General features: G+C 35.6%; 1 protein-coding gene, 1 non-coding gene and 2 pseudogenes across 3 annotated transcripts; all 4 read left to right on the top strand.

The window, feature by feature from the left end:
* Nucleotides 1-55,044: 55,044 nt before the first annotated feature.
* On the top strand, nucleotides 55,045-55,420 carry LOC136306514 (transmembrane protein 126A pseudogene; annotated as a pseudogene).
* A 69,822-nt stretch (nucleotides 55,421-125,242) lies between these two features.
* KYNU (kynureninase) lies at nucleotides 125,243-255,326 on the top strand. 2 transcript variants are annotated; one of them, XM_066279744.1, is made up of 14 exons: nucleotides 125,243-125,512; nucleotides 131,508-131,689; nucleotides 151,199-151,319; nucleotides 162,145-162,227; nucleotides 172,901-172,962; nucleotides 174,488-174,559; nucleotides 177,879-177,953; nucleotides 182,106-182,252; nucleotides 208,057-208,155; nucleotides 208,955-209,028; nucleotides 242,235-242,287; nucleotides 243,584-243,669; nucleotides 250,098-250,328; nucleotides 252,585-255,326. In XM_066279744.1, exons 2-14 carry the CDS (start codon nucleotides 131,521-131,523, stop codon nucleotides 252,708-252,710), a joined length of 1,398 nt encoding a protein of 465 aa, XP_066135841.1. In that variant the 5' UTR covers nucleotides 125,243-125,512; nucleotides 131,508-131,520; the 3' UTR covers nucleotides 252,711-255,326. The 2 variants fall into 2 exon arrangements, with proteins under 2 accessions (XP_066135841.1, XP_066135842.1); XM_066279745.1 differs by lacking the exon at nucleotides 131,508-131,689.
* LOC136337944 (putative RNA polymerase II subunit B1 CTD phosphatase RPAP2 pseudogene) lies at nucleotides 133,348-137,264 on the top strand (annotated as a pseudogene).
* TRNAV-GAC (transfer RNA valine (anticodon GAC)) lies at nucleotides 213,204-213,279 on the top strand. The gene has a single exon. It is a non-coding gene; the product is annotated as a tRNA-Val (tRNA).
* Nucleotides 255,327-288,358: the final 33,032 nt, after the last annotated feature.

Genomic DNA, 288,358 nt, shown 5'->3' with positions numbered 1-288,358 from the left:
ATGGCAAATCAAATTGAGGCAACACAAGTGAAGGACATAAATGCAGCACCATTCTTTTCTCTCACTTTGAATCAGTCGACAGATGTAAGCCATTTATCCCAGTTCAGCATGATGGCAAGGTACACTGTTGGTGACACACTAAGTGAGGAAAGTCTTGCTGTTTTGCCTATGAAAGAGACAAGAAGGGAAGATTTATTCAAGTCTTTCACTGAGTTCGCTAACAAAAAATATCTACCAATGGATAAACTTATTTCGGTGTGTACTGATGGTGCTCCGTGCTTGGTTGGGAAAAACAGAGAATTTCATAGCGCTTCTTTGTGGACATGAGAAGAGACCCATCCTAAGTTTTCATTGCATTCTACATCAGGAGGCGCTTTGTGCTCAGATGTGTGGCGAGCAGCTTGGTGAGGTGATGTCGCTGGTAATTTGGGTGGTCAACTTTATTGTTGCCCGAGCTTTAAATGATTGCCAGTTTAAAACACTGCTGGATGAAGTTGGGAATAATTATCCTGGTCTGCTTCTGCACAGCAATGTGTGTTGGTTGTCAGGAGGGAAGGTGCTCAGCCATTTTGCAACTTGTCTGAGCAAAATCTGGACATTTCTTGAAATGAAAAACATCGAGCATCCTGAGTTAGCTAACACTGAGTGGCTCCTGAAGTCTACTATCTCGTGGACATGACTGAACATCTGAACCAGCTCAATGTGAAAATGCAAGGCATTGGAAATACAGTCTTATCCCTTCAATAAGCAGTGTTTGCATTTGAAAACAAGCTGGAACTCTTCATCACTGACATTGAAACAGGTCATTTACCACACTTTGAAAAACTGGGAGAGTTTAAGGATGCATGTATAGCAAGTGACCCTGCTCAACATCTTGATCTTCAGCAGCTAGCAGGTTTCACATCTAATCTCCTGCAGTCATTCAAAGCACGCTTTGGAGAATTTCGTGAGCACACTCGTCTTTTAAGTTCATCACCCATCCACATGAGTGTGCAGTGGACAGCACCAACCTGAGTTACATCCCCAGTGTCTCCATCAGAGATTTTGAGCTATAAGCTGCTGACCTGAAGGCCTCAGACATGTGGGTGAATAAGTTCAAGTCACTGAATAAAGATTTGAAAAGACTTGCACGACAGTAAGCAGAGTTGGCAAGCAAACACAAGTAGGGAGAAATGAAAAAACTTCAACCCGTGGACCAGAAGATTGACAAAACTTGGAACACACTTCCCATCACATACCACACACTGCAGCGTGTGATTATTGCTGTACTGACAATGTTTGGCTCTATGTATGAATGTGAGCAGTCTTTCTCACATCTAAAGAATGTTAAGACTAACCTACAATCATGTTTAATGGATGGAAGTCTCAATGCCTCCATAAAGCTTAACCTCACCACGTATCAACCAGACTACAAAGCCATCAGCAAAACCATGTAGCACCAGTAGTCGCATTAATGGTAAGAAGTACTTTATTCATCATTGGTTAACAACAGCATAACAATGTTATTAAAAAGAATTCAGAGAGTTATTGTACTTTAAAAGTGTTGGTCTTATATAAAATGCACACATTTACTTGTATTTAGTGTTAAACACATTGTATGGCTCTCACAGAATTACATTTTAAAATATGTGGCGACCTCTGCACTAAATTGTATTTACATTTATGTATTCTAGTTGCACTGTTTTCAAATAATACTGTCATCCTGGTAAGACTTAATTAATGTCATTTTTACACACAGAAAAATAACAGCTAGTATAAAGTCATCAAATAGAAACAAGTTTTGAGATACTAATTTAATAACTGTATTAATAATGGTTAGTGATAGAGTTAATATTGATTAAGCTTATCCACTTATCTTCACCTCTGTATTTCTTTGCAATAATAATGCATATTTTTTAGACTAATTGTAAGAGTTAGAAACACAGTTTGTGGAAAAAACTGTTTTTGCTTTAACCAGTTGAGACATTCTTTAACAAACTGACAATCATTGCTTTGTTAGAATAAGCAGAAAATTAGCATGACTTCCCATAGTAATCTTTGGCAAATTTTTTTTTCTCATTTTGTAATATTAAACACTGCACATATGTTGAAATTAAAATTAATATATTCATGGTAGGCACATTATCATTATGAAATGAATGTTCCAGTATCCTGCCTTCATAGATTTTCACAAAATTTGGTGCTGTAAGTTAATGAACTTGACTTTTAACTATTCAGAGACTTCTGTCCAAATAGTCAAGTGTTCTTTAAATATTTTTGTAACACAAATGATAAATGATGAATCTTCCATGGATGATATAAGAAACTAAGTACATTTTCATTTACTTTTTATAAAATCTTGTTAAAGTGAAGAAATGATAATTTTTTAAAAGGAGACTCTTAAAGAATGTTCCTGAAAAATGAATCAACATTAACTCTTAAATGATTTCTAGATTAATATATGTCACTAAAATTAATTTTAGTGTGCACATCTATCAAGTTAAGCTACTAATTGAAATGTCCCTGCTACAAAAAGTCACCTTAGATGCTGTGTGGTCATAAGTTAGAAAAGTTAAACACTATTTCCAGTAAAATTTTCTCCTAAAATTAAAAGTCTCCATGATTAAAGGTTTCTCTGATTCAGATAAAAATAGTATTGAAGTAACAATAGTTTTCATAGAAAGTAAAAATTGTGATATCTGATTATATAATATTACAAGTTGTTTTTAAACTTAATTTTTTAAGCACACACCAGTACCTTTCTAAAATTGCTAAAAAATACTAAGACAATGATATTATGCAACATTTTGCCAAAGGAAATACATTTAATATTATAAAAGTAGTTAAACAACACAGAAAAATAATCAAATATGTAAAAAAGTGTTACCCTAATCTTGATGAAACTTATGTAGTAAATTATCTAAAAATAAAATGCCTATACATTTCTTTTTTTATATTTCAATTAATAACATTAATGACACTGATTCTCAAGACTTGAGATTTTTAATTTGATCTTGTCAGTGTTAACAGCACTAGTATAGTTCAACTAAAACATTCCGGGAGTTTATTTTATAAAGAAAAATTACCTTTATCTGTCTAATTTCTCACCTATATGTAATATGCATGAGTGCACACACATAAACGCACACAGTACTGTAATGTTCACCATAGAGTTCTTCATCACGTCTTTGATCACGATGTAGAGTGCTGAAATAGATTCAGGTTTGGGTAAGGATTGAGAGAGCAGTTGAATAGAAGATATAAGATACGGTTCAGGTATAGATTCTGATTTCAAAGATGAAGTGGGGGAGGAGGCAGTTTCAATAAAACATTTATAGTAAATTATAATATTTAAGGAAAGCAAATTGATACAGAAATTTAAAAAAGAAATTCATCATCTTTAAGCTTCAAATAAAGTTATGTATGTTAGTTCCTGAGTATTGATTCTTAATTAAATATATAAAACCATAAGGGATGGGAGATCAGTTGTATAAAATGAAGATGCCATTTGTAGCAGCATTTATATTGACAAATGTTAGAAACAATTAAAAATTTCAATAAAATGCAACTAGCTTGCTTATTTCAGATGCACCTACTTAATAAAATTTTCTCATTGATTTATTTATTTAGCAAAAATTTATTGCCTTTACAATTCCAGGGAATGTCTTAAGTGTTGGAGGTAAATTAGCCCCCAAATTACTCATGGTTCCTGTCTTGTTGGAATTAACAACATATCGTTCATCACCAGTTATGACCCTCTTGAAGGCTTTGCAAGTTCATGGGACAATGGTTATAAATTAGCTAATTATTGACTTTAAAAATATTTATATATAAGTTGCAAATATAATACAGAGCATTCTCATGCATTTTTCACCTGGACAACCTCAAAGACAAACATTTTAATTAGTCAAATCCAATTATCAAAAACAAGAAATTGAATAGAATATTAGAAATAAATGTAACCATGAAAATGAAAGACCAGTACATTGAACACTATTAATCATTAATAAAAAAATTTAAAAATATGCAAATAAATGGATATTCCATTCTCATGTTCACTTGAAGATTTAAAAATGTAAGACATTTATGCTATGCAAAGCAATCTACAGATTCAGTGAAATTCATATCAATATTTCAATGGTATTTCCTTCACAGAAATTGAACAATTCTAAAATTTGTGTAGAATCACAAAAAAATAAAACCAAATAGCCAAAATAATTATGAGAAAAAAGAACAAATATGGAGGCATACACTCCATTATTTTAAACTATATTGAAAAGGTGTAGTAGTCAAAGCAGTGTTGTATTGTTCAACAAAAGACAACATAGATCAAAATGACAGAATAGAGAATCCAGAAATAAACATATATAACTGGTAAATTCATTTATGGTAAGTCAGTCAAGAATATACTGTACAACACAAATACAGTTTCTTCAAAAAAATGGTGTTGAGAAAACTGAACAGTCACTTGCAAAAAAAAAAACCCAACAAAAAAATGGACCACCACCTTATCATATTAAAAAATAAACTGAAAAGCAATTAAAGGATGGGAAAATGGCAGTGGAGTAGGCGGACGCACAGACGCCCAGCTCTCACCACGAAACTGGAATACAAATCAATTTAGGAAAAATCAACATGAAAAACCAACTCTGGACTACAAGAACAGCTCTCAAAAACCAAGGAGCAAAGAAGAAGCCACAACAAACCTGGTAGGAAGTGCCTGAATCTCCTCTGCTTACAGGAACGGAGGGGAGGGGGAGGCTGAGAACCCAGAGGGATCTCACCCAAGGGAAAAGAGCAGAAAATACTGTTCACAGCCACATGCCTGGCAACCAGGGAGCGAGGTGTGTTGAAAAGACCAGCTTATCTCCCAAGTGGAAAGAACAGGGAGAGGGACAGACTGTGAGAGGCTAAGGAATGCAGGAAACCAACTAAAAAAGCTGACTCATCCATGGTGGAGGCAGCCATAGCTGGGGGAAGGACTGAACCTTCCACAACACAGTACTGAATTGCTTCCAGATCAGAGATCTCTGGACATCTCTCCAACTTCAATCAGCACAACAAGACACAGCTGAAAACAAGAAGTGGGGAGGATGGGCAGTAACTCAGGTCTCCATGGAGATCTGAGATACACCTCCCCCTACTGAAGCTGAGAAAACACCCTGCCCCCAGAGAGATTAGTTGGCTGAAGAGGCCTTCAGAGTCTCAGGTTACACCCATCGCATTCCTGGATACACTTTCAAGGAAGCCCCCTGCTGAGATCAATAAACAAGATTATCACCTGTTAAGAAAACAAACAAATCAAGACTTCAAAGCTGCCCAAATCCGAAAGTGGATTACAAATAATAGCTGATACCAACCCAAGAAGACCTAGAAATAACACAACTGAAAACTGGAGGCAGACAACACCAAGCCTGGACTCAACCAACTCTACAAATAAAACACCCAAACACAATGAGAAGAAAAAAAGTGCAATCCAAATGAAACCACAAGAGATACCTTCAGGAGATGAACTGAGTGATATGGAAATAATCAAACTTCCAGATGTGGAGTTCAAAATAATGATTGTAAGGATACTTAGGGATCATAGAACAACAATGGGTGGTCATTATGAATACCTAAAAAAAGAAAGAGCAAGTATAAAAAAGAATCAGACGGAGATGACAAATACAATATCAGAAATAAAGACCACAATGGAAGGAATTAAAAACAGGATAGATAGAGCTGAGGATCAAATTAGCGAGTTGGAGGACAATTGGAATTAAAGCATGAAAGCAGAGAAGAAAAAAGAAAAGAGACTCAAAAAGTCTGAGGAAACTCTTATAGAGCTCTGAGACAACATGAAGAGAAATAACATCTGTGTCATAGGGGTTCCTGAAGAAGAAGAAAAAGAACAAGGGATAGAGACTTTGTTCAATCATATCATAGCTGAAAACTTCCCTAAATTAATGCAGGAGAAACTCTCACAAGTTCAAAAAGCACAGAGGACTCCATTAAATAGAAACCCAAAGAAACCTACACCAAGACACATCATAAGTAAAATACCAAAGCTAAGTGATAAAGAGAAAATATTAAAAGCTGCAAGAGAAAAGAAAGCTATCACCTACAAAGGAGCCTCCATAAGGATGACATCCGACTTCTCAACAGAAACACTTGAAGCCAGAAGGGAATGGCAAGAAATATTCAAAGTAATGCAGAACCTACAACCAAGACTACTTTATCCAGCAAGGCTATAGTTTAAAATTGAAGGAGAAATAAAAAGCTTCCCAGACAAAAAACCAACTCAAGAAATTCATTACAACCAAACCAATACTGCAAGAAATGTTAAGGGGCCTGTTGTAAACAGATCAAAGTGAGAAAAGAATATAGCAAAAAAGGAATACAGCTTTAAAGAATGAAATGGCAATAAACAACTACATATCAATAATAACCATAAATGGATTAAATGATCCAATCAAAAGACATAGGGTAGCTGCGTGGATAAGAAAACAGGAACTGTACATATGCTGTCTACAAGAGACACACCTTAGAACAAAAGATACATATAGATTTAAAGTAAAAAGATGGAAAAAAACATTTCATGCAAATGGAAATGAAAAAGAAGCTGGGGTAGCAATACTTATATCAGACAAATTGGACTTTAAAACAAAGGATATAGTAAGAGATAAAGAAGGCCACTACATAATGAAAAAGGGAGTAATCCAAGAAGAAGATATATCTATTTTTTTTTAAATGTTTTTTTTTTTTTTTTTTTTTTACTTTTATTTATTCACTTTAGAGAGGAGAGAGAGAGAGAGAGAGAGGAGAGAGAGACAGGGGGGAGGAGCTGGAAGCATCAACTCCCATATGTGCCTTGACCAGGCAAGCCCAGGGTTTCGAACCGGCGACCTCAGCATTTCCAGGTCGACGCTTTATCCACTGCGCCACCACAGGTCAGGCGTGAGAAGATATATCTATTATAAATATCTATGCACCTAATATAGGAGCACCTAAATATATAAAGCAGACTTTGGTGGATTTAAAGGGCGAGATCAACAGCAATACTATAATAGTAGGGGATTTCAATACTCCACTAACACCACTAGACAAATCCTCAAGAAAGAAAATTAACAAAGAAACAGCAACTATTGAACACACTAGATCAACTTGATTTAATAAATATCTTCAGAACCTTTCACCTTAAAGCAGCAGAATATACATTCTTTTCAAGTGGTCATGGTACATTCTCTAGGATAGACCACATGTTAGGACACAATAGTGCTCTCCACAAATTTAAGAAGATTGAAATCATATCAAGCACTTTCTCTGATCACAATGGCATGAAACTAGAAATGAACCACAACAGAAAAGCTCAAAAATTCTCAAACACATGGAAACTAAATAACAGGCTATTAAATAACAAATGGATTAAAAATGAGATCAAAGAAGAAATAAAAAAATTCCTAGAAACAAATGACAATGAGCATACAACAACTCAAAATTTATGGGACATAGCAAAAGCAGTACTGAGAGGGAAGTTCATAGCACTACAGGCACACTTTAAGGAGCTAGAAAAAGCTCAAATAAACAACTTAACCCAGCATCTAAAAGATCTAGAAAAAGAACAGCAAGTAAAGCCCAAATGTAGTAGAAGGAAGGAAATAATAAAGATCAGAGCAGAAATAAATGATATAGAGGCTAAAGAAACAATACAGAGGATCAATGAAACTAGGAGCTGGTTCTTTAAACAGGTAAACAAGATTGATGAACCTTTAACTAGACTCACCAAAAAAAAGAGAGAGAGGACTCAAATAAATAAAATTAGAAATGAGAGTGGAGAAATAACAATTGACACAACAGAAATACAAAATATTATAAGAAAATACTATGAAGAACTGTATGCCAAAAAACTAGACAACCTAGATGAAATGGACAAACTCCTTGAAACATACAATCTTCCAAAAATCAATCTGGAAGAATCAGAAAACTTAAACAGACCAATTACAACAAATGAGATCGAAACAGTTATCAAAAAACTCCCAACAAAGAAAAGTCCAGGGCCTGATGGCTTCACAACTGAATTCTACCAAGTACTCAAAGAAGAACTAACTCCTATCTTTCTCAAACTATTTCAAAAAATTCAAGAGGAAGGAAGACTTCCAAGCTCCTTTTATGAGGCGAGCATAATTCTGATTCCAAAACCAGGCAAAGACAACACAAAGAAAGAAAATTATAGGCCAATATCTCTGATGAATATAGATGCTAAAATCTTCAACAAAATATTAGCAAACTGGATCCAACAATATATGGAAAAAATCATACACCATGATCAAGTGGGATTTATTCTGGGGAGGCAACGCTGGTACAATATTTGTAAATCAATCAATGTGATTCATCATATAAAAAAAAGGAGAAAAACCATATGATAATTTCAATAGATGCAGAAAAAGCATTTGATAAAATCCAGCACCCTTTCATGTTCAAAACTCTCAGCAAAGTGGGAATACAGGGAACATACCTCAACATGATAAAAGCCATCTATAACAAACCTACAGCCAACATCATACTCAATGGGCAAAAATTAAAAGCAATACCCTTAAGATCAGGAACAAGGCAGGGGTGTCCCCTTTCACCACTCTTATTTAACATAGTCCTGGAAGTCCTAGCCACAGCAATCAGACAAGAAGAAGAAATAAAAGGCATTCAAGTTGGAAAAGAAGAAGTAAACTGTCATTATTTGCAGATGATATGATATTGTATATAGAAAACCCTAAAGTCTCAGTCAAAAAACTACTGGACCTTATAAATGAATTCAGCAAAGTGGCAGGATATAAAATCAATACTCAGAAATCAGAGGCATTTTTATACGCCAACAATGAACAGTCAGAGAGAGAAATTAAGGAAACAATCCCCTTCACTTACAACCAAAAAAATAAAGTACCTAGGAATAAACTTATCCAAGGAGACTGAAGACTTGTACTCGGAAAATTACAAAGCATTGATAAAGGAAATCAAGGAAGATACAAACAAGTGGAAGCATATACCGTGCTCATGGTTAGGAAGAATAAACATCATTAAAATGTCTATATTACCCAAAGCAATCTATAAATTCAATACAATACCAATTAAAATACCAATGACATACTTCAAAGATATAGATCACATATTCCAAAAATTTATATGGAACCAAAAGAGAACATGAATAGCCTCAGCAATCTTAAAAAAGAAGAATAAAGTGGGAGGTATCACACTTCCTGATATCAAGTTATACTACAAGGCCATTGTACTCAAAACAGCCTGGTACTGGCATAAGAAGAGGCGTATATATCAATGGAACAGAACAGAGAACCCAGAAATAAACCCACAGTTCTATGGACAACTGATATTTGACAAAGAAGGTAAGTAAATAAAATGGAGTAAAGACAGCCTCTTTAACAAATGGTGTTGGGAAAATTAGACAGCTACCTGCAAAAAAATGAAACTAGATCACCAGCTTACACCACTCACAAAAATAAACTCAAAATGGATAAAAGACTTAAATGTAAGCCTTAAAACTATAGGCTTATTAGAAGAAAACATAGGCAGTAAGCTCTCTGACATCTTTCAGAGCAATACATTTGCTAATTATCTCCACAGGGAAGTGAAATAAAAGACAGGATAAACAAATGGGACTATATCAAACTAAAAAGCTTTTGCACAGCTAAAGACAACAAGAACAGAAGAAAAAGACAAACTACACAATGGGAGAACATATTTGACAATACATTTGATAAGGGGTTAATAACCAAAATTTATAGAGAACTTGTAAAACTTAATACCAGGAAGACAAACAATCCAATCCAAAAATGGGCAAAAGAAATGAATAGACAGTTCTCCAAAGAGGACATACAGATGGCCAATAGGCATATGAAAAAATACTCAACATCACTAATCATTAGAGAAATGCAAATTAAAACCACAATGAGATATCACCTCACACCAGTCAGAATGGCGCTCATCAACAAAACAACACAGAATAAGTGCTGGCGAGGATGTGGAGAAAAGGGAACCCTCCTGCACTGCTGGTGGGAATGCAGACTGGTGCAGCCCCTGTGGAAAACAGTATGGAGATTCCTCAAAAAATTAAAAATCGAACTGCCTTTTGACCCAGCTATCCCACTTTTAGGAATATACCCCAAGAACACCATAGAACTGTTCCAGAAGGAGAAATGCACCCCCATGTTTATGGCAGCATTGTTCACAATAGCAAAGATCTGGAAACAGCCCAAGTGTCCGTCAGAGGACGAGTGGATTAAAAAGCTTTGGTACATATATACTATGGAATACTATTCAGCCATAAGAAATGATGACATCGAATCATTTACAATAATATGGATGGACCTTGATAACATTATACGGAGTGAAATAAGTAAATCAGAAAAAACTAAGATCTATATGAATCCATACATAGATGGGACATAAAAATGAGACTCAGAGACATGAACAAGAATGTGATGGCAATGGGGGTGGAGGGTTGGGGGTTGGGGGAGGGGGCGAGGAAGGAGAGAGGGGTTGGAGGAGGGGAGGGACACAAAGAAAACCAGATAGAAGGTGACAGAAGACAATTTGACTTTGGGGGAGGGGTATACAGCACAATCAATTGTCAAAATAATCTGAAGATGTTTTCTCTCAACATATGTACCCTGATTTATCAATGTCACTGGATTAAATTTAATAAATAAATTTAAACAAAAAAAAAGCAATTAAAGACTTAAATGTAAGACCTGATGCCATAAAACTCTTAGAACAAAATATAAGTGGAAAGGTACTAGACATAGATCTTAGTGAAGATTTTTAAATATGAACCTAAAGCAAAGGAAACAGAGCATATAATTGAATGTAAATTGGATGTTTGTAACTCAGGGGCTTATTATACAGTGTTAAGTATTAATTATAACTCAATTTAAACATTTTTAAATGACATTAACATGATAATGTTAATTAACCTACAGATCTTATTTAAATTTCCCTAGGTTTTAGTCAATCTTTGTGTATGTATAGTTCCATGCAATTTGTCACAAGTATAGATCTGTAACCACCACCACAAGCAGGATACATTGATATTCCCTCATTACAAACAAAATTCTTCTTATTACACTCTTACTGTTGCACTTCCCCCAAACCCTAACCATTGACCATCACTGATCTGTTCGTCATCACTCTAATTTTATGATTTCTAGAAAGCTATAGAATTAGAATCATATAGTATGTAATCTCTTGAAATTGTCTTTTTTTCATTCAACACAATACTTTTTATGTCTACCCAAATTGTTACATGTCTCAGTAGTTTGTTCTTTTTTATTGTTGAGTAGTATAGATGCTTAATAATATTAAATTAACATATATATTATATGTATTTATTTTAAAATGGTAAAGAATACATCTGCTCTCTCAGAGCCTAGCAAGATTACTATCTTAATAATTATTTCTTGGTTGAGTTGATTTTCAGAAAAGAAAAATTGAAAATGTATTAGTTTATTTTGTGAAATAGTGTATAGTGACTTATAGTAACTTTGTTTTTACAGAACTTTATTTTTAAAAGACAATGGGCTGTGGAGCCTAAATATTAATCTTCAAACTCTACCTCATATTAGATATTATACTTTTGACATCTTCTTATTAATTTTCTCTATACTATAGGTTACATTTTCTCTTTCATTCTCATAATAAATATCCATTTTGCATATTTCAGATGAGAAAAACTGAGGCTAAGTAAATAATAAACTCATACAAATGAATATAAACGGATTAATTTTAAGACAAAAAAAGAAAATTAATGGAATGCCTAATAATTATTTTAAAATTATTAAAATATTCAAATAAGCAAATGCATACTTATTTAAAAATAAATTTTTTTAAATTATCAAAGATTTTTTAAAAAGTAACAAATACCCAGCATTTGTGAATCACCAGTTATAGAATGAAAAGTTGACACAAAGCTATAGAAGGTAATTGACTATAAACATTTTCACTAAGATGACTGAATAAAACCACTCAAGTATTTTTATACACACACACATACACATATAATTATATGTATATATAATGTTTACAGGGTACTTATGCTAAGAATAAAGTTAGATGTAATTTAAATATATAAGAGAAATCATTCCATAAAGATAAAATAGAATATTTATAGACTTTATAACATATAATTAGTAATCTCTAAAATTTTTGTTTTCTGTTTACAATGTTATAATATATACAAATTATTTTATATTTTAAAATAAAATATATGTAAAAATATATACTTCACACAGTAAACATTTGCTATGCTTAAAAATCACTTCTCATGTGTTGACTTTAACAATAATCATTTAATTTTATTATTGCTCCCATTTGCTAACAAAATACTGAGACTTAATCAATAAAGTCATTTACCAATATCTCAGATAGTGAATGCTGAATTTAGTTCTAACAATCATGTTTTCTTTCTCAGAGTGCCATATGTTTTGTACTATTTCATGCTGACAGTGAGTGAAGAATTATAGTTCATGGATAATAAATATATTTCACCATATTTATGCATTTTAAAACTTACATTTGCATAATAGTAGATTTAAGAACACAGGCCTAAAATGATTATAATGATTTTAAAAATTATTCAGTACTTGACAAACATAAACTGTGACAAATACGTTTTCTATAAAAGAAAGATTGTCAAATAGCTAAACATTGACTGAAACACCACCATCGATATTTCCAATATTTGGTTGCTATAAGGACATTGAATTTCTCTGTAATACAAGCATAGCCCAGGGGTGCTATATTTAAAACTACATTGGCATTTCTATTAAAATCTCAGCTTTTTAAGGGTTTATGACAAAGCTATAAAAATTCTATTTGATAGAAAGGCAGAATTGAAAGTCTCTGTGGAGATTGTTTTCTTCCCTTTTCATATAAAATCAGCCTACCTGTTTGTTTTCTTCATGGAATTCAAACACTTTAGCAGAACATGAATCTTATATAACTATTAAGCTCTTAAAATGTACCAGCACTCTTCCAATATGAGAAAATGTGAGCTGGGCATACTGTCTGAAGTTTTCAGCAATCCAAATTCTGTACTTATAAACCCAAAAAGCTTTTGTTTACAGTATAATTAATTTATTTCAGACCTAGAATATTTGGAATCATTATGCCAACAGTTTTTATTGAACAAAGAAGTGAAATGTTAGATTTTCCATGTTATTGAGAAAACCCTCTGTTTTACATTTTATTTGTTGAAAGGTGGCACAAGCCAGGCAGCTATCACCAGAGCCATTTGAATTAAAGAACCCAGTCTTTGTAATTCTTTTCTTTTTATTCAATTACCTTTGCTGAACCCTAGAATTCTCTCAGAATGATATTATTGCGTGGGAGATAAAGAGAATTGTTGGAGATGGTTCTGTTCTCAAAAAGCTAACAATTTCATTAGAGAGATAAGATAAACCTATGAAACAGTGCGATTATATATTGTAGTCATTGTGAAGCACTCCCTAATAACACAGATGAAAAATCTTGTCCCATTGAATACAATTTAACTATTGCCTCACTTTGTGACTGAAAACAATATGACACAATTGTGTGCATAAGGAACATTAGGAAATTGATAGTTATTTATTACACTCAGTTTTCTTAACTGCAAGGTAAGAATTAGATGGGATCAGTGTTTTTAAACTTAAAAGGAACTGTTACACCCTCTTTAGTAGTAATAAAATTAATTAAGTGGATCACACCAGCATTCTTTTACAAAACGAAATAGTATATAATAAAAAATAGAAAATATCAAAGTATATCACATAATTAGAGTAAATGTTGTTTCATGAAACTTTTTAAAGTTGCTTGTTTATGTATTTGTATATATAATACACCATAAAATATGATTTTTTGAGTCATAATAAATTATGTTTAAATTACATGGACTAGTTTCATTCCATCTCTTAAATCCTATAGTTTTGAAAACTGTCTCAGATTCCATCAAGCAATAGCAACACTATATTATATTAAATATTAATTCCCACTGGCTTTACGCTTTCATCAGTTTAAGCAAGGAATTCTTCCCTTCTAAAATCCCTATACTAACAATCTGTTACCATAGAGAATATGATGGTTGGTGCTTTCTCACATTTATAATATTTTCTAGTACAATTTTTTTTCTACCCTGGCATTTTTTCTAGGCATTGAGCCATATCTGTCCTGAGACTCATTATCAATCCATGAAATCTCTGCAAATCCCTATTTCATGCAAGCTCTCATGTTGACCCAGAAACACCAAGGCTCATTCGTGGGGTCTCAGTACAGCTCATGAATTGAATTCTTTCAACTCTTAGCTTCAGTCTCTTTTATTTTAAAACAGAGATCAAACTTTATCCAACTGGCTGGGGTAGCAGCAAATGCTGCCCCATCATGTTTGTATTTTGTCACTTAACTCTTCTCTTTTTTAAGTATTCCTAAAGAATTCTTTTGTCTTCCTCCAGTCAAGTGATAACAATCCTTTGTGTATATCTTTTGCTTATTTTCTGTTGGTTTCCAAACTCCTTCCTTGCTGTGCTAAATATTTTAAAAGTCTTGGGGTCAGCTCATTATATTTTCCATGTCCCTTTGATAGCTGGAGTTTTGATGAGTTCTTATCATTAGGAGCTCAAACAAAAGGTCAAAAGTGAGAGGGAAAGAGAATCTTCATACTGTTGGCTCCTTCAATTTGGTAGTAAAGATTGCTAGAGATGCAGAGAGGGGATGAACCCTGACCAATACATCCCATGCAGGTTAAATGCTTCCCCAAAGAATCTGGTTCCAAGTCTGGTTTTATCCCATGAAATAACAGCAGGAAATATTTGCCTTGGCTTTATTAGTAGCTTTAGCAACTTACTTGTTCCCCAAAGTTACTGGAAGTAAATTGAGATAATTTTCAATAAAATATATTCTCCTTTACCTCCACATAGGAAGTATATTTCTCTGCTCCATAGAAGTGGGCATGGTCCCCTGACTTCTTTTGATTCTGGTTATATGACATAAGTAACGTCATTAAAGTAGTGAGCCTAGGACTTATGAGACATGCACATATTTCTGCGAGACCTTTGGGAAGCTCCTGACTGTTACTGGAATAAAATTTTGCACCCATTGGCTTCTGTCCCTGTAGCCTAGGGATCAGAGTGAACGTACATGAAATAGAAGTCCTAAGACACATGCAGACTTGCATCATGATATTGAATAGCTTCTGTCCAACCACAGGTCTCTGAGCATGAGAATAAAGGCTGTTATTTGCCATTGAAGTTTTGTAATTGGTTGGTATGAAGACAGTACTACTAATGTCATAGATTTCTACTACATTTTAACTTGTTTGACCTTGATTTAGATAATCCCTGCAAATATTTGTGTAACTATGACCTAATCCTTCTAACCTGTTGTAACTTGTTACACAACATCTGGTGATTTCACTTAGAGTTAAATGTGGTTAACTTTTTAGGACTTGAATACTACTTTTAAGAAACAGTATTTCTAAAAAAAATTGGATTTTGCTTAAACTAAATATGTTATCCTTTATTTGTTTATTCATTTATTACTATTTCAAGTATGAAAAATATAGCAGCACATCAAATGAAGTTACCTGTTCTCATTCTAGGGGTGAAGACAGACTGCAAACTCTAAACTGATAAACCTGTCACATACCACCACAGGCTGTCTCCGGCAGCGTGCTCAGTGGAGACCTTTGGTCTCCTCAAGAGTTTTAGTGAACAATAACAGAGCCTATGTCTATGTTATTGTTAATAAATAAATACATATATACGTATATTTGTTGTATATATACATATATTTATAACATTGGTAATATATAATATTGTAAAATGTATAAGATGCATCATTACTTTGCTTATAAGAAAAATTTATTTTTTATTCAGCAGTAATTTTGTTAAATGAGTTCCTGTGCCTTATAGGATACCTGATGATAAATAAAAAGTTGGCATGTATTAGAGTTACAAAGGGTATCTCTCAGAACCCAACAATAACAACAGCATCCAGATATATCAAGTGATTGAAACTAAAAATTAGAAAAGTATCCAAAAGGATGCTTTATCCACTTCTTTCTTTCTTTCTTTCTTTCTTTCTTTCTTTCTTTCTTTCTTTCTTTCTTTCTTTCTTTCTCTTTCTTTCTTTCTTCTTTCTTTCTTTCTTTCTTTCTTTTTCTTTCTTTCTTCTTTCTTTCTTTCTTTCTTTCTTTCTTTCTTTCTTTCTTTCTGTTGTCTCTTTGTTTTTGCTCTGTGCTTTGCTTAATAAATGGTCGCTTTAGCTCTTTCTGCAAAATGACTTTCTCTTACTGCACATGACCTAACATGATTTTATAAATGTTATACAAAGAAAACTGATAACTGTAAGGTTGGTGGATAATGGGGGATGGTCACGTGGGGAACCCAGACCCACGAACTTTGGCTAGGACCGCCCACAACCAAGTGCACCAAAAGCAGCTTTGCAGGAACCCTTTAGAGAAAAGCGACCGTCTGCCAGCCAGTAAGATTTCACCACGTCATATTAGCTTAACTTCCCTAGAGGGACCCTTTAAATATCTCCCATGCTGTTTAATCCTTGCGACTTCCCAGGCCTGCATCTGGCCTCCATCTTTCCTCAGGGCCAGGGAACCTCGCCGGGCGGGAGATGCACTGTACTCAATAAAGCCTTTTGTTATTCCACACTTGGTGGCTCCGGCCCTTTCCCTCCTTCTCTGCCCGGAAAAATACCTTACAATAACATTTCCCAATTTTAAATTAGTAGTACAGGGAATATTAGTGGCCTTGCCTAAGCTTCTTCTCTACATCAGTAATTCTCAGTGTGGCCCCTGGACCCATAATAACAGCATCACCTGAGAGTCTGAAAAGAAGAAAATTCTCAGCCTCAGCCCCAGACTTACTTAATTAGAACATCTGGGGGAGCAAACAAAGGTATATGTCTTTACAAGCCTTTCAGCTGATTCTGATGTATGTTAAACATTGAGAACCACTGTTCTATTTTGTGTCTCCAACATTGATGAGATGAACTGTAGGTAGATTGCTTGGTTTATATAATAAAACTTGTTCATATTTATGATCCATGGGGTGTAGTGGGAAATAGGTGTTAAAAAAGAAATTTCCTTAAAATAAAAAAAGAAACATGGAGTAGAGATTACTTCCATTGTATGTTTTATTTTTTATTTTATTTTTAAAAATTTATTCATTTTAGAAAGGGGGGAGAGAGAGACAAAAAGAGAAGGAGGAATAAACAGAAAGCATCAACTCCCATTTGTGCCTTGAACAGGTAAGCCCAGGGTTTCAAACCAGCAACTTCAGCGTTGCAGATTGACACTTTATCCACTGCGCCGCCACAGGTCAGGACAATGTATGTGTTTTAGGATATTTCCCATCTAGCATTTCATTTTGGAAATTGAATTCCAACAAAATAAAGTTCATAATTTTGTGTGTGTGTATGACAGAGACAGAGAGAGGCAAAAAGAGGGACAGATAGGGACAGGCAGACAGGAAGGAAGAGAGATGAGAAGCATCAACTCCTCATTGTGGCACCTTAGTTATTCATTGATTGCTTTCTCACATGTGCCTTGACAGGGGGGCGACAGCAGATCATGTGACCCCTTGCTCAAGTCAGAGACCCTGGGTCCAAGCTGGTGAGCCTTGCTCAAAGAACAAGAGCCCGCGCTCAAGCTGGCCACCTCGGGGTTTTCAATCTGGGTCCTCCACGTCCCAGTCTGATGCTCTATCCACTGTGCCACCACCTGGTCAAGACATAGTTCAGAAATATTAAAGTTTTGGCATTCATAAAGTCTTTTCTCTGACACATTTACAAGTATGTCAGTAGTAAACTCATAAAGGCAGCAATGAGATTAAAAACATTATTTGTTCCGACTATTTTCCAGTAAAAGTATGAATAAAGGCTTTGGTATTTGGGTATATCACAGCAGAAGGAGAAGAGGACATTCTGGTGACTTAATAAAATGATGACTACTTACTCTGAAGAAGTAGAAATTAGAAAATATCCACATCACAATAATATTGTCTGATGCACTGAATGAAGAAAACAAGATATGCCTTTTGTCCTTCAAAAGATTATTATTTGAGAACATTTATTTTCCCTTAAAGAAACTGATTAAAGTGACCCAGGGCAAAGCAGAATTCACACATATATTTCCCAAGCAGTTAATATGTAGATGAAATAAAAATGAGAAAGACTGGACTCATGCTATATAAATGGAAATGAAAACCTTTGAAGAGTGCAAGATTGACCTTTTCACCTGTGTTAAATACTAATAGGGCACAAAATAATTTACTTAATTTTTGTTCAAAACATTTCACTGCAGTTTACCACCTTGACTTCTCTGTTCTCTCTCTCAACTTTCAACTGCCTAAAGAAATCACAGGAAGTGAGACAAAAATACATTTATTTTAGGAGTAATAAAGGCAAAAAGAAAACGCTATAGAGACATATTTTATGCAGAAGGCAACATAGAGAGAAGAATGTTCTCATAATCTCATGGTAGGAACAGGGAGAAAAATAAAACAAGACCTGGACATATTTCAATGATGATATTAAGAAAACAGTGAGAATTAGAAGGTTCTTGAAAAATCTAAAATGGAAATTATAGTGTAATGATAGTAAGTTTTTGTTTTTAAATTCTAGATAATATTTAATACAAACAAAAATTGCATAAAGAGGCCCTGGCCTGCTATCTCAGATACTTAGAGCATCATCCCCAAATAACAAGGTTGCGGGTTTGATCCCCAGTCAGGGCACACACAGGAAGCAACCAATGAATGCACAGCTGAGTGGAACAACAATAGAATACTTCACTTCCCTCCTCACTCCTCCCTCTCTTCCTTCCTCTTTCTGTTTTTCTAAAAATCAATCAATAAATAAAAAACTAGGCCCTTTTGGATAGCTTGGTTTCTTGGGTGTGTTGTCCTGAAGCTCAGAGGTTACTGGTTCGACTTCTGGTCAGGGCACATACAGGAACAGCTTGATTTTATTACTATCTTGATTTTTGTCACCATTTTTTTTTCATAAAATAGATCTTGCTACATACATATCTCAAAAGAAAGATTGCAAACTATGAAATCAAAATGTATATATATATATAAATTTACTGTCTCAGTAATAATCATAGTAATTTAAATTTATAGAAATAATATTACTTTATTACTGAGCAGATTAAAAAATGAATACTAATATGACAAAAATGCATTGATAAATTGTAAGTATTTTTTTATTCCTACAGTAATTTTAGAGAACAATTTGGCAATATTTGTTAACATTGAAAATATACATACACTGAGATTTAGCAACTCTGATATTAAGTATTTAGATGTATAAAGCAAATTCCCATAAACATATGAAGACATACTAAGGTGTTTTATGAAGACTTCTTGCAAGACTAAAGACTAAAACATCACAATTCCAAAAATCACTAAATCTAGTTTGTTCATTTCATGGAATAATATATAACAGCTATAAGGAATCAACTTAACATATATGAGTTAGCATAAAAAGATTCAAAAAATGTTGAGTAAAAAAGCAAACTGTACACTGACATTTATGTAAAAAATATAAACCTGCACAAAAATTTTTATGTATTTTTGGTTTATGGATTTGGATATATAAAGTCTTTTTATCTTCTTCTAGAAAAATACTTATTATATTCCAGCATGAATGAGGAGAGGGGAAGATGGTGATCAAAAAGAGCTTAAATTTCAAATGTAACATTTATATTATTTAAAAGACTGATGTAATAATATATTTACTTTTGTAATTTTAAAAAAAGATAAAATCAAGGAGACACTTTCAGGGAAGTGGAAGTTTGAATCTTAGGAAAAGAGGGGGGGCAGACATAAAAGAGAGAGATGAGAAGCATCAACTCAAGAGTTGTAGCACCTTAGTTGTTCATTGATTGCTTTCTCGTGTGTGCCTTGACTAGGGAGCTCCAGCTGAGCCAGTGAAGCTTTTCTCAAGTCAGTGACCATGGGCTTCAAGCCAGTTACCTTTGGGCTCAAGCCAGTGAACATGGAGTCATGTTTATGACCCCACGGTCAAGCCAGCAAGTTGGGGTTTTGAATCTGGGTCTTCAGTGTCCCAGGCCAAGGCTCCAGCCAATGAGCCCCCACCTGGTCAGGCTGAATTAGATATTTCTTAATATATGACTGCTCTAAATCTCATTGTAAAGTATTAATTAAAATTTGAGTTTATCATTGCTTCAGAGTGTGGTTAGTATCCTTTTCTCTGTATAACATGAATATCATGCACCGGTATGATTATGAATATAGACTATGAAGAAGAGAAAAGGACTGGATTTGGGGCAGTCTCTTAGTAACCAGCCAGCCAGTCTACCCTGTGACATTTTATAAGGACATCAGGTGATATTAATGTTTGTTGAGGGAGGGCTGTGGGCAGGCAGAATCCTTGTAGCCTGGGGCTCGGTTTTAGGACTAAGCCTTTTCCACCCTTTTTGATGTGGGGTGGTGCAATCCCATCATGCCTGAGATAAGTGACTTTGTATTAGAGACTTCCCTATTTTGTATATTGGATTAAAGGTTTTGATTTCTACACTATAAAAAGAGGACAGACTGGGAGCTTGCTCTCTTGGTTCCTGAGATTAACATTAGAGGAGAGAGCAGAGAGGAGAACAGAAAGAGGCCATGTGTAGTAAGTAGGCCAGGAGAAGAAGCCAAGATGGTGGAGTGTTGAGTGAGAAGCCAGTTTGTGCAGAGTTTGTGCAGAGAGAAGGAAGGAGACAGGGAACAGAGGTGAATAAGTCTGGTAAGCTAGAAACCTTTGATTCTAGGAAACTCGGATAAGTCAATAGCTTTGTGAGCACTGAATGTGAGTGGGTTTTGGAGCCCAGTGTGTGTTTTTACTTGCCTGCCGGGTGCAAGCTAGGATTAAAGATAATGGCCCACCAGTTTTTGGCTCTGTTGTTTCTTTGCCAACTGTCTGAATCCAATGTAAACCTGCATGGGCCAGGCGGCTGTGATAGTGGTTGCATCTACTGGCTTTACAAATATGTTATGATAATTAAGTCAAATATTAAAGAAAAAACTATAAAATCCAAGTGTGCCTTTATGGTAATTAAACAAAATAAATATGACAAAATTAAATTTATTCTGACATTAAAAAATATTTTTGTTACATTTTTTGAGTTGTGCTTTTTAGAATTCATAAAAAAAGAGGGATTAAAAACTAAAAAAACAACAAAAAAGATATCTTTTTATATATGTAGATACATTCTTAGTAAGATTTAGTAAATTCGGCGGGTCCCAGCACTAAGGTGTTAAGTTTTTTCATTCTTGTGTTTATGAGAAACATGAGCCTGATGTGTCCTAGAGATTTCTTCAATGTTTGGGCATATATTTGAAAGGCAAACTCTCATTTCCTCATCAATACATTAAACAATTCTTCTCTTTTTACTCTTAATTGTGTTGAGTGCAGAAAATCCCTACCATACATATCATATTAACTTTACACCAAACAAAGGATAGAAGAAACTTGCCTCTAGTCTTTCCGAGGAATATGGGGGTAGTGTAAACAATCCAGCACCACAGTTTAACAGCCTTTTGCAACCCAATCAGGTAAGTGAGGTGGGGGGGTTGGGCAGACTGTCAGCTTAGAGCCAATTCCCTACACCTCTGTCTCCCAAAAATCTAAACTCCAAAAACCCTGTTGGTTTTTTGGTCCCCAACAGGCACATATTTCTCTGGAATACCATAGGGCGCACCTGGAAATCTTCTAGGGCACACTTTGAGAACCACTGGTTTAACGTATGGAACTAAAAGGAAAACCAAAGTATACTGAAATTGTTATATTGGTCCTAAATAAATTTTTATAAAAGCAAAGATTAATGTAACATTTTAGACTTTGATTTTAAAACTTTACTAAAACTGATAAAAAAAGTTAAACAGAGCCTCCTGTTGAATAAGTGATTGTATTGAAAAAAATACTGTCTCCAAACAGTATTCAGCCAAGTAGCAATTGTGACAGTTGTCATTGCCTCCACATAGACAACCACCAAAATTCCATATCAAAATTTGTGGAAAACACGGCAGTAGCTTGTCAGAAAGCCCAGAGATAATATTGTAACAGGTATATCAGAAAAGACATTGAATAAGACACTGTTTAGAAAAAATCCTGACGTGCTACTTAAAGTAAGCTAGATCATCATAATTGCCAAGTTGTCTTAAGAGCCCATTATTATAGTTTTAATTCTTTTGTGTAAGACTTTAAGAAATGCTATATCATTAACATTTTCTGAGGCTGATATTAATGATTGAATTAAAAATTTTGTCAGAAAACTTGTAGTTTCATGATGTGAAATTTTAGGAACAATTCAACCTATTTAATTATAGTTTTCTTTTATGCATGTATAATTATATTGATAAAAATAAAACTATTTATTTAATCAAGTCTAGACAAGCTTTCCCAGTATAAAAGTATAAAATATAAATGTAAGTAAAAATAAGCATTAAACTATAACTTATTTGGCAGCATCATTTTTAGAGAGAACAGTGAATTTTAGATTAAATGGTACTTAAGAGTCAATGAAATACAATACATGCTTTAACGTGATGGCTTATTATCAGAAGTAAAATCAAGTTACTTTTAGAAACTGTAATATCATAAGACATATACTGGGTAGTAATCAAGAGGTCTAGTTGTGACATTAACTTTCTGGAAGACATTATGTGGCAATGAAAATTTGCTTTAGTTTATTGGTCACAAATACAAAAAATAGAAACAATTAAATAGGAAATAAATAATGTGGCAGAAGTTATTGTGTAAATTAACTAAGTGTTCCAAATATATTAATGAATGGTTTTGCATGCCTCTTTATATGCAAAACAATAATTCACATGGCACATAATGTTCTAATAATTCTTATACTAAAGATATGGCAATGCTGTTCACAATAGAAATCTTCAAATTATTAATAAAAGCTCAAAATATGGCATCAACTCTTAAATCAATGAAACTATCTCTTTAAGAATCAGAGATAATATAATCCTTCTGGAAAAATATAAGAAAACAAATAAAATATAACCATTTGTTTCTTTAATGATAGAAAAGTAAAAATTATTACAATTAAGTAGAAACTAGGAGTCAAGTGTCATTTCTATCTCTACCACAACATCCTACCTATTCTCTGTCATCTGCTTCTGCCTTACTGTGGTCATGGCATACATTATATTAGTATTTTATATTATTTTTTTAATTATCATGGTCTTTTCTCAAGAAAGAACATAATCTTAATGAGAGCAAAAGACAGGTTAGGCTTTTTTACTGTTTTCAATAAAATATTTGTGTAATAAATGAATAAGTTAGGTATTTGCAATACTCTTTAGGTAAAAATATCAAGTACTATATGTTGTTGAGAATGAGACAATGGATGGCATGAACCTTATCCTATATTTTAAAAAGCATACATTTAAGGATATAGATATTTACTTGGAAGCAAGTACACTTCTTTGTGATGTCCAGGGATAGAGATATTTTCAGTCTACAGGGTAAGGCAAGGATTAAAAATCAAACTTGATACTTCCTCTATTCTCTGACTTTTCTTGTTTTCCATTCCCTCCTGACATAATATAAGAGAAAATTTAATGTCATCTACTTTATGGCATGGAATAATTTTGTAATGGTCTTAAGAATTTTGAGAATAATTTTTTATCATACTTACTGAAACTTGTTACTCTTTTTTTTAATTGCTATGGTTACATATTTTTATTATAAACTCTTAAAAAATGTTCTACTTTGCAATTTTACCTCGCTTAAATTTGCAATATATGTTTTAGTTATAAGTAAAATTACTTATCTAAGGCCTAAACAATTTAATTTAAATAAGTTGCTATTTAACTTTTTATTTAGCTTTAGATCTTGGTATTACCCATATACAAGATAATTACTGATAGTTTTATATGTCTTTGTGTTTGTACTATACATTTAAGCTAACTAATTAAAAAAAAGGAATTAGTGAATAAATAATATGATCTATGGACATTGAGAGAAATTTACTGATCTCTGAAGTACTTTTTTTCAATAAATACTGGGATATGTATCTTATCACAGTTACATAATTAATTAATTTTTAAAGTTATCAATCAATCATTTTTATATGTTTTCTCTTCTTATTATGTACTTTAAAGCAGAGAGAACATTAAAGAATGCCTGTTACTTAAACTTTATGATTTTAACATTTTAACCTCATTTCAATGTTTAAGATTACTTCCACTAAGATAAAAATTATACAAAAAATTTTTAAGATAAAAATTAATAAAGCATCTTCTACGTGATTTAGCAAAAGTTGAACACTTTCCTGACTCTAAAAGTCAAAATTATTCAACCACAATAATAGTATAACTACAACATTTTAGTATCCTAAGTACTTGTCACTAAGCACTACTATAACTATGAACTAAATATTCTACACATATTGCCTTATTTAATCTTAAAACAATCCCTTGAAGGAGGAAATATTTCAGAGTCCAGAAAAAACATTATGCAAAGGTGTGTTGTAAACACCTGAAGTTCTCCTCTTGTGTGTTTCTTTTTTATTTTTATACAGAACACTTCACTTGTGATACTTTTGATTAAATGTGTGGAGGATTCTCCACACACAGCATGCAATTCTCCATAACACCAACTGGTGTCTTAGAATTTAACTTAGTTTTGACACTCTATTCCTGGAGACAGTGTTCGATCCCACAGATTAAGGACTTAGTCTCACAAGACTGTTCCCATCCCACTTCAGATGTCAATTGCAAGCAGTAGGTCCTCAAGTTACCCACAACTCTATCTGATTTGGCTATAAATCAGAGGTTCCCATGACCCCATCCTTGGGTTCCATTAATTTGTTAGATAGACTTACAGTGAGGAAGGAAGGGCAGGCCCTCTCCTATTTGAGAAAGAAGGAACAAAAAGAATACAAGGGAAAGGAGCCAGCAGGAGTAACTTAATCAGCCAGTTATAATTTAACTATATCCCATAGTCTTCTAAATGGTTACTTAAAGTCACTTACAATACAAAGCAAGGATAGCAGGATCAGTATGTAGCTAAGACCAGGGATCTGGACACCTCTTCCTCCTTGCTGACCCCATTGAAACTTTCCTTCCCCTCTCCTGGAGTCCTGGGAAACCATAATCAAAGAAATCAAGCGCCTATCTCTTAGACACTGTAAAGGTATATAACCTGTGGAAAAATCTAATTAAGGGAGCCTGTGTTTTGGAGCTACAAACCCATGTGTTCCGCCGGATTTAATAAATTCTCCTTCCTTCGTTAATAAAGTTATCTGAGTGTTTATTCTCTGTTGGGCTGCTTCCTGCTACCACAGAACCCACACAACACTTACTTGTGTTTACCAGTTTACTAATGAATATGATAAAGAATACAGATAAACAGCCAGATTAAAAGGTCAGCAAATCTGTAAATTAAATAAGGTCTCCAATATGTCTTCCTCTGTTATTCTAAGTAAAATAGCACATTGTGTCTTTAACACATCATAACTTGACTTAAAACTTTTAGCATATTCGGGTGATTCCTTTGACCTATTTTTTTTGTAATTACTAGTCATTTACCTTACAATTTGTCACACTATCTCACTGTATTTGAATGTAAATTTATTCAAAGTAACTACAGAACATATTAATATTCTTACCTATAAACCATAATGTTTGTCATACAATAAATATTAAGTAAATATTTTAAATAAGGAACAATAGTAATAAGAATCAAAAAAGAAATTTTCAGAAAAAATAAAAGTAAGTCAATGTTTGTACAAAATTTCTACTTGTTAACTTTTTAATGGTCTTAAAATAGATTTGACAGGAGTGATAAACTAAATAATGACCCCTCAAATAACCTAGTTTTAATCCCTGTAAACTGTGAATATTACTTTACACAATAAAAGTAATTTTGAAGATAGGGTTAAGTTAAAGGTCTTGAGATAGGAAGGTTATACCGAATTATGTTGGGGTGTCAAGAGTAATCATAAGAGTCCTATAAAAGGGGAGCAGGAAGATTAAACTCAGAAAAAAGATCTGATAATGGAACCAGAGGCTGGAGTCATGCACTTTGAAGGTGGAGGAGCAATTCAACGAGTTTCTAGATACTAGAAAAAGAAAGGAAATTGATTCTACCCTAACTAGCCACCAGAAGGTACATTCCTGACAACGCCTTGACTTGAGAGTTCTGATTTACACAATTATAAAAGTGAGGGAAGAGTAGAGATAAGGAATAAAGAAAATGGAGTGATTTTAACCAAGATGCTAAAATTATTAATATTATAAAGGTTGAGGCATGAGGAAAGACCTCACTCTTGGTCTAACTAACCTGGAAACTTAAATTTTTTTGAAATTTGTATGATAGTTTCTGCATTCCACTGTTGGACATCCAAACAACCTCTAATTAACTCCTGAAAGACTCACATATCCAGGTCACTTGATTATACCCGAAGGATTCATGTGTACATCCACCTGACATTTATTATCCAGACCACCAGGACCTCACCAGACCTCTTGGCAACCATCTTCTGGGCCACCTGGCATCCATCATTCTGACTGCCTAACATCTGACGGATAATTGCCCTGTATCAATCCCAGGGCTAAGAATTCAGGAAAGGTTATTTTCAAGAATGTACTTATTATAACAATTTTCACTTTTCTTTCTTTTTTGGAACACTTCTGGGCTTTCATCTAGTTGTGTATCTAGTTTGCAAACTCCGAGACAGTCAAATAACTCTCTACCATTTATATCTAGCAAGCCTCCTGACTCTTTTTGAGATTAAGAGAATATATTCATGTTGTTTTAAGGCACTAAATTTATAATAACTTGATATAGCAGCAATAAAAACCTATTACATTATAATTGTTAAATTAAATTAAACTGGTCAAGATTTACCATCATATCTGAAATAATATAAAACAAAAAACAAAATAAAAAATAAAAGAACTAAAAACAGAAAACAAAGATGTGGAGAAAAAAGAGCCCTTGTACATTGTTGGTGGGAATGAAAATTGGTGCAAAGACTTTGAAAAAGAGTACAGAGTTTCCTCAAAAAAACAATATTATTATCATATGATCCAGCAACCCCATGACTGAGTATATGTCTAAAGGAAACAAATGAAACTATTATCTTGAAGAGATATCTCTACTCTCATGTTCATTGTGGCATTATTCACAATAAACAAGACACTAAGACAACTCAATGACTGTCAGTGGATGAATAGACATAGAAAGTAGATATAGAAAATTCCTTCTGCTCCAATCCACTACTTTCTAGGCATATATCTTCTACAAGATTGTTGTCAATCTTACAACAGTTTTTCTTAATATGCATGGCCCACAACAGGGTCACAGAAAATATGTATATATCCTTACCCAAAGACTCAGCATAGGTATAAAACTCAAGCTAATGCACTTACCTTCAATCTAGGTCAAAGCAGGTAGTTATCACTTTTGATGTTCTAGGTAAGAAAAAACACCAGTCTCCTCTAATCTTGAAATTATAGGAGATAGAGATTTATCTTGCTCAAAGACATTATAGTTCAATTAAGAAATATCAATGTTAAAGGTATAAATTATAGCAAAATCATAATTTATTACAAAAATTATTTTTTCAATTTTCCCTTAATTTTCTGACCCTTTTATATGAGGAAGAGGTATAAGATTATTTTAAATTATTTTAACACTGATTTTAAATTTCTACATGAGTAATTTGGAATATATATTGTCTTTATTTATTTTGTCTTCATCTATTAGATTAAAGTGAGACAGGCAAGGAAAGCCTGTTTTTTAACAGCTTTATTGATTAATAGTTGACATGCAAAAAACTGCACATATTCATATGAACAATTTGATAAATTTTAAGATATGTAAACACATAAACACATGGGAAACCATCACCACTATTGAGCCACGAACACATCTATCACCCACAAGTTTCCTCACAGTTATGTGTAATTCTTCCCTCCTGCTTTCCATCCAGTCCTCTTAAAGATTTGCTTTCTGTCACTACAGATCAGTTTGTAACACATAAATGAAATCATACCATAAGACTACTTTTGACTGGTTTTTTTTTTATATCATACATCATTCCTTTGAGATTTGTGCATATCACTTTGAGTATCAATAAGTCATTTTATTTTCTTTGCTGAGTCCCATTTCATTGTATGGATGTAATAATGCAACATAATATGTTTTTCCATTCACTTTTAGATTTTTTTTTAGTATTTGGCTATTACCAATATAGGTACCATAAAATTCATGCACAAGTCTTGAACGGACATACATTTTCAGGAGTGTAAATTTTTTGGGTAAATATCTAGGAGTGGAATGACTGGTTTTTGTGATATGTGTATGTTTAACATTTTAAGAAACTGCCAAATGCTTGCCCAAATGCTTCTAATGTTTTTCATCCACTAGCAGTATATTAGTACAGTATTCTGGTTCTCTCAAACACTTGCTATGTTTAGTTTATTTGCTAGTTTGTTTTTTTAATTTTAGTCATTCTGATAGACATGCAGTGGTATCTCACTGGGGTTTTAATGTGCCTTTTCCAGTGACTAATAATATTGACCATGTTTCTTGTGCTCATGTGACATCCATGTACCTCTTGTCTATTCAAATCCTTGCTTACTTCTTTATATCAGATTTTTTATTTATTATTATTTTGTTCTGACAGTTAAATATTTATGTTTTATATAAATGTACTTTATAAGTATTTTTCCAGTTTGAACCATATTTTTTTATTTTTAAAGTGTCTTTCAAATAGTGTATTTTTAATTTTGAGAAAGTCTAGTTAATACAGTTTTTTATTTTTTAAATTATAATTTTTTAGCTTTATTGAGATATAATTGACAAACTATTTGTAAGATATATAAAATGTATGATGTGATTATTTGATATATATTTATTGTAAAAGGATTTTTCCTATTATGTTTATTAACACATTTATTACCCTATATATTTACCTTTTTCCTCATTTTTTGTGTAAAAACATTTAAGTTCCTATTTTCAACAAATTTCAATCAAATGATACAGTATTATTATGTTTTACATTAGATCCTCAGACGTTATTCATCTTATAATTGCAAATTTGTACCCTAAAAGTTTGTACCAATCTGTTCCTATTTTCTCCAACCCCCAGCCCATAGCAACCACTTTTATACCATTTCTATGAGTTTGACTCTTTTTTAAATTCACATGTAAGTGACATTGTATAGTATTTGTCTTTCTGTATCTGGCTTATTTTGCTTAGTATAAAGCCATGTTATTGCAAATGATATGATTTTTTTCTCTTTAAAGATTCATCCAATGGCAAGATGGTGATAGAGTAGGCGGATGTACCAACTTCCACCTCCCAGAACCAAAGTGGATTACAACTTAATTTTAAGAACCATCATCTGGAATAACCAACTTTGGACAGAACTTAGAAGACTCTTTAAACAAGGAATACCGAAGAAGCGACACTGAAACTGGTAGAAAAAGAAATGCAGAGAGGGCTGCTTGGGTCCCGGGAGCAAACAGCAGCCCAGGGGGACTCAAGTGGTGGAAAGTGATTTTAGCAGAGAGAGGAAAGTCCTGGGCCCCAGGATCAAAGCCCCAACCTGCAGCCCCAGAGCCTAGAAGAAGCAAATGGATAGTATTTAGCTGCAAAATAGGTCAGGATACTGTTTGTGAGAAAGAGACAGATTTCTAAGACCCAGGATTTTTCCTAAGGGGACCACACAGAAAACCTATTCACAACCACTTACCTGGGCTCTGGAGAACAGGGAGAGATGAGAGTACCGGAGTAGCAGAAGAGAGTGTAATCTAGAAGGCTCAGGGAGAAACACTTTGAGGGACAGCCACCCTAACCACTGGGCTGAGTCACCTCCCATGTCAAAAGTGAATACTTCCCCTGGAACCAGCAATGCCAGCAAAGGGAAGCAGGACACCAGCCAAACAAGCTCTCCTGCAGCACTCAGAGCCGAGTCGCTTAGAAGGAGGGAGCCTTCAGGGGTGGGGTACAGTGTTGAGTATTACAATCTAAACTGCAGCGCCCCCACCCTCACTGTTGAGGTCTCGCTAAAGGGCGGGCAGTGGTGGGACATGGAAGTGCTGTCCCAGAGGCAGGGGCGGAAGTTGGGCTGGCTATGACTGAGGCCTGGTGTGAGCTCAGTCTTGCCGAGCAGGGGCAGAGGGGATGCATGAAAGGGGTCCCACTTAGCTGTGGGCTGGGTGACCAAGAATGGTCCCACCTGCAATCCCGCCTGCAGAGGAAAGGCAAATGCCTGGTAACTGCAAAGACCTGGGGCTGAGCATAGGCATGCAGCCTCCCCCCACCACGTGATGCCAGGGATTTTGGCCCAGAGTGTGAGCGCAGCTCTGTGCCGCAGGGGCAGGGCAAAAGCCTGGGAACAGGAGGAGACCCACGGCTGAGTGCAGATGTGCAGCCCTCCACCCCACCACCACACCCTTGTCCCAGGGAGCTGGGGCTTGTGGCCTGACGTGCAAGTGCGGGTCCACCTGCGGTTGCGGGGTGAAAGCCCAGGAACAGGTGTAGACGTGCGGATGAGGACAGGGTCACAGCCCCGCCTGGCCCGTGAGCTGGGGCTTGCAGTTGGACGCACAAGCACAATTCCACCTGTAGGGCAGAGCAAAAGCTGGGGAACAGGTGGTGACCCCTGGCTGAGCAAAGGTGCTCAACCCAGCCTGCGGTGCAGAGGTTTGTGGCCCCGGTGTGGCACATAGCCCCACCTGCAAGGGAGGGGCGAAAGCCAAGGGCAGCTGAGGCTTATAGACACATGAACACACCGCTATCCACAGAGGAGAAGTGGAAACCATGGCAACAGCCACAGCGGACCAGCACGGGCAACGCACATACCAAAATGCTGTAGGCAGTGGCAGAACAGGTAGTGAAACTGCAGACAGACCACACCCAGGGAACACAGAGGCCACACTTATTGGACTCCAGTGGCCACACTCTTCTTATACAGAGATAAAATAGGAAGGCAGAGATATACAACCCAAATGAATCAAGAGAAATCCCCAGAAAAGGACTTGAATGAGTCAGATATAACCAAATTACTGAATGCAGAGTTTAAAATAATGATTGTTAGGATGCTCAAAGATCTTAGAACAACAAAAGATGGTCATAACAAACACCTAAATAGCAAATATAAAAAAGGACATTGAAATACTAAAAAAGAATCAGTCAGAAATAAGAAATACAATATCAGAAATGAAGAACATAATGGAAGGAATTAAAATCAGGATGGATGAAGCTGAGGATTAAGTCAGCAAGTTAGAGGACAAGATAAATAAAGGCACAGAAGCAGAGCAGCAAAAATAAAGAGATTCAAAAAGTCTGAGAAAACTGTGAAAAAGCTCTGTGACAACATGAAGAAAAATAACATCTGCATTATAAGGGTTCCTGAAAAAGAAGAGAAAGAACAAGGCATAGAAACTGTTCAATCAAATCATAACTGAAAACTTTTCTAAATTGATGAAAGAAAAAGTCACACAAGTTTAAGAAGCACAGAAAATTCCATTAAAGAGAAACCCAAAGAAATCTATACCAAGACACATTATAATTAAAATACCAAAGCTAAGAGATAAAGAGAAAATATTAAAAGCTAATAGAGAAAAAAAAAGGCCTTCAGCTACAAAGGATCTCCCATAAGGATGACATCCAACTTCTCAACCGAAACACTTGAGGCCAGAAGGGAATGGCAAGAAATATTCAAAGTAATGCAAAACAAGAGCCTACAACCAAGACTTCTTTTTCCAGCAAGGCTATTGTTTAAAATTAAAGAGAAATAAAAAGCTTCCCTGACAAAACAAAACTCAAGAAATTCATTACAACCAAACTAATGCTGCAAGAAATGTTAAGGGGCCTGATGCAAACAGATCAAAGAGGGGAAAGAATATAGTAAAAGAGGAATACAGCTTTAAAGAATAAAATGGCAATAAACAACTACATATCAATAATGTAAATGTAAATGGATTAAAAGATCCAATAAAAAGATATAGGGTAGCTGCGTGGATAAGAAAACAAGACCCATACATATGCTATCTACAAGAGACACACCTCAAAACAAAAGATGCAAATAGACTGAAGGTAAAAGGATGGAAAAAAATATTTTATGCAAATGGAAATGAAAAAAGAGTTGGGGTAGCAATACTTATATCAGACAAAATGAACTTTAAAACAAAGGTAAGAGATATAGGAGGTCACTACATAATAATAAAGGGAGCTATCCAACAGGAAGATATAACCATTATAAATATCTATGCATCTAATATAAGAGCACCTAAATATATAAAGCAGACTCTCATGGATATAAACGGCAAGATCAACAGCAATACTATAATACTAGGGGATATCAGTACCCCACTAACATCACTAGATAGATCCTAAAGAAAGAAAATTAACAAAGAAACAGCAGACTTAAAGGACACACTAGATCAACTCAATGTAATAGATATCTTCAGAACCTTTCACCCTAAAGCAGCAGAATATACACTTTTTTCAAGTGCTCATGATACATTCTCTAGGATAGACCACATGTCAAAGCACAAAAGAGATCTCAACAAATTTAAGAAGATTGAAATCATATCAAGCATTTTCTCTGATCACAATGGCATGAAACTAGAAATAAAAAACAATAGAAAAACTAAAAAATACTCAAACACTTGGAAATTAAATAGCATGTTATTAAATAAAAAATGGGTTAACAACAAGATCAAAGAAGAAATAAAAAAATTCCTAGAAATGAATGATAATGAGCATACAACAACTCAAAGTATATGGAACACAGCAAAAGCAGTACTGGGAGGAAAGTTCATAGCATTACAGGCATACCTTAAGAAGATAGAAAAAGCTCAAAAATAAACAACTTAACCCTGCATCTAAAAGAACTAGAAAAAAAATAGCAAGTAAATCTCATAGGTAATAGAAGGAAGGAAATAATGAAGGAAGGAAATAATGAAGATTCTCAGAGCAGAATAAAATGACATAGAGGCTAAAGAAACAATACATAGGATCCATAAAACAAGGAGCTGATTCTTTGAAAAGGTAAATAAGATCAATGAACCTTTAACCAGACTCACCAAGAAAAAAAGAGAGGGGACTCAAATAAATAAAATTAGAAATGAAAGTGGAGAAATAACAACTGACACAACAGAAATACAAGGATTGTAAGAAGATACTATGAAGAACTGTATGCCAAAAAACTAGACAACTTAGATGAAATGGACAACTTCCTTGAATCATAAAATCTTTGAAAAATCAATCTGGAAGAATCAGAACACCTAAACAGACTGATTACAACAAATAAGTTCAAAACAGTTAAAAAAAACTCCCAACAGGCCCTGGCCGGTTGGCTCAGTGGTAGAGCATCGGCTTGCATGCAGGAGTCCCGGGTTCGATTCCCAGCCAGGGCACACAGAAGAGGCGCCCATCTGCTTCTCCACCCCTCCCCCTCTCCTTTCACTCTGTCTCTCTCTTCCCCTCCCATAGCCAAGGCTCCAATGGAGCAAAGTTGGCCCGAGCACTGGGATGGCTCTATGGTCTTTGCCTCAGGCTCTAGAATGGCTCTGGTTGCAACAGAGCAACACCCCAGATGGGCAGAGCATCTCCCCCTGGTGGGCATGCCGGGTGGATCCCAGTCGGGCACATGCGGGAGTCTGCCTGACTGCCTCCCCAATTCCAGCTTCAGAAAAATGCAAAAAACAAAACAAAACAAAATCAAACAAACAAACAAAAAACTCCCAACAAACAAAAGCCCAGGGCCAGATGGCTTCACAAGTGAATTCTACCAAATATTCAAAGAAGAACTAACTCCTATCCTTCTTAAACTATTTCAAAATATTCAAGAGGAAGGAAGACTTTCAAGCTCCTTTTATGAGGCAAGCATAATTCTAATTCCAAAACCAGGCAAAGACAATACAAAGAAAAAAAGTTAAAGGCCAATATCCCTGATAAATTTACATGCTAAAATCCTCTACAAAAAATTAGCAAACCGGATCCAGCAATATAAAAAAAAAATTATACACCATGATCAAGTGTGATTTATTCTTGGGAGGCAAGGCTGGTACAATATTCACAAATCAACCAATGTGATTCATCACGTAAACAAAAGAAAGGAGAAAAACCACATGATAATTTTAATAGATGGAGAAAAAGGCATTTGATAAAATCCAGAACCCACTCATTATCAAAAGTCTCAGCAAAGTGGGAATACAGGGATCATACCTCAACATGTAAAGGCCATCTATGACAAACCCACAGCCAACATCATACTCAATGTGTGAAAATTAAAAGCAATCCCCTTAAGATCTGGAACAAGGCAGGGTTGCCCCCCTTTCACCACTCTTATTCAACATAGTTCTGCCACAGTAATCAGACAAGAAGAAGAAATAAAAGGCATCCAAAATGGAAAAGCAGAAGTAAAACTATCATTATTTGCTGATGATATGATATAATATATAGAAAACTCTAAAGTTAGTCAAAAAACTACTGGACCTGATAAATGAATTCCGCAAGGTTGCAGGACATAAAATTAATACTCAGAATTCAGAGGCATTTTTATACACCAACAATGAAATGTCAGAAAGAGAAATTAAGGAAACAATCCCCTTCACTATTGAAATGAAAAAAATAAAGTACCTAGGAGTAAATTTAACCAAGGAGATTACAGACTTGTATTCGGAAATTTATGAAACATTGATAAAAGAAATCAAGGAAGATACAAACAAATGAAAGCATATACCGTGCTCATGGGTAGAAGAATAAACATCATTTAAATGTGTCTATATTACCAAAAGCAATTTATAAATTCAATGCAACATCAATTAAAATACCAATGACATACTTCAAAGATCTAAAACACATATTCCAAAAATTTATATGTTACCGAAAAAGAACATGAATAGCCTCAGCAATTTTGAAAAGGAAGAATAAAGTGGGAGGCTTCAGACTTTCTGATATCAAGTTATACTACAAGGCCAATGTTCTCAAAACAGCTTCTTACTGGCAGAAGAACAGGCATATAGATCAATGGAACCAAACAGAGAACCCAGAAATAAACCCACACCTTTATGGACAATTGATATTTGACAAAGGTGGTAAAAGCATACAATGGAGTAAAAACAGTCTCTTTAACAAATGTTTTTGGGGAAATTGGACAGCTATCTGCAAAAAAATGAAACTAGACCACCAACTTACACCATTCACAAAAATAAACTCAAAATGGCTAAAAGATTTAAATGTAAGCTGTGAAACAACAAGCATCTTAGAGGAAAACACAGGCAGTAAGCTCTCTGACATCTCTCGCAGCAATATATTTGCTGATTTATCTCCACAGGCAAATGAAATAAAAGACAGGATAAACAAATGGGACTATATCAAACTAAAAAGCTTTTGCACAGCTGAAGACAATAAGAACAGAATAAAAAGACAAACTATTCAATGGGAGAACATATTCAACAATACATCTGATAAGGGGTTAATAACCAAAATTTATAAAGAACTTGTAAAACTCAACACCAGGAAGATGAACAATCCAATCAGAAAATGAGCAAAAATAAATAAATAGACACTTCTGCAAATGGGACATACAGATGGCCAATAGGCATATGAAATAATGCTCACCATCTCTAATCATTAGAGAAATGCAAATTAAAACTACAATAAGATACCACCTCAGACCAGTCAGAATGGTGCTCAACAAAACAACACAGAATAAGTGCTGGCCAGGATGTGGAGAAACAGGAACTCCCCTTCACTTCTAGTGGGAATGCAGACTGGTGCAGCCACTGCGAAAAACAGTATAAAGATTTCTTGAAAAATTAAAAATTGAACTACCTTTTGACCCAGTTATTACACTTTTAGGAATATACCCCAAGAACACCATAGCACTGTTTCAAAAGGAGAAATGAACTCCCCTGTTTATGGCAGCATTGTTCACAATAGTGAAGATCTGGAAACAGCCCAAGTGTCTGTCAGTGGACGAGTGGATTAAAAAGCAGTGGTACATATATACAATAGAATACTATGGCGCCATGAAAAAGAAGGAAATTTTACCTTTTGTGACAACATGGATGGACATGGAAACTATTAAGTGAAATAAGCCAGGCAGAAAAAGAAAAATATCATATCACCTCACTTATTTGCAGAATTAAATGAACAATGTGAACTGAGGAACGAAATTGAGACAGAGGCGGGTTCAAAGGGACCAGAGGAAAAAGGACAGAGGAAAGGAGGATGATAGGATGGGATAAACCTGAAGGGAAGGGGGAGGGCACTGTGGGGAGGGGGCAAGGGAGATGTTGAGGGGAATACAGGGGAGGAGGGTTGCATCCGAGGCAACACTAGAATCTATGTAAACACATTAAATTAAAATCAATAAAAAAAAGATTCATCTACTGACAGACAATATTTAAGACATATTTAAGGTCTTTATATTAATCAGCATGGAGATGCCACCACCCATATTATGGGAGATATAATGATACCCTGGGTGCTCAGAATAAGACAAAAGCATTCAGAAGAGAAAGGCAGAGTGACATACCTACACATCTAAGAAAGTAAGAAGCCAGCTTTTAAGATTATCAAGTAGATAAGAACTTTCTTTTTCTCTCTTTCATTCTGTCCACACAAGTCTTCTCTTGGAGTCCTCCTCCCGGTATCAGATACCTCTGTTAGCAACTCAGGTAAGAGATGTGAAAGGGCCTAATGGAAGGCCAGCCACTCTTTTTTTTCAACTGTAGGTATTTTCAGCTGAAACAAATCTCAACCAGAGATGGTGGAGAAACATATCTCAGCCAAGGATAAAAATGATGTGAAATGCAACTCAATATTTTGATTACTATATAGAATTGGGCTATTTTTTTATTTGAAGTGGTACATTTTATTCAAAGTGACCAAAAACTATTTATACTTTATAGAAACATCTTGAACAAAATCAGGGATTGAAGATGTAACCCTTATTAAATCTACATGGGATCAGTGGGAGACAAAGCTTCTCTATGATTATGTACTATTCATTACAACTGTTAAATATTGTGATTCATTCATAAAACAAGATATAGCTGATAAATTGTTTAAAAGAGTTTTAAGGCCCTGGCCAGTTTGCTCAGTGGTAGAGCATTGGCCTCTCTGTTTCTCCACCCCTCCCCCTCTCCTTCCTCTCTGTCTCTCTCTTCCCCTCCTGCACCCAAGGCTCCATTGGAGCAAAAGTTGGCTCTGGTGCTGAGGATGGCTCCATGGACTCGGTCTCAGGTGCTAGAATGGCTCCGGGTGCAATGAAGCAATGCCCCAGATTGGCAGAGCATCACTCCTTGATGAGCATGCTGGGTGGATCCTGGTTGGGCATATGCGAGAGTTTGTCTGACTGCCTTCGTGCTTCTAACTTCAAAAAAATACAAAAACAAAACAAAACAAAAAACCAGTTTTAAGTTACTTACTTTTTCACAAAGAATTTCAGAGCTAGAAATATGTCAAGTGGTACACAATCAGTCTGAATTTTTTACAATCCCTGTAAAGATGTATCAAAATGTTCTATTGAACACAAAGCCACTGATGACAGTGCTACAGCGATAAAGGGCCTGTAAGTGCGTTTCTGTACTTAACAAAGATCCTAATGTCAGAATGACCTTTAAATATTATGAATAGTTATAAAAGGAAATATTATACTTCTTTGTAAGTATAATTGAAAGGACTTTAGTCTTTTTTACCTGCGAATAAACACCACATCTCTATTGGCAGCTGTTTGGTACTTACTAACTTAGGTATTGTTTTCATAACCATTCCCCTTGAGAGCCTGGGAGTGGAAATCAGCAAATCTGTATTCTTTTTTGACCATGATGTCGGCCTAACACATTCCTAGAGAAACACTATCTGATCTTTCCATTCTCTCTTTCAACATTTTAAAAAGACACGTATTATAGCTACTTTAAATAAGGCATTTTAAAGCTACTTTAAAAAAATCATTGTCATGTGCCAGGGACATAGATACGGTGTGTTTTCCCAGTATCTGTAACTATGCTTTACCTTGTGCTTAAATGAAGCTTATTTGAACAAAATTCCTAGAAATAAGCAATTAAAGGCAAATTTTTAAAAATCCCATTTACATGGACAACTGTGTTGACTGCTGGGAGAGGCTGGGAGAGGAGGTGGAGAAGGGCATAGCGAGAGAAACGGTGATGGAAGGAGACTTGACTTGGGGTGGTGAACACACAGTACAATGTACTGATGATATGTTGTAGAATTGTGCACCTAAAACCTGCACAATTTTGTTAACCAGTATCACTCCAATAAATTAAATTTAAATTAAAATATTAAAAATTAAAAATCCACTTATAATAACTTCAGAAAACAGAAAAAATGAATTTACTGAGCCTGATTGGTGGTGGTAGAGTGGATAGAGCATTGACCTGAAACACTGAGGATCCAGGCTCAAAACCCCAAGGTTGCCAGCTTGAGTGCGGGCTCATCCTGCTTCAGGGCAGAATCATTAGCATGATCCCAAGGTCGCTGAATTGAGCCCAAGGTCTCTGGTTTAAACAGGGGATCATTGATTAAGTCGATGGTCCCCCATCAAGGAATGTACAAGAAACAATCAATGAACAACTAAAGTGATGCAACTACAAGTTGTTGCTTCTCATCTCTTCCCTTTCTTTTCTTTTTGTCTCTTTCTGTGTCTTTCTTTCTGTCTGTCTCTCTCACTCAGAAAAAGAATAAATTTAATGGGAGGTTTTGTGCATGGTGTTTGTGCAGAAACGTGCAAAAACTTACAAAGAGAAATTAGAGAACACTTGAATAAGTAAAGAGATTCACCTTCTTTATAGATTGGAAATCTCAAATCTTCAAGGCCTCAATTCTCCCCAAATTGATCTATAGATTCAATGCCATCACAATCAAACCATTAACAGCCAGTTTTGTTAAAAATTGACAAGTTAGAAGGTGGTATAATTAACTACCTATTCAAGTAGGAAGAAAAGTAAAACTACTCCTCTATTTCACACAACCATAAAAAAAAAATCAGTAGGTAAATTCATCAAACAATGATTACCAGGGATTTGGGGAAAAAGTGTAATGGTGAGTTATTATATATATAATGAGTACAGAGTCTCAGTCTGGGATTGTCACAGTCCAGCCACGACAAATCTATTACGAGGTCTTTGAACGGGAAAAGGTATGGAATTGAAATAAATGATAGACAGGGACTTAAAGATATATCTATCTATATCTATATCTATATCTATATCTATATCTATATCTATATCATCTATATCTATATCTATATATACATATATATATATGTACACACACACACAGATGGGTTCAGAAGGATACCACGGCAAACAGTCTCTACTGTTCTTTAGCCATAACGTGCCTGCTCCCAGAAGCACATCTACTTTTATTCATAGAACAAAATATGGTCCATCAGCAATTCAATTAAGTTTCCAAGGCAACTCAAAGACAACCCCCACCATACCATCCAAATCTACTTTACACTAATAAGAAACTAGCTTCCAGCCTTCTCCGGAGAACATGGGTGAGACAAATGAGAATCAAGTGTAGCCTTTGTTCACTAGGCAAATGAGGTGGGGTTTGGGCCCAGCACCTCTGTCCAGATTGCAAAAATACTCTGTTTATTTATTCAGTCCCCAACGTGGGATGAAGAAAATTTTTGGATATAGATTGTAGTGATGTTTGCACAAAAATGTGAGTGTACATAATGCCAATAAAAATACATTAAAATGATTAAAATAATTAATTTGATGTCAAATACATATTTTATATCTATTTTAACCACAATTAGAAAAGAAAAATAATATAGCAGTCTTTGAAAAGCAGGGTAAACCTCATAGTAACCTCTATCCCTGACCAATGTGTGGCTTATCAAATAGAAAGAGATAAAATCTACTGCCTCACTTTAAAACTTGAGATAAAAGACTAAATAAAATAGTGATTCAAGACCTGAAAGTATTCATCAGACTGATGAAATAAAAAAGGCTTAGCAAGTATATGTTAAAATGTGTGCTTAGAAGTGCAAAAAGACATTATTTCTATTAGAACGAGACACTAGACTATCTTAAGATGCCATGCTTGGCTTCTTGCACAATATGTGCACATTAATGTATGCCAATTACCCTCAAAGTTGTGAAGAAAATAATTCAAAATGAATGATAGAAAAGAATGTAAAAGCTCAAAATATAAAGCTTTTACAATAATAAAGAAGAATATAATTGTGATGTTACATTAGACAAAGATTTCTCAAGAACACAGAGTACCAACAATAAGACAACAAAATGTGTGCTCACCAATAGGAACCACTGGAAAAAATATTAAAATGTTAACAACAGCCTGGGATATTAATATTTGCAATGCTCATATATGATAAAGAACAGCACAAAAAATAGGCAAAAGACTTGATAATTTCCCAAAGAACATACAATTAGTTGATTAAGAAATACATAAAAGGTGTTTAATATTGTTATTCATCATGAAAATACAAGACCACATTCCTAGAATACCTAAAAAAAAAAAAGAAAAGAAAAGAATGCCGATATCAAGTATAAGCGAGCATGTGAAGCCATTTACTGCTAGTGACAGAGAAACAGGTACAATCACTTGGAAAACTATTTGACAGTTCACTATAAAAATAAAATATGCCTACCCTATAATCTAGAATGTTCACCCTAAAACATTTTCCCAAGAGAAATCAAAATGTATGCTACCCAAAATATTTGTAAAAGAATTTTTATTACCATTATATTTATAATATTAAAAACTGGGAATAAATTAAAATGTAAATGATTTTAAAATTCTGTATACTTATATATATATATAAATATATATGGGATTATTAGCTAGAAATATAAATAAAAGCATGATTAAGGAATGGATGAATCCCAACAGAAATCATTTTGGGCAAAAGAAGCCAGATATTTAAAATTCCATTTACATATAGCTATAGAACAGGGAAAACTGGTATTAGAAATCAAAGCAATGGTTACCTGGCATGGGGAGAGATCCAATACATAAAAAGGCACATGAGTAAACATTCTGAGTTGTACACATTCAATCAAGTGTAGGCTCGCATCATACAAAAAGACTGGCCTCCCTCCAACAAGATGAAATTCTCCAGCTGAATGCCTTTGGGCTTTATAGACACCACTGGCTCTTCTGGGTGTCCAGGCTGCTGGCCTATGAACTAGAGTCCCACTGTCAGCAATCCTTGGTCTCTAGGCTGCCAGCCCCTATTGTACATTTTGTAGTAGCCAGCCTCCATAATTGTATGAGCCTTTTTCTTATAATAAATCCCTATATGCATTCTGTTAGTTCAATTTCTCTGGAAAACAAATCCAGAAAAAGAATATAGAGCAAATTTTCTAGAAACAGATACCAATTCAAGGAAATACTTTTAAATCAATAGATTTTATTCTAAACTAAGATTCAGAGTGCCAGAAATACTGTTCATTTTCTCTCCATGAATCTTGAATATTTCTATTATAAGAAAAATAACCTGTTTTTTTCAGTCAATCCCATCAACTTCTTCCTTTCTGACTGTCTTCAGACACTCAATGAACTCTATTTCTAAACATTTATACCAGTTTGCCCCAACTCCTACACCATAGTTCTTTAAGGCTATGCTCCTCCAACAATGTCTTATTGCTAGATTTCTATGGTTTTGGCTGGAAGGGCCTGAAGTTTCTTCACATGACCTTTCCATCCTGGCCATGTCTGAATGCCAGTGTCTGCATCTCCAGACTGTGTACTTCAAATCCCTACTTATCTGTTTGGCTTTTTAGCCACTATTTTCTGCTATGTTTCTTAGAATCTTGCACTCATAGGCATAGCTCAATGATTAGCCAACCACTTCAGAGAAATTGGTATGCATATTTTTGTACTCACTTTTCTTATGTTCCTTCTCTCTAGGATTTTACTTTCTAAAGTCACATCCATTTTTTAAGTACCAACCTAATCCCTGTCAAATTTTCTGCTTTGTTTCTATTTTTATGAACTAAAAACTATAACGTACTTTCAGATAAGACAGCCAAAGTGCCCAAGGAACATTAGTTTTGCTTCCTCCCTCCTGCTGTCTCGGGCACTCGCCAGTGCTTTCGAGCAGCTGTTTTGCATACTTTGTCCACGTTTAGTAGTAATTATCGTCAAGGCCAACCCAGCTAGAAACAAGATTACCAAAGCAAACTAAAATCATAAATCACGTCACTCAACCAATCTTAAAATTATTTAATGACTTCTCAACACCCTTTGAACAAGTTCAGATGCCATCTAGACTTGACCTAAGGGCTGCATAATCTAAACCTTGACGATCTCTCCTAGTTCACCTAAAGCCATGGATGCATTATCTCCACAGTTATCCAGCCATATGTCCCTTCTTGCAGCTCCTTAAACATAACAAGCCCCGTGGTGATCTGGGGCCTTTCTGTCTGATATCCTCTCACCTCTGCCTTATTATATCAATGCACTGTCCTCCAACTCTTTGATTAGTTTCAGTCTTTGATTCCCAGTGATAGATCTAAATGCAACCATCTCACATTATGTAATTTCATACTTTTGGTTTTCACTATTTCTGTTTACTGTTTTTTTTACTTTTCTCTTTTAGTGTATAGCACAATACAATAAGTCATACACAAAGGATTGGGGAAAGTGAATAAAAAATAAGCAGTATTTAGCTATGTAAAGAAGATAATTCAATGACAACATCTGCAGTCATTTACATGCGGAACTAGTGATAATATTCTAGTCCAAGGAAGTTGAAAAAAGAAAATATATAAATTTTTACCTAAATTCAAATTGCTTTTTACATATTATTGCAAGTTTTGATTGACAACAGAAATGAACAATTAGAAACATGAAATTATTTTTATTTCTATAAATACTTAGACCAAAGTTCCTTTGTGTGTATTCATTGGCTTCCATGCAAGTAAAGAAAATTAACATTTTGAGGTGTCTTTTGTTCTCAATGCCTTTGTACAATTATTGGGTCTTTTGTTCTCAACTATAAATGGACTCCAAAGAATTTTGCATATTCACTGTTTAGTAAGATCAGTAGATCTTTATTACATGTACTGCACGTATTTTAAAAGTTCTTGACTCTTAATTTGATTATTTTTTGCCATATTAAAAATATATCTTTTTTCTTTTTGGCTCCTCTTGATGTGTTCCTAACTTAAGATGCATTTAGAGTGACGTCACGGAAATGGCGCCGTGAGCAGCGCGTCCGACAGATCTCCCCAAAATCTCAACAAATTTATCAACTAGAAACAGAAAAATTTATCCTCGGAGTATTCCGGAGTTCCACACACACACTGAAAGCAAAAGGACTGTTGCTGAGGAGGGAGTACACCTGTGGTGAGTCAACCCAAACGTGCAGCTGCCCGCCCACACTCGGGGACGGCAGCCTGGGCACTGGCGGCCGCCCCAGCATACCCTGAGAAACCGCGCGCCGCCCCCTCCCCCCCCCCCCCCCGCCACGGTCCCCGGCCACTGGCCTGCCGAGAAACCGCACGCGCGCCTCGAGCCGTGGTCCAGGAGGGGCGCCAAGGCTGTCTTTCCTAGTCAGGAGATTCTCTCCGTGGGCGGGGCACCTCACCCAGCCATTCAAGCTAATAATCAAGCGTTGGGGGGAGGGGCGCGCAGGCAGCCTGAAATACTTTCTGGAGCACAGCTGTGGATCCAATCACTGAAATTAGCTTAACCTACAAAATCTACGCACCCACGGGGCTCTAATTGATAAGATCTCTCCCAGTTCAGCGATCCAAGACAAGAGGCGTGATATTTTTCAGTGCCTTTCGAAAAAGGGGCGGGGGCAACTTCTGATTGACAGAGCCTCCATATTCAGGGATATACCTAACAAGAGGGACTTGGCAGATATTAAGATCCATAAAGCAAACAGTGACTAGTGCTTCTTCTTCCCAGCCAAAACAGGCTACCAAGTGTGGAAAGCCTGGGTTGAGTGGTCCAACTGAATGATAGGCGCTGAACAGTCACCTTGACAACAATTGACTCCCAGCCCCACCTGATTACGCTGGAGGCTCTGACTGCCAGAGCCTTACCCAGAGCCTTGCGCTGAGTGAGGATAGAGTGGGGATTTCCCAAGCTCTTTGAGCCTCTTACTCCCCAGACAGAAGCAGTGGCAGCCTCATAGCTGGATCACCAGGCTGCTAATTCAGGAAGGGGAGACTAGGAAAGAGACTTCAGGAAAGCAAACTCTCTCATTGTTGGACTCTGCAAATGCCAACAAGCCTTGACTACCAGCGAGACTAAAGCCAATTATATGACATTGCCATAGAATCCCATCAACTGCAAATTCCTACCTAAGAGTGACACAGGGGCAGAACCTGGGGTACAGAGTCACCGACCAGGAAGAGGGAGAGAAAAGAAAAAAGGAAGAAGTTAACCTCTCAAAATCAAGAAAAATCCACAGACTTTATAACTTGTTCCACTAATTCTTTGTTGTTGTTGTTTCTTTCTTCTATCTTATTGCCTTTATTATTATTTCTATTTCTTCCACCTCGGTCGTTTTACTCTCTGCCCATCTTATGCTACCCTTTTCTTGAACTACACTACCCATGAGTGTTACATTTTATTTCTTTTCTTCATCCTAACTCTCCATTAGGGTTACACTCCAAAACCCTTAACTCTCACTCTCTCCCCTTTTGTTTTTTTTTTCCTTTCCTTTTTTTCTTCCTTCTTTTCTCTCTTACTCTTATTTTTTCCTTTCTATTCATTTCTTCTTTTCTCCTTTTACTTTTCCTCCCATTTAAGCCTCAATCACGAACAAATTATTTAATTTGGGACTCAAGTTTTTGTGGGTTTTTTGTTGTTGTTGTTCTTTTTTTTCTTCTGCTTTTGTTCTTGGTTTTCCTTTATTTGTTTGTTTTTGTGGCATTTTGGGCACTTTTTACATTGCTTTTTAACTCACTAGCATTCCTCCCAACCCAAAGTCTCCATTGTATTTAGTCTTCGCTCCACTTAATACAACAGATTTTTACTTATTATTTTTATTTTTATTTTTTTCTTCTTTAATTATTGTTTTTTCTCTCCTTTTTTCTGTTTCCCTCTCATCCCTCTCATTATATCTCTTAATCGACCATCACTTACAAGCAAATCATTTTATGCTTGTCTAAGATTTTCTCCCTTTTTTTTGTTGTTGTATTTAGTAGGTCCCTACTCCCTTTTTTGCCCCTTGAACTCTTCACCCCAAATCAGGCCCTCCATTATAGGCAGTTTTTGTTCCATTTAGCATAATATAATTCACAGGTCGCATGATATTTCCCTAAGGAGGTGAGAGGAGGGGAAGAGAAGAAAGAAAAAAGGGGGAAATAATAAATTATTACTTTTTTTTGTGGAGTGTTTTCCTTTTTTCTTTTTTTTTCTTTTCCTTTTTATTTTTTATTAATTCTAATTAACACTATCATCAAGACCACCTTCAGATGCCAATAAGAAAAAGGAAATCGAACATTATGGATACAAAAGACAGAGAGGTAACACAAATAGATGTGGAAAAATCTATGGAGAAAAGATTTAACATATTGGAAGTCTTGGAGCCAAATGACAGAGAATTTAAAATAGAAATCTTAAAAATACTCAGAGATATACAAGAAAACACAGAAAGGCAATTTAGAGAAATCAGAAAACAACTCAATGATCACAAAGAATATATTACCAAGGAAATTGAATTCTATAAAAACAAATCAAACAGAAATGAAAAACTCAATTCAAGAGCTGAAAAATGAGGTAACAAGCTTAGCTAATAGAACAGCCCAGATAGAAGATAGGATCAGTGAAATAGAAGACAAGCAACTTGAGGCACAACAGAGAGAAGAAGAAAGAGACTCAAAAATAATAAAAAACGAGAAAGCCCTACAGGAATTGTCTGACTCCATCAGAAAGAATAACATAAGAATAATAGGTATATCAGAGGGAGAAGAGAAAGAAAATGGAATGGAGAATATACTCAAACAAATAATAGATGAGAACTTCCCAAGCCTGTGGAAAGAACTAAAGCCTCAAATTCAAGAAGCAAACAGAACACCAAGTTTTCTTAACCCCAACAAACCCACTCCAAGGCACATCATAATGAAGACGACACAAACCAACAGCAAAGAAAAAATTCTCAAGGCAGCCAGGGAAAAGAAGAATACAACATATAAAAGAAGGCCTATTAGATTATCATCAGATTTCTCAGCAGAAACTCTACAAGCTAGAAGAGAGTGGACCCCAATATTTAAAGCCCTGAAAGAGAGGAACTTTCAGCCAAGAATACTATACCCATCAAAGCTATCCTTCAAGTACGAAGGAGATATAAAAATATTCACAAATACAGAAAAGATGAGAGAATTTATCATCAGAAAGCCCCCACTCCAGGAAATACTAAAGGGGGTTTTCCAACCAGATTCAAAGAACAAAAGAAAACAAAACCACAAATAACAGCTCCACCAAGAACACAATAAAACCAAACTTAAACTGTGACAACAAAAGAAAAAAAGGGGAGAAAAGATGAAGATTAACAGTAGCAAAGGACGATGAAGCACAGAAATACACATAAGATAGGGTACTACAATGAATATGGTAGGTACCCTTTTCATTACTTAATGGTAACCACCCTTGAAAAAACCACCACAAAAACACTTGACTTAAAAAAGGTAGCAACAGAGGAAAGAAGTATGGAATACAAACAAACAAAAACAAATGATAGAAAAACAAAAGAGAAGAATCAAACAAGATACAAAACTAACAGAAAGCAATTTATAAAATGGCAATAGGGAACCCACAAGTGTCAATAATTACACTAAATGTAAATGGATTAAACTTACCAATAAAAAGACACAGAGTAGCAGAATGGATTAAACAAGAAAATCCAACTATATGCTGCCTACAAGAAACTCATCTAAGCAACAAGGATAAAAACAAATTCAAAGTGAAAGGCTGGAAAACAATACTCCAAGCAAACAACACCCCAAAAAAAGCAGGTGTAGCAATACTCATATCTAATAATGCTGACTACAAGACAGAAAAAGTACTCAGAGACAAAAATGGTCATTTCATAATGATTAAGGGGACACTGAATCAAGAAGACATAACAATCCTTAATATATATGCACCAAACCAAGGAGCACCAAAATATATAAGACAACTACTTATTGACCTTAAAACAAAAACTAACAAAAATACAATCATACTTGGAGACCTCAATACACCGCTGACGGCTCTAGATCGTTCATCCAAACAGAGAATCAATAAAGATATAGTGGCCTTAAATGAAATACTAGAACAACTGGATATGATAGACATCTACAGGACACTTCATCCCAAAGCGACAGAGTATACATTTTTCTCTAGTGTACATGGAACATTCTCAAGAATTGACCATATGTTGGGCCACAAAGACAATATCAGCAAATTTAAAAAAATTGAAATTGTGCCAAGCATATTCTCTGATCATAAAGCCTTGAAACTAAAATTCAACTGTAAAAAAGAGGAGAAAAAACCCACAAAAATGTGGAAACTAAACAACATACTTCTAAAAAATGAATGGGTCAAAGAAGAAATAAGCGCAGAGATCAAAAGATATATACAGACAAATGAAAATGAAAATACGACATATCAGAATCTCTGGGATGCAGCAAAAGCAATAATAAGAGGAAAGTTCATATCACTTCAGGCCTATATGAACAAACAAGAGAGAGCCGAAGTAAACCACTTAACTTCACACTTTAAGGAACTAGAAAAAGAAGAACAAAGACATCCCAAAACCAGCCGAAGAAAGGAGATAATAAAAATCAGAGCAGAAATAAACGAAATAGAGAACAGAAAAACTATAGAAAAAATCAATAAAACAAGGAGCTGGTTCTTTGAAAAGATCAACAAAATCAACAAATCCTTGGCAAGACTCACCAAGGAAAAAAGACACAGGACTCAAATAAATAAAATCCAAAATGAAAGAGGAGAGATCACCACAGACATCATAGATATACAAAGAATTATTGTAGAATACTATGAAAAACTATATGCCTCCAAATACAACAATCTAGAAGAAATGGATAAATTCCTAGAACAATACAACCTTCCTAAACTGAGTCATGAAGAAGCAGAAAGCCTAAATAGACCAATCAGCAGGGAGGAAATAGAAAAAACTATTAAAAACCTCCCCAAAAATAAAAGTCCAGGTCCAGATGGTTACACTAGTGAATTCTATCAAACATTCAAAGAAGACTTTGTTCCTATTCTACTCAAAGTCTTCCAAAAAATTGAAGAAGAAGCAATACTTCCAAACACATTTTATGAGGCCAACATAACCCTCATACCAAAACCTGGCAAGGATGGCACAAAAAAAGAAAACTACAGACCAATATCTCTAATGAATACAGATGCTAAAATACTAAACAAAATGCTGGCAAATCGAATACAACAACATATTAAAAAAATAATACATCATGATCAAGTGGGATTCATCCCAGAATCTCAAGGATGGTTCAACATACGTAAAACAGTTAACGTAATACACCATATCAACAAAACAAAGAACAAAAACCACATGATCTTATCAATAGATGCAGAAAAGGCTTTCGATAAAATACAACACAATTTTATGTTTAAGACTCTCAACAAAATGGGTATAGAAGGAAAATATCTCAACATAATAAAGGCCATATATGATAAACCATCAGCCAACATCACATTAAATGGCGTAAAACTGAGGACTTTCCACCTTAAATCAGGAACACGACAGGGGTGTCCACTCTCTCCACTCTTATTTAAAGTGGTGCTAGAAGTTCTGGCCAGAGCAATCAGACAAGACAAAGAAATAAAAGGCATCCATATCAGAAAAGAAGAAGTAAAGGTATCACTTTTTGCAGATGATATGATCCTATACATCGAAAACCCAAAGGACTCCACAAAAAGATTACTAGAAACAATAAACCAATACAGTAAGGTCGCAGGATACAAAATTAACATAGAAAAGTCCATAGCCTTTCTATATGCCAACAATGAAATATTAGAAAACGAACTCAAAAAAATAATCCCCTTCACGATTGCAACAAAAAAAAATAAAATACTTAGGAATAAACATAACAAAGAATGTAAAGGACCTATATAAAGAAAACTACAAGGCATTGCTAAGAGAAATAGAAAAAGACACAATGAGATGGAAAAATATTCCTTGTTCTTGGATAGGAAGAATAAATATAATTAAAATGGCCATATTACCCAAAGTAATATATAAATTTAATGCAATTCCCATCAAAATTCCTATGACATTTTTTAAAGAAATGGAACAAAAAATCATCAGATTTATATGGAACTATAAAAAACCCCGAATAGCCAAAGCAATCCTAAGGAAAAAGAATGAAGCTGGGGGCATTACAATACCTGACTTTAAACTATATTATAGGGCCACAATAATCAAAACTGCATGGTATTGGCAGAAAAATAGACACTCAGACCAATGGAACAGAATAGAAAGCCCAGAAATAAAACCACATATATATGGTCAAATAATCTTTGATAAAGGGGCCAACAACACAAAATGGAGAAAAGAAAGCCTCTTCAACAAATGGTGTTGGGAAAACTGGAAAGCCACATGCAAAAGAATAAAACTCGACTACAGCCTGTCCCCGTGTACTAAAATTAATTCAAAATGGATCAAAGACCTAAATATAAGATCTGAAACAATAAAGTACATAGAAGAAGACATAGGTACTAAACTCATGGATCTGGGGTTTAAAGAACATTTTATGAACTTGACTCCAATGGCAAGAGAAGTGAAGGCAAAGATAAATGAATGGGACTACATCAGAATAAAAAGTTTTTGCTCAGCAAGAGAAACTGATATCAAAATAAACAGACAGCCAACTAAATGGGAACTGATATTTTCAAACGACAGCTCAGATAAGGGCCTAATATCCAAAATTTACAAAGAACTCATAAAACTCAACAACAAACAAACAAACAATCCAATAAAAAAATGGGAAGAGGACATGAACAGACACTTCTCCCAGGAAGAAATACAAATGGCCAACAGATATATGAAAAGATGCTCAGCTTCATTAGTTATTAGAGAAATGCAAATCAAAACTACAATGAGATACCACCTCACCCCTGTTAGATTAGCTATTATCAACAAGACGGGTAATAGCAAATGTTGGAGAGGCTGTGGAGAAAAAGAAACCCTCATACACTGTTGGTGGGAATGTAAAGTAGTACAACCACTATGGAGGAAAATATGGTGGTTCCTCAAAAAACTGCAAATAGAACTACCTTATGACCCAGCAATCCCTCTACTGGGTATATACCCCAAAACCTCAGAATCATTGATACGTAAAGACACATGTAGCCCCATGTTCATAGCAGCACTGTTCACAGTGGCCAAGACATGGAAACTACCAAAAAGCCCTTCAATAGAAGATTGGATAAAGAAGATGTGGCACATATACACTATGGAATACTACTCAGCCATAAGAAATGATGACATTAGATCATTTATAGCAAAATGGTGGGATCTTGATAACATTATACGGAGTGAAATAAGTAAATCAGAAAAAAACAAGAACTACATGATTCCATACATTGGTGGAACATAAAAAGGAGACTAAGAGACATGGACAAGAGTGTGCTGGTTACCAGGGGTGGGGGGAGGGAGGACGCAGGAGGGAGGGAGGGAAAGATTTAGGGGGAGGGGGAGGGGCACAGAGAAAACTAGATAGAGGGTGACGGAGGACAATCTGACTTTGGGCGAGGGGTATGCAACATAATTTAATGACAAGATAACCTAGACATGTTTTCTTTGAATATATGTACCCTGAATTATTAATGTCATCTCATTAACATTAATAAAAATTAAAAAAAAAGATGCATTTAATTTTTTAAGTCACCTTAAAATTTCATTGTTAATATAAATTAAATACATCTAGAAATTATTTTACTTGGTAAAATAGGGTATCTAAGTTGTCACTTCATAAATGTCAGCCACTCATCATTAGGTATTAGAAAACAATCTTTTTCCCCTGATCAGGCAGTGGTGCAGTGGACAGGGCATCAGACTGGACATGGAGGACCCAGGTTTGAAACCCTGAGGTCACCAGCTTGAGCATGGGCTCATCTGGTTTGAGCAGGGTTCACCAACTTAAGCCCTAGGTCTCTGACTTGAGCAAGGGGTCACTCGTTCTGGTGTATCCCCTCGGTCAAGGCACATATGAGAAAGTAATCAATGAAAAACTAAGGTGCTGCAATGAAGAATTGATGCTTCTCATCTCTCTCTCTTCCTGTCTGTCCCTACCTGTCCCTCTCTCTGTCTTTCTCTCTGTCTCTGTCACACACACACAAAATATTTTCTTCTACATCTTTAAGATGACAATTTTATAAAATACTCAATATATGTATATGAATTCAGTATAGATGTATACACACACACACATACATGCCTGAATCTAGGCATTTTGTTCAGCTTACTTAATATATCCATTAACTTTTATAATAATATTTTATAATGAATATTTTTTAAATAAATAGTATTAATTATATATTATATTAATACTTAATTTTTCTCATTATTTACTTAACAAGTAAGTAAATTAAATATAAGCTATAACATCTCAACTTTACATATATATATTAATGTATTCTAGGACAAAGCAACCATACATTATACCTGTTTTCAAAAGATACTGAGTATTTTACATTTTTATTCTTAAAAATAGTATAATATTAAATGATGATCTCAAACCGTATTTGAAATGTGTCACGTTTGATGCAAAAATGAGATTTATCTGGAGATTGGAATAAACATAGCTCGAAAAAATGTTTTCCATAAAACTGGAATGAAACTAGATTTCAAGGATTTATTCCACACTATTATGATTCATCCAGTGCCTTACTGTGTACACAGAAACCTTCAGTAAATATTTATTTATTGATTGAAAAGCATATTTGAAGGTATTTAAAATGTGATGTTGTTGTCCAAGTTGTATAAATAAAATTATACAGATAAAAAAAACCTTTTATAATTTTGTAAGACCTGAATGTTCAGTCAGCTTGAATCAATAATGAATACATTTTTATTGGCTGTGTGTAGAAATCTAATTGTTTTTATGATCTGTACAATGAAATGGTGGTGTAATGACTTGTTTTTAAAAGTTTGCATTAAAACAGGGAAACATAATGTTCATTCATCTATTAGGGGAAAATTAAGAATTCTGAGGGGTAAAAAGTCTGTAAGATCTGAAATCTTGTAGGTTTCTCTAAAGACGGCTAGAGAAGGTTGTCCTTTCCCCTCAGGCAGGAAAATATGTCAGCATAGCAGATTTTTCCTTCTACAACTTGGGAAACTTAATGAGAGTTTGATGAACTATTCTCACCAAGGCAATTAGATCACTTGAGTTTTATGACAGTTGCTTTAGGTGACTTCTTTTGAAAAATATATTTGACAAAAATTAAAACATGTTTTTGACTCCTTTACATATAGAATGCATTTTCCTTTCTTATTTTTATTTTTACTTTTTTACTTTTTTTCTTTTCTTTTTCTTCTTTTTAAATTCCATTTGTAGGCAAGAAGCTTGGGTTTTTGGTAAAGGGTATTAATATTGTATTCAGTGCTATTTTCTATTGTTTGTGGTTCTACCCATACATTTAGGGTTTTTGCTACATATATATTTTCCTTAACTATATAGTAACATAAACACAGCATATACTATCAAAAGAAACAAGGGGAAAAGATTAAGTATATTTAAGCCCACTTGTGTTGTACCTGTGAACCTCATGGACATATATTGATTAGGCCTTCAAAGAGGTTTGACATTTTGTACACTGGACCAAGACACATGCAAGAAAAAAAAAAATAGCAGCTAACAAGCTGCTGGTACAAATCCTTTCATTAACAAGCTAGTGAAAAAATTTTGTTGAGGTTAAAGCCTAAATAATTAGATACTTGCTGGTACTTTTGTTCTGTGTATATATAATTCTCCCTTTAGAACTCTTCTTTAATGTTTTAAGGTTTTCTGGTGAAGTAAATGCAAAACAAATTTTTCACAATAAATATGTTATTTTGAGATTGCATTTCACATTTTGTCTTAGAATGTTTGTGAAATTCCTGCTTCATTAAATCTTCATCCCAATAACTGTAGAAGCCACCTAGAGATTTTTTATGTTAGTGACTGTTGGTTGATATTTATATCTTTAGGCAACAAATGTTCTTATTTTAAAATTACTTATGAAAAGGTTAAACCAGTTCAGAAAATAAATGTACATTTTCCTCTGATAGAACCCTAAGAAAATGAAAATAAAGAGGTGAAATTATGAGAGTATATAAAAATATTACTAAAATTTAGTTGATTCTGTGTACAAAGGCAATTTAAAATCAGTAGAGACTACTGCCAAATCTATTTGACAATAGCAATGTATGTTGACAGTAAAGACGGTCAGAATCACCCTCCCAATTACACTGAATCTTTGCCTAGTTATAAAACTGGGCAGTCATGTTTCCTGATCTCTCTTTCTCTCTCTGTTTCTCTCTCTCAAGCTTTCTCTTTTATCTACAAACATTTTATAAAAAATAGTTAATGAAGCCCACTTTTGACACTAAATTTTCAATATAAAAATAAAGCAACCCTTTTTTCTTTCCTAGACGTACATCAGGATGGGAGAGGGAGTATTAAGGATAGATACCTTAGGTTCAAGTAACTTTGTCTTGGTTTTTATTTGTGGTAATGACCAAGGTATATAGCCCCCATCTATCTTTTATTATACTGAAAGGAAATTGATCAGCAAAGTTCATACTCCCTGGGAAAACTCTATGAACTAATAGATAATTTATGTTGGTACAAATCCTCTCATAAGTTAGCATTCTTCTGAGCATTTCATAAAGAAGCTCCCAGGAGAATGGGAAATGCAGAATATCCAATAATTAAGACAAAGTCCTTTGGAAAATTAATATTCTAATCTAACTAGATAATTTACAACTCTTAAATTTTAACAGAAACTTTTTTGCTGTTTTATGTTCCAGAGTAAACTTGCCTATAAGCTACTCTGAAGGAACCTTCAACAAATACTACTTTACAGCAAATATGATGGTCTTCATGACTTAATGAGAATCAACTTGAATGCACCCCTTTTAATATTAATATTATGATGACTATGAGCCAAGATTAAAGTGGCAGGCCCTCTCTTGATATATTTTCTCTTTCCATTACATGTTTTTATGATTTACATATTAATAATAGTATTACTTTATAGCACTAGGAGAATTAAGTAACTGATACATTATATCACTTAGAACAAAGTAAGCATTTTTTTTATTCTTGCTGTGACTGTTGTTGCTATAATTATCAATATTGAACACCTGCCTGCACACCTGCTTCACCTTCCGTCTCCTCTCTAGGCTCCCAAAACCTTTGGACCATAACAGCTGTGAACAGTTACAGGCAGTTGAGAGTGGGGGGGGGGGGGTCAGGGTGGGGAAGCATAGCCCTCCACTTTAACTTTTTGACAAAGGGTTAATGTCAGCCTCTCCCTAAAACTGCCTCTGCAGAAATGTGACTGAATTGGAACTTTAAAACAAATGAAGTAAAAGTTTGTGATTAATGAAAAGCATGTAGAAACAGCAGGGTTTTTAAAATTTTTTTTTCCAATGGCTGATCCATGTGGTTCATTTCAGAGTCCACTGACCCAAAACTAGCCTCATGAATTTCCTAACTGTCTAGCATTTTAGATGACAACCTCCCTACTAGTGACAAGGTCAGCTTATACCTCACCATCAAAAAAAGCAGTCAGAAAGGAAGCACTCACTGACTGTTAGAAGGAAAGCATAAGATACAAGGTAGAAAATCATGAATTAGATGATATCGTCAAGAAATAACAAATTTTCGATATTATAACCAGAAAAATCAGCCAATTTCCAAAAACAGAGAAAAATTGACTTGAACATAGATCAACATATATTCGACTTAATACTGCTCTCTGTGGCCTAATAGCAAAGAGCCTTTTTTTGGTGTGTCTTAAATGTGACATAGGCCCCTACAGCTGCTGGTTAACCAATGGCAGGGATCCCATTTTTGACAATGAATATATCTTACAAGGTTTGTAGGTTTACCATTGAATGCAGGTGATTTAAATTGTACAACTTATACCATAACACAGGGTGGATTGGGTGGACTTGTTTTTGGTGGTCTGTACCCTGTTTTCTTGGCTATACTGGTAAATAGTGGCCAGCAGCCAGGTATGCCTCTGCCCTGCTACCAGAGAAAGGAAACGTCGCAATCTACTGAATCAGGATTTTTAAGCCTGTTTAGAAATTTATTTCCCATTTTACTCCAGACTGGATTTGTAGCATACTTTGGTTTTAGACAATTTAAACTACTTAAAAAGGCTGTTCAAGTACCTGAACCTGTTCAAGCAATTCATGATTGTTAAGCAAATGTATACACAAAAATAAAACTCTAAAAAAAGTTAAAAAGCAATGGGGCATTTGATTCTAGATTTCATTATCACAAAGCTCAGAGGACAATGATTCTCCTATTACCCCAAACAAAGGCTTGTCTTTTATATTTTTATTTTTCTATCACAATCTTCGTTTTCCTCTAAATTTTTTTAAAAACTTTCATCTCTACAATATAACAATATAATCTAATATAGTTTAATCAATTTAATCAATTCTAAGTCTTGAAACATGTCTGCCATATCTTTCCTCCTGCCTCTTGATACAGTCAAATAAACAGCAATAAAGTCAGTGAAGATAGAAGGTTCTGCCTCAACACCATATACACAATTTTATAAGGCAAAGATGAATATTTAGATTTTCCATCTAAATCATGTGCGTTTAGGTTCATGGACATTCTTCCCATGGAGCAAGTTCTCATGTTGGGTACACTATCATAAATATTTACAAATACATTCATTAAATTTATTTCAAAAATTGCTTTAACTGCCAGTGATATGTTTGGGAATAGTAATAAAAAACAAAAAAGCAAGTGATTAAAAAATATATAAGCCTGTCTTTCTCAAACTAAAAACTTATTGTAAGAGAAATAAAACTTAGTTTAAAAAGAGAATATTGTTTGCTATAAGTGTTATGAAAGAAACATAAAATAACAAAAGAGTGCAATGGTATATTTTCTGGATATGATCTTGTTTTTGAGAATATCATTGTTCCCATTATGTCAGAAAACTGCAAAGGCTGGGTAAGTGTTGATATAGTAGTTTTAAAAAATTCACTATGATGAAAGTGGGAATAATAAAAATAAATATGTAAAGAAAAAAGTAAATTGCACATGTGTGTATGAGATCAATCTTTTGACAATATTATTCACTATGAGGAATAGGAAGCAAAGCATACATCATGTGAACAATATTGTGCTATGCAAGAGCCAATAACCAGTAGAATAGTCTACTTGCTCATTCCTTATTTGCTCTATTTTTTCAGAGTTTTAACCGCATTCAACATCCTATACATATAGTTCTTATTTACAAAGTTATTGCTTGCTTATTCCCACTAAATGGTAAGTTCCACAAGATTGGAGTTTTTGTGGTGGTTGTTTTCTTTTTTTTCCTTCCTTCCTTCCTTCCTTTCTTTATTTTTCTTTCTTTCTTTTTCTTTCTTTTCTTCTTTTTTTTTTCCTGATGAATCTCAAACATGGGGAATGCTACCTTTCACAGAGAGGGCTAAATATATATTTGTTAAATAAAGGAATATACAAGTAAATGAGAGCAAAAATGAACCAATAATGAATCAAATAATTTAAAAATAAATAATATTGGGTGAATTCTAAAAATAACTCTTATAGGAGTGTTTTTTAAAGCACTTTTAACATATAAGTAATTCATTGATGGGATTCATAATAACAACTGGTTCTCTGCCTTAATGACCATTTTAATCATAAAAAATACCTAAAAATAGTTCATTATTTCATGAATTTTATACTTAAATAAGGACAATAAAAGAGGTACACATGGTGAGTGACATCAGAGAAATAGTGACATAAGAGATTCTCCCAATCTCTCTCCTTGAAATTTCAACAAATGTACAACTAAACACAGAGAAGAAGAGAGAAAAAAAACCTCAGGAGCACCTGAAATTTACACACACCAGACAAAGGTATGATTGAATGAAAAGTTGCTAAATATGTAAGACGGAGGATGGGGCATTTTGCTTTCCATGCTGATCCGAATTAAGGCACTTCTGTGTGGAGCCAGGAGAAGAGGAGAGACTGAGCTAGTGGGGATAGAGTGGAAGTAGGGCGGACGCCTAAACAAAGGAAAGATCACACCGGCTCTGCCTGAGACCATGGACACTGGGCGACCACACTGCTGGGTACTCACCCTTGGCCTCAGAATGCATGGGTTGGGCACCTGAACGGGGCTGCAACAGTCTGTGCGCAGTTGTGGGAGCTGGACACACACGTGGCCTGTCACGGGTTATGGAGCAGCGAAAGTGGGAAAAACCCATAGAGATTAAAACTGCGGCATGCAGAAACATGTCAGATAAGCCCGCTGGCCCAAAGAATTTTGCATGTGTGTAACAAAAAGGAACTTGGTCCTTGGTCTGTGCCGCGCCCTGCCTGCTCGCACTGTGGTTCCCACTGCCTTCCCCAGAACTGTGTTTTGAGCAGTGCTGCAGGGGGGACCTGCCTGTGCATAGATTCCCTTGCTGAGAGGACAGTACCTGAGGTGGACCCCACAGCTAAGTCTCCAGGCTTCTGGCTCCAGTAGGAGGGACATGAGGAGAGGCACCTGGAAAACTGAGACTGCCATTACTAGAGCCAGATAATTACAAAGCCCTAACAAGCCTGGCCTGCCAATGGGACTGAGGCCTAACCTACCTCTGCCCAAGAGCTGCACAGAGGCAAAACTTGTAGTACAGCGCCACCTCTCAAAAAAAGGAAGAAGACACTTCTCAAAACCAGAGAAAAAATTGCATTTTTAATGGTTTTTGTCATTTCTGTCAATTTTACTTCTTTCCTTTTTCTTTTTTTATAATTTTCCTTTTGAACTACATTATCCACAGTTGTTATATTATTCATTCTTGTTTTTTGCGAGGGTTTCATTTCAGAATCCTTTATTTCTGTTTTTTATTTTTCTTTTTCTTTCTCTTTGTTTTGTATTTTACTTTTTGTCCTTTCTTTCTCTTTACTCTTTCTTCTTGTTTCTTCTCCTTTATCTTTTTTATTCTTTTTTTTTTTCATTTTTCAGCTCTCATCCAATTGTCATTTATCATCAAATTATTATATTTTGGGCTCATATTTTTTTCTTGTGACATTTTGCTTGTTTTTTACTTTATTTTTTCTCTATTTTTTCATCTCTCCTCAGTTCCTGGTCCTTGTTCTCTGTAATTTTTGTTCCATTTATCATTATAGAATTTTCATTCTTTTCACTGTATTTTTCAACTTTTATTTTACTTTCTTAATTATCTATTATTAATATTATTAACAGTACCACTCTCAAATTCCATTAATGAAAAAATAAATCAAATACTATGGATACAAAAGACAGAAACGTAGCTCAGATAAATGATGAAAAATCTCTAGAAAAATATTTTAATTATGTGGAAACCTTGGAGTTAAATGACAGGAATTCAAAATTGAAGTCCTAAAAATACTCAGTGGAATATAAGAAAGCTCTAAAAGGAAATTTAGTGAGCTCAAAAAACAATTTAAGGACAAAAAAAATCTCATCAAGAAAATTGAAACTATAAAAAGGAACCTAACAGAGATGAAAAACTCAATACATGAACAGAAAAATGAGGTGACAAGCTTAGCTAATAGAACAGGCCAAATACAAGAGAGAATGAGTGACAAAGAAGACAGGCAACTAGAGAAACTACAGAGAGAAGAAGAAAGAGACTCATGAATTTAAAAAAGAAAAGAAAAGCCCTACAAGAATTGTCTGATTCCATCAGAAAGAGCAACATAAGAATGATGGGTATATCAGAAGGAGAAGAGAGAGAAAAAGGAATGGAGAACATATTCAACAAATAATCAATGAGAATTTCCCAAGCCTGCGGAAAGAATTAGAGCCTCAAATCCAAAAAGCAAACATAACACCGAGTTACCTTAACCCAAACAGACCTACTACAAGGCACATTGTAATAAAATTATCACAAGTCAATGACAAAGAAAAAATTCTTAAGGTAGCCAGGGAAAAGAAGACTACAACATTTAAAGGAAGACCCATTAGGTTATCATCAGATTTCTCAGCAGAAACTCTACAAGTCAGAAAAGAGTGGACCTCAATATTTAAAGTACTGAAAGAGAGGAACTTCCAGCCAAGAATACCATATCCATCAAAGCTTTCCTTCAAATATGAAGGTGAAATAAAAACATTCACAGATATAGAGAAGATAGAGATTTTATCAGCAGAAAACCCCCACTTCAGGAAATCCTGAAGGGGATTATCCAACCAGATACAAAGAACAAAACAAAACAAAATCACAAGTAAAAGCACCAACAAGAACAGAACAAAAACAAGAATAATCTGTGATAACAAAAACAAAAAAGGGCAGAAATCAAAAATTAGCAGTTACAAAGGAGGATGGAGTGCAGAAGCACTCATGAGATAATTGACTATAATGAATATGATATATATTCTTTTAATTACCTAATGGTAACCACCTCTGAAAATACCACTACTGAAACACATGGCTTAAAAAGAAGAAACAGAGGAAAGAAGTATGAAATACAACCAAATAAAAACAAATGACAGAAAAAAGAGAAGACCCAAACAAGAAATACAGCTTTTAGAAAGCATTATATAAAATAGCAATAGGAAACCCTCAAGTGTCAATAATTACATTAAACATAAATGAATTGAACTCATCAATAAAAAATGTAGCATAATGAATCAAAAAAGAAAATTCAACTGTATGCTGCCTTCAAGAAACACATCTAAGCTACAAGAATAAAAATAGACTCAAAGTAAAAGGCTGGAAAACAGTTCTCAAGCAAATAATATCCAAGGAAAAGCAGATGTAGCCATACTCATATCTAACAATACTGACTACAAGACAACAAAGGTAATCAGAAACAAAGATAATCATTTCATAATGATAAAAAGGACATTGAATAAAGAAGATATAACACTTGTTAATATATATGCTCCAAACCAAGGAGCACCAAAGTATATGACATCTAAAACTGATCTAAAAATGAAAACTGACAAAAACACAATCATACTTGGAGACCTCAATACACCAGTGATGGCTCTAGATTATTCATCCAAACAGAAAATAAATAAGGAAATATTTGCCTTAAACAAAACACTAAAATAATTGAATATGATAGACATCTACAGGACATTTCATCCCAAAACATCAGAATATACATTTTTCTCCAGTATACATTCTCAAGAATTGACACAAAAATAATGTCAACAAATTCAGAAAGATTGAAATAATACCTAGCGTATTCTCTGACCATAACGCTTTAAAAATAGAATTCAACTTCAAAAAAGAAGTAAACAAACTCACAAAAATGTGAAAGTTAAACAACATACTTCTAAAAAATGACTGGATAAAAGAAGAAATGAAAGCAGATACCAAAAGATATATACAGACAAAGAAAAATGACAACATGACATATCAGATCTCTGAAATGCAGCAAAAGAGGTAATGGGAAGTTCATATCATTATAGGCTTATATGAACAAACAAGAGAGAGCCCAATTAAACAACTTAACATCACATCTTTTTTTTTAAAGCTTTTTTTAAAGCATTTTAATTTTATTTATTTATTTATTTATTTTGTGACAGAGAGAGTCAGAGAGAGGGACAGACAGAAAGAGAGAGAGATGAGAAGCATCAATTCTTTGTTGCGGCACCTTAGTTTTTTGTTGATTGCTTTCTCATATGTGCCTTGACTGGGAGGCCATAGCAGACCGAGTGACCCTTTGCTCAAGCCAGAGACCTTGGGCTTACATGAGTGAGCCTTGCTCAAACCAGATGAGCCCATGCTCAAGCTGGTGACCTCGGAGTCTCAAACTTGGGTCCTCTGCATCCCAGTCCAACACTCTATCCACTGCGTCACTGCCTAGTCAGGCAATAATATCACATCTTAAGAAACTAGAAAAAGAAGAACAAAGGCAACCCAAAACCAGCAGAAGAAAGGAAATAATAAAAATTAGGCAGGAATAAGTGAAATATAGAACAGAATAACTATAGAAAAATCAATACAAAGAGATGGTTCTTTGAAAAGGTCAACAAAATTGGCAAACTTTTGGCAAGGCTTACTAAGGAAAGAAGAGAAAGGACTCATATAAACAAAATCCAAAATAAAAGAGGAGAAATTACCACAGATATCATAGATATACAAACGATTATTGTAGAATACTATGAAAAACTATATGCCACCAAATTTAACAATCTGGAAGAAATGAATAAATTCCTAGAACAATATAATCTTCCTAGACTGAATCATGAAGAAGTAGAAAGCCTAAACAGATGATAAGCAAGGAGGAAATAGAAACAACTATCAAAAACCTTCCAAAAAATAAAAGTTCAGGGCCAGATGGCTATACTAGTGATTTTCTCAAACATTCAAAGACTTGATTCCTAGCCTACTCAAAGTCTTCCAAAAAATTGAAGAAGTGTTACTTCCAAACACATTTTATGATGCCAACATAACCCTCATACCAAAACCTTGTAAGAACAACACAAAGAAAGAAAACTACAGACCAAGATCTCTAATGAATACAGATGCAAAAATCCTAAACAAAATACTAGCAAACAGAATACAACAACACATTAAAAAATAATTCATCATGATCGAGTGAGATTCATCCCAGAATCACAAGGGTGGTTAACATACATTAAACAATTAACATAATACATCATATCAACAAAACAAAGAACAAATACCATATAACCCTATCAATAGATGCAGAAAAGGCATTCAATAAAATACAACATTTTATGTTTAAAACACTCAGCAAAATGGGTATGTAAGGAAATATCTCAAGATAATAAAGGCCATTTATGACAAACCATCAGCTAACATCATACTAAATGGCAAAAAACTGAGGACTATTCCTCTAAAATCAGGAACAACACAAGGTTTTCCACTCTCTTCACTCCTATTCAGCATAATGATGGAAGTTCTAGCCAGAACAATCAGACAAGAGACAGAAATAAAAGACATCCATATTGGAAAAGAAGAAAAGGTTTCACTTTTTGCAGATGATATGATCCTGCATAAAGAAAAACCCAAAAACTCTACAGAAAGACTATTAGAAACGATAAACCAATACAGTAAGGTTGCAGGACACAAAATTAACATACAGAAGTCAATCGCTTTCTTATATGCCAACAATAAAACTTCAGAGAATGAACTCAAAAAAATAATCCCTTTATGGTTGCAACAACAATAACAAAAATACCTAGGAATAAACATAACAAGGGATGTAAAGGACCTAAATAATAAAAACTACAAAGCATTGTTAAGCGAAATCTAGAAAGATACAATGAAATGGAAAAATATTCCTAGTTCTTGGATAGAAAGAATAAATATAGTTAAAATGACCATATTACCCAAAACAATATACAAATTTAATGCAATTCCAATAAAAATTCCAATGTTGTTTTTTAAAGAAACGGGACAAAAAAAATCATCAGGTTTATATGGAACCATAAAATACTCTGAATAGCCAAAGTAATTATAGGGGAAAAAAATGAAGGTGGGTGCATTACAATACCTGACTTCAAATTATACTACAGAGCCACAATAATCAAAACAGCATGGTATTGGCAGAAATATAGACACTCAAACCAATGGAACAGAATAAAGAGCTCAGAAAAAAACTCACATTAATATGGTCAAAACATCTTTGATAAAGGGGCCCAAAACACACAATGGAGAAAAGAAAGTCTCTTCAATGAATGGTGCTGGGAAAACTGCAGAGCCACGTGCAAAACAGTGAAACTCAACTATAGTTTGTCTCCTTGTACAAAAATTAATTCTGATTGAATTAAAATATCAAAGATTTTAAGTACAAAATCTGAAACAATAAAATACATAGAAGAAAACACAGGTACTAAACTTATGGACCTTGGTCATAAGGAATATTTTATGAATTTGACTCCAAAGGCAAGGGAAGTAAAGGCAAAGATAAATGAATGGCATTATATCAGACTAAGAAGCTTTTGCACAGCAAAAGAAACTGACAACAAAACAAACAGGCAGCCAAATAAATGGGAGGTGATATTTTTGAATAACAGCTAAGGTAAGAGACTATTATCCAAAATATATAAAGAACTCTCAAAACTCAACAACAAACAAGCAAATTATCTAATTAAAAAATGGGAAGAAGACATGAACCAGGGATCCCCAAACTTTTTTACACAGGGGCCAGTTCACTGTCCCTCAGACCATTGGAGGGCCACCACATACAGTGCTCCTCTCACTGACCACCAATGAAAGAGGTGCCTCTTCCGGAAGTGAAGTGGGGGCTGGATAAATGGCCTCAGGGGGCCGCATGCGGCTCACAGGCCATAATTTGGGGACTCCTGACATGAGCAGACACTTCTCTCAAGAAGAAATACAAATGACCAATAGATATATGAAAAAATGCTCATCTTTACTAGCTACTAGAGAAATGCAAATCAAAACTACAAGACATAGTACCTCATACCTGTTACATTAGCTATTATCAACAAGATAAGTAACAAGTGTTGGAGAGGCTGTGGAGAAAAAGGAACCCTCATCTACTGTTGGTGGGAATGTAAAGTAGTACAACCATTATGGAAGAAAGTATGGTGGTTTCTCAAAAAATTAAGAATAGATCTATCATATGACCCAGCAATCCCTCTACTGGGTATATACCCCCAAAACTCAAAAGCATTGGAATGTAAAGACACATGCAGCTCCATGTTCATCGCAGCATTGTTCACAGTGGCCAAGACATGGAAACAACCAAAAAGCCCTTCAATGGACGATTGGATAAAGAAGATGTGGTACATATATACTATGGAATACTACTCAGCCATAAGAAATGATGTCATAGGATCATTTAGGACAACATAGATGGACCTTGATAACATTATACTGAGTGAAATAAGTAAATCAGAAAAAAAACTAAGAACTGTATGATTCCATACAGAGGTGGGACAGAAAATTGAGACTCATGGACATGGACAAGAGTGCAGTGGGTACCAGGGGGAGGGGAAGGTAGGAGATGGAAGAGGTAGTGGGAGGGGAGGGTTATAAAGAAAACCAAATGAAGGGTGAAGGAGGATGGTTTGACTTTAGGTGATGGGTACACAACATAATCAAATGTCAAAGTAATCTGGAGATATTTTCTCTAAATCTATGTGCTATAGTGGACCAATGTCAGCCCATTTAAGTTGATTATCTAAATAAAACTACTACTAATAATAATAATAATGAAGTACACAAAACTAGGTTATGTTATAAGAAAGAGTTTTTAAATATTACTAAAAATATTAAATAATATTTGACAAAAAACAATAAAACTTATTTAAGGTGGATATTTCTATATTACTTTTTGATTGGCATCCTCACTTGCAATTTTCCTTGCTTTTATCCGAGCATCCTCAGCTGTGTGATTTATCCTTAAACCATTTTGTCACTGTAGGAGTAGTATTCCACTCCTTTAGAGGGAGGTCAATCAGACTAAAAGTCATTGTGTTTGATATATTAGAAACAGGCGACTTTTCTTCTCTAAACATATGTTCATCTTTGAAAAACCCCTTTTTGCTTCTGCTAAACTTACAGCAGTTGTTCTGACAATATTTTTAACTCTTTGAACACTTTCAGGAATTTCATAGTTCTGGGAAATTTTAAAAATCTTTTCCACAAAATCTCAGTAATCATTAATATCATTTGGAAATTTAAAAGTCATTAAACACAAGTAATTGTTCTTCAGCTGCTTATTTTTGCAACTTGTACTTCTTTAATACTCTAGTAATCTGGCTCCAAATAATTGAGAAATTGTAATTTATTCCTGTCTTCAAATTAGCTACAATTTGCTTTTAAATGTTTATAATCCAGGAGTCTTTTTTTTTCAAATTCATTGCAATGTTGTCATCCCCTGGTTGTTTGGCACTTTTTAAGTTATATGTTTGTTTACTGAAGTAACAAATGTGAGGGAGTTAAAATGTAATATTTCATCAAAGATATAATGAATTTTATGTAATGAATAAATAAATATTACAAGTATAGTTCCATCAAGTTTTTTTCACTAATGGACAGAATGAACATTACTATGGGTGTTTAGAATACGCTGTTGCACAGATAAATGTTAAAAAATATTAAGAAATAAAAATTTGTGATTTCCACATTGGGTGGCTGCCCATGCACCCACCTTAGAACACTGATTACAAGTGCCATTTTAACAATGGGTTCGCAAAACTCAACAAAAAATTAGGTATTGGTTCTCTCAAACAGGTGCAAACCAGCTGAATCATACCACTGAAGTAACCTTATTTAATATTTCCTATTACTTCTTTCTCACACAGAAGCCTGGTAAATCTATATGTATAAGTAATTCTGATTATGTATATATTTTATTAAAATATTTTAAAAGGTGAATAAATACTGGTAGATTAATTTAGAAGAGCCAATGTAGAGATTTTTTCAATATTCTAATATAAGAGTCAACATCAATTTAGCAAATATTTCTGGGCATCTATTCTCTATCAAGCATCAAGTTCTGGAAAAAAACAACAACAAAATTTCTGACATCCTCAGAATACATGTAAACAAATAAATAAACGGAATCACTTCAGATAGTGGTAAATGCAATAAAAACTTAGGGTGGAGGGATGAAGATCTTGTTTTTGGTCAGGCATGTAGGAAGAATCTCACTCAGAGAGGACTTTTGAATTGAGATTGTGATGGAGAAGTTGTAGATGCTAAGAGACAATTGGAGAGGAGAGTTTTCCGGGAAGAGAGAACAAGTATGGAAGACAAGAAATGAGTAAAATGAGCATGGTTGCAGAAAGGAATGAAAACCAGAATGCCTGAGATCACTGAGCAAAATGAATATGTGAGTTGAAATCAGAAAGTATCAGGAACTAAATTATGTAGCACCTTGTTGACTATGGAGAGAGTTTGTTCTTTGTTTCTGTTGTAAATTTTTTTTTTTAAGTTTATTGATTTTAGAGAGGGGGGAAGGGAAAGAGAGAGACAGGAACATCAATCTGTTCCTGTATGTGCTCTGACAAAGGATCAAACCAGTAACCTCTGTGCTTCGGGACAATGTTTTAACCAACTGAGCTATCCAGCCAGAGTTGTCCTTTGTTTCTTCTTCACTGCACTTTGCTGGAAGGTTTCATGTTGCAACAACAAAATTTTTTTTAGTTCTTACATTTAAAAATATCTTGGGTTTGTATAGAAAAAGGCCTATACTGGAGGGAGGAGAAATGTCTTTATTACATATAGTTTTCTTTTTTCTATTAAATTTCTCAATCAGCAATTGTAACAAAAGGTAGTATGTTGACTTACCATTACAAGTTTATTTTTATTTATATATATATATACACATATGAAAGACTATATGTGACAAAAGTCACAATTTTGCAATTTTACTCATTTGCATTGCAAATACAATTTTTAAAAAATTTATTATTAATTTATGTCTAAATGGTATCCACTTCTTTGAAACTAATCTAAATTTTCCTGGATTTAGGGGAAAAATATAATGACAGTTATTCCTGCCCAAAGATATTACTTTCAGTGGAAATAACTGTAAATCTTGGTTTACATAAGTCTTTTTCAAATTCTACATTAACCCTATCTCATTGCAATGGATAAAAATAATCACTATTTCCAGCAATAGAGCATCGGCCTGGCATGTAGAAGTCTCAAGTTTGATTCCTGGTCAGGGTACACAGGAAAAGTACCCATCTGCTTCTCCATTCTTCCCCCTCTCCTTCCTCTCTGTCTCTCTTTCCCCTTCCTGCAGCCAAGGCTCCACTGGAGCACAGGTTGGCCTGGGTGCTGAGGATGGCTCCATGGCCTCTGCCTCAGATGCTGGAATTGCTCCAACTGCAACAGAGCAATGCCCCAACTGGGCAGAGCATCACCCCCTGGTGGGCATGCTGGGTGTATCCTGGTCGGGCGCATGCGGGAGTCTGTCTTGACTGCCTCTCCGCTTCTAACTTCAGAAAAATACAAAAAATTAAAATTAAATAAAAATTAAAAAATAATACTAATCACTGTTTCACTTACTCCTCCTAAAAATCTAAAACTTTATGGGCTAAAATTAAATTTAAAATCTAAACCACAATGTTATATTAAATTCAGTTTTGGCATTTAGCAGATTTTTTTTATTCTACAACAACAGATTTGACAAAAAGAATTGATCTGGTTGACACTGTTACCCTTGCATGAGTAGAAATCAGTATTAACAATATCATTTACCATTGCACATTCTGGCAAGGAAGTTTCTACCTTTCATAAAGTCAGGTTAAACTTGTTTTTCATTTTAGTGTCAAAGCCTACTTTTTTTTTCATTTTTTAAATAAATGTTTTTATCTTATTTTTATTAATTTTAATGCAGTGACATTGATAAATCAGGGTACATATGTTCCGAGAAAACATCTCCAGATTATTTTGACCTTTGATTATGCTGCATACCCCTCACCCAAAGCCTACTTTTGATGAAAAAAAAATTTACCTGCAATTGGGCTGGTCATTTATCTTAGTGAGGCATCACAGGAAGTAGACGGCATCAACAAGTAGATATACGAAAAATGCCATCATTAATTATACTGAAAGCTGGAAATGGAATCCCTGAGCTTCCAGTAGCAGACTTAAAAAGAAGGTAATACAATTTGTGATTCAAATACAATTAAGTATAATATATTGTTAATGTATTTTTCATCACCTCTTTAAGTGCAGGATCAACTCTAAGTCCCCACAGTGGTGAATAGTAACCAACGAAATTGTGGTCTGGATTTACCAATAGGCATTACATTGGAACGTCTCTAAAAGTTTTATGACAATCACCTGTGTATTATGGGCATCTTTAGCCACATTCTACACAAAAATGAAGTCAAAATACTAAAGCAATACTCTAGGTAGTTTTTCTCACACATTTGTCTGGATGATCAAAATTTCAAGAGAAATTTGCAGAGAAACAAGTATTCTTTTTAAAAAATTCTGTAAAGTTAATTTAAAATACAATTATCCACTAGTACCTTTTTTTTAATTTTTTATTCATTTTAGAGAGGAGAGGGAGAGGCAGAGAGAGAGAGAGTAGAGACAGAGAGAGAGAAGGGGGGGAGGAGCAGGAAGCATCAACTCCCATATGTGCCTTGACCAGGCAAGCCCAGGGTTTCGAACCGGCGACCTCAGCATTCCCAGGTCGACACTTTACCCACTGCACCACCACAGGTCAGGCCCACTAGTACCATTTTTTAGCAAAAGAATATACCTTTAGAACATAAAATAGAATAAATAAGATTATATAAAAATTTGTGCACCTTTTGTCCCTCGCATAAGATGTGAAAATCTAATTGACCCTAATGATTATTAATTAATATTAATTTAGTTATATACACATTTAGCTATTGCATCTTGTATTTTATATTGTATAATTTTGTTGTAAAAGCATGTTTACTTATGCTTTTCTATATTGCAAATGGTTTTTTACTAGTTCTTCTATTTGATGAGTTCTATAGCATTTTATTATGCTTTTCTTTCCATTTAAACTTATTTATTTATTTACTATTTTCCGTCTATTTAGCATTAAGGTTTAATTTTGGTTTGATTGTCTATTTTTAATCTTTAAGTTTACACTAGTATTTCTACTAAAGTTAATCAGAACTTTTACGTACTGGTTTTTTACATTTTTACCTTTCTTAAATTAGAAATCACTATGCAATAAAATTTTGCCAAACTGCTCATTCAGGAAATTCTATGATTGCATAAATCAGCAATCTGATATAAAATGTACATACTTGTTACGAACAGTTTTAACACTATTAAAAATATTAAAATTAAAATAAAATTAATTATTAATTATTAAAATAAAATAAAATATTTTGAAATATATAAGGTTGCTTTTAGTGGAAATTCTGTTTATTGTCAAAAAGATAAATTTACAAATCACTCAGCAATGTAGAGACATTCACTATTTACCTACCATCTATAATATTCCCATTTATGATTTATTGTATGTGTGTGGTGTGCGTGGTGAGTGGTGCATGTGTATGTATGTATTTTAACTGATCATTTGGCTTGTATTTATGAATTTGTTGGCTTGATATGATTAAATTAAAGTCATACTTAAACTCTGAGAAAGTAATTTAGAAATGTATTTGTATGCTTTGTTTCTATTTCTTTCCCTTAATTTTCTATCAACCTATAAAGATTGACTAGTATTGGGCCATACCATTGGCGCTAGTATTGAAACTGATTACCCACTTAAGCTGTGAGCAGTTGTGGAGACACTGATTACCCACTTGCAAAGATGTTGGTTGAGGAGCCCTGAGGAGCCACTGCGCCACTTCACCCACAGGTGTGGTAAGGTACCAAAAACTACAGAATTAATATTAATATTTTAAGAGGCTTGAAGAACATTTTATTAATTTGGGTTAAGGTGTGCAGAGAAACTTTAAGAATAATCTCTGTTCTGTGTGATTGGCATAACCAGGATGGCCCTTGGCATTGTATTGTAAATGCAAAGGGGAGGAAAACATGGATTCCAAGACATTCCACCACACCTGTGGGGAAAGGGGTGAATGGCTAGCCAGGTGCAGAAAGAGAAAAGTCAAAATAAACCTTTTCTTATAGCAATGAGCCATTTGCGGGCACTTTTCCTCACAGAAACTACCTCTCCTATATAAATGCATGTGGTTAACACGTGTGACTCTGGACAGAGAGATGGCGGATAAACACTAGAAAATATAGAAATGCCTTTTAATATGTAGAGACATCTTTCTACCCTTGTGTTGACTTGTAAATTTTATTTTCTCCAAAATGATGTATGGCTTGCAAATTGTACATGGTCCTATCATGTTAAAGGACATATGACTATAACCAATAGTGGTAAAGGGCTCCTAATTACAATTTTTGCCTCTGTACTTTCCACTTACAAAACTATAAAAACTAGGTAGAACAAAGGTCCAATGCGCTCTCCCTCAGATTTCTTTTTTTTTTTTTTTTTGTATTTTTCCGAAGCTGGAAACAGGGAGAGACAGTCAGACAGACTCCCGCATGCGCCCGACCGGGATCCACCCGGCATGCCCACCAGGGGCAATGCTCTGCCCACCAGGGGGCGTCGCTCTGCCACGACCAGAGCCACTCTAGCGCCTGGGGCTGAGGCCAAGGAGCCATCCCCAGCGCCCGGGCCATCCCTGCTCCAATGGAGCCTCAGCTGCGGGAGGGGAAGAGAGAGACAGAGAGGAAGGAGAGGGGGAGGGGTGGAGAAGTAGAAGGGCGCCTCTCCTGTGTGCCCTGGCTGGGAATCAAACCCGGGACTTTTGCATGCCAGGCCAACGCTCTACCATTGAGTCAACCGGCCAGGGCCTCCCTCAGATTTCTATCGGAGTTCCCGCAGCTTGGTCAAGCTAGAAAATAAAGCTTGGGTGATGACGTCAGAGTAATGGCGGGGTAGGAAGCGATACCGATAAATCTCCCCCAAAACTCAACAAGATCTTCAACCAGAAACAGAAAAACCTATCCTTGGAGCCTCCAGATGTTTCGCAATACACCCGAAGGTATGGTCGAGCGAAAAATTGGCTAAATATATAACCAAACCCCGAAGGAAATAGGGAGTAAGAAATGCTCAGCCTTCCTCACTAACCTAAACAGGGCGGCTTTCTCTGGGACCCGTGAATATAGAAACTGAGGTGGGCAAAGGGGGTGAATAGATCTAGGCCACGGCACAAACGGCCGAACCAGGCTGTGGCACGGAGATCCAAGCCAAGGAAAAACTGATCCTGTGGCAACCCGGGCAATACAAGCTAACACTCACGCCAAACCCAAACAAAGAAAGACAAGCGGGGCAGCCATTTTACCCGATCTCCTAGTCGGCACGCGCATATAGTGGGCGAGAGATTTCTTCCTAAGCCCGGGAGTGGGTGTCTGTGTTACACTACAGAGAGGCAGAGTCAGAGGCGTTTGTGTGGCCCGAAAGCGGAATCTCTGGGCAGCCCCAGCGCCCTGAAAAAGCCGCGCACGGGAGGGAGCGAGAACTAATTCCAACAGTGGAACTTTTCCGTGCTGGTAGGGGATTCACGCAGACGGAAACGCGGCCGGCCTCATATCCTGGTCTGCACAAGCAGATAGCGAGAGATTCCTCCGAGTGCCTTGGCAGTGCACGCCCGTGTTATAGCACAGAGGGGCAGAGTCAGGGGCATTTGTGTGGGCCAAAGCAGAATCCTGGGCCGCCCCACCGCCTTGCAAAAGATACGCACGGGGACGGAGTGAGAGCCAATTCCAACGCTGCAACTTTTCCATGCAGTTGGGGGTTTCACTCAGAGAATGAGACTGCTAGCCAGATATCCTGGTCTGCGCGCGCAGATAGTGAGCGAGAGTTTCCTCCAAGCGCCCTGGAAGTGGGCGCCCGCCTGTGTTACCGGACAGAGTGGCAGAGCCAGAGGTCTTTGAGTGGGCGGAAACCCTGCCTGATTATGCTAGCAGCTCTGACTGACTGAGCCTTACCCAGAGCCCTGTGCTGAGTGGAAATAGAGTGGGGAGTTGCCAGCATTTGAGTCTCTTAGTATCCAGGCAGAGGCAGCAGCAACCCCATAGCTGGATTATCAGGCTACTAATTGAGGAAGGAAAGACTAGGAGAAAGGCTCCAGGAACATGGACTCTCTCACTGTCGGAGCCTATAAATGCTAATGAGCCTCGACTGCCAACGAGACTAAAGCACAATACATGACATCACCATAGAGACTTATCAACTGCAAACCTCTACCTGAGCGTGCAAAAGGGGCAGAACCTGGGGTACAGAGTCACCAACCAGGAAGAGGGACAAAAAAGAAAAAGCAAGAAGATAACCTCTCAAAATCAAGAATAATCTGCAGACTTTATAACCTATCCCATTTTATTATATTTGTTCGTTTGTTTCTCTTATCTTTATTCTTGATACTTTTTTTTCCTCCTCCAATTTGGCCGATTAACTCTCTGCCGGTCTTTTTTTTTTTTTTTTTTTTTTTTTTTAATTTATATTTATTTTTATTTATTCATTTTAGAGAGGAGAGGGAGAGACAGAGAGAGAGAGAGAGAGAGAAGGGGGGAGGAGCTGGAAGCATCAACTCCCATATGTGCATTGACCAGGCAAGCCCAGGGTTTTGAACCGGCGACCTCAGCATTTCCAGGTCGACGCTTTATCCATTGCGCCACCACAGGTGAGGCCACTCTCTGCTGGTCATACTCTCTCCTCTCCTTGAACTACACTACCCATAAGTGTTATATCTCCCATTATCATTTCTCTCCTCTTCCTTTCTTTCTATGAGGGTTGCACTCCAAAACCCTTAACTCTCTCTCTCTCTCCTCTTTTTTTCTTTTTTCTTCTTTTAGTGGTTCCCTCTTTTTTTTCTCTCTCTCTCTCTCTTTCTTTTCTCCCTCTATATTAGTTTCTTCCTTTCTCCTTTACATCTCCTCTCATTCAAACCTCAATAACAAACAAATTATCTTATCTGGGACTCAAACTTATGTTTGTGGCATTGTGGGGGGTTTTTACTTCACCTTTTTTAACTCACTAGCAGTGCTCCCATCCCTGGCTCTCCATTTTATCTAGTTCTTGTTCCACTAAATACAATAGTAATTTTTTAATTTGTCCCCCCATTTTTCTGTTTTCCTCTTATTCCTTTCATCATAACTCTTAGTCAACCAACATCTAAAAGCAAATCATTTTATTCTTGACCCAAATTTTTTCCTTATTTGCTTTTTGTGGGTCCATACCCCCTTCTTTTTTCTTTTTTTTTTTTTTTTTCTTTTTTTTTGCCCCTTTATTACTTTTCCCCAATTCAGGCCCTCCATTACAGGCATTGTTTGTTATAATTCACAGTTCACCACAAGATTTTCTCAAGAAACAGAGGAGAGGAGAGGAGAGGAAAAAAGGAGGGGGAGAATAATGTCCTTTTTTTAAAATTTTTATTTTATTTTATTTTTCTTTATTTCATTATTAATTTTTTTTAAAAAACAACTTTTTGATTTTTTATTTTTTTACTTTTTATTCTTTATTAAATCTCATTAATACTATCAACAAAACCACCCTCAGATGCCATTAAGGAAGAGAAAATAAAATATCATGGATACAAAAGAAAGAGAGGTAACACAGCTAGATGAGGAAAAATCTATGGAGAAAAAATTTAAGATATTGGAAACCGTGGAGCTAAATGACAGAGAATTCAAGATAGAAATCCTTAAAATCCTCCGAGATATACAAGAAAACACAGAAAGGCAATTTAGGGAGCTCAGAAAACAACTCAATGAACACAAAAAATATATGTCCAAGGAAATTGAAAGTATAAAAACAAATCAAACACAGATGAAAAACTCAATTCACGAACTGAAAAACGAGGTAACAAGCTTAGCTAATAAAACAGATCAGATAGAAGAGAGGATTAGTGAAATAGAAGACAAGCAACTTGAGGCACAACAGAGAGAAGAAAGAGACTCAAAAACTTAAAAAACTGAGATAGCCCTACAAGAATTATCTGACTCCATCAAAAAGAATAACATAAGAATAATAGGTATATCAGAGGGAGAAGAGAGAGAAAATGGAATGGAGAACATACTCAAACAAATAATAGATGAGAACTTCCCAAGCCTGTGGAAAGAACTAAAGCCTCAAGTTCAAGAAGCAAACAGAACTCTGAGTTTTCTTAACCCCAACAAACCTACTCCAAGGCATATTATAATGAAATTGACACAAACCAACAGCAAATAAAAAATTCTCAAGGCAGCCAGGGAAAAGAAGAATACAATATATAAAGGAAGGCCCATTAGATTATCATCAGATTTCTCAGCAGAAACTCTACAAGCTAGAAGAGAGTGGACCCCAATATTTAAAGTCCTGAAAGAGAGGAACTTTCAGCCACGAATACTATACCCATCAAAGCTATCCTTCAAATACAAAGGAGAAATAAAAACATTCACAGATACAGAAAAGATGAGGGAATTTATCATCAGAAAACCCCCACTCCAGGAATTACTAAAGGGGGTTCTCCAATCAGATACAAAGAACAAAAAAAAAAAAAACAGAGCCACAAGTAAAAGCTACAAGAAGAACACAATAAAACCAAATTTAAACTGTGACAACAACAAAAAGAAAGGGCAGGGGGAGAAGATGGAGATTAACAGTAGCAAAGGACAATGGAGTGCAAAAGTACTCACAAAATAGTTTGCTACAATGAACAGGGTAGGGACCCTTTTCATTACTCAAAGGTAACCACCATTGAAAAAACCACCACAGAAGCCATTAGATAAAAAAGATAGCAACAGAGGAAAGATGTATGCAATACAACCAATTAAAAACAAAAGATAGAAAAACGAAAGAGAAGGGTCAAACAAGACACAAAACTAACAGAAAGCAATCTATAAAATGGCAATAGGGAACTCACAAGTGTCAATAATTACAATAAATGTAAACGGATTAAACTCACCAATCAAAAGGCACAGAGTAGCAGAATGGATTAAAAAAGAAAATCCAGCCCTGGCCGGTTGGCTCAGCGGTAGAGCGTCGGCCTAGCATGCGGAGGACCGGGGTTTGATTCCGGGCCAGGGCACACAGGAGAAGCGCCCATTTGCTTCTCCACCCCTCCGCCGCGCTTTCCTCTCGGTCTCTCTCTTCCCCTCCCGCAGCCAAGGCTCCATTGGAGCAAAGATGGCCCGGGCGCTGGGGATGGCTCTGTGGCCTCTACCTCAGGCGCTAGAGTGGCTCTGGTCGCAACATGGCGACGCCCAGGATGGACAGAGTATCGCCCCCTGGTGGGCAAAGCGTCGCCCCTGGTGGGCATGCCGGGTGGATCCCGGTCGGGTGCATGCGGGAGTCTGTCTGACTGTCTCTCCCCGTTTCCAACTTCAGAAAAATAAAAAAAATAAAAAAAATAAAAAAAAGAAAATCCAACTGTATGCTGCCTACAGGAAACTCATCTAAGTAACAAGGATAAAAACAAATTCAAAGTGAAAGGCTGGAAAAAAATACTCCAAGCAAATAACATCCAAAAAAAAGTAAGTGTAGCAATACTCATATCAGATAATGCTGACTACAAGACAGGAAAAGTACTCAGAGACAAAAATGGCCATTTCATAATGGCTAAGGGGACACTGAATCAAGAACACATAACAATTCTTAATATATATGCACCAAACCAAGGAGCACCAAAATATATAAGACAGCTACTTATTGATCTTAAAACAAAAACTGACAAAAATACAATCATACTTGGAGACCTCATTACACCACTGGCGGCTCTAGATCGGTCATCCAAACAGAAAATCAACAAAGACATAGTGGCCTTAAACAAAACACTAGAGCACCTGGATATGATAGACATCTACAGGAAATTTCATACCAAAGTGACTGAGTATATATTTTTCTCCAGTGTACATGGATCATTCTCAAGAATTGACTATATGTTGGGCCACAAAAACAACATCAGCAAATTCAGAAAAATCGAAGTTGTACCAAGCATATTTTCTGATCATAAAGCCTTGAAACTAGAATTCAACTGCAAAAAAGAGGAAAAAAATCCCACAAAAATGTGCAAACTAAACAACATACTTTTAAAAAATGAATGGATCAAAGAAGAAATAAGTGCAGAGATCAAAAGATATATACAGACTAATGAAAATGACAATACGACATATCAGAATCTATGGGATGCAGCAAAAGCAGTGATAAGAGGGAAGTTCATATCACTTCAGGCATATATGAACAAACAAGAGAGAGCCCAAGTGAACCACTTAACTTCCAACCTTCAGGAACTAGAAAAAGAAGAACAAAGACAACCCAAAACCAGCCGAAGAAAGGAGATAATAAAAATCAGAGCAGAAACAAATGAAGTAGAGAACAGAAAACTATAGAAAAAATTAATAGAACAAGGAGCTGGTTCTTTGAAAAGATCAACAAAATTGACAAACCCTTGGAAAGATTTACCAAGGAAAAGAGAGAAAGAACTCATATAAACAAAATCCAAAATGAAAGAGGAGAAATCACCATGGACATCATAGATATACAAAGAATTATTGTAGAATACTATGAAAAACTTTATGCCACTAAATTCAACAACCTAGAAGAAATGGATAAATTCCTAGAACAATACAACCTTCCTAGACTGAGTCAAGAAGAAGCAGAAAGCCTAAACAGACCTATTAGTAGAGAAGAAATAGAAAAAACCATTAAAAACTTCCCCAAAAATAAAAGTCCAGGCCCAGACGGCTATACCAGCGAATTTTATCAAACCTTCAAAGAAGACTTGGTTCCTATTCTACTGAAAGTCTTCCAAAAAATTGAAGAAGCAATACTTCCAAACACATTTTATGAGGCAAATATAACCCTCATACAAAAACCAGGCAAGGATGGCCCAAGAAAAGAAAACTACAGACCAATATCTCTAATGAATATAGATGCTAAAATACTAAACAAAATTCTAGCAAATCGAATACAACAACATATTAAAAAAATAATACATCATGATCAAGTGGGTTTCATCCCACAATCTCAAGGATGGTTCAACATACGTAAAACGGTTAACGTAATACATCATATCAACAAAACAAAGAACAAAAACCACTTGATCTTATCAATAGACGCAGAAAAGGCTTTTGATAAAATACAACATAATTTTATGTTTAAGACTCTCAACAAAATGGGTATAGAAGGAAAATATCTCAACATGATAAAGGCCATATATGATAAACCATCAGCTAACATCATATTAAATGGCACTAAACTGAAGGCTTTCCCCCTTAAATCAGGAAAAAGACAGGGTTGTCCACTCTCTCAACTCTTATTTAATGTGGTACTAGAGGTTCTAGCCACAGCAATCAGACAAGACAAAAAAATAAAAGGCATCCATATCGGAAAAAAGAAGTAAAGGTATCACTTTTTGCAGATGATATGATCCTATACATCGAAAACCCCAAAGAATCCACAAAAAGACTACTAGAAACAATAAGCCAATACAGTAAGGTCGCAGGATACAAAATTAACATAAAGAAGTCAATAGCCTTTCTATATGCCAACAATGAAACAATTGAGAACGAACTCAAAAGAATAATCCCCTTCACGATTGCAACAAAAAAAATAAAATACTTAGAAATAAACATAACAAAGAATGTAAAGGACTTATATAATGAAAACTATAAACCATTGTTAAGGGAAATTGAAAAAGATATAATGAGATGGAAGAATATACCTTGTTCTTGGCTAGGAAGAATAAATATAATCAAAATGGCTATATTACCCAAAGCAATATAAAAATTTAATGCAATTCCCATCAAACTTCCAATGACATTTTTTAAAGAAATAGAGCAAAAAATCATCAGATTTATATGGAACTATAAAAAACCCCAAATAGCCAAAGCAATCCTAAAGAAAAAGAATGAAGCTGGGGGCATGACAATACCTGACTTCAAACTATATTATAGGGCCACAACAATCAAAACAGCATGGTATTGGCAGAAAAATAAACACTCAGACCAATGGAACAGAATAGAAAGTCCAGAAATAAAACCACATATATATAGTCAAATAATTTTTGATAAAGGGCCCAACAACACACAATGGAGAAAAGAAAGCCTCTTCAATAAATGGTGCTGGGAAAACTGGAAAGCCACATGCAAAAGAATGAAACTAAACTACAGTTTGTCCCCCTGTACTAAAATTAACTCAAAATGGATCAAAGATCTAAACATAAGACCTGAAACAATTAAGTACATAGAAGAATACATAGGTACTCAACTCATGGACCTTGGTTTTAAAGAGCATTTTATGAATTTGACTCCAATGGCAAGAGAAGTGAAGGCAAAAATTAATGAATGGGACTACATCAGACTAAGAAGTTTTTGCTCAGCAAGAGAAAATGATAACAAAATAAACAGAAAGCCAACTAAATGGGAAATGATATTTTCAAACAACAACTCAGATAAGAACCTAATATCCAAAATATACAAAGAACTCATAAAACTCAACAACAATCAAATAAACAATCCAATAAAAAAATGGGAAGAGGATATGAACAGACACTTCTCCCAGGAAGAAATACAAATGGCCAACAGATATATGAAAAGATGCTCATCTTCTTTAGCTATTAGAGAAATGCAAATCAAAACTGCAGTGAGATACCACCTCACACCTGTTAGATTAGCTATTATTAGCAAGACAGGTAATAGCAAATGTTGGAGAGGCTGTGGAGAAAAAGGAACCCTCATCCACTGTTGGTGGGAATGTAAAGTAGTACAACTATTATGGAAGAAAGTATGGTGGTTCCTCAAAAAACTGCAAATAGAACTACCTTATGACCCAGCAATCCCTCTACTGGGTATATACCCCCAAAACTCAGAAACATTGATACGTAAAGACACATGCAGCCCCATGTTCATTGCAGCATTGTTCACAGTGGCCAGGACATGGAAACAACCAAAAAGCCCGTCAATAGATGACTGGATAAAGAAGATGTGGCACATATACACTATGGAATACTACTCAGCCATAAGAAATGATGACATCAGAACATTTACAGCAAAATGGTGGGATATTGATAACATGATACGAAGCGAAATAAGTAAATCAGAAAAAAACAGGAATTGCATTATTCCATACGTAGGTGGGACATAAAAGTGAAACTAAGAGACATTGATAAGAATATGGTGGTTACGGGGGGAAGGGGGGAATGGGAGAGGGAAAGGGGAGGGGGAGGGGCACAAAGAAAACAAGATAGAAGGTGACAGAGGACAATCTGACTTTGGGTGATGGGTATGCAACATAATGGAACGACAAGATAACCTGGACTTGTTATCTTTGAATATATGTATCCTGATTTATTGATGTCACCCCATTAAAAAATAAAATTATTATTAAAAAAAATAAATAAATAAATAAATAAATAAGAAAGAAAAGAAAATAAAGCTTGGTATGTAATCAACAGACTTTGTTTGTGTCTTCAATGTTTCGGGCCCCTCTGGATTAGGCTTATCATTGGTGTTTGCTTTTTTCTATAGAGTGTTTATACCTCTAAAGATAAAGGTAACCTGGACATATGACAACTTTTTCTTCTTGGCTATGAGTGAGGTGCATATGTGCATGTGTGTGTGTGCACGTGTGCATGTGTGCCTACACATGCATTATAAGGTGAGAGGGGAGTGGACAGAGAACCACAGGAAAACAGCAGAGGTCATAATCTGATTATAGAAGTCCTTTTTACATTAACTAATGTCCTGCTAGTCTGTTGTTTATTGGTTGAATCCAAAATAATTTAGAAGTGGCCAAAACTAATTCAGTTCAACTACCATTCATTACCATGACTATCATTCATATCATACAGCTTCAAAGCATTTGAACTTCTCCTCCTTCATCTCCATTCCCTCTCCTCCCACAGAGAACAACAAAACAAAAGTAATCAATGACTTTAGATTCATCAACCAGTGAGCATGCATATATAAATACCATACCATTAACATAACCTAGTCTCAAGGTGGCCTTCAAACTATTAAAAGCCAAATAGTGACTCCCTTTGGCTCAAAGAAGTCTATGGTTAAAAATTTCCCACATTCTGAAGGTAAGCTTTTTTCTAAGACAATCCCTTTCCATTCAGACCTGGTGTTTTATCTTTCATAACTACAGAATTTTTTTTTTATTAAGAGATAGATGTTATGCAGAAGAAAGAGATATTGGTATTATGCTCCTATGGCCATGAAATCATCATCTTGTCCATGTCTTCCAATAGAATATTCTTACACATTTATTATTTCATTTAATCCTCATAACAATCCTGTGAAGGAGGGAGACATATAAGAAAACTGAGACACAAAAAGTTGTCTTTTTCCAAAGGATGCATACTAGAAAGAGGCCAATTCTTGATATGAATTCTGTGTTTTGACTTTAAAGTCTGTGTTCCCTCCTTCAGGTTTAGGACCTCAGTCAGCAGATCACAGTAAACTTCTGAGCTCTCCTATTCTGCTCTCAGAGCTTCTTGGCCTGATTGCACAGCCTCACTTCTTTAAATAAATAAATAAATAAATAAATAAATAAATAAATAAATAAAACCAATGAGTCAGACTTGGGCCCATGAGAGGAAGAAATTGCATATATAAATTTTTAACTTAAAACATTTAATATGTTTCTATGTATTTCCCAGTGGCCTGCCTCTGATAGCATCAATTTCCACCAATCTTAATGCATTCATTTGCATTAAGTATTTCCACTTGTTTCAAGATGCAAATATTTCTGGGCAAATAGAATACAAACTGGTGTCATCTATTAAAGTATCCTACATAATTGGAAATGCAAGCAGGAAGGAAGCACTGTAAATTTAAGTGAGACACAGGAGAATTAAGAAGCATACCTACAAAAGGCTTCTTCATTTCACAACTTCCCCTAACTTCCCCTATATTTGACCTTGTTCATAGAGCAAGTGAACATATAAGTTAGAAACACAATTAGCACCTGAATGTCTTTAAAATGCACTGATGGTTCCATACAGGTTTTCAAGGAAAACAGTGTTGTTTTGGGAGCTCCTTTTTGGCATTTGAGGTTAGCATGAAGTACAATCATGTCTCTGCATAGCAATTGTTTTGTGTCCCACTAAGTGACAAGATTCTGTGAAGGGCAGTGCCCAACTGATTCAGTGTAGCAAATACCATACTTTGACTTAAAGGCACAGTCTGCTTCTATGATGCCATTTACAGAAAAATAAATCATTATTAAGTTGGCTGAGTGCACCCTATGTTCATTTGCTTGACTGTGTTTGATGTAACTGACTGACAATAATAAAAAAAGGACTAGAAAAGAGGCAGTAGTGTTGTCAAGTGGTTACCAACTGACCTATGATTTTCAAAGGATGGTCAGAACACAGATGAAGTGAGAGGAAAGAAGACATCATCTAAGGAAATCACAGACAGTACATAAAGAATGTGACAACATGGCATCTCTATTTGTGTTGGGAGAGGTTTCATGTGGTCAGAGAAACAAAAGGAGGGGAATTTTTCAGTTAAAATGGTAGTCTCATTGAAATAGGTAGTTCATATTAACTAATAGAAGATAATTTTAAAACTGTAGAATTCAATGAAGTTATCACATACCAAAATCTGGGTTTGTTTTTATGTTATATTTGACATCTCAGAACAGAAGAACTTATAACACACTGAGAAAAATTGTCTTTTAATTGAGCGTTCTGTATAGGCTGTGGCTTTCATAATTATTACTCCTCTGTATACCAGGATGTGAACTTAATAGAAAGTTTCCAGCCAGACCGGAACCATTTATATATATATTAAAAGTTTGAGGTGGTTTTAGAAGGATTGTATAGAAAGAAATAAACAATATTGTTAGAAGAGAACTAAACCCATATCTGTTATGATAATTGAGTATACTCCAAATATTTAAACTCAGTGAACTATAACATCCACATATTGGACTTTGTTATTACCTTTAGTTCCTCCACTAAAGAGCTAATGAAGAACGCTGGTCAGAGTTTTTCTGATGGTTTGTGGATTTGTTGCCTGAACGTCTCTCTTTGGCCTCAGTATTCTTATTACTCATCAGATATTTCTTAACATTTTCTTGTTAATCCAATTACTTTTGAAGTTTTAGTTCTGAATTTCAAACTTAAGTATCCTGTGTATGTGGGATTGTGATTTGGTTAGTAGTCTTCTGAAATGAGGGAGAAGGGATTGTTTTTTCAACTTTGCTTGGAGGATCTTGTGAATGGAGGCAATCCAAAAAGAAAAAATAGTTAGTGTAACACACATCTTGATTTCCTACTTTTGAATTATCCTAATCTTAGAAACTTGGATACTTTAAACTCTCTGTCTTGTAAAAAAATGGTCCAGGCATCTTAATTGCTGTGCTTAATTACTGTGGGGTGGCAGACTATGCCACACCAATACATGCCACTTAAACATAGCTATTATTTTGAGATGAAGGTATAAGGGGCTAAATTACAATAATTGCTTGTAAGTGTTCAGTTATAAAATTTCTTGTGAACAGTTAAAGCAGTACAGATAACTAGAAACTTAGTTCACAAATCTTAATTTTCACTTTGTTTCCTAAAGAATACAGGGAGTCTCTCTTGCAGATGGCTCTGAGAGGCGCTCCCAGACCCCAGCCAGTCAGGAGCAACATCAAGGATGCTAGATAGATGTGTGCCGGTGTTAGAAAGACATTTTGGGGAGACATCCTTGCAAACCAGACTCCTATCTCCCATACACTGCTACTAGACTAACTGCATGCTCGATAATGAATCACCAACCTCTCCAAGATATACAAACTGGCCAGTCAGATGAGACTGTTAAAGTAGTGCTTTAAGACATGAGTCCCCTGCCTTCTCAGCTTGCTGGCAATCTGAATTAAAGACGCTCTTATACCTACTCAGTCCTTCTCTCTCTTGAATTGGCTAAAAGGGCGACAGAAAACATGATCACAGGCTTGTTCTGGTAACAAAGGCAACCGAGAAGGATTAGATACAAAAAGCTCACTGTCTTCCCCTATTTGTCCAAGAGCAAAATAAAATTACAAAGTTGTCTGTCCCTCTTCCCACCTCTACCAGGGAGGATGAATGTTAATCACTTAAGACAATTTTAGACTCTAGCAGTCTGGAGACAATACCAAAGGAATTTAAATACTAAGCTTTAATTTACTAACTAGCCTTTATCTCCCATTAGTTTCTCATACATTCGCCTTTTCACAGTTTGTCATTTTAGCGATGCAAGGTGCTGTCCACTTCTTTAAAATGTATTACTCTTTTGTTATGATATATGCGGCTACATTCTAGCCAAATCTTTGAGGCACTCCTCTGCAGTAGTCTCATGTTCACATACATGAGGCACATGTTAATAAACCTTTTTTCTTTTCCCCTTATTAATCTATCCTTAGCCAGCATAATTTAAATGTCCTCAACTGAAGAACTAAATGGATAGTAAAAGAAATACTTCTTCCCCTACATCATTAAATTCCAAAATTCTATCAATTTCAGTGTAAATCTTTATGATTATATAATTTCAATATGACATGATATTCAATATGAGAATTTCAAGTCCCAGCTATACAGCACTGAGCAAAACCTTTGTGCACCAAATCTTGTCATATGGTGTAGGTCTAAAGATTGATAGCAGCAACAAACTTAGTGAACTCTTACAGAGGGAGAGAAATGGGAATCATAACACGACAAAAAAAAACCTCACAACAGACTAAAGAGTAGCATGTCGAGAGTAATGGCGGGGTAGGAAGCGATACCGATAAATCTCCCCCAAAACTCAACAAGATCTTCAACCAGAAACAGAAAAACCTATACTTGGAGCTTCCAGATGCTTCGCAATACACCCAAAGGTATGATTGAGTGAAAAATTGGCTAAATATATAACCAAACCCCGAAGGAAATAGGGAGTAAGAAATGCTCCTCCTTCCTCACTAACCTAAACAGGGCGGCTTTCTCTGGTAACTGTGAATATAGAAACTGAGGCGGGCAAAGGGGGTGAATAGATCCAGGCCGCCGCAGCACAAACAGCTGAACCAGGCTGTGGCACAGAGATCCAAGCAGAGGAAAATCTGATCCTGTGGCAACCCGGGCAATACAAGCTAACACTCGCGCCAAACCCAAACAAAGAAAGAAAAGCAGAGCGGCCATTTTACCCGGTCTCCTGGTCGGTGCGCAGTTAGTGGGCGAGAATTTCTTCCTGGGAAAGCCACGCACGGGAGGGAGTGAGAACTAATTCCAACGGTGGAGATTTTCCGTGCTGGAGGGTGTTTCACTCAGAGGGAACCGCGGCCGGCCTCATATCCTGGTTTGCGCACGCTGATAAGGAGTGAGCAATTCCTCCGAGTGCCTCGGCAGTGCGCGCCCGTGTTATCGCACAGAGGGGCAGAGTCAGGGGCCTTTGTGTGGGCCAAAGCGGAATCTCGAGCCGCCCCAGCGCCTTGCAAAAGCCGCGCACGGGGACGGAGTGAGACTCAATTCCAACGCTACAACTTTTCCCTGCGGTTGGGGGTTTCACTCAGAGCGTGAGACTGCTGGCCGGATATCCTGGTCGCAGACAGTGAGTGAGAGTTTCCTCCAAGCGCCCCGGAAGTGGGTGCCCGCTTGTGTTACCGGACAGAGTGGCAGAGCAAGAGGTCTTTGAGTGGGCGGAAAGCCCGCCTGATTATGCTAGCAGCTCTGACTGACTGAGCCTTACCCAGAGCCCTGTGCTGAGTGGAAATAGAGTGGGGAGTTGCCAGCTCTTTGAGCCTCTTACTATCCAGGCAGAGGCAGCAGCAACCCCATAGCTGGATTATCAGGCTACTAATTAAGGAAGGAAAGACTAGGAGAAAGGCTCCAGGAACACGGACTCTCTCACTGTCGGAGCCTATAAATGCTATTGAGCTTCGACTGCCAACGAGACTAAAGCACAATACATGACATTGCCATAGAGACTTATCAACTGCAAACCTCTACCTGAGCGTGCCAAAGGGGCAGAACCCGGGGTACAGAGTCACCGACCAGGAAGAGGGAGAGAAAAGAAAAAGCAAGAAGATAACCTCTCAAAATCAAGAATAATCTGCAGACTTTATAACCTATCCCATTTTATTATATTTGTTCGTTTGTTTCTCTTATCTTCATTCTTGATACTTTTTTTTCCTCCTCCAATTTGGCCGATTAACTCTCTACCGGTCTTACTCTCTCCTCTCCTTGAACTACACTACCCATAAGTGTTACATCTCCCATTATCTTTTCTCTTCTCTTCCTTTCTCTCTATGAGGGTTGCACTCCAAAACCCTTAACTCTCTCTCTCTCTCTCTCTCTCTCCTTTCTTTTTTCTTCTTTTAGTGGTTACCTCTTTTTTTCTCTCTCTTTCTTTTCTCCCTCTATATTAGTTTCTTCCTTTCTCCTTTACATCTCCTCTCATTCAAACCTCAATACCAAACAAATTATCTTATCTGGGACTCAAACCTATGTTTGTGGCATTTTGGGGGGTTTTTACTTCACCTTTTTAACTCACTAGCAGTGCTCTCATCCCTGGCTCTCCATATTATCTAGTTCTTCTTCCACTAAATACAATAGCAATTTTTTAATTTGTCCCCCCATTTTTCCGTTTTCCTCTTATTCCTCTCATCATAACTCTTAGACAACCAACACCTAAAAGCAAATCATTTCATTCTTGACCCAATTTTTTTCCTTATTTGCTTTTTGTGGGTCCATACGTTCTCTTTTTTTCTTTTTTCTTTCCTTTTTTTTTTTTATCTTTTTTTTTTTTTTTTTTTTTGCCCCTTTATTACTTTTCCCCAATTCAGGCCCTCCATCACAGGCATTGTTTGTTATAATTCACAGTCCACCACAAGATTTTCTCAAAAAAGAGGGGAGAGGAGAGGAGAGGAAAAAAGGAGGGGGGGAATAATTTCCTTTTTTTAATTTTTATTTTATTTTTCTTTATTTCATTATTAATTTTTTTTTAAAAAAAACAACTCTTTTCGATTTTTTATTTTTTTATTGTTATTTTTTTTAACTTTTTATTCTTTATTAAATCTCATTAATACTATCAACAAAACCACCCTCAGATGCCATTAAGGAAGAGAAAATCGAATATCATGGATACAAAAGAAAGAGAGGTAACACAGCTAGATGAGGAAAAATCTATGGAGAAAAAATTTAATATATTGGAAACCTTGGAGCTAAATGACAGAGAATTCAAGATAGAAATACTAAAAATCCTCCGAGATATACAAGAAAACACAGAAAGGCAATTTAGGGAGCTCAGAAAACAACTCAATGAACACAAAGAATATATGTCCAAGGAAATTGAAACTATAAAAACAAATCAAACAGAGATGAAAAACTCAATTCACGAGCTGAAAAACGAAATAACAAGCTTAGCTAATAGAACAGGTCAGATAGAAGAGAGGATTAGTGAAATAGAAGACAAGCAACTTGAGGCACAACAGAGAGAAGAAGAAAGAGACTCAAAAATTAAAAAAATGAGATAGCCCTACAAGAATTATCTGACTCCATCAAAAGAATAACATAAGAATAATAGGTATATCAGAGGGAGAAGAGAGAGAAAATGGAATGGAGAACATACTCAAACAAATAATAGATGAGAACTTCCCAAGCCTGTGGAAAGAACTAAAGCCTCAAGTTCAAGAAGCAAACAGAACTCCGAGTTTTCTTAACCCCAACAAACCTACTCCAAGGCATATCATAATGAAATTGACACAAACAACAGCAAAGAAAAAATTCTCAAGGCAGCCAGGGAAAAGAAGAATACAACATATAAAGGAAGGCCCATTAGATTATCATCAGATTTCTCAGCAGAAACTCTACAAGCTAGAAGAGAGTGGACCCCAATATTTAAAGTCCTGAAAGAGAGGAACTTTCAGCCACGAATACTATACCCATCAAAGCTATCCTTCAAATACGAAGGAGAAATAAAAACATTCACAGATACAGAAAAGATGAGGGAATTTATCATCAGAAAACCCCCACTCCAGGAATTACTAAAGGGGGTTCTGCAATCAGATACAAAGAACAAAAAAAAACAGAGCCACAAGTAAAAGCTCCAAGAAGAACACAATAAAACCAAATTTAAACTGTGACAACAACAAAAAGAAAGAGGGGGAGAAGATGGAGATTAACAGTAGCAAAGGACGATGGAGTGCAAAAGTACTCACAAAATAGTTCGCTACAATGAACAGGGTAGGGACCCTTTTCATTACTCAAAGGTAACCACCATTGAAAAAACCACCACAGAAGCACATGAGATAAAAAAGATAGCAACAGAGGAAAGATGTATGGAATACAACCAAATAAAAACAAAAGATAGAAAAACGAAAGAGAAGGATCAAACAAGACACAAAACTAACAGAAAGCAAGATATAAAATGGCAATAGGGAACTCACAAGTATCAATAATTACACTAAATGTAAACGGATTAAACTCACCAATAAAAAGGCACAGAGTAGCAGAATGGATTAAAAAAGAAAATCCAACTGTATGCTGCCTACAGGAAACTCATCTAAGTAACAAGGATAAAAACAAATTCAAAGTGAAAGGCTGGAAAACAATACTCCAAGCAAATAACATCCAAAAAAAAGCAGGTGTAGCAATACTCATATCGGATAATGCTGACTACAAGACAGGAAAAGTACTCAGAGACAAAAATGGCCATTTCATAATGGCTAAGGGGACACTGAATCAAGAAGACATAACAATTCTTAATATATATGCACCAAACCAAGGAGCACCAAAATATATAAGACAGCTACTTATTGATCTTAAAACAAAAACTGACAAAAATACAATCATACTTGGAGACCTCAATACACCGCTGACAGGCTCTAGATCGGTCATCCAAACAGAGAATCAACAAAGACATAGTGGCCTTAAACAAAACACTAGAGCACCTGGATATGATAGACATCTACAGGACATTTCATCCCAAAGTGACTGAGTATACATTTTTCTCCAGTGTACATGGATCATTTTCAAGAATTGACCATATGTTGGGCCACAAAAACAACATGAGCAAATTCAGAAAAATTGAAGTTGTACCAAGCATATTTTCTGATCATAAAGCTTTGAAACTAGAATTCAACTGCAAAAAAGAGGAAAAAAATCCCACAAAAATGTGGAAACTAAACAACATACTTTTAAAAAATGAATGGGTCAAAGAAGAAATAAGTGCAGAGATCAAAAGATATATACAGACTAATGAAAATGACAATACGACATATCAGAATCTCTGGGATGCAGCAAAAGCAGTGATAAGAGGGAAGTTCATATCGCTTCAGGCATATATGAACAAACAAGAGAGAGCCCAAGTGAACCACTTAACTTCTCACCTTAAGGAACTAGAAAAAGAAGAACAAAGACAACCCAAAACCAGCCGAAGAAAGGAGATAATAAAAATCAGAGCAGAAATAAATGAATTAGAGAACAGAAAAACTATAGAAAAAATTAATAGAACAAGGAGCTGGTTCTTTGAAAAGATCAACAAAATTGACAAACCCTTGGCAAGACTTACCAAGGAAAAAAGAGAAAGAACTCATATAAACAAAATCCAAAATGAAAGAGGAGAAATCACCACGGACACCGTAGATATACAAAGAATTATTGTAGAATACTATGAAAAACTTTATGCCACTAAATTCAACAACCTAGAAGAAATGGATAAATTCCTAGAACAATACAACCTTCCTAGACTGAGTCAAGAAGAAGCAGAAAGCCTAAACAGACCTATCAGTAGAGAAGAAATAGAAAAAAACCATTAAAAACCTTTCCAAAAATAAAAGTCCAGGCCCTGACGGCTATACCAGCGAATTTTATCAAACATTCAAAGAAGACTTGGTTCCTATTCTACTCAAAGTCTTCCAAAAAATTGAAGAAGAAGCAATACTTCCAAACACATTTTATGAGGCCAACATAACCCTCATCCCAAAACCAGGCAAGGATGGCACAAAAAAAGAATACTACAGACCAATATCTCTAATGAATACAGATGCTAAAATACTAAACAAAATACTAGCAAATCGAATACAACAACATATTAAAAAAATTAATACATCATAATTAAGTGGGATTCATCCTAGAATCTCAAGGATGGTTCAACATACGTAAAATGGATAATGTATTACACCATATCAACAAAACAAAGAACAAAAACCACATGATCTTATCAATAGATGCAGAAAAGGCTTTTGATAAAATACAACACAATTTTATGTTTAAGACTCTCAACAAAATGGGTATAGAAGGAAAATATCTCAACATGATAAAGGCCATATATGATAAACCATCAGCTAACATCATATTAAATGGCACTAAACTGAAGGCTTTCCCCCTTAAATCAGGAACAAGACAGGGTTGTCCACTCTCTCCACTCTTATTTAATGTGGTACTAGAGGTTCTAGCCAGAGCAATCAGACAAGACAAAGAAATAAAAGGCATCCATATCGGAAAAGAAGAAGTAAAGGTATCACTTTTTGCAGATGATATGATCCTATACATCGAAAACCCCAAAGAATCCACAAAAAGACTACTAGAAACAATAAGCCAATACAGTAAGGTCGCAGGATACAAAATTAACATACAGAAGTCAATAGCCTTTCTATATGCCAACAATGAAACAACTGAGAAGGAACTCAAAAGAATAATCTCCTTCACGATTGCAACAAAAAAAATAAAATACTTAGGAATAAACATAACAAAGAATGTAAAGGACTTATATAATGAAAACTATAAACCATTGTTAAGGGAAATTGAAAAAGATATAATGAGATGGAAGAATATACCTTGTTCTTGGCTAGGAAGAATAAATATAATCAAGATGGCTATATTACCCAAAGCAATATACAAATTTAATGCAATTCCCATCAAACTTCTAATGACGTTTTTTAAAGAAATAGAGCAAAAAATCATCAGATTTATATGGAATTATAAAAAACCCCGAATAGCCAAAGCAATCCTAAAGAAAAAGAATGAAGCTGGGGGCATAACAATACCTGACTTCAAACTCTATTATAGGGCCACGACAATCAAAACAGCATGGTATTGGCAGAAAAATAGACACTCAGACCAATGGAACAGAATAGAAAGTCTAGAAATAAAACCACATATATATAGTCAAATAATTTTTGATAAAGGGGCCAACAACACACAATGGAGAAAAGAAAGCCTCTTCAATAAATGGTGCTGAGAAAACTGGAAAGCCACATGCAAAAGAATGAAACTGGACTACAGTCTCTCCCCCTGTACAAAAGTTAACTCAAAATGGATCAAAGATCTAAACATAAGACCTGAAACAATTAAGTACATAGAAGAAGACATAGGTACTCAACTCATGGACCTGGGTTTTAAAGAGCATTTTATGAATTTGACTCCAATTGCAAGAGAAGTGAAGGCAAAAATTAATGAATGGGACTACATCAGACTAAGAAGTTTTTGCTCAGCAAGAGAAACTGATAACAAAATAAACAGAAAGCCAACTAAATGGGAAATGATATTTTCAAACAACAGCTCAGATAAGGGCTTAATATCCAAAATATACAAAGAACTCATAAAACTCAACAACAAACAAACAAACAATCCAATAAAAAAATGGGAAGAGGATATGAATAGACACTTCTCCCAGGAAGAAATACAAATGGCCAACAGATATATGAAAAGATGCTCATCTTCTTTAGCTATTAGAGAAATGCAAATCAAAACGGCAATGAGATACCACCTCACACCTGTTCGATTAGCTGTTATTAGCAAGTCAGGTAATAGCAAATGTTGGAGAGGCTGTGGAGAAAAAGGAACCCTCATCCACTGTTGGTGGGAATGTAAAGTAGTACAACCATTATGGAAGAAAGTATGGTGGTTCCTCAAAAAACTGAAAATAGAACTACCTTATGACCCAGCAATTCCTCTACTGGGTATATATCCCCAAAACTCAGAAACATTGATACGTAAAGACACATGCAGCCCCATGTTTATTGCAGCATTGTTCACAGTGGCCAGGACATGGAAACAACCAAAAAGCCCATCAATAGATGACTGGATAAAGAAGATGTGGCACATATACACTATGGAATACTACTCAGCCATAAGAAATGATGACATCGGAACATTTACAGCAAAATGGTGGGATCTTGATAACATGATACGAAGCGAAATAAGTAAATCAGAAAAAAACAGGAACTGTATTATTCCATACGTAGGTGGGACATAATAGTGAAACTAAGAGACATTGATAAGAGTGTGGTGGTTACGGGGGGGAGGGGGGAATGGGGGAGGGAAAGGGGGAGGGGGAGGGGCACAGAGAGAACAAGATAGAGGGTGACGGAGGACAATCTGACTTTGGGTGGTGGGTATGCAACATAATTGAACGACAAGATAACCTGGACTTGTTATCTTTGAATATATGTATCCTGATTTATTGATGTCACCCCATTAAAAAAATAAAATTATAAAAAAAAAAAAAACTCACAAAAAAACAACCATTTAATCAGCATTGATATTTGATGCTTCTACTAGAGTCCACACTAGACATCACGAGAGAAGATGACACAGCCTTTCCAGCTTTAGAAAATCTGATTTGCAGATCTAATATGTATTCCAATATTTTCATGTATTTATCCCAATATTCCAAAATTTTGCTATTTATTAAATAATTAAAATTAAAGACCAAACAACAACACTAAAATATTTACATAATAATGCTATGTAGAGTCATTGTGACTTTAAGGTTTAGGACTTTGTAGCAAGATTAAAGATGAGGGTAGGTTTTGGGCAAAAAAATAGGTAAGGTATTGTAAAAAGTAAAATCCAATGAAGCAGAGAAGATGAAGAAAGACTGAAGATGACATATTATGGAAATAGTGAAGAGATTTCACTTAAGAGAAGCCTTTACAAGATAGAGCCTGAAGTAACAGAAGATTACCTAGTTATCAATCAGAATGTCATGATACACTCAGCATAAGGGTCACAAGTCAAGGGACAAAAAGCAAAAGTTGATGAATAAAAAGTTCTTCAACTAAAACAGCTTTAAAATCATGTTTCTTACTGAGAGACTGTCTACATGCTGCACATAATAGGTGTCTAAACAATGCCAGAGAATTATCATCTGGGTAGAATAAAATATGCCATTTTCAAAGTCAAATTGCAAATTTTCTCCCCTGAATATGCTCTAACTTTGAAAATGTGGAATGATCAATTTCTATCAATGATAGAAAATCATACTCTGAATATTGAGTTTAAGATCCGTCATTTGCTTGAGCTACATTATAATAGTTTTCCAACAGAAGCCAGATAACATACTGTAATAACGGTGAGGAGGAAGTGCAGCATGTTTCTCCAGGGTGCAAAGCAGGTGCAGTTATGTCTCTGCATGTGCCTCTGGTGCTCATGCATTTTAAATGTAAATTGTTTTCTTTTAAGAGAAAAAATTCTATTGAACATTGATGCAAAGGGATTATATGTTTCTGTTTTATTTTCCTGAGCTGTGAAACTCATTTTCTACCTCTAATGAGAGTTCCATGAAATATTCCACAATGTTTATAACAAATCTGGCTATTAAGGAAGCAGATCTATATACACTGTAGCTGGAATTTTTCTGTATCTATATGCAATTTCTTTCTTTGTAACATCTTATGCAGGCTTATGATGATTTTACCTATAGGTGCATTAAAGTATCTTTTGACTAGTTTGAGGGAAAATCAAAATTTGAAATTGAACAAAGAATTTAAAATGTGTTATCAAGATAAACAGTTTTTAAATACTGAATTTTAAAAGAAAGATTAAATTATTCTGAAAAGAAACTATATAGAGTGTATATCTGAATAGTTTCAAGTTATAACCTTGTAATGAATACTTCTCTGTTGCACTGCCTACAATTATCATCATTAAGAAGAGTATGACATTACATATGAATCAGTGACCAATAGAACTATAACTCAGAGTCATTATATGAACAACTTTGAAATAAAGAAAAGTGCAATCATATCAGAACAAGTAAATTTCAGTTTGAAGTAAAAGCAAAAGTGAGTGTCTGTAATTACAGAGAAGTGCTGTATATTGGTGTGTATATTTTTTTTCTTGAAACTATTTTTGAAAAAGCTACATGAAGCATGATGGTGGCACCTTTTCACTTGTTTATATTTAAGTAGGTCACTTGTAATATACCTAAATTGGCTTAAGAAAGGAAAGACCGATTGATCTAAAAATGTAGATACCAGACCAATGTTTCTATGTAATCATGAACAATGGAAATAGTTGAATTCCTCATAGGAATACCTTCATGAAAAGTGGATAGACCATGTATTGTTATTGTTGGAAAAAGAGCTGGAATTCCACAAACATCAAGAATAAACTAATACCTGAAGAGATTCTGGATCCATGTTCCCATCATCTTACCCTGTCAATTCCAGTTATATCCTCAACTACTATTCCTGAATGCATCAATATTGAATAGATTGTTCAAGTCTCAGGCTCTGCTGAGTACTGACATAATGAAGGAATTATTAATCATACCACTATCCAAATTCTAAATTCAAAGCTGGCTTAAAGTGTAGTGACAGTAGGCTCCTACACCTTTGCAATGCATCAACCCTATTTCCCCAATAAAAACATAGGCCTTTGCTCTTTTCAAACAGACCCAGGCCTGATAAGCTTACCACATAGGTGAGCCAAACGAAATGTAATTTTCCACAGCTGAGTAGTTCTGTAAGAGGAAACTCAGAAGTGGTTGGAGTAAAACAGTAATTCAAGCTAACGTTTCTCTACATGAAAGATTGAGGCCAGAAATACCAACCTCCCTCCCCAAACTCAACCCCAAACTTATCTGGAAAGAAAGAGAAAATGTATGAAGAAAGTGGCTTTACTCTTAGCCCAATAGATACCTGGGGATGGAGAAGAGCCCTATGATGAGAGGTAAATTCTGAGGTTCCTAGAGAAAGCTTGAACTCAGAAACCCATTGGCTGGTGAGAAGCAGGTGAACACCAGAGCTCTGTGTCATCCTAGGGAGTACCCAGGCCTTGTGGTTGGAGCATTATACCAGAGGACACATATGAATCTAAATTTTGGAGAATAGCAAGTTTTTCAATGAAAGAGCCTTAATTTATATCAACAGCTTGATCATCTGAGTCATAAAGGCAAATAAAACCAAGAGTAAATTGATGCTTAAGGGATTCAGCACTTAAAGTCCTGAACAATCAGGAAAACATTCCAAACAGGTAGGTTATTCTAGTGGATTTGAATCAGTATTTGAATCTAGCTTTGAAATTTAATATGGGGGGAAACTGACAGCTGTTACAGAAACAAAAAGAAAGACTGAGATTAATTAAATTACATCATAATAAAGCTTTCAAATATTAAAGCATATAATTTTTAGTTTTAAAAATTTTTATAAGGATAGAAATAGAATAATGATTGTTAAAAATGAGGAAACTATCATGAAATCTCTTAGTGGTAAAAACACAGAGACTGACGAGGGACATGTAAGACAAACTCAAAAATTCTGAAGTATGAAATATAGGAGTTAAAGAAAAAAAATTACAAGGGTTTGGGAAGAGACCACAAATAGAGAAATAATAGAGAATTTTCCCATGCACATGCGTACACACACACATCCAAGAATACTTTGGCAAAATTTCTGAATTCTAAAAATAGGAAATATTCTGAAGTCTTCCAGGTGAGAAGAACAATTTATTTACAAAAGAAAACCAATTGTACAGTCCTTGAGCTTTATCTTTAAAACAGGAGAAAGAAAGAAAAAGAGAGACAGAGAGAAAGAGAGAGAGAAAGAGGGAGGAAAGAGAGAGAGAAAGAGGGAGGAAGGAAGGGAGGGAGGGAGGGAGGGAGGGAGGGAGGAAGAAAGTGTGTGGAATAGCATCTACAGGCTACTAAAAGAAAAGGAATGGAATCTATATAATTATATCCAGCTCAGAATCATTCACTTGCCAGAAACAAAGCATATTTGCTGATATTTCAATATTCAAATCATATTATTCTATATACCCATCAGAGAAAATACTCAAGAACGAAACTCAAGAACGAAACAGATATCTCAGGTATTGTTATGGAGAACTACTGGCAAGAGAGGTCCTCTGAGCAAGAAAAGTGAGCTTTTATTCTTGTCCTTCAGCATTTTTGCATGTTTTATTTTATTTTTTTAATGTTTATTTTATTGATTTTAGAGAGAGGAAAGGAGAAAGAGTGACAGGAATATCGATCTCTTCCAGTATGTGCTCTGATGGAATTGAACCAGCAGCCTCTGTGCTTCAGGGCGACTGTGCACATTTTATGTCAGGGACATGGTGTTGTCATTTAATGAATGTTAGTATTGTTATTATTGTGGTTTTAATCCAGTTTACCTTAAATTAGGGTTTAGTCATAAATTTTAGAATAATGAGAAACCATCTTTGTAATAAACAAGAATTCACATATCCCAAAGTTGCTGCTTTTCAGAAAGAAACTTTAATTTGGGTGGATTTTGGCTTGTCTCTGTTTGGAAATAGGATGTTTGTGTTTTAATCGCAAATCGAATAGTTGAATTGAGTCCATGGGCACAGGTTTAGAAATATGTATTTGGGAGAAACAATTGTTTGGGGATGCCAGAAGTCAAAGTGTAGAAAAGTGTGAGTATATTGTTGGATTAGTTTACATCCTGTCATTTAGGGAACAACCACAGTCTTACTGTATACTAATTCTCTATTTAATTACACTCAGCCTGAAGTTATTACATTTGTGACTTCGGTGTGTATCTGCCTTTTTAATTGTAAAGATTTTAATTGATATGCTTTTATATTTATATTTGCTCGTGTTTATTTCCATGACTTAATTTTTTGAAATAATCTAAATCATTCATATGATCATTTTATGCAGAGTGAATTTATTATGTTTAATCATTGTGTATGTCTTTCTTACTGCTATACTACTTGATATAATTTGAATTTGAATTTTGCAGACTTATTCTGAGAAAAATAACTTTATGTGATTGTTCATATTCTCTCTCTCTCTCTCTCTCCACTTTAATAGCCTTATCCAAATCATACCCACCCACTCACCCTCTTTTTTCCCAAGCTCCAGAGTCATATTTCTGGCAGGTCAACCTATAAGGGGCACTTTTGTCTCCAGTAGAAGCCAAATCTATACCCTTTTTTTTTTTTTTTAACTCTGTAGGGTCCTGAGGACATGTCACTTCAGCCCTTTGTCTTTTTGTTTTCCATTTCTTATCCACAGAAATATTTGTTTATTTTTTATTTGTTATAATTTTTTTGTTTTTGATTTTATTATATTATCTGTTATTGTTGATGGGGATCCATAAAGTGAATGGAAGTCTTCCTCTCCACCTCCCCACACACAGATACATTTTTCCTTATTTCCTTTGATGCATTCCTAATCCCATTTTCTTCCCACTATACGCACCTATTCTTTTTTTTTTTTTTTTTTTTTTTTTTTTTTTAGAATTTATTTTTATTTATTCATTTTAGAGAGGAGGGAGGGAGAAGAAGAGAGAGAGAGAAAGAGAGAGAGAGAGAGAAAGGGGGGAGGAGCAGGAAGCATCAACTCCCATATATGCCTTGACCAGACAAGTGCAGGGTTTTGAACCGGCAACCTCAATGTTCCCAGGTCGACGCTTTATCCACTGCGCCACCAGAGGTCAGGCCGCACCTATTCTTTTGTCCATAATTTGCACCCTTCCCAAACTGCTATCCATGACTTACTTACATTCATGTAGATTTTTGTGTAATATCTAATATGTGACTGTGTGTTTTATTTTATTTATTTATTTATTTATTTATTTATTTTTACAAAGAGAGAGGGATAGATAGGACAGACAGACAAGAATGGAAAGAGATGAGAAACATCAATCATCAGTTTTTTGTTTTGATGCCTTAATTGTTTATTGATTGCTGTCTCATATGTGCCTTGACCGTGGGTCTACAGCAGACCAAGTAACCCCTTGCTGGAGCCAGCGACCTTGGGTCAAAGCTGGTGAGCTTTTGCTCAAGCCAGATGAGCCCGTGCTCAAGCTGGTGACCTCGGGGTTCTCGAATCTGGGTCCTCTGCATCCCAGTCCGATGCTCTATCCACTGCGCCACGGTCTGGTCAGGTAATGACTGTGTGTTTTATGCTCATAAATTTTATTATACAGTATATTTTATTATGTAATACATCACACAATGTCATGATTCTAGTTTTTACTAAACAATTCACTTTGATATTTGCCTGTGATAATATAGGTTAATCTAGTTCTTTCTGTTGTTTTAGTATTCCATCCTATGCATGCTCTATGTTTTGACTGTTAACTTTCTTTCCTTGACAGCATTTCTATATCTTTGCTTTGCAACATATGCTGAGGTGGACGTTACCACACATTTCTCTTTGTAAGTGTGGGAGTGTTTCTACCTAAGTTAGAGCTGATTCTCAGCAGGACAAGATGACCTATATCTTTATTTTTGGTGATGCTTTGATATCTAGTTTTTGACTTGGCCAAGATAAAGACAGTCGACTTTTTAATGAGTTTATGGTTTAACACTCCCCTGATGACATCCAAGTTTGGTTCTTTACTGGTAGCTTGTAATTGGCCTAACAAGTTATATGAGCTTGACTTGACTACTTAAAGATCCACTGAGTGCTTTTGGAGGGAGCTTTTCCAAAAATTAAGTTTTTTTTTTTATGCAGGCATTGGCAGTTCAAGTCAGAGACCCAGCCCAGTCCCGGCAAACAGAGATGGGCCAACAGAGAGTTCACACTGTGACCGTCTTCAAGATCCCTGATGCGTGTCTCCATTCTCTAAATGAAAACCTCAGGCGGTATACTCTATGGTTCTTGCAAGTCAGTTTAAATGTCTGAATCGATAAAAATAATATATCTCTAAAAGTAGAATTGCTATGTCATAGGGTATGTTCTTTTTTATTCCAATAAATTACAAGAAGCCCTCTAAAACATTTTTACTAGACCAAAGTGCACAGAAATTCCCACTTTTGCTCATTCTTTCCAACTATACACTTCATCTGAATTTTTATTTTCTATCAATGTGGTTGATGTAAAAGTTATTTCAGCATGTATTTAAAGTGTTTGTGTATCTTTTCAAAAATGTACTGCCTGTTATGGTTTTTTGTTTGTTTGTTTATTTTTGAGAATTGCATACTTTACCCTCTTATTCATTTTTTTTGTTTTTTATTTTCCTGAGGAACTCTTAAATAATATCAATATTTTTATATTTTTAATTGGTTACTTTTCTGTTAGCTGTATCTATTATATCTCTACTTCAGTTTTCTCCTTGGTAAACTAGAAACAATAATAGTATTTATAACTGTTTTTCTCTAAAGGTTAAATTTAATAATGCAGATATTCAATACTTAGTGAGGATTCAATACATACTAGTTTTTACTAGTTTTTTCAAATTAAACTGATACTTTTGTTGGGCGTAGATATACATGGGAACTTAAATTTAATTTAGTCTAGATTGAATAAATTGTCCCACATTATATTTAATTCTGGTCCAAAGTTTGAGGCCGGACACAGGGTGTTTAGGATGTACATTATCTTGATGAAAGAGATGTTGCTGGGAAACCAGGAGTCATTACTTCGGTCTTGAACTCACATTCGCCTGGCACTCCTGCCTGGGTAGGAAGATAGCCTTGTCCTTAAAGCCTTCCTACCTTTCTGCAGCAAATATCTGACCTGCTGATGATGGCAAGATTCACACTCTTTGCATTTGGGTACAACTGTATTCATTGGAGCCATGTGTTTATATTTTCAAAATTGCAATACTTTCATCATCATTACCCTTACCCCTAGAGCATAATTTATCACCCATCATGTCAAGACACTTTGGAAAAAATAGTATCATAAAACATAGTGTCTAAGTTGTGTCTGATTTTTTTTTACTTAAGATGAACAAACTTAGAAGAGAAAGGAAAAAATCACACTGCTAATTTCATGATAGGATATAGAATCATTCATAAATTCATGAATCATTTATAAATTCATGAAGCAAATATAGAAAACAATGGGAAAATTGAAATGTTCTTATACGTGCATGTTTTTTTCTCTTGGTAGAAATTTTTTCCTTTCAGTTAGTAAACAAATTCTCTCCACATTGAAAATATTTCAGAAGTTCTCAGGAAATGACCATTAAAGCAAATTATGATAAATTCCCATTCCAGTGGCCTTTCTTGGCTCTTTCAAACAATACTGCTCTTCTAGGCCAGATTCTATACTAGCCAAGAGTTCTGTGGAATATCTTATATTCACTTATCTATGTCAGCTTAGTCTAAGGTGCACATTGCCCCTGGTTGCGTATGCTCAGTGTTGGTTGGTAAAAAACACTTTATCCTTTTACATTAGTCCCTTGAGTACTGTGGTAAGATGAGAGAGTACATCAAAGGCACAGAGGAAAAGAGTGCTGAGTGGGATCGACCAGCTGTGACTCGCACGGACAAGGGGAAAGAGAACAACTTCTTGTGTGTATATAGACTTTGCTTTAGAACTCTCTCTGACTTTCCCAAGTGGCATGATCATTACATTTTCCCAGTTCCATAAGATATACTTTCAGAACACTTTGAATAATTAATTTTAATCATATTCTCTGGAAATATAATAGATTAAATATAAATATGAAATGACTATTATTTTTGGTAGCTTTTAAAAAAGCGATGAACTTTAATTATATTACCAAGTATTACAAATTTAGGGATTGTTCATGTACAGGGCTTTCCAAACAGAGTTAACCTCTTATATAAATCAATGAGAAGGATGGTACGCTTTTATGGTGATTGGCTTGTTAACAAGGTCGTATAACCTTGTGTGCTGTTCTATAAATAATATGTCAGTAGGCTCGAGTCTCACAAACAAAAGTGATCCTTTTTATTGTGTTGTGCTATAATTGTACTGTAATTCAGATGTAGTGCACAGGAGGCAACTTAGACACACTAGTTATATCTCTTAAATCATGTGAAATTCATTTAATAAAGACTTTGGATCAACTCTTAGGCAAAATGGCAGAGTTGCAAAGAGTGAGTTTTTTCATAGAATCTCTCTAGCTGAAAATATAAGCACAGTATTTTTGGAAGCATACACTGGAAAGAATCTATTCTTTCTATGTGTGGGTATGTGTGTGTGTTTCCCTCACCATGGTTATGATGACTCATTATAGAGGCAACATTAGCTTTGAAAGAGTTGGATGTGAGGGTGTGATAATGAAGAAAGAAGCTCTAATAAAGTATGGTCCTTGTGCCTCTACAGCTAAAGTTAACAGTGGGAGCATATTTTTATTAATCTGATAAAAGTATGTTGATTTTATTAATAGGGTTTTTATGTTTTATTAAAACTGCATACCTCTGCAATGCTTTACTGATAAAATTTGGTGATAGTAAAAATATAGATTAAAATAGTCTTTCAGATCAAAGACTAAAAACATGTTAGTATTTCAATATACTTTCTAATTTGAAAACCAATACTAAATCCTTGAAATTAGAGGATCTTAAATCCTAGGTTCATTTCCAAAAATGTAGGGATAAGACTAAATAGATTCCCAGGCCCATGACTCAGATATTTGTTTTGTTTGCATTTGCATATAATTTCTTATTTTATTGTCTTAATACTTCTTTTTTTTTTTTGCTCCTGATTTCAATCAGTGATATTTTAATATATTTAATTTATTGATTTATCTGGTTAATAACTCTGGGGAACAAAATTTTTGTTGCATTCACATAAACACTTGTTCTTAACTAATTTGAGTGTGCTGATCTCAAATCTGATATTAATTTTCCTTTGTAAGCTACAGTTTTTTTGAAACCTAAAACCTTCAAGGTTTTAGGTTTTCATCTTATTGTAAAATTTTCAACATTTAGTTTAACATAATGAAGTAGAATGTCTTCTTGGGCATCATCTTTGTGAAAATATAATAATTTATATAATGCAGTAAATACACTAATACACTAAAAGATAGAATTGAATCAGAATTTGTCTCCAATTTCAAAATAGAACATATTAAAATACTTATTTTAATCATAAAATTTGCGCAAAACTTATTTAAATTCTATTCAGGCAAAAATTTGCGTTTGTAGCTCTTGCGTTTGTGTACTTGTTGAGGACAATCGTGTTTGATGCTCCAGCAGTAGTCTGCTCATCACTAACAGCTCCAAGATTTTCATGAAACTAATCAAGGTGACTGTTCAGGAAGTGAATCTTAATGCTTATGTTACATTCAATACTGTGGAAAACCAACAGCATCTTTTGAACCAGAAGTTCATAGTTTTCTGCTTTTTGTTGCCAAGGAAGTTCTTTGTAACTACCTCAAAAGACTGCCATGCTGCTTTCTCCTCCTTATTCATCTTCCTGGCAAATTCTTCATCACACATGAGGGTTTAAATTTGAGGTCCATTGAATACATCTGCTTTTATCTTCTCAAAAGACAAGGCAAGAAAAGCAGAAATAATACATTGAAAGCATTCAGACTTTCTCTATTCAAAGCCTGAACAAACTTCTTCACTAAATCAAGTTTGATGTGAGTTGGTGAAAAATGATCATGTCTTGATTGACTACAAGTTTATTCACAATATTTTGCATCCCTACTTCCAGAGCTTCACGTTTCGGCCACTCCTGTGTCCATTGTTTCTCCTGAGCTCAGCTGTCCCACAAACACATAAAGCAAGGATATTTTTTGAAACCTCTCTGTTGTCCTAGCAGGAAATTTACCATTTTAAGATCCACATAAATGATCTAGTTATGCTCCTCATACTTCAGAAAGTCGAGGACAACTTTTATGTCATTATAATCTTCTTGCAGATGAGTTGAATAACCAATTGGAACTGCTTTAAAAAAGGCAATATATGCACGTGTCACAAACGATGAAATATTGTGCCTTTGATGTTAAAGTGTGTAAGTGTGTAACAGCTACATATATAACAGAAGGTGTCAGGACTATTCTTACATTTACACCTACTTGAAGAAGCCATGATTTAATCTTAAAACAAAATAACTGGGTGTTTTTATTAGATAATAATATTTTACATTTAAAAACAACTACAAATATGTAAAGCTGATGTTTGTAAAACATTAATTGCCTTGTGGTTATGTTCAATCCAGGAATTGTTGCCCTTTAACTCCAATTTAAAAAGCAATGCATGGCATTAACTATAACAAAAAGAAATTAAAATTGCATAATAACTGGAGCATGCACCCAAAAATGGATTTCAGATTTGGAATCAGCGATACAGAAATATATAGAAACAGTTCTAAAACCACATGCAACAAAAATGAAAAAAATATGTTCCCCAGTGTCATAGTTCTTAGTGAATAGAGACAATGCAGAGGCAATATAATTTAGTAACTTAATAATATTTTATTATCTGCTACGGAAAAAGCAGTAAAGAAAGAAAAAAACCTCAAGCTCAAGTACCAAATTCTCTTAGAAAAAGGTAATTTTGCATGCAGACAAATTGAGAGCCCAGCCTGCACTGTTAAGAGCATTACAAAAACTACTACAGGTATTGATCAACTTACAACCTATGCAACTTACAACCATTCGACTTTATGACCATAATCACTAGCCACGACTGCTCTGTATCTGGCAGCGCAAGTGTTGCCCAGCTGGGCATATGACAGTAAGGACCAGCTTCCAACAGAACTACCATCTCCGCGTGCACCATTTCAACTGTTATCCAAGACTTGGTGCAATAATGAAAGAAAAGTATGATAAAATATGACTTATAGATCCTGACGTCAGAGTAATGGCGTGGTAGGAAGCGATACCGATAAATCTCCTCATAAACTCAACAAGATCTTCAACCAGAAACAGAAAAACCTATCCTTGGAGCCTTCAGATGTTTTGCAACACACCCGAAGGTATGATCGAATGAAAAATTGGCTAAATATATAATCAAACCCCGGGGGAAATAGGGAGTAAGAAATGCTCCGCCTTCCTCACTAACCTAAATAAGGCTGCTTTCACTAGGAATTTACAGTATAGAAACTAAGGCGGGCAAAGGGGGTGAATAGATCCAGGCTGCGGCACAAATGGCTGAACCAGGCTGTGGCACAGAGATCCAAGCCGAGGAAAAACTGTGACTATGGCAACCCAGGCAATACAAGCTAACACTCACACTAAACCCAGACAAAGAAAGACAAGCAAGGCAGCCATTTTCCCCGATCTCTTGGTCGGCGCATGCAGATAGTGGGCGAGAGATTCCTCCGAACACCTCAGGGGTGAGCACCGCCCGCGTTAACCCACGGAGAGGCAGAGTTAGAGACCTTTGTGTGGGCCAAAAGTGGAATCTCCGGGCCACCCCAGCACCCTAAGGGAGCCGCGCATGGGGAGGGAGCGAGAGCCAATTCCAATGTTGGAACTTCTCCATGCGGGCAGAGGGCTTTCTCAGAGTGAGAGACGGCTGGCCTGATATCCTTGTTGGCGAGCACGGAGAGTGGGCAGGAGATTCCTCTGAACACCTCAGGGGTGGGCGCTCGTGTTATCCCACAGAGGGGCAGAGTTAGAGGTCTTTGAGTGGGCAGAATCCCCGCCTGATCATGTTAGCAGCTCTGACTGACTGAGCCTTACCCAGAGCCCAGTGCTGAGTGGGAATAGAGTGAGGAGTTGCCAACTCTTTGAGCCTCTTACTATCCAGGCAGAGGCAGCAGCAACCCCATAGCTGAATTATCAGGCTTCTAATTGTGGAAGGAAAAACTAGGAGAGAGGCTTCAGGAACACGGACTCTCTCACTGTCGGAGCCTATAAATGCTAATGAGCCTCGACTGACAACGAGACTGAAGCCCAATACATGACATCACCATAGAGAATTATCAACTGCAAACCTCTACCAGAGCGTGCCACAGGGGCAGAACCTGGGGTACAAAGTCACCGACCAAGAAGAGGGACAGAAAAGAAAAAGCAAGACGATAACCTCTCAAAATCAAGAATAATCCGCAGACTTTGTAACCTATCCCATTTTATTATATTTGTTTGTCTGTGTCTCTTATTTTCATTCTTGATTTTTTAAATTTTTTTTTTTCCTCCTCCAATTTAGTTGTTTAATTCTCTGCCGGCCTTACTCTCTCCTCTATTTGAGCTATACTACCCATAAGTGTTACATCTCCCATTATCTTTTCTTTCTTCTTCCTTTCTCTCTATGAGGGTTGCACTCCAAAACCCTTAACTCTCTCTCTCTCTCTCTTCTTTTTTCCTTTTTTCTTCTTTTAGTGGTTCCATCTTTTCTCTCTCTCTCTCTCTCTTTTCTCCCTCTATATTAGTCTCTTCCTTTCTCCTTTACGTCTCCTCTCATTCAAACCTCAATAATGAACAAATTATCTTATCTGGGACTCAAACTTATGTTTGTGGCATTTTGGGGGGTTTTTACTTCACCTTTTTAACTCACTAGCAGTGCTCCCATCCCTGGCTCTCCATTTTATCTAGTTCTTGTTCCACTAAATACAATAGTAATTTTTTAATTTCCCCCCCCTTTTTCCTGTTTCCCTCTTATTCCTCTCACAATAACTCTTAGTCAGCCAACACCTAAAAGCAAATCATTTTATTCTTGACCCAAATATTTTCCTTATTTGCTTTTTGTGGGTTGATACCGCTCCCCCCCTTTTTTTCCTTTTTTTCGTTTCTCTTTTTCCTTTGCCCCTTTATTACTTCTCTCCAATTCAGACCTTCCATTACAGGTATTGTTTGTTCTATTTAGTACAATATAATTCACAGTTCACCACAAGATTTTCTCAAGAAAGAGGGGAGAGGAGAGGAGAGGAAAAAAGGAGGGGGAGGAATAATTTTCTTTCTTTTCAAATTTTTATTTTATTTTATTTTTCTTTAATTAATGATTAATTTATGAAAAAAGTCTTTTAGATTTTTTTATTTTTATTTATTTCTTTTTAACTTTTTATTCTTTATTAAATCTCATTAATACTATCAACAAAACCACCCGCATATGCCATTAAAGAAGATAAAATCGAATATCATGGATACAAAAGAAAGAGAGTTAACACAGACAGATGAGGAAAAATCTATGTAGAAAAAATTTAAGATATTGGAAACCTTGGAGTTAAATGACAGAGAATATAAAATAGAAATCCTAAAAATACTCAGAGATATACAAGAAAACACAGAAAGGCAATTTAGGGAGCTCAGAAAACAACTCAATGAACACAAAGAGTATATCTCCAAGGAAGTTGAAACTATAAAAACAAATCAAACAGAGATGAAAAAGTCAATTCATGAGCTGAAAAACGAGGTAACAAGCTTAGCTAATAGAACAGGCCAGATAGAAGAGAGGATTAGTGAAATAGAAGACAATCAACTTGAGGCACAACAGAGAGAAGAAAGAGACTCAAAAATTTAAAAAAATGAGATAGCCCTACAGGAATTATCTGACTCCATCAACAAGAATAGCATAAGAATAATAGGTATATCAGAGGGAGAAGAGAGAGAAAATGGAATGGAGAACATACTCAAACAAATAATAGATGAGAACTTCCCAAGCCTGTGGAAAGAACTAAAGCCTCAAATTCTAGAAGCAAACAGAACTCCAAGTTTTCTTAACCCCAACAAACCTACTTCAAGGCACATCATAATGAAATTGGCACAAACCAACTGCAAAGAAAAAATTCTCAAGGCAGCCAGGGAAAAGAAGAATACAACATATAAAGGAAGGCCCAATAGATTATCATCAGATTTCTCAACAGAAACTCTACAAGCTAGAAGAGAGTGGACCTCAATATTTAAAGTCTTGAAAGAGATGAACTTTCAGCCACGAATACTATACCCATCAAAGCTATCCTTCAAATATGAAGGAGAAATAAAAAAACATTCACAGATACAGAAAAGATGAGGGTATTTATCATCAGAAAACCCTCACTCCAAGAAATACTAAAGGGGGTTCTCCAATCAGATACAAAGAACAAAAAAAAAACAAAGCCACAAGTAAAAGCTCCAAGAACACAATAAAACCAAATTTAAACTGTGACAACAAAAAGAAAGGGGGGGAGAGGATAAAGATTAACAGTAGCAAAGGATGATGGAATGCAAAAGTACTCACAAAATAGTGCACTACAATGAACAGGGTAGGAACCCTTTTCATTACTAAATGATAACCATCATTGAAATAATCACCACAGAAGCACATGATTTAAAAAAGATACCAACAGAGGAAAGATGTATGGAACACAACCAAATAAAAACAAAAGATAGAAAAACGAAAGAGAAGGATCAAACAAGACACAAAACTAACAGAAAGCAATCTATAAAATGGCAATAGGGAACTCACAAGTGTCAATAATTACAATAAATGTAAACGAATTAAACTCACCAATAAAAAGGCACAGAGTAGCAGAATGGATTAAAAAAGAAAATCCAACTGTATGCTGCCTACAAGAAACTCATCTAAGTAACAAGGATAAAAATAAATTCAAAGTGAAAGGCTGGAAAACAATACTACAAGCAAATAACATCCAAAGAAAACTAGGTGTAGCAATACTCATATCTGGTAATGCTGACTACAAGACAACAAAAGTACTCAGAGACAAAAATGGCCATTTCATAATGGCTAAGGGGACACTGAATCAAGAAGAAATAACAATTCTTAATATATTTGCACCAAACCAAGGAGCACCAAAATATATAAGACAGCTACTTATTGACCTTTAAACAAAAACTGAGAAAAATACAATCATACTTGGAGACCTCAATACACCGCTGACGGCTCTAGATCGGTCATCCAAACAGAGAATCAACAAAGATATAGTGGCCTTAAACAAAACACTAGAGCACCTGGATATGATAGACATCTACAGGACATTTCATCCCAAAGTGACTTAGTATACATTTTTCTCCAGTGTACATGGATCATTCTCAAAAATTGACCATATGTTGGGCCACAAAAACAACATCAGCAAATTCAGAAAAATTGAAGTTGTACCAAGAATATTTTCTGATCATAAAGCCTTGAAACTAGAATTCAACTGCAAAAAAGAGGAAAAAAATCCCACAAAAATGTGGAAACTAAACAATATACTTTTAAAAAATGAATGGGTCAAAGAAGAAATAAGTGCAGAGATCAAAAGATATATACAGACTAATGAAAATGACAATATGACATATCAGAATCTATGGGATGCAGCAAAAGCAGTGATAAGAGGGAAGTTCATATCACTTCAGGCATATATGAACAAACAAGAGAGAGCCCAAGTGAACCACTTAACTTCACACCTTAAGGAACTGGAAAAAGAAGAACAAAGACAACCCAAAACCAGCTGAAGAAAGGAGATAATAAAAATCAGAGCAGAAACAAATGAAGTAGAGAACAGAAAAACTATAGAAAAAATTGATAGAACAAGGAGCTGGTTCTTTGAAAAGATCAACAAAATTGACAAACCTTTGGCAAGATTTACCAAGGAAAAAAGAGAAAGAACTCATATAAACAAAATCCAAAATGAAAGAGGAGAAATCACCACGGACATCATAGATATACAAAGAATTATTGTAGAATACTATGAAAAATTTATGCCACTAAATTCAACAACCTAGAAGAAATGGATAAATTCCTAGAACAATACAACCTTCCTAGACTGAGTCAAGAAGAAGCAGAAAGCCTAAACAGACCTATTAGTAGAGAAGAAATAGAAAAAACCATTAAAAACCTCCCCAAAATTAAAAGTCCAGGCCCAGACGGCTATACCAGAGAATTTTATCAAACATTCAAAGAAGACTTGGTTCCTATTCTACTCAAAGTCTTCCAAAAAATTGAAGAAGAAGCAATACTTCCAAACACTTTTTATGAGGCAAACATAACCCTCATACAAAAACCAGGCAAGGATGGCCCAAGAAATGAAAACTACAGACCTATATCTCTAATGAATACAGATGCTAAAATACTAAACAAAATACTAGCAAATTGAATACAACAACATATTAAAAAAATAATACATCATGATCAAGTGGGATTCATCCCAGAATCTCAAGGATGGTTCAACATACGTAAAACGGTTAATGTAATACACCATGTCAACAAAACAAAGAACAAAAACCACATGATCTTATCAATAGACACAGAAAAGGCTTTCGATACAATACAACACAATTTTATGTTTAAGACTCTCAACAACAAAATGGGTATAGAAGGAAAATATCTCAACATGATAAAGGCCATATATGATAAACCATCAGCTAACATCATATTAAATGGCACTAAACTGAAGGCTTTCCCCCTTAAATCAGGAACAAGACAGGGTTGTCCACTCTCTCCACTCTTATTTAATGTGGTACTAGAGGTTCTAGCCAGAGCAATCAGACAAGACAAAGAAATAAAAGGCATCCATATCGGAAAAGAAGAAGTAAAGGTATCACTTTTTGCAGATGATATGATCCTATACATCGAAAACCCCAAAGAATCCACAAAAAGACTACTAGAAACAATAAGCCAATACAGTAAGGTCGCAGGATACAAAATTAACATACAGAAGTCAATAGCCTTTCTATATGCCAACAATGAAACATTTGAGAACGAACTCAAAAGAACAATCCCCTTCACGATTGCAACAAAAAGAATAAAATACTTAGGAATAAACATAACAAAGAATGTAAAGGACATATAATGAAAACTATAAACCATTGTTAAGGGAAATCAAAAAAGATATAATGAGATGGAAGAATATACCTTGTTCTTGGTTAGGAAGAATAAATATAATCAAGATGGCCATATTACCCAAAGCAATATACAAATTTAATGCAATTCCCATCAAAATTCCTATGACATTTTTTAAAGAAATGGAACAAAAAATCATCAGACTTATATGGAACTATAAAAACTCCCGAATAGCCAAAGCAATCCTATGGAAAAAGAATGAAGCTGGGGGCATTACAATACCTGACTTCAAACTCTATTATAGGGCCACGACAATCAAAACAGCATGGTATTGGCAGAAAAATAGACACTCAGACCAATGGAACAGAATAGAAAGCCCAGAAATAAAACCACATATATATAGTCACATAATTTTTGATAAAGGGGCCAACAACACACAATGGAGAAAAGAAAGCCTCTTCAACAAATGGTGCTGGGAGAACTGGAAAGCCACATGCAAAAGAATGAAACTGGACTACAGTTTGTCCTCCTGTACTAAAATTAACTCAAAATGGATCAAAGATCTAAACATAAGACCTGAAACAATAAAGTACATAGAAGAAGACATAGGTACTAAACTCATGGACCTGGGCTTTAAAGAGCATTTTATGAATTTGATTCCAATGTCAAGAGAAGTGAAGGCAAAAATTAATAAATGGGACTACATCAGACTAAGAAGTTTTTGCTCAGCAAGAGAAACTGATAACAAGATAAACAGAAAGCCAACTAAATGGGAAATGATATTTTTAAACACCTGCTCAGATAAGGGCCTAATATCCAAAATATACAAAGAATGCCTAAAATTCAACAACAAACATTCCAATAAAAAAATGGGAAGAGGATATGAACAGACAGTTCTCCCAGGAAGAAATACAAATGGCCAACAGATATATGAAAAGACGCTCATCTTCTTTAGTTATTAGAGAAATGCAAATCAAAACTGCAACGAGATTCCACCTCACATCTGTTAGATTAGCTATTATTAACAAGACAGGTAATAGCAAATTTTGGAGAGGTTGTGGAGAAAAAGGAACCCTCATCCACTGTTGGTGGGAATGTAAAGTAGTACAACCATTATGGAAGAAAGTATGGTGATTCCTCAAAAAACTGAAAATAGAACTACCTTATGACCCAGCAATCCCTCTACTGGGTATATACCCCAAAAACTTAGAAACATTGATACATAAAGACACATGCAGCCCCATGTTTATTGCAGCATTGTTCACAGTGGCCAGGACATGGAAACAACCAAAAAGCCTGCCAATAGATGACTGGATAAAGAAGATGTGGCACATATACACTATGGAACACGGACTCAGCCATAAGAAATGATGACATCGGATCATTTACAGCAAAATGGTGGGATCTTGATAACATGATACGAAGTGAAATAAGTAAATCAGAAAAAAACAGGAACTGCATTATTCCATACGTAGATGGGACATAAAAGTGAAACCAAGAGTCATTGATAGGAGTGTGGTGGTTAGGGAGGGAGGGGGGAGAGGGAGAGGGAAGGGGGAGGGGAAGGGGCACAAAGAGAACTAGATAGAAGATGACAGAGGACAATCTGACTTTGGGTGATGGGTATGCAACATAATTGAACGACAAGATAAACTGGGCATGTTATCTTTGAATATATGTATCCTGATTTACTGATTTCACCCCATTAAAAAAATAAAAAAATAAATTAAAAAAATTATGACTTATAGATTTTTATAACATCATTTCACAGTACTGTACTTATAGCCTACTTAACTTATGACTAAATCATGTTACGACCAGTCTGTCAAACCAATCGTGGTCATAAGTCAAGCACTAGCTGTATGAGTACAAAACAAAGGATGTATTTTTATTAGTAAGTACAGGAAATACTGCGGTGTGAGACTATAAAAAGAGACAAAGGAAATGAGAAAGGAGATTAACCTGAGATTCACACTGTAAAAGAAGTGATAGGAACAAGAACTTTCAATGGAGAGGCTGTAAGCAGAGCAGACAGTTTGGATTTGCCAACTAAGAAATCATCAGAGCTTCCCCAGAGAGGAAAGAAGTTCAGTAATACAGTGAAAGTGGAAGTGAGTTTTAAAGGGTGTCTGCCATTAAGGAAGTACATTAAAGGCATTTCTACTCTGATCTTTATTTTTTTTTATAACCTAGAAAAAACTGAGAAGAAAACAAAAAGGAAAACTCTCTTTATTAATACAAGCAATAGCTGTATTCTAAACCACAAATTATGAGGAATAACTGCTTAATAAAATATAGTTTTAGACAAGTCTGAGTGCAAGTAATGCACTCATACCTGATGCGAACCCTTGAGTTCTCTCAAGGCAAGTGGTGTGGTCCAATGGGACACAGTGACAAATCCCTTACCCAGAGCAGTAATTCTGGACAATTGGATAGGCTGAGGAACAGTCTCCAAACTCTATTCCACACTGAGTATCGGAAAGAGACATAAGACTGGAGAAGAGATTACATAGATCAGCCATTATCAGAAGAAATCACAGTAGAAATTTGCTATACATGCAATAATAAGAGTTAGTTAAGCCATCTCACAACACAAAAACCCGTGTCACCTAAACTCCAAGACATGCTAGTTTTCTGCATCAACAACACCACCAACAAAAAGGATTAAGCCATGCTGAGTAGAAAAATCCCCTCATAACTCCCAAACAGGAGTCATGTTTTTGAGTTATAGAAAACTTTATCTCTCTTATAATATAGTCAGTTAAAATATCATGAGAAGCACTATAAAAGAAATAAAAGCAAAATGTAAAAAATGGCCTCAAAAATAAAAATTTAAGATGATTTTTGAAGGAGGTAATCAAGAAAGAAAAGAACATTTCAACTAGAAGGAAGTAAACTGCATAAGGGAAAACACAAAGGTGGTGAGAGAGTTTGGGGCAGATTCTCCTGGTGGATTTAACATGGCTGGATTCTAGCACCTATGGGGAAGAAGAGCCCAAAATGAGACCCCAGAAGTAAGCTCAGGCCAAAACACAGAGTCTTGTATGAGATATCAATAACTTCATGCTTGTTGAATACCATTTATAAAGGTATTTGATGAGCATTTAAGACATGATTGGAAAGATTAATCTGTTTTTGACATAAAGTTTAGATTATAGGAGGAAATATAGAGACAGGGAAACATGTTGAGAGACTGTCCAAAGGCAGTCAGAGTTAAGAGCCAGTTAGAGTGGGACAGGCTGTGACAATGGAAATGGATGGAGGGCCGTAGTACTTGGACAAAGTGAGCATTTCATACTCTATGTTAAGCACCAACAGAATGATGATTCTGTGAACTTCATAAAGAGACATGGGTAAAAGAAAATTAAGGAAGAAATTATCTTGCATATTTCATTTTGCTGATCATATTTTGTTCTGTATTAGTGTACTTTATATTAATTTAAATAATAGAGTGTCTTCCTTAGCTAGTTATTGGTATTAATAAAACATTAACCTACTATTGCATCCATCCTGCATTAGAGCAGTGAGTCCAAAGTTCCTTCTTGCAAGCATAACAAAGATACGAGATTCTTATGTGAGGGAAATAATTACAAGGAATTTCTTAGGGGAATGATTACAATAGAATTATCTTTGTTCTGACAAAGAACAAAAGTAATTGAAAATTTAGAAGTCAGAGGGTATATAAGCTGCCTTACTGGTAGTAGATTCTCTGTAAACCTCATGGGAGATGTAGCTAGTCGCTGACCACTCTACAACTAGTGGGCTGACCCTGTTGACCCAACCACAAACACCCAGACCATAAAGACACCTTGTCACGTAGAATAACCTGAATATACACTGAACAATTGACTCCAATACAGTGAAGGCTATGGGGAGTCTGACCCTGCTTTTTGAAGCCTTTCTCAGATGAAGGCTCGTGAATGGATATTTCAAATGGATGCTTTAGAGCAGTGGTCCCCAACTTTTTTTGGGCCACAGACCAAATAATATCAGAAAATATTTTCACAGACCAGCCTCTAGGGTGGGACAGATAAATGTATCACGTGACCAAGACAAGCATCAAGAGTGAGTCTTAGACAGATGTAACAGAGAGAATCTGGTCATTTTAAAAAAATAAAACATTGTCCAGACTTAAATATAAATAAAACAGAAATAATGTAAGTTATTTATTCTTTCTCTGCAGGCCGGTACCAAATAGCCCACAAACTGGTACTGGACCATGGCCTGGGGGTTGGGGACCACTGCTTTAGAGAATACAATATTGGCTCAACAGATATGGAGTAAATGATTTACTGAGCAGCAATTAGAAGCCAGTCAAAGTGAGAAAGGGGACATTTGTATGGGAGCAAAAATCACCTAATTGTTTATCCATTTACTCTTTTGTATAACTGTTCATTACCATTTAATCAGGAATGGGGAATTTATATAATGTAGTAAAATGCAGCCCTGGCTGGTTGGTTCAGTGGTAGAGCATGAGCCTGGCCATGTGAAAGTCCTGGATTTGATTTCCGATCCTGGCAAACAGGAGAAGCAACCATCTACTTCTGTACCCCCTCTGCTTCCTCTACCACAGCCACAGTTTGATTGGTTGGTGCTAGTAGGCCCTAGTGCTAAGGATGGCTCCATGGCCTCACTTCAGGCCCTCAGGCACTAAAATAGCTCGGTTGCAGAGCAACAAAGCAATGGATTCAGGTGGTCAGAGCATAGCCCAGTAGGGGGCTTGCTGGGTGGATCCTGGTCGGGCTACATGCAGGAGTCTATCTCTCTGCCTCCATGCCTCTCACTTAATAATTAAATAAATAAATAAATAAGATGCATTGGGCCACATGGTGGTTAAAATATAAGTAAATAGGCCCTGGCCAGTTGGCTCAGCGGTAGAGCGTCGGCCTAGCGTGCAGGGGACCCGGGTTCGATTCCCGGCCAGGGCACATAGGAGAAGCGCCCATTTGCTTCTCCACCCCTCCCTCCTCCTTCCTCTCTGTCTCTCTCTTCCCCTCCCGCAGCCAAGGCTCCATTGGAGCAAAGATGGCCCGGGCGCTGGGGATGGCTCCTTGGCCTCTGCCCCAGGCGCTAGAGTGGCTCTGGTCGCGGCAGAGCAATGCCCTGTAGGGGCAGAGCATCGCCCCCTGGTGGGCAGAGCATCGCCCCTGGTGGGCGTGCCAGGTGGATCCTGGTCGGGCGCATGCGGGAGTCTGACTGTCTCTCCCCGTTTCCAGCTTCAGAAAAATACAAAAAGAAAAAAGAAAAAAAATAAGTAAATAAGTAGATTGATGCAATGGAATGATTATTGTACAGTGAATACAGAGAATATAGAACTCAGTGATGGTAACCCAAGTTCCCACAAGGATGCTAAAGATAGAGCAAAGAGTTAATTTTAATTTTCTAGCAGCCAGAGCAACAAGTAGTACAATTTGGCATAGTTTCCCCAAAACTAAAATTTAAATGTCATTTCTCCTATGGTTTCTTAAAGCAGAAATGTGGTTTGAGGTAGAAAATATATAAGGTAAAATTCATGTTCCTGCTTCTTCTATTACCCACAACTGACTCCAAAACATGAATGCCAAATTGAAATTCTAGAAGATACAAATGCATTAAGAAGCAAAAGAAATGGAGTTTAATAAGAGTACGGTCCGGTGCAATTCAAACAACCAAGTCATTGAGATATCAGCAGATTTTACCATGTTCCTTTCATTGCCAATGATATCTGAGAATACTCATTCACAGAACAGTTTTCTTTGTTCCAAGAATGTGTATGTGTAGTGGGGGAGGATAAATATACTCTGTATCACTTCTTTCCTGAGCTCCTGCTTCCACAAATTATTTCATTCCTTAGAGTGCCTCATTACACTATAGACTGTTTCTCCTTTTTCATCAAATCATACTGTGCCGAACAGCAACTCCATTATTTTATCCTACCAAGCATAACACAGGCACTAGACTTATGGTTGGAATTTTAGAAAAAGGCTCACATTTCAGGACAATATCATGAATAATCACCAAGCTTCTTTCTGTTTCTCTACTTGTATATCCTGGCCCATTAATTTTCATCTGCAGGAATCTTTTTTTTCTTTAATTGAATTTATTGGAATAGGTTCAGGTGTAAAATTCAGTACAACATCATCTTCATACTACATCATGCGCCCATCACCCCAAGCAAACAAGAATCTTAACATTGTTCCCAATGTAAAACGGCAGAGAAGTGTTGCTTTCTTTCTCTCCCACTCGAATGTAGCTGTAGTCACTTTACAGAATGAGCTGCTTGGAGAGTAAGTTTGTGCTGTTGGTTTGAGCTTTTTTCTCTGTACTCAAAGGACTGAGAGGGCAGAAAATTGCCTTAATATTTTGAAGCTGTTAATAATTTTTTAATCACTAAGTAGTTTTTTTTTTTTTTTTTTTTTTTTTTGCCTCACCCAGAGGGTAATAGCAAGAACTAGTTGAAACATTTCGTGTATCTGACCTTAAAAATAAGTGGGTAGATAACACCATATTCAAGGAAAAAGTTACACTCATTCTTGTGTGTGTGTGTGTGTGTGTGTGTGTGTGTGTGTGTGTATTTAGAGATATTAAAGAGGAGATACATGGGCTTTGGGTTATGTAGTGGCAAACACTGAAGACAAATGTCCTCTCATAAATTAATCAGCCAGTTTTTAAAAATTACTCAGAAAGCAGATTATAATGGAAAACTGTACTTTAGGTTTCCAAATACAGTCCACCCAGAGACTGTGCTGCATATGCTTTCAGGATGTCCCTTCAGGAAACTGAGGATGATAGTCGTTAATCACCTGGCCACTGTGTACAGAGTTCTCACCACTTCTCCATCTCTCTGATAAGCCACCCAGGCAGTGTGAGACTATCAGCACTTCCACAAACAGTCACCCAAGACATGCTGATTCCGAAATCAGAATTTAACTAAATGTGAGATAGTTAATGTCCTCTTAAAAACAGATATTTTTTGATCTTGTTATATAGATAAATATAGAGTAGTAGTTAGCTATATGTCTTTTTAAAAACCAAACAAAATGACATCAAAATATTGAAAATATCAACAACAAAAAGTCAGTTTACCTATATTAATATAAAAAATCAAAGTCATGGTAAAAAAGTATAAATGATAAAAGCCAGTATTTTTATTAAGTAAAATAAACATGACTATTAATAGTTTCTTATGTATTTCAAACATTAACTCATACGTGTAATATACATTCTAAGTTTATTTCCCATTTTGTCTTGTCTTCGGTTATCGTGGGAGATTTTTGTCCATCTTTTACAATATAAAGAGATATTTTAAATTATTTTTCAAAATCAAGTTTAACAAATTTTCTGATACTGCATTTTTAGAAATGATAAGGGATCTTTTCCCTTCACCCAACTTTTGGAGAAATTTAAAGTAAGAATAAAGTATAAATTAATCAAACTGTTTTTCAGCTATTGATTTAAAATTGTTCTAAAAGTAGTCTAAGAAAATAAGTAAATTGAAAAAGAAAAAAATCAAAGCCTCATGAAACAGAACAAAATATGCTAAAACAATGCAATGGAAAAAACTATAACTTATTTTAAACATAATTAATTTAGGCATGGGAAAAAGTTGGTTTATAGTTGTGAGTACACAAAACAGTTTATTCTTGCATTATTATTTATTAATTAATTATTTTATTAGTGATTTGTATTATATGTCTTCTGCAAATCTACTTTTGCTTAGCCTGCATAACCTGAATAAAAATAAATGATTTGGATAAAAATAGATAAATTATATGATTCCTTATCACCTTTTTAAAAAAATTGAATCTGACTTTGGTAGCTTAGACTCCCATCCTTATCAAGTTTTGAATTTGAGATTAATGAGTAACTTTAGAAAATGAACAGGAAATTTTTTTTTCTTCCAGTCTGGAATAGTTTGAATAACATGGGATTCCCTATATTTTTAAGTTAAGCTATGAGTTTTGTTTTTCATTTATTTGTCACTTTCAGTTGTATATTCCACATATGAGTGAAATCATATGGTTCTTAATATCTGACTGACTTATTTTTTTTTTCTCATTTTTCTGAAGCTGGAAACAGGGAGAGACAGTCAGACAGACTCCCGCATGCTCCCGACCGGGATCCACCCGGCACGCCCACCATGGGGCGACGCTCTGCCCACCAGGGGGCGATGCTCTGCCCATCCTGGGCGTCGCCATGTTGCGACCAGAGCCACTCTAGCGCCTGAGGCAGAGACCACAGAGCCATCCCCAGCGCCCAGGCCATCTTTGCTCCAATGGAGCCTTGGCTGCAGGAGGGGAAGAGAGAGACAGAGAGGAAAGTGCGGCGGAGGGGTGGAGAAGCAAATGGGTGCTTCCCCTGTGTGCCCTGGCCAGGAATCGAACCCGGGTCCTCCGCACGCTAGGCCGATGCTCTACCGCTGAGCCAACCGGCCAGGGCCTGACTGACTTATTTTGCTTAGCGTGATTTTACAAGGTCCAACCATGTTGTTGTAAATGGCAATATGGCATCATTTCTTATGGCTGAGTAGCATTCTATGGTATATATGTACCACAGCTTCTTTATCCAATCCTCTGTCAGAGGACACTTTGTTTGTTTTCAGTGAATACAAGGGTATATATATGTTTACAAATAAATATTTTAAATATTTTGTATAAATACCTAGAAAAGAGGTTGCTCAACCATATGGTAACTTTATTCTTATTTTTTTAAGGAATCTCTATATTGTTTTCCAAAATGATTGCCAAATATATGGTGATGGAAGAATATTTGACTTTCGGTGGTGGAAACACAGTGCAATAGGTAGATCATGTATCATAAAAATGTACACTTGAAAATTATATAACTTATTAAGCAATGTCACCCTAGTAAAATTTAATTAAAAAACAAATAATATTGAAAGAATATACTGGTGAGAGGGTCCCCTGTAACACTAACAGAAACAAAAATAGTTACTTTGTCTGGATTTTAATTTTGCAATAAAATGTAACTTTTAAAAGAAAGTCTATTTATTATATACCTTATTTAAATTATTTATGGCATATAAATAAAAAAATTAGTTATGACTTGTCAATAGTTGTGCAAACTATTCAAACAAGATACAGCCTTCTATATGCTAACCCTTTAAAAACATTTCCAATCTCCTCTAAAAAATTGTTGTTTTCAAGTATTCCTCTAATTCAGTCAATTTTAAAAATGTTTATTTTGCCAAAGAATTAAATAGATAAAAACAAAATAAAAATGTTTGCTAAAAAATTACCTATTTCCTGCAGGTCGTAAAAATAATTCTACAGAGTAGGATATGATCCTTATATATAAATACAAGTTAAATTTCAAGTCCATAGATGGCCTTTTCCACTTCTTATGAGCTTTTACTCTTCTCTAGTACAATGTACTTTCCTTATCTAAAGACGAGCCCTCAGAAACAGTTTCCTCTGGCTCCTGGGGTCTTACTATAACATTCTATGAATTGTAGGGTAGTAAAATCTTTCTCCTTATCTGCAGTCTGCAATTAAGATAGTTTGGGATTATGTATATTTTGGTGAATGTGCGTTATTAGCTGTGGGAAGTCACAAATAATTACTAACTGGCAAATTGTGGTCCAGATACTGGTGTCCACATGCACAATGAGAACCTTTTTTTTTTTTTTTAAAGTATAGCTTGTTTTTATTTTTTTTTAATTTTTATTTATTTATTCATTTTAGAGAGGAGAGGGAGAGACAGAGAGAGAGAAGGGGGGAGGAGCTGGAAGCATCAACTCCCATATGTGCCTTGACCAGGCAAGCCCAGGGTTTCGAACCGGCGACCTCAGCATTTCCAGGTCGACACTTTATCCACTGCACCACCACAGGTCAGGCCACAATGAGAACTTTTACAGCATTTATTAGTGGTAATAGAAACTAGATTCCCAATCACAGGAAGAAAGTCAAATGCCACAGGAAGATCTTGAAGAAGCACCTCTAAACAAATACCCTTTGTTGCCTCTCTTGAGAATCATATTTATTTGTTTTTATTTTTTATAGAGAAAGAGACACGGGGAGAGAGAGAGATCTGAGAAGCATCAACTCATAGTTGCATCACTTTTAATTGTTCATTGCTTCTCATCTGTGCCTTGACTGGGGGATCAGTCAAGCCAGTGACCTTGGGTTTCAAGCCAGCAATCTTTGGACTCAAGCCAGCATGCTTAAGCCAGCGACCCTGTGCTCAAGCTAGTGAGCCTGCACTCAAGCCAGATAGCCCATGTTCAAGTTCACAACCTCAGAGTTTTGAACCTGGTACCTCAGCATTCCAGGTCGATGCTGTATGTACTGCACCACCATAGGTCAAGCTATTGAGAGTCATTTTTAATCATTTAAAGATTGTTTTAATATTTTTAAATAAGATGTAAGTTGTTGTGGTAAAAAGAGAACATTTGTATTGCACTTTGTACTGTGAAAAGAGTTGTAGTGTATAAAGGCTTTGCTTTCCAATGAAAATTTTATATTCTCTGTTTCTATTTTGCAAAAAGTCCTCACAATGTCAATAATATCCTGAAGTTAGTAACGTCAACATGACTCAAGTTGTTCTGTATTTTCTGTTTTACAGGAACCTCAGGGAACTCTACTTAGCAAGAGAATAATGAGAGCAGTAACAGCATTATTTTGAACAAATCTGCATTGTTAAATAAACAAAAAAAGCAACAACTATGACTACAAAATTACAAAATGGTTTATTTGGAAGCAAACCCTTGCTCTATAATGGGAGTTTTATAATCCTTAATGATCATTTACTAATTAAAGTTCTGTGTATTCAGATGTGATGACTCATTAAAATAGGGCCAAAAATGTAAAACATTTTACTTCAAAATTATTTTGAAAATTTTATGTAACTTAGCTCTGATGTCTTTATCCACTTACTATTTAAATGCAGGAAAAAATAGAAAATTTTGTGAATTTTAATTCTTCACATAAACAATCAGACATTTGGACAAATTAACATGCAATCATGCCTGATCAGGTGGTGGTGCAGTGGATAGAGCATTGGACTGGGATGTGGAGGACCCGGGTTCGAGACCCCAAGGTCGCCAGCTTGAGTGTGGGCCCATCTGGCTTAAGCAAAAGCTCACCAGCTTGGACCCAAGGTCGCTGGCTTGAGCAAGGGGTTACTCGGTCTGCTAAAGGCCCACGGTCAAGGCACATATGAGAAAGCAATCAATGAACAACTAAGGTGTTGCAATGAAAAACTGATGATTGATGCTTCTCATCTCTCTCCATTCCTGTCTGTCTGTTCCTATTTATCCCTCTCTCTGTAAAAAAAAAATCAAAAAAAGGACAAAACAACAACAACAAAAAACATGCAATCACCTAATAGAACTATTAAATTTCTCCCATTAGAAAACAGCAATACATTGCCTTAAATACCTTTGAATTTAACAATAGGAAATTCTCATCTAGGAAAAAGTGAATGAATTATAGGACTTCTAGGTTTTAAACAAATATTAATCATCAACTGACAAATTTCTTATAATGAGCTCTTGTGTTTCTCTCAGAAAAACAGATAATACTACATGTAGAGGAAAGAAAAATCCCTTCCCATTACTGAGAAATTTTCTATAAATAAAATGTATACCTCACAAGAAAGAGAAAACAGATTATCTAATTATTGCTTGATGATTTACTGGTACATTAATTTGCTTGGCTTTTTCTGCCAAAGAGCAAGGGAGAAAAAGAGAGAGGAGAGGAGAGGAAGAGAGTGAAGGAGAAGGAAAGGGTGGGAAGAGGAGGGGAAGCAATGCATTCAAAGAATAAAAAAGAATAGGGTAGAAGGAGGAGTTGGAGGAAAGGCGTGAGGAGAAAGAAGTGAGGACAGAAGAGGAGAGGAAATGGGAGGAGAGGGAATGAGAAGGGGAAATGAAGAGAAGGAAATTTAAAGAGAGGGAAATAGAGCCTATAGAGGAGAGGGGAAGGGAAGAAGAGGGAAGGAAGCAGAGAAGAGAGAATATTTGGGGTGTATGTTCTCTTTTTTAGATTTTTTTCCCTGCCCACATAGAGACGATTCTGCATTTCTTGGCTTCAGAAGAGAAATTACTTGATGAGAAAGTCCTGACATGGCTTTTGAGAAAGTATATGTTGTGTTCTATTTCTTAACCCAAGAGGAAAAGGCAAAGAGTGCTCGGGTGTGCAGGGTGGTGAGTTGGGGGAAATGAAGATGTAAAAGGGAAGAGATAGAATCTAACAGTCAGGCCCCAGAGTATTTTGCTGTAATTGAAACATTTGCGAAATTTTCATCACCCTCTTGACGAAGAAAGGAGAGTCCTAATAATGACTCAGATTAAATTTCCCTGTACAAAAATGAGAACTGAGATCCTAAAAAGTTATTATTTAATTTAGAAAGTAGATCAATATGAAACTTAATGAAGTTGTAGTTATCTTTCATTTCTACAAAATATTCTAATTGTGGAACCTGAATTGGCTACAACGCTGCACCCATTTTTACTTAACAATCTCCTTACCCATTTTTACTTTTCAAAACATTTAGAAGAAGACTGTCACAGTTGTATCTGTAGCCTTGGATTATTACAGAAACATTTTGCTATATTATATTTAATTTGGTTAATAATACAGCAAACATCCATTGAAGTCTGCCAGAGGCCAGCCACTGGCTTAGCTATAGTGAATAAGCCCTAAAGAATAAAGATGAATTTTATAGTATAAGAATTTCCCTTCCTGAGAACAGAGCTTCTCTTAAAACCCTGATTATTGATTTAAGAAACTGAATCTGGCCCTGGCCAGTTGGACAGAGCATCACCTGGGGTATGGACATCCCAGGTTTGATTCCTGGTCAGGGCACACATGAGAAGTGACCATGCACTTCTCTTCTTTTCTCTCCCCCGTCTCTCCCTCTTCTCCTCCTGCATCTAGTGGCTGAATTGGCTTTAGCTTGGCCCTCTGTACTGAGAATGGCTCTATTGGGGTTGGCCCAGGCACCGGCCTCAGATGCTGAGGACAACTCCGTTGGTCCAAGCATCAGCAGCAGATGGGGGTTGCCATGTAGATCCTGGTCAAGGCACATGTGGGAATTTGTCTCGCTATCTACCCTCCTTTCACTAAAAGAAAAAAAAGTAACTAAATCTTTTTTTTTTTTAAAAAAAAAAAAGAAAATTAGTACAACAGCTACTTATTAGCTCTATTCATGGCCAAGACTTTGAGGGGAATAAAATCAATTTCTCACATATGTTGTAAGTGAGATGATAAATGTGGAAATTAATAGACAGCTTGATTTATCCTGGCAACATATTTCTTCTTCATGTTTCCAAATAAGAAGGAATGCAAAAAGAAAGGAAGAATTCTCTTCTTCCCTTCCCTCCGCAGCTGACCCTGCAGTAAAGACTGCAGTTTGCTTTCACCACTCCCGTGATGAATTGCTATCTCACAATTCCTTTATATTTTAGGGGCTGAACTTAATATTACAAAAAGCCTGCAAAAACCCTGTTCAACATTGTGTCCCTGGCAGTTAGCTATGTACCTAGTCGAAAGAATATACCAAATACTTTATTTTTTAAATGAGTGAAAATAACAAATTAAAAAAGAAAGTTTTAATAATATAATAGGACTATAGTTTAGTACTCCAAGCACATTCTTTGAAAGTGACTAGATTAAACAATAGTTTTCAAGATAATATTTTGATGGCATAGTTTTAACACTATTATCAAACAGTTGTAGAAGAAACAATGTTAAAGCAAGAGCTTGCTATGTAAATCTCTATCTTTATTTCTACCTTTCTATCCATTGTCAATAATAAAGGAATGTGCTACCCTAGCAACAGTGACACAGACTCCACCTTCAGGCTCCTTTCCTGAGTATTCAAACTTGAAAAATTTTTCAAAGTTCTTGCAGCACAAAGAATAGAAAAGAAAAATACAGATTTTGAGATACCCTGACTGGATTTAAAGTTTTCCCCTTTGAACTTAACAAAATGAGGATACTGTATTAACTGCATAGGATTACTGTAAGGCTAGAACTGATAGGGTGAAATATATTTTCTTTTTACTACTCAATTACTTGTATTAAAGTAATGACATGGGCTTTATCTCCCTCTCTTAGAGACAGAAAAGCAGTTTTTGGACTGGTTAATTAAAAAAGAAAGTGTCACTTATTATCTAATGTGTCTTGTGTCTTGTTCTGCTGACTTTCTAAATGCAATACACACACACACACACACACACTAGTAATCTTGTGAGGAAAGGTATCTTTATATCTCCTTTTGAAAGATGTGACACTAAGCCTCTATGTGGGTTACTTGAATCATCCGAGATTCTATAGCAAACACATGGTATATATGATTGAATAAAACACTGCTTTACCTGGTGTGTTGTGGGGGCTCAAGAAGGCATAGATATTCAAAAGTGATTTAATTATTCAAGCCCACTTTCTGTCTTTGGTCTTATTCTAAAACTCTTTGCTCTTGGTTTTTATAACTAAAAGTGTTGACAGCAGCAAAAATGAAAAGAGGTGTGAGACCAGTGGGGTCAGACTGGACCTGCGTTCAACAACCTTGCTATTAGAGTTCTGGCTGTGAAAATATTCAGAACCAAGACTTAATATATAAGAGAAAGTATGTTTAGAAATTCACAAAGTTGAAGAAGGAAGCAGGAAACGAGTTATAGACACACACACACAAAAACAAAAATGTTGTTGGAGTTTAGAAGAAAAACAAGGCACAGAAAATGGGTCTGGGGCTGAGGGGAAGTGAGAGGCATGGGCACTCCAGGGAGAACGCGCGGGGTCCTCTGTCTGAAGGGCTTTTCAGGGTGGATATTTTAGGGGCGGTCCCAGGGGATGAGCCTAATAGAATATTTATCAGCTCTCCAGGTGAAAGATCAGGGTCATGGTCCACTGATTGGTCAGCACCAGAGCAGGAGGTGATTAGTCAATGCAGCTGAACCTGATGTCAGTTGCTTGTTTTGATTTTACTGCTTTTCTGGGTCTGGAGCTGAAACACAACTGAGGCTTTAGATGTATTTGATGCAGGTCAGAACCTCATTGTCCAGGGGGTTAATACTTGAGAGCAAATCTGTAATGAGGTCTAACTCATGTGACTAACAACAGATCAAAAGAGAACAGGTCAGGGGAGGATCTGAACCACGTGACCTGTAATATTAAAGGTCAGGGGCTCTAAACAGCATGGCAAGCAATATGCTGGTGGAGGAAAGATCACCTAGGGGGGAAGGTCCTTGAGTTCCCATGTAAAGGCAGTAGCCACGGCCACCATCACAGCCGCCTGGCCAGTGCAGGTTCGCATTAGATTTGGACAGACAGTAATGAAACAATGGAGCCAAGAATTGGTGGGCCATTAGCTTTAATCCTAGTTTGCACCCAGTGGGCAAGAAATACACACAGTGGGAAAACACTTCCCTTTCCATTCAGGGCTCCCAAAGCCACTGACTTATCTGAGTTTTCCTAGGATCAAAGGTTTGTACTTCACCAGCCTTATTCACCTCTGTTCCCCATCTGCTTCTCTCTGCACAAACTTTGCACAAACTGGCTTCTCCTTCAGCACTCCGCCATCTTGGCTGCTTCTCCTCTTCTCCACGTGGCCTTTCTTTGCTCTCCTCTCTAATGCTAATCTCAGGAACCAAGAAAGAGCAAGCTCCCGGTCTGCCCCATTTTATAGTGTAGAAATCAAAACCTTTAATTTAATATTCAAACAAAGAAGTCTCTGATACAAAGTCACTTAGTATAGAAAAGGCTTCGTCTTAAAAGTAAGCCTTAGGGTATAACAACCCTGCCTGCTTACAGCCTGTCCTCCACACCCAATGCAAACTATAAGCGAGCAAATATATATATGATATATATATATATATCATATTTACAAACTTATTTGACCAACATCCCAGTTTTGCCATCTCTAGGCACCTGAGGCTTTCTTTCCTGCTGACCTTCTGACCTGGCCTATTGTCCTTGTTCTGCTCATGCCTATCTAACTGCCTAGTCAACAAGAGACCCAAGCTTGAAAATATGCAGAAAGAAATAATAGAGGTAGAACAGCAGATAGCCCATGGGCTTAAAGAAATAATTTGCATTTCTGATTTTCCTAGGCTACTTTCAACATAATCCTAAACATCTTGCTTTTTCTTTTTTGATTGTGTTGTTGCTTGTCTAGATTTATGATTAAGAGTTTTAAAAAAAAACACATACAGGGCAATAAAGTATATTCTAGAACTTATTTTAAATGTTTGACTAATATGTTTCCTACTATAAGTCCAGGAGCCGCCATTGTGGCCATTCACATGCAGGTTCCCATTGGATTTCGGGTAGACAGTAAAGAAATGGCGGAGTCGGAGGATGGTGGGCCATTCTGTTTATTGGTGTCTCACCAAGACAGGCAAGCCACAAGAGAAGACAAGGGAAAAGCAGAAAACCTGCTTTTCCCATGGAGGGCAAGGGATCAGGGAGGCCCCTGCAATGGTGATAGCAGAAACCGAGAGAGAGCAAGCTCTGGGTCTGCCCCACTTTATAGTGCAGAAATCAAAACCTTTAATCCAATATACAAACAAAGAAGTCTCTGATACAAAGTCACTTATTTGAGGCATAAATGGGATTCCTCATAAGATTGCACCACCCCCTGTCATGCAACAGTCAAGGGTGTGGGAAAAAGCTTAGTTTTAAAACTACACCTTAGGCTATAAGGACTTTGCCAGTTTACAGCCTGTCTCCCACACCCAAAGCGAGCAAACATATATGTCGTATTTAAAAACTTATTTGACCAACATTCCTGCTTATATGTCAAACTCTACCTCCAACATGGAAATTCACCATGCATTTGACAATGGGATTCAGCCTCAAAATCCAAGTTTCTCCTCAGAATTCGAAAGAACTTTTCTCTAGTCCTTAGTCTACCAAAGCCCAAAGTAGGGAGGAATGCAAATTTCAAATTTCAGAATTTTCCTCCTGGGCAAACTCCTTGTTTAAGCTCACACACAAGTTGGGATAGTCAATTTACTCTACAGGATTATTAAGAGAAATGGCTCCCAGGTCCAGAGACCTGTATGGTGGGAAGACAGGGAAGTGGTGATTAAAGTCGAAAGGGCAAAGCTGCTTGGAGGAAAAAGTCCAAAGCAAAACACCTAGCGTTTGAAACAGAGAGCAAGAGCAGCATTGTGTTTATGAGTTTGTCTATGGCTGGAGATTTACAGTCACCTTACCTTAAATAGGATGGGAGGAACTATAATTAGCTCACAATTTCCCCACAGGGTGGAGTCTGAGCAGAAGTGCCTGAATTTCCTACTCTGAAGTCTGGTCTCTACTTCTGCAAGGAACTCATAAAAGAGGATTTCTTTTTTTAAAGGAGACTGGGGAGCTGTGAACACCATCGGAATCCAAGCTGGTAAGCACTGACAGGCTGATATATTCTGTATACAAATATATATTCAATAGTTTTTCCAAAAGGATATTCTCTCTGCTAGTGTCCTTATCATAATGCTTTAGAGACTTCTGCCAGCTTCTTCTTTTTCTTTTTTCCTTTCTAAATTGTATTTATAAAAGTAGTACAACTTCCTAATGGCTATTCTTTCAAAATTCCAGAGATCATTTGTATAGGTCTTAAAATCTGGTGTCAAATAAAGAGATCTCTACCAATGTAGCAAAAAAGAATTCATGTCAATAGTTCACTGAATTCATCCAATAAAAGATGAATGCTTTTGATAAATTAAAATTAGTTCTGTAGTTACTTGAGTTTAAATGGTAAAATTAGATCAAAATTCAGATAATTAAATGAGCTTTAAGTCTTTTGTCTTCTGGTAACTCTCTACTTGTCTTACGGTGCTATTAGCCTTTAAGTATTTGCTTAGAGAAGTGAAAATGTCCATTTCTTAAATAGGACTGCTTCCTCTTTTATTTTATGAAAGATTTGCCTAAGAATAGAAAACTGATAATACTTTTTTTACATAGCTAAAAAGTTATTTTTTTTGGTTTCTTTTTCTTTCTTGCTTTTATTTTTAAAAGCGTAGGGTGTTATCTGATAGAATCAATCGGAGTCCAGTCCGAAAGACCAGCTTAACAGGCTTTAATGAAAGGAAACGGGCTTGGCTGTCTCGTAAGGGAGAGCAGCCCCGGTTCTCTTAACAGGTAGGGTTAAATAGGGGATTTGAGGGTGGTGGTTGGTAGTCATTAAAGAAAAATGTATCTTTCAGCAATTTATGTAAGATTAACCATAAATAAACTAGAGACCTTCCACACCTGGATTAGTCTCCCGGGTGCCTGGGGGAAGGTGATCTGGAACATCTAGTTTATCAGTGTCCCTTTGTCCACGAGGAGGGCGTCATGGCCCCCACCTGCAACCCTATATGTTATATAGTTGAAGGACGATAATCATTTTTCTGAAGCTACTTCCTGCTGGTAGGGGGCAGCCAGTCTCGGGAAGGGATGGCTGGCCTCGGGCTGCGGTGGCGAAGTGGGACCTTCTGGTAGGTGGCTTGGAGTAGCAGGAGTTCATGGACAGTTCAGTTAGTGAAGGCCTTGAGGGGGTCCTGTGAATAGAACGGGGTTAGAAAATAATCCGTTTGCTTCTGGAGAGACTTGATAGTTAACTTGATGGTTCTGATGGTCTTTGGGAAATTGAATAGTTATTGTGATGTTGCAGAGGTTAGAGGGGAAGTGACCAACTGGGATGTCACCCTGAGCCTTGAAGCATAGGGGAGCAGGTGAAAGGAGAGGGGTATTTAAAGTGACTGGTCCTTGAGCAGGAAGGTTCGGGGTTTTCATTTTCAAGCTGGGAATAATAGGTTTAGTATAACTTGTTTGCTCAGTTTGCAGCTGAGGTGAGGTAATCTCCTATGAGAGTGCTGGCTCTCTCACAGCAGGTGGCCCCTCTCTGAATCTTGTACATGAGAGTGGTGTGAAAGAGATGGGTATTAAATAGGCAGAGCAGAGTAAGCTGAAGATGACATGGACAGACATTATTAAGGTCATGAATTGGGGCAAATGTATTGATCTTATTAATGTGAAAGTCAGCATGTAATTAATATAATCCTAGATATAAAATATGCAACCGTGACAGAGTGATGGCACTCATTTCTCAAACAATGATGGACTGTTTCTCTGTGCGTATATACTCAATGGCATTTTCCTTCCCTCTTTCTTAATGAAAAGCTACTGGTAGGTTGGCCAGAGACATGGGTTTGTAAAAGAATTTACAAAGAATGGAAAGGCTGAAATAGAAAAGTTTATTTACTTTCCAAGAGAGAAAAAGGCCAGGCTATCGGAAGAAGAGTTCCGGCCCTGAGTGAGGAGGGGAGTTGGCTTTTATTGAGCTTTTTCAGGGGTGATGTGGTTTTTGTTGCTAGACAGCTGGGCACAGAAGGATGACTTGTTTCTTTAATTGCCTAGATGCAATTAAAGTGATGGACACTGTTTCACAAGGTGGAGGTGGCTAAGCTTGTAGGTCGCCACTCCTCTGTGTCTGTAAAGCAGACTAAACTATGTCAGATTGGGATAGGAATGAGATGGTGCTTGGCTTTTGCCCTTGCCGCTACACGCTTCCTTTGTAACTTGCTCACCAGGTTCTAAACTTTGAACTCATGTGTGCAATTTGCTCATTTCAGGAATGCTAGCTAAAACTGTAAAGATTAACCACTGAGTACTCACAATCATTTGTTGAACTCATGGGTGACCTGGAGATCCGAATTTCCGTGATTCCATAAAAACAGTCATTTTTTTATAATTATAAGAAATGTTAAAAAAATGTTACCTGTGAAGTTTTAGCTGTCTAAATAAAATTGTGAAAATACAATTTACAAAATTTCAAAAGCTAAGTTGAGGGTAAAATGACCATTTTCATTACACAGTTTTAATATTTAAATATGTTATAAGATATCTTGGCTTGCAAAGCACTGATTGTCTTAGCAGGTGGGTTGAACACAGAATTATATAATGAGTTAATAAGTTGCTTCTTTGGAGTGAGGACACTCCGGTATCACAGGAACTGAACGGGAAGGGTTTTTATAAAGAGTAGATGGGCTCAAAGCCTGTAGTGCTTTGCAGACTGGGTAAACTGCATACAAGGCTACAACAAGAAATAAATAGAGAAAAATAGAATAGGCTGAAGAAGTAGTTTAAAAAAATATTAGGAAGCAAAAGGCAAGTAAAAATAGAGAAAAGTTCAAGTTTCGGCCTGGGAATGCTGCTCTGCACGCTCACTCCAGACCAGACCGTAACGCAGGCTGCCCGGGATTCAGCCCTCAGCAGAGAAGTCCCAAACAGTGCTCTTCTAACCTTCTGTTTTTGTCTCTATGCTATTTATTCCAGAATTTAGTCCCAAAATAGGGGAAATTAGACTGATCCCCCAGGATTGTTACAAGAATTGAATAAAAAACAAATATAAAAAGCTAATGCATGAAATTTTTAAAAAAAAATTAAATAAGAAAAGCTGAATTTTACTGGAATATGATGGTAATAAAATAATCTGTATATTAATTTAGGAAACCACATTTAGAGTTGAGCGTTAACCCCAGTGAACTTCTCAAAATGATGACTCCCCAAAGAAAGTCCCAAATACATATAAGGCAAGCTCTCTTGATTCTGAGTTTCAGGAAGAGTGTTCCTCTATTTCCAATGTAGTTCCAGAGGAAGAGGTTATCTCTCTGGGAACATGTCATTAGTCATATCAAATTTCACCCTGCTCTTTCATATATTCTGATTCAACTGTTAATTTGGAGGAACATTCTATCTAAAAGGTACTGCTCAACAGTGGGGTGACTATATAGATAAATTAAACAGGATTCAACACCCCCTGCCCCGAGATAGAATACATCTCAGTGGGATAGACCAGCCACTTAATCAAACTACCACAACTAATGGGTTTTATGGTAAAGACACAGTTAAAGTGAGGCAGAAACACAGCTCATGGGTTTTCAGAACAGCGAAGCAGACAGCCTCCCAGGTCTTCACACAGTTTGCCGCATGGATAGATTCACTAACAAATCAGATGGATTCCAGTCTGATTTGTCCTGTCACCTTTTCAGAACCACAGCTCTTCCAGCTCCAGCTACTCTTTAATAGGGATTCTTCCTTACATGACTGGAGCCAGTTCATGCTTTGATAATCAGTGGTCTGTACAACTTGAAAGATGAGTCAGTTATGACAGTACTCCTATCCTCTGCCATTTTATTGCTTTTCTCTATGATTCTTTTAAATTTTGCTCCTGTTTCTAACTTAATGAAGAAGTACATCTCATTACTCGTTCCTGAATGATTTTAATTATATGCTCGGCTAAACACCATCATAATTGTTTGGTCAGAGATTTCACAGCAAGTCATTCACAGACCATTGATAAAACTATTGTCTTTAGTGGGTCAAGTGTCCCAGAGTGGTCTAAGTAATGATGACCAGGCAATTGATAATGTCAAGTGATAGAGATCAATTTAGAATCAAGTTTTCAGCATGACACGCATACATAGAAAGATAATTAAATTAAGACTCTAGAGTCTTAGCCATGTTAGTTTTAGTTGGTCTCTAGGCATTCTAGGCCTTAAGTATACTCTATGAGTTGAAAAATATCAAACATATATTTTATGATACTATTTTTCCCTGAGCTACAGACTGAAATATTCAAGAGCCAGCTTGATATTTCTACCTGGATGTTCAGTATTTACCTCAAAGTTAACATGTCCTAAACAGATCTCTGATTTTCCTCCTCAAAATGCTTCTTCCCTAGGTAGAAGTCACTTTTTTTGTCTGTCTTCACCAAGATTATCTAAACATTCTTCTAAAATAGCTTGTAAATTTAGATATTTCTATCTACCTTTCTCCTTGCCACACTTAATCTACCATCATTTTCCCCTGAACTTTTAAAATAGCTTTAATTTGCCTCTTTTTAAACTAATAACTCACCAGAAAGCAGAAAAAAATGTGATTTTTATTTAGTGTAAAATTATCATATCATTTTCCTATTCAAAATATTCCAATGGTTTTTAATTAAACTTAGAAATATATTTAAACTCTTTTTTGGCTGGCAAAGTTTTTCCTGACTAATTTCTGCCTCTGTCTTTCTTATACCAAAGTCTCGCCTCCCACTACCTCTAGTACATTATTTGAACAGGCAAAGTCCATCTCTGGGCTTTTGCACTTGCTGTTACCTGCCCCCCACCTCCAGCTCTTCTCCATAATGTAATTCAGAAGTGATTTTTTATCTTTGCCCCAGAGAGGTGCATTGGAGTCCCATGGTAGCTTTTTCATCCCCTAGTGACTGTGTGTCCCTTTATTCTGATCTGTTTCCTCACAGGTCTTGAAACTATCTGCAACTATATAATTTAATTTATTTTTTCATTCTCTCCCTAAAAAACAAACTCTACAAAAGTCACTACTTATTAGCTGTCTTATGTTCGGCTGTTCCATCAGTGCATGATACAACATGGTGGGTGCTCAATAAATATTTACTGAAAGAGAAAATGAATAGAGAAAAGTAGATGTGAAGCCAGGAAAAGTCTACATATGTTAATTAAGATAGCCTGAGGGAAAAACTTTTTTTTCTTTAATGCTGTTCTTATTCAATTTCAAAAAACTAAAACTTTGAGAAATATAAAAAAATGTGTAAAACTTGGGTGAAGTTTAAAATATGTATTAAAATCTTCATTGTTATTAAACCCTTTCAGAAAAATTAAGTTTTTTTTCCCCCAGAAAGTTTGGGAATGTTCAATGATAATTAAACAAAGTAGAATGTGGTTTCAAGAAACACCACAGGGTCCTGCTTTGTTCTAGGCCATATGTATATATGGTAATGAAAGAGAAGTGTCTCATTGTCAGCAAGAAGATTTCTTTGATCTTCATATGCCAAAAATACTAATATTATTTAAAAAGAAGTTACCTTTTTTATCAGCATCCTTTTCACAGTAAAGAATTTTTTTGAAGTTCTCCTGTATATATCTCTATAATTTTAAAACTATGGTCTAAGAATCCCTGGAGTTGGGATAGATGAGGTGGGGTGCGGAGGACAAGCTAGATGAGGCACTGTTTTCTACACTTTGACAAAATGTCTTCAACTGTTACTTTCTAGTCACGCATCTAGGGGAGTACTTTCAGTTATACATGTTTGCCAGGCACTAATTAGGTTTATTTCCAGAAAATAAAAATAAAAAGAGCTAGCATTTATTGAGAGCACCATGAATATTTCCACATTCCAAAGTGACTAGTATTGTCTTCATTTCATACATGAGAAACACTAAGGCATAAAGTTTAATTCTGTTTGGATAATAACTGTATGATTTCTGAGGTTCGGAAGATGGGAATCATAGGTAAAACCAAAGATGTTTTACCTGAAACGTTAGTTTTCTGCAGAAAAGAAAATAATAGTGGCTTATTATTTTAAATTTTGTTTTCACTTTTAGAGAACAACTTGTAATGGAGTCTTTTCCTCTTGAATTACCAGCTGAAACCGTGCGGCGTGTGGCGTCTGAACTCGGATGTCATCCTACAGATGAGAGGGTCGCCCTCCATCTCGATGAGGAAGATAAGCTGAGGCACTTCAGGGAGTATTTTTATATTCCCAAAATGCAGGATTTGCCTCCAAGTGAGAATAGTAGAAAGGATTTTATTGTTCTTAATCAATTTCTTAATTTTTTGTTACTGCACGTGTTTACCATAAATCTTTGAAAATCATTCTTGCCTTACATAATAGAGCCATTGCAGTTGTCTGAAAAACAGCAGCTTCCTAGTGCTGCTAAATTAACATGTCAGCCGAACTTGGCCTCTGAGTGTTTATGTTTCCTCTCCTCTTCTGAATAAAATACTTATAGGAGGTCATATACTTCTCTGAATAACAGAGTGACTGATTAAAACTTTTTTACTGTCTTTTTTCTTTTTTTTCTTTCTTTTTTTTTTTTTTTTTTGTATTTTTCCGAAGCTAGAAACGGGGAGAGACAGTCAGACAGACTCCCGCTTGTGCCCGACCGGGATCCACCCGCATGCCCACTAGGTGGAGATGCTCTGCCCACCAGGGGGCGATGCTCTGCCCCTCCGGGGAGTCGCTCTATCGCGACCAGAGCCACTCTAGCGCCTGGGGCAGAGGCCAAGGAGCCATCCCCAGCGCCCGGGCCATCTTTGCTCCAATGGAGTCTCGCTGCGGGAGGGGAAGAGAGAGACAGAGAGGAAGGAGAGGGGGAGGGGTGGAGAAGCAGATGGGTGCTTCTCCTATGTGCCCTGGCCAGGAATCGAACCCGGGACCCCTTGCACGCCAGGCCGATGCTCTACCACTGAGCCAACCGGCCAGGGCCTCTGATTAAAACTTATAAGCAGCAGAATTTACTTGTTCTTTAAGGACTTTGAGCTCAAAATCAACCCATTTTCAATATAGTATTAGATTATCTGATTTGGTGGCATTTAGCGATGATAGCATGATATATGCCTCGGAAAAAAAATGTCATTTTGGGACTTGGTATATTAGAAGTGATTTTATGTGAATAGCTGTTTTTCTGTACTGTGAGTAAAGTTGGCATGTATAGGACTTACCAAAAGAGAGAGAGAGAGAGGGAAAAGAAGCAATCAGTGATTAAGAAATGAATAATGCATTAAAAATAATGGAGTAAGCTAACTCTGTTCTTGGATAGGAAAAAGAAAAGCTAGTAACACTGGTACCAAGTACAAAACAATTTCTCATATTTGGCTTTGCTCCATTTTATTTTAATACAAAGGTTGTGAGATTGAATAGAATTGATACACCAAAATGGGTTTTACATACTTTATAATAAAGTCTAATTTCCTTTTTTCTTCACGTTAAGTGAGGCAGGTACAATCAGCTCATACCATGTTAGAGTGGGATTGAGTCACATAACTGTCTTAACTGGCTTCTATTTTAGTTTTTATGTAACACAGATGGCACCCTGTAGAATTATGGAAGGATGAAATAGCAGAAAAACCCTATATCTAATCTGAAGTTGCTTAATACCAATTGAGAAACATACTGATACAAATGACAGATATATGAGACAGATAAAATGGGAATATAAGTGAAGTTTTCTGAGAAGAAAGATCTAAGTCTTTCTAGAATCTAGAATGAAAGGGCATTTTTATTAGAATCTAAGGAAGGAAATAAATTGTAAATGTGTGAAAATGAGGAAGTTAAATCTAAAAATATTCTTTCAGTGATGGGAAGGAAGGGGCACCCTGACCAGCAGCATACAATGTGGAAATCCTCAGAAATAACCATGTTCCAATTAAGACAAGTCGGTTATGCTGGCCTTGCCCCAGTGTGCCCTCCATGGGCTGCCTGAGAGATTTGATGAGTTCCTAGTTGAGGTATGAGAGTAGAACCTTGTAGTGTCATGGACCTTTAGGTCACCTTCTAATAGTTTTCACAATTTAATAAATTTTATTCATTTTTAGAGTGATAAGAAAAACAAATACAACAAAATAAGCAAACAAAAATAGTAACAAAATTTTTCCAGTAAGGTTGGATGGTGGTATCACAGAGAGAAAGAGGAACATAGGAGGAACACTGAAGACAGAGGGGGGCCTGTGGACCATTGTGCCTTCCAGTTGGGCTGAGTTGTCTTGGGGAATGATGCTGTACAATGGCCACATCTAGACACACATTTTTGAGCAATGACTGCTTCCCGGACACTAGAGGTGATGCATTAGGGGGTTGGTGTCATTAACTTTCTTTTCTTAAGATGCTTTTTTTTTTTTATTTAGTGAGATGAGGGGAGGCAGGAGAGACAGACTCCCCCATGTGCCCTGCTCAGGATCCATCCAGCAAGCCCACTAGGGGGCAATGCTCTGCCCATCTGGGGCATTGCTCCATTGCTCAGCAACTGAGCTCTTCTTAGTGACTGAGACAGAGGTTATGAAGCCATCCTCAGCACCTGAGGCCAACTCGCTCCAAGTGAGCCATGGCTGTGGGAAGGAAAGAGAGAGAGAAAGAGAGAGAGAGAAGAGAGGGAAGGGGTAGAGAAGCAGATGGGTGCTTCTTCTGTGGGCCCTGACTTGGAATCGTACCCAGGATGTTCACACACTAGGCTGACGTTCTACAACTGAGCCAACCGGCCAGGGCCAAGATGCCTTTATTCTATATAATAACATTAAGGATTTAATGTAGGACCCAACCCTGAGTTTCCAGGAACAAAAGGCTATTGAAATGAACAGGTACACAGAAAGTTAAAATGGTATTTACAATTTATCACTTATTTCTGTTACTGAAGCTAACACTCATTAACTAACATAATTTTCATCCTCACATTTAGACACTTTCATTCAACAAATATTTATTAGTTACATTTTCATATTCTTCCCCATGCTTTAAAACTCATTTTATTATCCACCTCTCCCACTCCCAGCTCAATGGATTCACAGTGTAAACTAACAAGTCATAATATCTGTCTTGGGAATTGCTGTGAATTCCTGGTTCTAATTCCTCTGTTAGGTGAACCTGGAGGAACAAGTAGCCTTTTCAGAGCCACAATTCTTCCAGCTGGAAAAGACAAATGTTGCTCAAAAATGTTTAAGGTCTTGCCTGACCTGTGGTGGCGCAGTGGATAAAGTGTCGACCGGGGAATGCTGAGGTCGCTGGTTCAAAACCCTGGGCTTGCCTGGTCAAAGCACATATGAGAATTGATGCTTTCTACTCCTCTCCTCTCTCTCTCTCTCTCTCTCTCTCTCTCTCTGTGTGTGTGTGTGTGTGTCTCTTGCTCTAAAAGAAACTGAATAAAGTTAAAAATAAAATATTTTAAAAAAATATTTAAGGTCTTACAGAGTACAAAAATAAGATTATGTAAAGTGAACCTAAAATAGGGCTAGAATTTTAACTTGGCCTTTCATTGCAGACTTTTAACTTTAGTAGGAATTATTAACAGATCAACACAGGACTCTTCTATTAAGCTTTAAAATAAATTAATCATAACTCAGGTAAAGAAAGATAGCATTTTACATATAAATATTTCATTATACAAAAGAATTGACTCTAGAATCCTGACAACAGGTATAACATTTGTTTTAATCAGATATCCAATGGAAAATAACTAAGAAAATTACAATCTTGGATAAGTTATTCCTTATTTTTAAAAATATATAAAGAGAAAGAAGATGAATTGATTCAATAAAGAATGTGCACTCGCGGGGCCACCCTTTTGCCCCAGCTCGCCCTACGCTAAGGAAGGGAGAACCTGGGAGGGAGACGCCTCGGGTGTCCAACCATCTGAGGACTCTGGTGGCTGTGTCTGTAAGGCAGCCCTCGGCTCACCACAAGGCCCAGGACACCCATGCTTCCTAGAACACAGCAGGTACTAAACAGACAAGTACCTTGAAACAAGAAGATATTTCTAGGAAAAGGGAATTAGAAGAGACTGAAAAAGATGAGAGAAAAGCTCTACATATTGTTGAATAACTTTTAGAAGATAATGTTACAGAAGGATTCTTCAAGGGATATGGGAAGTTTATCATACCTGCTCACTACAACAAAGTCGTGGATAAATGTTCTATTATCAAGCTTTGTGGCTATCCCTATTGTCACTGAATCTCAGAATGGTAGCAAAAGGAAACAGAGACTATTTACCAAAAGCTGTAGTCTATAGTATTAATGGAGAAAAGGTTTTTGCTACAATTTTTGTTATAAAGAATCTAAGTTTTTTGAAGCACAAATTCCTAAAATTCCAGTGTGGGTTCAAGAAGAAAAATGGCCCTCTGATTTTCAGCTGCTACAGGAAGTACAAAGTGGCCATTCTGGAAAAGAAATAAAGTTATGCAGTAGGCCATTAAAGCATCAGATACTGACTGTCCTGGTATGAATCCAGTTCTTCTAGCACACACAGTGTTAGTAGCAATGATAGTGAGCAAGACTGTTTCTTCCGTTCTACCAGGAGACAGAGCAAATGCAAGGGGTATAAGGCCACAGTTTCATCCCACCCAAAAAAAACCATGAAAAAAAAAAAAGCCAGCCAAAAAACTAAACTCAGGCAAGAAGACAAAGAACACATTAATCAACATTACTGAGCAGTTAGGCATTTGAAGATCAGATAATCAGGAGAAAGCTGCCCTTTGTGAACTTCCTTTACAGGAAGTAAATACTCATTTCTTCAAATCATCTTCTGTGAGAAAAAACAGAAGCTACAGAAATTTCTGAAAATAAATACAATAGTTCAGAAATAACTCTAAGTAAGAAAAAGTGCTGAGCATTTTAAGAGGTAATCTGACAAATCAGACCAAGGTTTTAGGTCAAGTTCTAGTTCAGTGCAGGTGTGTTCCTGAAGTGGCAAAGTCAACCTTCAAGTTCTGAAGGTGACATTGGTTGAGTGGAAGAGGTTTTTGTATGGCCGGAATTGTGCTCCTGTGTGTCTGAAACCCTATTCAACCTCTCTGTTTAAAGAAGACCTCGATGATGACATAAACTCTGACCCAGATAATCATTCCTCTGCCTCGTGGGAATCTCAGGACAGCTTGGGTGAATTTTTTGCCTTTTAGATTCTCATATACAGCCATTAAACCACTGCCAAGTTATGAGAACTTGGAAAAAGAAACTGAAACATTAAACCTAAGGATCGGAGAGTTTTAGAGAAGTAATATATTTTAAAATAAGAAACTATCACATCACAAGACTCAGAAGAGTGTAATTCCACATACCCCCTGATAGATTCAATTCTCAGTACCAGATTAAAAAAACACATTGTATTTGAAAAATTAAGTGAAGTATTACATGGACTTTTGGAGCCTCTTCAGATTATATAAAGAGATATTTACACACAACTCAAAAATCTGGTCCCAATTTTCAGATTAACAAATAGAAATATTATACACATACTTGAGAATGTGCTTTCATTGCTATTGTGTGGCTGTCATTACTGACCTCAATTGATGGCATTCAGAAATATCATCAACACAACTATGATATTTACATAGTTTTTAGCCACCCTGCTTGAAGAAATGCATTTAAAGAATGGAAACCTTGAAAAATTAACCATCATATTTAGAACTAACTGTGAACCAGAGAGGTATAATCTATGAAGAATAAACAGAAAATGAATTTATTTACACCATTTCTGGAATTCTAGCCACAATAAAGGTCTGGTGGTGACAGATAACAACTTTGTTTTGAGTAAAACCTTTACCTTCTTAGATTTCAACACTTGCTTCCCAGTCTCTAACTGTACAGAGTGACTTCCCCCAATAGAAGAGAACCATTATTCCAACAAACTTAACCAAGTCCTTGCATCCCTGGCTATAAGATGTAGTATTTTTTAATTAAAAATAAAAGTTGAAATATTAAAACTTAAACATTTAAGAAAAAATTAAACAATTCATTTGTTATTCAAAATATATAGTTTTGGATGACACAAAAATTTACCCCTAAAAGTTCTTATAAATTAGGTATTGTCAGCCTGACCTGTGGTGGTGCAGTGGAGAAAGCATCAACCTGGAACACTGAGGTCGCTGGTTTGAAACCCTGGGCTTGCCCTGGCCGGTTGGCTCAGTGGTAGAGCGTCGGCCTGGCGTGCAGAAGTCCGGGTTGGATTCCCGGCCAGGGCACACAGGAGAAGCGCCCATCTGCTTCTCCACCCCTCCCCCTCTCCTTCCTCTCTGTCTCTCTCTTCCCCTCCCACAGCCGAGGCTCCATTGGAGCAAAGATGGCCCGGGCGCTGGGGATGGCTTCTTGGCCTCTGCCCCAGGCGCTGGAGTGGCTCTGGTCGCAGCAGAGCGACTCCCTGGAGGGGCAGAGCATCGCCCCTGGTGGGCGTGCCGGGTGGATCCCGGTCCGGCGCATGCAGGAGTCTGTCTGACTGTCTCTCCCCGTTTCCAGCTTCAGAAAAATACAAAAAGAAAAAAAAACTAAAAACAAAAAAAAAACAAAAACCCTGGGCTTGTTGGTAGGCACATATGGGAGTTGATGCTTTCTACTACTTACCCCCTTCTCTCTCTCTCTCTCTCTCTCTCTCTCTCTCTCTCTCTCTTTCTCTCTCTCTCTCTCTCTCTCTCTCTCTCTCTCTCTCTGCTCTCTAAAAAGAAAAAGAAAAAAGAATTTTAAAAATTAGGTATTGTCAAAGTATTGGTGATCATGGGGATCACCAGGCAATTGAATATGACTTGCAAGTTCTTGGGTCCCACTCCTGAATCTCCTAAGTCAGAGATTCTTAAGGAAGTTTGTTCTAGATCACTTTAGGATGGTTTCATAAAGAGTTGGATCAATTTTTATTCTCACTCTAGGTGCGTATTTTTCTCAGAGTTCTTCCTTTCAACAAAAATTTTAAGCACACATATAAAGATACAGATAGACACAAACAGAAATCTTACAGTTTAATAAATTTAGCTTTTTCTCAGGTACAAAACTCAAAAAAGAATGGTTGGATCCAAATTGTGTTTCTGTCAGGTGGACTAAGTTAAGGTTACCTGCTTAAATGGCCAAAACATTTTACTAAAGACTTTTATTTGCAAGCTGTAAGGATCTTCTTAAAGCTATTTTTGGAGTCATTTTGTCTTTTAGAAGCTCCTTTATACTGAGCAAAGTATGTATCACATTGTCTCTAAGAGATAGGAGATCCTTTTTTTTTAAGGCATTCTCTTAAGGTGGACTTATCTGAAACAAAAGTTTCCACAGTTTGATCATTACAATTTCAAGTTATTCAAAAGTTGCTCCATTTATTTTTAATTTTTATTTATTGATTTCAGCAAGAAAAGGGGGGGGGGGAGAAGAGAGACAGGAACATTGAGCTGTTCCTGTATGTGTCCTGATTGGGGATTGAACTGGCAACCTCTGCACTTTAAGACGATGCTCTAAATCAACTGAGCTGTCCCACCAGGGCAAGATGTCCCGTTTTTTCAGAGAAAAAGATTCTGGACAAGGATCAAATGGAACCTACCTTGACTTTGAATTCTGTAAAACATTTTAACTATGTTTTCTAACACCTGTTTCAAAGTAGAAAGAATTGTGTATTTCCCCTTTTTAATCCTTTGAGTAGTGAATGTTTTTCATGTTCACTGATCCCCAGGGAGTGAGTTGTTGTTTTTTTTTTTTTCAAAAGTGAAATTAGTTCCAGTTACTGTTTCATTAACTTAAAATCATGTTTGTTTGATAACCAATTTATGGAAACAAGAAGAACATACATTTGCCTTTTTTTAATGTTGTCTTACACATTTTTAAAGTAAAAATTTTTGTACAATCGTACTCTGGATGGTCAGGTGGCACAAGGACGTACATGAACATTCATACTACTCAAAGGGTTAAACAAGATGAATAATTTACCACAAAGCTTTAACAAAGAAACAGAAATAGAATGGAACAAAGAAATAGAAATAGAAAGTAAGTGTGCATAATAAAGTTGGGGAGCTCAAAATGCAAAGAGAGCAAAGCTCAGATGCAACAGTGGCGCACTCAACAGCTCTGTGGTCAGTGTGAAAGCAGTGAGTACAGGGGGCTCTGTGGGTCTCAGCACCTGGCTCCTCCACAGCCTCAGGATTGTAGAAGTTTGTCTTCTTTGGATCCCACTTCTAATGCTATAGTTTCAGAAACAGTCAAAGTAATACCAATGAACCAGTGAAGTAGTAATTAGTAATAATTTATTGTGCATACATCAGAAAGACCGTTTGCAAACCAGGAGCACTCATATCAAAACGTGGAATGAGGACTAGGAGAATATTGTTACAAAGCAGTTTATAACGTCTATGACTGTTTATTTTTCATGAGGATTGGTAATAAGCTAGATTAAGATGACTGAACTGGTTTAGTCTGCTCAAGAAGCCACCAAGTCTGGTTTTGTTTCATTTGATTTTAAAAAAGGACATTTGAGTTGTGTACAGTTTTGGTGATTATGAATAATTACTATACAGATTCATGTACAGGATTTTGTGTGAATATTAAATTTCTAACTTATTTTATGCATGTGAGAGGTAAGATAGTAAATATTTTACTCTTGGCAGGATACATGGTCACTTTCCCATTTTTTATTTTTCCTTCTTCTTCCACTTAAAAATGTGAAAAAAGAAAAGAATTCTTAGCAGGCTATACATAAATGAACAATGGCCTGGAATTGGCACACAAACCATAATTTGTCAGTTCCTGGTGTAGCATGCTGTAAGAGGATTGTGGAATCATACTACAAATGTATTTTTAACCTTATAAACTGTCTAACATTTTCCAGAATAATTGTACTATTTTGCATTTTGCATTGCTATCAACATTGTGTGTCTATTGTTACCCATTATTACTAGCAGTTGGTATTGTCATATTATTGTTGTTTCTTTCAGTCATTCTAATATATATACTAATATCTTATTTTAGTATTTATATGCATTTCTCTAATAGCTAATGAACTTAAATATTAATTGTTTTAGTGCTTATATAATATCCATGTATTTCTTTTCTTAATAAAAGTCTGCTCAAATCTTGTTAATTATTTTTAAATTAGGTTGTTTTCTTTTTGTTGATTTTATATACTTAAAAATTAAATTTAGCCCTGGCCCATTGGTTCAGTGGTAAATCGTTGAACCGTCATTGGATATCCCAGGTTCGAGTCCTGTCAGGGAACAAAGGAGTAGTGGCCATCTGCTTCTCTACCCTTCCCCTTCTCATTTCTCTCTCTCTCTTTCTCTCTCTCTCTTCCTCTCCCACAGCCAGTTTGCCTTGGTTGCTGAGGATGACTCCGTGGCCTCCACCTCAGGCCCTAAACAAAATGGCTTGATAGCTGAGCAAGGGAACAACAGCTCCAGTTGGGCAAAGCATTACCACCTAGTGGGCTTGCCCAGTGTATCCTGGTCAGGAAGCATGTGGGAGTCTCTCTGCCTCCGCTCCTCTCACTAAATTTAAATTAATAAAAAAATTAAATTTAATGGGGTAACAGTAGTCTATAAGAACACATAAGTTTCAGGTGTATGTCTTTATAACTTTTGAACTATTCATTGTGCTGTGTGCCCATCACACAAAGTCAGATCATCTTCTGTCACAGTACATTTGGTTCACTGTACTTACCTCTCTTAACCCCTTCTTTCTGGTCAACACTTCACTTCTGCCTGTGTCTATGAGCTTTAGTTTTATATTTCACCTATGCATGAAATCATTGAGTTTTTAGCTTTTTGTGATTTATTTATTTTGTTTAGCATAATATTTTGAAGGTCTATCTATGTTGTTGTAAAAGGCATTATTTCACCATTCCTTATGGCTAGCTGAGTAGTATGTTATTCCATTATGTAAATATGCCACATCTTCTTTATCCAGTCCTCTACTGAGGGACACTCTGGTTGTTTCCATGTCTCGGCCTCCATGAGCAATGCTACAATGAACATGGGACTGCATATCTTTGCGTACAAATGTTTTTGAGATTTTGGGCTGATTTTTAAAAGTTCTTTATACATTGAGTACATAATTCATTTGTTAAATAAGTGATATAACATGTTTTCTCCAAGTCTGTAACTTATCTTTCAAATCTCACAAGAGTATCTCACAGAGCAGAGGTTTTTAATTTTGAAGATGCTTAATATATTGATTTTTTTCTTCTATAGATTGTGCTTCCTTTGCCATAAGAAAAATTCCTCACTGAAACTTAAATTTCAAAGGCTTCTTTGATCCATGCTTTATTTAGAAGTGTATTGTTTTATTTCCAAGTGTGTGAATATTTTTCAGTTTTCTTTTTATTACTGATCTCTAGTTTAATTTTACATTGTCACAGAATATTCACTGTATGATTTTAATTTTTTAAATTTGCTTACAGTGTTTTTGACCCAGGTAATGGTCTATCTTGGTGAACTTTTTATGTGCATTTAAAATAATGTTTACTCTGTTGTTTGTGAGAGTGTTAAATAAATACAATTACAACCATTTGCTAGATGCTGTTTTAAAGTTCCATGTTTTTACTAATTTTTCATTTACTTGTTATATCAATTATTGAGAGAAGAGCATTGAAGTCTTAGGATTAATTGTGTAGGTTTGTCCATTTCTCTTTTTAGTTCATTCAGTTTTTGCTTTGTATTTATTGGGACTCCATGGTTAGATACATTCTCATTTGGGGAAGTTATATCTTCTTATTAAAGATAAATTGACACATTTTTATCATGTAACGTCCTACTTTATCCCCGGTAATTTGCTTGCTCTGCAGTCTAGTCTCCTTTGTCTAATATTAATATACTGACCAAGTTTTATTTCAGTCAGTGTTTGCATGGCATGTCATTTCCCACTCTTTTATTTTATTCCTACCTGTATCATTACAGTTAAAGTATAGACAGTATGCTTATAGACAGAATATAGTTGGGTCACTTTTAATGTAACCTGTTTATCATCGCCTTTTAATTGTTGTGTTTAGACCATTTATATTTAATGTGATTATTGAAATGTTTAGATTTTGGTCTTCCACTTTATTGTTTTCTGTTTGTCTGGGTTTTAAAATTTTTTTATTTTCCATCCTTTTCTGCCTTTTCTTTGATCATGTTTTTATTTTTGTTTGTTTGTTTGTTTGTTGTTGTTGATATAATGTAAATTTATATACTAAGTTTTGAGTTATATTTGTATAGTTTTTAATGGTTTCTCTAGAAGTATTATAGTCAATATATACTCTATAGCATATAATATACTAATTAATAATTATCAGTATATATTAAATATAAATAAACCTTCTTAGTCAACTTATAAGCATTATTTTATCACTTCAAATAGGTTGCAAAAATCTTGCCATTATAAGTTATATAGTTACTTCTCTTTACCTTTTTTGTGTTATAGTTAATATATATATTACATCTACAAATACTAAAAACCCAATCAAATAATACTCATTTTCTCTTTTTAAATTTAAAGCTGTGTATTGTACATATTTTAAAATATTAAAGAAGAGAAAATAGCTTGTTATGCTTACCCAGATATTTGCTATTTCTGTTGTTCTCCTTTCATTCCGAAAGTCCAAGTTTCTCTCTAGTATTATTTCTCTTTATCCTAATGAATTTATTTCACTGTACTGGCTAGAATTTTCTTAGTTTTTCTTTATCTGAGAATTTTTTTGCGCTTTCATTCCTGAAATATATTTTTTTCTTGATATAGAATTTTGTACTGACAATTTTTTTTCAGACATTTCTTAAAATATTTATTTCAGTGCATTTTGGTCTCCATAGTATTTGGTAAGAAACGTGGAGTCGTTAAAATTGTTGATTCCCTATCCACCATATCTATTTTTCTCTGATTGCCTTAAGAAAGTCTTTTTTGGTTTTAAACTATCAGCTCTTTGATTAAAATATGTCTGCCATGCATTTACTTCAGTTTATTCTACTGGGAGTTCACTGAAATTTTTATAAGTGTATATTTAAATATTTTGAAAAATTTAAAGTTTTCAAACATTATTCCCTAAAACCCAATTGTACCCCACTCTTTCTGCTTTCCTTCTGGTATCACAATGATACCAATGTTACACCTTTTGATATTGGCCTATATATGTTCGTTCATTTATTTTTTCTTCTTTTCCAAGTGAAAGAAAGGGCAATAGAAAGACAGACTCTTTCATACACCCCAACTGAGATCTACCTGGCAAACCCCATCTAGGGCTGATGCTCTGCCCATCAGGGGCCAAGCTAACAACCAAGCTCTTTTTAGCACCTCAAGCAGAGGCTCCATGGAGCCATTCTCAGCTGATGTGCTCGAACCAATTGAGCCATGGCTGTGGGAGGGGAAGAGAGAGAGAAAAAAGGGGAGGAAGAGTGACAGAGGAACAGATGGTCGCTTCTCCTGTGTGCCCTGACTGGGAATTGAACTGGGGACATCCACACACCAGGCTGATGCTGTACCACTGAGGCAACCAGCAGCCAGGACCCATTTTCTTATCATTTCTTTTCTTTTCTTTTTTTTTTCCCTGATGAAGTAATTGAATAATTTCTATTGATGTATCTTAAGATCATAGACTTTTTTTCTCTGCCATCTCCATTCTTCTTTTGAATCCTTTTTGGAATTACTAAAATTATTTTTTATAAAGTTTCATTTATTTTTAAAATATTTTACTTCTCTGCTGTAATATTTATCTTTCCATTCTCTTCAAGAGCAACTTCTCTTACATCATACATTAGGGTTATAATAGCTACCTTAAAATCTTTTGTCTGATAATTCCAATAGCTGTGTTATTTTAGGGTTGATGATTATTGATTCTTTTCCTGTCAGAGATGTTCAGATAATTCTGGTTCTTAATTTGAATAATTCTAGATTTTATCCAATACATTTTGAATGCTATCTTATGAGACTTTGTATCTTTTTAAATCCCATGGTGAATATTGATATTGTTCATTTCCTTTGATTTACTTTAGCACACAGACTACCCAGATATGTTTGGTTTGCAAGGATCTGTCCTGCATATATGCGACTTAGTCATCAATTTGAAATCTGGGCTTATTGTTCTCAAAGTTTTCTTATACTGTTTTAGGTTAGATACATTCATGCGCAGTTCAAGGGTGAGCTCAGGAGTTTATGTACAACTTTATTATGATCATTGTCCTAAAGCTCCCTCTTTGCAATAAGCTTAAAACATTACTGCTCCCAGAGTCCAACTTTCTTTTCCTTCTGGCCAGAAAACTGAAACTACAATTTATACATTTTGATATGTACTTCTTATGACTATGCTTATTTCTGGTGAGGCAAGAAGACAGAGAACAAAGCAACCAGATTTATCCCATATTCTTAGAGCTACCCTTCTGGTTAAAGAGGTGTGCTTTAACTCTCAGTGAGTTAGGTGCATGTGCAGCTGCTGCTGTTATAACCACCACAATCTCAAAGGATTGACCGGTGGTAACCATGGAAGAAAATGATAGGGAAGAAAAAACAACAACCACCCTATTTCCCTCTTTCCCTCTTTATCTGGCCCTTAGTAATATTCTAAAGGCCAGAAAAGAAAATACTGGACTTCACCTGGAGTTCTCAAAGTCCATAACACTACATAATTTGGGGTTTCTGGCTATCTTTTACCAAGACAGGAGAGATTTCTCAGAGGTGGAAACAAAATTACAAACTAAATGCCAGTTTGGTGGTATTTTAAATTCTGGTTCTCTTCCCTTGTAAACCTGTTGACATTTGTTTATCAGACTTCTCATATTCTAAAGTGCTCCTTAATGCATTTTACTTCTGTTTAGTGTGTGAGTGGAATGTGCTATTCCATGTCAAGTTGTGTCTTAGATTTCTCTGAAGTATAAAAGACAAAAAAAATTGCTTATTGTGGTTAAAGAAAAACCTATAAAGTCTAAATTATACCTAAAAAAAACTCCCACATATTTTAAAATAATTTTTAAAAATATATATATTAGGAAGTTAGTTTTTTATTCTAATAACCAAGGCCAGAATTGGTCTTTAAGAATTTTGAAATACAGTTCTCTGTGTTATGCAATGAAAATGATACAATTTGGGTCCCATGTTTTGCTTCTCGGCATTATTTATCTATTGATAAAATTTTGACCTAGCATTTCAGAGGATTACGGTCTAAGAAGTTAATGCACATAAGCATCAATCCTAGTTAATCAGTATTTCAAACTGTCCAATTCAATTCAACATTGTCAACAACAAGCCAAACACAATCACATTAGTATCACAAGTATTTAGATAACAATTTTACAGTTCGACAATTTTTATCGAACATATTGATATTAACTACTTATAATTTTGATATTACCAAGGATTACTCCAAATAATCAAAATACAAATGAAACAAACATAGCTGGAAACTCTATACTTTCCATTACTAATTATAATAAAATCAGTAACAATTTCATATTCACTGATCTGCAAAAGCATTGTTTATCTTTGAGTCTTTTTCTTTCTTGTTTCTTTTCCTTTTTAAAAAATCAAATGTGAGAATAGAATTTCAAGTTTTAAAAAGATAAGCTTAGATTTCTCAAATGAGCAGTCATAATAAGTTGAAATTTTAGCCTAGAATTTCTGATCAGAAGAGAACTGTAATAATACACCTAAATCTACATATAATATGACCTTTTAACAGCGTTTCATTTTTTTTCTATAAATATGGAGAATAAGTTTCCTTAACTATAAATTCTTTCAAAATAAATAAGTAGACATATTTCTTAAAAGGGTAAACTTCTACAGAGAAATTTTTTTCCCTCATATTTTTAAGCAAAAAATATTATAAAAATCTAGCAATTAAAGCAACCAATCCCAGGACAATGCTTACCAATGTAGCTTTTGAGCAATCAGCTCCTCTTACATCATAGATCTAGGTTTTGAATCACTTTTGCTTCTTTACATCAATTTGTTCTTAGACTTACAAAGTATTTAAGAGCAGAAAGGAAAATCCCTAAGTTCAAGAAAAAATATCAGTTGAAACTAAACTATATTTTGAAGAAAAATATTTACTTTCTAGAAATTATATCAAAATATGTTAGCAAACTAGTCTTTTACTTGAATAAAAAATTTCTAACTAATACTATTCTAACAAAAATAATTATATGGGATAAATTAAATTTCTGCAATTCTGATAGGAAATATTTAGACTTACTTCATACACTGACACTCTCATGTAATGTTGGCTTATATGTATATACAGTACTCTCCCCACAGCAACATATCAAAGATCCACCCTGGCACCTGATACATGAAATCATTAACATTTGAGTTAATTTTAATAATACTTTTATTTTAAAGTATTCTTTAAAAAAACAAGTCAGTGTAAATATCTGTAGAAGTTACTTTTAATTTTCATCAAACCATTGTATTACTTCTCTATTTTCTCTTTAATTCGTAAAAAAAAAACAAAAAAAACATTTGAGTTCCTTCATAGTCTTGTATAAATGAAACTGGTTCTTGGATTACACTTGGGACACATAAATTAAAACAGTAAGCTAATGAAATTTAGTGTGATAGATATTTTTGATGCATTTTATTGTTTTGTTTTGTTTTGTTTTTTTTACAGAGGCAGAGATAGACAGGGACAGACAGACAGGAACAGAGAGAGATGAGAAGCATCAATCATCAGTTTCTTGTTGCGCGTTGCGACTTCTTAGTTGTTCATTGATTGCTTTCTCACATGTGCCTTGACTGTGGGCCTTCAGCAGACCGAGTAACCCCCTGCTGGAGCCAGCGACCTTGGGTCCAAGCTGGTGAGCTCTTTGCTCAAGCCAGATGAGCCCGCGCTCAAGCTGGTGAGCTCGGGGTCTCAAACCTGGGTCCTTCCGCATCCCAGTCCGACGCTCTATCCACTGCGCCACCACCTGGTCAGGCTTTTGATGCATTTTAAATGTTACTCAGAAGCAATCAAGTAAATTTCTAGAATCTTTAGTTTTATAGCAATCATATTGTAATTTTATCAAACGATGAGATTTCTAGCTAAAATGGCTCTAAGACTGTTGACTTAAGGCTTAATTGAGGAGAGGCTTGTTTGTAGGAACCTGATACTCTTGATCTATTAAGGCTCTTAGAGCACTTGAAGTTAAGTGACTCTTTAAAGAGGGTGTTACAGGTGGAACTGTGTTCTTTAAAAATTTATGTGTTAATATTCTAACCCCTAGTACCATAGAATGTGACCTTATTGGAGATGGAGACCCTATAGATATAACCAGGTTAAAGTAAGGTCATTAGGGTGAGCTCTAATTTAATATGACTTATAAAAAGGGAAAATTTGGACACAGGGAAACATGCATGGAGCACATCTGTGAACATGAAATCAGCCATGTATAACTCAGGTAGAGAAGCCTAGAACAGATCCTTCTCTCATAGTCCTCAGAAAGAACAAATCCTGCTAATACCTTGATGTTGAACTTCCGGTGTCCAGAATGGTGAGATAATACATTTTTATTCAAGCATCCAGTTTATGGAACTTTGTTAAACCCCCTCCTAGCAAACTAATACAGGTAGCTTATAACAAGAACCAGTATTTCCCGCTCAAGGAGGATTATAGAAGAAAGACCTGATTGTCAGAGAAAATTCATGAACTCTTTCAGCATGACTAATCTGTGCTAGAATTTGGAGGCTGACCTTAGGACAAGGATCAGCAAGCATTTTTTTTAAATAATAAAATCTTATAAGAACCTGGCCACATTTATTGATTTACATGTTTCCCTATGGCTGTTTATGCTACATTGACAGAATTGAGTCCTTGAAGCAGAGATTTTATGTTCCACTAAGCCCAAAATATTTGCCTTTTGACACTTGACAGAATAGGCTTGCCTCGCCCTGCCTAGAAACAAGATCATTGCTTGGGCATACTGCCTACTGGGTCCAACAGAACAACAGCGGCAGATGGTCTGATCCAAACACAAAATCACAGGATCTTCAGATCATAATTTTTTTATAGTAGACCAGGACAGAAAAAGAATGAATTAAGAGGAAAGAAATAAAATCATTTATTTACTTCTTCATCTCCAAAATAAGATGAAGACAAATCCAAAGGATGAAGATGTTCCCAAGTGAAATAAGTAAAGGCATGAACAGAAAAAGAGTTAGAAAAAAGAAGAGTTAGTCACAGTCTTGATTTGGGAATGTATCAAAATAACATGAGTTAATCAAACTGGTTGATTTTTAAAAGGAAGAGATTGTAATAAGCACCATGTACTTTGTATAAACGCCATCGAAGTGGGGGAGAAAACCAAAATGGACTATTGAGAAGTTACAAAAGCCCATGCCTAAAGTGGCAACTCCTACTTAAAAATAAAATTAAAATATATCAATGTCATCCTCTCTAAAATACATATTTTGGGAGAACACCAAATTCTTGATGTGCTAAAAATTTGTCAACAGATAGAAAATATCCTGAAAAACAAAAATGACTGGTTTATGTCAATCCAGACTTGATTTTGGAAGAAAGAATAAATACAATAAACATTTTTATAAAAGGGCCTCTCCCATGGACATGAATACAAATTACACAAGCTATCCAACAGAACCCACAAGATACTGAGCTGTATAACAGCCAAGCTTTTAGCACTAAAACAGTATAATGTATATTCTCCTCCAGAGCCCAAACATTATCATGAATGTTTTCCAGAGGACTCTGTACTTGAACTCTAGCTATAAAAAAGCAGCAGATGATTATCAGTAATGATTAATTTGACAGACAATAACAATTGACATGACAATCTTGAGGATAGGAAGCAATGAGTCATGGTTGACTCCAAGGTCTAACAAACAATTGGCAGGCTAAACAAGGGACTCTTCTTGGCACAAAAGCAGAACTAACCCCATACACTCAGGGAACACATCAAGAATCCTGTAATGGAAGAAGATCCAGAAGCGAATCCCAATTTAGGAATGCTATGTTCAACTTCCTTTTCTTCTTACTTATATATGGAATATGGAAAAAGTTACTGGGTTACTACACAGTAAGGAGTAGAAGGGAAAGAAGGGGGAAGGGAGATAACTTTGGTATAATTCTAAATATAATATTTATATGTATAATGTATTCTTAGAACAGCAGCTGTCACAACACCATCAGGGTTTTTACTGGTGTCACTTGAGTTCTGTATCTTGTCCCTTACCAAGCTATCATAGCTATTGTTTCTCACAGTTGCTGATGGGGGGAGTAGGAGAGGTTGCATAGTAAGTATGTATAAAAGTAGGGGCCATTCCTCCCAACCTCAGGTCCCAACAATCCTTCTCATATTGCTAACTTTATTCTCTCTTCTAAGAAAACAAGCTATTCTGGCAGTGTTATGAGAGGCAGAGAGGTGGGAAAGGAGAGGGCAAAGGGGAACAGGGAGAGAGAAACAGAAGAAAAGGTACTGGTAATGGCTACAATTGTGGCACTTGCAGGAACTATCACACAGGTGGGTGAATGAGTCTTAAGTAAAATTTGTTTGAAGAGCAGAGATATGAGAAAAAGAAAGTTATTTCATAATAAACCATACTTTAGGCCAGCATGAGACAAGATAATTTACTTTATAGTTCTGCTTTTCTTTCACATGAGTACACTTTAAAAATGACTTTCTGAAAAAGAGTAGCCCACTACTTGTTTGCCTGTAAAAGCATCAATAATGAAAGAACAAAAATAACACAAAAGGGACAGTGATCTGAGTAGTGGCATGCTCATCTTTGGTTTTTGATGGGGCTGACATAGGAGGACATGTTTAGTCTTTAATATGTACTTATTTGAGGGCTTAGCTAAATTTTGGCCCATTATACACTAATTTAAAGTCCTGAATTCTAAGTAAAATCTTTCCATATTTGTTTCCTAGGTTAACAAAGAACTTTTAATGAATCCAATTTAAATGCGTGAACAATATTTATACCTCTTTTATTGAGTCAGGCTTAAGAGGTGCCAGTGAAAAACAGACACAGTATCTATAAAAACGATCAGGTTGAATAGATGGTATGTTTTTAAGAAGTCTGGAAAGGTTTAATTAGGTAGTCTAAAGTAAAGACAAAATATATTACCACTGATTCAAATGAAATATTAGCCAGCAAATACCTTTAATTTTCCCCAGATTTAAGAGAAAACTTAGTGGAACACAATTATAAACTTGTATATTCTGGGCTGTAGTTTAACCACATGAATTAGTTTGCTAGTGAAACTGCATTTGTTGCAGTCAGAGGAAAGTTATAATACAGACAAATCATTAAAATTTGGATTTATTTGAATAAGAAATAGAAGATGGAGAACAATCATTGGCTATATATGTATTAATATTAGATGTGTATAGATATATAGAATAAAAATTGTAACAATCCAATATATCTCCTTGAGATACGTATATAATCATTTAGACTTTTTTTTTTTAAATTTGGCATATCTACAACATCAATGAATTTAGATGGTTCGTATTTGCCTAAATTCTGGTAACTTTCCACTCTGACTGAATAGATCAATATACTTTCTGTAAAACTACTACTGTTTTTAAAAACTTTTCTAATTTCTTAGGGTATTTATGATTGGTAGTAAATGATAACTTAGATTTTCTTATGGCAGAAAATAAATATGAAAGATGTCAATAAAAACTTTTACAGGTATAAGTTAAGTTTTTAAATAAAAATGGAAAAGATCAATTATTTTTCACAGAACTTGATATTATCTTTGGGAGATTATTATCCATTATCTATTATCCATCTTCAAGTTAATCATATTATTAATTGTTTGCACTGAATTAACAATGCCGGAAGAATGTGAATTAATTAAATAAGCTTATTGTACATTTTCTTCTATTTCAGTTGATTTATCATTAGCAAATAAGGATGAAAATGCCATCTATTTCTTGGGAAATTCTCTTGGCCTTCAACCAAAAATGGTTAAAACGTTTCTGGATGAAGAATTACAAAAGTGGGCCAAAATGTAAGTATGATTTCTAAAGCTGTCATTCTATCTCTCACATAAGAATTTTAAAAATTACACTGAATGTTTAATACTTGGAAAAGTGTATAATAGAATTTTAGGGCAAAAGGGAATCAGAGATTATGTTACTTGATAGTATCATTTTATTGATCAAATAAGGTCTTCTAGTTACTGTCAGAGTCAAGAGAAAAATTGTGTAAATATTTAAAAATTTATGTTCCTTGCCTGAGTTGTCACAATTAAAATATATGTAATTATTTTATTTTTTTTTCTTTAATGACTAAAAGGGAGATAACATTTAGGATTTAATTTAGTATTTTTATGATTAATTCTTGGTTAAACTCTGTCACAGTAATGTCAATAAATAAGAAAATAAAAATTGTTGAAAGGAGGTAAGAGGTTGAGTGGAGCAGAAGGCACTTTCCTCCCCAAACTGAACATTTGGGCTTTGCTACACAGCTGAACCCCAGACAGGCAAGGATCTTAATTCAGGATTCGTTTTTCACTCCATGTCTTCTATTCTGCTTTTATTCTTCTGCCTATGTAACCTTTCACATGCCTATGTAACATTCTGTTAACCTGCACGTTTACGCTCTTTAATCCCAAACTTTTCAAACATACTGAGTATCCCTCCTGAATACTTACTGCATAAAAAACAGTTTAAAAGTGTCTATTTTTTAGCCTGACCAGGCAGTGGCGCAGTGAATAGAGCGTTGGACTGGGATGTGGAGGACCCAGATTCGAGACCCCGAGGTCACCAGCTTGAGAGCGGGCTCAACTGGTTTGAGAAAAAGCTCATCAGCTTGAACCCAAGGTTGCTGGTTTAAGCAAGGGGTTACTCGGTCTGCTGAAGGCCCACGGTCAAGGCATATATGAAAAAGCAATCAATGAACAACTAAGGTGTTGCAACGAAAAACTGATGATTGATGCTTCTTATCTCTCTCCGTTCCTGTCTGTCTGTCCCTATCTATCCCTCTCTCTGACTCTCTGTCTCTGTTAAACAATATATAAATCAATAAAAGTGTCTATTTTTATTAGTTTCATATTCTTAACTGTACTATAGATCCCTAATTTTATGTACTTATCATTCCCTGGTAGCTACCAATAAAGCTGAAAGTAGAAATATTTTCAAAATATTTTTTACTACTTAAAATGTTTATATTACTTAAATATTTTTTACATATTTAAAATATTAAAAATAAGTATAAATATTTTAAAACATTTTATGGTTATTAGAATCTGAAAAGTAGTTATGAAGGGGGATCCAAACCTGAAGTTCAGAAACAAGAAAATTCAGGAGGATGAAACCAAGCCACAGAAGAACGTAAAAGCAGCCAAGACCTTTGGCTTTCAGAGCAACTCAGAATGTCTTCTCTGTCTCTCTTTATTCTTTACATTACTGGTTTTTCATACTGGGAAAAATATCTGTTCTTTAAAATTAGTTTAACTGAGTGTGTAAATAATTACTTCCAAAACTGTTAAATAACATTTCAAAGTTCTTCATTTTAGTGGTTAAAAATATAAGTTCACAATATATACAAAAATGATAGAGGTTTATATAATTTAATAAGTGTAGGGCTAGTAGTCGTGGCCACCATCACAGCCGCCTGGCCCATGCAGGTTTGCATTTGATTCGTACAGACGGTAATGAAACAATGGAGCCAAGAACTGGTGGGCCATCCTTATTCTAGACTCATATTGGCCAATGAGTAAAAAACAAACACACAGGGCACCAAAACCCACTCACATGTTCTCCTGTTCCAAAACCAGGAGAATCTTTCTGGTTTTCCCTAGAATCAAAGGCTCCCACCTCACCAGTTCAGCAGAGCTTACAAAGCCCCTCACCTCTGTTCTCCTTCAGCTCCCCGCCATCTTGCTTCCTTCCTCTCTGTCACCTCATGGCCTCTCTCCATGCAAAAATATGGTCTTCTCTCTGCCAAAATGGCCTCCTAGCTCCTCCTTTTAAAATTTTTTGGTGTGAAAGTCCCTCCTCCAGCACACATTAGCATAACCAAGCTCCTTCCCAAGCATGAAGGTAATCAGCCACCCACCCCACGTGGGCAGCGTCATTTTTAACAGTAAAAGTGAGCAAAACCAAATAACAAAATTTACAAACTTATTTGTCCAACATTAAGCTTCTTATAACTTTAATGCATCTTCAAAAATAAATATTACTACGTTTAGAAGCATTTGAACTAGCATATTTTATTATAATAAAAATGAGGGTCAGAGTTAATAAAAATGGTTAAAATTAATTTTTGGCCTTAATGTAAAAGACAGTAGAGAATTAGATTGAATGAATTTGAACTTCAGAGAATGTCCTTGCTTTCTGGATATTCAGTCAACTAGGCTATGCATTTTTATCCTCTGGACATTTTAAAAAATTCTGCCTTGTTATTCGATTAATATCATTATAATTATCCTACTTTATTAAGATACTAGTTACTTTTAAGACTTTGAATTTATATTTTAGAAAAGTATTTCTTTGTTATAACACCCTTCAATTATCTTTTCATTTTACCTGTGACAATAGAATTTTACATAACCTTAAAACCTTTTACCTATCTTTTATTAGACAGATGATTCAGAAAGGAGGTACATTTTAATGCTTAAGCAATGCAAACAAACAGAAGGATTTCTTCTGAGCAAAAGATTAGGTAGCTAGTTTGTTTTGTTTTTGTCTTTATTTTATTTAGTTTTATTTGGTTGTTTGTTTGCTTGCTTGCCTTCTGCTTTTAGTACATCTGGCCAAGTCAAAACCATGGTCCTTCCTGCCCATTATGTCAGTGGTGTTGACATGTGTGATTGCAATCTTGTTACCTTTCACCCCATCCCCCATCCTTGTTCTCATAGTGATCATTCCTGGCTGAAAGCTCCACAAGGAGATTGACAGCAACTGAGTCCATGCCTCCTGTGCTGTGTCCCCCTCCCTCTGTGGGTGGCGGTCAAGGGTGAATGGCAGCTGTGTACTTGGGAGCCTCTGCTTAAGTGTAGATACTGTTTCTTTCTTTCGCTACTATTTACATGCTTCAGTTTAAAGTAATCTTCATGTCACTCTGGTGCCTGCTATTGTGCACTAAATTTGCATAACAGGAAAAAATCATTTTCACAGTTTATAATCTTAATAGTAACACAAAAATGAAAGTGCTTTAACTAAATAAGATATTACTTGGGATGATGATATCAAGTCTCTGACTGGCCATCCATAACCTGTAAGGTAAGAAATGCCATTTGGCTCATGCTAATAATTTTCCATGTTTTCATCTTTTATGACCTATTGCAGATATATACTACCTACCTATCTACAAAGTAAAACATCTCTGGTCATACTTTAGCTTGACCTTATTAGTTCATATGGTACTATCTTTGATTTTTATCCTAAAGAAAGTCAAGAATAGAGGAGTACTTAAAATATTTTAAGACTCAAGAAATTTCTTCTAAAACTTCAAGATATTCAAAGAAAAATGGAATACATGGCACTTACCTCTATATTTTTAAAGAACGCTAATATTGTTATTTGCTAATGCCATTTTCAACTCTGTGATTTCTAAATTAGATTAATAACTTTTGCTGTGGACAATGTATTTGTTTTATAAATTGACAATATTTTATTTAAATAATATTCTGAAACAGAAAATATATAGGGCTATCTGACCCATTTAATATAAAATAATTCTCATAAAAATGATTGTATAACAATAAGAAGCAACAACATCAATGTTAGGACCCCGTGGGTCTGCTTGAATGGATAGGCAAACACTTACAGAATTTTTTGAGAATATTTTATATTAAATATTTACTAAAGGACTAGATTATTTAAAGAATAATATGGATTAATAATCATAATGATAAAGATAGGCTAGCAGGGAAAGATATGCCAGTCTTAAAGAACAAAATTATACACTATGAAGTGTATACTATGTCCCTAAGTTATAATTGCAATGTGTTGAATCTTCTGTGTTATCATATCTGCTAAATAAATGTTTTTTTTTTATTTTTCTGTCTTATAGAAATAAAAATTTGCCATACTTGTTTCTTTATAGGGATTCATCTAAGAACTGTGATATTTGAGGCAGGATTATTTAAAGGAGAAAATAGGTCAGTGAATTACATAGTAGGAACAGACACTCTGATTTGCGGACAGTGACTTACGTTACATGGCAGTGAGGTACAGAAACAACGCTGGTGAGACACGGGGTGGTGTCAGACACTGCTTTCTCCTTAAATGTAAGTGTTTCTTTGTAAAGAAGAGTATTGTAAGGGAAGAGAGACTTACTCGCTATCTTCCTAAGTCTTCTAGCTAGGTATATGAAATAACCTGACAATAGGCAGCTTAACAGGAGGAATGGAAAATTTTATTTTTTTGATATGACATGCACAGGACATCACAGAAAAAACCCCAGTAAATACTCTGTTAATGTAAGAAACATCCAATCCTGTAGAAAATTTGTATGAGTTTATCTGAAATAAACTGATGACAATCGCCAGAAAACAAAATCTCAATAAGTTGAGAAAACACTCTGGAGAACGGCAGTTTCGCACCTTATTTTGTGCATTAGAATCAAAGGAGAAGACATAAGGGGGTTACACAAAAACTATTGGTGATATTTTGGGCGGTGGATTAAAGCAAAGCAGGGAAAGCTATGAGACTGGATAAAAAACAAAACAGGCACAGACTTCTTTTACATTGGTGGGTGAGAATAGTTAACAGTTAATATTTACAACACAGAGATGATATACAGGAGAACAAGATAACAATGAAGTATTATTATGTGTTCCCAGGGTTTGGTGGGACATTGTGTCCTGAGTTTCTGGAAAAAAAAAGGGGAATTCCAAAGGAATGTTATTGTAGATGAAAAAAAAGGGGGCATTCCAAGGAATTGTTATTGTAAATGAAAAAAGGGGGGGGCATTCCAAAGGAATGTTATTGTAGACGAAAAAAAAGGGATATTCCAAGGGATTGTTATTGTAGATGAAAAAGACAATAGACAGGCTTAGTTAAGGTAAAGATTGACTTTGTTAAGAAAGATCCCAACTTAAGACATGACTACCTGCCATGACTTGCTTTTAGTTAGTAAGTTTTAATTTGCAACCATCCTATATGGTTAATTTAGGTCTCTGAGTTTATAAGGCCTACCATGCAAGCCAACCCTGAGCTTGTCTGGTTTAATAGGTGGCCCTTTATCATTCACAACCCCCCAAAAGTGATATATTTCAAGAACTTACATATTATTTTAATAGAGAAAAAGGGGAGAAATTTAAGCCACTTAGGGGATAGTAAATAATTTTTAAGAAAGACAACTAGGCCTTTCAAAAAATATGAGAGATCTGGTATTTTGTGACAGTTTCTCTGCATGTGGTGTTGACATATGTTCTCCTCTTCTGTGACAGTCAATCTTCCCTGGTTGGTAAAACTCTCAGGGAAGGAGTTTATGATAACTGAGTTCTTTTTGGAAGATCCATCTTCAAACAGGTTAGGGGGAGTTTAAAGACAGCCTCTCCATGCATTTGTTGTTTTACAAGTGCCTACAGCTCAAAATAATCCTATGCCAAAGAAGAAAATTTTAGTGTTACATAATCTGCCACCCTTCAGTATGAATAAGAGAGTATAGGTATGATATTTTCTTAATATCAGTGTTAGTGATCATCAGTTGGTCACAGAAAAAAAAATCATAAAGAAACACTGTAGATTCTTATTTACTTACTTATCTAAGGGAGAACTTTCTAAAGTAGGATCACTTTTCATTTTTTAGGATCATTAAAGCATAGTCCTATTTCAGACAGATTATATATTTCTCTTAAGATCCTAATTAGATTTTAAATCCTAAAAATCTAATTTAATGAGCAAATACTTCTTCACAAACATCTCAAAGAACACTCTATTCTCATGGCAAGGTATGATGTAGTGGAGAAATGGCCCCAGAACATTATCAGCAATTGGGCCTCAGTTCGGCAACCTTGATACTTGAGTTCTGGCTAAGAATTTGTTCATAGCCAAGACTCAAATACAAGCAAAAGTTTATTTAGAAAGTCACAGAAGTAGAAGTGAGCTGAGGAACAAGTGAGCCAGAAGGGCTGTGTGGGTTCAGAAAACAAGTTACAGAGGCAAAAGAAGGGCCTTTCGAACTTACATTTTTTTTGGTGTGTTGCAAAATTTTAGTAATTAGTTTAAGTGTGCCATAAAATAAAAATGTTGAAAATCATTGTGTTAGAGGAAGAAAGGTCACCTTGAGGGTGAAGTCCTAGCCCAGTTTTGCCTGGTGCTAGCTATCCACGGCTTTCTGCCCTGGTGACCTTTGGTATTTCCTACTCTTCTGCTCATGCCAGCCTAACAGCCTACTACACTAGTAGTGAGGTAATTCTCTCCCTTCCTCTCTTCTTTTCCAGTATTTATAAATGAAAATGACAACTATGCTACAACTATTTAAGCAATTTTGAATAAAGACAAAAATTTTTCTTAACTTGAATACAAATTTTTATAATTTCACTGTAATCTACATCAATTCTTTCTAATGACAGGCCACTTTACTTTGAGTTTATTTGGGTAACACTTTCTAACTACATTTTACTACCCCAGGCTAGTGGTCTGAACAAAATGCAGAAGGCAGACTCTGTGTGTGCTATTTGAAAGGGACAGAGGTGCCAAAAGCACTGCAGGAAGAAACATATACTTAAAGATTATTACCACTACCAGTGTCTACCAGAGTGAGAAGTAGGTGGCATAATGTTCGGTGATATAAATTCTCTGAGGCAGAACATCGAATGTTACTATCTAAATGTAATAAGATGCATCGTGCTATCAGTGAAAGCCATGGAGCTCAGTGTGATTAAAATAAAAAAGAATCCAAGTATCTACCTTTAACTACCATTTAATGATAATAACTTTTGTCTTTAGCATTTACACTTGATGTCAAGAACGAGCCAAGCTGCAAGCTATCTAATAATAATATGAATAATAATAACTAAGAATTGCCCTTCTCTACCTCCTTAGATCTTACAATTTATATTTATTCTCAAAGAAAGTTCTTTTCCTTTATCTCATTTATATGCTAATTGAATATTAGTTTTAAAATTGTGTTGTACACTACCTGCCCCTTGAAAGGAGTTTCAGCATTAAAATTACATTAGAAAAGGACTCAGAAAAGGACTACATATGTAGCAGTCTTTTTATTTTTCATGTTTTTTATTTTTCATGGCAACCCTTTAAGGTACATATTTCTACCCATTTAATTTTACAAAAGTAGAAAATTATTCTCACTAAACTTCTAATAAATATAGTCTTATAACAAGTTATGGCCTGGAACTGGTTCAGACACATAATCAAGCCAATTGTTAAATATTCAGGATATTTGTTGATACCCTGAAGTGAGCCACAAAAATCAGCAAAAGTTAAAAACAAGGTTCCTCTTCAGTTTTCCCACTCTTCTCTAGGAAAGGAAAAACATATTTTCATTTACCTGGAGAAACCTTTATAATAAAAGGTTAACAAGAGAAAAACAAACAAGTTTATTAATATCTATCCCTCATGTGTACACAAGAAATACTCAGGGAAAAATGAGTAAACTCCCCAGGTGGGTTAGAATTCAGGCTTCAATTTCATTTTGATATAGAAAGAAGAGGAGAAGAGTAAATGCTTCTTAGGAAAGATGAATAGACCCATGAATAACACTAGGGCATAATTTTTTTTTTCATTTTCTGTTGCATGAGCTTTTAGAACTGTTTCTATATATTTCTGCATCGCTGATTCCAAATCTGAAATCCGTATTTTAGTGCATGCTCTAGATTTTATTCAATTTTAATTTTTTTTGTTACAGTTAATGGCATGCATTGGTTTTTAAATTGGAGTTAAAGGGCAACAACTCTTGGATTGAAAATAACCACAAAGCAATTAATGTTTTACAAACATCACTTTTACATAATTGTAGTTGTTTTAATTGTAAAAAATTATTATTTGATAAAAACACCCTCTTATTTTGTTTTAAGATTGAATCATGGCTTCTTCAAGTAGGTGTAAATATAAGAATAGTCCTGACACCTTCTGTTATATATGTGGCTGTTACACACTTCACTGTCAAAGGCTCAATATTTCATTATTTGTGACACATGCATATATTGCCTATTTTCAAGTTCCCCTTGGCAATCAAGACAAGAATTGGGCTCCTCATATTGTGTGTCATAATTTGAGGAAATGCTTAATGACAGGACAAAAGGAAAATGCAAAGGAATGCTTTTTGGTATTCCCATGGTTTGGCATGAACCTAAGGACCACAGCAGTGACAATTATTTCTGTCTGATCCATACAAAGGGTATCTGCAAGAAAAAAAGGCATATGATCACATATCCTAATATTCCTTTAGCAATACTACCTATCCCATACTCTGAGACACTCCCGGTTCCAGTTTTCAATGGTTTTATTTCTTCTAAGAATGAAGAAATTGAACGTGGTGATCAAGTGTATTTTGATAAGATGCAGGAGGAAATGGTTGTAGAATCTGAAGGATCTTCTTCTGACGCCAAGCAGTCATTAACCCCTCAGGAGGTTATCCAACACGAATTGAATGACTTAGTAAGAATGACATAAAAATTGTCCTCAACTTTCTGAAGTATGAGGAGCATAACTGGATCATTTGTGTGGATCTTAAAATGGTAAATTTCCTGCTAGGACAACAGAGAGGTTTCATGAAGTATCCTTGCTTTCTGTGTTTGTGGGACAGCAGACTGCGGGAGAAACACTGGACACAGAAGGAGTGGCCGAAACCTGAAGCTCTGGAAGTAGGGATGCAAAATATTGTGAATGAACCTGTAGTTAATTGATAAAGGATCATTTTCCCCCCACTTCACTTCAGACTTGGCTTAATGAAGCAGTTTGTTCAGGCTTTGAATAGAGAAAGTAAATGCTTTCAACATATTATTTCTGCTTTTCCTGCCTTGTCTTTCAAGAAGGTAAAAGCAGATATATTCAATGGACCTCAAATTCGAACCCTCATATGTGACGAAGAATTTGCCAGGAAGATGAATAAGGAGGAAAAGCAGCATGGCAGTCTCTTGTGGCAGTTACAAAGAACTTCCTTGGCAACAAAAAAGCAGAAAACTATGAACTTCTGGTTTGAAGGATGCTGCTGGCTTTCCGTGACATTAGATGTAACATTAGCATTAAGATTCACTTCCTGAACAGTCACCTTGATAAGTTTCCAGAAAATATTGGAGCTGTTAGTGATGAGCAGACTACTGTTGAAGCATCAAACGAGATTGTCCTCAACAAGTACACAAACACAAGAGCTACAAACGCAAATTTCTGCCTGAATAGAATTTAAATAAGTTTTGCGCAAATTTTATGATTAAAATCAATGTTTTAATATGTTCTATTTTGAAATTGTAGACAAATTCTGATGTAATCCTATCTTTTAGTGTATTTACTACATTATATAAATTATTATATTTTCACAAAAATGATGCCCGAGAAGACATTCTATTTCATTATGTTAAACTAAATGTTGAAAATTTTACAATAAGATGAAAACCTAAAATATTGAATTGCAAAAAAACCTTTAGCTTACAGTGAAAAGCTAATGTCAGATTTGAGATCAGCACACTCGAATTAGGTAAGAACAAGGGTTTTTGTGGATGCAACATAAATTTTGTTCTCCAGTGTAATAGATGAGAGGTATAGAATTTTTGACAAAGTTTGGGTGTGGTTTTGACTCCTATTCTCTTCTGTGATAAAATTCAGTCTTTCTTGGTTTATGAAATTTATAAGAAGGGGATTTATAAAAACTGGATTTCTTTTGGAAGATCTATCTTTAAGCAGATAGGAGAATTTAGAGATAGTCTCTCTCTGCGTTTGATATTTTCAAATTGCCTACAGCTCAAGATGATATACCACAGAGATCTTTCAGGGGAGCATACTCTTCTAGTCAGCATTTCTGAGAACAGGTTTATCAGCTCACCATGGCCAGCTTATTAAATTTCATTCATAGTCTGCACTATTTTAAAAAACACATGTTTATTCCTTATTCCAAATTTACATACTTTTTTGAATTCCTAAAATTTAAGAACAATCTAATTAGGAGCTTCTTAATATACAAGTTTGTACTAGCATTTTCTTCACATCCTGATGCTTTGTTTTAATTTCTTCTACATCTTTGAAATATATTTATTTGCCTTTCTCATTTGATGGGAAAATTTTGAGAATTAAAGCTCTTTCATGTATTTTTTGTTATTTCATTATGCCTACTGAAAAACTTACTAAAATAATGAAATTATATTGAAATATATTAGATGAAATTGCTAGAAATAGGTCAAGATATGCTATGGACTCTGATTATAGCAAAGTTTCTTTATCTCCCTAAAATGTCATCATGACTATAATGATATTTTATAAACTTCTATTTTATTTATAGATTATAGCTATATTTTATAATTGAATTTATAACTACTTTAATCTTTAGCCTCAAAAATATGTGTGTTTTAGTATAGAAACTACATATTCTACAGGTATACAGTAAAGTAATCTAATAGTGTTAAGATTCTCAAAATAAAAGTACCTTAAATTTTCCATAAAAAATACCTTAAATTCAAAAAATAATACTAAAATAGTATATGGGCAATATCCCCTACCTCCCAGAAAAAGCAATTCAAAGAAATTTAAAATGGTAAGTTAAAAAATATAGTTCTCAAGTATTACTTTGGGCTTTAGAAAGCATGCTTTTATATAATTATTTTTAAAATTATAAAACATTTAGAATTGTCCAATTGCTGATACTTGAAAAATTACACGAACATACACATACAACCTAAGAACATTTGTGTCCCTTTTTAATTTCAGGGGAGCCTATGGTCATGACATAGGGAAACGCCCTTGGATTACAGGAGATGAAACTATCACAAGCCTTATGAATGACATTGTTGGTAAGTACAAAATAACTGTTTTCCAAAATAATTGTAAAGACCTTACTTTTTAGTAATGAACACAGATTATAAAGTCAAAATTTTATTGAAAAAAATTCTGATTTCTATTTTAATCCATAACAGTAAAGAACAAACATACTTTTAATTGAGACTTGATTGCATTAGAAAACATAACTAGGTAGTGGCTGCAAATGGGATTCCGTGTGTTTGCCTTTTAAGACGGTGCCTGCATCCCTTCAGACTTCTGTTTCTTTCTGGCAGACAGAAATCTCACTGCTTTTCACAGCTGAGCACTATGTGGATACCTTTTCTCAGCTCTGGTGCTCTGGACTGGGGACCCCAGCTAGGGGTTTAGGTCCCACCTTCTCAGGGTAACCCCTTCCTCCCACGGCTAAAGAATCCCTCCAGAACCTTTGTTGCTGCTCATGGGAACAAGTCAACCCTTTTCGCATCTCCACCCTTCTTACCAGTCTTGATGTGGCTTCTTCTATGAATCCTTGGTTATGAACTCTTCTTAAGTTAATCTTGAGTTAGTTATTTAGAATGGTTGTTCTTAAATTTAGTTATAACTTCAGTTTGGTCCTGGGAAGAGGTGAGGGTAAAAACCACCTACTTTGCTGCCATCTTAGACCTTCTACCATCTATATTGTCTTCGATTGTAAATGACAACCTTGCTGGATATTGGAGTCTTAATTGCAGGCCCCTGCTTTTCATCACTTTGAATATTTCATGCCAATCCTTTCTGGCCTGAAGTATTTCTTTTGAATAATCATCTGAAAGCCTTATGGGAACTTCCTTGTCTTTCTCTTGCTGATTTTAAAATTCTCCTTGTCTTTTACCTTTGTCATTTTATTTATGTTGTGAATTGTTGTGGGTCTCTTTGGCTTTATCTAGATTGGGACACTCTGAGCCTCCTGAACTGGTGTGACATGTTCCTTCACCAGGTTAAGGAAGTTTTCAACCATTATTTCTTTACAAAACTTCTCTACCCCTTGCTCACTTCTTCTGGTACTCCTGTGATGCAGCTATTGTTACATTTTATGTTGTCCCAGAGGTTCCTTATATTTTTCTCATTTAAAAATTTTTTTCTTTTCTTTTTGATGTTCTGCTTGAGTGCTTACTCTAGTCTTGCCCTTTAAGTTGCTTATTTGACCCTCTGCTTCATCTAACCTGCCGCTAATTTCTTCTAGTGTATTCTTCATTTCAGATGTCGTGTTTTTCATTTCTGTTTTTATGTTATGGCTTCTGTGTCCTTTTTAATACTTTGTTTAAGTTCTTGCTGAAACCATCTATTCTTCTTCTAAGGTATTTGACATCCTTATCACCACTGTTTTAAACTGTAACTGATATCATGGTTGTTTCATATTATTTACTTATTTTACTGGAGATTTCTCTTGCTCTTTTATTCAGGGCATATTTTTTATCTTTCCATTTTATCTCTGTGTATTAAGGAGATCGTCTATGACTCCCAAAGTTGTTATGCTGGCTCTATGATGTAGATTTCTTGTTCAGCTCAGTGGTAGAATCCTCCAGGTCACCTGAGCTGCATGCTCCAGAAATGTTCCTTGTGGTATGTGCACTCTCCCGTTGTAGCTGTGTCTTGAATGCTGTTGGTTCTTTCATTGTTGGAGTTAACCCCTCAGGCTGGCTGACTATAAGGATAAACTTTGATCACTATTATGATTTGCTGTACAGGGGCTGCCCTCTGAGGTAGAGTTATTCCCAGCAGGATCTGTGCCTGCTGGAATTCTTCTTAGGTGTGCTACTTACGTGGCTAGTTGAGTCAACCTCTAATCTGACACCCACCACTATTGTGTTTTTTCTGGATCCATTTGTTCAGGGTTCAGGAACAAGCCGATGTCACGTGTTATGTATAACTGGCCATGGGCTATACTAGTCTAAAGTTACCACACTAGTCACTACTTTTGGCTGCATTTACTGGGCCGGGTATGTGTGGGAAAGGCTTACCTGTGCAAAAGGTTGGCTTTCTCAAGCTTATAGCTAGGAGCCAATCTATAAAAAGGTCCAAGGCTCCCTGAGGTCTGCTTCTACCTGTCACCTACTCTGTCTTCCCCAGTGGTTGCCTGCTTTTTCTCCAGAGCCTTTTGGAAAAAGATTGTAGCATGGGCCCAGGCTGGCTGTGACACACAGACTCTTCCACAGCTTTAGTAGGCTGACACAATGGAGATCAGGAGAACAATGTTAGTGTGTCCTTTATTTGGGGGTCATGCAGTCAGGCACTCAGTTAGAGGAAAGTGGCCCCTACTCCACAGCCAAGCCACATAGTCTCTGCCAGAGTCTGTAACTCTCGCTCCCCTAGGAAGAACGTGCTACAGGATGAGGATGAGTGCAGTGAGCCATCCCCACTGCGGGAGCAAGCTCAGCAGGGTGGAGCTACTGGCGCTCAGGAGGACAAATCAAAAGGTTTCCTGCTGGGTGTAGTGCTCGCCAAGCCCTCCGGAGGAAGCCAAGCACTTTGTTTTGGTCCTATGCTACCGCCTGCAAAGGAGATACACTCCAAATGTGCCAGCCCCAAGTAGCACATCCCCCTACACCTCCGAACTGATCTCATCCAGGCAGGGCTACCAGGACTTGGGAGGGCCAATTCAAACTATATCACATTGCGGTTGTTGCCAACAAAACTGTAGGAGGGAGGCAGACACATCTGCTTCTTAATATAGGGCAAGCTGAGCTATCAGGGGAGATCAAAGTGGTCCATTTGTGATGTACGCGCACAACCCAGCCATCTCCTGACAAAAGTCTCTCAGTTCTGCTTAGCACACTAATACCCTGGTGTGACTAAACTCAGCAGAGCGAGACCACAGAGTGCAATGCAGGCTTAGTGAAAAACAGGTTCAGAAGGAACACCTATTGTACACTTGAGGTGGAGAAGAATGGTCCCCTTTCCAAAGCTACCCTGTTCGATCACTGTCTGATTCTCCACCAAGATCTTCTGTAGAAAGAGAACATTTGAAAGGTCTCTCCTGGGTGGAAGACCTGAATACGGCAGAGCAGTGGCCCCGGTAGCTGGAGGATCAGGCAGTGCACTCCCCAGCCTGCTGCTGCAGCAATGAGAGCACTTCATCTCGGGAGGGTGGCATCTGGGTCTCTGGCAGACTACTCTCCATCCCAGACAGACTGAATCCCCTCTGATTTTCACCACCAGATTCTATGCAGATTCCTTTTTATTCATCTCTGTTGCTCTGGTTTAGGGATTCCTGCCGAGAGTTGAGATCCCTCACTCTTGAGGAGGGAGTTTTGCAGTGGAGATAATGGGGAGGGAGTTCTGTAGTAGAGATAGCTCTCTGGCTTCACAGCCACTGCACTTGGGGGGAGGCAGTCCTTTCCACATCTCTACCCTTTTTACCAGTCTCTATGTGGCGTCTTCTGTAATCCTGGTTATACTATTTCAATTCATCTAGGTTTCGTATGTTTTTCAGTTTGATTGCTCTATAATTTAGCTGCAAATCCAGTTTGGCACAAGGAGCAGGTAAGTGTAGCTTCCACCGATGCTGCAGTCATCTTGGAGTTCTTTCTTGTGTATTTTAAAACTAATATTATTCCCCAGTGAAAAACATATGCATTGCATTAATTTATAATTAAACATATTTTATAAAAATCAATTTAAATGAAATTACTAAGATTGTAAAGATGGTAAAATAAACACTAACTTTCACATGCTAAATGCCTAAAACACCAATCATTTTTTGGCTGATTTAATTTTAGTCTATGGTGATCTATTTCAGTTATACTAAATGTTTTTAAAAATAATATAGTTTATACTGTTTTTCAGTTTATAATATGTTTCCTAAAGGGAGTTATTTGTATTCTTAGTGGTATTCAAGATAGGTTTAGGTGGCAAATGCATTAACATTTTAAAAAATAGTGGTAAATTTAATTGGGTTGAATATTTAATTTTTCCTGAAATCTTACATGAAATTTAAATAATAATACTATTTATGCAATTAAAATGGAGTTATTTGAAAATATATGGAGGATTTATGCAAACCCCAACTTTCAACAGGCTTTTCCATACCTCGCTCCCTTATAGACAAATATAAAAATGTCTTTGTCTCACCAGAGTTAAATCTTGGTCAGTAATCAGAAGATGAAATCAACTTGAGTTGGGGAAAAATGGAAATAGTAGGGGAAGCAGGGTGGCTAAAACAACATGAATTAGTTTCCTCACAGTCCTGGATGAAGGCAGGAAGTCTAAGAACAAAAGTCCAAGAACAAAGGGAAAGTTTGCTTTTGCCTCTCTTCCTTGCTTGTCAAGACTGCCTTCTGTGTACTCACCTGGCTCTTCCCCTGCACACCTCCAGAGAGCAGATCATTGTCACTTCCTCTTCTTGTAAGGACACCAATCCTATCACCCTTATGACTTCATTTAACCTTTATTATTTACTCATAGTCCCTATTTCCAAAGTTAGTCATATTGGGTGTTAAGGTTTTAACAGAAGAACTTGAGGAGAATACGAGTCAGTCCATAACATATTTCATTGTGAATATGAGAGTTAAATAAGTATTCACTTCTGTTATAACCTGGCCCCTGATAAATGTACACAAGACTAGTAAAGTTTTCTCTGTGACATTTGAACAACCTAAGATTTTGACATGAGTTTTCCCAATATAATAACCCAAAGGAGTCATCTTATATCAAACCTTACCACATACACAAAGAGCATATTCATGTTTAAAACAGCCCAAATTACCAGACTTTTAAGGAAAACCTGGTTTTTGTTGTATTAAACATATGAATATGCTACCTATTCAGAATATTTTAAAAATAAAGTACCCTATAGCAGAGTTACAAGCAAAAGCAAGCTCTATTTTCAACCAGTAGTACTTAACTCTACACGACTCTCCGTTTTATGTGGTTTTATTATAGGATCAGAATTTTGACTTCCAGTTTAGGATGACCATTAAGTACAAACTAAAAGTTCAGGACTGTCCCATGAAGCTGCAGGGGACTCTGCACAGACCTGGATGCCTGGGGCTGGGGCTAAAAGCCAAAATTTTTGTCAGGCAAAGCAGGGAAAGGCAAACACTGAGCATCTCCTTCCACACCAGTCAGGTTTTTGGGAACACAGCACTGGATCAGGCTGTGGAGTGTATATTCTAATGGAAGAAATTGTCACCCAAACAATCCTGGATTGTGCTTGAAGATGTGTTAAATAATTGGTAATAATGCTTTTATTTGTGGTCAGTTTTTAGAAGCCGCTTATATTCATTCAAATGTCTAACATGTATGTAAATTTAAAAAAAAAACTTTAAGAAGCTCCTGGATTAATTTGACTTGAGAATATATGTTTTCCTCAGCAGTGAATCTTTTCTTCCCCTAAATTTACTTTCATAATATAAATTATATTTTAATCCTGTTATTTTGTGCTCAATATTTATCATTCCCTAAAAAGGAGTTAGAAAGTTCATAACCAGTCCAGGGAAGTAGTAAGGTGATAGTATTTAGTAAGATTTATTTATAAAACCAATAATCCTTGAAAAAAAATTCTTTTAATGACTTAAAAGTTTATAGCTTTGTTGCCGCTTATCAAATATAAATGTGTTTTGTTTGCCAGTAAATAAATATGTCAGAACAACCCCTAAAATTTTAAACTAGCCACTTCTTATTACTGTTTCTAAGGAAAATGAAAAAGAAATTAAATATCCAGATTTGCTTAGATGGGTAAAAAGACTGAACTTTTTATTCATTTATTATTTTATTTTATTTTTAGCAAGAGAGAGAGAGAGAAACAGACAGACAGATAGATGGGAAGGCAGAGAAATGAGAAGCATCAACTCATAGTAGCAGCACTTCAGTTATTTGTTGTTTGCTCTCATATATGCTTGGCTCCAGCCATGCCAGTGATCCCTTGCTCAAGCCAGCAACCTTGGGTTCAATTCAAGCCAGCAACTTTAGGCTTTAAGCCAAAAACCATAAGATCATGTTGATGACCCCACACTCAAGCCTGCGACCCTGCACTCAAGCCAGATGAGCCTGCGCTCAAGCTGGCAACCTCAGGGTTTTGAACCTGGTCAATGCTCTATCCGCTGTGCTACCACCAATCAGGTTGAACTTACTTATCTTTTTTAAGTACACTTATAAATTCTAGCTCTAAGATATTTTGCTTATCTTTGAAATACCAGACATAGTAATAATACATATGCGACAAAATTTTTAATTTTTTGTTTCTGTCAAATTTTGAAAGTAATCTTTATTTTAATTATTACTTTATTGTTTGCTTTGTTTTGTTGTTGTTATTGACCAGAGGAATAAAAATTAACAGTGTCTGCAAAAGTGTATTATGTGTAGTATTTGAAAAGCTTGGTATTTTCTTTTAAATTTTAGGAACTATTCTTTACGTTTAAAATTTTATATATTAGTCAGAGAATAGTTTTTTAAGTCAGGTTGAAAAATGAATGAGTTCACTTTGTTTGCTTTAGTAGAAACACTTTCTTAAAGGTGTTTGTGTATGTATCTTTTTTGCTACAAATCCCATATAGGTTCCTTTTTTATTGCCTCAGATACTAGAAAGTTCTGAGAACATTTGGTTAAGTTTAAAGTAATAAAAGCATTTAATAGCTTCTAATTTGTTTTTGTTTTTTGTTTTTGTCTACATATATTGCACTCTATATCTACTTTTCATCATTGTTCTTCTCACGTTGTAATGCTAGACACCTGGAATACTTTTTGGAAGAAGAGGTGATAAACATCACAAAATATTTATAATAACAATGTGGTAATTACACTAAAGAGCAGTGGAAGTCAAGTTTACTTTTTCTATTTGCTAGGCTAAGTGTGTCATCAACATACAGACAAGTTGTATATATTGGACTATGATTGACTCTTTCAGGTTCTTAAAACCACAGCCTTTATTTCATCATAAAATATCTCAAAAAATAGTACCAGAAAGATAATATAAATTATGTTTACAAATTGATAGAATGGATAGAAAGGAGAAAAAGACAATAAACAATATTTATTAGTAGATGTAGAAAGAAATATAAATTTTAGATGAGAAGAAAAACTATTAATAAAACATTTTATGTGGAAACAACAGTTCTGCAAAACATGGAATACTTTCTCTTATAAGCAATATTTTATCAAGATGCTAGAATTATAATTGCTGAAGAATATTATTAGTATTATTATTAAATGTACTTCTCCTTGGGTACATAAAAATTACAAAGTGGTAGATACATGCCTTTCAGCTTATAAAACTGTTGTAATATGAACATAAATATGCTTTGTAAAATTTGTGGTTGACCCTCAGAGAAGCAATAATCCCTGGAAGCTCTGTCCCAAAAGTTGGAATGCTCAGCCATTCAGTAACCACCACTAGAGGCTAAAGGAATTTGCTACTCAAAAAATAAAGTGGAGAGCTCTCAAATTTACCCAAATATAGACCTTACAACCAGATCAACAACCATATTTGCATCTGTTTAATAAAATATGCGGAAACATATAAGGCAGTGTAAGACCTCATCATAAGCCCTGTTATCAAAAGCAGCTGGGAGCCTATTATCCTCACTTTGCAAAATTAAATTACAGTTAGGAAAATGCAGGGGGCGGAGGTAGTGATAAACATGGGCCTCCTACATTTGATTTACTGCAACTAATGTAATTGTGAACAAAAGTTTTAGTTAAATATTATTTTTTCTGTGAAAGGGTTTTTGTCTTCTGCTTCCTTATCTGTGAGATTTTAAGCAAGTTAGTTCGTCTCTTTTGACATCAGTTTCCGCATTGGTGAAACACAAAAAATCAAAGTAGATAACTTTATCAGGCTACTGTAAAGATTGTGTAGGATAATACATGTTGTACATTTACAGGTGTTGACACATAAAAAGGCTTAATACATTTTAGCTTTCCAGCAATAGAAAGAAGAAGGCAGAGCTTGCGGTTAATAAGGTCTCACCTCCTGGTAAAGCAAAAATTATGTTCAGTAATAAACAAACAAGAATTTTATTAACCAATGCCAACCCAATGAATTCAATAAGAAATTTAAAAAAATAAACAAGCAGGAAATTCTTTTCAAATGAGAGCCCTGGCTCACACCCATCTCAGGCGAAGTGATTCAAATCTTGACATTTTCCACAGTGAGTTGTACATCATCTTCAAAGTACCTGATAAGTTCTGGAGAAGCTTTTTAAAAGAATTTCCCCTGGTACTTGTAGTTCTTAATGTTCCAACATTAATTTTTAATAAACTCTTAGAAAAAAGAAGGAAAACAAAGAAAAGCAGCTTGAAAGAACTTCAGTTTTTTTGAAAGGTTTACTTTCTTATGGAATGCTGATGATATTTAAATACATTAGAACTATAGTGCTTTCAGAAATCTGATTTGAACTAAAAAAGATATGTCAGTATGTCATATTTCTTTTTTAAAAATACTCTAAAAATCATTTGTGGCACTTTGATGTTAACACCACTTAATTCTTCAATTTCTTTTGTTATATTTGAAATAAACTTTTCTTTTAGTGTTCTGAAACTTTAATATTAACATCTTCAGATATATAATGTGTGTGCATGCACCTGTTTCAGATTGACCTGTCCTTAATAAACTCCAGTAGCAGACGAGGAGAGCATTTTGTATAGCACTTGGTTGAATTTAATTTAAAATCTTTCAGGGCAGAATAATTTTCATGTGTGTGGCTGGACGAATTATTTGAGTAGGTGAGGGATTCTTTACAAAAACTGGAGTTGGCATTAGCATGTCATTGAATGTGAAGGGAAGGAAGCGCAATCCAGTGCGCGTCTAGGGTAATTTAGCCCAGTGCATCTGGTTCAGCACATTTCCATGCAAGACAATTTTTTGATGATTTCAAATGAACACTACATTGTTTGTAGGACTAAAATTTTCCAGGAATCTACAATCATTTTAATCAGCATGTAATCATTAAGCGATAATAAAATGTCTGTGCCTCTATAGAAATTCTCCCCTACCCTGTCCTGACTCCTCCGTTGATTTTCACTTTGTGATGATGTGTGTGTGGGGGTGGGTGGGGGGGTGGGTATGGCTATTCTTCTCCTCATTCCAGTGCATTCTTTCAAATGCTTTACTTTCTATTAATTCTGCTGTCTTTTTATATTACTTTTCCTTCATTTCTTCTTCTATTCTCCTTGCCAAAATGTTTTTTATTGAAATAAATGGTTTTTTAAAAAAGGATGCATGTAAATAACTAACAGAAAGTTAAAGATAATATCAGATTACATATTTTAGGTAATGTTTTGTTTTGGAAATAGCAGTAAAAATTTATACTGTCATTCAAAGAAACAAATGTAATAAAGTTGGCAACATTTTACCTATATTTTAAGAAGATACTCATTTGATAGAAGACATATGCCACTGCATACAACATAAGCATATCTTATTCATATCTACCTAGTATATTTAAGAGAAATTTTATTTAGTGCTTAGAATGTAGAATCAGAATGTTTTTCTTGCCCCTGGACTTCAGATGTGATGCACCGTACAATGACCAGGTATACACCCACCAACCTTGTATATCAAGTATCAAATGGGTAAACCCAACTGCCAAATGCAACAAGTAGTTTCTGTTTGTTTGTTGTTTTTTAACTCTATGAAGACACACAGACCCTTCCTTAAATGGCTATGCTGAAATTTAAATGCATACGTTATACCAGAATTTCCAGTGGCCTCCCCTCAGGTAACCTAATCCCAGAATCTATTATTTAGAGTAATTATGCCACTTACTGTCTGTGCTATTACAATTGGACGCCAGCAGAAGTATCTCTTTGGATATAAAATGAAGGACTTGTATTATACATTTTTTTTTCTAATATTTAGTACAACCTTACAAACATTAAAGCTCACAAACTATATTTCTCACTGATGAAAAGAGACCTTATTCCCATTACATGGGTTTAATGGCCTTTAAGAGACATCATAAAAACTAAAAATAAGGAATGTATTATCGTGCTGTTATTGTGCTCTGAGTTCAGTGTCCACTGTGTGCTTCGTCTTTGGATTTACTTCTAGCGTCAAAACCCTCAGTAATAAGAATTAGATCAGATTGTGTTTGTGTAATAGATATCTTAATTTTTCATGTTTCTTGCATCAGACAATACCTATCTATATTAATTACTTATATCAGCATGATGTATAAGCCCTAGAGCTATTTAGATATTTATGTTTTACTTTCTAGCTCTTTTGTCTTATAAACTATCACATATATCGCTAGAATAACAGTGAATTATGTTTGGCAAAGTAGCCTGCTTTTATGAAAGATGCATTTTAATTTGACATTAGAAACAACCAGCTTAAAAAAAGTGATGGGCTTTCATTTCTGTTAAGGTTTCTTTTGGAGACACACTTCCCATAAAATTGTGCTCTGTGGGAATTTGACAAACTAGCTAATAAAAGGAAAAAATTCTTTTTAGTTTATAGGATAAAAGCAAATGCTTTGTTATTTTGTTGTTAATTTTACTATTATCAAAAATAAGATATAATTTTAGCTAGCTATATGTATGTAAGTCCAGTTATTGTTTGATAAAACGAGTCAAGTGGGAAAACTTCCATTTCTTTGTTATGACACATCAAACATGCACTTATCTATAAGAAATAAAGGGTGAAGGAGTGAAGCCTTCCTATTCTGTTTTTCCAAGTACCTTTAGCACTAACAGAAAAAACTTAAATTATGACCTGTTTACTTTGCAGGAGCCAATGAAAAAGAAATCGTCCTAATGAATGCTTTGACGGTTAATTTACATCTTCTACTGGTAAGCTTCCTTTCCCACCAATGTTTAGTATACATTCATTTACAGAATCTGACATTTTTCTATCTTTAATTCATGAGCATATGGTGGTTTACTTACTTAAAAATAAGTCGTGAGGTTATTTTCATTTTTAGCAGGAAATGTTGGACCATGATAGAATGGCTTCTTCATACTCATGGGAGAGTTAACTCTTGCAAAGAGCTTTAGAATAATGAACAGCTCTTAGAACATAAGGTATAAGAGTCACAGTGGGTGAAAAGCAAAACTGCTTGCAAGTACACAAAACAATGATATACAAAAGCTAGGAAACACTGAGCGTTATAGAAAGATAGTTTTTCAATAGCTAGACTTGAGCAGGGGCTGATGATGAATCGCTGTGCTTTTGAAGATTAATTTTTAGAAATGGGTTAAAAAGAATGTGAAAATAAAACTAAATTAAAGTAAAGGCACCTAATACCTGAAATGTATTTCTATATTTAAGGTGCTTCTTGCATACTAAATATTTAATAAGTCTCAAATATATCTTGATTTGAAATATGGTATCTATAGTAAATGCTTGATGTTTTGAAAATTTTTTGTTTTTAAGCAAGTTTTGGTAAACATGTCTACATGACCAAGATCAGTGGAGACGTTAATATTTTATTTTAGTAAATTGGAGAAATTATTATTAAGTATGCCTTGAAGGAACAGGCTTATGGAGCATGTTGAGTATCATGGTAGAAGACATAGTTTTACATTCAGATATCCCTAGGTTTGACTCCCAGCTAAGTTACTTAATGCCTGTTTGAATTTAGACAAGATTTCTGGCATTTTTAATTCTTAATTTTCTCCCTTGTAAAAATGAGGATAATAATACCTACCTTGTACATATGCACATGTATGAAATGTGATAATGCATGAAATTTGCTTTAGTATCCATGCCAATTATCAATACCTAATTAACAGTAGCAATTATTTTCATTGCTGTTGTTGTCAGTTTCATTTTCCAGAACCTGTGGGGAGAAATAAAAAGGCCCAAATAACAAATGAGCCACTTCTCCATGGTGCCTCTAAATACGTGAATGTTTTGTCTTAGGGCTAAAGTACTTTTTAGTTGGAACTAAAATAAGATCTCATAAATAATAAAGCAGTGGAAATATTATGTACTAGAATCCAAATCTGCAGTGATTGATAAATCATTATAAATAAGACAGGAGATTTCAGTCTCACCATAGAGAAATTACCATTAAATGCAATGGGAAGATGATTTTTTAAATTATAATTTAAGTTTGAGGATTTGTATTTTTTGAATCACATTTTCTTCTAACTTTGCATCACCATCAATAAACGTAATGAGTCAGTATCTTCTTTCTCTTTCTAATTCATTGGAAAAAAGCTAATTGGAAAAGCTGCCCTTGAAAGACACTGAGATGTGTAATTAATTAATGCCTTTAAAATGTTGGAGATTATAAAGTGAAAGGGTAGTACAAAATAAACAAATGTATAATTGTTTATTAATGCTTTTCTTTATAAATCCATTTCTTTGCAGTTATCATTTTTTAAGCCTACACCAAAACGGTACAAAATTCTTCTAGAAGCCAAAGCCTTCCCTTCAGATCATGTAAGAATTCTTCAAATTATATATAATTCTTCAAATATATATATATATTCTGTCTACTCTTCCCAGAGGAGTATATTATTTGCCTGACTTAAATGTTTATTCACTATACTTTCCCAAGTAATCTTAGAATTTATTGTCAAATGCTTTTGATTTAGACATTTTAAAAAATAAACTGTAGTTTTATTTATTTTGTTCAAGTAAAATGTGCTAAGGGAGGAAAGAATTGAATACCAACATTGATTTATTGGTCTTTTTTAATGACATTGAGCAAACTGCTGGTCTAAATCAAGTGCAGTTATAAATGCTTTGTTAAGTCTTGTTGCTCTTTTATAAAACTAAATCGATAGGTACCCTAGTGTTTAAACCCTCTAGCTATATAGAATAGTAATATAGACTTTTACTTGTCTATTTTTTACAGCATGCTAGCATACACATTGAAAATATTATTAACAATTAAAAATATTTCTTGTGGCTAGTTCCTGAGATTAGAAGAGAGAGCAGAGGAGAGCAGAGAAAGGCCACGTGGAGGAGGCCAGGAGAAGCAGCCAAGATGGTGGAGTGCTGAGTGAGATGCCAGTTTGTGTAGAGTTTGTATCTGGGATAAGGAAGGAGATGGGGAACAGAGGTGAATAAGTCTGGTGAGCTAGAAACCTTTGATTCTAGGAAACTTGGATAAGTCAGTAGCTTTGTGAGCACTGAATGTGACTGGGTTTTGGAGCCCAGTGTGAATTTTTACTTGCCCGCCGGGTGCAAGCTAAATTAAAGACTATGGCTCACCAGTTTTTGGCTCCGCTCTTTCTTTGCTGACTGTCCGAATCCAATGCGAACCTGCATGGGCCAGGCGGCTGCTGTGATGGTGGCCCTGGCCGTGGCTTCTGGCTTTACATTTGGCGTAGTCTGTGGCAGGATTCGATACAGTTCGGTATGGAGCAACCACCACCTTTGAGCGGTGGAGTAGAGGACTGGCTGCTGTTATGGTTCCCCATGGCTGTCCTTTTGGGGACCGTAGGCTGGCTGACTTTTATAGCCGTGTGTGAGGAAACTGAGAGCTCTGTGGAAGAGGCTGCCCGGGACCTGCAAACCGAGCAGCGGAAGGAGATGGAGCAAACGCAGGAGAAACCAATGCTGACCCTGGAGCTGGAGGAAATGCTGGAGGAGGAGGCCAACCAGGTGTTCGAGATTTGCCTGGAAATGGAGCAAACACTGGAGGAGGATTCAGAGGTTGGTGAGTTGCAGCTTGCCCTGGATGTTGCGGAGAGCCAGCAGCGGCAGGAGGCCGGGGCTGAGGCTAAGGCTGAGGCTGAGGCTGAAGCTGAGGCCGGGTCCGGAGCTGCAAGGTCTGCGGAGCAGAAGGCGGCAGCGGCCCGGGGCTTGAGCCTGGCAGCGGGAGCTGGTGTTTTTAGTTCCTCTTTAAAGGATAAGGAGAATCGGGCTGGAGTTGTGATTTGCAGTCTCCAGAAGATGGAAGCCCAGCTGGAAGGATCACCTACTATGGCCCTGGTAGGTCTGCGATCTTGGGGACATAGGTTGAACGTTATCATGCTCTCCAGAGCCAAGATGGAAATGCTGACTGCCATTGCCACGTGCTCCTCTTTGGGACAGTGTAAGACCTGCCAGGACGGCAGGGATGAGGGGGGTGGCTAACGCCCCATGTGCGTGGACTGGTTTCCTGGACTACGACCGGAGTGGGCATTGGCTCCTTTGTTGCATGGACTTACGGATTACGGATTTTGGACAATGTAAAATACCCTGATGGGGGTGGGGGGTGGCTTTGCTGGAAGCACTCCCCTGCCCCGGGAAGCTTTTCCCATGGCTAGAAAGAAGGCCGAGGACATTTTGCGCTTTTGGCAAAGTGCTCAGATATTGGTGAAATGTACCTTTGTAATTGTTGAAACTGTATGATTTGTGCTGTTGTAACTTGTGTAGTGTGCTAGTTTCCTTGCACGGGGATGCTGGTGATGTAAATTGGTGGATAGTAAAGTGAGCATAGGGGTGGATTGTTGGGCAGATAAAATGTATTATGCTCACTTTGTTAAAGAGGCCGTTGCCCAGGTGATATTAATGTGTGTTGAGAATTGTAGCCTGGGGCTTGGTTTTGGGATTAAGCCTTTCCCACCCTTTTTGATGTGGGGTGGTACAATCCAATCATGCCTCAGAGAAGTGACTTTGTATTAGGGACTTCCCTACTTTGTATATTGGATTAGAGGTTGTGAAGCTACAATATAAAATGAGGGCGGAACGAGAGTTGGCTCTTGGTTCCTGAGATTAGAAGAGAGAGCAGAGGAGAGCAGAGAAAGGCCACGTGGAGGAGGCCAGGAGAAGCAGCCAAGATGGTGGAGTGCTGAGTGAGATGCCAGTTTGTGTAGAGTTTGTATCTGGGATAAGGAAGGAGATGGGGAACAGAGGTGAATAAGTCTGGTGAGCTAGAAACCTTTGATTCTAGGAAACTTGGATAAGTCAGTAGCTTTGTGAGCACTGAATGTGACTGGGTTTTGGAGCCCAGTGTGAATTTTTACTTGCCCGCCGGGTGCAAGCTAAATTAAAGACTATGGCTCACCAAAAAAAAAAAAAAAAAAAAAAAATTTCTTGTGGCCCACTAAAAAAATCTTGCTACTTATCAGCAATTTAGTTGATAAGAAACTTGATTGTTCTAGCCACAAAGAAAAAGGTATATTGCACATTTCAGTTTTAGTGTTAGAGAAACTTGAGTTTTGTCCTTATATTATCACTGTTAACTCTTCTAGCCCATATGATATAATTTAAAATATTTTAATTATGTCCATATTAATAACCATTACCACACTAAAAGGGATCTTAATTAATATCTTGAAAAACTTCAGAGTTACTATAATTGCAACCCATTCAGATCTTGTATGCTCAGTGAAGGGTTTTTTGATGTTCTTTCCTTTCACTAGCTTAGGTTTTCTGGAGTGAATCATTTGTATATTTACTGTTCAAGCCTAATGAGTTCACACTATCACTTTGGTTATTCATAAATTCTGGTTTTGACTTGCATAGGTGATTTGATATCTTATCCTAAAATCTCTTGTAACTCCCTGAAGGCTAAATGACTCATGTTTCCAATTGTCTCTATTATTTAGTGTTTCAAGGAATGTTCAGATTCTTGAATGTAAGTTATATTAAGCAGTTCTTCTTTAATGTATTGTGTTTAGTCACTGTTAACTAATAGTGTTAATTTAATATAGTTGGTTTAATATAATGATATACTTTTATCATTATTTCATTATTTATCTTAAGAGAGATGTCAAAGTATTTCTTTTCATTGAATTTGATTTAGGAAATTATCCTTCTTTTCTAGTATGCTATTGAATCACAGCTTCAGCTTCATGGACTCAACATTGAGAAATCTATGCGGATTATAAAACCAAGAGAGGTATTATGAGAAATAAAAATTAATATTTATTATGTATTTAGTATTGATTTCTTTCTTTATTTTCTTTAGAAGCTTATTATCTTCATTACTTTAATGGAGCTTTCAATATAGTATAAATGACCTATCTTTCTGTAACAGGTTATCTTGCTTAAAATGGAACATTAACTCAGAAGTTTATTTATTTTCATATTCAAGGCCTAGTCAGAGAACAAGTAAATTGTCTTACTGTTAACAGCACCGGAGTATTCCATATTCACCAGTAGGCTAGGAGGAGAAGGCAAATTGCATATATCATTTTCAATTTAACTGCCATTGCCTTGGGTACCATTAAAATCATATTAAAAAACTAGTGACATTTGTTGGAACCGAATTATGCCTACCTTTTATGTCTCTTCATAATCTAAGAATCATATGTTTTCTTTTGACCTTGGACTAAAGTGTAGAAAACGATATGGTGCAGTAGAAGTAGTTGGTCTTTATAGATGGCTAATATACCCATGGGAAATTTTAAACCCACCCACTTACTGGGTAAAAGACTTTGGGAAAGTTACATTATCTCTCTGAGATTCCGTATTTAAATAGATAACAAATAAAATACCAAATCAGACTTGGCCATATGTTCAAGATCTAAAATACTGTGTACTTTACATTAATTGAGATCTAAAGCTAAGTTGTAGAAACTTTGACATAAAAACCCTACAGCTTGTGAAATTTCACACCAAAAGATCCACACAGAATAAATTTTAGGTTTCATAAATGATGCTGTCAGGTTGTTATGCCAATCTTTGAGCAATAATTTCTTTCAACCCAGAATACTTTGAGGAATTAAAATCTAGTTCTTTCCATTCTATTTTCCAACATGCAATAAATCAATGAAGTAAAAAGTTCTCACACCTGTGAGAGGATTTTTTTCCCCATAGGTCACATATAAATATCAAATTGCTAGCAAAAAGGAAAACAACCACTAATATAGCACAAGTCTTAATGTTAAAAGTGACAAGTGTTAGGAAGCCTCATGAGGTAATCATAATCATGGGAGCACCCTGACATTCCTAAACTGGAGAAAGTCAGCATGAGAGAGAATCACATCCCAGCAATTTTCAACATTTTTCACCTCATGGCATTCATAAACTAAACTAATTACTAAAATTCTGCAGCATAGTAAAAAAAAAAATTATACATTTTTTTTAATTTAGCTAATCTGACTAAAAATATAGGTATAATTTTGATTCATTCACACTGAACAACTATTGTGTTAGCTGCTGTCATACTTTTATTTGACAATCTAAGGGAAAAAAGGTCAGGGACCCTGACTAAGTAATAGGTATGCATGTTTTAAGATTTTCTTGTGTCACACCAATTGAAAACTGTTGCCATATTCTATCTTTATCAAATACATTTATTTGCTTATCACTGATTTTTAAAAGAAATAAAAACTATTTGTATATAGAGTACTTTCTCTACTCTTTTTTGAAATTATAGATTTTTTTTTAAGAAAAAGAGTTTTTGGATTGCTATGTTATTTATTTTACTTACAATTTTTCTGAGAATTATTAAAATTTTTTTATACATAAGGTACATATATCATTTAATAACTCAGAGATTTTAATATCAATACTTGTATTATAGAGTCTCATTTTATAAATATGTTCTAATCTTCTAGCAGAAACTAGAGTACGTATATTTGTGATATATATATAATATATGTCTAACGTGGGATACAATAATTAACAAGAAGTGAGAATCAAAATCCCAATGACATTTTTTAAAGAAATAGAGCAAAAAATCATCAGATTTATATGGAACTATAAAAAACCCCGAATAGCCAAAGCAATCCTAAAGAAAAAGAATGAAGCTGGGGGCATAACAATACCTGACTTCAAACTCTATTATAGGGCCACGACAATCAAAACAGCATGGTATTGGCAGAAAAATAGACACTCAGACCAATGGAACAGAATAGAAAGTCCAGAAATAAAACCACATATATATAGTCAAATAATTTTTGATAAAGGGGCCAACAACACACAATGGAGAAAAGAAAGCCTCTTCAATAAATGGTGCTGGGAAAACTGGAAAGCCACATGCAAAAGAATGAAACTGGACTACAGTCTCTCCCCCTGTACAAAAATTAACTCAAAATGGATCAAAGATCTAAACATAAGACCTGAAACAATTAAGTACATAGAAGAAGACATAGGTACTCAACTCATGGACCTGGGTTTTAAAGAGCATTTTATGAATTTGACTCCAATGGCAAGAGAAGTGAAGGCAAAAATTAATGAATGGGACTACATCAGACTAAGAAGTTTTTGCTCAGCAAGGGAAACTGATAACAAAATAAACAGAAAGCCAACTAAATGGGAAATGATATTTTCAAACAACAGCTCAGATAAGGGCCTAATATCCAAAATATACAAAGAACTCATAAAACTCAACAACAAACAAACAAACAATCCAATAAAAAAATGGGAAGAGGATATGAATAGACACTTCTCCCAGGAAGAAATACAAATGGCCAACAGATATATGAAAAGATGCTCATCTTCTTTAGCTATTAGAGAAATGCAAATCAAAACGGCAATGAGATACCACCTCACACCTGTTCGATTAGCTGTTATTAGCAAGTCAGGTAATAGCAAATGTTGGAGAGGCTGTGGAGAAAAAGGAACCCTCATACACTGTTGGTGGGAATGTAAAGTAGTACAACCATTATGGAAGAAAGTATGGTGGTTCCTCAAAAAACTGCAAATAGAACTACCTTATGACCCAGCAATCCCTCTACTGGGTATATATCCCCAAAACTCAGAAACATTGATACGTAAAGACACATGCAGCCCCATGTTTATTGCAGCATTGTTCACAGTGGCCAGGACATGGAAACAACCAAAAAGCCCATCAATAGATGACTGGATAAAGAAGATGTGGCACATATACACTATGGAATACTACTCAGCCATAAGAAATGATGACTTCGGAACATTTACAGCAAAATGGTGGGATCTTGATAACATGATACGAAGCGAAATAAGTAAATCAGAAAAAAACAGGAACTGTATTATTCCATACGTAGGTGGGACATAATAGTGAAACTAAGAGACATTGATAAGAGTGTGGTGGTTACGGGGGGGAGGGGGGAATGGGAGAGGGATAGGGGGTGGGAGGGGCACAAAGAAAACAAGATAGAAGGTGACAGAGGATAATCTGACTTTGGGTGGTGGGTATGCAACATAATTGAACGACAAGATAACCTGGACTTGTTATCTTTGAATATATGTATCCTGATTTATTGATGTCACCCCATTAAAAAAATAAAATTATAAAAAAAAAAAAAAAAGAAAAAAAAAACTGAGAGAAAACTTATGAACACTTTAATAAATTTTCCTCACATATTAATTTAGTTGGTGATGCTTTGACCTCAAAATCATGTGAGATATAGCACTAGAGAAAATTCCTGAAGGCTTTATGAGTAGATAAAAATTGTTATAATACAAGTTGATATTTTGTATTTAGCTGATTTCTTTTTGTTCAAGTTGTTTGCAAATAAAAATCTAACTTCATTTGCGACTGTCACTAAGTAACCAACCACTCATCTTGGGTGGGGAAATGTGTAGAAAAATAACCCTAATAATTGAGTTTTATTGATATCCTTCTTCATATAGGTTTTTGCTCTTTACATTGATGTGGGAGAGTTTTAACACTTAAGTTAATAGAAGATATTCAGATGAAAGGCACATTTAGTGTTTTATTCTGGAAAAAAAAACATGATGTTACATTGATAAGTGAGATACTTATGTCTTAAAATTTTCTCTTCACATTTTATATTTCAAGGACTTGTATTTTTTGTATTTTATCGGATAGGAATAAGAAGAAAACAATTTATAGGTAAGCAAGTAGTAACAATTAATTGAAACCCTGAAGAATAAACTAAGTAAGATTCTGCAAAAATGTATCATTACTTAATAATAAGAAAAGGCATGCTGAAGTGTTGCTCTCTTGCCAAATTTTGAAAGATAATTAATCTGAAAAAAAACTTATCTTTCATTTTACTCATGGTGGAAAAGAGCTCATGGTGAATTTTAGATTGGGAAATATGAGTTGAGACATTTATTTTTGTGGGTATGATGTAACTAGTGCCTAAATCAACTTTAGGGGGAAGAAACCTGGAGAACTGAAGATATCCTTGAAGTAATTGAAAAGGAAGGGGACTCTATTGCAGTGATCCTGTTCAGTGGGGTGCATTTCTACACTGGACAGCTCTTTAATATACCCGCCATCACAAAAGCAGGACAAGCAAAGGTATGCACATCATTGCTCCTTCCCAAACATCACTCTACTGAGATGTATGCTACCTGTACTTCTAGTGAATAGCTTTGTGTCTGTGTAAAATTATTTAAAGAGTTTAAAAGAGATAAAGCTTTACATTTAAAAAATCTATAATCTTTTTTGCTTTAGGCATCTTTATTTAAACCTCTTTTTGTCATTTCTCTGGTCTCACCTCCTTACTAGCATCTGCTGTCCCAATATTTACCTCAGTCAGTAGGAGAGGTGAGCTTCCTGCAGGTGATATCATTGGTGCTAAACTGCTTAGTCAACAAGAAGCAGACAGAATATTTAGGATAACAGCTATATGCTAGGACTGTTTGTTATACTATAACTCATTCTAAATGATTTTAGTCTTGCTTAATTCTAAATACCTGAAGAAGAAGAGATGCAGAATGAAAATTTATTGGTAGATGGAGCTTTACACAGTTTAAGGAAGCCATTTTCCCCTTAAGAATCTTAAGAAATTATATCACCTAAACAAGAATTTTTCTTTAAGTATTACTAAATCACACTTAAGTTATTTACCATTTTGAAATAGTGTCTCTGTATATTTGTATTTGTAAAAAAAATTATTTTAATTTTTCTTTGCTTGACAAAAGAAACCAGAGAAGAGTAACACTCAATAGTTAAATTTTGAACTTAAAAATTTTAATAACCATTCTATTTGATTTGGCAATCAGGTCATGTATTTAAAAAGGTGACAATTAAATTTTGTTCTAAACATTAATAGTTTATGGGATTAATATATATATGAGGTCTTATTAATATATTCAGTTATTGAAGCTAATGAATGAAACTAGTGAAAAGAAATTGAGCACCATGATCAGCAGTCTCTAGGAATTTTCAACCATGACTTCCAACTGGTTTGATAGATAACTGTGAAACTGGTGCATTACAAGATATAAAGATAATGTTTTCTTAATTTAGATATCAAATGTTAAGCACCAAAACAAAGGGGGGGCAATAAAAAATATATTTAAAAGTGTTAGACAAGTAATCATCAGTCTCCAAATCCCTCAGTTTATATGCACATCTCATTAACCTTCTTAGAAACGACCACCAAGATAGAGAAGAAAGACCATAGATTTTGGAATTAATCACACAGACCAAGGTTCAAATCTTGGCTATGTCATTTAGCTGTTACATGATCTCAAGCAAATTACTTGACTTTACTGAATCTCTGTTTTCAAAAGTGTTCTTTTGTGATAACAAGACTCAGTTAATAAATTCAAGTGTAAATATTAAAGAATACAAAATACCTATTAGATTGCATGCATTCTGTTGTGAAATGATGGTCACCTCCCCCTTTCTACTGTCCTCAACAAATATGAAGTTATAGAAAGTAGGTCAGATATACATTTCCTTTTATTTCCATTTAAAAGCCAAATACATTTGTTTATTTAGTTGTTATATGTAACTATCGTTCTTAACTACGTTAGTTGCTAAAACCATTCTCTCAGCATTATGCATGTCTCTTTTTTCACTTAAAAATATAAGTGCCTACCAACTGAAATTCTTGGGGAACTTTTAGTCAAAAAGACAGGAATGAGCAGTTTCATATTAATGTAACCATAAAGAAGTGATATACTATGGGTGTTAAATGGTGATATAGCAGATTTAGATGTATCCACTAAAAAATTATTCCAACAAGCATTTTTACTCTTGCTATACAATTCCTCCCTCACCCCCTCACTGGAGGTTAAGAAGAGTTCTCGAAAATATATATAACTTACAGAAGTCACTTGGATGGTCTATGAAGATAAAACTAAATGAGAGGCAGAAAAAATATTAAATGTGTCAGTCAAGAAAGTGATAGGAAACTCTAAAAAAGGCTGTTAAGAATGGCTCAGTGAGATAAAAAAGAGACAGTTTTTAGAAATGAAGTGTGTTGGAAACAAAAATATTGTTGGAATTGAGCTATAAGAGTCAACAAGAATAGATTTTGATGTAGGAACTTTAAAATTATGTAAAAGAAAATTGAAGACAAGATTTTTTTGTGTGTGTATTTTTCTGAAGCTGGAAATGGGGAGACACAGACAGACTCCCGCATGCACCTGACTGGGATCCACCCGACACGCCCACCAGGGGCGATGCTCTGCCCACCAGGGGGCGATGCTCTGCCAGGACCAGAGCCACTCCAGCGCCTGGGGCAGAGTCCGAGGAGCCATCCCCAGCACCCGGGCCATCCCCGCTCCATTGGAGCCTCGGCTGCAGCTGCGGGAGGGGAAGAGAGAGACAGAGAGGAAGGAGGGGAGGGGGTGGAGAAGCAAATGGGCGCCTCTCTTATGTGCCCTGGCCGGGAATAGAACCTGGGTCCCCCGCACGCCAGGCCGACGCTCCACCGCTGAGCCAACCGGCCAGGGCAAAGACAGAAGATTTTAAAAGTAATGTATGCATGTGAAAATAGCAAAAAATATAAACAAAAGTTATTGAGGAGTTATTCTGGATCTTTAAAACCACCACACTTACATCAAGAAACTTTTAGAACATTTATAACATGTTGAATCCTCAATTTTTTCTTCTACCAACAACTGCCTGTTACCTCTCCTCCAAAGATACCATTCTCCTGACTTCTAACTATACATATTAACTTTGTCCATCTTTAAACTTTATATGAATGGGTTAATATATATTATTTTGTGTCTGAATTATTTTATCACTATGACATTTGTAAGATTTACCATATTTCATGTACCAGTAGTTTTTTTCTTTTAATTTTAGTATATTATTACAACATATAAATAAGTAACAATTTTTTTTCATTCCAATCAGAATAGATATTTTTGAATTTTATTTCTACCTGAGAACTATTAAAATAAATGTTATTCTGAATATTCTCATAAATTTGTTTGAGTAAACATTCATACACATTTCTGTTAAGTATGTAGCTACAAGCGTAATTTTTGGAACATTAGTATGTCTATTTCGTTTTCAATCAATAATGCCAATTTTCTAGATGGCTGTATCAATTTGACACGTACTGCTGCCAGCATGTATGAGAGTTTCTATTGCTCTCCATTCTCACCAAATACAGATCTGATTAGTTTGTAATAGTAGCACATTGTAGTTTTCTGTGGAGTTATTTTGTTGTTGTTTTTTAACAGTGAATAATTGACATAAAATGTTCTATTACTTTCAGGAGTACATCATGGTGATTTTATATTTATATACATAACAACATAATCTCTATAAGAAGCCTAGTTACCATCTGTCACAAAAGTTACTGTGATATTATAGCTATATTCCCTATTCTTTATATTATACACCCATGACTTATTATTTTATAACTGAATGTTTGTAACTTTTGATTCCCTTCAATCATTTTACCACTCACCAACATCTCTCAGCTCTGGTAACTACTACTTTGTTTCCAGGCTCCATGAGTCTTTTTTTTTTTTTTTTTTAATTTAATGCAGTGACATTGATAAATCAGGGTACATATGTTGAGAGAAAATATCTCTAGATTATTTTGACATTTGACCGTGCTGCACACACCTCCCCCAAAGTCAAATTGTCTTCCGTCACCCTCTATCTGGTTTTCTCCGTGCCCCTCCCCTCCCCCAACCCCTCTCTCCTTCTTCACCCCATCCCCCCTCCCCCAACCCCCCACCCCTGTTGCCATCACATTCTCGTTCATGTCTCTGAGTCTCATTTTTATGTCCCTTCTATGTATGGATTCATATAGTTCTTAGTTTTTTTTCTGATTTACTTATTTCACTCCGTATAATGTTGTCAAGGTCCATCCATGTTATATTGTAAATGATCCGATGTCATCATTTCTTATGGCTGAGTAGTATTCCATAGTATATATGTACCAAAGCTTTTTAATCCACTCGTCCTCTGACGGACACTTGGGCTGTTTCCAGATCTTCGCTATTGTGAACAATGCAGCCACAAACATGCGGGTGCATTTCTCCTTTTCGAGCCGTTCTATGATGTCCTTGGGGTATATTCCTAAAAGTGGGATAGCTGGGTCAAAAGGCAATTCAATTTTTAATTTTTTGAGGAATCTCCATACTGTTTTCCACAGTGGCTGCACCAGTCTGCATTCCCACCAGCAGTGCAGGAGGGTTCCCTTTTCTCCACATCCTCGCCAGCACTTATTCTGTGTTGTTTTGTTGATAAGCGCCATTCTGACTGGTGTGAGGTGATATCTCATTGTGGTTTTAATTTGCATTTCTCTAATGATTAGTGATGTTGAGCATTTTTTCATATGCCTATTGGCCATCTGTATGTCCTCTTTGGAGAAGTGTCTATTCATCTCTTTTGCCCATTTTTGGATTGGGTTGTTTGTCTTCCTGGTGTTGAGTTTTACAAGTTCTTTATAAATTTTGGTTATTAACCCCTTATCAGACGTATTGTCAAATATGTTCTCCCATTGTGTAGTTTGTCTTTTTATTCTGTTCTTGTTGTCTTTAGCTGTGCAAAAGCTTTTTAGTTTGATATAGTTCCATTTGTTTATCCTGTCTTTTATTTCACTTCCCCGTGGAGATAAATCAGCAAATATATTGCTCTGAGAGATGTCCGAGAGCTTACTGCCTATGTTTTCTTCTAAGATGCTTATGGTTTCATGGCCTACATTTAAGTCTTTTATCCATTTTGAGTTTATTTTTGTAAGTGGTGTAAGCTGGTGATCTAGTTTCATTTTTTTGCAGGTAGCTGTCCAATTTTCCCATCACCATTTGTTAAAGAGGCTGTCTTTACTCCATTGTATTTCCTTACCTCCTTTGTCAAATATCAGTTGTCCATAGAACTGTGGGTTTATTTCTGGGTTCTCTGTTCTGTTCCATTGATCTATATGCCTGTTCTTATGCCAGTATCAGGCTGTTTTGAGTACAACGGCCTTGTAGTATAACTTGATATCAGGAAGTGTGATACCTCCCACTTTATTCTTCTTTTTTAAAATTGCTGAGGCTATTCGTGTCCTCTTTTGGTTCCATATAAATTTTTGGAATATGTGTTCTATATCTTTGAAGTATGTCATTGGTATTTTAATTGGTATTGCATTGAATTTATAAATTGCTTTGGGTAATATAGACATTTTAATGATGTTTATTCTTCCTAACCATGAACACGGTATATGCTTCCACTTGTTTGTATCTTCCTTGATTTCTTTTATGAATGCTTTGTAATTTTCCGAGTACAAGTCTTTAGTCTCCTTGGTTAAGTTTACTCCTAGGTACTTGATTTTTTTGGTAGTAATTGTGAAGGGGATTGTTTCCTTAATTTCTCTTTCTGACTGTTCATTGTTGGTGTATAAAAATGCTTCTGATTTCTGAGTATTGATTTTATATCCTGCCACTTTGCTGAATTTATTTATCAGGTCCAGTAGTTTTTTGACTGAGACTTTAGGGTTTTCTATATACAATGTCATATCATCTGCAAATAATGATAGGTTTACTTCTTTTCCAACTTGAATGCCTTTTATTTCTTCTTGTCTGATTGCTATGGCTAGGACTTCCAGGACTATGTTAAATAAGAGTGGTGAAAGGGGGTACCCCTGCCTTGTTCCTGATCTTAAGGGTATTGCTTTTAATTTTTTCCCATTGAGTATGATGTTGGCTGTGGGTTTGTCATAGATGGCTTTTATCATGTTGAGGTATGTTCCCTGTATTCCCACTTTGCTGAGAGTTTTGATCATGAATGGGTGCTGGATTTTATCAAATGCTTTTTCTGCATCTATTGAAATTATTATATGGTTTTTTTCCTTCTTTTTGTTTATGTGATGCATCACATTGATTGATTTACGAATACTGTACCAGCCTTGCCTCCCCAGAATAAATCCCACTTGATCATGGTGTATGATTTTTTCCGTATATTGTTGGATCCGGTTTGCTAATATTTTGTTGAGGATTTTAGCATCTATAATCATCAGAGATATTGGCCTATAATTTTTTTTCTTTGTGTTGTCTTTGCCTGGTTTTGGAATCAGAATTATGCTCGCCTCATAAAAGGAGCTTGGAAGTCTTCCTTCCTCTTGAATTTTTTGAAATAGTTTGAGAAGGATAGAAGTTAGTTCTTCTTTGAATATTTGGTAGAATTCCGTTGTGAAGCCATCGGGCCCCGGACTTTTCTTTGTTGGGAGTTTTTTGATAACTGTTTCGATCTCATTTGCTATAATTGGTCTGTTTAGGTTTTCTGATTCTTCCAGATTGATTTTTGGAAGATTGTATGTTTCAAGGAATTTGTCCATTTCATCTAGGTTATCTAGTTTTTTGGCATACAGTTCTTCATTGTATTTTCTTATAATATTTTGTATTTCTGTTGAGTCAGTTGTTATTTCTCCTCTCTCATTTCTAATTTTATTTATTTGAGTCCTCTCTCTTTTTTTCTTGGTGAGTCTACTTAAAGGTTCATCAATCTTGTTTACCTTTTCAAAGAACCAGCTCCTAGTTTCATTGATCCTCTGTATTGTTTCTTTAGCCTCTATGTCATTTATTTCTGCTCTGATCTTTATTATTTCCTTCCTTCTACTACATTTGGGCTTTACTTGCTGTTCTTTTTCTAGTTCTTTTAGATGCAGGGTTAAGTTGTTTATTTGAGCTTTTTCTAGCTTCTGAAAGTGTGCCTGTAGTGCTATGAACTTCTCTCTCAGCACTGCTTTCGCTGTGTCCCATAAATTTTGAGTTGTTGTATGGTCATTGTCATTCGTTTCTAGGAATTTTTTTATTTCTTCTTTGATCTCATTCTTAATCCATTTGTTATTTAAAGCCTGCTATTTAGTTTCCATGTGTTTGAGAATTTTTGAGCTTTTCTGCTGTGATTCATTTCTAGTTTCATGCCGTTGTGATCGGAGAAAGTGCTTGATATGATTTCAGTCTTCTTAAATTTGTTGAGAGCACTTTTGTGCCCTAACATGTGGTCTATCCTAGAGAATGTACCATGAGCACTTGAAAAGAATGTATATTCTGCTGCTTTAGGGTGAAAGGTTCTGAAGATATCTATTAAATCGAGTTGATCTAGTGTTTCCAATAAGTCTGCTGTTTCTTTGTTAATTTTCTTTCTTGAGGATCTATCTAGTGATGTTAGTGGGGTATTGAAATCCCCTACTATTACAGTATTGCTGTTGATCTCGCCCTTTAAATCCACCAAAGTCTGCTTTATATATTTAGGTGCTCCTATATGAGGTGCATAGATATTTATATTAATAATAGTTATATCTTCCTGTTGAATTACTTTATCATTATGTAGTGGCCTTCTTTATCTCTTACTATATCCTTTGTTTTAAAGTTCAATTTGTTGTATATAAGTATTGCTACCCCAGCTTTTTTTTCATTTCCATTTGCATGAAACGTTTTTTTCCATCCTTTTACCTTCAATATATGTGTATCTTTTGTTCTAAGGTGTGTCTCTTGTAGACAGCATATGTATGGGTCCTTTTTTCTTATCCACGCAGCTACCCAATGTCTTTTGATTGGATCATTTAATCCATTTACATTTATGGTTATTATTGATATGTAGTTGTATATTGCCATTTTATTCTTTAAAGCTGTATTCCTTTTTTGCTATATTCTTTTCCCACTTTGATCTGTTTACAACAGGCCCCTTAACATTTCCTGCAGCATTGGTTTGGTTTTAATGAATTCGTTGAGTTGTTTTTTGTCTGGGAAGCTTTTTATTTCTCCTTCAATTTTAAACGATAGCCTTGCTGGATAAAGTAGTCTTGGTTGTAGGTTCTTGTTCTGCATTACTTTGAATATTTCTTGCCATTCCCTTCTGGCCTCAAGTGTTTCTGTTGAGAAGTCAGATGTCATCCTTATGGGGGCTCCTTTGTAGGTGATAACTTTTTTTTCTCTTGCAGCTTTTAATATTTTCTCTTTATCACTTAGCTTTGGTATTTTAATTATGATGTGTCTTGGTGTAGGTTTCTTTGGGTTTCTCTTTAATGGAGTCCTCTGTGCTTCTTGGACTTGTGAGAGTTTCTCTTGCATTAATATAGGAAAATTTTCAGCTATGATATGATTGAACAACATCTCTATTCCTTGTTCCTTTTCTTCTTCTTCAGGAACCCCTATGATGCAGATGTTATTTCTTTTCATGTTGTCACAGAGCTCTCTAAGAGTTTCCTCTGACTTTTTGAGTCTCTTTTCTCTTTTCTTCTCTGCTTTCATGCCTTCATTCCAGTTGTTCTCTAACTCACTGATTTGATCCTCTGCTCTATCTATCCTGTTTTTAATTCCTTCCATTGTGGTCTTTATTTCTGATATTGTATTTGTCATCTCCGACTGGTTCTTTTTTATACTTGCTATTTCTTTATTTAGGTTTTCAAACTGCCCCTCCATTGTTGTTCTAAGATCCCTAAGCATCCTTACAATCATTATTTTGAACTCTGCTTCTGGAAGTTTGATTATTTCCATATCACTCCGTTCATCTCTCAAAGGTGTCTCTTGTGGTTTCATTTGGATTGCAGTCCTTTGTCTTCTCATCATGGTGTTTTATTTGTAGAGTTGGTTGAGTCTAGGCTTGGTGTTGTCTGCCTCCAGTTTTCAGTTGTGTTATTTCTAGGTCTTCTTGGGTTGGTATCAGCTATTATTTGTAATCCAATTTCGGATTTGGGCAGCTTTGAAGTCTTGATTTGTTTGTTTTCTTAACAGGTGGTAGTCTTGTTAACTGATCTCAGCAGGGGGCTTCCTTGAAACTGTAACCAGGAATGCTGTGGGTGTAACCTGAGATGGTGAAAGTCTTTTCTACCAACTGATCTCATTGGGGGCAGGGTTTTTTCTCAGCTTCAGTAGGGGGAGGTGTATCTCATTTCTCCATGGAGACCTGAGTTACTGCCCCTCCTCCCCACTTCTTGTTTTCAGCTGTGTCTTGTTGCGCTGATTGGAGCTGGATTGATGTCCGGAAATCTCTGATCCGGAAGCACTTCAGCTCTGTTTTGTGAAAGGTTCAGTCCCTCCCTCAGCTATGGCCACCTCCAGCATGAATGAGTCAGCTTTTTTATTTTGTTTCTTGCATACCTTAGCCCCTCACAGTCTGTCCCTCTCCCTGTCCTTTCCACTTGGGAGATAAGCTGGTCTTTTCAACCCACCTTGCTCCCTGGTTGCCAGGTAAGTGGCTGTGAGCAGTAGTTTCTGCTCTTTTTCCTCTGTGAAATCCTCTCTGGGCTCTCAGCCTCACCCCCTCCCCCTTCCATTCCTGTAAGCAGAGGAGTTTCAGGCACTCCTTACCAGGATTATTGTGGCTTCCCCTTTGCTCCTTGATTTTTGAGAGCTGTTCTTGCAGTTCAGTGTTGGTTTTTCATGCTGATTTTTCCTAAATTGATTTGTATTCCAGTTTGGTGTTGAGAGCTGGGCGTCTGTGCGTCCACCTACTCTGCTGCCATCTTGGAGCTCGCTCTATGAGTCTTAAATTTTGTTTTCTTTGCTCATTTGTTTTGCATTTTAGATTCCACATATTAGTGAAATCATGCAGTATTTGTCTTTCTTTGTCTGACTTATTTCACTTAACATAATAATGTTAGAATTGAAAAGATTTCATTCTTTATTTTGCCTGAGTAATATTATATTGCATATTTGTACCATATCTTGTTTACCCATTCACTGATCAATAGACACTTAGGTTGTTTCCATATCTTGGCTGTTTTAAATAATGCTTCAATGAACATAGGGATCTATATGTTGCATCAAATCAGTGTTTTGTATTTCTTTGGATAAATACCCACAAGGGAAATTGCTGAATCATATGGTAGTTGTGGTTTAGTTTTTTGAATAACCTCCATACTGTTTTCCACAGTGGCTGTACCATTTTCCTTCCCGCCAACAGTGTATGAAGAATTGCATTTCTCCACATCCTCACCAACACTTGTTTTGTTTTTCTAATAATGCCATTTTGACAAGTGATACCACATTTTGGCATTTAAATGATGATTAGTGATGTTGAGGATGTTTTCATGTGCCTGTTGGCCATCTGTCTGTCTTCTTTAGAAAAGACTTCTCAGGATCTCTGCTCATTTATTATGTTTCCTAACCATTGAACATGTGAAAATTGTACTGTCATCTTTATCATGTTCCTACCCATTTGTTACGTGTCACTGACCAAGTTTCTGAGTGTTGTTTCAAAGCCATTTATTTTGTATGCCCTGGAAATTTTATTGCACAATCTTTTTTTTTTAGGTGAGGAGAGAAAAAGATTATTTGTTTGTTTGTTTGTTTGTTTATTTATATTTTTATTTCATCCCCTTCCATCTTTGTTAGTCATCAGCTTGTTCACTATATCTCTGGGTATACTTGTGTTTTGTTTATTCATTTATTTATTTTTTTAAATGACATGTAAGGGAGATGATAGGGTATTTATCTTCCTCTGTCTGACTTATGTCACTTAATATAATTCCCTCTTGGTCCATTGTATTGCTACAAATGATCAAGTTTCATTCCTTTTATGGCTAAATAATATTTTATTATATTATTTATAATATATTTTATTATATATGTATATACAAAGCTTTATCCATCTATTGAGGAACATCTAAGTTGTTTTTAGATCTTGACTATTTTTAATAATGTTTCAATGTGAAGGGGTACATGTAACTTTTGTTTTCTTTTCTTTTTGTGACAGAGAAAGAGAAAGGGACAGATAGGGACAGACTGAAAGGGAGAGAGATGAGAAGCATCAATTCTTCACTGTGGCACCTTAGTTGATCATTGATTGCTTTCTCATATATGTCTTGACTGGGGGGCTATAGCAGAGCAAGTGACCCCTTGCTCTAGCCAGTGACCTTGGGCTCAAGCTGGTGAGCCTTGCTCAAACCAGTTGAGCTTGTGCTCAAGCCGGCGACCTCAGGGTCTCTGTGTCCCAGTCTGATGCTCTATCCACTGCACCACTGCCTGGTCAGGCTTTTGATTTTGTTTTTGTTTTGGGGGGGGGGTTGTAACAGAGAGAGAGACAGAGAAAGGGACAGATAGGGACAAACAGACAAGAAGGGAGAGAGATGAGAAGCATCAATTCTACATTGTGGCACCTTAGTTGATCATTGATTGCTTTCTCATATATGTCTTAACTGGGGAGCTATAGCAGAGCTAGTGACCCCTTGCTCAAGACAGCGACTTTGGGCTCAAGCTGATAAGTAACTTTTGCTTACTTCAGGTAAATAAGCAGAAGTGTAATTGCTGGATTTTATAGCATCTCTATTTTTAACTTTTTGAAAAATCTCTGTAATGAATTTACAATTCCACCAACAGTGTATAAGTGTTCCTTTTACTCCACATTTTTTCAGCATTTATTAGTTGTTGGTTTATTCATAATAGCTATTCTGAAAGGTATGAGTTGATATCTCATTGTGATTTTAACTTGTATGTCCCTGATAATTAATGATGTTCAGCATCTTTTCTTATGTCTTTTGACCATGGATGTGTCCCCTTGGGAGCAATATCTACTCAGGTCTTCTGCCTGTTTTTTAATTGGATTTTTGTTATTGGTATTAAAATGTATGATATTTTAATATATTTTGGATATTAAACTTTTTTCTGGTATATCTTCTCCCATTTAGTAAGTTGTCTTTTCATTTCATTGATGATTTTCTTCCTCGTGCAAAAACTTTTAGTTATATTGAATCCTGATTATTTATTTTTGCTTTCTTGCTCTTGCCTGAGGAGACTAGCCCCCAAAAGTATTGCTAAGCATAATTTCAAAGGGCATACTGCCTATGTTTTCTTCCAGGAATTTTATGAATTTAGATCTCACATTCAATTATTTAATCCATTTTAAGTTTATTTTTGTATATGGTATAAATAACGCTTTAGATATATTCTTTTGCATATAACTGTCCAGTTTTCCCAACACTACTGAAGACACTGTCTTTTCCCCATTGTATATTCTTACTTCTTTTCTCATAATTTAATTGATCATTATGTGAAAGTTTATTTCTGGGCTCTATATTCTACTCCATTGAGCTATGTGTATATGTTAGATTGAAATAATGAATACCAGAAAAATATTTTATGGAAGATTAAATTTTCATTTTACATCTAAGTGGGTCATTTTTACATCTAATAAAAGTATCATTGCCATGTGATTAATACATTAAGTAGCTTTAAATATACTTTATAACAAGACAGGGAGATAAAAATAGATAAATAAAAGTTAAAAATCACCATGCTTCCAAAAAGTCAGTTGTGCATTGTTGGGAAGGTTGCATTGGCCCATATATTTCTTACTTGATTCCTTAATATACATTTGATTCCACATGATGATCATTACTCTTTTCTACTATTTATAGAAAAAACTTCAAATCACTTTAGTCTTTTATGACTTTGCATACTTAACTTGTCAATATTATATTTTTTCTTTGCTTTCTAATAGCTTATATTACAGCAAAACTAAGGATTTGATATGTTTGCTGTGCAAATATTTCATTTTCTTCCTCTACACTTTCTTTCCACCTGGAGTTACCATATACATCTATTTTCTACTAATCTGCCTAGCTCAACCACTAACCTGCTTCATAGGTTATAGCCTGTCCTAGAGATTTACTGTGTTTAGTCTCCTTTGTATATGCAAATATGACATATTAAAATTTTTTCATCAAGTGCCAACAATGGAAGATCAGAAGATTTTACATAAAAATTCTTATTTTCAACATCTCTTGAAATATTAGAAGTTTGGCATGAGTGGACCATCATTCCTGTAGAATAGTGAGTGGCAAGGCTGAATAACAGTTCTGTCCATTAGGTGAGATTTGAGCAGTTCAATACAAGTACCACTGCTATATATTGACCCTAGCATTGAAGCACAGTGACAGTTGACATATATATTTATGTTTGTGTTATATTCTTACAATAAACAGTAAAGTGAAGTATTTCATATAGACAAAATTTATATATTACTTGACTAACTCCTGTAGAAACATGAGTGTTCAATTTTTGACCTTCATCAAAATTTTTGGGCTCATCAGTGTCAAGCTAAATCTATCTTTCTGTTGTATTTTTATAGCATGGTGGGAAATGTATTATCATCTACCTTTTACACTGTCTTGTAATTATTTCTATGCTTAATTTTCAAATTTAAGAAGCTTATATGAGTAAAATATTTAATGATTGATTGAGGGTGAACCTTACAAAATTCACAGGTTCATGCTTATGCTTTGCACATGGTCATTTATCTTTAAATACATACCTGTATGACCACTGAAAGGATAAGTGAGTGAACATAAGGAAGAATAGATCAGGCTAATGTTATGGATCACATATTGCATAAAAATCGTAACTCTGTTATTATTTAAATAGAATCAGAAAATTTTGAAGAATTACTTATAATGATAAGTAGTCTAAAAATCAAAATACTGTGTGTTTTTATAAATTTTGAGTTTCCTTTCAAATTTTATTTTCATTCTTTCCCATACTTAGAACATGTAGACTGCCCTGTTAAATCATTAAATATTAAGTGAACTAAATTAAGTTTGGAAAATTATCTTAAGCTATTTTTTCATTCTGGGTATCTGAGATAAATCAAACAAACTATATTTTGTGTGAAGTTCTGGACAACTGGAGACAGACTCAAGAATACTCAACCTGTTTCAGTCCTCTCTTCAGTTTTGTACTTACTGCTGACAATAAATAGAGAAGACAAAACAAACAAACAAAAAAACCCTGAAATTTGCTCTTGAAAGCACATCCACAAATAGATGTTTTCACTTTCAAATTACTTAGCCCTTTAAGGTCTCAAAATCTTTTTGTTTTTCTTCTCTCTCAGATTATTTACTCTTTCTTCCCATGTAGCTTTTCATGCTGTCTCGGACCTTCTTAATTAATACATTCTTGTTAAATTTTATTAGCAAAATATTCCCATGCTCCCTCCATTTCTCATCTCTAGATTTGCCAGTCTCATCAACATCTACTTTTATAAAGCTGGGTTATAAGGGTCAATCTAGTTTCTGCAATAGTGGTCTGTACAAATAAGAGACAGTGAGCTAGCCTGTGTGTCATGTTTCACTGCTTAAAAATGATTAGTATTTTGCTAGAAGAAATTACAAAAACCAAAACACATGATATTCTGTTTTATTGAGAAAGATTTTGAATATTTTTAAACTATTACTAGTTGTTGAAGAAATTTCATTTTAAAAGATGTTATCTGATTAGCTTATGCAATAAAATTATAACATTAACAAAGGATCTCAAATAATATTTTTAGTTAACATCAGTTAAAAATATTTATTGATAATTTTATGACTTTATTATTTGTTCATTTTCTTATTTATTCTACTATTACTTGGGTTTATATTGTGTAAAAGTAGAAGACAATTAATTAGAAAATTACTATAAGATATCTGCAGACAGGGAACTGTAAGATGAAAGAGAAAGTCTGGCCAAGTAATCTTTTCATGGAAGTTATATTGTGATCAAAATCTGAGCTACCCAGACAAATGAGGATAATGGTATATCCTAGAGAGAGAATGGTTTATGCAAATAGAGGGAGGGAGGTATGGGTCATCACAGGCAAGAAAGCTGGAATGACCAGATCATAAATGTAGTTAAAAGCCATATCAAACAAGATGAATTACGTTTTGAAGTTAATGGTGGTTCTTTGAAGGGACACAGAGACTCTTACAATCAAATGTGTGATTTAGAAAACTCACTGGAAGGAAGAAGACTGAAAGTATTTGGAATGGTTAGAAGACTACTACATCAATCTGGGGACTGACTATAAAACAAGGTGGTTGAACACTTTTAGGACTCTATGTGATTGTATCAATATGAGTGCAAGCAAGCCCTGTGGGTAATTTTAATAAAATCTATTTAAAATATTCATTTATTTAAAAATTTGCATGAAGTAGTTACTCAGGTGTGGAGTTTATGTTTTTACCTATTCATATTGTTTTACTTACTCTTAGAAGTAAAATAATATAAATATTAACTGGATAGTTGAGTGGTTTTGGGAAACTCTGAGTCCTTTATTTTTTTTTATTTTTTTTTTTTAATAAATTTTTATTAATGGTAATGGGATGACATTAATAAATCAGGGTACATATATTCAAAGAAAACATGTCTAGGTTATTTTGTCATCAAATTATGTTGCAAACTCCTCGCCCAAAGTCAGATTGTCCTCCGTCACCCTCTATCTAGTTCTCTGTGACCCTCCCCCTCCCCCTAACTCTCTCCCTCCCTCCCTCCCATGTCCTCCCTCCCCCCCCCACCCCTGGTAACCACCACACTCTTGTCCATGTCTCTTAGTCTCATTTTTATGTTCCACCAATGTATGGAATCATGTAGTTCTTGTTTTTTTCTGATTTACTTATTTCACTTCTTATAATGTTATCAAGATCCCACCATTTTGCTGTAAATGATCTGATGTCATCATTTCTTATGGCTGAGTAGTATTCCATAGTGTATATGTGCCACATCTTCTTTATCCAGTCTTCTATTGAAGGGCTTTTTGGTTGTTTCCATGTCTTGGCCACTGTGAACAGTGCTGCAATGAACATGGGGCTACATGTGTCTTCACGTATCAATGTTTCTGAGGTTTTGGGGTATATACCCAGTAGAGGGATTGCTGGGTCATAAGGTAGTTCTATTTGCAGTTTTTTGAGGAACCACCATACTTTCCTCCATAATGGTTGTACTACTTTACAGTCCCACCAACAGTGAATGAGGGTTCCTTTTTCTCCACAGCCTCTCCAACATTTGCTATTACCCGTCTTGTTGATAATAGCTAATCTAACAGGAGTGAGGTGGTATCTCATTGTAGTTTTGATTTGCATTTCTCTAATAACTAATGAAGCTGAGCATCTTTTCATATATCTGTTGGCCATTTGTATCTCTTCCTGGGAGAAGTGTCTGTTCATGTCCTCTTCCCATTTTTTTATTGGATTGTTTGTTTGTTTGTTGTTGAGTTTTATGAGTTCTTTGTAAATTTTGGATATTAGGCCCTTATCTGAGCTGTCGTTTGAAAATATCAGTTCCCATATAGTTGGCTGTCTGTTTATTTTGATATCAGTTTCTCTTGCTGAGCAAAAACTTTTAATTCTGATGTAGTCCCATTCATTTATCTTTGCCTTCACTTCTCTTGCCATTGGAGTCAAGTTCATAAAATGTTCTTTAAAACCCAGGTCCATGATTTTAGTACCTATGTCTTCTTCTATGTACTTTATTGTTTCAGGTCTTATATTTAGGTCTTTGATCCATTTTGAATTAATTTTAGTACACGGGGACAGGCTGTAGTCGAGTTTCATTCTTTTGCATGTGGCTTTCCAGTTTTCCCAACACCATTTGTTGAAGAGGCTTTCTTTTCTCCATTGTGTGTTGTTGGCCCCTTTATCAAAGATTATTTGACCATATATATGTGGTTTTATTTCTGGGCTTTCTATTCTGTTCCATTGGTCTGAGTGTCTATTTTTTTGCCAATACCATGCTGTTTTGATTATCATGGCCCTATAATATAGTTTAAAGTCAGGTATTGTAATGCCCCCAGCTTCATTCTTTTTCCTTAGGATTGTTTTGGCTCTTCGGGGTTTTTTATAGTTCCATATAAATCTGATGATTTTTTGTTCCATTTCTTTAAAAAATCTCATAGGGATTTTGATGGGAATTGCATTAAATTTGTATATTGCTTTGGGTAATATGGCCATTTTGATTATATTTATTCTTCCTATCCAAGAACAAGGAATATTTTTCCATCTCATTGTATCTTTTTCGATTTCCCTTAACAATGCTTTGTAATTTTCATTATATAGGTCCTTTACGTTCTTTGTTATGTTTATTCCTAGGTATTTTATTTTTTTTGTTGCAATCGTGAAGGGGATTATTTTTTTGAGTTCGTTTTCTAATATTTCATTGTTGGCATATAGAAAGGCTATGGACTTTTGTATGTTAATTTTGTATCCTGCGACCTTACTGTATTGGTTTATTGTTTCTAATAATCTTTTTGTGGAGTCCTTTGGGTTTTCGATGTATAGGATCATATCATCAGCAAAAAGTGATAGCTTTACTTCTTCTTTTCCGATATGGATGCCTTTTATTTCTTTGTCTTGTCTGATTGCTCTGGCCAGAACTTCTAGCACCACATTGAATAAGAGTGGAGAAAGTGGACAACCCTGGCTTGTTCCTGATTTAAGGTAGAAAGTCCTCAGTTTTATGCCGTTTAATAGGATGTTGGCTGATGGTTTATCATATATGGCCTTTATCATGTTGAGATATTTTCCTTCTATACCCATTTTGTTGAGAGTCTTAAACATAAAATTGTGTTGTATTTTATCAAAAGCCTTTTCTGCATCTATTGATAAGATCATGTGGTTTTTGTTCTTTGTTTTGTTGATATGGTGTATTACGTTAACCGTTTTGCGTATGTTGAACCATCCTTGAGATTCTGGGATGAATCCCACTTGATCATGATGTATTATTTTTTTAATATGTTGTTGTATTCGGTTTGCCAGTATTTTGTTTAGTATTTTAGCATCTGTATTCATTAGAGATATTGGTCTGTAGTTTTCTTTCTTTGTGCCATCCTTGCCAGGTTTTGGTATGAGGGTTATGTTGGCCTCATAAAATGTATTTGGAAGTATTGCTTCTTCTTCAATTTTTTGGAAGACTTTGAGTAGAATAGGAACCAAGTCTTCTTTGAATGTTTGATAGAATTCACTAGTATAACCGTCTGGGCCTGGACTTTTATTTTTGGGAAGGTTTTTAATAGTTTTTTCTATTTCCTCCCTGCTGATTGGTCTGTTTAGGCTTTCTGCTTCTTCATGACTCAGTCTAGGAAGGTTGTATTGTTCTAGGAATTTATCCATTTCTTCTAGATTGTTGTATTTGGTGGCATATAATTTTTCATAGTATTCTACAATAATTCTTTGTATATCTATGATGTCTGTGGTGATCTCTCCTCTTTCATTTTGGATTTTATTTATTTGAGTCCTGTGTCTTTTTTCCTTGGTGAGTCTTGCCAAGGGTTTGTCAATTTTGTTGATCTTTTCAAAGAACCAGCTCCTTGTTTTATTGATTTTTTCTATAGTTTTTCTGTTCTCTATTTCATTTATTTCTGCTCTGATTTTTATTATCTCCTTTCTTCGGCTGGTTTTGGGTTGTCTTTGTTCTTCTTTTTCTAGTTCCTTAAGGTGTGAAGTTAAGTGGTTTACTTCGGCTCTCTCTTGTTTGTTCATATAGGCCTGAAGTGATATGAACTTTCCTCTTATTACTGCTTTTGCTGCATCCCAGAGATTCTGATATGTCGTATTTTCATTTTCATTTGTCTATATATATCTTTTGATCTCTGCGCTTATTTCTTCTTTGACTCATTCATTTTTTAGAAGTATGTTGTTTAGTTTCCAGATTTTTGTGGGTTTTTCCCCCTCTTTTTTGCAGTTGAATTCTAGTTTCAAGGCTTTATGATCAGAAAATATGCTTGGTACAATTTCAATTTTTCTAAATTTGCTGATATTGTCTTTGTGGCCCAACATATGGTCAATTCTTGAGAATGTTCCATGTACACTAGAGAAAAATGTATACTCTGTCGCTTTGGGATGAAGTGTCCTGTAGATGTCTATCATATCCAGGTGTTCTAGTATTTCGTTTAAGGCCACTATATCTTTATTGATTCTCTGTTTGGATGACCGATCTAGAGCCGTCAGCGGTGTATTGAGGTCTCCAAGTATGATTGTATTTTTGTTAGTTTTTGTTTTGAGGTCAATAAGTAGCTGTCTTATATATTTTGGTGCTCCTTGGTTTGGTGCATATATATTAAGGATTGTTATGTCTTCTTGATTCAACTTCCCCTTAATCATTATGAAATGACCATTTTTGTCTCTGAGTACTTTTTCTGTCTTGTAGTCAGCATTATTAGATATGAGTATTGCTACGCCTGCTTTTTTTTGGGTGTTGTTTGCTTGGAGTATTGTTTTCCAGCCTTTCACTTTGAATTTGTTTTTATCCTTGTTGCTTAGATGTGTTTCTTGTAGGCAGCATATGGTTGGATTTTCTTTTTTAATCCATTCTGCTACTCTGTGTCTTTTTATCGGTAAGTTTAATCCATTTACATTTAGTGTAATTATTGATACTTGTGGGTTCCCTACTGCCATTTTATAAATTGCTTTCTGTTAGTTTTGTATCTAGTTTGATTCTTCTCTTTTGTTTTTCTATCATTTGTTTTTGTTTGTTTGTGTTCCATACTTCTTTTCTCTGTTGCTACCTTTTTTAAGTCAAGTGTTTTTGTGGTGGTTTTTTTAAGGGTGGTTACCATTAAGTAATGAAAAGGGTACCTACCATATTCATTGTAGTACCCTATCTTATAAGTATTTCTGCACTTCATCATCCTTTGCTACTGTTAATCTTCATCCTCTCCCCCCTTTTTTTCCTTTGTTGTCACAGTTTAAGTTTGGTTTTATTGTGTTCTTGGTGGAGCTGTTACTTGTGGTGTTGTTTTCTTTTGTTCTTTGAATCTGGTTGGAAAACCCCCTTTAGTATTTCCTGGAGTGGGGGCTTTCTGTTGATAAATTCTCTCATCTTTTCTGTATTTGTGAATGTTTTTATATCTCCTTCATACTTGAAGGATAGCTTTGATGGGTATAGTATTCTTGGCTGAAAGTTCCTCTCTTTCAGGGCTTTAAATATTGGGGTCCACTCTCTTCTAGCTTGTAGAGTTTCTGCTGAGAAATCTAATGATAATCTAATAGGCCTTCCTTTATATGTTGTACTCTTCTTTTCCCTGGCTGCCTTGAGAATTTTTTCTTTGTCATTGGTTTGTGTCATCTTTAGTATGATGTGCCTTGGAGTGGGTTTGTTTTTGTTAAGAAAACTTGGTGTTCTGTTTGCTTCTTGAATTTGAGGCTTTAGTTCCTTCCACAGGCTTGGGAAGTTCTCGTCTATTATTTGTTTGAGTATATTCTCCATTCCATTTTCTTTCTCTTCTCCCTCTGATATACCTATTATTCTTATGTTATTCTTTCTGATGGAGTCAGACAATTCCTGTAGGGTTTTCTCGTTTTTATTATTTTTGAGTCTCTTTCTTCTTCTCTCTGTTGTGCCTCAAGTTGTTTGTCTTCTATTTTACTAATCCTACCTTCAATCTGGGCTGTTCTGTTAGCTAAGCTTGTTACCTCATTTTTCAGCTCGTGAATTGAGTTTTTCATTTCTGTTTGATTTGTTTTTATAGTTTCAATTTCCTTGGTAATATATTCTTTGTGTTCATTGAGTTGTTTTCTGATCTCCCTATATTGCCTTTCTGTGTTTTCTTGTATATCTCTGAGTATTTTTAAGATTTCTGTTTTAAATTCTCTGTCATTTAGCTCCAAGGCTTCCAATATGTTAAGTCTTTTCTCCATAGATTTTTCCACATCTATTTGTGTTACCTCTCTTTCTTTTGTATCCATAATATTCGATTTCCTCTTTCTTATTGGCATCTGAGGGTGGTCTTATTGATAGCACTAATTAGAATTAATAAAGAGTAAAAAGTAAAAAAAAAAAAAAAAAAGGTAAAACACCCCACAAAAAAAAACAGTAATAATTTATTATTTCCCCCTTTTTTTCTCTCTTCTCTTTCCCTCCTCTCCCCTCCTCAGGGAAATATCGTGCCTATAATGGAGGGCCTGATTTGGGGTGAAGAGTTCAAGGGGCAAAAAAAAGGGAGTAGGGACCTACTAAATGCAAAAAAAAAAAAAAAAAAAAAAAAAGGAAGAAAATCTTAGACAAGCATAAGATGATTTGCTTGTAAGTGATGGTCTACTAAGAGATATAATGAGAGGGATAAGAGGGAACCAGAAAAAAGGACCAAAAAAGAATAATAAAGAAGAAAAAATAAAAATAATAAGTAAAAATCTGTTGTATTAAGTGGAGCGAAGACTAAATACAATGGAGACCTTGGGTTGGGAGGACCCAAAATGCCACAAAAATAAACAAACAAAAAAAAAAAATAAAAACAAAAGCAAAAAAGAGAAATAAAGCCAAAAAAAAGCCTTGAGTCTCAAATTAACTAATTTGTTCATGATTGAGGATTATATGGGAGGAAAGGAAAATGAGAAAAGAAAAAACGAATAGAAAGGAAAACATAAGAAAAAGAGAAAAATGAAGGAAGAGATAAAATAGGAAGAGAAAAAAACAAAATAAAGCAAGACAAAAAAAAAAAACAAAACAAAAGAGGAGAGAGTGAGAGTTAAGTATTTTGGAGTATAACCTTAAAGGAGGGTGAGGATGAAGAAGAAAAATAAAATGCAACACTCATGGGTAGTGTAGTTCAAGAAAGGGGAAGCATAAGATGGGCAGAGAATAGAAGGACCGAGGTGGAGGAAATAAAGGCAAAAAGATAGAAGAAACAAACAACAACAACAACAACAAAAAATTAGTGGATCAAGTTGTAAAGTCTGTGGGTTTTTCTTGATTTTGAGAGGTTAACTTCTTCCTTTTTCTTTTCTCTCCCTCTTCCTGGTCGGTGACTCTGTACCCCAGGCTCTGCCCCTGTGTCACTCTTAGGTAGGGATTTGCAGTTGATGGGATTCTATGGCAATGTCATATAATTGGCTTTAGTCTTGCTGGAAGTAAAGGCTTGTTGGCGTTTGCAGGGTCCAACGATGAGAGTTTGCTTTCCTGGATTCTCTCTCCTAGTCCCCCCTTTCTGAATTAGCAGCCTGGTGATCCAGCTATAAGGCTGCAACTGCTTCTGCCTGGGGAGTAAGAGGCTCAAAGAGCTGGGAAATCCCCACTCTATCCCCACTCAGTGCAAGGCTTTGGGAAAGGCTCTGAGAGTCAGGGCCTCCAGTGTAATCAGGTGGGGGTGGGAGTCAATTGTTGTCAAGGTGACTGTTCAGCGCCTATCATTTAGTTGGACCTCTCAACCCAGGCTTTCCACACTTTGTAGCCTGTTTTTGCAGGGAAGAAGAGGCACTAGTCTCTGCTTACGACTAGTGTAGTATAGACCTTATTATCTGCCAAGTCCTTCTTGTTAGCGTTTATCCCTGAATATGGAGGCTCTATCAATCAGAAGTTGCCCCCGCCCCTTTAGCGAGAGGCACTAAAAAATATCACGCCTCTTGTCTTGGATCGCTGAACTGAGAGAGATCTTATCAATTAGAACCGAGGGTGCACAGATTTCATGGGTTAAGCTAATTTCAGTGATTGGGTCGCAGCTGTGCTTCCGAAGGTATTTTAGGCTGCCTGCGCGCGCCCCTCCCCCAACGCTTGATTGTTAGCTTGAATGGCTGGGTGAGGTGCCCCGCCCACAGAGAGAATCTCCCAAGCCTCTCCCGCTTGCCCCGCCGCTGGCGGCTGGACCGGCTGGACCGCACCAGGCGCAGGATAATGGAGCCCCCTGGGTGTGCGGGCCAGCAGGGCGCCCTGGGCGCGTGGAATGCCCAAGGCACGCGCGCGAATGGGGCGCTCCGGGCACCGGTGGCCGGCGACCCCCACTCGCTGTGTGCGGGCCGCTGGGAAAGTCAGCGGTGCTCAACCGGACCGGGCGCGCGCGCGGCGGCTCGTGGTTCCCAAGTATATGGGCTGACTCACCGCAGGCGCACTTCCTTGCGGTTTGAAGGAACGTCCCTGTGGTAGATTCCTCCACACCCTCGTCTCTCAGATTCAAGTGATAACAGTCCTTTCGCTATCAGTTTGTGTGGAACTCCGGAATGCTCCGAGGATAAATTTTTCTGTTTCTAGTTGATAAATTTGTTGTGATTTAGGGGAGAGCTGTCGGACGCGCTGCTCACGGCACCATTTCCGTGACCGAGTCCTTTATTTTTAAGTTGCTGCCATCTAGTGAAATTTTTGTAAAATGGCTTTGTGGTAATATTCAAGTTTGTATCTTCTGGTATTTTAATCAAAATGGTTATAATTTCATAATTTATGTTTTATGTTGTCTCTGAAGAAAGAATTGTACATGCATTGAAACATAATGCAGTAGCCACATTTTTTTTCTTTATTATTTTGTGCCACAGATGTGACCACAGAGCTTTTCATAACAGAATAAGGTAGATGAAGTTTTATGATTTCTTCATTATGCCATTCTTTATACATAATTGATAATAAAATAAAAGTACTGTCTTTTCTGTTCCTTGTTTTTCTAAGAAAATCTGAGTTGTAAAATCATATCTATGAAAAGTTGAGTTGTAAAAAAGTTAGTCTGCAAACCCTCTAAATCTTGACAGAAATTAACTGTATTTCTTCCTGTCATTCCTGAACCTTATGTTAGAGTGAAACATCTGTTGGATTTAATAGTATGTATTGCTTTTTTTGTGAGAAAAACCCCCAAATCCACATCCCTGAAAAAAATTAGCTATATTTTACTAGTAAAAACTTCGGAGATGCTTGTTATCTCCACATTATAATGAACAAGGCTTTTAATTAACTGATTCTTAGAAACTATGATCAAGGGTAAGAGCCAGCAAATCTTTTCTGCAACAGTAAGTATTTTCGACTATGTCAGCCATACTGTCTCTGTTACAGCTACCCAATTCACCTGCAAAAGCAGCCATATAAAATATTAAACAAATGAGAGTGTTGTGCTCAAATATAACTTTGTTGATTTGAAAGAGGTCATAGTTTGCATCTCCTCTTCTAGGAAAAGTACCTATAAAAGCAGTTTGGAGTTACTTATTCTTTAGAAGTGTTAGAACAATCTAAAATTGATCCCTCTTCAGTTATTTCCTTTAAAAACCTCAATTGATAGATATGTCTTCAAAGTTGCAGGAGATCTAAAGTTTTGAGAATGTAATATTGTATGTGCACTTAGTAAACTAACAACAGAAGGACTGAAAGGTAAAACACTTTTGCAAAGTAAACTATCGCTCCCATTTAATGATCTGTTCTTTTTTCTTTTTAATTCATCTTCAGGTACAAAATTGTCTTAATGTGGAATGAATCACTATATTCTCTAAATAAAACAACACACTGATATGCAGAAAGTGAAATGGTTTTAACTGTTAGCCATAAATGAAAAAATTACTACTTGGATCATATAAATTCACTAACCCAGGTTGTCCTGCTGAAGGATTTGTTTCTGAAACACTGAATCTATTAGGCAGACATACAGAACATTGGAAGCCATACAAGTAAATAGCAAGACAAAATTGAGTCAGATAAGAAGCTGTTAAGGATTCAAGTCAGTGTATAAAGGGAATATAGTACAGAGTCAAAAACAGTATTTTAATGGGTAGTGTGGGGGAGGAACAAACTATCATGAAGGTTCTTCTGAGAGGATTAATAATCAAATAGACATGAGACAGATGAGCAAGAGAAAATAGCTAAATTTAATGCATACATATGTATGGGAACCCCACATACATGAGAGAGTCAGAGACCCCACATGCAGAATTGGTTCATACATAAAAGGGAACATGGGTATATATGACATCCAGAGCTAAGGATGAGGTAATAAACCCCAGGGACCTTAAAGGGCCATTGCAGAATGATAAGAAAAACAGATGTTTGGTAATAAATACAAGTTTGCCCTTTTCTATAGATAAACCAAAAGAAGTTATTTCTGATCATCTCTTATTATGAGCAAGGCCCCTAATTCAAAATATTTTGGTAGTTAAAGGGAGGGGCAGACTTCTCATGACACTACTGCTAAACTTCCCTTTGGTTCAAAGTAATCTGCGTACTACTGAGGTACACCTTGAGGCGACTGGTTCTCAACTCCCACAGTCACCTTTGTGTCAGCTGGTCAAGGCAGGATTTGCTTTCAGGAATCCTGCTAGTCTCAGCTGTGCTGACTCATCTGTCTCTACCCAATTAAAGGAGGATGGAGAGACCAGCAGATCCAGCTGAGCTCCTTAAGAATGATTCTGATTTACATGTCTTTCATTTTCCATCTGGGCCAGCAGGTTGGCCCAAGCTAGTCCTTCTCACAAAAATGGCAGAGGTGAGAGAAAGCAAGCCTAACCACTCAAGTGCGGTAGGGATTCTGCTCGTATTATATGTGCTAACATTCTCCAGTCAAAACAACTATCCTGGCTGATCCCAGTGGCAGAGAATTGAGCCCTGCCCACAGTGGAGGAACTGAGGAGTTACCTGGCAAAGGGCATGCGTACAAGAAATGACAAAGAATTGGAACAGTAAAGGCGATTTACCACAGCATGTATACACTTGAAATGATTGAATTAAATGTGGATGTGATGTGGGATTAAGTGATAAACTAAAAACTTCTATTAATTTCTTCAATTTAAATTATTAATACTACACCACAACATTTCTCAAACTTTTTAGCAATTTCTCTTGAAAACTACTTTATTTTAATTGGAAACCAATACTCTGAGTGTTCTCCTCAAATTGACAGACTCATAGTACTCTTTATCAGTTTCTCTTCTATGATTAAAAAAATGGTTCATCAAGGAAAAGTGACTTGTTCAGATTGCAACTCAGATAATCATATAAATCCATTACTTTGAGATAAACGTCCTATTTTAGAATGTGGTCGAATGTTTTATGCATACTTCCCACATTAAACCTTAAACATATAAAAATTTAGGTGTTTAGATTTAATATAAATTTATCATTTTTACAGACTTATTAAAGATATTTTTTAAGTAAAATTATCTTTTCTCCTGCAACTGAATGGCTTCGCTACACAATGATTACAAGTATAGTTTGCTGCCACTGCCTTGGTTTCTGCTAAACCGTCAGCAGTTTTGCCCATCGCTGCTTTTGCATTATCATTGCAAATATCAGCACAGAGTGTCCTGGTATTATGAAAATTGTTCTGACCTCTAAGGGTTTGGGGGATGCCCAGGGCTTTGTGATTCACACTTAGTGAACAACTGTACTGATGGATGAATTATTTTTATTTTATAACAGTTTTGCTTAAAGATATTTGTTCTTACTATTTCTAATCATTAAACAAATTTCAAACTTGTTCTGTTTTCCCCCAGGGCTGCTTTGTTGGCTTTGATCTTGCACATGCGGTTGGAAATGTTGAGCTCCACTTACACGACTGGGGAGTTGATTTTGCCTGTTGGTGCTCCTATAAGGTACAAACTAGTTAATAATACATTTACATCATTTTATTCTATATTAGTATTAAGCTAACTTTAAAAAAAAAAGCTAAAAAAAAAGCTAACTTAAAAAACTGTTTAGGTGAAATATTTTAACTATTTGAATTATTTTCCTCCTTTGTTTTAATTAGTGTATTTTCTGATTTTAGTTCATTAAAGAGTCATACAATAGAATAATACAATAATTAAATTTGGTGTTTGCAATCACTATAGGGTACTTATTTCTTTAATTCCCTGGTTGCTATATAAAGTCAGGAGTTAATAGAAAAAAAAAACTTCACAAAAATTAATTCAAATTAAAATTTTTTAGTTTTGAGTGATACATTGTAAAACTTCTATATGTGTAAAATAATTTTATGGAATTAAGTTGATATTGGCATTTGAAGACAATTTAATTGACAGGGAGCACAGAAATGATATCAATTTTATTCTAATTTAGATCTTTTTTAAATACGATACTTCTATTATTATTTAAATGTTTTGTTACAAAATAATTGAAATACATATGCTTTGAAATTAAGTCAACTTCCGTGGAACTGTCATCTATGAGTTGGGGCAAAATTTGGCCAAAAAAATAGTAGTTATTTATTCTCAATTAATAATTCATTTGTTTTTCTTTGAATAAGGCGATCACAAATTTTGTTTTATTATGAATGTTCAAATAATCACACATTTCAAAATGGTCAAAAGTTGTTTCATAACAAAACCAGTCTGATTACATTGTATATCTTTGTCATATATTCAGATAAACCCATATAATTTCTTTTCAATCCAGTATTTAAATGCAGGAGCAGGAGGTCTTGCTGGTGCCTTTGTCCATGAAAAGCATGCCGGTAAAATTAAACCTGCGTGAGTACCATCTTTTATTCTGTTTGGTGATGAATAAATCAATTTGTCTTATAATATGCTAAATTTGCATGAATGCTTTAAAATGCTATCCATTAAGAATCTAGATTGATTATAATTATTTTATCACTGTATTAACAATGATGTGCTTTATCAGAAATAAATGCTTTCCAAAGAGTTCAATTGGTTGCATAAGAAATTTAATCACAAAAAGGGAAGCTTCAATGCAAAAAATGAGTCACTGTAATCATGTAGAGCAGATGGTTTAATGCAATTGGACTACTTCATTTTTTTCAAGAATTAGACTTCAAAAAAGTTCTGATTTCTCACTTTAATGAATAAATGAAAGGCAACTATAGATGTGCCTAATAGAGCCCTAAATGTGGGGTGTTATTATTAAAATCACATCTAAAGCTAGAAACATTATATGATGATGATCTTGTAAGGAATATCTTGTGTCATAAAAGATTTTATAATCCATGAAATTTGAAGAAGCTGATCACTAAATAACAGACTAGCTACCTAAAGACCAATACTTTTTCTATTTTATACAGTGTTCTTCATTTTTGAGAGCAAATGTAAAAGCAGATGTGATAGATACACCAACAAACTTACACATTTTTATTTGACCGAGGAACTCACAGTATTCTTTTTACTTTTATCTGATATGAAGATAACGAAATAATATTCTGGAAAAAAATCTTTCATAGTTGTATCAGAGTATGTGTGATAAGGAGACTGTCTAGACTCTTAAGAGGTAATATAACAATGTTTGATTAGTTTTTTGAGTCTTCTCAGCCACTGGCTGAGTGGTGTAAACTTTACAAGAATTGAAACTGAATTAATAATAAAACTTGGAGCACCTCACATTTCTGAGGTAATACACATGTAAAGCCTAGAAATTTAAGATAATTTTCTATAGTTCATTTAATCTTGTCTAAAATTTCTTGAAGATTTGAAAGTTTTAAAATTAAATAGAGCCTGATGAGCCTGACCAGGCAGTGGCGCAGTGGATAGAGCATCAGACTGGGATGCAGAGGACCCAGGTTCAAGATCCCGAGGTCGCCAGCTTGAGCACAGGCTCATCTGGTTTGAGCAAAAGCTCGCCAGCTTGGACCTAAGGTCACTGGCTTGAGCAAGGGGTTACTCGGTCTGCTGAAAGCCCACGGTCAAGGCACATATGAGAAAGCAATCAATGAACAACTAAGGTGTTGCAACGAAAAACTGATGATTGATTCTTCTCATCTCTCTGAGTTCCTGTCTGTCTGTCCTATCTATCCCTCTCTCTGTCTCGGTCTCTCTTGCTAAAAATTAATTAATTAATTAATTAATTACATTAAATAGAGCATTTTCTCTAGGCAGGTATTCTTCCAGGCAGACATCTTCCTCTAGAGAGTGTCAGCCCATTTGCTTTCTCCCCGTGTCCCAAAATCTCTGAAGAGCATAGAAGCTATGTATTATAAAAATATCATGCATGTTTTTAAAAGACTCTTTTTCCAGTTTTAGCAAATCCCATTGACAACATTTTACCTAGCATACTTGTTTTCCAGCATGTAAAATAATTCTGGCTTCTGTCTGAAGACCTACCACCCCAAACACTTCCCACTTCCAACTTATTTAAATTATAACAGAGGATCTGACATATTACATCACCCAAAGGTTTATCCACTGGGAGTGGTAGGAGGATATGACAAGTAAACTACACATATTCTAGAGAATGCAAGTGTTAACACTTAAGTTCCAGTCTTACAACATCAATCTCTTTTACTTGAGATTACTATCACCATATTTGTCCCCTATGGATGAGAAGCAGGAGCCAGGGTTGTAGTATCCTCACATTGGCTACATCTTGTAGAATCCCAATCTTCTCTAAATACAGTAGCTGCTAAATCTGTGTTCCCAGGAGAAAGACCATCTAGGCAGACCAGATTCACATGCCAGCTTTACCACTTGCCTGTCCATAACCTGAAGAATGTTCCTTGACATCTCAGAGTTCTGTTCTTGGCCTCTAAATAAAGATAAGATCAGCATCTACCTCGTGGTCAGTTATCATGAGCATAAAATGGGATGATGCATGTAGAGCCCTAAGCACAGCCCCTTAAGCATTACGAGTGATCCCAAACTCAGGCTAAGAACTTTGTTGTCTCTTTGTGAAGTTGCATTTTATTTATTTATTTATTTTTATTTTTTTATTTTTATTTTATTTTACAGAGACCCAGAGAGAGTCAGAAAGAGGGACAGATAGGGACAGACAGACAGGAATGGAGAGAGATGAGAAACATCAATTCTTCGTTGCAGTTCCTTAGTTGTTCATTGATTGATTTCTCATATGTGCCTTGACCCGGGGCCACAGCAGACCGAGTGACCCCTTGCTCGAGCCAGCGATCTTGGGCTCAAGCTGGTGAGCTTTGCTCAAACCAGATGAACCCATGTAGAAGCTGGCAACCCTCGAACCTGGGTCTTCCACATCCCAGTCCGATGCTTTATCCACTGTGCCACCACCTGATCAGGCTGTGAAGTTGCATTTTAATTTGTAGACTTGCCTAGTAGAAATCATTTCTCTCAAGCAGGAAACAATCCCAAAGATTATGTTTTCTGACTGGCATTTTATAATTTTGTTCCTAACTCCAAGTTCATTTTAGCAGGGTTTTGACAGACTAAATTTATTCCTTGATTCTCTTTTGTAGCAGCCTTACATCTTACTGGCTCACTAATTAATGAGTTGAACAAGATCTTTATGCATATTTATTTTATATTTGTACAAGAGTCATGCTTTTAACTTTTTAAAAAAATATTCTTTGTTTTAACTATTGTTGTATTTTAACTATCTGGCTTTGGAGACTGAAAAGACTCAGATCAGGCTTGACTTACAAAGCCCTCCTTATAGGAATCTCTGGTTGCTGTTGTTTGTTTGATAGGGAGTTTTTTTTTTGTTGTTGTTGTTTTTTATGTGATGTCGGAATGGCAGTTCCAACGGTGCTAACTTAATACCCTAGAGAATAGGACTAATGTTGATACTGCAAATTTTGTTGCTTAAAAAAGGGTGACATCTAGTGGCTAAACATATTATCTCAAATAAATAGTATTCAAATAATATTTCTTGGTACAGTCATTCTTTATCAAGAACTTTTAAGTATATATTATATATAGAAATTATTTTATATAATTTGGATATATATTTATAATGAAATAATAGTGTAGTCAAAGGAAGAAGCTGAAAGTTAAACAGCCTGTGCACGTGTTCATCAAGCCTGGGAAAGAAAGGCATTATGGCCCACGTGATGTTGAGAGTGGTTCCCAGGTTAGGTAAACCTGCACTCTAAAAATGTAATATTTAATATTTAGTAATTTATTTTGTTTTAGTTTAGTTTTGTTTTTTTCTTCAGTGTGGAATTTTGAAATATAGTCTATATCAGTGGTCCCCAACCCTAGAGCCGCGGTCCGGTACCAGTCCGTGGACCATTTGGTACCGGTCCGCAGAGAATCAATAACTTACATTATTTCCATTTTATTTATTTATATTTAAGTCTGAACGATGTTTTATTTTTTAAAAATGACCAGATTCCCTCTGTTACATCCGTCTAAGACTCACTCTTGACGCTTGTCTCAGTCATGTGATACATTTATCCATCCCACCCTAAAGGCCGATTCGTGAAAATATTTTCTGACATTAAACTGGTCCGTGGCCCAAAAAAGGTTGAGGACCACTGTTCTATATGATGCTTCCATTAGCAACCAGTAAATTACATCTCTACCAAGATACTTCACTTCCTTTTTTCTTTCTTTTTTTTTTTTTGTTTCAATAGACACTTTGACCATTCTTCAAAACCAATGACCTAAGACTTTTTCCAAGAATATCTTGCCAATAAAGGGAATGACTAGAGGTTAGAGGCAATCCACTGCATTAAGCATCATAACTCAAGCTGTTATTCTCAATTGGAATTTAACCTTTTTCTAGTTTGTCATCACTTTTTTTGTCACTCCAGAGTTATATGCTAAACCTTGTATGTAGCTAAGAACTATAATAAATTAGGAATGATCATGAGTAAATGCCATCTTGTACCTTTTTCCTGGAGGGCTGACTTCTATTCAGTCTATAAAGTTAGTAATTATTGCTCTAAGGTCTGAAAGGAAATACTTCCACTTGTAAGAATTTGACAATCAGAAATGCATCACTGGCCCTGGCCTGTTGGCTCAGTGGTAGAGCGTCGGCCTGACATGCAGAAGTCCCGGGTTCAATTCCCGGCCAGGGCACATAGGAGAAGCGCCCATTTGCTTCTCCACACCCCCTCCTTCCTCTCTGTCTCTCTCTTCCCCTCCTGCAACCAAGGCTCCATTGGAGCAAAGAGGCCCGGGTGCTGGGGATGGCTCCTTGGCCTCTGCCCCAGGCACTAGAGTGGCTCTGGTCGCGGCAGAGCGACGCCCCGGAGGGGCAGAGCATCGCCCCCTGGTGGGCAGAGCATCGCCCCTGGTGGGCGTGCCGGGTGGATCCTGGTCGGGCGCTTGCGGGAGTCTGACTGTCTCTCCCTGTTTCCAGCTTCAGAAAAATACAAAAATAAAAATAAAAATAAAATAAAATAAAGAAATGCATCACTGCCTGACTGGTGGTGGTGCAATGGATAGAGAGTCAATCTGAATGAGGAGGTCCCAGGTTCAAAACTTCGAGGTTGCCAGTTTGAACACCAAGTTGCTGGCTTAAGCCCAAGGCCACTGGCTTGAGCAAGGCGTCACGCCCCCCCCCCCCCAAGGCACATATGAGAACCAATTAACAACTAAAGTGAAGCAGCTATGAGTTGATGCTTCTTACTCTCTTCTCTCTCTCTCTCTCTCTCTCTCTCTCTCTCTTCCTGCCTCTATTTCTCTCTCGCTCTCAAAATCAATTAAAAATAAGAAAAGTATCACTAGAAAGAGTACTTAAATACCTTTTAATTATTCTTTTTAACTTTATAAATTTTTTTGGTACATTTTAGATTAATACTTAACTTTTTTATTTTAATGATTTCAAAGCTATCTGAAGCCCATAAAAAAATTCTTTTATCAGAGTCCATAGACTGCAATTCAAGATTCTACCATCCCTTCTTTTTTCTTAGAGAGAGATTCTGGAATGAATACAGGAGCAGGTCATATAAGCTATTAAGTTTCCTTCTACCATTTGTTTTTTCACCCTATTCAGTGACATCACACATACTGAAACACTGCTGTTCCTCACTGACTATGTTGGCATAACAAACACCCAGTGCTCCCATGGATTAGATTCCTGGAGAGGCTTGTTTCTCCTGAAAACTTTTTAAAAGCTTCAGAGTAGCCTGACCAAGTGGTGGCGCAGTGGATAGAGCATCAGATTGGGATGCGGAAGACCCAGGTTCAAGACCCCAAGGTCGCCAGCTTGAGCGCAGGTTCATCTGGTTTGAGCAAAAGCTCACCAGCTTGGACCCAAGGTCGCTGAATCGAGCAAGAGGTTACTCAATCTGCTGAAGGCCCACGGTCAAGGCACATATGAGAAAGCAATCAATGAAAAACTAAGGTGTCGCAACGAAAAACTAATGATTAATGCTTCTCATCTCTCTCCGTTCCTGTCTGTCCCTATCTATCCCTCTCTCTGTCTCTGTAAAAATAAAACAAAAAAAGCTTCAGAATGACCAAGAATGGGGTCTAATGATAAGTTTAATGAAAATACTAGAATTTCAAATCATGCCAACACATTTTCATAATCATCTAAAGTTGTTTGATTGAAGACTTTAAATAGAGATGACATTTTTAAAACTTTGTTAAGAACTTGAGTCATCTCTTATTATAATAAGTAGTTTGCAGATTAAAAAGAGCCAGCCGAAGAAGATGGCTGACTTCTGTGTGTGGATAGGGCAAATGTTAGCACTCAGAAATGTAATTCATTATTACTATCATTTAGCAACTTGAAAGAAAAGAAAAAGAAGGTACATCAAACAATATTTAGAAAAACCTTAGAGAGATTAAAGTAATTATCAAAATTTTAGCAAAAAGACTTAGACAATTATAATCTTATGCCATACTTGCCCTGACTTTACAATAAATATTACATGGGAGAATATGTAAAGCATCTTTGTCCTGGGCAATGCTGAATTGATACATTTGATTCACTATACTTCTCCAGACAATGCTGGAGAATGCCACTACCCAAAACGTACTTTTATTTTAAACCTGTTTTGGTTTCTCAGTGATCCTCTCTGACTTACTAATTATCATATCCTTGTCTAGTACCTGCATAAGATCGCCTTGTTAAAGATAGAAAACAAAGAAGTGTAGGTGGCAGTAACAAGGTGTGTAAATTCACAAGACTCCAGAGACTTTCATTTGGGATTGGCCAAACTCAGGAGATTTTGAAATGATTAGAAACTCTAGTTGAAATATGACCTAGACTTCTCAAGGCATCTATTATACCTATTTAGCCTATTACTGGAATTAGGTGTTCATTATTAAATGGATGACTGCTCAGCCACAACTTCTTGATCTCTTAGCCAGGTTAGATATACTTGGCCATCTCCTATATCATTAAAGTTTACCTCCTACAGCCAAAGCTTCCAGTGTACCATTTTCTTTTGCTTCTGTTCCAGTGTCTGGGATTACTCTTTTATATTTTATAAGGATTCTCTCAATGCCTCAACGCTTGGTCCTTTTGCCTAGGAGTATCTCATGCACAGTCTTGATTTTAACAATAAACATTTGTAGAGGACACCAATTCTATATTTAACTCTACTACTTGTTTACTTTTTAACCATTATTTTTATCTGATTATCAATTTCAAGAGTTCTTGATTATCAAAGCATTACCCAATTCTCAAAGACACATGGTAATCTAAAAAAAGAAAGATTGATATGATAAGAATATTCACTAATGAGCTACAGACTTATAAAATTAGCCTTGACTTGGCACATCTTCCCAGTTAGTATTAGCTTTTATCTCTATGAATTACTATAAAAATAATTCTTAGTCTCCTGCTGAGTGTAAAATATTCTAAATTTTGGATAACACAGTGAAAATGAAATGTATTGTAAAGTAAAGTATTTCAAGAGATTCAGGATTTCATGAGGCAAGAGATACTATAAAGATCTGCTGAATCACAAAATCATGAACAATAAGAATCTGTCAGAGTTAAAACCATTACCAGATGAAGTAGACGAAATTAGACGTGGTACTTGAAAAGCAAATGACTTGAACATCAGGGATTAAAAGGAAACAATGAATGCTTCAAAAATTTTTGTAGAAATGATCATCTTTATTGTCATGATGAAAAAGTTAAATTTAATATAAAAGAGATTATACTTTCTTAGCATTGTATTTGTCAAAGTACATTAAAAATCAAAACTATTTTTTGTAATAATTAGCATATTATAATTTTAATCTGTATATTATCAAAATTGTAAATTTACATTTTTTTACAGTGTTAAACAGTTTTTCAAGAGCATATCAAGCAAATATTTTATATTTTCTCTATAAGAGTATGGCAATTGGCTTAAAATTTATTTCTTTTAAATGTCTTTTTCTGATATTTTTATTTGTAATAAAATAATGAGAACTTCCAATATATTTTTGAAACTCGCTAATCTCAATAAATAAATGTGGTGAAACTTCCATTTACCTTACTCCAACAAAAGTGTCCTTTCTAAAGTACTCATTGATTTTTTGTGAAGAAAATGATCCTGAGTGAATTAAGAAGATAAAATGAATATAACCAACAAATATTTTTGTACAAGAAGCTTTCATAGATGGAAATAAATGTAAGATATTGGCTATGCTTTTAAAATCTTACAATATGTTTAGAGAGATACTATGTCAATAGTCAAATGAATGATTAAATAACAGGTAACACAAAGTTAAAAATATGCCACAAGGCAGCTTTTTCATAAATTCTAGGTGAATTCTCAGACAGGTCATTGGAACAGTGGAGGGATAGATGTCTAACTTAAAGTTGCTCGGGAAAATCTTGAGCAAGGTGGTAGGGAAACTTACAGCAACAAATCCTTTGTAAATCGGAATGGTCTGTTAACTAAGTGAATAAATTTACTGCTATTCTGAAAGTTGAAATTTTTGCCTATGAGAGAGAGGAGGGAGATTTCACTTGAATAGTTTCACAAATTTAAGGAAGTATAAAGAAGACTTACTTAAATGACATTTCTTAAAAATATATGTCAAGTGATCTTTTCCTTTTTATACTCTTCCTTAAAATTTTTATGAGATCTGAGTTTTGACTTAATACGTAACAGTTTATCTTTTATCATAAAATTGTTCTTTATCCCCATTCTACAACACTTTAAAATTATAAACAGTGGTAAAATTGATTTTGCTTCATGTTCTCATGGGGTTTTAAAGCCACACTCGTAGAGTGGGTTTAACCTGCTGTAGCTCCTAGTCCCAAGATTCTCCCTGTAAGGTTTCCAAAGAAGACAAGTTGATTGAAGAAAACTTATCTATGAAATCATAACAGTAACCTACACCTATTTTCATTTGGAAAGCATTTTGGATCAATAACTCTACAGGATATCTCATCTTCTTGGCATGACCATTTTTACCATGCAAAATTGTCCAGGTAATTTTCACTTGTGGTAAATACAAGCTGTAATCATAAAAATAATATTTATGTACTGAGAAGTGATCACAGTTTTAAAAAAATTCATCAAATAGGCCTAACCGGGTAACTCAAGTGGTTAGTATATAGTCTTAATATGGCCAGGTTGCGGGTTTGATCCCTAGTAAGATCACATACAAGGATCAACCAATGACAGCATGACTTAGTAGAACAAGTCACTGTTTCTCTCAGTCTCTGTATCTGTCTCTCTCCCTTTCTCTCTTAAAAAATTTAATCAATAATTTTTTTTTAATTTAGCAAATAATCTGATTTTTTCAACTGAAGAGATAAAGTAATTGTGGCTCTTAAAAGAAAGCCAAAATAATATTTATCAATATAAAAAGATAAATTAAAGCCACTGTTGCTTGAAAAACAGTGCTCTTAGAAAATAATGACATAATCATTAATTTGGGAAAATAGAAATCTTTTGAAACCTCAAAATTAATTTTTCTGTTCTAAAATTGCAGTTTATTGTCTCTGAAGATATATGAGCTCATGGAACCTTTAAGACACAAAGAGTAAAACTTATCAAAGAGCTTCAGCTTTTGTCTTAATTGTTTCAAGTTTTATCTTTAAAGTGACCTTTAAAATTCGCAGCATTTTTAAATTTTTAAAAATTATTAAGATGAAGAGCTATTTCTAAACTTTTATTTGTTCTTGTTGAGAAAATACATGTGTCCATCTGGCACTTTATTACTGCCGAAAGAGCCATGGTGCTGTGACACAGGCTGCGTGGGCAGCCTGCAGAACTGCGCATCGCAAAGGTCCACTGGGTCCTGATGCTTCCACTGGGTCCTGGTGCTTCCACTGGGTCCTGGTGCTTCCACTGGGGTGGGCTAACTGCAGCCACCACGGGAACAGGTGTAAAATATGCTCCGGAACAAGGTCTAAACTCAGCTCATCTATTTTCTTTTTGTCCACTTGTGTTTATTCTACTCCAAAGGAGAAGACTTCATAGGATGTGAATCACTTTTCTTCTCTAGAGTGAGGTCTGTCTGCATCGTGATCAGTTCATGTATAGGTAGCTTGTCTTGGTTCCCATAGTAATCTCTCTTCAATAAGCTGTGGCCCAAGCCATGGCAACTTAGATAGAAAATGGCCATTTAGCTCATTTTATTTTTAAAGGGACCTGCTTGAACAACTGATAATAAATTCTAAATTTCTTGAGTACGGGGACATTGTCCTTTTGATCTTCATTTCCATAATTCACAATGTTTAAGAAAATATTTTAAAATTTTTTATTGTAGAATATATAGCTCCTTCTTGACTCTCAGCATATTAGACAAGCCATTTCCTAACATATGGAAGTGTTTCTACTTTGCAAGTTACTCTGAAGGTGTATGATGTGCAAAATACTGTCATGTTAAATATGAATTTCCATATGCTTCTACAAAGACCAAATATATCCATGAAAACTAGCTGCAGACAACTTTTAAAAATCCTTCATAAGCATTTTAATTAACATGGCAAATAGTTCTTTCTAAAGTCCTAAATGCAGACATATTGCCTCTGTTTTATGCTTTTAACTTCAGTATTACCTCGAAGTATTATAAGCCAATATTTCAAAAATAATATATTTCAAGAAAGTATAAGCAGAAAATTTTCAAAAGCTTTATTTGTTTTTTTGTTTTGTTTTGTTTTGTTTGTATTTTTCTGAAGTTGGAAACGGGGAGGCAGTCAGACAGATTCTCGCATGCACCCGACCGGGATCCACCTGGCATGCCCACCAGGGGGCGATGCTCTGCCCATCTGGGGCATTGCTCTGCTGCAATCAGAGCCATTCTGGCGCCTGAGGCAGAGGCCTCGATGCTGGGCAAACTTTGCTCCAATGGAGCCTTGGCTGCGGGAGGGGAAGAGAGAGACAGAGAGGAAGGAGAGGGGGAGGGGTGGAGAAGCAGATGGGTGCTTCTCCTGTGTGCCCTGGCCAGGAATCGAACCCAGGACTCCCGCACTCCAGGCCGACGCTCTACCACTGAGCTAACCGGCCAGGGCCAAAAAGCTTTATTTGTTAATAAAGTTTCACACCAAAAAAATATTAAGTTTTGTAAGGACAACACATTATTCTGTAACTTCAGGTAATTTTATTAACTAAAATTCACAATATCAGGAAGCACTTTTTAAATAACTATTGTACTGTTAGCTCACTGGACATATTTAAACAAGCCTCCCGTTGAATAAGATTTGAAGATGTATTGAATATGTAACAGAAACAACTGAAGAACTCTTAGCAATATATTCAGATGAGCAGGAAAATAAGTGGAAAAAGAATGAAACTTTATGATACCACTTCAGACTACTTCCCAGAGTAGTTTATGAATAGGTTAAATGACCTGACTTAGAACAGAGTTGAAAAATTGTAAATAGAGGAATAAATTTTAGTAAATGAAAAGTGAACTTCTTTACTACCTATCATTCTAACGTTGTGACCATGTCAAGTCTTGTAATAGTCATACTTGGGGGCTGATTATCGGAATCAAGAGATAAATCTATAATTTACAGGCTAAAACAATCTATTTTGTCAATGGCCATTTGTTATTAGTGCCTTTACATCTGTTCCCATCACTTAGCCATGCTTTTGCATTTCCTACAAATGTGCTCATCATCAACTGCCTGAATTTAGACTCTCCTTGCTCTTTGTTTCATTTTTAGTTGAGTTTTTGGGAGGCCTCTTTTGTAGTTTATATCTACTGTTTCTCTGATCCTTATTCTTGTGCACTAACTCCACCTTCCCTATATGTGCTTGAACTACGGTTATTTTTGGATTCCAATATCAACTTGAACTCCAGCAATTGTGTTTCTGTTCCTCAATCATTTCTTCTCGCTCTTACTTCCCCGAGGGTAGAGCTTTATCACACTCAAACTCATTCTTGTTTGCACTTTGTCATCCAAATTGAATTGATTCTTTAGGAAAGACTGTCAGTGGAGGCTGGAAGAAACACTGTTACTGATGATAGATAAATAAAACTTGGAAAAAAGTAAAAAGAGCCTGACTAGGTATGGTGCAGTAGATAGAGCATCAACCTGGAATGCTGAGGTCAAAGGTTTGAAACCCTGAAGTCGCCGGCTTGAAAGCAGGCTCATCCAGCCTGAGAGCAGGTGCACCACCTTGAGCGTGGGATCATCAACATGATCTCACATTGCTGGCTTGAGCCCAATGTCTCTGGCTTGAGTAAGGGGTTACTGAGTGGGCTTGAGCCTGCCCACCTTAGCAAGGCATGTATGAGAAGCAATCAGTGAACAACTAATGTGATGCATCTATAAGTTGATGCTTCTCACCTTCTGTCTTGCAAAACAAAAAAGAAAAAAAAAGGAAGGGCAAAAGGATATATAATTATTTACAAAAAAGAAGTTAATATGTCCACTGGATGTTGTGGAAAAATTTTGACTTCTAATCTCTAAAGGAATAGCTGCAAAATGCCTCTATACTATGTTGGCACTCATTAAAAATATTCATTGAGCATTTCCCATATTCTGGACAATATTAATGTATTTGGGATGAATTAAAAAAGAAGGCAAAGATTCCTGCCCTCATAGAGTTTACATTCTAGCAAGAGAAGACAGGCTATAGATATAATAAAGAGCAAATTAAATAACGTGTTTGAAGTTATAAGTGTTATGGAAACTGGAAAACTAAGGGGGGAAAGGTAGGCATAAGAATACTCTATGTGAGATTGTTGGCAATGTGCAGTGTTAAAAGGCATTCAGGAAAAAGCCTACATTGAGAAAATAAGATGTAGACAGATGAAAGGACGAATGAGGAGGTGATAACCAAGCAACTACATGTTGAGAGTTCCAGGCAGAGGGAATATTTTGTCAAAGGGTCCAAGAACAAGTGTATCTTGAATATTTCAGAAACATTAAGGAAGGCCACAAGGCTGAAATATATTAAGAAACTGGAGATTAATGAATGAAATTAAAGAGAGCCCTGGCCATATGGCTCAGTGGATAGATTGTCAGCTTGGCATGAGGATGTCCTGGGTTTGATCCTTGGTCAGGGTACACATGAGAAGCGACCATCTGTTTCTCTTCCCCTCTTTCTTTCTCTTCTCTCTCTCTTCTCCTCCTGCAGCCAGTGGTTTGACTGGTTCAAGCATCAGCCCTGGGTGCTGAGGATGGTTTGGTTGGTTTGAGCATCAACCCCAGACTGAGGTTGCCAGGTAGATTTTGGTCAGGGCACATGCAGAAGTCTGTCTTTCTATTTCCTCTCCTCTCACTTAAAAGATAAAAAAGAAGAAGAGAAAATTAAAGAGAGAAAAAGCTTCATAACTGCAGGCCCTTATAATATAAAGACTTATCATTCATTGCCCATTTTGTCATAAAAGTGACATGACATAGCAACTTTTAAAATGACCACTTCAGTGGCTTTGTTAGGAATAGGCTATGTGGGGGTAAGGGTGAACTTTGGAGGACCTTTTAGGGAATCATATGGCAAGCAGCCAAGAAGTGACCACAATTCAAAAGCAGGGAAGTAGCAGAGAGAGGGTGAGATGTTGTGGGATTCTGGATCTATTCTAAAAGATAGCACTCTAGAGGAGGTCAAGAATAGAAATGTGAGTGTCAGTTAAGGCACATTTGCAGTCATACAAAAGTGAGCTGCTTATTATCTAAAACATGGTAATACAAATAAAATAAAAAAGAACAGAATTATTAGAAAATTGAATCTAGAGGATAAAGAGAAATTTTTGGATAGATAGGTACGAATGAAGCGAGAATCAAAGATTAATTTGATGTTTAGGCAAAAGGCTGCTTAATCAAAAAATACCTTTTTAGCATCTACTATCAGCAAAGCAGTATGCAAAGTATTAGGGCACAGGTATAAATGATTTCCTATGTCCTGGAAATTACTGTTCAATATGAGGAGTGAAACGTAAGAGAGAGGTTAGAGAAATGTTTGCTGAGGATCTAATATTTGACCTGACTGGAGAATGTTACATCCACCAAGTGCGAGAACAAATGTCGGAGACTTTCTGGGGTTCAGATCTTACTTTATTGGCCAAGTTTAACCTGTGCAGGGACGAACTCTCAAGGCGTCCAGAGACACCGTACCCACAGGGGGCTACAAATGAGAGTCGTGTGTGGCGCTTACAACTAGGTCCTTATATATCCTAAGTGAGCAAGCATTACACAGAAGCAAATGTGGCAGTTCACTATTCGGTAGGGGGGTCACGCAACATAGCAACAGGGGAAGGGCTTATTTAGCTCAGTGGCGAACTTCAAACATAAACTTCTGATAAGGGTCTCTCTAACCAATAGAATGCAGGATGTTTGCCCAGCTTTGTGCTGATCTCTTTGTTCTCAGCCTCACAGGGACCCTATCAGCACTTCCCTGTTCCTGTCCCTTCCAGAGGTCCCCAAACTTTTTACACAGGGGTCAGTTCTCTGTCCCTCAGACCATTGGAGGGCCACCACATACAGTGCTCCTCTCACTGACCACCAGTGAAAGAGGTGCCCCTTCTGGAAGTGCGGCAGGAACCGGGTAAATGGCCTAAGGGAGCCACATTGCAGCCCGTGGGCCATAGTTTGGGGATGCCTGATAGACTCTGGCAGCCACAGCACACCTCCCCAAACCTAACAGAGAAATCCTCCTGACTCTTAGACTAAAGGAGAACAGGTTGTGGTGGGGTGTTCCAGGCGAGGTGAGCCTGGACATTGCAGTCTTTCATTCCAAGTAAGGAATTTTGATTTTTATATTAAAGACAAAGATGAGCCATTGACTGTTCCTGTGAACCAGATTAAAAATATAGGTCTCTTTCCCTCATCAGATCTTAAGTTTGCTCATGGGAAAAAGTGGTTAGACCTAGGGAATCTCTAAGGTTCCCATCAGATTTCAAACTCTTTGATTCTCCAATGATAAAAATGAAGCTTCAGAATAAGGGGCATTACTAATAGGGATAGCTCAGAATCTAAAGCCAATTTGATCTAGACCTGTGTGTATGCTTTGCTGACGCTCTCCCCTGCCTTGTTTTTGTAATAGGTGGATACAATAAAGCACAGTAAGTGCAGACAAATTTGTAACACACTTTAACTTGCTTATCTTTTCTCTTTTCTCAAGTATGAAAAACTATTGTTATTATGTCTTAAAGTTTACCTGTCAAAAATTTTAATATGAAAAGTAAGACTATATAAAAGCTATGTGAATGAATAAATTTCTCATTACTTTCTGAATAAAACAACTTCTGTGAAACTTGTGATTTTGTGAAACATGATTATTTGATAAAATTTTAAGTAATATACTTTTACTTGAGGTTACATTTTAAAGAACATTAGTATGTAAGATAACATACATTCAAACTTATTCCCAATTGCTATGGCAGATTTGCTTAGAAATAAACAATTATGTTGTACCTTAAATGTCCCATGTTTTTGTAATGTTATAACAACTTCTCTAATTAAACATATTTTTTGAAACCATGAAAACAGTAAGACAATTATATTTAGTGCTAAGTCATGACCTTAGAGAGAGAGGAGAGGGGGGAGAGAGGAGAAAAGGAAGAGAAAGAAAGAAGAAAAGAGAAAAAGAGAAAATGTAAAAGGAAAAAAAAGTCCCAGTCAGGTTCATATTCCTACGCACAGACTTAAATTATTAAATGTAGAATAATAAATTGTCAAATTAAAAGACATTATAAAAGCAGTCTTTAGTGCATTTTTTACCTGCTTAGAAAGACTGTGATTTCTTTTTTAATGTTAGATTTTGTTCCAGTGGTGAACTGAATATTTAATACAGGCTAAGAAAACTGGGATAAGTTACTTTATTTAGTTTTCTTGAGGTACGGGGTAAGAAGAAGTAAGGGGTTTGCAGAATAAGTTAAATTAATTCAGTGCATGAAATATTTAAGGATTTATACTGGAGATTCTGCCACTAAAGGCTTATTAAGGAGATCAAGGAGAGTTTGAATATTTCATTTCATAATTGATAGCTTCCAAAACCACATTCAGTGGGTCCCTGGTGGGTTTCTCTTGCTGAATCTGAATATCATGTCTCAAGATGCCATTATAATAAGTGATGCTTTCCATTGGATAATACTTATTTCAGGCTCCTTTTAGGAAATTCATGATGTTCAAGGAACACAAAGCATATTAAAATCTCCTTTTTCATTATTTATTGGACCTCTTCCAATACTTTGTTTCTCAAAATTCTGTGAATATCTTTATTCTAAGCAATATAACTCCCTGCTTGATTTTTAATTTTTGATGACAAATGATTCAAATTTCTAGTAAAGTACTATGAGATGTATCATAATTATTACTGTTCATATTCAGTTTATAGAAATGATTTATGAGCTTGTGATAATAGCTAATTATAAACTAATTTAATGGTTTTTAATTTTGCTTCATTAACTTTATAATATTTCTTTTTCAGAATTTTACCAATATTTCATTTAGACTATATTTCTATTGTATTTTGATTTTACCTTTCCTGTGTTCTAATGGTAGAAATTTTAAAATAAATTTTTTCCTTAGTTCCTTTGTGATGTATTTTGAGTTTGAATGAATAATTTCTGAACTAATAAATTCTTTTTTTTTCTTTTTATTTATTTTTTTATTTAAAACAGCCTCTATCCTTTTGTAAATACTTTAAGGTATAACATAAGAGTGATATGTTTATCTAAGTTCTCTAAAGTAGACGACCTAGGTTTGTGCACTTTGAAGAAGAGAAACTACTATAGACTTTATAAAAGAACAGAGAAAGTAAAAAGAACAGTTTTTAAGGTGGAAAAAGAATGCATTGTATATATAAAAGCTGTAGTTGTTATCTAGCTTGGCATTCTGCAGGGTCAGTAGCCCAACAGCCGTGTTTAAGCAATGTGAAGAGTATGGCTTTTATACAATTTCTAATTCATTTTTTAAAATCTTCCCTAGGTGAGTTTGCATTTGCTTGTACATACTTTAGGTCATTCTATATTGGGCTTCATCGACTAATAATTGTGTTATCTTAAGCTATTTGTCGAGCTTCTTGAAACCTCAGTCTCTCTATCCATGGTACAGGGTTAATAATAGTATTTACTTTACAGGAGTATTTTGAGGATTAAGTGAACACTTAGACTAGTGTTAGGCTCATAACAAAAGTTCAGTTAAAGTTTGGTTATGTTTTGTTTTTCTGTTCTCAAAATTATTAAAACAACTATAAGAATATAATCAGGAAAAACCTTCATTTCCCTGAGTAAATCTTTTTTGTCTATTTTTACAAGATCTGGGCTAAATGTTAAAAAGTCATGTTCCCTGGACTCACATTTACCTTCTATCATGTGAAGGATAACACGGGACAAAGAATTTATCTCTCTAACATATTATTTTAGTAATTATTCTTTTTTTCTTTTTTTTGTTTGAATTAACAATGTTTTCCAAATTTTTATCTAGTTATAGAAAAAGTTATATTACTATAGGCTCTTATGTTTAAAATAAATAATTGATGTTTTTTATGAAAATATCCAAATAACTTTAAAATGTCAAATATTAAAGAAGATATCTAAAGACTTTTTTTACTTCACAAGGGGTTATGGGTAAAAATATATTTTAATAAGATAAAAATGTCATTCATTTGTTAGAATGCCCCATTTAAATGATTTAATTTCTTTTTATCAAGTCAAACTGTAAAGCAATTAATTTTAAGAAGTTGCAATTATTTCCAGAAGAAATAACATTCAGAATTTCATTTAGATTTAAAGACAGATAATACCAATGATTAAAAGAACATGGTAATTATTAGTACTTTATATCAGAATACAGATGCAAAGGAAGAAAAACATCATATGAAAAGTCAGGGACTGTCTGAAACAATTAACCACTACTGACCCTTAGACTTTGAAGCACATACAACATGGACTATCTTTCCCATCCCCTCTTTTCTTAATGGCTACATGGCAAAAAGCTGTAAAAGTGTTTGTACTTATATTTTGTTTAGTTATTTTGATGAATATTCTCTTCAAATAATTGCTTTGATCACCTAATTCAATGATATCACTGTCACATCTAGATATTAGACTTCGGTGCCATGTTAAAAATAAATTGTATTATCTTCCTGCTCTTGAATAATCTGACCCAATCTACCATTAGTTTTTTAAAAAATTATAGTATAAATCAGGGGTCCCCAAACTACGGCCCGCAGGCCACATGCGGCCCCCTGAGGCCATTTATCCGGCCCCCGCCACACTTCCAGAAGGGGCACCTCTTTCATTGGTGGTCATTGAGAAGAGCACATTGACCATCTCATTAGCCAAAAGCAGGTCCATAGTTCCCATTGAAATACTGGTCAGTTTGTTGATTTAAATTTACTTGTTCTTTATTTTAAATATTATATTTGTTCCTGTTTTTTTAACTTTAAAATAAGATATGTGCAGTATGCATAGGGATTTGTTCATAGTTTTTTTTTATAGTCTGGCCTTCCAACGGTCTGAGGGACAGTGAACTGGCCCCCTGTGTAAAAAGTTTGGGGACCCTTGGTATAAATAGTGTCTAGAAAGAGTTATTTTCTTCTGTTTCTCCTACTCTACTTTCCTTTTTTAAATAAATTTAATATTCCTGTTGATGAACTGAAACTCTCATATTGCTGAGTCTCTGGTTTCATTTACTTCAGGGTTTAAATCTGTGCAATGTCTCAGTCCTAATGGAATAGGTCAGCAATTCTGTCTTCCTTGCATATCGCTTATATTAACATCTAGGCTTGAGTACATTTCCTTTCTCTCATTTCTTTTCACCTCACTATGTCCCCTGAATTCTTGCTTCTTGATGAAATTCTTGCCATTCACAGATAAAAAGAAAGGTTATCCTGACAGGTGGTGGTTCAGTGGATAGAGCATTGACCTGGGACACTAATGTCCCAGGTTAAAAAACTTATGTCACCAATTTGAGTGTGGGCTCATCAGGCTTGAGCACAGGATCATCAACATGATTCCAAGGTCGCTGGCTTGAGCCCCCATTCAAGGCATGTCTGAGAAGCAATCAATGAACAACTAAAGTAACATAACTATGAGTCTCCCTTCCTGTCTCTTTCTCTCTATCTTCCCTCACTTCCTCCCTTTTTATCTCTCTCTCTCTCTCTCTCTCTCTCTCTCTCTGAAAAAAGAAGAGGAAGAAGAAGAAGAAAAGGTTTAATCAAAAGCATGAATACCAGGAGGCAAGGATTGGGGGGTACCTGACCACCCTTTTGTTGAATTAATATTGTGGGCAGGAACCACGTTGTTTTTAGTTCACTATTCTGTCTCTATCTCTAAATTCTCATTAACTATTTTTGAAGAATTATTGAATGAAATGAAAAAAATCTTTAATAAGCCTCAATAGGGAAAGTAAATTAATCATGAACACAAAGATTAGAAATAGAGTGAGTAATAACAGATATCAACTTTAACTTCCTCCTGGCTTCCATTAAATCATCTTACTTAATGCAGGTTTACTTTTAACATCTGTCCTCCTCCACTTGCAAGGACTGAGCATCTCAGATTCTACTCACTTATTGGCTTGCTAAGGAATTCATGTGAGCCCCATCCTTTAGCTTTCTTCAGATGATGCTGTCCCAACCACACCTTCCTATTTGGTTCAGTGTTCCTCCTTTCTTACTGTGCAGGATAGAGGCTTAATTAACTGTATTTCTTTGAATAATCACTTAACCTATGTAAGCCTTACTTTTCTTAAATCTAAAATAATGGAAACAATGCCTACCTATACCTACCTCAGAGTGTTTTTGCAAAGATTGAGTGAAATAACACATACCTGTCACAACCATTTCCCAGCAAACAAGTCTTAATTTTCATTCTTTTTTTCATAGCATTTCATTGTGCAAAAACTTTGCTCAACCATGTCTTTTGAAATGGATTTCCTGTTGGCATGAGAATGGATAATTTAATTAGCTAAACCACTCTTAATAATATTATGGGTGACCTGAAGATGGCAGCAGAGTAGGCAGAAGCACAGACTCCCAGCTCACACCACCGAACTGGATTATAAACTAATTTGTGAACAATCAGCATGAAAAACCAAATCTGGAGTACAAGAACAGCTTTCAAAAACCAAGGAGCAAAGAAGAAGCCACAACAAACCTGGTAGGAAGCACCTGAATCTCCTCTGCTTACAGGAATGGGGGGGGTGAGGCTGAGAGCCCAGAAGGGATCTCACTCCAAGGAAAAGAGCAGTAAATACTGCTCACAGCCACTTGCCTGGCAATGAGGGAACAAGGGGTGTTGAAAGGGCCAGCTTTTCTTCCAAAAAGAAAGGTGAGAGAGAGACGGATGGTGAGGGGGAGAGGAATGCAGGTGATGACCTGAAAAGCTGACTCATTCAGAGCTGAAGGCAGCCATAACTGGGGGTGGGGCTGATCCTTCCACAAAAGAGAATACAAAGTACTTTCAGGTCACAGATCTCCAGACATCTCTCCAGCTCCAATCAGTGCAACAAGACACAGCTGAAAACCAGAAGTGGGGAGGAGGGGCAATAACTCAGGTCTCCATGGAGATCTGAGATACACTCCCCCCTACTGAGGCTGATAAAGCAACCCGCCCCCAGAGAGATTAACTGGCAGAGCTCAGGTTACACCTACCTCATTCCTGTATACAGTTTCAAATAAACCCCCTGCTGAGATAAGCAAACAAGACAATCACCTGTTAAGAAAACAAAAAAATCAAGACTTCAAAGCGTCCCAAATCCCAAAGTGGATTACAAATAATAGATGATGCCAAACCAAGAAGACCTAGAAATAACACAATTGAAAACTGGAGGCAGACAACACTAAGCCTAGACTCAACCAGCTCTACAAACAAAACACCCACATACATAGATATGAGAAGACAGAGAAGTGCAATCCAAATGAAACCACAAGAGAAACATCCAGGAAATGAACTGAGTGATATGGAAATAACCAAACTTCTGGATGCGGAGTTCAAAATAATGATTGTAAGGATGCTTAGGGATCTTAGAACAACAATGGATGGTCATTACAAACACCTAAATAAAGAAATAGCAAGTATAAAAAAGAATATTGAAATATTAAAAAAGAATTAGTCACAGATGACAAATACAATATCAGAAATGAAGACCACAATGGAAGGAATTAAAAACAGGATGGATAGAGCTGAGGATCAAATCAGCGAGTTGGAGGACAAATGGAATTAAGGCATAAAAGCAGAGAAGAAAAAAGAAAAGAGACTCAAAAAGTCTGAGGAAACCCTTAAAGAGCTCTGTGACAACATAAACAGAAATAACATCTGCATTATAGGGGTTCCTGAAAAAGAAGAGAGAGAGCAAGGGATAGAGACTTTGTTCAGTCATATCATAGCTGAAAACTTCCCTAAATTAATGCAGGAGAAACTCTCACAGGTTCAAGAAGCACAGAGAACTCCATTAAAGAGAAACCCAAAGAAACCTACACCAAGACACATCATAATTAAAATGCCAAAGCTAAACGATAAAGAGAAAATATTAAAAGCTGCGAGAGAAAAAAAGTCTATCACCTACAAAGAAGCCCCCATAAGGATAACATCAGACTTCTCAACAGAAACACTTGAGGACAGAAGAGAATGGCAAGAAATATTCAAAGTAATGCAGAACAAGAACCTACAACCAGGACTACTTTATCCAGTAAGGCTATCATTTAAAATTGAAGGAGAAATAAAAAGCTTCCCAGACAAAAAAAACTCAAGGAACTCATTACAACCAAAACAATGCTGCAAGAAATGTTAAGGGGCATAATGTGAACAGATCAAAGTGGGAAAAGAATATAGCAAAAGAGGAATACAGCTTTAAAGAATAAAATGTCAATAAACAACTACATATCAATAATAATCTTAAATGTAAATGGATTAAATGATCCAATCAAAAGACATAGGGTAGCTGCATGGATAAGAAAACAGAACCCATACATATGCTGTCTACAAAAGGCACACCTTAAAACTAAAGATACACATAGACTGAAGGTAAAAGGATGGAAAAAAACATTTCATGCAAATGGAAATGAAAAAAAAGCTGGGGTAGCAATACTTATATCAGACAAAATGGACTTTAAAACAAAGAATATAGTAAGAGATAAAGAAGGCCACTACATAATGATAAAGGGAGCAATCCAACAGAAAGATATAACTATTATAAATATCTACGCACCTAATATAGGAGCACCTAAATATATAAAGCAGACTTTGATGGATTTAAAGGGTGAGATCAACAGCAATACTATAATAGTAGGGGATTTTAATATCCCACTAACATCACTAAATAGATCCTCAAGGAAGAAAATTAACAAAGAAACAGCAGACTTAAAGGACACACTAGATCAACTCGATTTAATAGACATCATCAGAACCTTTCACCCTAAAGCAGCAGAATATACATTCTTTTCAAGTGCTCATGGTTCATTCTCTAGGATAGACCACATGTTAGGGCACAAAAGTGGTCTCAACAAATTTAAGAAGATTGAAATAATATCAAGCACTTTCTCCAATCACAATGGCATGAAACTAGAAATCAACCACAACAGAAAAACTAAAAAATTCTCAAACACATGGAATCTAAATAGCAGGTTGTTAAATAATGAATGGATTAAGAATGAGATCAAAGAAGAAATAAAAATATTCCTAGGTACAAATGATAACGAGCATACAACAACTAAAAATTTATGGGACACAGCAAAAGCAATACTGAGAGGGAAGTTCATAGCACTACAGGCACACTTTAAGAAACTAAAAAAAGCTCAAATAAACAACTTAACCCTGCATCTAAAAGAACTAGAAAAAGAACTATAAGTAAAGCCCAAATGTAGTAGATGGAAGGAAATATATAATAAAGATCAGAGCAGAAATAAATGGCATAAAGGCTAAAGAAACAATACAGAGGATCAATGAAACTAGGAGTTGGTTCTTTGAAAAGGTAAACAAGATTGATGAACCTTTATCTAGACTAACCAAGAAAAAAAGAGAGAGGACTCAAATAAATAAAATTATATATGAGAGTGGAGAAATAACAACTGACACAACAGAAATACAAAATATTGTAAGAAAATACTATGAACAACTATATGCCAAAAAACTAGACAACCCAGATGAAATTGACAAATTCCTTAAAACATACAGTCTTCCAAAAATCAATCTGGAAGAATCAGAAAACCTAAACAGACCAATTACACCAAATGAGATCGAAACAGTTATCAAAAAACTCCGAACAAAAAAAAGTCCTGGGCCAGATGGCTTCACAAGTGAATTCTACCAAATATTCAAAGAACTAACTCCTATCCTTCTCAAGCTATTTCAAAAAATTCAAGAGGAAGGAAGACTTCCAAGCTCCTTTTATGAGGCGAGCATAATTCTGATTCCAAAACCAGGCAAAGACAATAAAAAGAAAGGAAACTATAGGCCAATATCTCTGATGAATATAGATGCTAAAATTCTCAACAAAATATTAACAAACTGGGCCTGACCTGTGGTGGCGCAGTGGATAAAGCGTCAACCTGGAAATGCTGAGGTCGCTGGTTCGAAACCCTGGGCTTGCCTGGTCAAGGCACATATGGGAGTTGATGCTTCCAGCTCCTCCCCCCTGTCTCTCCTTTCTCTATCTCTCTCTCTCCTCTCTAAAATGAATAAATAAATAAAAATTGTTTAAAAAATATTAGCAAACTGGATCCAACAATATATGGAAAAAATCATACACCATGATCAAGTGGTATTTTTTAGGGGGAGGCAAGGCTGATACAATATTCACAAATCAATCAATGTGACTCATCACATAAACAAAAGGAAGGAGAAAAACCACATGATAATTTCAATAGATGCAGAAAAGCATTTGATAAAATCCAGAACCCATTCATGATCAAAATGCTCAGCAAAGTGGGAATACAGGGAACATACCTTAACATGATAAAAGCCATCTATGACAAACCCACAGCCAACATCATACTCAATGGGCAAAAATTAAAAGCAATCCCCTTAAGATCAGGAACAAGGCAAGGGTGCCCCCTTTTACCACTCTTATTCAACATAGTCCTGGAAGTCCTAGCCACAGCAATCAGACAAGAAGAAGAAATAAAAGGCATTCAAGTTGGAAAAGAAGAAGTAAACCTATCATTATTTGCAGATGATATGATATTGTATATAGAAAACCCTAAAGTCTCAGTCAAAAAACTATTGGACTTGATAAATAAATTCAGCAGGGTGGCAGGATATAAAATTAATACTCAGAAATGAGAGGCATTTTTATATACCAACAATGAACAGTCAGAAAGAGAAATTAAGGAAACAATCCCCTTCATTATTACAACCAAAAAAATAAAGTACCTAGGAGTACATTTAACCAAGGAGATTAAAGACTTCTACTCGGAAAATTATAAAACATTGATAAAAGAAATCAAGGAAGATACAAACAAGTGGAAGCATATACCGTGCTCATGGTTAGGAAGAATAAACATCATTAAAATGTCTATATTACCCAAAGCAATTTATAATTTCAATACAATACCAATTAAAATACCAATGACATACTTTAAAGATATAGATCACATATTCCAAAAAATTATATGGAACCAAAAGAGAACACGAATAGCCTCAGCAATCTTAAAAAAGAAGAATAATGGGGGAGGTATCACACTTCCTGATATCAAGCTATAATACAAGGTCATTGTACTCAAAACAGCCTGGTTCTGGCATAAGAACAGGCATATAGATCAATGGAACAGAACAGAGAACCCAGAAAGAAACCCACAGCTCTATGGACAACTGATATTTGACAAAGGAAGTAAGGGCATACAATGGAGTAAAGACAGCCTCTTTAACAAATGGTGTTGGAAAAATTGTACAACTATCTGCAAAAAAAATGAAACTAGACCACCAACTTACACCATTCACAGAAATAAACTCAAAATGGATAAAAGATTTAAATGTAAGGCGTGAAACCATAAGCATCTTAGAAGAAAACATAGGCAGTAAGCTCTCTGACATCTTTCGCAGCGATATATTTGCTGATGTATCTCCATGAGCAAGCGAAATAAAAGACAGGATAAAGAAATGGGACTATATCAAACTAAAAAGCTTTTGCACAGCCAAAGACAATAAGAACAGAATAAAAAGACAAACTACACAATTGGAGAACATATTTGACAATATGTCTGTTAAGGGATTAATAACTAAAATTTATAAAGAACTTGTAAATCTCAACACCAGAAAGACAAACAATTCAATCAAAAAGTGGGGAAAAGAAATGAATAGACACTTCTCCAAAGAGGACATACAGATAGGCATATGAAAAAGTGCTCAACATCACTAATCATTAGAGAAATGCAAATTAAAACCACAATGAGATATCACCTCACACCAGTCAGAATGGTGCTCATCAACAAAACAACACAGAATAAGTGCTGGCGAGAATGTAGAGAAAAGGGAACCCTCCTGCACTGCTGGTGGGAATGCAGACTGGTGCAGCCCATGTGGAAAATATTAAATAGTATAGAGATTCCTCAAAAAATTGAACTCGAACTGCCTTTTGACCCAGCTATCCCACTTTTAGGAATATACCCCAAGAACACCATAGAACTGTTCCAGAAGGAGAGATGCACCCCCATGTTTATGGCAGCATTGTTCACAATAGCGAAGATCTGGAAACAGCCCAAGTGTCCGTCAGAGGACGAGTGGATTAAAAAGCTTTGGTACATATATACTATGGAATACTACTCAGCCATAGGAAATGATGACATCGGATCATTTACAATAACATGGATGGACCTTGATGACATTATACGGAGTGAAATAAGTAAACCAGAAAAAACTAAGAACTATATGATTCCATATATAGATGGGCATAAAAAGGAGTCTCAGAGACATGGACAAGAATGTGATGGTAACGGGGGTGGGGGGTGAGGGGTGGGGATTGGGTGAGGAAGGAGAGAGAGGGAGTGGGGGGAGAGGAGGGGCAAAAAGAAAACCAGATAGAAGGTGACGGAAGACAATTTGACTTTGGGTGAGGGGTACGCAGCATAATCAAATGTCAAAATAATCTGGAGATGTTTTCTTGGAACATATGTACCCTGATTTATCAATGTCACTGAATTAAAATTAATAAAAATAAGATTAAAAAAAACCACAATGAGATACCAAAAAAAATAATATTATGGGATTAAATAGCTTTCATTTAAGTCATATGGATATGATGATGAAGGGTGATAGTTGACAAAAAATTCAAATCTCCAATAGGGCTGTTCTAAGGGCTGGCCTTCCAATGTCCTTTGTACTAAAATGTTGAATAGCAAAATATAATATTTTAGTAAAAAAGTGCATTTAAGGCATAGTATCTAATGGACAACTTGGAAACAATCATGAAATCATATTTGTACTTCTTCAGTTATAAAGTTATAGTACTTTTACAGAGTTGTTAAATAAGACATAAAAGAAAATGATTCCTTGACTTCTGTTATGCAATTGGTTTCTAGTATTCTAAGAATAATATGTTTTTATATTCATGGAGTTACTTGTTTCTTTCATATTTGGGTTGTGAACATGTCATCAATACATTCAAATACAAACTATCTTTTCTTCCTATGATACCGTATGCGCACACTAGGGCTTTGATGTTTCTGGCAGATATACCCAGAAATCACAATAACTCATACTTTTGAGTTTTTAATACCACTCCACAAACAGAAAGGACAAATATCTAGTGCTTTAGCAGGTATTTTGTTATAATTATATTTTAAATTCTTAGTGTTTTTCAACACTATACTTCAAAATCTCACATAAAAATTATACTGTTTTTTCTTTTAGTTTCCTCCATTAACAGAGATAAAAATGTATGAACTCATTTATATTAGACTTGAGAAAGTTGTGACTTGTATTCTAACCATTAAAAAATTATAACTTTGATAATTATGCTTTCACCATTTGTTTTCTGTTTAAATAAGATATTTAAGAAAGTTAGAAAAAGTTTCAAAAACATTAAATAAATTTTATATGCCACCTCTTTAATGCATACTAGAAATATCTAAAATGATTTACATAATTGGACATTATGCAACACGGAGTAGTCTACCTTGGGAAGGTCATTAGCAAGAGCCTTGTCCTTTCTTAGCTTTGGGCCTTTGCATTTGCTGCTTTGACTTATCTGAAACACTTCCCTTTCTCTTTTTATAAAATATCTCATCTTTCTGCTCAGCTTGCTCAACATAGCCTCTCTGACCATCCCTATGCTGGTTCAATTGTCCAAACCAATGCTTCAGTTAACGACCATTGGCCATACATCACATCACTCATATTACACCTTTCTACAAACACTAAGGGACAAGTCTCTGATCTCAGTAGCTTACATTCTAGTTGGGGGAGAAAAACAAAAATAAGCAAGTAATTATTTAGTATGAAGAATAGATACTATACATTTAATTCTATGTCTTTACCTTTTTGGTTTCATGACTCATAATCATTCACTTTTAGAACATAAAACTTTTCTTCATTCACTTTAATTTAACAGCCAAATATTATTTCATTACATAGATTTACCATAATTTATAAAACCAGCTTCCTATTGAAGAAAATGTAGGTGTTTTGTTTTCAATTTTGGACTGCTACTAAAAGGGACACAAACCTGAAACTAATTCAAAAAAACGTTGAATGTAAACTGCAATTGAAAAATAAAATGTTAAAAATGAATATAACCTGTATAATTGGTTAACTAGTATAACCCCCCAAAAATCAATAAGAAGGATAAACTGTTAAAAATATATATATAAAAAAAAAACAAAGGAAGACAATGTCTACAGTGATACATCATTCACTTTATATTTGTACCAGTTCTGGTGAGTACATTAGGAAGTGAGTTTGCTAGGATAAAGGAGATATATATATATATATATATATATATATATATATATATATATACACCTTTATAGCTATTATTCATTTGTTCTCTAGAGCAGCGCATTGACTTTTGTACCCCCACCAGAATGCAAGAGTTACTCTTTATTTCTGTTAATACCAATAAAGCATGTAATTAAACTTTAAAATTTTTAAATTTTGCCAATCTCAGAGGAGAACTGGGGTATCTCAATATAGTTTTAATTTGTATTTTTCTTAAATTACTTTTTAACTTTTAAGAGTTTTTTTTTCTATATGAACTATTCATATATTTTAATCATTTCTTAGGTTGTTATTTGCATTATTCATCCTTAGATATTTTCATATGGGGAAAATTAACTAACTTCTTGTGATTTAAGGTGCAAATAATTTTTTCAAACAGGTTGTTGGTTGATAGAACTTTCTCTTATAATTCATTGGTCTATTGAGATGATCCTATGACTTTCTCTTCAGCTTTGTAAATGCAATGAATTCTTTATTAATTGATTTGTTTAGTGCCACAATGTTTGCATTCTAAAGATTTCATATAGTAAGATTTTGTAGGAATTTCATTGTTCTTATAATCTTCGGAACTTAGTATGATTTACTTTTTCCATATTGTATTAGAATCAGTTTATCTAACATCAAATTGAAAATAAATTTTTTGTATTTTTTATTGGGATCATATTAAGTTATACATCAATTTGACTAGAATAGACATTTTTCTTGATCTTCAGTATCATTCAAGTCCTTTTGTTGTTATTCAGATTCAGGAATGTTTAAAAATTTCTTCATGTAAGTCTGGAACATTTCTTCATGATATATACTACTCACAAAAGTTAGAGGATATTTCAGAATGAATATGAAGCTATAAAATATCCCCTAATTTTTAAAAGGAGTATATTTAGAGTAATTTTAAATTACAGGTGTTTATTTCTCACAGTTTCTACCAGACTACCAAATTATCTTTCTGTTCTTACCAGGTATAAAATTATATAATGTGAGAGTAGTGATAATTTACTAATCTTTTTCTATTTTTATAACTGCAAAATTCTAATATTAATTGAAATACCTGTGGTGTACCTCCATTAAGTCCAAGTTTGATTTTTAGTTTGACCTAGATATATTTTATTGCAATAAATTATTTTCCTATTATTACTTGTTTCTTTTAAAATTTTATTTATTATTTTTAGAGAGAGGAGAGAGAGACAGAAAGAAAGAGAGAGAGAAGGGGGGAGTGGGAAGCATCAACTTATAGTATTTACTCCTATGTGCCTTGTTCAGGCGAGCTCAGGGTTATCGAACCAGCAACCTCAGCATTCCAGGTCGATGTTTTATCTGCCACCCTACCACAGGTCAGACTATTATTTGTTTCGTTTAAACTTTCTGCTTAATTCAGAATAGTTGCAGAATGTTGAAACTGTCTTTGCAGATGATCCTACGGAGATGATTCTATGGTTTTCTTTTTAGCTTTATTAGTACAATAAGTTGTAGATTAATAAATTTGCTAATATAAAGCCATTTTTGCATTCCTTAAATAAACACTACTCTTCATAACACATTATAATTTTAATATGCCATTAAAATCTCTTTTATGGTCTTTTGTATCAATATATTTAAATCATATTGACTTGTGTTTTTCATTATCTGTGCATTTCTAACCTGGTTTAATACTAATATATCAGTCGCCAAAAAAATGGAAATCTCTTCCATATTTCTTTTGTGGATTTTTTTTAATGCTCTGAAATAGTTTATGTAGCATTGGAATTATCAACTCAGAAAAATATTGGTAGACTTTCCCAGTGAGACCATATTGTTTTGTAAATATTAGGTGTTTGAAATGTTTCTCCATTTCTTGTATTAAGATATCTTGATTTAGATTTCTTTCTCTTGTGGAATTAGTTTGGATAAATATTTTCTTAGAATATTATTCATTTTTTCTAGGTTTTAAAATTGAGTTTAATAATTTATCTCATGATATTCTTACTTTTCCCTATATTATAGCTATCCTTCTACATAATGCTTCATTTTTATAGCTATGCTATCTTGTGTTTCTCAATTAATTGTATCCCTCCCCTCCATCAATATTAATTTTAATGTATCAATGTAACTATTATTTTGTTTTTAATCATTAATTTCAGCTTTTATCTTTATTAATTACACACTACTGCTTTATTCAGTTTATTTTTATATATTTTTATAACGTTTTAGTCTTATTGGTTAATTTGCTTCATTTAAAATTATTAATTGATCTGATATCTGAAGCTATGAAATATTTTCTATGTCCTATTCTGGTAATATCACAAAGAAATTTACCTATTGCATTTTCTTTAAATAAAAAACTCTACCAATTGAGTTTGATTCTAAAAGTACTTTGAGACATTTTATTTTAATTTGACAGGCAGTTGTATATTTTTATTATCTGGGTTTTTTATTAACTACTAGTTTTATTGGATTATAATTTAAAAATATATTCAGCAGTATATCCACTTTAAAAATATTAATTTTTTTTGTATTTAGTTTTAGTTAATATTTTTAAGCACTTCTAAAAAAACTATCTTTATTTCAGAGCAAAGCATTAAACATTTATAATTAGATTTACCTTTTTGTGTGTGTGACAAAGACAAAGAGAGACAGAGAGAGGGACAAATAGGAACAGACAGATAGAAAAGGAGAGAGATGAGAAGCATCAATTCTTGGTTGTGGCATATTAGTTGATCATTGACTGCTTTCTCATATGTGCCATGACCGAGGGGCTACAGCAGACGGAGTGACCCCTTTCTCAAGCCAACAAACTTGGGCTCAAGCTGGTGAGCCTTGCTCAAACCAGATGAGCCCACACTCAAGCTAGTGACCTTGGGGTTTTGAACCTGGGTCCTCCACGTCCCAGTCCAATGCTCTATCCACTGTGCCACCACTTGGTCAGGCAGATCATAGACTCAGAGAGTCTATGCTTCTAGCACACAGTATTTCTATGTCTCCTTGTAGCTTCTGTTACTTCTGCTTTATGAATGTTGCTACCATGTTATACAATGTCTAATGATTCATAACCATTTTATCTCATTTTTAAATTAGCTTAAATAGTATTATAAAATGTCCCTATTTAAATAATTTTATTATTTTTTTATCTGAATTTCATCTTGTCTGATATAAAAATTACTTCCACACTTCATTTATTTTTGCATTTTCCATTTATACTTGTGTTCATCCTTTTATTCTTCTTCATTCTGAATTCCATATTTTAACAAATTCAATACAATACATTTGCCAGTTAGACCCACTGGCATTTGCTTTGACAGCTGTGTCTGGTTTCAATTCAATGTCATTTAATGTCATATTTTCTGCTTCTAGAGCTTTCCAATGTTTTCTCAACATGAGATTTGTTTTGCTACTTTTGATTATTTTTAGCTAGTTTTAATGATATTCAAGATTTTAACTTAGATAAAAGGCTAAAGAGGAGGAACAGCCAAGATGGCAGAGTGCTGAAGGAGAAGCCAGTTTGTGCAGAGTTTATGCAGAGAGAAGGAAGGAGATGGGGAATAGAGGTGAATAAGGCTAGTGAGCTAGAAACCTTTGATTCTAGGAAACTTGGATAAGTCAGTAGCTTTGTGAGCACTGAATGAGTGGGTTTTGGAGCCCAGTGTGTGTTTTACTTGCCCACCAGGTACAAACTAGGATTAAAGATAATGGCCTACCAGTTTTTGGCTCTGCTGTTTCTTGACAGACTGTCTGAATCCAATGTGAACCTGCATGGGCTGGGTGGCTGTGATGGTTGCCGTAAATACTGGCTTCACACTAGAGGAGAGAGAGATAGGAAGAAAGAGAGAGAAGGTGGGGAGGAGCAAGAAGCATCAACTCCCATATGTGCCTTGACCAGGGGGGAGAGAGAGAGAGAGAGAGAGAGAGAGAGGAACATAGATCTGTTCCTGTATGTGCCCTGACTGGGGATTGAACGGGCAACCACTGTGCATGAGGATGACGCTCCAACCAACTCAGCCATATATCTAGGGCCTACTCCCACTTTCTGCTGATTAGTGTTAGCATGATATATATTTCTTTCCACCCCTTTTTTTTCATCTATATGTATCTTTATATTTAAATTGAATTTCTCATAAACAACATATGGTTGAGTCCTATTTTTTGATCCATTATGACAATTGGTCTTTTAAAGAGTGTATTTAGGCCATTGATGTTTAAAGCAGTTATTGATATAGTTGGATTAATGTCAAACATATTTATAACTGTTTTCTATTTGTTTCCCTTGCTCTTTGTTCTTATTTTTGTACTGCATACTTTTCCTGCCTTTTTTGGTTTTGAGAGTTACATATGATTAATTTTCTCTCTTTTATTAGTATATAAATTATACTTAATTTTTCCCTTTTTTTAGTGGTTTCCCTAAAGTTTACAATACACATTTACAAGTAATCCAAGTCCACTTTCAAATAACATTGTATTATTTGATGGTTAGTACAAGTATCTTATCATAACAATGTTTCTAACCCTCCCGCCTGTACCTCCTATCATTGCTATCATTCACTTACTTATGCATAAGCACACATCATACAAAATACATAATAATACATTATTGCTATTATTCAGAATAAAGTGTTATCTGTTAGATCAATTAAGAACAATCAAAATTAAAAATTAATTTTACCTTTAAAGAAAAAAGCTAAAAATTTATACACGTTGAAGAGGATTGTTTTTTATTAATTCCCTTCCATGAACAACACTTCTACTTGATAATTTTTCTCTTATGGAGTATTATTTCATTAAGTTTCTACTGTTTTACTTATTTACTTGCTTCTAAATATTTATTTTGGGAGAATTGATTATCAAGAATAATGTATTAGGCCCTGGCCGGTTGGCTCAGCGGTAGAGCGTCGGCCTAGCATGCAGAGGACCTGGGTTCGATTCCCGGCCAGGGCACATAGGAGAAGCGCCCATTTGCTTCTCCACCCCTCCGCCGCGCTTTCCTCTCTGTCTCTCTCTTCCCCTCCCGCAGCCGAGGCTCCATTGGAGCAAAGATGGCCCGGGCGCTGGGGATGGCTCTGTGGCCTCTGCCTCAGGCGCTAGAGTGGCTCTGGTCGCAATATGGCGACGCCCAGGATAGGCAGAGCATCGCCCCCTGGGGGGCAGAGCACCGCCCCTGGTGGGCGTGCCGGGTGGATCCCGGTCGGGCGCATGCGGGAGTCTGTCTGTCTGACTGTCTCTCCCTGTTTCCAGCTTCAGAAAAATGAAAAAAAAAAAAAAAAAAAAAAAAATAATAATGTATTACTCTTTCTCACATTTTATATTTTTCTTTAAACTATTTTATAATTTTTTTCATCTAATATGCGTACACACATATATGTATATGATATTTTCTTGTACATTTTTATTTTATGTCTGGTCAATTAACATTTTTATTAAGGTATAAAAGTAATCAATTTCTTTGGGAAATTATTCAAAAATTTTCAACTATTATATAGGTTTTTTAATATAATTTTAAAATTATTATAAAAAATATTGATTTAATTGCTTTTCTTTTTTGAGCTTTTATTTTTGTTTTAAAACCAAAAAAGCTCAACCTTTTAATTCATTTTATTTTATCTTAAATAAGAAAAAAGTAATTCAATATAGTTTTTTTTGCAAAAATCATCCTTATTTTTAAAATACAATTATACATAGTAATTGTTTTAGAACAAATATCATATAAAATTTATATACTTAAGTGTTTGATGACTTATCACAAATTATTTCAATATGCAGGCCCCAGATTCCTATATTAATTTGGTTATTTTTGTAGACTAAAATATCTAATGTTGTTATTTATATTTTAGGTTAGTGGGATGGTTTGGTCATGAACTCAGCACCAGATTTGAAATGGATAACAGTAAGTGTACTTTGTTTTACTTTACAAAATATTTTATTTTAACTTTATTTTTACTTTTATCTGTTTTTGTATGATATGTATTAACATACATGGTTCACAGAGAGTACACCTTGGAAATTCCACTGAGACTTTCTAAAATAAGAAGTGACATTTCCAGAGTGTAAGACTAAGTGTTTATAGATTTTAGCACAATTTTGAGTCTATCCCTTTGTAGGGAGATAAAAGGAAGTAAAATCTAGTATAAACACTCAAATCTCATTAGCATGGGGTACCGAAAACATCAGGTGTGAGACCAGAGGACATTTTAGCTTGTAGTCAGACCTAGAAGGACTTGGGTGTCAATACCACTGTGCTGAGTTTTCCTATATGTCAATGAGGGAATTGGATTAGATCAAGGGACAAAGGTTTTGTGTGAAGGGCCAGACAGGAGTTATTTCAGGCTTTTGGGCTATCCTGCCAGTGTGACAAATACTCACTTGCCCTTATATATGGCAAATGCCATTATAAGGCTTAGGTATTCTTAAACATACATAAATGAATTAGCATGCCTGTGTTTCAATAAAATTTTATTTGTAAAATCAAGTGGTGGGTCACATTTCGTCCACAGGACATAGTTTACTTAATTCTAGATTAGATGAATCTCTAAAGACACAGGATATTCTAAAATTATTTTAGTCACTCTTAGATTTAAATTGGTTTCTGGATAGCAATTTTAACTCTATTCAATTTAATTAATTCTAATTAAGATAATATCTGGTATTAATTTACCTTTTAATTTATCATACTTAGATTATCTTTTAAATCTCCTTTTATTTTATTTTATTTTTCTCTAAGAGAAACCACTTGACCTAGAGCTGACAGCTACCTTCATAGGTCTTTTCATTCATATGTCTACCTTTACACATTATAATTATAAGCCATTTAAATCTTGATGTTTTCCTCTGATTAAAAGGGTTTCATAACACAACACAAAGCATGTAACAGAATAAGAAATGTAGGCTCAGGTATGGCAGAGGATAGGATCCAGAAAAGCTTCTAAAAAAGACCATTTTTATCTTGTGTGTAAAGGCTCTAGTTTCTGGTAGGCTGCTAAGAATGTGGGGGCAGGGGAGACAGACATTGTAAGTGAAGGCGAAATGTTCCAGTTATCTAGGTCCACAAATTTTCTCTTAAATATTTTAGGAATAAAAAATTTTAATCTCATTCTTGTTCTCTACTTTTTTATTGTCATTTTAAAAAAATAAAGAACACTTTTTAAGATACATTCTATAAAAATGGCATGATATTATTTTTCAGAATTACAGTTAATCTCTGGGGCCAATGGATATAGAATTTCAAATCCTCCCATATTCTTGGTCTGTCCTTTACATGCTAGTTTAGAGGTAAGTGTTTTATGCTTTTACCTTCCCACATCTTTACTTTTACCTGATTATGACATGTAGTACTGTATCTCAATCAGCAAGATTATAAATGAGTGCTTTGCAGGAACATTGTGCCAAGAGACATTGGGTAGTGTTCTCCTTTAAGAGAGTAACTGTATGTGAATCGTTACCTTTTACATGTATCTCCAGTCCTGAGCTGGATGCTTGGCATATTATTGACATTTAGTAATAATGTTTAATGAAACAGAGGTATTTATAATTCCATTTAGAATTTGTGTGGAGTTGAATGAGTTATTTAATATTCTGTTGGTCTCTCTATAAACAAAATAGATATATAATATGTAATTCCCAATTAATCCAATCATTTAACATGTATTTATTGAGGAAGCATTGTGTGCCACACAATACTGTGGTCACTGGGATCTGTGCTTCTCCTGATTCTATGAATCAATTTACTGACCAAGTTTCATGCAACAAAGTTATAGAAAGACTATTTTTAAGAAGGGAAGATAAAAATATATATATATGAATATTCAGAATGAAACAAAGATTGGTTGTTTCATGAGGCAAGGTAAGTTTTTTTAAAACTCCGGTCTCTATGCCATTATATCTCTGTATAATCTTTATTTTTACTGGCTAAATATCTTTTAAATGTATTCATACTTTTATTTAAAATTATTCTTACCTTAAATAATAATATCTAAGTAATCTATTTGTTTTCCTAGATATACCTATCTATTTATTAATCTATTTCTATATAGCAAGATAATTATATGTATCTCTACCTATTTATGTATTCTAATTATTTAGATATTAATTAATTTGGGGTCAGAATAAATTTATTTTAGTGTATATTTAATTATATAACATACAACAATATTAATGATATATTAAGGAAATATATACTTATACACATATTTATATAAAATATATTTTAAGTATACATATTTTTAATTTATTTATTGATTAAAATTCTTTTTGAAACTTACTAATGTTTTTAGAGAGAAGAGGGATGAGAGAGACAGAGAGAGAAACAGTGATTTTTTTTTTGTTCCAGTTACTTATGCATTCATTAGTTGATTCTTGCATATGCTCTAACTGGGAATTGAACCCACAACCTTAGCATATGGGGATGTCACCAGAAGTGAGATACCTGGCCAGGGTTACGTATATGTTTCTAATAGAGATTTTAAATATTTAGCTATTCAAATAAAAATTTTATTTTCAAAAAAAGTAAAGGCTTGTAAATTAATCTAGTTTGTGATATTTTAGGGAATTGTGTTGAGTGACTGGATAAAGACTTTCAAAGTCTCTTCTAAACCTAAAATTCTAATCTGTGAACACTTATAGTAGTGTCACATTTTGACCACTGGGCGGCAGTATCAAGTTTCTCTATTTTCATACAACTTCACCACTAGATCGTGGTAACCAACTCATTTCATTTCTATTTAAAGAGCTGGTACTCAGTTTGACCACTAGATGGAACTTGTGCTGTTCTCACTTTTAGCTTTTTTTTTTCTTTTTTTTTTATTTAAGTTAAAATAGACCCAGTAACAAGATTTTTAGTCAGTGATACATTTTTGAGGTGACTATGCTTAGCAAATTAGGCAATGTTATTTGAATTGTTTTTATAATATGTATTCAGAGAAAAACTTCCGTTGAACATTTTAAAACAAATTAAAGTTTTGCTTACTTTGCCAGTATATATCAGGGAGAACATGAGTTACACTAATTAAAAAAAGGCACCAAGGCATACCTTAGAAAAAACTAGCACTTAAAGTTATTTCCTCTTACTTGTTTTATCTGTGTAAATGACTTCTCAGCCACATCTGGACATTTTTCTTTAGACACTTCAGGTAGGTATTTTGTCTGCAGTGTGTGGGCTCTTCAGTATTCACTCCTGCCACAGGAAAGGGCAGATTTTTATATTCTCCCCCACCACTGGTTTCCTGCCACAGTGTATTATAGTCAGTCACCTAGACAAGGCTTTTATTCTCAGCTGAAAGCAGAAAACTCTTGTGTATTGTTTTTTTTGTTTTTTCACTTTAATAGCTAAAGTTAAAACTAGCAAAAGGCCCTATGAGCCACCAGAGAGAGAGATATACACTTCCCTGGGGCTTCTTATCACCTAAGTATTCCTGTGGAGCCTCAGAAATACCTTACTTAAGTCATTCACTGCTGAGGCTATGTTGTCACTGGAATTATATTTAAGTAATCAATCCTTGTGTTGAAAAAAATATTTTTTGAAATTCTTTCTTCATATTATAAATTGCAAAATTCTGAAATTACAAACTAATACATTTCATTGCTTCCCATTCTCTACTTCATGTTGATTTGACTCATTTTTAAAGTGAAGGCCCTGGCCGTTGGCTCAGCGGTAGAGCGTCGGCCTAGCGTGCGGAGGACCCGGGTTCGATTCCCGGCCAGGGCACATAGGAGAAGCGCCCATTTGCTTCTCCACCCCTCCGCCGCGCTTTCCTCTCTGTCTCTCTCTTCCCCTCCCGCAGCCGAGGCTCCATTGGAGCAAAGATGGCCCGGGCGCTGGGGATGGCTCTGTGGCCTCTGCCTCAGGCGCTAGAGTGGCTCTGGTCGCAACATGGTGACGCCCAGGATGGGCAGAGCATCGTCCCCTGGTGGGCAGAGCATCGCCCCATGGTGGGCGTGCCGGGTGGATCCCGGTCGGGCGCATGCGGGAGTCTGTCTGACTGTCTCTCCCTGTTTCCAGCTTCAGAAAAATGCAAAAAATAAAAAAATAAAAAATAAAATAAAGTGAAGACGTTTAGGCCAGAGTATTTCAGAGACCTCCTCAATCTTTCAATTACTAACTTGAAATTAAATAATATTTATATTGCATTTTGACAAGTAATATTTGTATGTAGCTGTATATAAACAAATTTTAGACCCTTTCAGTGCATAAAATTAAATACCTTCAAAGTAAAAATTAGAGCATTCAATTAAAATACATGGCAAGTCAGAAGAAATTTACTATTATTTCATCAGAAAGTGTTAGGGAACCATTTTTATGAATTTAAGAGAAAAAAATATGACAATTGAAAACATCATGCGATACTATTTTTCCTATTCAAACTTGTCTAACTTCTCTAATTTTGTATTCGTTTTACTCAGTGTAAAAAAAGAAAGAAAAAAGCAAGTAGTAAAATTGCCAAGATTTTTGTTATAAGCTGAATATTTTCAAACTACATTGTTCATTTTTTCTATTTCTTTTAAATTACTATTTCTCAGTACTGAAAGCACAGAAATAATGAGAAGCTAAGAACGAAAGAGAATATTGATTTCATCCCCATGTTAACTCCTCCCATTAGCTCCTCCTAATATTTTTTCAGAAGAAACCTCTGTGAGAAGAATTTTAGAACACTTTACAATGCTGCTGACCTTATTGTGGTTATGAGGCAGAAAACAGTTTTAAATTTAAGTTATTTTATTGTTAACAATGAATAATGTTAAAATAGAGATATGTCATAAAAAATTGGGTTTTGGGTGTCACGAACTTTGCAAGAGCCAAAGTTCCCATATAAAACCTATGAACTTAAGTAATATACCCTGAAGCCCTGCTAACCTGTGAATATTGATAAAATATCATTAAAAGCACTATAATAGTTCACACATTGCCCCATCAGCGTCTTATAGGCCCCATATCAGATCGAGAAAAATTTCCAGAATTATTTATTAATTAAAATTTTCTCAAATAATTACTAATGTACAAAGAGAAACTTGGAAAGATCCCTCTCCTATTTTTGAATTCCAGACCTGACTGTCGGATACCTGGTGGGCCATGCATTGCCTGGCACTGCTCTTTCCTCCATGGGAATGCTGATTCTTGAACTGGGCTGACTTGTTCCAAAACCTGGAGGTGTTCCCTTGAGTCCTCATTGTGTAGATGTGTTACATGTTGTTTTACACAAGGAAATGAAGAGATGCCTCCTACCAGACTCCATGTAACTGGGGTTACTGAGTCCTAAAGAAGTACAGTAGTTGCCCCTTATCCACAGGGAATATGTTTTCAGTCTCCCAGTGGATCCCTGAAACATAGATAGTACCAAACCTTATATATACTATGTTTTTTCATACACAAACACACACACACACACACACATCTAGTGTGTGTGTGTGTGTGTGTATATATATATATATACTAGGAGTGTATATATATATATATAAGAGTGTGTGTGTGTATATATAAAGCATAGTGAGAGATTAAGAATAATAACTAATAATAAAGTAGACCAGTTATAACAATATATACTGTGACAAAAGTTATATGAATGTGATCTCTCTCAAAATATGTCATATCTATGGTACTCACTTTTCTTTACAATTTTTTCCTTTTTCACAGTTTCCCAGAGGGAGCATTCATCGTTACCACAGATATTAGGAACCTAAACATATAATTTTATGTTTTCTTTATTTAGCAGAGAACTTTCACCTTTTCGCTGAAAGGACAAATTTTACAGTTTCTCTTTGGCATATCTCAATTGTCAACATCACTACTGTTGCACTTTGGGGCACTGCTTGAATAGAAGCCCTGCAGCACCACACAGTTGATCTGATAACCAAGATGGCAACTAAGTAGGTGGGGCACACAGTAGGGAGACGCTGGACCAAAGGGTGCTTCATATCCTGAGCCAGACAGAGCAGAAGTGCAACTGATTTTCATTCCACTACTCAGAACAGCACGCAATTTAAAACTTAGGAATTATTTATTTCGGAATTTTTTTAGTTAGCATTTTGGACTTTGGATGTCCGAGGGCAACTGAAACTGAGAAATGAAACCATAAGTGTATGGGGGGGATTACTGTATTCTTTTCACTGGGGTCTCAGATGATTTCTGAAACAAAGACATCGGCTTCTGCTTCTGCTGATGTCTTCCCAGGCTGCAGGCGTAGTCTGTGAGGTCTGGTTGGCAAGGGGGATGGCTACCATTCTACCCTTTGTTTGAGAGATGAGTGTTGGCCAAAGACATGCTAAAGCAGATAGTTAGAAGTGGTCTTATTCTAGATATACTTTAAAAGTAGAACTACTAGGTTTTGCAGATGGGCATATGTGAGTTGTTTGAAATATAAAGGAGGCAAGAATGGCACCAAAGTGACTGACCTGAGCAACAGAGAGAAAATTGCTAAAAACCCAAGTGGTAAAGGCCACAGGAGTATGTGACTTTAGCTGGAATATGAGGAACCCAATTTGAATATGTTTAAATTGAAATGCCTATTACACATGTATCCAATTAGACTATCGATTAACAGTCAGATAAATGACTCCGGATGAGAGGGTTTTGGACAAGAAGTCCAAGTTGTTATAACTTGCTTTAAAAAAATCATTATTTTTAATGAAAAGAAAGTTATTTTAAAAAATAAACTACAACTCCCTTCCTCTCTTTCAGCCTAATTTATAACCTCTGTTCAATGAAAGTGAAGAAAATTTATACCTTAATTGTTTAAATCCTATTAGAATGCCTGCCCACACATATATATGTATGTATATACAGAAATAACTCTTTCACAGGCGTTATAAAGTCTATATACCTCTGAATGACCCTATCTGTGTTCTGTGGCCGAACCATAGAGTAAAAGGATGGTAAGTGGCATGCCAGAGCATCACACTCAGCTTGAAGTTCGTTCAGCTCTTACATGTAGGATATATTTTTAAACTCTACTTGACCTTAAGAGAGAAGCTACAAAAGCATGTCTGTTCTGACCTCTAATGTTCCAACACCAGTTATTGTGTGCCCTTGTCACTCATTTTAATATAAGACCCCTCAGGCAGGAAATTGCAGTATTCTCAGACCAGTGCTAAAGTTTACCGTGGGAAAAATTATGAAAAAAGGAAGGTAAGAGAGAAAAAAAAAGAAAGAAAAGAAAAAGCCCAATGCTTCAGTAGTAATAAATGTTTTATTTAAAATTTTTGCTTTTCTGTCTGATAAAACTTAGCTTTCTTATTTTTAACTGCTTGTTTTCTTTGTTAAACTGTAGGAAATTTAGGAATTGGTGAAAATATTGTAAATAATATTTGTAACATTACATTCCACATGTGCATGCACATTTAGCTCTCATTGTATTGTTTTGTAGACCAAACAAACTGTATATCAAAATTTTAAAAAAGTCTTCTTGATTATGATGGTAAAAAAAAAGTTTTGGAGAAGTCTGAAGAAAATTATATTATTTTTTTTCCTTTCACAAATATTGTTTATATGACATTTTAAAAGTTTTTTGGACATAGAAACTTTGTACTCAGTTTTTAATGGCAAAGGATTTAAAATAGGACATTTCTTTCACAGAATGATCATTTAAAATATGATTATTTTTGGAAAGGTTAAAAGGTCATTTCTGTTTTTTCTGCATGATTTACAGTTAAATTTTGCTTCTTTGTAAATGAGCAAGACCTTGTTAATCTGACTATTTCTTATTCTACAGATCTTTAAGAAAACAACTATGAAAGCATTGAGAAGAAAATCAATTTTGCTAACTGGTTATCTGGAGTACATGATTAAGCATTACTACGGCAAGGATAAAGCAGAAACCAAGAAAGTATTTGTTAACATAATTACCCCATCCCATGTAGAGGAGCGTGGCTGCCAGCTAACATTAACATTTTCTGTTCCAATAAAGTCTGTATTTCAAGAACTACAAAAAAGAGGAGTGGTTGTAAGTATATCTCTTGCTTTGCTATTGGGTTTTCTCTGGGCTGCATGTTAGGGATAACATCTGGATTCTTTGGTTTAATCGCTGTTGCATGTTATTTCACATCAATCAGTGAGTTAGTGAGGATAAATTAAATGCCAACTAAGTACTCAGTGCTCGATAATTGAAGGGCACAGAGATTTGACATTTCTGAGAAAAGAAACGAAACCACAAATTTTGGATATAAGGAGCAGTTTGATGTAATTTATTCATTTTCATTACAGTTGAGTAAAACTTTTTTTATCATAATTAGGACATGTTTTAACTAGTTTTTACTAGTAAAGGTCTCAATACATAGTTATTAAATAAATAAAATTAAAGAACATGGCAATATGGTGGAGGAAAGAAAGAGAAGTCAGTCTTATTTTGTTGGTTGATTAAACCAAGTTACTTTCAACCTTGTCACTTAAATCAGAAAATAGATCGAGACACATCTCAGGAGTGTTAACATTGCATGAAATAATTTTTTAAGCATTAGGCCTAGGTGGCCTTCTAATCTCTTGAAAGAAACTAATGTGTTACTAGAATAATTTCAGGAAAAAAGATGGTGATAGCAAATCTGTCTCCAGTGATAATGCCATCTAGAAACTGCTCTCCTGTGGTCCTCCGAAAATTTAGAAGTGGTCACTGCAGATTTTGGAGGCATGAGTCAGGATGCCTGCATCCAGTTCAGTCCTCACTGTGTCCAAGCTTTGTGCTCTTGGGAAAATCATTTAATATCTACTAACTCAAGACTTTTCATCTATTTTTGGGGTGCAAATATACTTACTTCAAAGAGTTGTGATGAGAATTAAATGGATCAACATACATAAACCATTTACTATGCTGTCTAGCCTATGCTGTATATCGGATATTTCTAATACAGTCGTAGTGATCTCCACACTAGGCCAAATTATCTGGACCCATTTCATAACATTTCAGCATTCCCAGTGTAAACCAAAATTAATTTTAGACTGTAATAAATAATAAAATTATTTATTTGAATGAAAGGAGATAAAGTCTTGAACCACAGGTTCAGATGAGTCCTCCATCCCCCAGACAAAGGGGAAGCCCATCTTTTATAGTGAAAATTCCCAACCAGGTTTCCAATTATGTCTATTTTATTTAAATGTTGTATCCAAATTGTGCTGTTTTGATTGGTCAGTGTAGAATAAATTAAGGATACAAATTGTGCAGTTCTGATTGAATGGGTCAGATCTCAGTCTGTTGGTAGAAAGATAAAACCAGGGTTTCACCACAGCTGTTGACTCAAAGGGCGTAAACAAACTGTGGGAAACCAAGAGTTAAATCAGAGGTTATCCTCACTGTATGGAGTATGCGAAGAGTCTCTGTCAGCTACACTAGGCTCTTTTTATCCATAAAGTTTGGGTCCTTGGTAGACGATGGGGAGTCCTTCTCAGCGGATAAATTTTCCTCAGCTTTTACATCAAAGGAATCTTTCTTCTCAGGGTCCACACCAGGAACATAGCTAACTCCTTACCGCAATATTAAGGACTAGAGAACTAAATGTAAGGATAATTGGCTAAAACTTTCCAGAACAGTGTGAAGCTTGCATTCATTAAATGTGTTACCCTCGCTGGATAGCTTAGTAGGCTAGAGTACCATCCTGAAGCTCAAAGGTTGCTGGGTTCGATCCCTGGTCAAGGCACATACAGACACAGATCTATGTTCTCATCTCTCTCTCTCTCTTTCTCTCTATCGGTCTCTCACTTCATCTCTCACTAAAAATCAATAAATAAATAAGTCCAAGACTGCAGGCTCTCCCGTCTTCATTGAATGCTTAAAGATCTGCTGAGTGGACTTCAAGAAAGTGCTTTCAGCCTGACCTGTGGTGGCGCAGCGGGTAAAGCGTCAACCTGGAAACGCTGAGGTTGCTGGTTCAAAGCCCTGGGCTTGCCTGGTCAAGGCACATATGGGAGTTGATGCTTCCAGCTCCTCCCCCCTTCTCTCTGTCTCTCTCTCTCCTCTCTAAAAATAAATTAAAAAAAAAAAAAAAAAGTGCTTTCAGATGTTCACATATCAACCCATTAATGTCTTAATTTAATTCAGAGGGGAGTTTCAAATGACACAGAAACACTATATTTTAATTAAAGAATTTTTTATATATTATTAAATTCTAGAGAAATCAGCATGACTGTTTTATGTAAGTTTATCTTGAATGCAAATTTTCATTATGAGACTAATGCTAACACCATTGTGGCTTTATTTTTTTCTCCATAGTGTGACATACGGGAACCAGATAGCATCCGAGTGGCTCCAGTTCCTCTCTACAATTCTTTTCATGATGTTTATAAATTTATCAATGTGCTCAAATCTGCACTTGACTCTGCAGAAAGAAAAAAATGAAGTGTTTAGAACAAATTAAGTCAATAATACCAAAAGCTTCTGTGATAATTCATTTTTATTCAAGTTTTAATTATTGAAGTATTAAAAAGTGAATAACATAACTAGAAATAAATTGTATACTTTACAAAGAAATCTGGTATAATTTTCATAAGAGTCAATGTCTTTGAGGAAGCTACATGGCTGTCCAACTTCTTGGTGTTTTGTGGGTCAAGGTCTTCATTGAACCAAATATTAGATAGTCTTGGTTAGCTGTTACATTTCATAATTAGTGAAATAGTTTTATTGGTTTAATTTCTAATTTGACTGAATTTCATAACATATGTGTTTTTTGTGTCAATTTTATTAATATTACTTTGGTTTTAATTTCCAAAGCCTTTCTTATAAGCACTGTAGTTGAACATTCTACTATAGGTATGATTTTCCATATTCTCTCCAGCTCCAATCTAATAAACAGAAAATAAATTTCCTTAGGCAATGGTCTTCAAATGTTTTCGGCCTCATTTCACACTAAGAAATACACCTAATGATAGAGACTAGTATTTTTGTGTTTATATACCTTTATTTATTTTAATACGCAAATTTTAATAATATTTTAACATCTGTGAAAGAAGTCTTTCAATTTTCAATAAACTGCTTCCTACAATTGCCATTGACCATTCTTTCCATTATGATCCCTGATATTAACATGCTTCTCACAAAAAATAGATGGCGTCATAGATCAAATTTAAAATGTTATACATAACAAAAACAAAGTTTCATAAATTATTTACCTGTGTTCTGATATTTGTTATTCTATTTTATCTTATTACAACAAATGTTGGTTGAAACTTATTCAATTTATTTCTTTTTTATTCAGAAATTAAATTTAATGGGGTGACACTGAACAACAAGAGTGAACATTTTGCAGGTGAAAATCTCCCATAGCATTTAAACTATTGATTTCTTCTTCACTATTGATTTCTTTAGGACACTCTTGTGTCCTAAATCATTTTTTAAGGATTTCCCTTTATACAAATATAATGTTATTATAACTTCTCTCTCCTTGTTTTGGAAAATATCCCTTGATAAAAGACCTTGGATGTTGTTATTCTGTCAGTAAAATAGTGAAGTTATTACTTCATTCTACAACTGAGTTCCAGTTTTTTAAAAATATTACAACAATGATGGTAATAACATTCTTAGTACACACATTCAAAAACTTTGTCCAGGACATGTAATTATAAAAATAATGTGATATAGGACACACGTGCTCAACTTTATTATGTACTATTAAACTGTTTTCCAAAGTGGTTGCATCAGTTTCCACTCCAAACACTAGGAAATGACCATTCCCTTATTCCTGATCTTTGTCAATATGTACTATTGATTGCCTTTGTCATGTAAGCATATTAAAATTGCCAGTGTGATTTTTCAAATATCAGAGAGTAAATTTATAACTTTCATACAAGTAGAGGTAAATACAGAACAAGGAGACACGAGCACGCGTGCGTGCGCGCTCACGCACACACATACACACACACACACACTGCAGTTTCTGCTTCAGATACCATCCTTAATCTGTGGATTAAACCAAGACTAGAATTTCACCTGGATTTTACACATGCACAGCTTTTTCCCCTGTCATATTCTTGTTAATTCTTTCCTTCATAGTTTCCTTCCTGATGAGCACTCCTGCAATAAATATAGTCATCTAAATTTTCATCTCAACCTCTGCTTGTAGGGAACCCAATCAAAGACAGTGTTTCCTTTATTAAGTCTTTTCTATCCTATGTCTAATATATGATGAATTTACAGTTCTATTTATGTTGGTTTTCACATTTATCCTGACCTTTCTGGAATTCTTTGAGAACTGAGTTAAAGTGTGTTTCTCCAAAGATACATTTGTTTCTGCTAGTTGACTATTGTCACTTATGACCCAATGATATTTTAAATTCTTGTTTTCAAGATTTTCAGATCTCATGAACAGCATGAAACTGGATATATTAATCCATGTGAAGATCAATTTATAGTTCTAGATCCTCAGAAGATACTCATTTTCTTGCTGACCCTGTAAGTGTTCTTTGGTTGGCAACATTACGCAGGACTCTCCTATTAGCTTCTTCGTGTTGGCCAGTCCCGGCTTGTCCCGTCCACTTAGTTATCAACACTGAAACTCAACGACTCTAGGATTTGGCAGAGACTCTTAGGATGTAAGCATGTTTTGATCCTTGTTTCTCCCAGGTTTCTACTTTTATTTCATTTTGGGGTTCTGAGAATTTCTGACTTCCATGCCATCTCCTTTTAAAAGGCTTGTTTGTTATTGTTTATCTTTTTTTTCTCTTTCTGGTATCTAATGCCCCACAGCATGTTAAATTGTCAAGAAATGTTTTATGACCAAAAACAAAAAAATGATGTATTTCTTAAATATATAAATAATTGATTATACTGTCTCAATAATTCAAGCAAATTTATATAAATACCAATCCTTTTATAGTGATGCCCTTGGGAAGTATTGTGAAACAGGCTTGTGTGTGTAATGCTAAATTATACTTACTGTACAAAACTGACTGGAAAAAAAGGCTGGGTGTTAGATAAATAACTTAATTTCAAATAAAGAAACACATTTTTCTACAACTATTTTCTGCTCAATATCTTCCTACTTACTCTTGAGTTCTATATGGATTATATTCAAATTGTGTCGTGTCTGTTTCATAAACTGAAGTTACTTAAGCATTGCTTTCTAAGATTGTTTCATAATCCTATGAAAAAACCTGCAAACACCACGGAAACCTCACATCATAAAGCAAAACATGGAAATCACTGGATTAAGGAACCCTTTCACTGAGATCATAGATTTAATACTTGCATCGGCCATTATCATTTGATTATGTGTTTGAGAAAGATATATGTCTTTTCCCTCTAGTAATATTATTTTTTTTCAAGACTTTGTTCATTTCAGAGAGAGAAGAGAGAGAAAGAGAGAAGGGGGAAGGAGCAGGAAGCATCAACTCCTATATGTGCCTTGACCAGGTAAGAACCAGTGACCTCAGTGTTCCAAATTGGTGCTTTATCCACTATGGAACCAGAGGTCAGTAATATTATTTTTAATCTCAACAAGATGCACTCCCGAAGAACAGAATAACAAAGTTTTATTATAATTTAATTTATTTAAGCATTTGTGATATGTTTCAGTTTGTTTAATTTGTATTTTTATTAATTTTTTTTATTTTTTAGTGTGAGAGACAGAGACAGAGACACACAGATGGATAGGAAGGGAGAGAGAAGAGAAGCATCAACTCAGAGTTGGGGCATCTTAGTTGTTTATTGATTTCTTCTCAGATGTACCTTGATTGGGGGGCTCCAGCAGAGTCAGTGACCCTTTGTTCAACCCACAGACAGTGGGCTCAAGCCAGTGACCTTGGACTTCTAGCCAGTGACCTTTGGGCTCAAGCCAGCGACCATGGCCTCTTGTCTATGATCCCATGATCAAATCTGTGACCCCATACTTAAGCTGGTGGGCCCACGCTCAAACTAGCAACCTTGGAGGTTTGAACCTGGATTCTCACCACCGAGATCAATGCTCTATTCACTGCACCACCACTTGATCAGGCTAATTCTCCATTTTTTAAAATTTTGACTCTTTAAGGTGGTTTCTGAGTCCTTCAGACTTTACCTTAACCTTTTTTTTTATAGCTTTATAGCTTTTAGGTTGACAAGATATTGACCAACTTAGTATATTTTTACTTCAAGCTTGACATCACTCAATGTTCAGTACAATCCAGTTGCTCTTGTTTGAAAATGATATTTAGAAACCATAATCTTAAAAGTAAGGATGCTTATTTTACTTGGGGTGATTATTGTTTACAGGATTTTCAGTTAACAGACTTAGAAAATACATATATTTTTTTTTTTTCATTTTTCTGAAGCTGGAAACAGGGAGAGACAGTCAGACAGACTCCCGCATGCGCCCGACCGGGATCCACCCGGCACGCCCACCAGGGGCGGTGCTCTGCCCCCCAGGGGGCGATGCTCGGCCCATCCTGGGCGTCACCATATTGCGACCAGAGCCACTCTAGCGCCTGAGGCAGAGGCCACAGAGCCATCCCCAGCGCCTGGGCCATCTTTGCTCCAATGGAGCCTTGGCTGCGGGAGGGGAAGAGAGAGACAGAGAGGAAAGCGTGGCGGAGGGGTGGAGAAGCAAATGGGCGCTTCTCCTATGTGCCCTGGAGGGGAATCGAAAATACATATTTTGAAGAGAAATTATCTTTATTTTCATCAATATTTTAAATTAAATTAAGGATAATAAGATTTTAATTTAATTGATTTTTATCTCTTGCTAAAAATTTGGTTCTAACAATATTAATTACTAATTTTAACATATAAGATATATTATCATTGGCCTTGGCCGGTTGGCTCAGCGGTAGAGCGTCAGCCTGGCGTGCGGGGGACCCGGGTTCGATTCCCAGCCAGAGCACATAGGAGAAGCACCCATATGCTTCTCCACCCCCCCCCTTCCTCTCTGTCTCTCTCTTCCCCTCCCGCAGCCAAGGCTCCTTGGAGCAAAGATGGCCCGGGCGCTGGGGATGGCTCCTTGGCCTCTGTCCCAGGCGCTAGAGTGGCTCTGGTCACGGCAGAGCGATGCCCCGGAGGGGCAGAGCATCGCCCCCTGGTGGGCGTGCCAGGTGGATCCCGGTCGGGCACATGCGGGAGTCTGTCTGACTGTCTCTCCCTGTTTCCAGCTTCAGAAAAATACAAAAAAAAAAAAGATATATTATCATTATCATACATGTATATATATAGTTTAAAAATAATAATATCAAAGATATTATGAACAATGTGATTATAAGATTTTAAGATCTTCTGAAGATTCTTTTGTTTTGCTATTAGAATACATCTTATTAGGATTAATAAGTCAAATTACTGTGTTTTAAAGTTACTTGTAATAACTCTTCTCTGTATGGTTAGACTTCCAATTATATACATAGTTAAGTTTAATACTCTAGAATTTTTCAATCTATAAATTTTCTTTAAAAATTTAAAATTTATTTTGGAACTGTATAAAATATTTAGATAATTGTGACTTTAAATTTTCAAAGCAAGATATACTCAGAAAAGTCTATATTGTGTCCCTACCTCCTTTCCCTATTCTCTCCCATTATCTGTGTGTATTTTTTTTATATCTTGGTTCATCCTATTACTATATATGTAGAATTTCTAAATAAAATATCAATATATGTATGCATATATTTGTACACATATTTCTTAGACATAATGAATATGGTAGTATATTATAAACATTTTGTTCCTCCCTGGAAAGACATTTTTAACAGAAAATTAAAGTTAATACTTGAAGAAGGAATAGGAGAATTAGAAAATAATTAGCCTTGCTGGTGGTGTGCTGTGGATTGAGCATTGGCCTGGGATGCTGAGATTCTAGGTTTGAAACCCTGAGGTCACATGCTCTAGTGCAAGCTCATCCAGCTTAAGCAAAGGGTCACTGACTTGAGCATGGGATCATCAACATGATCCCATGGTCACTGGCTTGAACCCAATGGGTCACTGGCTTGAAGCCCAAGGTCACTGTCTTGAGCCCAAGTTCACTGACTTGAGCAACAGGTGGAGCCATCCCCCCCCCAATCAAGGCATGCATAAGAATCAATCAAGGAACAACTAAAGTGATGCAGCTACAAGTTGATGCTTCTCATCTCTCCCCCTTCCCCCCCCCTCTCTCTCAAAAAAATATAATAATAATAGTATTCATTTTCACTTCTAATAGATTAATTCAGACAAAGGTCAAACAGTAAAGGAAATGTGGTGAGAAACCTCATATTTGGAACATCAGATTGTCACCACCTAAATTCATTGATCAATATTAGTACCATCAAGAGTGGAACAACCTGTAACATTGTCCTTGATGTGATGCACAAGCAATATGAAGTAAACAGATCTACTTATTCAGTATCCTGAGGAAATACCAAACCTGTGTCTAATTAAACTTTGAGTTACTTTTCCAATCTATAAAACTATGAAGAGTATACGAGCAAGTTAAATGACCTCACAAAAAAAGCTAATCTGGGGCATTCTACATAGCAGGTGATTGAGATTTGGTTTCTTCTATTTTGTTGTAACAAGTCAATGGCATGAATAAAATAGGGGACAAGTGAGGGAGAGAAGACATAACAAGCAAATACAACTCGTGGACTTAGTTTGGATCTTGATTCAAAGACCAACTATAAAAATATATTGCTGAGCCTGACTAGGCAGTGGTGAGGAAGATAGAGAATTGGACTGAGATGTGGAGGACCCAGGTTCAAAACCCCGAGGTTGCCAGTTTGAACACAGACTCATCTGGTTTGAGCAAGAGGTCACTCACTCTGCTGTAGCCCCCCCCCCCCCCCCCGTCAAGGCACATATGAGAAAGCAATCAATGAACAACTAAGGTGCCACAACAAAGAACTGATGCTTCTCATCTCTCTCCCTTCCTGTCTGTCTGTCTGTCTATCTCTCTCTGAGAGACCTGAGGACATTTGAATGAGAAAATAATTTTTATTCAAATCTAAAATTTGCTTTAAATGTTTCTTGTCAAAAAATTAGAAATGATGATAAATAAGTCACCACAAATTTAGTGGCTTAAAAAACCACATTTATTACCCTGCAATGCTATAGGTTAGAAATTCAGAATTGGTCTCATTAGACCAAACTTAAGGTTTTGGCAGAGTTACATTCCTTTCTGAAGGCTCTAGGAAAAAATCCATTGTTTGCTTATTTCAACTGCTAGAGGCTGCCCATATTCCTTGGCTCTTCTTCCATCTACAAAGCCAGCATTGTTGCATTTCTGATCATTCTTTCAGTCACAGCTCCCTCTAACTCTACTTTCCTGACTCTTTCACTTTTAAAAGACTTTGTGATTACATTAGGCTCTACTGGATTATCTAGGATTATTTTTCTATTTTAAGGTCAATAGATTAATGATTTTAATTTCATTTGCACTTACAATTTCCCTCTATCACATAATGTAAGATATTCACATGTTTTGGGAATGAAAAGAAGGGCCTCTTTGGGGATCATTATTATTCTTATCGAAAGAAGGAAGGAAAAGAGGAAGGAAGGAAGGAAGGAAGGAAGGAAGGAAGGAAGGAAGGAAGGAAGGAAGGAAGGAAGGGTGGTAGGGAGGGAAGGAGGGAAAGAGGGAAGGAGGGAAGGAGGGGAGGAGGGAGGGAGAAGGAAGGAAGGAAGGAAGGAAGGAAGGAAGGAAGGAAAGGAGGAAGAAAGGGAAGGGAAAAAGTGCATGACCAAACTTTGATTATTACAGCTGAATAACTATGATTGGGATTCTCTCAACTTTTGTTAATGTTTGAAAATTAAGAATAAAAGGCAATAAATGGTGATGACTTAGATTAGACTCAACCCGGGACACTTGCCTAAAAATTCATGATTTCAATAAGATCATAGTTATAATATTTCCCACCACATATATTTTTCTTCTTTAATATCTATTTTTAATTTTAGCTACAGAGGAAGGGAGAGAAAGAGAGAGAGAAGAACATCGATCTGTTCCTGTATGAGTCCTGACCAGGGATCGAACCAGCAACCTCTGCATTTTGGGACAATGCTCCAGTCAACCAAGCTATCCAGCCAGGGCTCACCACATATTGTTATGAGAATCAATCCTTTCAGCCTCCACATAACAAAAGTTGCGTCCATATTTTCCTTATGATGCTTTTAAACAGAACATCATATATTGCACTGTTTGTATATATATCCATATATATCCTTTCTTGCTAATTTAATGTAACTTTCTTGGTGATGTGGTTACTATTTTGTTTTTCTTGGTATGTTTCTCATTTTTTACCACTGAGCTAAATATACAGTTAGTTCCTTACAAGCCGGTAATTAATAAGAAATATGCAGTTCTGATATCTTGTATACACTGTCCACATTTACCTTGAAGCCACGCCTTGGACCTTTGCCTCAAAAGAGGAATTAAAAGAAAATCTTTTATGATTGAATATGGTTCAGACCTGAACTTACTAGACTATGTTAGAAATATGTAAAGTATTTAGAATATGTAGATCAATAAATATCGGTTCTCTATAATTAGAAATTAAATTTTATTCTTATAGACCAAAATTGAGAATTACTTCATTGTCTTAAATCAAATGAGAAAAATGCTTTAAAGCAGTGGTCCCCAATCTTTTTTGGGTCATGGACTGGTTTAATGTCAGAAAATATTTTCATGGGCCAGGTGGGATGGATAAACGCACAAAATAAAATTATGCAACTGGTGTAAAAACTGTGGCATTTTTAAATATAATTGTCGAACTTACGAGCAAGTGTCAAGAGTGAGTCTTAGATGAATGTAACAGAGGGAATCTGGTCATTTTTAAAATAAAACATCATTCCGATTTAAATATAAATAAAACAGAAATAATGTAAGTTATTTATTCTTTCTCTGTGGGCTGGTACCAAATGGCCCATGAACGGGTACTGGTCTGCAGCCCAGGGGGTTGGGGACCACTGCTTTAAAGGATAGCTTCTCTTGAAAGATAAATCAACTAACATTAGACTCTTAGGCCTCAATTGAAATTTCAGTCACACATATGCACAATATTACTTTCAGTGAAGAGAACTGTTACATTTTTGTGCCAATATTTACTAAACAGGGGCCTTAATTTTCTAGTTCCCAGTGTGTGGGTGGTTTACTTCATGCAGTGTTCCTTGCATTCTATTTTGTTAAAACAACAGGCTTGTCAAGAATGGAGACATTGCCGGGATATATACAGAGTCCGTGGGAGACATTTTCTCTATGAGTTGAAGTAAGTAGTTGGATCAAAGTCAAAACATAGATGGTCTGGGGAAAGAAAATGGCAGTTAAGAAGGAAAAAAAGAACAGAAAGAGAGAATTACAGACATTCTTTTCTTAGGTAACAACAACATAACCAGACTGTTTGAAATTGGTGACTCCAAATGTCACATTTTATTGCTATTTTATAACTATTGGTTATAATAATGGCCATATTAACTTATAATGAACTTGTTACATATATTTTTATACACTATACTTGTTATCTTTCTCCTCCATATGCTTCTTTCTCTCAACAATAAAACTTCAGACGATTGAAGAAAAACATGCTGAAGGTTAGAAGAACACTTCCCTTTAAATAGCTCACACTCCTGCCAAAGCTGGCACATTCATTGTGATCAGTCTGTGCACTTCTGTGCAGTTTAACACCCAATACCTATCTGGATTTCTATTCATTAGAAAAGTTTTTTTCTCCCCGGTGGGTTGGCTCAGCGGTAGAGCATCGGCCCAGCGTGTGGAAGTCCCTCGTTCGATTCCCGGCCAGGGCACACAGAAGAAGTACCCATCTGCTTCTCCACCCTTCCCCCCTTCTTCCTCTCTGATTCTCTCTTCCCTTCACACAGCCAAGGCTCCACTGAAGCAAAGTTGGCCCAGGCACTGAGGATGGCACCATGGCCTCTGCCTTAGGTGCTAGAATGGTTCCGGCAGCAATGAATCGATGCCCCAGATGGGCTGGGCACACGTAGGGGGCATGCCAGGTCGATCCATGTTGGGCGCATGTGGGAGTCTGTTTGGCTTTCTCCTGGCTTTGAACTTTGGAAAAAGATAAAGAAAAAAAAGAGAAAAGTTTATCTCCTTTAAAGCTTTAAATGTAAATGTATGCTGGTATCAGAGAAACTAAAAAATAAATAAGAAAACAAAATGTTTTAAAGTATTTCCTCTAGGTAATTTACAATCATTTTTGGGGAGCAAAATTACTGTATACTCATTAATATTTGCAGGTAATATTAGTCATTCATCTCACACACAAAACTATAATGCATGAATAAAAGTGGCATAAACATGAAGAGACGTCCAAAATAATAAGGAACCGAAGCATGTGAATGATGTCAATACACTTTCAAAGCTGAAAAGTAGAGAGAGCAGAGGGCCGAATGGAAAAAGCTGAAACATATCATTCCCTGTGTGATAGGGAAGAATATCAAAGAGTAGTAATCTAGTTCAGGTCAGAGAACCATTGGAATATCTAGGAATTGGAGGTACCAGTTATTTCTGAAGATACATGGTGGGATGGGAAATAGGTAGCTGAAAGCATGTAAATGTAGCAGTTGAACCCAGATACCTTTCTCCAGCTTCTGTAACTAGAACAGTATGTCTTCCTCCTGCTCACAAAGGCAAGAGTTTACTTTCTATAAAGGATGAACTCGTGTAGTGCTAGGTTTAGGTACATGAGGAGAGCCAAGGAGATGGTGAGCCATTTGACTGAAATCAGAGTGATGGAGCAAAACTCTGCATTCTAAGTGGTGAAAGCCCTAACTTCTTTCCCCCTCTTGGTTCTCAAGAAATTGTATCTAGCCCACCTCAAGAATATTATTATAGATTGCTCTTTGGAAAAACTGTTTTGTCCAATTGATAGGAGCTACAAATACTTACATGGTATAACATTGTCCACCAATCAAAAATTTCTGTCACTGCACAAAATGCTTTCACTTGCATTTTAGAACTACAGTTTAAAAAATGAATGGACCTAAAGTATCAACAGACATATAACAACAACATTTAAAATGCAGGATAGAATCTAGAAGAACAAAAGGAAATAAATGATACAATGAAAAAAAAATTTTAAAGAGAAAAAAGTATAATGTTTTCCAAGAAAAAGAAAAACTAGGGAACAGGCAATTAAAAGTGTACAAGAAATGAGAAAAATCTCTTGAAAATTAAAAATATGATATCAGAAATAAAATTCAAAGGAAATTTTGGAATGTAAAATTAAGAAACTGTCTCAAAAACAGAACAAAAATGATAACATAATTTAAAAAATAACTCAAAAAGTCAACACCTGTGTAATGGTAGTTACAAAAAAAGATAGTAGATATAAAAGATAAAAGAAAATTAGCAAAACATAAAACTCTTCAAGAACTCCTCCTAAAACAAGATGTGCCATCAGAAGAGGTTCAATGAGGACTAAACATAGTAAGTTTATTTTTTACTAAATATAAATCATTCATGGGGAAAATGTAAGAAACAATGGAGTATGCTTTTAAAATTCAGATGGAGAATTATTTCCAATAACAAAGTCCATGGCAAGCAAAGCTATCATGTGAAAATAGAGTAAGGATATTTTTAGGTGAACAAGGTTTTAAAATGAGTTCTTCCTATGTACTACTTCTCAGAAGCTGCTGAAGACTGAATTGAAAAAAAAAAAAAAAGCAATGGAGCAATGGAATTCCCAGTCTGTATATAAAGATAAGCCCATGTCCCATGACAACAGCAAGTCCGTCAGTCCTAGAGTGGAACTGCTTAGTGACTCCCAGGGAATAGGTATGTAGGTATTTACATCTCTCTTCTCTCTCTCTTTCTCTCTCTTTCTCTCTATACACACACACACACACACACACACACACACACACACACAAATGAAATATCTAATGAGTGATATAGTTCAGTATTTTGAGAAGAATATTAGATTCTCTCAGAACTAATTTGAGATCCAAATTAGTACAAAAACAATAATGAGTAAATGTAAAAAAAAAAGGAAATTATTAACTCTGAGAAGTAAGATTACACAACAAAAGAAACATGACTAGAGTAAAACACAGTGTAGAAAATATGCCCTGTAGTTCTCAAACTGATGTTACAAAATTCTGTTGTCATTATATTTTAACATATGTTTCTATTCTTCCACATATGCACAACACCAGCTGTAAATAATAGTTATGTAGTTTTAAACATACAATGAATATTGATGTAATCTAAATCATGATTTTACTATAGTTAGAGAATGAGGAAAGAGAAAGTATATTTGTATGTATATGATTGTGAGCCGTGGGGAGAAGGAAATGTATAATGACTGAATCCTGAATTTCCACAGCAAGAAGATAAATAATGGTGCAAAATTGAAGTTTAAAATTGCAATAGAGCCTGACCAGGCAGTGGTGCAGTGGATAGAGTGTCGGACTGGGATTCAGAGGACCCGGGTTTGAGACCCCGAGGTCGCTAGCTTGAGTGCAGGCTCATCTGGTTTGAGGAAAGGCCCACCAGCTTGAACCCAAGGTCGCTGGCTCCAGCAGGGGGTTACTCGGTCTGCTGAAAGCCCGCGGTCAAGGCACATATGAGAAAGCAATCAATGAACAACTAAGGTGTTGCAACACGCAATGAAAAACTAATAATTGATGCTTCTCATCTCTCTCCGTTCCTGTCTGTCTGTCCCTGTCTATCCCTCTCTCTGACTCACTCTCTGTCTCTGTAAAAAATAAATAAATAAAAATAAATAAATAAAAAATAAAAATAAAATTGCAATAGACCTGAAGACCTGACCAGGTGGTGATGCAGTGGATAGAGTGTCAAGTTGGGATGCTGAGAATCCAGGTTCAAAACCCTGAGGTCACCGGCTTGAGTGTGGGATCATAGACATGATGTCGATGGCTTGAGCTTAAAGGTAGCTGGCTTGAGAAAGGGATCACTGAGTCTAATATAGTCCCCAGTCAGGACACATCAGAGAAGCAATCAATGAACAACTAAAGTGATGCAAGTACAAGTTGATGTTTCTCATCTCTCTCTCTTTCTGTCTCTCTGTCCCTGCCTGTTTATTTCTCTCTCTTTCTCCTTCACTAAAAATAAAACAAAAAAACAAATAAATAAAAATTACAATAAATTTATATTATTTTAAAATATGGAACTAAATATAAGAATAACAGCTAAAATAGTTGAGAACCATTAGCTCTTGGTTAGTAGGAATTAAAGTCCGGTCTGGATGAGCTAGAGGACTACTGTTTCGGGCATAAAACTTGAACCAGACAGCCTGACAAGGTGGTGACATAGTATATAGACCAGGTCACTGATCTCTTTCACTCTCTCTCAAAAAACAAAAAACAAAAACTTGAAACATACAAAGAAGTACACTGTAAGGGTTAATTTCACTGATTCGAAAGAAAAATAGGATTGACATACTGGATTTAGTACCTATCAGTCATGTTATCTTTTAAATTAAATATTCAATGCCTTTATTTTCTTGTTTGTATAATTAATAATAGTAGTACCTCATGAAACCGTCTTACAGATTAAATAGTTTAATACATAAAATCATTTGAATAATAAGGAGAACACATTAATAATACTGACAATACTGTGTAACTGTTTACATGAATTACTTAGATTTAAAATATTAAAAAGAGGCCCTGGCCAGTTAGCTCAGTGGTAGACCATCGGCCTAGTGTGTAGATGTCTCAGGTTCAATTCCTGGTCAGGGTACACAGGAGAAGTGACCATCTGCTTCTCTCCCCCTCCCGTCCACCTTATCTCTCTCTCTCTCTTTCTCTCCTTTCACCCTACAACCATGGCTCAATTGATTTGAGCAAGTTGACCCCTAATGCTAAGGATGGCTCAATGGCCTCCACATCAGGCAGTAAAAAGAGTTCAGCTGCCAAGCAATAGAGCAGGGGGAGTGGGCAGAGCACTGTCTCATAGGGCAGTGGTCCCCAACCTTTTTTGGGCCACAGGCTGGTTTAATGTCAGAAAATATTTTCACAGACTTGCCTTTAGGGTGGGACGGATAACTGTATCACGTGATCAAGACAAGTATCAAGAGTGAGTCTTAGATAGATGTAACAGAGGGAATCTGGTCATTTTTTAAAAATAAAACATTGTTCAGACTTAAATATAAATAAAACAGAAATAATGTAAGTTATTTATTCTTTCTCTGCAGACCAGTACCAAATGGCTCATGGACTGGTACATGTGGGAGTCTGTCTTTCTACCTCTCCTACTCCGTTATCAACAATAATAAATAATTAAAAAATTAAAAAGAAAACAAAGCACATTGCATGATACAAAGAAAATAATCAACAAATAAGAGCTATTATATTTAGAAACTAAAATTTAATGAATAATCATTAATGAAATAAAGTCACCTTAAACTACTAATGTCTGTTTCTTATTATCTAATAGTTAAACAAGATCATTTTATTAATCATATTGAATCATAAAACATTAAATTATGTCCATTTTAATTATCAGTTTATGAAGATCATGCCTAAGCTATAAATTAAAATAGGCTTCTAGAAAATGAGACTCTCATTCACTGAAAGGAATAAAGGTAGTAAAATTGTTTTGAAACTAATAATTAATGTTTGTCAGAAGCTAATTAATACTTATGCTAATATTTCTTCTGTTCTGCTAAATATTGGTCATATCTCTGCTTTTGATATGCTTACATAATAGCAGATATACCTTCTATATTTCATGTTGATATTAAGAAATTCATGTTGATATTAAGAAATTCCTAATTTTCAAGATATTTTAACATATGTCCATATTTTATTATGTAGAGCGAATCCAAAATTTCAGCAGAATGGACACAGAACGTTGTTTTTGTCTTCTCAATAGAGGTTAAGGACACAATTTTTTCAAAAATCAACTGTTTAAAGAGATGCTGTTAAATTGAGGGAAAACAGGTAATGTTATGATTGCAGTATTGTTGTTTTTTTGTGACAGAGACAGAGAGAGACAGAGAGAGGGACAGATAGGGACAGACAGACAGCCAGGGAGAGAGATGAGAAGCATCAATTCTTCATGTGGCACCTTAGTTGTTCATTGATTGCTTTCTCATAAGTGTCTTGTCCGGGGGGCAACAGCAGACCAAATGACCTCTTGCTCAAACCAGTGACGTGGGCTCAAGCTGGTGAGCCTTGCTCAAACCAGAGGAGCCTGTGCTCAAGCCGGTGACCTAGAGTTTAGAACCTGGGCCCTCCACTTCCCAATCCATGCTCTATCTTCTGTGCCACTGCCTGGCCAGGCAGTGGTTTTGTTTTTTATCTTTATTGTTTTAATTTACTGATTATAGAGGGAGACGAAGGGAGAAAGAGAGGGGCAGGAACATTGGTCTCTTCCTGTATGTACCCTGAACAGGTATCGAATAAGCAACTACTGCAAGTGGGATAGCTGAGCTAGCCAGCCAGGGCTACAGTTGTTTCATTAATCATAACATGGAGTAAACCATGTTTGTGTTTTTATTTTTATTTTTAACATACATCTAAATAGGAACACCTTTAGATTTTGTTTTGACAAGCACAAAAGCTGTTTATTTGACAGATGATATAGACAATAATATATGGCTCATAGTCAGAGAGAAAGCTATAACTTAAGAAGTTCTAATGGCATTCCAACAGTTTGTGTGTAACTAAACTAAGGCTGCTAGTGAATAGCAGCTTTATAACATTTTTAACACATAGACAAAAGAATTGAATATTATTGTACCTGAAAGAAGGAAGGAAGATTTCTGGAGAAGCTAGACTACTGTAATTCAAGCTTGAGCAAGTTGAGGAGATACGGTATCATATAAATAGAAACCTGCTCTTCCCTTTATGTCTTTAACATATGTAAGCCAGAAAAGAGCTATTGGATGACAATGTATGACATCACACAGCTAGTACAGACATAGAACTGTTTTTATTCTGAGTGTCAAAAACTCAAGAAAGAATCACAATGAGACATATTTATCTCTATAAATCTAGGTACATTCTGGAAATTTCAAATAATATACATTTTATAAAAATATTAAAGCTAGTGAGTGTATGCATATATGTATGTGCGTTGACTAAAGGAATGAGTTTACTCAAAGGAGAAACCTTATTTTATTCTTTGCTACCAGACATATAACATTTAAAGACATTTCTAGTAAGGAAAGTTTAAATATACAGAAACTCTATGTTTAAAATAAGTCTTCAAAGTTCTATATTTATCCAACTCAAATTGTATTTATTTATATTTATAATTGCAAATATTATTAATATTTTTAGCTTAGAAAATATTTTAAATTTGTATTCATAGTTTCTTTACAAGAGAGAAAATGGAACAGAAAAGAGAGAATAGAGTAGTAGGACGGGGAAAGAGACTCGCTGCTTTCCTTTTGAAAAGTTTGTCATAAAAGAAAAACAGGTAAATTAGAGCAGTGTTTTTTATATACATTGAAATTAAGTTGCTGCTAATCCAAGTTAGATTGTGAGTTAAAATGTAACTTGCATTCTTCAGAGAAAACCCTGATAAAATTATTAGAAACAAAACAAGGATACCTATTTTTGCCACTTTATTTCAACATAGTATTGGAAATCCTAGCCACATCAATTAGGCAAGAAATAAAAATAATGAGCATCCAAATTAGAAAGGAAGAAGTAATATTCACAATCTGTACATGATATAATATTATACATATAATGACCTGAAGATTTCATTAAAAACTATTAAAACTAATAAAATAATTCAGTAATTTTGCAGGATACAAAATTAGTAGACAAAAATCAGTTGCATTTCCATGCCTTAATAAGAAAACAACCCATTTTACAATTGTATAAAAATACATATAAATAAATTTAACAAAGGACAAAAAACCCCTGCATATTGAAAACTCTAAGATATTTAAGAAAGAAAGTGAAGGGAACCCAAGTTAACAGAAAGATATTACACATTCATGGATTGGAAACATTAATATCCTTAAAGATATTCATACTTCCCAAAGTAATCTATAAATCAATTCAATCTCTATTAAACTTTTTCATAGAAGCAGAACAAGCAATTCTAAAGTTCCTGTGGATCCACAAAAGACCCCAAATAGCCAAAGCAATCTGGAGGAAAAAAAATCTGAAGCCATCACACTTTATAATTTCAAGCTCTTTTATAAAACTGTAGTACATAAATTGTACTGTTTTGGCATAAAAACAGACACATAGATTAAAGAACATAATATAGAGCTCATGTTAAATCCATGCATATCTGGCCAATTAAGTTATCACAAAAAAAGCCAAGCTTCTCCAATGGGAAAAGACAGCTTCTTTAATAAAATATGTTAAGAAAAGTGAACAGCCATATGCAAAAGAATGAACTGGAGCACTACCTTATACCATACACAAAACAAACTGAAAATATATTAAAGACTGAACATAAAACCTGAAGTTATAAAACTCTTAGAAGAATATGTAAGCATTAACTTCTTGATGATTGTCTTAGTGATGATTTTTAAATCTGATGCTGAAAACAAAAGCCACAGAAGCAAAAATAAGCAAAGGGGACTATATCAAACTAAAAAGCTTCTGCAGGAAAATGAAACTATCAACAAAATATAAAAGCAACATGCTGAAGGGGAGAAAATATTTGCAAATCATATATCTGATAAGGGATTAATATCCAAAATAAATTTTAAAAACTCATACAACTCAATAGCAAAACCCTCCAATTTGACTAAAAGATAGGCAAAAGAGCTAAATAGATCTTTTCCACAAAAGGCTTACAGATGGCCAACAGGTAAATAAAGAAATGTTCAACATCATTAGTCATTAAGGTAATTTAGATCAAAACAAATATAAGATAGCTTCTCATACCTGTTAGAATGACTATTATCCAAAAGGTAAGAAGTTAGTGTTGGCAATAAAGCAGAGAAATGAAAACACTTGTGTTCTGTTGGTGGGAATGTAAATTGATTCAACCACTTCAGGAACCAGTACAAAGTTTTCTTTAAAAAATCAAAAATAGAACTCCCAAATGCTATAGCAATTTCACTTCTTGGTATTTATCTGATAAAAATGAAAACAGTAACTCAAAAAATTACATGCACATCATGTTTGTTGCAAATAATATTTACAATAGCTAAGGTATGGAAACAAATTAAGTACTAAGTGTCCATCAATGGATAAATGGATATATATCAGAGAAATGAATACCTATTCATAGAAACACATGTACAGAAATGTTCTTGGCAACTTTATAATTGATAAAAACTGAAAGCAACTCAAATGTCTTTCAGTGGATCAATGGTTAAACAAACTGTTTATAGACATATCATAGAATATTACTCCTAAATATAAAGAAACAAACTCTTGATACTTAGAGTCACTCAAGCTGGACCAAGATCAAATAGCTAAAAAATGGTAGAGTAAAGATCCAAATCTGGCAGTCTGTCTCTAGAACAAACGTACTTGAGCAAATGCTATACTGTCTTTCTTGGAGCACACAGAAAATCTGGTTTATTTTCATTGTTGTTAGATCCCTTACCTTTCACAACATGCATAGTATACCCATAAAATAATAACTTTCCACATTCATTCTGTCAAATGTAGATACGATAAAATAAGATAAAATCACTACTTACTCCATTCACTTCTTAGAAAAATAAACAGGAAAGCATTTTGTAAACTCCGGATTTCTATTACGAGGACTTTTGCCATAGATCAGAGTTACCGCATATTTTGACATTTGATAGTAGGTATTTTCTGTCTTAAAGTCATCCTGCTACTTAACTGTCTTATGCTTTTTCCATTGTCATCTTTATCCAATGTAGTCTTCACTATACTAAATTTTTCAAACTCTGCCTCCCTAAAAGGAAAAACAAACATATTTTAAAGGATATCTATGTAGCTGAATAATAGACACTGATTTATTAGACTTTTGCCTGTTCCCTTCAGAATGAACGTCTGCAGTTTCTTTAAATGCACTGAGGGAAGTTCAAGAATGAGAGCAGGTAAAGGCCAGAGCCGTTATCACTGCACTTCATCTGAAGATCACCTGATGTCATCTGATTAACATAGCCATTCTTCAGAAACACTGACTGAGCCCTGGCTGTATACAGACACTGCCCCATGCAGGCTCAGGGAATAGAGCGATGAACAAAAAAAGGCACCGTCACACCAGTCACAGGGAGTTGAGTCCATGGGAAAGTGGCCACTGTGCAAATGCATTACATATATTCAAGGAGCACAAATTTTGGTAAGGGCTTAAAAAGAAAAAAACAGAGTACACAGAGGAGGACTGACATGGGACATTTTTGCCGATAGGTTGATCGGAGAGGCCCTATCAAGTAGGCGATATTTCAATAAGAACTGCAGTATAAGAAATGAAACAGAGCTGTTTTTCCTCCTTTGGTTTTCAGGAATACTATCCCATTAACATAGCAGACAATCAAATAACTTTATTTTGAAAAAAAGTACAAGATTTTTATTTGTTTAATCTTTATTCTTTAGTAGTTTCTTAAATTCTATTTTAGGATATTAAAAAAGTTCTGAAATTATATTACAAAAAGTTAACATTAGGTGTCAGTGTTTTACATATTATTTAATAAGTGTGTGTCAATGAAAAAAATGTAGTAGATTATTACAGACAGCATATTCACTGGATAATTTCAAATTTTGTTTTAGTGCTTGCTCAAATGGTTTTTGGTTTTTGTGTTATTGAAATGTGTTTTAGAACGCTTGCAATGCAAATTTTTAGAACTATTTTTTAGGTATCTGCTGCTATATTTTTTCATATGTCTGAGAGTAAGAATAGATGGTCACATAGTATTAATAAGGGTTTTTAAATGTCCTCCATAATGATCTGAATGAAGTTTCAAAATAAAAGACCATTTCAGCATGGTGGTTTTGTGAGAAGAATACCAGAGAGACTTTACAGGAAAGTGGAAATGATACTGAGTTTCAATTCCTACTTGTGGTATGGGGCAATTTCCTTAACCTTATCATTTATAATATTTTGAAGGTTACCTTTTAACCTTCTAATTATAACAATTCTAATCTATGTCAATTAGAAGATTATTCCTTAACCTTCTATGTTAAAACATTGTGGGTACAATGAGTAATTATCTAGTTTCTACAGTGCAATGTTGTTGTGAGAATTAAATATCCTAACACTTTTTCATAAACTACTTGTCAAAGTGGCTCATTGGACAACCCACAGATGTTAGCTCTTTCCTACACCAACCATCTCCAAGTCCTACTCAAATTCTGGACTAAGATTTCATAATGTATATTGATTTTAACCTCCAAATTTGGGGGTTACTTGTTAAAAAGTAAGATAATCAGAACAATTGGGATAATTCCCAATGTTATGGACTACCTGGAGAAATATCAAAAATCTTAAATTTCCATAGAATATAACTTGGTAGTAAAGTAAGAGTATGATTGAAATTATTACTATTGTACTAAGTAAAATACATAACATTTTCACCTTCTCCCACTCCTGATAAACCTTTGTTACTCTGAAGTCAAATAAAGTAACTGGGAGTAAGGTTGGAGGGACTCAGATATGCTAATTAGAGGTATTAGCAAATACCTGGCAAAACCTAATCTGGCCTGAATTCATTTAATGTGAATTGATATAAATTTATTTATTACATTTAGCAAGCTTATCTAAATATTATTTATAGATGTAGAAAACTGGAATTCAATTCAAAAGTGAAAGGGACTGGTTTATTATGCCATCATTAAAATTTATGTTTTAGAATTTTTAAGTGTTTTTAAATGCACTATACCCAACATTATACATTGATACCAAAATAGAGAAAACACAATTCCTACCCACTAAAAAATCAAAAGCCATGAGCATACATCAATATCATTAAATCTATGTGAGGATAAACTGGATGTACAGTTATCAGATTTTGTAAACAAGAAACACAAGAGTTTTGATACTAAGGGAATAAACAAAGACTTCTTTGTTAACTGCTCAAAATCCTGCAAAGTCCAAAACTAACTGGATTTTTGTTAAGGGAAGGAGTGATTCAGAGAGAAATCAGCATTATCTAATTGCAGAGTCATTGCTGCATGTGGTAAGTTTCACTTTCAACTGAGCATGTTCAACCAGAAAAGATGAAAATTGAACCCTAAATTGTGTGGATGACTGATGAGTCTCTCCATTTACTGAATGAGCTGAAGACCCAGGTAGAATATGATAAGATTGACACAAATTTCTCCTGACTTCTCAGGTTACCTTTGAGGACACAAGTATGTTTTATACTGGATGGAATTCTTGTGTTTAAAGATGAAGTCTATTTTTTTAATCACATTGTTTTCCAAAATAGAAACTGGATATTTCATCTTGATATCAACCAAAGCAACCAAAACTGATCCCAGCATCAGTTTTCCGCAATGGAGGAAAAACTATTTATACTGGACTTAAAAGATGTAGGTCTTCAATATGTCATCTCCTTTATAGATTTATAGTGTGCTTAAGTGTCACTGGGACCCTTAAAACCTACAATCCCACATTTTTCAGTTGTAGAAACTCAGGACCAACACACTTAATGTCTAGAACCTTTAAATTCCACTCTCTGCGAGTTACTTGTTCTTCCTCTTCTACACTGTGTAGAAGGTTTCACAGTTCTCAACTACTACATAATGCCATTCTGGGGTAACAAATGGGGACTACTGATGATTCTGTTGACTGCTTAAGTGTCTTCTTAAATTTGCTTTTCTCCTTTCAGAAAACAGAGCAGTATTTCACAGGCTTTAATCACTACACATTTATTTCAAATATGGGAGAGTTAACATTGAAAGCAGGATGTATCCACTAATTTGTAGGAAGTACGTGAGCAGCTCTCCTTTCTCATACACTCACTTCCATCCCAGGCAGGAAAGGCTGGTCCCACCTAATGCTCAACTTGCTTTTTTTCTCTCTCCACATCTGTTCGCACTGCTCTAACACTAACTTTGAGAAGAAGAACTCAATAATTGAAGCATTATGCCATTCAAGATATTTCTTTCTAACCTAGTCTCACCTTCTACAACCTTTGGAGGAGGGGACAGATTTTCTGAGTACTAGTGTGCACTTGAACCTAAGTTCTCTAAAACAAAATGCCCTTCAGTCCTGAGGGACACACTGGTCAGTTTTATGTTATTTCTGTTAGGCCCCCCCAAATTGAAACAAACGTATAGGCACAACACTAGGGTAAACAGAGTAACCTTACTCTATCAGTAAACTTTTGTACAATCAATAATAATAGATTATTAATTAATATAAAATGATATTAACAATACAAAAAAATGGCTTCTCCACAAACCAACATTTTCACAAGAATAATTTGTCTACTGTAACTAAAATATTGCTTCCTGCTAAATAGCTATATATATTTTCAGAATACATATTTAACAACATTAACTAACTGGAGAATCAGTTCTTGTCACATATTTTAATAATTTCCCAGCATCAGAAATGTGGAGTCTTCTCAGATCTTTCATATGCAGCTAGCCAAGGAGAATAAAATGATTATTGGCAAAGCAGTGATGTTCACCAACTTCTGGAATGTTGCATGAGAACTGACTTCCCAAATTGTTTTCCCAAATTGTTTCTTCTTCCGCAAAGCTGCCATCGGTTTCTGTTACTGAAATTCACTACCTCTCAATAAGCCTCTGTTTTCTTTAAGTTTTTCCATAGGTAGATGTATTGTTTTTTGTTGTTGCTATAACAAGTTACTTCAAAATTAGTAGCTTAAAACAACACACATTTATTATCTTACACTTCTATCGGTTAGAAGTCCAACAGAGGTCTCACTGGTCAAAGTGTTGGTAGTGCTGTATTCATTCCTCAAGAATTAATTTTCTTCCCTCTTCCAGTTTTTAGAGGCTGCCTGCATTCCTTGGCTCATGGTCCCTTCTTTCATCTTCAAAGCCAGAATTTTCTGGAGTCTGTTTATTGCTCCAGATTGTATGGCCATAGCCAGAAAAGGTACACAGCTATTACAGAGCAATGTGATTGGACACACCTGAATAATCCAGGTTAACTATACCATCTCAAGGTATTGACCTTAGTCACACCTGCAAGGTCCTTTTTGCCACATAAAGTAACATATAAATAGTTTCTAGGAAGTAGGGTGTGAACACCTTTGGAAGTCATCAGATGCCTTCCATATTCACTTCTGACCATTCCCTTTGTCTCCTGCTACTGTTACTCTTCTGCCTTGTAGAGCTGCTGATCCCTTTTACCCTGAATCAGTTTGCCTTAATTTTCTACTACTGTCAATAACCAAAGGCAGATTTTTCTTTGGATGGTAGGTTTCCAGATCATTCTTTCATGTTTTTTTTTTTTGAAGTTTATAATTGCAGGAAAACAGATTCAAATGAAAATTTATGTGCAAGTGGTTTATTTGGAAATGTTTTTGAGCTACCATGTGTCTGTGTAGAGGGAATAGTGAATGAAGAAGGACTGTGCCAATAGGAGGAGATGAACTTTAATACAATCACGACAAAGGTCTCAGCCAATCCCAGAGGGGAGTCTGACCAAATCAGTCCTTCAGAATTGCTCTCCAATTGAGTTCCTTTGTATGGAGCTCCAACATTCTCTCTATAGATGCATGAAGCTTGAGGGAAGGGCAGGCATGGCCTAAAAATTAGCACAAAAATTCACTGAAAGCGGTCAGTCCCAACACTCCCAGCAATAGTATTTTGATAAATGAGTGTGGGTTTTCTGTTTGTTTGTTTGTTTGTTTTTTGTTTTTGGATGAAGTCAGAGAACAATAACAAAAAGCTGAGGTTAAGAAGACAGGAACAAAGATTTGAGATCAAACTGGGGTAGGAAAGCCCAGTACAGTGATTTTCAACCTTTTACACTTGGAGACTGGTGAAATAAAAGAATGATTTCGGGGACCACTAAGGCAGACACCACCCTGAACATAAGCAGAAACAACTGAGATCAGTGGGCTTATACTCTTCACACTACTTCAGGGTGGTTAACTCTTCTGTTGACTGGCATGAAATTACTGACAGACAGTCCATGGACTGGTGGTTGAAAAACACTGGTCTACTATTTCCTGTAACAACCACTTCTCCTCACAGTTAATTGTACACACAGGTCTGTATGACATGTCAGTCTTAGCTATCACGAAAGGGACAGAGGTGATGATCTTATTTCTGTTACATTTTACATTGATTTCCCCCTTTTCCGAATGGTTTCTGATCTTTCATCTTTAATCTAATGAGCCTGAGTACATTTGTGTATTTGTGAATTTTATGGCAAGTCATTCCAAGTTAGTTCATGTTTGATGCAGAAAGGTTATATAAAATATAACATATATTATATGTATAATATATATACTAGATATGTGCAGAATATACTAAACACACACACACAGAGAGAGAAATATACACATATTAAAACTCTATATAAACATCTAACTTTGTTTGAAAAATTTAAGGGTTTAGGGGGTTGCAGTGTCCTTGAAGAAGATTTTAGTGTAAGCACAAGTCTAAGTTTAAGTTGCTTTTCTTTAAAAAAATAAAACATCCAGTTCTTTTTTAACTGTTAGAATCAGCTCAAAAAAATTATTTTTATGTGTAAGTCCACAAAATTTAATAATTTGTTTGAGTGAGGGAGAGAGAAACAGAAAGGGAGAGAGATAAGAAGTATCAACTCATAGTTGTGGCACCATGGTTGTCCATTGATTGCATTCTAATAGGTGCCCTGACCAGGGGGCTCCAGCCGAGCCCGTGACTCCTTACTCAATCCAGCTACCTTGGGCTCAGATCAGCAACCTTGGGCTTCAAGCCAGTGACCTTTGGGCTCAAGACAACGCCCATTGGTTTATGTCTATGATACCATGCTCAAGCCAGAGACCCCGTTCTCAAACTGGATGAGCCCACACTCAAACTAGTGACCTTTGGGTTTTGAACCTAGGTCCTTTGTGATCAATGCTGACACTCTATCCACTGCACCACTACCTGATCAGGCAGAAAAAGTATTTTATGGGGTAGAAACAAACTCTTTAAAATGGAATTTTTTAGTTCCACTATACACTAAGTGTTTGTTAATAAACAAGGCAAATAGACATAATTCATTTTATTCAAACCTTTCAATAACCCTCTAGGTAAGGTGTATTAGCAATTGCTATAATTAATGTTGTGAAGACATTAAAGAAGTTAAGGAATTTGCCAAAGAATAAAAATTAAGTATCAGGACTAGACTTTGGACCTTTCTTTTGATCATAAAGTAATGAAAGCTGTTTATTGTCAAAATTATTTCTTACCAAAATGCTGAGCATTTTTAGTAGTACCCTTTTAATAAATTTTCTACATTTCTATGCTCAATTATTTTAAGTGTAATACTCCTCATTCTGGGCCAGTCATTTGAGAATGTGTAAAATATGCCAAATTGACCTCAATAAACTTTCACCCCACTTTTTATACACCTTTTAGTCTGCAAGCACCTAAGGGCTTTTTATTAACCAGTTCAGGGGTTCCCAAACTTTTTACACAGGGGTCAGTTCACTGTCCCTCAGACCATTGGAGGGCCAGACTATAAAAAAAAACTATGAACAAATCCCTATGCACACTGCACATATCTTATTTTAAAGTAAAAAAAAAACAAAAAAAAAAACACGGGAATAAATATATTTAAAATAAAGAATAAGTAAATTTAAATCAACAAACTGACCAGTATTTCAATGGGAACTATGCTCCTTTCACTGCTCACCAATGAAAGAGGTGCCCCTTCTGGAAGTGCGGCGGGGGCCGGATAAATGGCCTTGGGGGGTGCATGCGGCCCGCAGGCCATAGTTTGGGGACCCCTGACCCAGTGGGTTCTCAGAACTTTTCTGTGATCCCTTTCTCATCCTCCATAATCTACAGTGAAACTTTACTGACATTTCATTGTGAACATGGTTGAAATTAAACTCACTGTCTTCCCTACTGCCTCAAATAAACCTTTCCCTGCTCTTCCTCTTTCATCCTCTATCATTTAATAACCTTACCATCTATTACCAAGGCAAATACTTGTTTATTGTCTGCCCTCTTCCTTCTTCAAGCCCCCACATCCAATTAACGACCAAATTTTACTGATACTACTTTCTGTCATCCATAGAATTCATTCATTTTTTTTCATTTCCTTTGTCAAGATCATAGTTTAGTTAATACTTTTCTTCTGCCTTGGATTAATAAAAATGTGCCTTATATATATATCTCTATCTTAGATTGTATCTTACCCTTTGAATATTGTACACTACAGTAAAAAAAAAAAATCTGCTAACAGACAAATATGTTCTGGTTAGATTGTTTTGTAACTTATCACTATTTCCAGAAAACTGGGGACAGAATATCTGTGTGGCTCTGATGCTTCTTCATCCCTCAGGTTTCACCGTTCGTCTGCTCCTCCAAACTGCTTCAGTCAGAATTCATAGTGTTTTCTCTTGCTTTACTGTATTTGCCTTTCTCTGCTTAGATGACATTTTTTACTCAATGTCCCCTGGTTACTCTCTACTCTTCCTTCTAGTCTCAGCTAAGTCTTAACTTGTCAATGGAATTCTTGCTGATCGACACCATCTCTACCTCCCATAGCAGGGTTATATGAGCTATGTAAATATTCCTGTGGAAAAATTTTCGTGCTCCTTTATCTGTGTTTTCACTGTTCACAGTTGGGTACTTCTCTGTTTTTATCCCCATCTAGTGTATTTTTTCTTCATATACTAAGTATTAAAAAGAGATAAGGAACATAGTAGGCATTCATTTTATTTTAAATATTAAATGCAATCATCACAATTGTTATTAATTTAATGTAGAGAACTTCAGATAACTGAGACAATTTTTAATATATCCTTATATTAAAAAATTATATATGTGATGCAAAAAAATAAAATTATAGTTAATCATGCTAACTAATTAGAACACTATGCTTATACACTATGCTTATATGAGTTTGCAAAGCATGTGAGGTTAAGATTAGTGGAGAAATGTTTTTAATAAAAGTGTGCTAAATTAATAGAAGAATAGTTCATGTAAAACATCTTTTTAAAATTCTTATATAATGCTTGTATAATATATATAATTGCTTATATAATATAATATATTTTACTTGTCTTCTATTTCTACCTTTTTTTAGAACATAGATAAGTATTTCATTAAGTGGCCTTATCGGTCAACTAAATTAATTTAAACAAATAGGATACTGAAATTTAGATATAGAAAATAACGTATTAAAATTAAAGAGAACAGAGCATTATAAAACAGTGAAGTTGGTAAAAGTGAAAGACTGTAAAATGCTCAGTCAGAATAGAAAAAATTAAAAGTTTATTTGTTTGATATTGTGGCATGTGTCTTTTACTGCATTTAATGTCTTTTCTCAAAACACACAGTCACATAGGTTCATTGAGTTTTATATTGACTAGGTGGGATACATTGCTAAAAACAGCTTTCTACAAGATTTCTGCTGGGTAACACAGGTTTAAACACTATTTTGATCAGTTAAGTAATGAGTGAGAGTTTTTTGTTTTTTTTTTTGGCTTTTATTTGATTTTGTTTTTATCATGCACCACCAAACTTTGACTCAATATTGGTGAAATACTTAATTTCAGAAAATATTTTTATGTGTTTCTAATTCTTTATGATTTTGTTTTTATCATGCACCACCAAACTTTGACTCAATATTGGTGAAATACTTAATTTCAGAAAATATTTTTATGTGTTTCTAATTCTTTATTGTAACATTTTATTATTATTTAATTTTTATTGAATTTGTTAGGGTGACATTGGTTAATAAAGTTATACAAGTTTCAGGTGCAGAGTTCTATAATTTTATTTACACACCCCAAAACTGCCACAATGACTCAGTTTTAGTCAGTAATTCATGCTCTTTTATTCTTTAGTGTTACTACCTAACTTACTCTTTCTTCTAAGCATCGTTTTATGTTTCTAGTTAAATGTAAGTGAAAGTTGGAGTATTTCTCAATGAAATTTTATCTTTATTTCATCATAATTGCTTCATATTTGAATAATGACAGATGAACTGCCTCATTCAATTGCAGTTTTAAGGCTTTGAAGTCACAATAACAGCACAAAATTTTAAATCCTCGAGCCATTATATTAGCAGAAAAGACATTGAGGAAAATGAAAACTTATGGTACTATAACTTACTCAGGAGAAAAGACTCCAATAATTTAAACATATTATTTCCTGGGCAATTTCTAACCTAAGACATCAAGACATAAGAGTGAACTAAACAGTTACATTGTGGTCTCACTGGCCTAAATTATTTCTAAAGTAATATTTGATAACTACTGAGCCAAAATCCACATATCAAATAAATGATGCTACTATTATTTTGCTTCAGGATAAAGCATTATCTCAATGGTATTTATAATTTTGTTCAGCAACAATCCAGTATTTCACCAATAAAGAGTTCAACAGATCTTTGTCTTTTTTCTCTGGTATTTATATTAAGAGCAGAGTACTTGCTAATACGCTGAGGTATGCATTTCAAAGTTGCCTTTGTCTTTGTATTCAGTTTTAAGTAATGAATCAAACAATACACAAGAGGCTAAAAGTGAAAAGCAGATTCTGCACTTAAACTTTTATTTTAATATGACTAATATATTTTGCAATGACTTATTTATACATGCAACACTTTCATTTCTTCATTATGATATTATATTTCTTCCAATGTAGCATCCTAGGTTTTCAAGACCTCCATAAACAGTGCCATGAGATGAGAAGTAAACAGAATAAATGAAAACATGAAGCACATGCTCAGCATAATTCAGAGCACAAAAAATTCATAGCAGGAAATATTTATAAAAAATTACAAGAAATCACATGAAATATGAAAATGGCACCAATTTGAAATTGCAGAAATACCCCTTTTTAATGAGGATTTTCTTCAGCCATTTATCAAGGGAAATTGATACTCCTAATTAGTTAACACCTTTCATAAGAATAAAATTATATGAAATAAAATTATGTTATAAAACTTATATTTTATAAACCTTAAATTTTATAAAGTTAGAAAACCCAGAAGATAGCGATTTCTAGTTTAAATTGAAAGAACATCATTAGATATTTTTTTCTACAATAGATCATCTCACAGTCCAGCAAAACACCTAATATTTCTTTTGATTGCATAGATGTTTTCAATGCTAGTGAAATATGTTTATACTCTATAACCTTACTTGTTTGCATCTTAATGCTGTTTATTTAGATATTTTATGTTATTTGGGCTGTAGGGCAGAAGTGAGATTGATTACTCAAGTTTTTCCTTAAGTTGCAAACTATCAAACAGATCACAAGGTCTTTTGTATCTTGAAAATAAGTCTACAATTTAAGAAAAAATATTGTATAATACACTGTGACAAAATGTCCATGCATATAACCTTAATTAATTGTGGGTGGAGTGCAGAGCGCATTCCTAGCAGCTGTGGCTGATGCAATGCTGTGAGAATACTCCAGCTCCCAGAAACCTCCTGGGCACATCCAGGAAGAAAGGTCACCCGCTATAAGGAAGTGACTTAGCGCCAACCACACAGCTCCTTGATCTTTTCAGCCATTGGCTATGAAGGACACGCTGTAACACCCTATTGGCTGAACCCATGTATATAAGCTAGCTTACTTCCTGAATACAGTGGATCTGCGTCCCTGAACCTGGTCCCCGGAGTTGGGTCTTTGCGTCTCCGTCATCCTCACCCCCAGCAGGACTTGTCCACAACTGGTGCCCGAACGTGGGGCAGGGACCTAACTGGCATCCAAGGGATGGGTGAGTGACCCTCTGCAATGGGAAACCTTCTCCCCCACTCTCGAGCCCCACAGGCTCGAGTTGAGCCTTGCACGTACTATTGCAGAGTAGGCGAGTTAAAGTTTGTGAAAAGGATCTCTGTTCTTACTGGGAGATTCTCTCTGGTCTCAATCCCTGGATTGAGGATGCGCCCTTTTAGGACCCGGATACTTGGGCCCAAGCTCTCTGATGCGTTCGTTTGGCCAAGGTGCATGGGGGGCAAACCTTCCCTCAGCCTCACTCCTGCCTTATTGGCAATACACGCCTGCTTGACTGGTGCTCCTGCTGGGTACCCTCTGCTGGTCCCTAAGGTCCTGCAGGCTGCTCCTCTTTCAGAGGAGCCTCTACCTCCCTATTCGCCTCCCTCCACTGAGGAGGAAAGTAGTTTAGCTTCCGAGTTTGATGGACTTGCAGCCGAGCATGCAGAAACAAAACCAACCGAATTGCTAACTGCGCCATCAGCTCTGTGGCCAGAAAAAGCAGAGGTCACTACTTCCACATTCCCTGGCAAGGCTCAATGTCCCACCCCAGCCTCTCAGACGCCATTTTCTCCAACACATGTTCCTGCCGCAGACCCATGGGCCAGCCTATACACCCCCATGTGTCTTTTCTTTCTGTCTGTCTGTCTTGTCTATTTTTCTGTATCTCTCTCTCTCCCCCCCCTCATTTGTATCCAGCATCTACCCCTCTTTTGCACAGCATGCTTGTGTTTACAGATGCCAGCCAGTCCTATTGTGGAATAGTGTTGAAAGCACAAACGGAAGGCATTGAATTCCACAAATTTATCTATGAAGGATCCGTACAAGTAGGTGAACTACTAGCCATTTACTATGCACTACGCCTTTGGCAACAAGGCCCCCTTAACATTTTTTTGACAGGCCATGCTTTGCCTTGGTGTACCTTGGTAAATTAAAACTGACAATGGGCCCTGTTATACCAGCAGCCAATTTAAAGCTTTTTGTTCCCAATGACAAATCACACACAGCCTTGGCATTCCTCATAATCCCCAAGGACAAACCATTGTAGAACAGAGACACAGAGACATCAAGCTTCAGATTCAAAAAGAAATGGGGGATATGCCCTGGGTCTCACCCGGAGAAGTGCTTCTCAGTGCTGTATTCACTCTCAATTATTTAACTTTTTATTCTGATGGTATAACCCCATCTTACAAACATTGGGGAGGCCTTTGTAGCCACCCAACACCTTTACCGTTGGAAGGACCTGGCCATGGCATAGTGGTGGGGTCCACACCCCCTTCTAATGCAAGGGAGAAGTTATGCTTGTGTATTTCCAGAAAACAGCCTCAGCCTTGATGAACAGCCACCTGGAAGAGGTCCTCAGCACTCCAGGAGAAGACCTCATGGCTGGTGTGCATGCCCCATCACCTGGGGCGATGTGGAGGCTTTGGCGGGGTGGGCCCAGAGAATTGCCCCTGACAGGCCCCCAGGCCCTGGTGCTCTGTTCTTGCTTATGTGTGCTATAGTGACCACTGACTCCCAGACGCAGGCGGTGGCAGCCCAGGGCTCGAGCCCAGCAGTGTGAGCTGGTGCTTTCAGTTCATCTTTGGAAGATGAGAGGAATGGGGCCAGAGTTGCGATTCACAGACTCCAGAAGATAAACGGAGCTGCAGCGGGAGGATGAACGGAAGCCAGGCTTGCATTGCCAAGTGGCCTCTGGAACAGCAGGGAGTGCCTGCTAAGCTGCTGGTGAGTTCACTGACATTTTGGGACATAGGGGTGAATGCCATCATGCTCTCCGGAGCAAAGATGGAAATGCTGACTGCCAATGCCACATGCTCCTCTTTGGGACAGTGTAAGACCCGCCAGGATGGCAGGAATGAGGAGGGTGGCTGAGGCCTCATGTACATGGATTGATTTCCTGGACTATGACCGAGTGAGCACTGGCTCCTTTGTTGGATGGACTTACGGATTTTGGACAATGTGAAATACCCTAATGGGGGTGGGGGGCAGCTTTGCTGGAGGCCCTTCTCCTGCTCTAGGAAGCTTTTCCCATGGCTAGAAAGATGGCCAAGGACATTTTGTGCTTTTGGGAAAGTGCTCAGAGACTGGTGAAATGTACCTTTGTAATTGTTGAAATTGTATGATTTGTCATGTTGTTGTAATTTGTGTAATGTGCTTTGCAACCATATGCAGTATGCAGCCCACAGTAAGCCATTCATTTCGTGTTTGGATGCTGGCACCTTTGTGTGAAGGGGGCATGCATAGACCTACATCCATTTTTTACAATCAAAATGGAACTGTGTTTAACGGTACTTAGAAGGTCTCTGTAACACAATGGAAGGGAAATGACATCTGACCTCTAGGAGGAATCCCCTGTTTAAAACCCCTGTTCTATTTCCTAACTAGTCAAACATTACAGAAGTTTGCATCATTGTTTAATCCAGCTAATCTATTAGCATATAATAGGTATTATAGTTATTTTAGTTCTACTAGGGTTCCATTGCATAATGGGTAGCATTCAGAAGCTACAACAACAGCAAGCTGTCATTCATCAAGTCCAATTGGCCTTAATTAAAAGAGAAGGGGGAGATGTGGGTGGAGTGCAGAGCACATTCCTAGCAGCTGTGGCTGAAGCAATGCTGTGAGAACACTCCAGCTCCCAGAAGCCTCTTGGGCATACCCAGGAAAAGAGCTTACCCGCTATAAGGAAGTGACTTAGCACCAACCATGCAGCTCCCTGATCTTTTCAGCCATTGGCTATGAAGGACACACTGTAATATCCTATTGGCTGAACCCATGTATATAAGCTAGCTTACTTCTTGAATAAAGTGGATCTGCATCACTGAATCCGCTCCCTGGAGTTGGGTCTTTACATCTCCATCATCCTCACCCCTGGCAGGACTTGTCCACAATTAGCTATTACTTAATTTCAGAAAATATTTATACGTGTTTCTAATTCTTTATTGTAACATTTTATTATTTCTTAATTTTTTATTGAATTTGTTAGTGTCATTGGTTAATAAAATTATACAAGTTTCAGGAGCACAATTCTATAATACATCATCTGTGTATTGTATTGTGTGTTCAGCATCTGAAGTCTCCCTCCATCACCATCTATCCCGCATCTACCCTCTTACACTTTCCCTAACATCCTTTCCCTCCTGCATCATGTTTAATTTCATTCTTTCCCCTTCTGATCCTCTTCAATAGTTTTAGTCTTCTGCCTGAGTTAAGGAGAACTTTGTGTGTTGTGCTTTATCTTTGAATTAAATTTGGTCAAGCTTTATTAAGTTGATTGATTAATTCTAATCATGTGGTTCAACTTATTACAATTCAGATATCCATTTTCCAATTTCTCTCTCTTGAGCATTTTTTTCTTTAAAAAGGAGATCAGACATGTGGGAGTAGAAGTTGGCAGCATTCGATGGCTTCTAAAATGGCCAGAAGGAAGAGGAAAAACTATTTTATGGAAATATACCAAAGCTCATTTGCCTTTCTGTGTGTCCAAATACACAAAATGATATCTGGTATCACAGATCTAAGAAAATGTTAGTCCTATGACATGTTCACATTGTACTGTCTGAACATAATTCTTAAGTTCTGGACACTTTTCCCCCTATCTTTCAACTGTGGTGTATAGACCTTTATATTTCTAATACTCACCACTAAGAAACCTCCTTGAACTCTGTACTCCAGACCCAAAATAGCAATCTGTTTTCCAATCCCTTCTTCATTTGCAGGGTACAGGGCAGGGGTACAAGTATAAATCATGTATCCTATTAATAAATATTGAAAAGTTTAAAGTGATGAATAAACTATTAAATAATACCTAGTTTTATTTTCCCATCTTGATATGTATATTTTTATAATAACCTGAAAACCAGATTCAGAGTTTGAATTATTGTGCCCTTTGGAGTACATCCTAAAGTGAGGGTGCAGGGGAGCCAAATGCCTGCTCTTGGTTTTCAGTTTGAACTCTGCTCTTTCTTTCCTTCCATACCAGAACTGGGGGGACCTCATTGGCATTTATCTCCAGTTTCATGCAACCCTCTCTCCAGAACAGCTCTTCCTAGCCAAGCATTAGGCCCAGTTATGCATATACCTGGCAGTGTGGTCAACTCTTGGAAAACTGAAGCAATAATATCTGGAAGTAGGCTCAGGGCTTTTAGGCAGGAAATTCTCAAATCGTCGGTATCTGTTGATGTCTAGGGAACCTGATACTCATTACAGCCGGGCATATATTTCTGGTCCTGTGGACTCCTCACTCTTGAGGAAGAATACTGTTGGAAGTAAACCACAGCAAAGACCTCTAAAATGTGGGTATTATCTCTAGGCAAAACTCCTCTAGTTCAACAGCATGTTCCAGAAGAAGGAAACTAAGGTCATTCATATTAATATGTGAGTAGTCACTCCCTTTAATCTTTCAGTAAGGTTGACAGGACCCTCTACTTCTGAAATAAATGAGGTCACCAAATTTGCATCTTAGATATCAATTTTAATTGTGGTTGTTTAAAACTCAGAAGTCTGCTGTTAGGGCAGCAAAAGCCTGCTTAGTTTACAATGTAGTGTTTTACTATTGAAAAAGGAAACAGACCACATTAATCTTGCAACAGTAGGTAATTAAATTACATATAAAAACATAAAACAAAGGAAAATAAACCCAGAAGTCTTTTAGTTTCTTGTTATTCTTCATAAAATTTGAAGTTTCCCAGTAATAATTGTTCATCATGGCTATCGCTTTTAATATCTGGAACCATTGAGGTCAGTTTTCTTAACTCAAGTAACACTATAGTTCAAGAAGAGAACTTGAAAATTGGGAGGGCAGGTTTTATATTTTTCTGTCAGTTTAAATTTTCTTTAAATTTATTTATTAAATTTAATGCAGTGATATTGATAAATCAGGGTACATATGTTGAGAGAAAACCTCTCCAGATTATTTTGACATTTGATTGTGCTGTATACCCCTCCCCAAAGTCAAATTGTCTTCTGTCACCTTCTATCTGGTTTTCTTTGTGCCCCTCCCCTCCCCCAACCCCTCACTCCTTCCTCGCCCCATCCCCCCTCCACCTACCACCCGACCCCCCACCCCCGTTGCCATCACATTCTTATTCATGTCTCTGAGTCTCATTTTTATGTCCCATCTATATATAGATTCATATAGTTCTTAGTTTTTTTCTGATTTACTTATTTCACTCCGTATAATGTTATCAAGGTCCATGCATGTTACTGTAAATGATCTGATGTCATCATTTCTTATGGCTGGGTAGTATTTTATAGTATATATGTACCAAAGCTTTTTTATCCACTCGTCATCTGAAGGACACTTAGGCTGTTTCCAGATCTTCGCTATTGTGAACACTGCTGCCATAAACATGGGGGTGCTTTTCTTCTTTTCATACAGTGCTATGGTGTTCTTGGGGTATATTCCTAACAGTAGGATAGCTGGGTCAAAAGGCAGTTCAATTTTTAATTTCTTGAGGAATCTCCATACTGTTTTCCACAGTGGCTGCATCAGTCTGCATTCCCACCAGCAGTGCAGGAGGGTTCCCTTTTCTTCACATCCTCGCCAGAACTTATTCTGGTGTTGTTTTGTTGATGATCGCCATTCTGACTGGTGTGAGGTGATATCTCATTGTAGTTTTAATTTGCATTTCTCTAATGATTAGTGATGTTGAGCATATTTTCATATGCCTATTGACCATCTGTATGTCCTCTTTGGAGAAGTGTCTATTCATTTCTTTTGCCCATTTTTGGATTAGATTGTTTGTCTTCCTGGTATTAAGTTTTACAAGTTCTTTATAAATTTTGGTTATTAACCCCTTATCAGACATATTGTCAAATATGTTCTCCCATTGTGTAGTTTGTCTTTTTATTCTGTTCTTGTTGTCTTTAGCTGTACAAAAGCTTTTTAGTTTGATATAGTCTCATTTGTTTATCCTGTCTTTTATTTCACTTCCCCGTGGATATAAATCAGCAAATGTATTGCTCCGAGAGATGTCTGACAGCTTACTGCCTATGTTTTCTTCTAATATGCATATAGTATAGTTTTAAGGCTTACATTTAAGTCTTTTATCCATTTTGAGTTTATTTTTGTGAGTGGTGTAAGCTGGTGATCTAGTTTCATTTTTTTGCAGGTAGCTGTCCAATTTTCCCAACACCATTTGTTAAAGAGGCTTTGTATTTCCTTACCTCCTTTGTCAAATATCAGTTGTTCGGCCTGACCTGTGGTGGCACAGTGTATAAAGCGTTGACCTGGAAATGCTGAGGTCGCTGGTTCGAAACCCTGGGCTTGCCTGGTCAAGGCACATATGGGAGTTGATGCTTCCTGCTCCTCCCCCTTCTCTCTCTCTGTCTCTCTCTTCTCTCCCTCTCTCTCTCCTTTCTAAAATGAATAAATAAATAAA

The sequence above is a fragment of the Saccopteryx bilineata genome, chromosome 5 (assembly GCF_036850765.1).
Source record: "Saccopteryx bilineata isolate mSacBil1 chromosome 5, mSacBil1_pri_phased_curated, whole genome shotgun sequence".
NCBI classification, from domain to species: Eukaryota; Metazoa; Chordata; class Mammalia; order Chiroptera; family Emballonuridae; genus Saccopteryx; species Saccopteryx bilineata.
The sequence above is the reverse complement of the archived record's forward strand: the minus strand, read 5'-3'. Positions and strand labels throughout refer to the sequence as shown.

Coding starts and splice junctions, on each gene's coding strand:
- KYNU (XM_066279744.1), top strand. CDS start 131,521: ATGGAGTCTTTTCCTCTTGAATTACCAGCTGAAACCGTGCGGCGTGTG. Junction 131,690..151,198: donor AATGCAGGATTTGCCTCCAA/GTGAGAATAGTA, acceptor CTTCTATTTCAG/TTGATTTATCATTAGCAAAT. Junction 174,560..177,878: donor AAGCCTTCCCTTCAGATCAT/GTAAGAATTCTT, acceptor CTTCTTTTCTAG/TATGCTATTGAATCACAGCT.